Raw genomic sequence first — 222,353 nt, 5'->3', positions numbered from 1 at the left:
GTCAATGGACATTTGTTTCCACTTTTTAGCTGTGATGAACATTCATATACAAGTTCTTGCATAAACATGTCTAAATTTATCTTGAATGTACACATAGGAATGGAGTCACTGAGTCATATAGCAATTCTATGTTTATGATTTTAAGGAAAAGCCAGACTATTTTCCAAAGCAGCTCTACCACTTCACACTCCCATCAGTAATGTATGAGGGATCCAGTTTTTTCATATCCTTGCCAGCACTTTGTATTATACGTCTGCTTGATTATAGCCACCTAGAGTGTGTGTGAGGTGGTATCTCATTGTGTGTATGTGTTCGTGTATGTATTTCCCTAATGACTAATGATGCTAATCATCTTTTCATTAACTTAATGGCCATTCGTATGTCTTCTTTGGAGAAATGGCTAATCAAATGCTTTGCCCATTTTAATTGGGTGTTTATTTTATTTTTAAAAATGTTTTTATTGATTTTCAGAGAGGTGAAGGGAGAGGGAGAGAGAGAAACATCCATGTGAGAGTGTAACACCGATTAACTGCCTCCTGCATGCCCCCTTCTAAGGATTAAGCCCCCAATCCAGGCATGTGTCCTGACTGGGAATCGAATTGGCAACCTTTCAGTGCACAGGTTGATGCTAAACCAACTGAGCCACAGCAGCCAGGGTAGGAGTTTATTATTTTATTATTGACTTGTAGAGTTCTGTATATAGTCCGGATACAAGTCCTTTATCAGATACATGATTTGCAAATATTTTCTCCCATTCCACATCTTTTTACTTTCTTGATGGTATCTTTTACAATACAAAAGTTTACATGTTTATATAGTCTAATTTATTTTTCTTTTGTTATCTATGTTTTGGCTATTGTATCTAAGAAGGCTTTGCCTAACACAGGGTCATGACGATTTACTCTTATGTTTTCTTTTAAAAATTTTATAGTTTAGGTATTGCATTTAGGCCTCTGTTCCATTTTGAGTTAATTTACCATATGGTGTGAGATAGGAGTTCAACTCAATTCTTTTGAATTTAAAAAAAAATTATGAATATGTATTATACACCTACTACTCTAATATTCTTGAAGGCTTGGACCAAGTTCTACGTCTTTGTATTTTCCATAAAACCAATGAATAAACTTTTTTTCCCCCAGAATTAGATTTTGAGAATGATATGGATATTTTTTATTTCAATTTTAAAGGTAATTATATAGATATAGTACAAACTTCAAATAAGACAAAAGGATATATAGTAAAAAATGTCTACCTTCCATGCCTAACCTGTCTCCCAAACCTCTTTCTCAGAATTAACAATTATAACCACCATTACTGTTTCTTGTATATGCTTCCAGTAATTTTCTATACCTATACTAGTACACACTAAGAACAGAATCCAAAGTCTTTATCATGGCCTACAAGGTCCCCTAGATCTGGCCTCTAGGGCCACCTTGTCAACTTCATCTCCTACCATACTCTTTCTTATTCATTTGACTCAAACCATAATAACCTCCTTGCTCTTCCTGGGAAGACCGAGCATTCTCCATGTTGGGGCCTTGGTACTTGTTCTATCTGCCAAGGAAGCTCTTTTCCAAGATAATGACATGGGTCACTCTCTCATTGACATGGGCCAGATTCTCATTTCATTCATACTTCTGATCAAATTCAGGGAGATTTTTGCCTGATCATCTTATTTAAAATAGCACCTTGCCTTCTCACTTTTTATTTTTATCCTGCTTAGCAGTTACCAATACCCGACATCAGATTATATTTGTTTGTCTATTGTTTCTCTCCCTTTACTGGAACTTTATTTTCTACTGTATCTTCAGCATCTAGATCTGAGCCTGAATCATGATAAGTGCTCAGCAAATAAATGTATTTTTAATAAGTGGCTGAATTTCAATGTGATGCCTCTAAGGAAGTATGAAAATTCTGAGGGGTAGAGACAGTGTAAAGGGAGAGAAGAAATGTAGTGAGGGAGAGGGAGCTTTGAGAGAACCATGGAAATTGCTGGGGCTTCAGGCTGAGTGTTTAGGGGACAAGGAGCTGATGAGCCCTGGTGGTGGAGACTTTGGTGTCAGGCCTCTTTATTCCAAATTTATCCACCATCCTAGGTAACCTAAATGTCTCAGTAAAGGACCCATCCTAAATCATGAGCTCTCAGTTCTTTGAAGGCCTCCACTCGAGGCCTTCACTTTCTTCCATAGTCATCCCCTGCACTTTGTCATCATTCCAAACAGTTCTAACCCTAAAACCTTAAATTAAAAAAATATCACTGTCTGACCAACATTTTCTTATCCTTTAAACTCTCCTTCAGTTTTGCTCATTGCATTTTCTTTTACTCCTTTGCTCTTTCTTCTTTCCTAACAACCTCTTCCTCTCTTTATATTCTTCACTATATAGATTTCCTGGCCTATCACTCAAACCTCTTTCTTGACAATATCATCACCTTCTTTTAAGGGAGCTCCCAAGATCCTGGTCTTTTAACCCCAGTGAAAAGGGGGGATCTTCTCGGGAGTCAAGTCTGGGAAGGAGGGGTTCTGATCAGAGGGCGCTGAGTACTGAGGCTGGTTGAGGTAGGGGTAGGAGAGAGCTATGAAAACCCCGAACCCAGAGGTCAAGGAAGGCCGGTGTTGCAGAGGATTTCAGCCTCCGTGAGTGTCGGGTGTGGGAGAGGGGGGGGGGGGGAGAGGGGGAGAAGGGGAGAGGGAGAGAGGGAGGGAAAAAGGGAGAGAGGAAGGGAGGGAGAGAGGGGGAGGGGTGAGGAGAAAGGGGGGGGAGAGAGAGAGAGAGAGAGAGAGAGAGAGAGAGAGAGAGAGGGAGGCGGGTCCCTGGACAGTCCCGGCCGACAGCCTTGCTTCACCCGGTCCCGCGCACCCAGGGAAGCGCGCGCTCATCCTGGCAGCGGCCTTTGTGCGCCTGCGCCGCCGTTGCCTGGCGCCCGCTGGCTTGGGGACGCCGGGAGAGGACGACCCAGTGAAGGCGTCGCGGCAGCCGGGACTCCGGAAGCTCACCCTTCACCCGGAAATGGTTGTTGAGGAAACATGGCGTTGCTGGTGCGAGTCCTTGTGAGTGAAGGCATAATTTTGTGCGGTTGTCCGCGGGCCAGGGTTGGAGTCGGAGAGGACGGGGTGGGAGAAGCTGGAAGGAAGTGCACAGGGGGAGTCTGTGCGGCGGCGAGGCTGCGCGGCCGCCTCTCTGCGGGGAAACTGAGGCAGCTTCCCACCTCCCTCTAACCTTTTTGGCCGTGGTTTTACCCTCTTAGGAGGAGAGGGGGAGTGACATCGGGTCTAAATCCGGTGCAGTTTGGTTTTCCTCAGTCACCACCTGTGACCGCTTCCCCTCAGGGAGCGGCAGCACGTGGGGCACTGACTTGAGTTCCGGGAGACAGGGTTCTGTCCAGTCCCTGTTCTGTCTCCGAGGTACCGTGTGACGTCGGGCAAGTCCCCCTCAGACCTCAGGAGCCTTACGTGAAAAACGAGGACGTTAATCTGCGGCCCTTTAGGATTCTGAGGTTTCCTGGGTTTGTTTCAGAGATCAGTAAGTCAGTTTTTCACTACAGCTAAGTGGAATACTCTTACAGATTATTAAGGTGAAAGCTGCACGAAGACTGAGGTCATGTCTGTCGTTTTCACTTTGCCTCGTACAGTGTCTGGCATATCATAGGTGTTCAATAAATACTTGTTGAATGAATGAATGAAGAATGAAGTAGGGAAGGACTGCTAGACTAATGAGCACCCTTATGGGAGCTACTGCCCTTCTTGTGATTCAGTCCGGATCCTTCTAGCGTACTGTGACCTCTAGGAACTAAAGGAGAAAGAAAGTGGCAGCAGAAAAAGGTTAGGAGGATAGAGAACTTAGTTGCTAACCATGGAGGGATGGGAGAGTATAATTTTAGCAAGTCTTTCAAAACCTGGGTCAAGGACATTGGTTTTTCATAGCTGAGACTGCCTGTTCTTGCCTCTGGTTGTCTTTTGAGTTGTCATTTTACACTTTCTCATATTTTACTATATGGCTTACAAGGACTGCAGTTTTACTTATATTTCTTCTCAGCCTAGCAAAGTGCAGTGCCCAGGATTGCTGCTCAGTATATATTTGTTTGAAGGATAGTTTTTATAACCTACAGAAAGATTCACTTGGATGCGTAATTGTTGATGCAAGAGCAAAAATTGATTCAGATCAGGACTGCTGAGGAAATGATGACTAGGATGTCCCAGGTTATTTAGTTGTTTGTGTGTGTGTGTGTCTGTTTTACTTTTTAAGTATATTTTTTATTGACTTCAGAGAGGAAGGGACAGGGAGAGAGATAGAAACATCAATGATGAGAGAGAGTCATTGATCCGCTACCTCCTGCATGCCCCCTACTGGGATTGAGCCCACAACCTGGGTATGTGCCCTTGACTGGAATTGAACCTGGAACCCTTTAGTCCACAGGCTGATGCTCTATCCACTGAGCCAAACCAGCTAGGGTCCAAGTTATTTAGTTTTTAAGATGGATACTTGGGGGAGGAGATGAAAAGTTTATTGGGCTGTATACCTGAAATGAATCTCTTGGTTTGTTTTGGAAGTTAGCGGATGCCCCAGCTATCTTAAATACTCTTATTCCTGAGCATGTGGACTGTTTCAGGTTCATTTCTTCTTAGGTGGTAGCATCCATAGAATCTACTTCTCTGAATGGATTCTGTTAATTGGATCTGTCCTTTATTAGTTGGACCACCCCTATCCCCATTTATCCCTTTCTAGTAATCTTTTTCGGGGAAAAGTAAGTTTAGATAAGGAAAGTCTCTTTCACTTTATACAGTGACTAGAGGCCTGCTGCACGAAATTCGTGCACGGTGGTGGTGGTGGGGGGTGTCCCTCAGCCTGGCCTGCACCCTCTCCAATCTGGGACCCCTCGGGGGATGTCCGACTGCCTCTCGCAATCTGGGACCGCTGGTTCCTAACTGCTCACCTGCCTGCCTGCCTGATCGCCCCTAACTGCTCCCCTGCTTGCCTGATTGCCCCTAACTGCCTCTGCCTTGCCTCGCACCTGGGACCCAGGATTCCTTCCTCCGACTGGTTGCAGGCACCTGGGACCCGGGCTTCCCTCCCTCTGGCCGGCCGCAGGCACCCAGGACCCAGGCCAGCTTTGCCCAGTCCGGCCGCAGCCATAGGGGACTATGGGGCGTATGGCTTGTCCCTCTCCCAGGCAGGGCCGAGGGGCAGGCACAGCCGCTGGCACCTGGAACCACGGGGCAGGCGGCTTGTCCCTCTCCTGGGCTACTGCCTGGCTGGTTCCCATTCCTCTCTCCCCAGTGTTGAGTGTCTGAGCCTTTATGGCAGGGGTCCTCAAACTTTTTAAACAGGGGGCCAGTTCACTGTTCCTCAGACTGTTGGAGGGCCAGACTATAGTTTAAACAAAACTATGAACAAATTCCTATGCACACTGCACATATCTTATTTTGAAGTAAAAAAACAAAATGGCAAAAACACCCGCATGTGGCCCGCGGGCCGTAGTTTGAGGATGCCTGCTTTATGGCATAAGGGTGTGATGATCATTTGCATATTAGCTCTTTATATATAAGATTCTTTTTTGTTTGTTTGTTTGTTTGCTGTTTTTTTTTTAAAATTTCTTTATTGATTAAGGTATCACATATTTGTCCTCATCCCCCATTCCCATCCCACACCCCTCCCCACACATGTCCCACACCCCTGTTGTCCTTAACCGCTGGTTAGGCTCATATGCTTGCACACAAGTCCTTTGGTTGATCTCTCCCCTTTACCCCCACCCTTCCCTGCCCTCCCTCTGAGGCCCGGCATTCTGATCCATGCCTCCTTGTTTCTGGGTCTGTTCTTGTTCATCAGTCTATGTTGTTCATTATTTCCCCTAGATGAGTGAGATCATGTGCTATTAGAAATACACTTATAGCCCGAAACCGGTTTGGCTCAGTGGATAGAGCGTCAGCCTGCGACTCAAGGGTCCCAGGTTCAATTCTGGTCAAGGGCATGTACCTTGGTTGCGGGCACATCCCCAGTAGGGGGTGTGCAAGAGGCAGCTGATCGATGTTTCTCTCTCATCGATGTTTCTAACTCTCTATCCCTCTCTCTTCCTCTCTGTAAAAAATCAATAAAATATATTTAAAAAAAAAAAAAGAAATACACTTATAAGAACCGAAAATGAGACAAGCAATAATGGTTATGGTGTCAGGCAAATGAATCAGTCTGTAGTGAGTTTCTTTCTGGGCTATATATAGGATTCTTTGAAGTCCTTTAAACATCTATATATATAAAAGCCCAGTGACTGGAACGACTGAACGACTGGAACAACAGGTGGCTATGATGTGCACTGTGGCAGCCAACCAGCCTGATCTGGGCCCCAATCGGCACTCAATACCCTGATTGTGGGTGGGGCCAGCTGGCCAATCGCCTGGGGCCCCTCCCCCTGGCCGGCCCCACCCCGATTGCCCCCCCCCACCCCAATAGGGAGCAGGGCAGGCTGGCCTAACCCTTCCCCCTTGCCAGCCTGGTATTATAATGTAACTAGAGGCCCAGTGTATGAAATTTGTGCACTCAAGCGGGGTCCCTCAGCCTGGCCTGCGCCCTCTTGCAGTCCCGGAGCCCTCAGGGAATGTCCGACTGATGGCTGCTTAGACCCTTAACCTGGGTATGTGCTCTTGACTGGAATTGAACCTGGGATCCTTCATACCCAGGTTGTGGGCCTAAGCCAGCAGTTGGACATCCTTAGTGCTGCCACAGAGGCAGGAGTGGCTCCCACCACCGTCGCTGTATTCGCCAGCTATGAGCCTGGCTTCTGGCTGAGTGGCACTTCCCTTGTGGGAGCGCACTGACCACCAGGGGGCAGCTCCTACATTGAGTGTCTGCCCCCTGGTGGTCAGTGGGCGTCATAGCAACTGGTTGTTCAGCTGTTTGGTCAATTTGCATATTAACCTTTTATTATATAGGATGTGTGACAAAGCAGTGGAAATTCCTGTAGGACAGGTTGAAAGTGTCAGTAAACATGAAAGTAGCAGATATTTATGGATCACCTACTCTGAAGAGGTATTTGGGTTAGGCATGTGAGGAACTCACAGATACAGGAAAGTCCACATGTTTAGGAGTCTGAAGGGCCTTAGTTGTAAGCTTAGCTCTTTTACTTCTGTGGGTGTGACTTTGAGCAAGTCACCTAACTTCTTTGAGCCTCAGATTTTTTTAAACAGTAAATTTGATAGGATCGATCAGAGAATCAAATGGGACCAGTGATATTTAAAAGCTTTTCTAAATTAAAAAATTTTATTTTGAAGATATAAAAATTTTATTTTTAAAGTCAGCATTGTAAACACTCACATACCCACTATTAGATTTTTTTTTGGTTTGTTTGTTAATCCTCACCTGAGGATATTTTTTCCATTGATTTTTAGAGAGAGTGGAACAGATGGAGAGAGACAGAGAGAAATATTGATGTGAGAGACACACATCAATTGGTTATCTCCTGCATGTGCCCAACCAGGGCCAGGGAATTGAGCCTGCAACCAAGGCACATACCCTTGACCGGAATCGAACCTGGGACCTTCAGTCCAAGGGCTGCTCTGTTTACTGAGCCAAACCAGCTAGGGCTAGATTTTTAAAAAAATACTAGTAGATCCCTGTAGTAGTTGTGGATGGATCAGAGAGAGCTGAAATTAGAGACCCCCAAAGTCAATCAAAGATACTTAAATAATCCTGGAAGAAATGATAAGAGCCTATAGTAAGGGGGGAGGAGCAGTATGGTTAAAGAGGAAGGGATGGTTTCAATAGAAAAGAGAGTATATAAGGGCTTGATGAGAGGTTAGATATAGAGGGTGAGGGAGAAGGAGGAATCTTAACAGTGAGTCTCAGGTCAGCCTTTGATAACTGAGTTAATAGTAGTGTCCACTGAGAAGATCCAGCTGGAGATAGATATATTTTTTTCTCTTTTAGCAGCTAGAGAGTTGGTGTTCATGAGAGAGAGCAAGACAGTGCTGAGATAAAGGTTTTAGTTGAAGCAAGATGTTGTTGAGATTTCCTGGGCAATAATATTGACAGCTAACATTTATAGGGCACTTACCATGTGCTAAGCCAGTGATGGGCAACCTTTTGAGCTTGGTGTGTCAAACTTCGCCAAAAAACTGAGCATAACTCGGGTAGTGTGTCACTTTGAGGAAAAAACTAACTCCAAGACTCTAGTCGCAAATGTTTCATCCTCAGGAGCAGCAAATGTTTCATCCTTGGAATGCGGCCGCGTGTCATCAGAAATGGCTATGCGTGTTAGTGCTGACACGCATGTCATAGGTTCGCCATCACTGTGCTAAGCACTCTTACATATTTATATATGTGAATTTAATCTTTACAACAGCCCTTTGAAAAGATAAGCACCATTATTTTTTCCATTTCACTGATTAAGAAAATTGAACCACAGAGTGGTAGTGCTCCTGAAACATTCTCATTAGTCTTCCTTTATTTTTTCTTCTTTCAGACTTATTGGTCTATTTTATTCCTTCTTCAATGATGGGTTTGGGAAGGAGGAGGAAACTAAAACACTGCTATTGCTGAGTAGCTCCAGCAGAGGAACCAGCCTTTTGAGTAGTGCAATGAGACTTGCTTATAGTTTTACTAGAGGCCTGGTGCATAGATTCATGCACCAGTGGGGTCCCTTGGCCTGGCGTGCGGGGATTGGGCTGAAACTGGCTCTCCGACATCCCCCGAGTGGTCCCAGATTGTGAGAGGGCAGTTCTCGGGTGACGCACCCACACCCCAGAATTGGGCTCCCTCCTCTCTGGTTTCGGGTGCGTCACTCAAGAACCGCAGCTGCCAAGTCACCACAACTTGGCAGCTCCTGTGTTGAGCGTCTGCCCTCTGGCAGTCATTGTGTGTCATAACTACCAGTTGAATGGTTGCTTAGGCTTTTATGTATATAGATGAGCTGTCCTGGACATTGGTGATCATTTTTGTTTTTCGTTGACAATAGTAGAAATTACAGAAAGGCACTCTGTACTTTAAAAATTTTTATAGTAAAATATACATTACATAAATGTACCATTTTAACCATTTTTGAGTATACAGTTGAGGGCATTAAATACATTCACGTTGTGCTACTATTACCACCAACATCCACTTTTTTTATCTTACAAAACTGAAACTCTGTACTCAGTCTAGGGCAATCGCCATTCTACTTTCTGTCTTTAAGATTTTGACTATTCTAGGTACCTCAGATAAATGGAATCATACGGAATTTGTCCTTTTGTGACTGGATTATTTCACTTAACATAATGCCCTCAAGGTTTATCCATGTTGTAGCATGTGTCAGAATGTCCTTCCTTTTTAAGGCTGAATACTATTCTATTGTGTATGCCAGTATATATCACTTTATGTTTATTCATTCATCTGTCAATGGACACTTGGGATACTCCACCTTCTGACTATTGTGAAATAGTATTACCATGAACATGGATATACAAATAACTGTTTGAGTCCCTGTTTTCACTTCTTTTGTGGAATTATTGGAGTGTAAGGTAAGTCTATGTTTAATTTTTTGAGGAATTACCATTTAATTTTTTACAGCAGCTGAACCATTTTACATCCTACTAGCAAAACACAGAATTCCAATTTCTCCATGTCTTTACCAAACTTGTTGATTTTGCTTTCATAGTGGCCATCTTAATGGGTGTGAGGTGATAGCTCATTGTAATTTTGATTTGCTTTTCTCTAATGACTAGAGGCCTGGTGTGCAAAATTTGTGCACTCGGGCGGGGGGTCCTCAGGCCAGCTTGAACCCTCTTGCAGTTTGGGAGCCCTTGGGGGATGTCTGGGCCTAAGCTGGCAGTCCGACATCCTTTGCGCTTCTGCAGAGGCGGGAGAGGCTCCTGCCACCACTGCTGCGCTTGCCAGCCATGAGCCCGGCTTCTGGCTGAGCGGTGCTCGCCCTGTGGGAGTACACTGACCACCAGGGGGAAGTTCCTGCATTGAGCGCCTGCCCCCTGGTGGTCAGTGTATGTCATAGCAACCGGTCGTTCCGCCGTTCGGTCAATTAGCATATTAACCTTTTATTATATAGGATTAGTGACATTGAGCATATTTTATATTCTTGTTGGCCTTTAAAATTATATCTTCAGAGAAATGTTTATTCAAGTCCTTTGCCCATTTTTTAAATTGAGTATTGTTTTTTTTTTATTATTGTTGAGTTGTAGGAGTTCTTAATATATTCTGGATATGAATCCCTTATCAGATATATGATTTGGAAATATTTTCTCCCATGCCTTTTCACTTTGTTGGTAGTGTTCTTTGATGTACAAAAGTTTTTAATTTTGATGAAATTCAACTTAACTCTTTTTTTCTTTTGTTGCCTGTGCTTTTGGTGTTATATCCAAGAAATCATTGTCAAATCCAATATCATGAAGCTTTCCCTTATATTTTCATAGTTTTAGGTATTCAATTTAGGTCTTTGGCTTGGCTGGTATGACTCATTTGGTTGGGCATCATCCTGGGCACAGAAAGATTGCTGGTTCCATTTCTGGTCAGGGCACATGCCCAGTTGCAGGCTTGATCCCTAGTAGGGGCATGCAGGAGGCAGCTGATTTATGTTGCACTCTCATATCATTGTTTCTCTCTTCTCCCTTCCTCTCTCTCTAAAAAAAATCAATAAAATTATTTAAAAAACAGTTTTTGACCTATTTTGAGTTAATTTTTGTATATGGTATAAAGTTTTACTATTATTTTTGTTATTTTCTTAGTGTATGCCCTGGGGATTATAATTAACATCTTAATTCATAACAATCTAGTTTGGATTATTACTAACTTGATTTCAATAATAGTATATACAGTATAAAAACTTTGATTATATATTGCTTTGTCCCTTCCCTCCTCTTTTGTGCCATTATTGTCATTCAAATTACATCTTTATAGATTGTGTGCCCATCAACATAGATTTATAATTCTTGCTTTATTCAATTCTTCTAAATTAAAAAATAACTACAAGCAAAAAATACATTTAGAGCATTATAGTAAGTGAAATAAGCCAGTCAGAGGAAGACAGGTACCATATGATTTCACTTATATATGGAATCTAATGAACAAAATAAACTAACAAAGTAGAAATAGACTCATAGATAGAGAACAGACCGATAGCTGTCAGAGGGGAGGGGAGTTGTGGGAGTGGGTGAAAAAGGTGAGGGAATTAAGCAAAAACAAACAAACTCAGACACAGACAACAGTATGGTGATTACTAGAGGGAAAAGGGGTAGGGGATGGTAGAAGAGGGCATAAGGGAGTAAATGGTGATGGAAGGAAACGACTTGGGGTGATGAACACATAATACAATATACATATGATGTATTATAGAATTGTACACCTGAAAACATACAATTTTATTAACTGTCACCCAGTAAATTCAATTAAAAAGTAAAAAAAGTACATTTATACTATGTTTTTTATTTATTTAAATAGTTACCATTACCAGTGCACTTTACTTCTTCACGTGGATTTAAGTCACTGTAGTATAAAAGGTCTTATTTTAGCCTGAAGATCTCCCTTTAATATTTGTTGTAGGGCAGGTCTGTTATTGACAGATTTCCTCATTTTTTGTTTATCTAGATAGTCTTAATATTTCCTTCACTTTTGAATAATAGCTTTGCTAGATATAGAATTCTTGTTTGATAGTTATTCCCCCTGCCCCCCGCTCCTGCCCCCAGCATTTTGAATATTTTATCCCACTGCCTTTTGGCCTCCATGATTTCTGAGGAGAAATTCGCTGTTAATGTTATTGAGGATCTCTTGTAAATGATGAGTCACTTCTCTTGCTGCTTTTAAGATTCTATCTTTTTATTGTTTTTCAGCAACTTGATTATGATATGTCTATTTGTGGATCTCTTGAGTTTATCCTACTTGGAGTTAGTTGAGTTTCTTAGATTTATAGATTGATTTTTAAAATCAAATTTGGGGTGTTTTCTGCCAGTATTTCTTAAAATACTGTTTTCTGTTCTTTTATTTCTCTCTTCTCCTTTTGAGACTCCCAGTTATGCATATGTTGGTAACGTTTGGTGATGTCCCATAGATCTCTGAGGGTCTGTTAAATTTTCTTTATTATTTTTTCTTTCTGTTCTTTAGGTTGGATAATCTCAATTGACCTGTCTTCAAGCTCACTGATTCTGCTGCTCAAATCTGTTGCACCCCTCTAGTGAATTGTTTATTTTATTTATTGTTCTTTTCAACTCCAGAATTTTTATTTTATTTATTGTTATTATTATTATTATTAAGCCTCATCTGAGGACATACTTAGAGAGAGGAAGCGGGGGGGGGGGGGGAGCGGGGGGAGAGGAGATGTGAGAGAGAAACATTGATCAATTGCCTTCACTCTGCTCCCTGATTAGGGATCAAATCCCCAACCCAGGTATGTGCCCTGACTGGGATCGAGCCAGCAACCATTTGATGCACGGGATGATGCTCAAACCAACTGAGCCATTACAGTTGTGCCAGAATTTTTATTTTTAGTTTCTCTCTTTATTGATATTTTCTATCATTTTCATATTTTGCTATAGTTCTTTAGATATGGTTTCCTTTAGTTCTTAAATATTTAAAATAGCTGGTTCAGCCCTGTCCGGTTTGGCTCAGTGGATAGAGCGTCGGCCTGCGGACATAGGGTCACGGGTTTGATTCTGGTCAAGGGCACATGTCCGGGGTTGTGGGCTTGATCCCCAGTGGGGGCATGCAGGAAGCAGCCAATCAATGATTTTCATTGTTGATGTTTCTATCTCTCCCTCTCCCTTCCTCTCTGAAATCAATAAAAATATATTAAAAAATAAAATAGCTGGTTCAGAATCTTTGTCTAGTTTGTCTAATGTCTGGGCTTCCTCAGGGACAGTTCCTGTTGATTTTTCTTCCTGTGTATGGATTTCTTTTTTGTGTGTGGATTTTATTTATGTGTTTCATAATTTTTTTGTTGAAAACTGGTAATTTCAAATAATGTGGAAATCAGTTCTTTCCTTTCCCAGAGTTTATTATTGCATTTCTGTTTGGTGACTTTTCTGACTTAATTCTGTAAAGTTTGTATTTTTGTTGTGTGCTCTATGCTCAGTTAGCTTGGTGGTCAGATAATGTGTGGTTGGAGAGTTCCTTAGATACCTGGAACCAGTAAGTCTCCCAGTTTTTTTTGAGGGGCTCCATATACATGTTTGGGCCTTCAACATTCTGCCTTAATCTTCACTTACTGCTTGTGCGGAGCCTCAAAGTCCATCAGAGATGAGGGCTTAGGGAATTCTCAGGTCTTTTGTGTTTATGTGCACAGCTCTGGGTGTGGGCACAACCCTGTGCATGTGCATGGCCTTCAAATTCCCAGGAATATGTCAGAGCTTTTCAAAGTCCCTGTGAACATTTCATTCCGCTGCTTTCCTTTTTTTTTTTTTTTTTCAATCCTCACTCAAGGGTATTTTTTCCTTTGAATTTTAGAGAGGGAGGGGGGAGAGAAACATTGATGTGAGAGAGACATATCAATTGATTGCCTCCCATGCCCCCAACATGCTCTTTTTAAAAAAATCCTCACCCAAGGATATTTTTCTATTGATCTTTTAGAAAGAGTGGAAGAGAGAGGGAAAGACAGAGAGAAACATTGATGTGAGAGAAACACATTCATTAATTGCCTTCTGTACGTGCCCTGACCAGGGCCCTGGCCAAGGAGGAGCCTACAACCAAGGTACATGCCCTTGACTAGAATTGAACCCTTTGGTGCGCAGGCTGATGTTCTAGTCATTGGGCACACAGGCCAGGGCCCCTACTTTTCCTTTTAAGCTTTATGTTTAGCTTATTGTTTTCCTCAGTTATTATCCACTGCCTCAGGCAGCCACAAAGTTAAACTGCCTTTATTTGTTTGCAGTCAATGCTCTGGAGAAAGGGTTTTTTCATACTGGGTGAGTTCCAAGACATCCTTGCAGATGGAGTATTACTAGACAGATCAAATAATGTCATTCTTTATGAATAAGGCTTTCAGGAGCATTGATCCTATTCAGGAGCCAACTTTTCTTCAGAGAAGACTGGCTCATTTTATTGAATATTAGAGGCCCGGTGCACGAAATTCGTGCACGGGGGGGGGGGTTGTCCCTAAGCCTAGCCTGCACCCTCTCCAATCTGGGACCCCTCGAGGGATGTCCGACTGCCCGTTTAGGCCCGATCCCGGTAGGATTGGGCCTAAATGGGCAGTCGGACATCCCTCTCACAATCCAGGACTGCTGGCTCCCAACTGCTCGCCTGCCTGCCTTCCTGATTGCCCCTAACCGCTTCTGCCTGCCAGCCTGATCACCCCATAACCACTCCCCTGCCAGCCTGATTGATGCTTAACTGCTCCCCTGCCAGCCTGTTTGCCCCTAACTGCCCTCCCCTGCAGGCCTAGTCATCCCTAACTGCCCTCCCCTGCAGGCCTGGCCACCCCTAACTGCCCAACACTGCAGGCCTGGTCCCCCCCAACTGCTCTCCCCTGCAAGCCTGCATCTCCCCCAACTGCCCTTCCCTGCAGGCCTGGTCGCCTCCAACTTCCTTCCTCTGCTGGCCTGGTCCCCCACAACTGCCCTCCCCTGCAGGCTTGATCGCCCCCAACTGCCCTCCCTTGCAGGCCCTGGTCCCTCTCAACTGCCCTCCCCTGCTGGCCTGATCGCCCACAACTGCCCTCCCTTGCAGGCCTGGTCCCTCCCAACTGCCCTCCCCTGTTGGCCATCTTGTGGCGGCCATCTTATGTCCACATGGGGGCAGCCATCTTTGACCACATGGGGGCAGCCATCTTGTGTGTTGGAGTGATTGTCAATTTGCATATTACTCTTTTATTAGATAGGATTAGATAGGATAGAGGCATGGTGCACGGGTGGGGGTGGGGGCTAGCCTGTTTGCCCTGAAGGGTGTCCTGGATCAGGGTGGGGGTTCCCTTGGGGTGTGGGATGGCCTGGGCGAGGGGCCTGTGGTGGTTTGCATGCCGGCCATGCCCCCTGGCGACCCAAGCGGAGGCCCTGGTATCTGGGGTTTATTTATCTTCTATAATTGAAACTTTGTAGCCTTGAGCGGAGCCAAGCCTCCTGCTCACTCCGTGGCCACAGCCATTTCTGTTGGGATTTATTTATCTTCTATAATTGAAACTTTGTAGCGAAGGCTAAGGCAGGCCAGGGCTGCGGGAGCTTGGCTTCCTCCATCGCTGGGGGCAACTCAAGCCTCCTGCTCTCTCCAGCTCCATGGCTGCCGCCATTTTTGTTGGGATTTATTTATCTTCTATAATTGAAACTTTGTAGCCTTGAGTGTAGGCCTGGGCTGGCCAGGGCGGCAGGGAAGCTTGGCTTCCTCCATTGCTGGGGAAACCCAAGCCTCCTGCTTGCTGCAGCTCTGTGACTGCAGCCATCTTGGTTGGGTTAATTTGCATATTCACTCCTGATTGGCTGATGAGCGTGGCTTGTGGGTGTAGTGAAGGTACGGTCAATGTGCATATTACTCTTTTATTAGATAGGATTGCTATTTAGAAACCAAGTCTGGATGCTACATGTATGTGATCATTGCTACCAGGCTGTCATTGCTACCAGTCTATCATTGCTTCCAGGCCCTATCAGGACAGGGGTAGGAAATATGTGTGTGTGTATGTGTATACACATACACACATATCTTTGTACCTACTTATCTATGTATATAAAAAATACATACCAATTATTTTTAATTCCAGCCCAATACACATGGTTTATTCTACCCTTCTGCCTTTTCATATTTGTCAACTTCTTTCTCTGATAGAAACTTGACCCTTTATTGTTAATATATTTACTGATTTGCTCAAATCCTTCCAGCATGTAATCAGTTTTTTGAAAGCTCAGATTGGACATTCCCAACAAAGTATGAGGAGGCATAAGTGATAAGCATTGGGAGGCTTGATCCTGGTTCTATTTTGGATGTTCTCCTTTCATGTGCCCTTTTTTGGCAGAATTTCTAAATTCATATATGCTCCTTGCCTTCTACATATGACTTTTTCTTTCTTTCTTTAGAGGAACCAGATTCCAATTAGCATCTCCCAGTGGGTTCCAGTATGCAGCCGGTTGGTACCTTTGTCTCCTACACAGGGACAGTGGGGCAGGGCTCTGTCTGGCATTTTCCAGGTAAGGTTTGTTGTTCCTTTGGTTGGTATGAAAACCTTAGTGTTTATGTGCAAATGTCATGTATTTATAGATTAGCCAAGCAAATTGTGTGATGGAAAAAACTTCGTGAGACCACTCCTGGGTCTCTGTGGTGCCAGCTCAGGACTGATTCCTGCAGTATGGTGTCTAGGGCGTTGCTTCTAAATACCCCAACAGTGGAACTTAGCCTAGGATACCATGCTACAGTCTGATGATTTTACTGTTGGGAGTGTTTCCAGATATTCATCTCAGAGTTAACTTTTCTTCAGTTTTCTTTTCATAGACGCTTTTTTTTGGGGGGGGAGGGGGAGAGGAAGAATGTTTCTTTCTTTGTTTTTTCTTTTTATGAACATAAAATCCAAAGAATTATTTGAGGCTTTAATTTACTATTGGCACATGAGTTATTATGATGTAGTTTACTGTGGACACTCCTTGAAAGTTTTTTCCTCCTGATTTTTGTTAACCGTGAAACTAATTTAGTAATAAAGGAAATAAAAATCACTCATGACCTCAAACCTGAAAACATCTGCTGGTTCTTTTCCAGTCTGTGTGTGTACTAATTTTTTCCTTAGGTACATTAACAAATATCCACAGAATTTTATGTTCTGGTACCTTTTCATTTATTAGAGCAGACATTATTCATATTGTTGGGTAGAGTTCATAGTTACATTTTTAATTGTTACATGTCATTCTATTTACTTACCTTTTGTTTAATATTAAAATTATTTCCAAAATTTTTTGCCATTATAGGTTTTAATGCAGTTATAATTTTCTTGATACATAGTTTTTCTTATTTTTAATAATTAAAGTTAGCCCTGGCTGGTTTGGCTCAGTGGATAGAGCGTCGGCCTGCGGACTGAAGGGTCCCAGTTTTGATTCCGGTCAATGGCATGTACCTGGGTTGCGGGCACATCCCCAATAGGGGGTGTGCAAGAGGCAGCTGATCGATGTTTCTCTCTCATCGATGTTTCTAACTATCCCTCTCCCTTCCTCTGTAAAAAATCAATAAAATATATTAAAAAAATTAAAGATAAATTCCTAGGAGGGTATACCCTTGGTCAAAGGGTATGAACATTTTCTTCTCCAAAAGCTATTTTAATTTATGCTGCCACCAGCAATGTATGTATAACTAGTTTTTCATCCTTATCTCCCCTAAATTAGGTATTTAAAAATATTTTAAACTAAGTGGTTAGGAAGTATTACCTTGTTTTGCTTTGCATTTATTTGTCTACCTAACAGGGTTAATTTAAACATTTTTTTCTTTATCAGTTGTATTTCAAATGGGAAAATTTGTATGCTTATATAATTTCTCCATTTATTTACTGGGACTTCATTTTTCTTACCAATTTGTTTATTTATTTTATTTTCTTACCAATTTATATGAATTCCTTCTGTAGCCATTAACTTTCTTTTCTATATTTGATGCAGTTAAAATTATTTTTGATATAAATTACTAATACAGATGGTCCCCAACTTATAATGATTTGACTTATGATTATTGACTTTACAATGGTATAGAAGCCATATGCATTCAGTAGAAACCATACTTCAGTTTTGAATTTTGATCTTTTCCTGGGCTAGTGATATGTGGTTTAATACTCGTGTGATGCTGAGCATTGGTAGCAAGCCACAGCTCCCAATTAGCCACATGATCACGAGGGTAAATAACTAATACTGTACAGTGTATGCATTGTGTTAGGTGATTTTGCCCAACTGTAAACTAATATAAGTGTTCTGAGTAAGTTTAAGGCTAGGCGAAGTTATGTTCAGTAGGTTAGGTGTATTAAATGCATTTTCGACTTACAGTGTGTTTATTGGATTGTGACTCCATTGTAAGTCAAGGAGCATCTGTATATATATTTATGTATTTACTTATCTGTACTAATAAAAGGGTAATATGCTAATTAGGGTGGACGTCTTCCGGACATCCATCCGGATGTCCATCCGGACAAAGCCACAGCGGCTGCGAGGCCCGGGGCTCACAGCAGCCTTGAGCCCCGTTGGCTGTGAGGGGGGGCAGGCCGGGCTGAAGGACTTCCCCCAGGGCACGAATTTTCATGCACCGGGCCTCTGGTCTATAATAATAAAATGGTAATATACTAATTAGACTGGACGTCATTCTGGACGAAGCTGGGGCTGGAGCGAAGACCCGGTCCCAGGTGCCTGTCGTCGGCCGGAGGGAAGCCCGGGTTCCAGGTGCCAGAGGGAAGCTGGTTCCGGCAGCCGGGGGAAGGAAGGCCTACTCTTGCACGAGTTTCGTGCATTGGGCCTCTAGTATAAATATAATGTATTAAGATATTTAAAATATAGACTAATTCCCTTCAATTAGTATGTAAACCTTGCCATCCTGAAGAAATGTCTTGGTTGTCCTTGTATTTCCTGGGCTTCTTACTAAGCTAGACACAGAGTAGGTATTAAATGTATGTTGAATAAATAAATAAAGAATATCTCAAATATATGTTGAATAAATAAAGGCATCTACTCTGGTAGTCAGGCAGCTATTTTTTTTCAGAGTTGGGCTATGTTCTGTTACTTATTTTTTTTTTTTAATATATTTCATTGATTTTTTACAGAGAGGAAGAGAGAGGGATAGAGAGTTAGAAACATCGATGAGAGAGAAACACCGATCAGCTGCCTCTTGCACACTCCCTACTGGGGATGTGCCCGCAACCAAGGTACATGCCCTTGACCGGAATCGAACCTGGGACCCTTGAGTCCGCAGGCCGACGCTCTATCCACTGAGCCAAACCGGTTTCGGCTGTTACTTTTTTGTGCATTGAAAAATTTTAATAGAATTTATCTCAATCATTTGTTATTTGTGTGTGTATAGATGGTGGCGGGGGGGAACTAATTATATGACTCTCTGACTTATGTTTCATTTTTTGAATCATAAACATTTCTGGGATACCTGATATATACCAGGTATTGTATTAGGCTCTGGGACAGCATTATAGCAAAGCATCTACATAAATAACTTAGGGTGGTTTATTTCATGCTGACAAGATGTAATTTTAGCCAATGTAAATAAATTGGACATTTTGTCATATTTACTGTACCTGGGTATATACTAGTATATTCCCATCTTTGAGAACCCCTGGTCAGAAACCTCTGCCTCAGAATGATATTCTCAGGTACATGTCTGACAGGCAAATATGGCTCAGAATGAGAAAGAACTTTTGAGTTAATTAGAATTGTGGTGTAATGGATGTGTGGGTTGCATTTTGATAGTAAATTTATTCTCATTGGACATATTGAGGCAATGGTTGGGAGACTGTATTTTAAGGGCATGACATAAAAGAATCCTTCTTTGGATGAGTGGTAGTATCAGGTGATGTTATCTTTAACCCTTTGCACTCGCTTGCTTTTTTCTCGATTCCTTTATTCTACTCGGGATCTAATTTTTTAAATACCCCAGATTTTACAAAGCGTGGCAGTAGAATAAAAAACTGGAGTTTCTTTTTATACAAACTTATTTATTTGGATTTTTTAAAAAAAATATATTTTATTGATTTTTTACAGAGAGGAAGAGAGAGGGATAGAGAGTTAGAAACATCGATGAGAGAGAAACATTGATCAGCTGCCTCTTGCACACCCCCCACTGGGGATGTGCCCGCAACCAAGGTACATGCCCTTGACCGGAATCGAACCTGGGACCCTTGAGTCCGCAGGCCGACGCTCTATCCACTGAGCCAAACCGGTTTCGGCTATTTGGATTTTTTATATTTTAAATTATTGATAGATTCAAAGAGTAATTTGCACTCGACATCTGAGTGCAAAAGGTTAAAAAGCTAGGGACATTGTACTCTCATCTCTGTCTTTCCTAAATAATCTCTTGAAGTTGTCATAGTATGATGAGTCTGCTTTTAAAAAATTTTTTGGAAATAATTTAAACATACAGAAAAGTTGTAAAAATAGTATATACCCTTCATCTAGCTTCCTTGAATGTTAACATCCTATGTAACCATAGTGCAATTATTGAAACCAGGAAATTAACATTGATATAATACTATTAACTAATCAACACACCTTTTTCCAGTATTTCTCCCCCCTGATGTCCTTTTGTAGTCTCTCAATAATGGGTTTGTGTAATATTTTCTTATAATTAGACTAGAGGCCCAGTGCATGAAATTCGTGCACTGGGGGAAGGGGGTGTCCCTCAGCCCAGCCTGCACCCTCTCCAATCTGGGACCCCTCGGGGGATGTCTGACTGCCAGTCCCTGTGGGATTGGGCATAAACTGGCAGTCTGACATCCCTCTCACAATCCGGGACTGCTGGCTCCTAACAAATTGCCTGCCTGCCTGCCTGATTGCCCCTAACCGCTTCTGCCTGCCAGCCTGATAGCCCCCTAACCACTCCCATGCCGGCATGATTGATACCTAACTGCTCCCCTGCCGGCCTGACCACCCCCAACTGCCCTCCCCTGCAGGCCTGGTTGCCCCCAACTGCCCTCTCCTGCAGGCCTGGTCCCCCTCCCCCAGCTGCCCTCCCCTGCAGGCCTGGTCGCCCCCACTGCCCTCCTCTACTGGCCATCTTGTGGTGGCCATATTGTGACAACGTGGGGGCGGCCATCTTTTGGTGACCATCTTGTGACGACATGGGGGCGGCCATCTTGGGACGATGTGGGGGCAGCCATCTGGTGATGATATGGGGGTGGCCATCTTGTGGTGGCCATCTTATGACGACGTGGGGGCAGCCATCTTGTGACGTGAGGGCGTGAGGGTCAATTTGCATATTACCTCTTTATTATGTAGGATTGAGGTTATGCATTTTTGGCAAAAGTAATGTTCCTTTCTCAGTGCATCATATTGGGATACTTGCTGCCAGTATGTCTTTTTACTAGTGATGTTAACTTTGATCACTTGGTTATTAAATTGGTGTCTGTCAGGTTTCCATACTATAAAGTTATCATTTTTCTCTTTTTAATTAGTAAGTATCTTGTGAGAAGACACTTTGAGACTATGCAAATATTCTGTTTCTGATCATACTTTTGCTTACTACATTTACCATCCATCAATGGTTCTTGTTTTAAAGTGATACATAATACTAATTAATTTAAAATTTGTGATTAAAAACATAACATTAAATTTACAATCTTAACCATTTTTAATTGTACAGTTCAATAGTGTAGAGTATAATCACATTGTTATACAGCAGATCTCTAGAACTTTTTCATTTTATAAAACTGAAACTTGATATCCATGCAACACTCTTTCCCCACTCTCTGCCTTTAGTAAACACCTTTCTACTTTCTGTTTCTATGATTTTGACTACTTTATATACTTCATATGAGTGGAATATGCAGTATTTGCTCTTTTGTGACTTATTTTGCTTAGCATAATGTCCTCAAGATTCATCCATGTTATATTATGTAACAAGGTTTCTTTTTTAAGACTGCATAATATCCCATTATATGTCTATACCACATTTTCTTTAGCTAGTTATCTGTAGATGGGCATTTGGGTTGCTTCCACATCTTGGCTCTTGTGAATAATGCTGTAATACATGTAAGTGTGCAAGTATTTATTTATTCCATTATTTATTTATATCAGGAGCTCATGGGTATTTATTTTCATCTATGAGTTATAATTCATTATTCTGATTATTTATTTTGTTAATCTTATTGTCCCAGTTTTGGCTGTTGGGAACTCCTTCAAGTTCCTTTCTACATGCCTTCAATATTTTTATTGATTTGGGAGAGGGAGAGAGAGAGAGAAACATCAAGGGTGAGAGAGAATCACTGATTGGCTGCCTCCTGTACATGTGCTCTGACCAGGAATCAAACTGTGCCACTGAGCCAAGTCGGCTGGGCACCTTCATCATTTTTTAACACTTATTTTCTGGTACTGCAAGATATTTCAGGTTCATGTTATATTTTCTTTGCTCTAGCCTGGGATTCAACAGTTTCTCTGAGGAGCCTTGGTTCATTTTCTTGGAGAATGGTTGCTAATTGTGCATGAGCCTGTGTTATTAAATTTTACTTAGGTTTTTGAAAGCTGCGTGACATAGAGTCATCTGAATATATGTTCTACCGTTTAATGAACTTTACTTCTTTAAGCCTTAGTGTCCTCATTTCTAAACTGGGAAAAGAAATATTATTTATTTTTGCATGTTTATTGTGAGATAAACATAAGTAAAACACTAAGCATATAGGTGCTGGGCATATAGGAGATCTTCAATAAGTTGTAGTAATTTTTTTTTTTTTTTGTCCTCACCTGAGGATATTTTTTCCATTGATTTATTTTATTTTATTTTTTTAGAGAGAGTAGAGGGAAAGGTGGCGGGGGGAGAGGGGGAGCATAGATGTGAAAGAGACACATTGACTGATTGCCTCTCATTTGGACTCCCCAACTGGGCCAGGGATTGAGCCTGCAACTGAGGTAAGTGCCCTTGACTGGGAATCAAACCTGCAACCTTTCGGACTGCTGGCTGACGCTCTAAACACTGAACCAAACTGGCCAGGGCTGTAGTAAATGTTTGTTGCTACTTATGTTCATGCTGCTGAGATAAATTTTCTCCTCAAGGTGTAAATTGAAACTTTAAGAAAGAAGTTTGTGCTAAAATTATATTAAGCAAGTTGCCACCTTTCCCTGGGTCTTAGTTTCCTCATCTGTGAAATGAAAAGGTTGGATTTAGATGTCTGAGATTTCTTCCAGCTCAAGTGTTGTTATTCTAAGTTACTTCTTAGTTCTTGTATTGCTTTTTCTCCAAGCTAAACAGTCTCAATTCATTTTAACCTTTCCACTAAGACCTTTTATTCATCTCTTTGATCATTCCTGTGGTTCTTTTCTGGACCTTCTCCAGGTTGTCCTATTTAAACACACACACACACACACACACACACACACACACACACACACACACACACAACATGAAAAACAATCTGCCTAGTTTTTATTGAGTGTCGCTCCATGCCCAGAATGGTGTTGAGCATTGGGTCAGAAAATAAAAGAAGTTTAAGATAGACTGAGCCATAGTAGAGCTTATACTTTTGCTAAAAGGACCAGACACACCCATGGTAATCAAGAAACACTTGAGTCCTTCCCTTCTTCTCTTTTCCTTTTCCCTTCTTCCCTCCCTCCCTTCCTTCTTTCCTTCTGGGTCTCTTCATTTTCAGAACCTTTTTGGAAGCAAAATATGAGGGCAAAATCTTATATATTTTTTAACACAGGGCTGTCTGAAAAAGTTTATTTTTGAAGTTGTCTGGAACAGGTCTTTACATTTATATTATGCATTATAGTTTGCATATCTTTTTAACATACATTATTTTATTTGACTCTCAAAACAAATTTATGAGATAGGAAGAGCTAGAGTTTCAGCCTAAGTCTTCTGATTCATTGGTTTTCTCTTTCCATTATACCATGGCTTCCTCACCTCTGCCTTCTCACTCATCTCTCTCCTGCTCACTTCTTTTAAAAAAAATAAGTATATATATAGATATATATATATTGATTTCAGAGAAGAAGGGAGAGGGAGAGAAAGATAGAAACATCAATAATGAGAAAGAAGCATATAAGCATAACCAATGGACACAAAACTGGGGGGTGAGGGCATGTATGGGAGTGGGGTGGGGGGGCAATGGTAAGATATGTACACATAATACCTTAATAAAAAAATGGGAAAAAATAATGAGAAAGAAACATTTGCTGCCTCCCACCCCCCGCCCCACACACACACCCTACACCAGGGATTGAGACTGTTATCTGGGCATATGCCCTGACCAGGAACGAACTGTGACCTCCTGGTGTATAGGTCAATGCTCAACCACTTAACCATACTGGCTGGGCTCCTGCTCACTTCTTAAGTCTTCTCTATGAAGGCTTTTCTGACAATTCTAGGTCATTCTTTTCCATCTCCAAATTTCTGTTGTTTACTAGTACACTGCCTATTCCACATCTTTAAGCATTTTTGTACATTTTATTGAAGTATAATAAAAACACAGAAAAAGGAATAAATCATTAGTGTACAGCTCAGTGAATTATTACAAAGTAAACATAACCAGCATCCAGATCAAGAAGTAGAACCCCAGAAGCCTCCTTGATCCCCTCTCGTCACTACCCATAAGCAAGGTTAACCATGGTCTTCACTTTGAACACTGTGGAGTAGTTTTGCCTTTTGGTACATACTTTCTTGTGTTTGCTTTCATTCAACTTTGTTTCAGAAATTCATCCATGTTGTTTTGTGTAGTAATAGTTTATTCATTCTTATCCTATATAATAAAAGCCTAGTATACAAATTGTCCCTTGGGCGGTTGTTCGACTGGGAGATTGGGAGTTTGACCACTCGCTATGATGTGTGCTAACCACCAGGGGATGGTGTAGAACATGGCGGGCGTTGGCAACACGGCACTGGTAGTGGGTGGCAGTGGAGGCACTGCCGGCCCTGATGGGCTCTGACGAGAGTGGGACCGCAGCAGGATGGTGGAGCAGGTGAGGGGGCAGCGCCAGGCCAAGGCGGGGTTCCGGTTGGGGTTGTGGGGCTGTGAGGCTGGGGGTGCAAGCTGGGGCCCCGATCTCTGCAGGTCACCCCGAGGGACCCCACCCGAGCACGAATTTGTGCACTGGGCCTCTAGTTGTGATATAATATCATATGGATATACCACGATTAATTTATCTATTCTCCTCTATTGATGGATATTTGTATTGTTTCCAGTTTGGATTTTTATTAATACTGCTGCTTTGAATACTCTTGTGCCTGTTTTTTGGTGAACATATGTACACATTTCTGTTGGAGTATACTTACTTAGAAATTAAATTACTGAGTCATATAGGATGTGCATACATTCACTTTTGATACTGTCAAATAATTTTCCAAAGTGATCATACTGTTTTACACTTCCACCAACAGTGTATGAGAGTTCTAGTTGCTCTACATCCTTGCTACCCCTTTTATTGTGTGTGTGGTAGGTGATCTTTAACCCTTGCTCTCACTTGCTTTTTTCTCGATTCCTTTATTCTACTCGGGATTTAATTTTTTAAATACCCCAGATTTTACAAAATGCGGCAGTAGAATAAAAAACTGGAGTTTCTTTTCATACAAACTTATTTATTTGGATTTTTTTATATTTCAAATTATTGATACATTCAAAGAGTATAAAAAGAGCTGCTACCGATGCTAACCGTGTCGAGTCACACTCGACATCCGAGTGCAAAAGGTTAAAATGTGATATTTGATTCTGTTTCATGAGTAGTGAGTCTTCTTTCTCTTCTCCACAAGTTATGAGCTTCTCAAGGATAGGGATTCTGTTTGTATTCTAAAACCTGGTGCAAGGCTGGCATTTTATAGGGGTTGGATGAATGAAGCATGTAAGGACAGGAAGGAAATAATAAGACATAACCATGTAGGTGGTTTCATTTGTTCATTCAACACATATTGAGTGTTACCCATGTACCATGCATTGTACTTGATCCTGGTTTTCTACCTAGTTCCTATTGTCATGGATCTTTTAGGTAGTAGTGATAGAAAATAAACAAGTAAATATATATCCTATATAATAAAGAGGTAATATGCAAATTGACCATCACTCCAACACAAGATGGCTTCCCCCACAAGAAGGCCAGCAGGGAAGGGCAGTTGGGAAGGACCGGGCCTGCAAGGGAGGGCAGTTGGGAGCGACCAGGCCTGCAGGGGAGGGCAGTTGGGGATGACTGGGCTGGCAGAGGAGGGCAGTTGGGGGTGACCAGTCCTGCTGGGGAGGGCAGTTAGGGGTGACTGGGCCTGCAGGGAAGGGCAGTTGGGGGGGGGGACCAGGCCTGCAGGGGAGGGCAGTTGGGGGGGACCCAGGCCTGCAGGAGAGGACAGTTGTGGAGGACCAGCCCAGCAGAGGAGGGGAGTTGGGGGCAACCTGGCCTGCAGGGGAGGGCAGTGGGGGAGACCCAGGCCTGCAGGGGAGGGCAGTTGGGGGAGACCCAGGCCTGCAGGGGAGGGCAGTTGGGGGAGACCCTGGCCTGCAGGGGAGGGCATTTAGGGGTGACTAGGCCTGCAGGGGAGGGCAGTTGGGGGCAACCATGCCTGCAGGGGAGGACATTTAGGGGCGACCAGGCCGGCAGGGGAGGGCAGTTAGGGGTGACCAGGCCAGCAGGGAAGGGCGGTTAGGGGCAATTGGGCTGGCAGGGGAGCACTTAGCTGTCGATCAGGCTTGCAGGGGAGTGGTTAGGGGATGATCAGGCTGGAAGGCAGAAGCAGGGGCTATCAGGCAGGCAGGCGAGCAGTTGGGACCCAGCAGTCCTGGATTGTGAGAGGGATGTCCGACTTCCTGTTTTAAGTCCAATCCTGGTGGGCAGTCAGACATCCCTTGAGGGGTCCCAGATTTGAGAATGTGCAGGCTGGGCTGAGGGACACCTTCCCCCCCGCACCCCCCCCCCCCCCCGTGCATGAATTTCATGCACCGGGCCTCTAGTACACACACACACAGTACATTGTAATGAGTACTGTGAATAAAATAAACAGGTTACTGCTATGATAGAGAATAATGGGATAATAACTATTTTAGATAAAATGGTCAGAGAAGGCCTCTTTGAAGTGACATTTGAGTATTTCAAGGGTATTTTTTCTCTTTTACAAAAATTACTGATATCTTTTAAATTTAAAGGAAAAAATTATGTCTTTAAAGATCAAGCCGAAGCCGGTTTGGCTCAGTGGATAGAGCGTCGGCCTGTGGACTGAAAGGTCCCAGGTTCAATTCCGGTCAAGGGCATGTACCTTGGTTGTGGGCACATCCCCAGGAGGGGGTGTGCATGAGGCAGCTGATCGATGTTTCTAACTTTCTATCCCTCTCCCTTCCTCTCTGTAAAAAATAAAATATATATTAAAGATCAAGGGAGTCTTTTTGGTAGCCACTGGGGTATAAAAAAGTAAACGTGTGTGCTTATAGAGGTGTGTATGTATGGGGAAGCTAGATGTTGTCCTTTGTACTAGATACCTAGGTAATTCAGTAGTTCAATATAGTGTTAAATGTTATCTAATGAGTAATGGTAGGACAGAAGTACATCAGGTATTGAGACAGTCATAGAAGCAATCTATTGGTTACTCTTGGAGTTATGGGCAAAGAGAAAAATCATGTAATCTAATAGAAGAGAACTCTCCCCAAATCTGAAACTGCTGTTGCTTGTTTTTTGAACCTGTCTAAGTGCTTTGTGTTTTAGATGGACTATTACATTGATGTATGTGATGTAATGGGAGGTGTTTTGTGTTTAGTCTGTGTTTTACAAAGCCTGCTTGATACCTATGAGTAAAAGTTTAAGTGTCCTTGGGACTGACCAGAAGAATCCTGACTAATCTTTTAATGTCCTTGTTTGGAAAGAAAAGTAAATAGTAACTCTCCACAATTAGAAATTCCATTTTTTTCTTCATTAGGATTATGGAAAACATTATTTTCATTTCAAGTGTCTCATGTCTTCTTGGAAAAAGCCAGCATTGGAGGATAATCCTCCTCCTGCCCCCTCCCCTTCCCTTTTTATTATAAAGATTAGAGGCCCGGTGCATGAAATTCATGCCCTGGGGGGGCATGGTCCCTCAGCCCGGCCTGTGCCCTCTAGCAGTCTGGGACCCCTCAGGGGATGTCCGCCTGCCGGCTTAGGCTCGATTTCCGGGGATTGGGCCTAAGCTGGCAGTCAGACATCCCTCTCACAGTCTGGGGCTCTTGCAGTCCGGGGCCTAAGCTGGCAGTCAGACATCCCTCTCACAGTCTGGGGCTCTTGCAGTCCGGGACCTCTCGCTCCTTACTGCTCACCTGCAATGGAGGCAGGCGAGGCTCTCGCCACTGCCGCTGCGCTCACCAGCCGTGAGCCCAGCTTCTGGCTGAGTGGCGCTCCCCCTATGGGAGCACACTGATCACCAAGGGACAGCTCCTGCGTTGAGCGTCTGCCCCCTGGTGTCAGTGCGCATCATAGCGACCAGTTGTTCTGCCATTTGGTTGATTTGCATATTAGGGTTTTATTACATAGGATAATACAACATTATTGAGAGCTTGGAAACTAGATTCTTAAATTCACACATAGTTCTACTAATTTAATGAAGTAACTTTTTCATTTCAGTGTGTTCTTTCCTAGGCTTACCCATATGCATTCATATTTTTACCTATTATTTTATACATATTAATGTGTTTTTTCATGTTGCTAAAAATCATAATCTAGTGTAAGTTATGGACTTTGAGTGATAATAATATGTCTATATAGGTTCATTGATTATAACAAATGTACCACTCTTGTGGAGGATATTGATAATAGGGGATGCTTTGTGTATGGGGGAGAATGGATATGTATATTGGAGCGCTCTGTACTTCCTGCTAATTTTTCTTGTGAACCTAAAACTTCTTTAAAAAATAAACTATTTAAAAAATCTCAGTGTAGCCCTAGCTGGTTTGGCTCAGTAGATAGAGCGTTGGCCTGTGTACTGAAGGGTCCTGGGTTCAATTCTGGTTGAGGGCACATGCCTGGGTTGCGGGCTCTGTCCCCAGTAGGGGGCATGCAGGAGACAGCTAATCAATAGTTCTCTCTCATCATTGATGTTTCTATCAAATCTCTCCCTCTCCCTTCCTCTCTGAAATCAATAAAAACATTAAAAAAAAATCTCAGTGGTTACTGGATTTTCCATTGAGTACCTTAATTTAATTAACCATCTCCTTTCTTAGTAGACTTTCCCCCAGTTTTACCCACATTCACTCTACAATGAGGATCTCTTACATGTATTTTTTTATTATGAATTTATTTTCAAAATTATGTTTATGGGTCTTTATTATAATAATACCAATCTAATAGTGATGTAGTGAGGATCGAATAAGGTGATATATATAAGGTACTTAGCATAGTACCTGGCACATGATAATAGTTGATAATTTTGCTATTATATTGCCAAAATACTTTCAAATGCAATGTGTGAACATAAAAGGAAGGCAATTCTGATCTGAACAATGATGATGGTGATGAAGGAAGCTTCTATTATTTATTGAGTGTATATTTTGTAAAAGGCATTTTACATATACAGTAGTCCCCCCTTGTCCCTGGGGGATATGTTCCAATACCCCCTGTGGATGCCTGAAACTGCGGATAGTAACGAACCCCACATATACTATATTTTTTCCTATACATACATACATACCTATGATCATGTTTAATATGTAAATTAGGCACAGTAGGAGATTAACAACAATAATCCTATCTAATAAAAGAGTAATATGCAAATTGACTGTCACTCCAACACACAAGATGGCTGCCCCCATGTGGACACAAGATGGCCGCCACAAATGGCCAGCAGGGGAGGGCAGTTGGGAGGGACCAGGCCTAAAAGGGAGGGCACTTAGAGGTGACCAGGCCAGCAGAGGAGGGAAGTTAAGAGTGACCGGGCCTGCAGGGAAGGGCAGTTGGGGGGGGACCAAGCCTGCAGGGGAGGGCAGTTCCGGGGGACCAGGCCTGCAGGAGAGGGAAGTTGGGGGTAACCAGGCCTGCAGGTGAGGGAAGTTGGGGGCGACTGGGCCTGCAGGGAAGGGCAGTTGGGGGGGACCCAGGCCTGCAGGGGAGAGCAGTTGGGGGGGACCAGGCCTGCAAGGGAGGGCAGTTGAGGGTGATCTAGACTGCAGGGGAGGGTAGTTAGGGGTGACCAGGCCTGCAGGGGAGGGCAGTTGGGGGGGACCAGGCCTGCAGGGGAGGGCAGTTTGGGGGGATCCAGCCCTGCCGGGGAGGACAGTTGGGGGGGGGGACCAGACCAGCAGGGGAGAGCAGTTAGGGGCGATGAGGCTGGCAGGGGTGGGCAGTTAGGGGTGACTGGTTTGGCAGGGGAGGGCAGTTGGGGGGGTCCAGGCCTGCAGGGGAGGGCTGTTGGGGGGGACCAGGCCGGCAGGGGAGGGAAGTTAGGGGTGACCAGGCTGGCAGGGGAGGGCAGTTAGGGGTGACTAGGCCAGCAGAGGAGGGCAGTTAGGGGCAATTGGGCTTGCAGGGGAGCAGTTAGGCATCAGTCAGGCTTGCAGGGGAGTGGTTAGGGGGTGATCAGGCTGGCAGGCAGAAGCAGTTAGGGGCAATTAGGAAGGCAGGCAGGCAGGCGAGCAGTTGGGAGCCAGCAGTCCTGGATTGTGAGAGGGATGTCCGACTGCCTGTTTAGTTCCGATTCCTCGAGGGGTCCCAGATTGGAGAGGGTGCAGGCTGGGCTGAGGGACACCCCCCCCCCCCGTGCACAAATTTCGTGCACTGGGCCTCTAGTAACTAATAATAAAATAGAATGATTTTAACTATACTGTAATAAAAGTTATGTGAATGTGGTCTCTCTCAAAGTATCTTATTGTACTATATAGTCACCTTTTCTCTTAAAAGAAGCATTTTATGGTATCTCTTTGGCATATCTGAATTGCCAGCATCACTGTTCTTGTGCTTTAGGGCCATTATTAAGTAAAATAAGGATCACTTGAACACAAGCACTGTGATACTGTGACAGTCTATCTGATTACCAGTATGACTAAAGGACAGATAGCATGTACAGTATGTATACACTGGACAAAGGGATGATTCATGCCCTGGGTGGGTTGGAGTGGAAAGGCCTGAGATCGACATGCAATTTAAAACTTAAGGATTGTTTATTTATGGAATTTTCCACTTAATATATTTTGACTGCATTGACCTCGGGTAGCTTAAACTCCTGAAGGTGAAACCACAGATAAGGGGGGACTATTGTATTATTTCCTTCAATCATTACATCTGAGTTTCAGTAACTTCCTCATGGCCACCTAGCTTATAAGTGACAAAAGCAGGTTTTAAACTTAAAATTGACTGATGTGAAAGTCATTGGTTCCTCCCCTCCCCCCCCTGTATACTGCACTGCTGCCAATGTTTAAGTAGGTATTTATTGCAGTTCTAGTTCTTAGAGTTGACTCATACTTATTTAGTTCCAGGTTTCCAGGGCAGAATCCTTTTATTTATCCAAGTATTCAACAGGTACTTATTGAGTACCTACCATATACCCGACAATATTCTTGGTGCCAATCTTGAATCCTCTTGGTGACCAGATCACCAGGAACTGAATTAAGCAAGGTTGGAAAGATTCTAGTCTTTACTTTAAAGCAGCTCTGCTTAGATTAACCCTGTAAGTGAATGCTCAGTGTTGCTTACATCTGTGTTGTTGTTTTTTAAACCCCCAAGGGGCCCCAGATGAGACAGCCCTCAGCATGTGGTGGATCAGAACAGATTTCTGGAATAGACATACAGCTGAGTAGCAAGTATCACACTACAAATAAGGTGAGAATTATTAGTGCTTTCTGTGTTTATAGAGTGCTTTCACATGGGTGTTCTTATTTGAGTCTCAGCAAAACTGTTAGCTGGATGAGGCAAGGAATTTTATTCAGTGCAGAAGGTTGAGGCTCAGGAAAATGAAGTGACTTGCCCAAGGTCACAAGGATGGTAAAGAAACAGACCAACTGAATATTTGAACCTAAAGCTTCTGATCTTAAGTCTTTTGTTTCTTACATTATACTGTCTTGCCTGGACAAAGCTTTAGAGAAATAAGTCTTTCTGAATTTTTACTTGTTAAAAATCAAGTAATATTTAACTTTCAGAGAATTTATCGATTATATAGCCTGCCCTCATTTGGAGAGGCTTAGCATTAGAACAGGTTTTCCTTGGAGTTTATTTGCAAACTTCAAGACTCATGTCTTCTATAATCATTAATAAAATTTGTTATACTAAGAAAATGCAAAAAACATTTATCTAGTGTTTATTTGACTGCTTTCAGATAGTATTTTTCTTTCCTTTTCCTGTTATGTCAATAAACATAGAACATTCCTCTTCTCATAATTGTTCTTTGGGAAATGTGGTGGTCAAGATTTCCTTTTAGAAGTACCCTTTTTTTATAGAACTTTTATTTTGTTATCAAGAATCGATCATTTTCTAGACATGGGTTCATAGGCATATGGTCATTGAGGTAAATATGTCTCTTGAAATTTGGAGAGCATATATTACATAGAGTTCCAGATATGTTTGCATTAAGTAATAAGATGACCAGAAAAATCAGAATAAAAAATTCTAGCCCTGGCTGGTGTTGCTTAATGGTTAGAACGTCGGCCCATGCACCGAAGGGTCATGGGTTTGATTCCCAGTCAAGGGCATGTACCTGGGTTGCAGGTTCGATCCCAGGGCCTCCATTGGGGTGCATGCAGGAGGAAACCAATAAAATGTTTTTCTTCCCCTTTTCCCCATCCCACTCCCTCCCTCCTGTCCACTCTCTCTAAAAATCAATGGCAAAATATCCTTGGGTGGGGATTAACAAAAAATAAATTCTAGGTGAAAAAAAAAATCTAAGCAATAAAAATGCCCTTAGACCTAATGAGCAACAAAAGCATTAAAACTAATTTTTTTTTGCCACTAATTTTGGTCCCCTTCTTTTTGTTAAATAGCTTTCTACTACCAAGGATTTCCCACAGCCAGTTGAGGAGAAGGTTGGCACTTTCACGAAGATAATTGAAGCCATGGGATTCACAGGACCTTTGAAATACAGTAAATGGGTAAAGTCTTTTAAGTTCTATTTTTTTCTTTTTTGGGCTTTGTGTTTTCTGTTCCTTGTAGAAAAAATTTTAAAGCTGCTGCTTTGCTTTTGTGAAATTCATACATTGTTTTGAGAGCTTCAGAATGTGTTGTTATCCCCTGACCCCTTTCTAAGTCAGATCTATACAACATGAAGGGCTGAAATGTTCCCTCTACTCCCTTAAATTGATTCCTTAGAAGTATCTCAGTAACAAGCAAGCCAATAAGACTGCCCTTTCCAGGTTCTTGCTACATGATATGTCATGTAGATGAGTTCTAAGGAATTACATGGGCCAGATGTTCTGATGGACAGTGTTCTTAAGGAAACATTACTCTCTCCATATTTGTGAGTGATTTTCACTAGGTCATTGTAATGACTTTCTTTAAAATTTTACTAATAAAATCATCTTTTAAATGAACTAATAACCCCTATGATTTATGATAATTCTTATTGTGGAGGGCTATTTGCTAGCTGTACCATTCCTAGTCAACTTTTGGCCTAACATGTTATCTGCTATATAGTAGTTGCTGTAAGTTAATGAATATCTTCTCTGCATCAGGTTTCTACTGCCCCTAGGCTTTTTAAACAATGCCTCTAAGAATTAAAGTAATAAATCATTGGCCCTTCCATTTTTTCTCATTTTCTAGTACTACCAGTTTCTCTCTACCATTATGGCAGAAGTGCCTTTTGAAATTGCTAGGATGTTGAATAAGCCTAATTAGTCATAAGTTAATATATTAATCAAAGAAAGCCAATAGATGTTATCTATTTTTTAAATAACATAGCTTTCTTTGCCCAAATTACCAGATAATTCCAGTTAACAATTTTAACGAGTTGGATTCAAATTAGAATTTCAATTTTATTAGACTTCTACTTTTAGTTTCTATATCTTATAATGTCTGGTCCTCTTCCTAATGATTCTCACTGCAGCAAATACAGGCTTCTCTCTATAATCTCCCTTTTACATAAATTCTGAAAAGTGAACAGTGATTCCAGTAAGGGGTTTTGAAAATAAAGAAAATAACACACATACTAGACCCTGAAGTTATGAAGCAACTCCTTAAATCACCAAAGAAATAATAGTTATATTATGAAAGTTATCTTTTCTATATCTTAATTCTTTAACAATTTATAATCATTGGTATATTTGGTAATGTTATTAACCAGAATCTTTTCCCCTATTAAAAGAAATGGTTACGATTATGGCATTTGGATTGAAAAACTTAAAATGTGTTTTTTTTTTGAAAATTAGAAATTAGTTAAGAAGAAAGGAAAATGAGAACAGAAAGAAGGAAAAGAAAAAAATTTATTAATTTCTTGATGATTGGGTTCCACTTGATTGCTACTATATTCTTTGTCTAGATTGTTTTATAATTCCAGAGGGAAAGTTGGCTACCATTTGGAGGATTACTAAATCACCAGAAAATTTCTTCACTGCTTTAGCTTAAGTTAGCCTCTGATTTTTCTTGATTCCCTTGTGACCTCAACTAAGTTTCTAATATTTGCATTTTAAAAAACTTTTGTGATGTGGCAGTGTCTATCTGCTATAACCACTTTTAATTTGTGACATCAAAACATCAAAGTATGACATTCTAGTATAAGTTAGGTGGGAAAATGCAGGTATATCTTTCCATTTTGAAAGATTATGAGGCCTGAAATGTATGGCTGGATCCTTGCTTGGTATTGCACTGGCAAGATTCTTTGATTTTTGTGTTTTTACATGCCTTTGATTAGGGAGAAACATGCCTGCTGTCTGTCCACATCAGCAGTATCAACCGTTTTCCTCCATCTTTTTCTGTAATGTTTTCCTGTGGAGTTCCATTTTTATTCTAGATTCATATTTAAGAATTTAAATGTAGCTTTTCCTTACCTATTTGACTATCCTGAATGACTATTCTTTTTCATTATCTTTATGTAACAATATCAGGTAAGACAAGGACAACATTTACCAGATGTCATAGACATGTCATAGAATAGGCAGCTTCCAGATTAGCATTAAGTCAAAAAATTAATCCAGTTCTGAAGGATACTGACAAACTGGAATGCATTTAGGAGTCGGCACTGAGCTATGTGAAGGCTTTAGAAACAATGCTGAATGAAGGAAATAAGGATGTTTAGCCTGGAAAAGGGAAGACATGATGGTTCTTCTCAGATATTTGAAGGGCAGATACAAAAAAAATGAAGAGACCAGTGGACAGGTGTGATGTTTAATAAATGTTACATGAAGCAGATTTAAGTTCATTAAACAAAAATCTAACAAGAATTGTCCTCCAGTGGGATAGGTAGCTTCACAAGGTCATTGGACTTATCTGAATCGGGGCCCAGATGGTTGACCGTGAATCAGGAATGCTGTAGAAGGAATTCCAGTACAGAGTAGAAGGTTCAAATGACTTCAAAGCCCCTTCCCCTAGTGTAAGCCTTTTTCTAGATTTGTTTTTCATCTTGTAGTGTGGAACAAAATGCATGTTAGTGGGAGAGCTGATTTTCATTTCCTAAAGCTGTCTTAAGTGTTTTTGTTTTAGTCAAGTAGACCAATGAATCTTCCATAGTTAGAATGAAATAAACACAAAGTCATCTGAGGACCAGAACAAGTAGTACATATTGACTGGGTGGAAATTTATTCCACCTACCTCCTTAACTTATATTAACACGTGAATCTTAAAGAGGTTCTTTCCCCAAGTTGTTATTTCCAGTCCCTGTATGATGGTCTCAAGGGACTTGCTTTAGAGATTTGTCCAGGAAAATGGCTCACCCAAGTATAAAGGCTTGGCTTTGCTTTAGGAAAAGTGAGGAACTATAAAATGCTCCTGATTGCCACAGTATGAGCACTGAATAAATACCTGGCCAATCTGGTGAAGTCTTCATTATTTGTAATGAATGCTTTCTTCATGAACATGTTGTGGGGGGAAACCTCCTTCTCAAGGAAAGATTTGGGCCTTGGACAAAAGTCTGCCTTTCCTTGGGCAGGGTGATTAATTATGAACCCAGAGAACTCTATATATAAGAATCTGAAGGGAACTGCAGAGTTTTAAAAAAATCAAGAAATAGCTACTAGGAATTTTACTTAAAATTATGTGTTTATAGTTGAATAGGCCATAAGTTTATGAAAGCAGGAGTTTTTTGTTTTTGTTTGTTTGTTTTTACTGCTCTACTCCCAGCATCCAAGTCAGTGACAGGCATTGAATTAGATACTCAATAAATTATTTGTCAAATGAAGTGAAGAGCTAACAGGTGTCCCAAACTCCCTGTCTCAAGGATAGGAGTAGGCCTGTTAAGGCCAAAGTATTAGGATAATGATATCACTAGGATATCATTAGTTTGGTGATGGCAAGGACCATTGCTTCCCAAAATATGTTCTGTGTCAGATACTTCCAAGAACCTGAAGGTGTTAATGATGTTAGATAGGTTTGGGTTTAGCCTACCTATGTGAATTACACTGATTCATTTGCAAATGTTGAATCAACTTTGCATTCTTGGGAGAAATACCACTTGATCCTGATGTATTGTCCTTTTTAAATATTGATGTATTCTATTTGTTGCTACTTTGTTGAGGACTTTTGTATCTTCATGAAGGCTCTGGTTTTATAGTTTTGGTTTTGCTATCAGAGTACTATTGGTCTCATAGAATGAGCTGGGAAGTGTTCTTTCCTCTTGTTTTCTTAAAGAGTGTGTAGATTGGTATCATTTCTTTAGATGTTTGGTAGAATCCTGTAGTGAAGTCTGAGCCTCAAGTTTTCTTTGTGGGAAAGTTTTTTTGTATCCCCCCCACCCCCATCCCAAATCCAAGTACTTTTGTAGATACAGGACTATTCATGTTATTTTTATTTTATTTTAGTGAGCTTTGTTTGGTAGTTTGTATCTTTCAAGGAATTTGTTCATTTCATCTAGGTAATCAAATATATTGATCTAAAGTTATTCCTAATATTTCCTTATTATTATATTAACTAGAGGCCCGGTGCACGAAATTCGTGCACGGAGGAGGGTTGTCCCTCAGCCCAGCCTGTACCCTCGCCAATATGGGACCGGTGGTATCGGGCCTAAACGGGCAGTCGGACATCCCTCTCACAATCCAGGACTGCTGGCTCCCAACTGCTTGCCTGCCTGCCTTCCTGATTGCCCCTAACCACTTCTGCCTGCCAGTCTGATCACCCCCTAACCACTCTGCTGCCAGCCTGTTTGCCCCCAACTTCCCTCCTCTGCCGGCCTGGTCACCCCTAACTGCCCTCTCCTGCAGGGTTGATCACCTCCAACTGCCCTCCCTTGCAGGCATGGTCCCTCTCAACTGCCCTCCCTTGCAGGCCGGGTGCCTCCCAACTGCCCTCTCCTGCTGGCCATCTTGTGGTGGCCATCTTGTGTCCACATGGGGGCAGGATCTTTGACCACATGGGGGCAGATATATTGTGTGTTGCAGTGATGATCAATCTGCATATTACTCTTTTATTAGATAGGATATAGGCCTGGGACAGGGGTAGGGGCCAGCTGGTTTGCCCTGAAGGGTGTCCCGGATCAGGGTTGGGGTTCCCTTGGGGCATGGGGCGGCCTGAGCGAGGGCCCTGTGGTGGTTTGCAGGCCGGCCACGCCCCCTGGCAACCCAAGCGGAGGCCCTGGTATCTGGAATTTATTTTCCTTCTACAATTGAAACTTTGTAGCCTGGAGCAGAGCCAAGCCTGGGGCTCCGTCCGAGGCCGGTAGCCATTTGTGTTGGGGTTATAATTGAAACTTTGTTGCCTTAAGCGGGTGGGCCCAGCCAGGGTGTGCGGAAAGCTTTGCTTCCCCTGTTGCCAGCGGCAACCCTGGCCTGCTCTCTCAAGCTCCATTCTGCCGCCATTTGTTTGAATTTGTTTACCTTCTATAATTGAAACTTTGTAGCTTGAGTGGAGGCTTAGGCCTGGCCAGGGCAGGCGGAAAGCTTGGCTTCCTCTGTTACCTAGGAAACCTTGCTTTCTGTGGCTGTAGCCATCTTGGTTTGGGTTAATTTGCATGCTCGCTCTGATTGGATGGTGGGTGTGGCTTGTGGGTGTGTCGGAGGTATGGTCAATTTGCATATTTGTCTATTATTAGATAGGATATATATATATATACAATAGACATATAATAAGTAATAATATATAATTAATACATATATTACATATAATAGTGATTTGTATTATACACTTGTATTATATATGATAAAATAGATATAGTAGTAATGTTCAATAATATATTATAATCTGATAACCAATTTATATGTTACTCTAACATATTATTACTACAGGCCCAGTGCACGAAATTCGTGCACGGGGGTGTGTGTCGCTCAGCCCAGCCAGCACCCTCTCCAATCTGGGACCTCTCTGCCCCTGGATCGGGCCTACACGGGCAGTCGGACATCCCTCTCACAATCCAGGACTGCTGGCTCCCAACTGCTCACCTGCCTGCCTTCCTGATTGCCCCTAACTGCTTCTGCCTGCCTGCCTGATCACCCCCTAACCACTCCCCTGACAGCCTGATTGATGCCTAACTGCTCCCCTGCCAGCCTGTTTGCCCCTAACTGCCCTCCCCTGCAGGCCTGGTCACCCCTAACTGCCCTCCCCTGCAGGCTTGATCTCCTCCAACTGCCTTCCCTTGCAGGCCTGGTCCCTCCCAACTGCCCTCCCCTGCTGGCCATCTTGTGGCAGCCATCTTGTGTCCACATGGAGGCAGCCATCTTGTGTGTTGGAGTGATGGTCAATTTGCATATTACTCTTTTATTATATAGAATAGAGGCCTGGTGCACGGGTGGGGGCCAGCTGGTTTGCCCTGAAGGGTGTCCCGGATCAGGGTGGGGGTTCCCTTGGGGCATGGGGTGGCCTGGGCGAGGGCCCTGTGGTGGTTTGCAGGCCGGCCATGCCCCGCGGCGACCCAAGCAGAGGCCCTGCCTGGTATCTGGGATTTATTTATCTTCTATAATTGAAACTTTATAGCCTTAAGCTGAGGCCTGGGCCGGCCAGGGTGTGTGGGAAGTTTGGCTTCCTCCATCGCTGGGGGCAACCCTAGCCCTCCTGCTCTCTCCAGCTCCATGGCTGCCGCCATTTCTGTTGAGGTTTATTTATCTTCTACTAGTAGCCCGGTGCACGAAATTCGTGCACATTGAAAGGGAATTAATTAGATGAAATATTTTAATATTGCTATTTGCCCTTTCTCTATAATAAAAGTGTGAGAGATAAAAGGAAATGAGTACAATGTATATGAAAATAATACATAAATTTATTAATAAGTAAACAATAACAAAATGATATAACAATAACAAACTGATATAACAATAACAAACTCGTAATATAAAAACAACATTGATGCAAATAATGATTGATAAAGTGATTAAACTTATTCTAATATCTTCCTATATACCACATTAAGAGTAAAAACACTTTCAGAGTGCTTGACTAATTTCCCTTGAGATAAAGTATTTACAGCTTTAACTTTAACGTAACATGCTCTTTGAACTCAAGAGAAAGCAACAGCCTTAACTGGTTTGGCTCAGTGGATAGAGCGTTGCCCTGTGGACTGAAAGATTCCAGATTCGATTCCGGTCAAGGGCATGTACCTTGGTTGCGGGCACATCCCCCGTAGGAGGTGTGCAGGAGGCAGCTGATCGATATTTCTCTCTCATCGATGTTCCTAACTATCTATCCCTCTCCCTTCTTCTCTGTATAAAAAAATCAATAAAATATTTTTAAAAAATACTTTAAAAAAAAGTGAGAGAGAAAGCAACATATAACTGACCATGTCCAAAAATGGGTTCAGGTAGGAATATTCCTACTCTGTCTAGAGTTTGTCCTTGTGATTTATTAATAGTCATCACAAATGCTGGCATAACAGGAAAATATCTTCGAATTAATTTAAATGGGTGGCCAGTGTCAGATGGGGACAAATCAATTCTTGGAATCAGAACAATCTCTCCCTCTGCAGATCCTGTTAATATTTCAGCTTTGATAATGTTAGGTTGCAATCTTTTGATAATAAATCTGGTACCATTACAAAGACCCCATTTACTATTAAGATTTCTCAATAGCATGATGATTGCACCCACTTTTTTTTTTTTTTTTTTTTTTTTTTTTTTTTTTTAATTTCTTTATTGATCAAGGTGTCACATATTTGTCCTCATCCTCCCATTCCCATCCCACCCCTCTCCCCACGCATGCCCCAATCCCCTGTTGAACTTAACCGTTGGATAGGCTTATATGCATGCATACAGGTCCTTTGGTTGAACTCTCCCTCTCCCCCCCACCCTCCCCCGCCCCTCCCCTATCCTCCCTCTGAGGCCCGATGGTCCGATCGATGCCTCCTTGCTTCTGGTTCTGTTCTTGTTCCTCAGTCTATGTTGTTCATCATTTCCCCTAGATGAGCGAGATCATATGTCACTAGATATATACTAATAAGAACTGAATGTGAGACGAGCAATAATAGTTATGCTGACAGGCAATGAATCAATCTGTAGCGAGCTTCCCCCTGGACCAACAGTTCTTTTGAGACCCAATTTCAATGTCCAGTAGTTCCTTATGTGTACATGTCAGCACTGACCCCTCAGCTCTGGATGTGGACAAATGGTGGTAATGGAGGTCCGACTCCCTCTGGTTTGGTCTCGGCCGAACCCAGGGGCATGGCGTCACCCGGACTAAGGGGCACGTGGCTTCACCCATACCCAAGGGGCGCGTGGTCTCACCCGGGCCTGGGACCCAGCCTCACCCGGATGGATCCAGGGGCGCACGGCCTCACCCGGACCCAGAATCTGGCTTCACCCGTACCCAGGGACGCTTGGCCTCTCCCAGACCCAGGGGCACGTGGCCTCACCCGGGCTTAGTTGCACAAGGCCTCACCTGGATCCAGGGACACATGGTCTCTCCCGGACCCAGGGACGCTTGGCCTCTCCCAGACCCAGGGCCACTTGGGCTCACCCGGGCCTAGGTGCACAAGGCCTCATCCGGATCCAGGGACACATGGTCGCACCCGGACCCAGGGACGCTTGGCCTCTCCCAGACCCAGGGCCACTTGGGCTCACCCGGGCCTAGGTGCACGAGGCCTCACCCGGATCCAGGGACACATGGTCTCACCCGGACCCAGGGATGCTTGGCCTCTCCCAGACCCAGGGCCACTTGGGCTCACCCGGGCCTAGGTGCACGAGGCCTCACCCGGATCCAGGGACACATGGTCTCACCCGGACCCAGGGACGCTTGGCCTCTCCCAGACCCAGGGCCACTTGGGCTCACCCGGGCCTAGGTGCACGAGGCCTCACCCGGATCCAGGGACACATGGTCTCACCCGGACCCAGGGACGCTTGGCCTCTCCCAGACCCAGGGCCACTTGGGCTCACCCGGGCCTAGGTGCACGAGGCCTCACCCGGATCCAGGGACACATGGTCTCACCCGGATCCAGGGACGCTTGGCCTCTCCCAGACCCAGGGCCACTTGGGCTCACCCGGGCCTAGGTGCAAGAGGCCTCACCCGGATCCAGGGACACATGGTCTCACCCGGATCCAGGGACGCTTGGCCTCTCCCAGACCCAGGGCCACTTGGGCTCACCCGGGCCTAGGTGCACGAGGCCTCACCCGGATCCAGGGACACATGGTCTCACCCGGATCCAGGGACGCTTGGCCTCTCCCAGACCCAGGGCCACTTGGGCTCACCCGGGCCTAGGTGCACGAGGCCTCACCCGGATCCAGGGACACATGGTCTCACCCGGACCCAGGGACGCTTGGCCTCTCCCAGACCCAGGGCCACTTGGGCTCACCCGGGCCTAGGTGATTGCACCCACTTTCAATTTTAATTTATGACACGGCATTCCAGAAGGAGTAATTCCATTAAGAAATTCAATAGGAAAATTTTCCTTTTCAGCATCATCTGTTGAGTCAATGGAATCATCACTCAAATAGGCGTGAAAATCTCCATCAAGTATATCCAAAATTTCTTCATTTAATTTTTGATCATGCTCATTTTTTGAACAAAGAATTGCATGTTTAGATATATTTTTAATATTATCTATAGATGTACTATTTCCAAAGATGGCTTAAATAATAGATCCATTAAAAATCATTTCATGGGGAATTTCAATAATATCCATTCCTAAATGAAAACTGCTATCAAGTTTGCCATCTCCAAGTTTTACTAACCATTCACTATAAGCAGAATCCTCTGATCTCATATTTGTTTTAAGAGACAACTGTCTGAAACATCCCCAAACACTACAGTACTTTAAAACTTATTTGTACTATGGCCAATCGTATAGCATGGCAACACAAAAATCCCCTCTGAAAAGAACTTTCCCACCAAATGCAACATTCAAATTAGCGCCAGCGAGAGCTTTATATGTATGGCACCTGTGCGAGTCAAAGTTTATTTTTATATTTCCAGTGCGTCATATGTACCAGTTGGTCGGACGGATGGACAAATGTCGGTCACTTAGCCTTTTATCTATACAGATTATAAGTCATGATTTTAACTTTTTAAAAAATTATCCTTTAATACCTCCAAAGCACAATGAGTAAGAATCTGAAGGTTTATGTGGCTTCTATTTGGTTTCTAGGACAAAGTTCTTTCATTTACCCACCACTCACTTCTCTCCTTTTACTCTTGAATGTTAATTCCAACATAATTTTTGTAACACCTCTTGAAAAGGATCCCACCAAGTTTTTGATAGTCCACATGATAAAACTTACAAAAAAATACAGCATGAGACTTTCATTCTCTCACTAAGTTCTTCATATAACTGTAATTCCTCAGCCTCTAAAGAATGAAAAAGGAAAATAAAAGTGCCTTCTCTCATTCCAAGGCCTTTCTCAGTCAGGCAACCACAAAAAGAAAGAATGAGCCTACAATTCATGCCATGTAATCTCTATCAGGCATAATTCAAATCAAATCCCATCATGCAAAGTCTGGGATAATTAAAATGTATAAGAGAACAGTGGTGACCTGGGGGAGAACTTATGAAACCTTGTCTCCTGCTTTTGCTGACTATTCTTTTCATTATGCTCCAAGTCCCTATCGGGGACCTGGTCAGATGGCTGTGGGTGCTAACCCACGCCACCTGGATCCGTGATCAGGGACCTGGGCAGCCTGCTGCAGGCATTAACCCACGCTGCCTGCCCTGGTCCATGATCCCTGATAGGGGCTTTGAGTCAGCTGCCACTGGCGATGGCTGCTGCGGGCCTTAACCGACGCCGCCTGCCCCGGTCTGCAATCGGTGATGGCGGACCTGGGCAGCCGGCTGCGGGCCTTAACCCACGACGCCTGCCCGGGTCCGATCGATGATGGCGGACGGGGCAGCCGGCTGCAGGCCTTAACCCTCGCCGCCTGCCACGGTCCGCGATCGGTGATGGCGGACCTGGGCAGCAGGCTCTGGGCCCCGGTCTGCGATCGGTGATGGCGGACCTGGGCAGCCGGCTGCGGGCCTTAACCCACGCCGCCTGCCCCGGTCTGCGATCGGTGATGGCGGACCTGGGCAGCCGGCTGCGGCCTTAACCCACGCCGCCTGCCCGGGTCTGCGATCGGTGAGGGCGGACCTGGGCAGCCGGCTCTGGGCCCCGGTCTGCGATCGGTGATGGCGGACCTGGGCAGCCGGCTGCGGGCTTTAACCCACGCCGCCTGCCCCGGTCTGCGATCGGTGATGGCGGACCTGGGCAGCCGGCTGCGGGCCTTAACCCACGCCGCCTGCCCCGGTCTGCGATCGGTGATGGCGGACCTGGGCAGCCGGCTGCGGGCCTTAACCCACGCCCCCTGCCCGGGTCCGTGATCGGTGAGGGCGGACCTGGGCAGCCGGCTCTGGGCCCCGGTCTGCGATCGGTGATGGCGGACCTGGGCAGCCGGCTCTGGGCCCCGGCCTGCGATCGGTGATGGCGGACCTGCGCAGCCGGCTGCGGGCCTTAACCCACGCCGCCTGCCCGGGTCCGCGATCGGTGATGGCGGACCTGGGCAGCCGGCTGCGGGCCTTAACCCACGCCGCCTGCCCGGGTCCGCGATCGGTGAGGGCGGACCTGGGCAGCCGGCTCTGGGCCCCGGTCTGCGATCGGTGATGGCGGACCTGGGCAGCCGGCTCTGGGCCCCGGTCTGCGATCGGTGATGGCGGACCTGGGCAGCCGCCTGCCCCGGTCCGCGATCGGTGATGGCGGACCTGGGCAGCCGGCTCTGGACCCCGGTCTGCGATCGGTGATGGCGGACCTGGGCAGCTGGCTCTGGGCCCCGGTCCGCGATCGGTGATGGCGGACCGGGGCAGCCTGCCGCCAGCCCGGGTCCGCAATCGGTGAGGGCGGACCTGGGCCGCCGGCTCTGGGCCCCGGTCTGCGATCGGTGAGGGTGGACCTGGGCAGCCGGCTCTGGGCCCCAGTCTGCGATCGGTGATGGCGGACCTGGGCAGCCGGCTCTGGGCCCCGGTCTGTGATCGGTGATGGCGGACCTGGGCAGCCGGCTGCGGGCCTTAACCCATGCCGCCTGCCCCGGTCTGCGATCGGTGATGGCAGACCTGGGCAGCCGCCTGCCCCGGTCCGGGATCGGTGATGGCGGTCCTGGGCAGTCAGCTGCGGGCCTTAACCCACGCCGCCTGCCCCGTCCGCAATTGGTGATGGACCTGGTTAGGCAGCTGCCCTGGTCCGTGATCCCTGATCGTGGACCTGGGCAGCCCGCGGGGTTAACTGCCTGCCCCGGTCCACCATCATGTCTTGGATCTCACTGGCATGGGTGCTTCCCTCTCCCCCACCATCTTAACGTGTATATTTGCTTCTGATGGGCTGGTGGGCGTGGCTAGTGGCCGTGGCTGGTGGGCGTGGCTTATGGGTGTAGCGAAGGTGCGGTCAATTTGCATATTACTGTTTTATTAGATAAGATAATTGAAACTTTGTAGCCTTAAGCGGAGGCCTGGGCCAGCCAGGGTGTGCGGAAAGCTTGGCTTCCTCCATTGCTGGGGAAACCCAAGCCTCCCTCCTGCTCTCTCCGTGGCCGCAGCCATCTTGGGTAGGTTAATTTGCATACTCGCTCCTGATTGGCTGGTGGGCGTGGCTTGTGGATGTAGCAGAGTGATGGTTAATTTGCATATTACTCTTTTATTAGATAGGATATCTTTAGGATTTGTGATGTCCCCTCTGACTTCTGATGTTGGTAATTTGTATCTTCTCTTTTATTTTCTTTATCAGTCTGACTAAAGTTTTATCAGTTTTACTGATATTTAAGAACCAGCTTTGGCTTCTTTGACTTTCTATATTATTTTTCTGTTTTCAATTTTGTTGATTTCTGCTCTTCCTCTTTATTATATCTTTATTTCTGCTTGCTTTTAGTTTTAATTTGCTCGGGCTTTGTTTAATCGTGGGCTTCCAATTCTGATTTACTCCTTATATAGGTATATCGTTATCTGCTTGTTAACATGTTGTTAACATAAAACACCATTGAAACCTGTAAAGAACTTTTGTGAGTTTATTTGAGCCAAACTGTTGACATATGCCAGGAAGCCGAACCTCAACGAATTGAGATAATGCTCAGGAGAATGGCGGGTTGCATTTGTATTTATACATTGCAATCAAAGGAGGGACATAGGTGGGTTACATGAAATTCATTGGTGATAGATTAGGGGGGTGGGATAAAACAAAGCTCGGAAAACCCCTGGGATTGGATAAAAAGTGAAATGATGGACACATACTTAGGTGGGTGCAGGAACAATTAACATGATAATGAAGGAATTTATGGTATCTGTCCTGGCGCCCACCACATTTGGTTGTGCCCCAGGGGGTCCAGAAAAAGGGAAGTTAAAAGTTACCCAGACATTTCAAGGGTATGTTATCATAGATGCAAAGAGACAGATAGGCTCATTTAAGGTAAAGGTTGACCTTGTCTGTGAAGATACCGGCCTACGTTGTAACTGCCCACCTTAACTGCGTTTAGTTAAAGTTTAATTTCAGACCATCCTTTGGTTACTTTAGGTCTCTGAGTTTGCAAGACTGCCATGCAGGCCTCCCCTGGGCTTGTCAGGTCAGCATGTGGCCCCTTTCGTCCACAATGTTGTGTTCCATTTTCCCTTATATGAGCTTTAGACTAAAAACCTTGAAATCATGACAGTCCTCAAATTAGCAAATTAAAAAAATCTTAATCAGAGACATAATCCTTCCTTAATTTATTATGGGTATTTCTGCCCATCAAAGACTGTTGTTTTGATTCTAGAGAGTATAGAGAAAATGAAGATTACATAGTATTGGATATATAATATATCCTTGGTGACTTTGAACCTTAATAACATACCTCTACTAAAATTATAAATTGGTTTTTCTTTAGTTGCTATGTCATTCTCAATTTGTGCATATTTTTTAGTTTGTACATATTTGAGTTTATAATTTCCTCTGTCATATTAAGAATAAATAAGCTTTACCCTGGCTGGTATGACTTAGTTGGTTGGGTGCCATCCCATGCACACCAAAAGATTGCTGGTTCGATATGCGGTCAGGTCACATGCGCGAATTGTGGGCTTGATCCCTGGTAGGGGGCGTGCAGGAGGTAGCCAATCCATGTTGTGCTTTCACATCGATGTTTCTCTCTTCTCCCTTTTAACTATCTTCTATATATATAAAAGGCTAATATGCAAAGTGTCCCCTCGGGAGTTGGACCGGGAGACTGGAAGTTCGATTGCTTGCTATGACGTGTGCTGACCACCAGGGGGTGGCGTGGAACAAAGGAAGGCCCCGGCCAGCAGCTGGCAGCCTGAGCTGGAAGGCCCTGATCGGCCTTGATTGCCAGCCAGGCCTAGGTACCCTATCTGTGCACGAATTTCATGCACTGGGCCTCTAGTTCTTAAAAAAAAAAAAAAAAGTAAATTAGCTGCTATAAGCCTTTTGTTGATGTGCTAGTTTATTTAGTTGTATCCTTAAGGAAATATTTTGAAAATCTCTACCTGAGAAATACCTGTTTAGTTAGTACTGAGTTGATCTTCAGACCTACAATTCAATTCTTAAAAGAACTTATTTTTTTATTTTTAGATTTATTTTCATTAAGGCATAATGTACATATAATAAATATACAAATCTTAAGTATACATCTCAGTGAATAGATTAAAACCACCAGTAAGATCAAAATTTTACGTATATTCTTAATGCTTTGGAGAATAGTAAAATGTCAGTCCTGCTATATTTTATATTCATTAGAAGCTCTTATTTATAAACACAGTCTCTGTTAATCAACTAGGGAAATACAGAAAAAAATGACCTGTCCTCCAAAGGAAAAAACTCACTCATGGAATAGGTAGTTGTGCCTCTGAGGAAAGATCGAAGGATTATGGCTTTTACTTGTTTGTTTAATTGATTTTGGTCAGGAGAATGGGTAATTTTTATATAAAGGATTTCAGATGAAAAAGAGCTAATGTGGCTGATGCTGTACAGTGGTTTAGAGGCTTACATGTGGTGAAATGGGCTTGACTTAAAGGAGAGATTTTATTTAAATATTGGAAAAACCTTTTTGACATTTTCATGCTAAAGTCCTAAATGTGCAACTTGTGTGAAGTCTGTATGAATGAGTAGCTTTAAGAGTAGAGATAAGTATCTGTGTTTGTTTAGCTATTAAATTATGTAGAGACAAGTTTGCATCCTTCCTTCTAGTTGAAGAAATTTAAGGATCTGTGACCTATGCCTAAGAGCAATAGAACATCCACTTGGTCATGTCATGAGTTTGGTTTTGTTTTCTTTGTCTAGAAGATTAAGATTGCAGCCCTACGAATGTATACTAGCTGTGTGAAGAAAACTGACTTCGAGGAATTCTTTCTAAGTAAGTTACTGTTTTCGATAGTTCTAAAAAGGAAAACGAATCTACTTTTTATTTTTATGATTGTGTCTTAATAGGATTGATTTTTTTAAGTCACTAATGAAATCATTTTTTCTTCACAACATGTGTAATAAAAGCTGCTATTTTTTCCTTTTAATAGAATAAACAAAGACCAGAAGAACCCTATAAATAAAACATTTTAACTGTGTAGGGAAAAAAATCTAAAAATTTGAGTAATACAGCAATTTTTAACCTTTTTCATCTCATGATACACATAAACTAATTACTAAAGTTCTGCAGCAGACCAAAAGACATTTTTTGCTGATCTGACAAAAAAGATGGGTATAATTTTGATTCATTCACACCATGTGTCATTTTTTTGACAATCCAAGGGGAAAGAAGTCAGTGCCCCTGACTAAATAGTCATTTTCGTATGTGTGTTTTTTTTTAGCTGTATTTAATTAATTAATTATTTTTTATTTTTTATTTTTATTGATTTCAGAGAAGAAGGGAGAGTAAGAGAGAGATAGAAACATCAATGATGAGAGAGTCATTGATTGGCTGCCTCCTGCACGCTCCCTACTGGGGATCGAGCCCACAACCCGGGCATGTGCCCTTGACCAGAATTGAACCTGGGACCCTCCAATCCATAGGCCGAAGCTCTATTCATTGAGCCAAACCAGCTAGGGCTGTTTGTGTGTGTGTGTGTGTGTGTTTTTAAACCAAATGCAAGTTTTGTTTATTTTTACTATTTATATTATAAATTTAAAAATATCATAATAAGTTGTCATCCTGATTTAGTATCCACCTTCCATTTATTAGTTTTTAAAAGAATAGTTTACTGATTTTTAGAGAGAGGGGAACGGAGGAGGGGGTAGAGAGAGAGAGAGAAAGAAGGAAACATCAGTTGGCTGCTTCCTACAACACCCCTAAACCCCTACTGGGGTTGGAGTCTGTAACTGGGACATGTACCCTTGACTGGAAATTGAACTGGCAACCTCTTAGTGTAGCAGTTGCCAACTGGTGGTCCATGAGTTCCGAAAGGTTGTTGACCGCTGGTTTAAGGAAACCTTTGGAGCAGCAGTTGCCAACTGGTGGTCCGTGAGGTCCGAAAGGTTGGCGACTGCTGTCTTAGTGCACAGGATGACACCCAACCAAATGAGCCATACTGGCCAGGGCTATTTCTTATTTATTCATAGTAAAGAAAGTAAACTTTCCTGCTTCTTTTAATCTTTAATAGTTTCTCATTTTGGGAAAAATTAGTCTGAAAGGAAAAAATTCTTTATCTGATGAAGAAACTAATAATATTAGTAACTGGATTTTTCTTAAATATTAGTAACTGGATTTTTCTTAAGTAGCTTCCTGAATCCATGTGCTTACGTATTTTTCATCAGATTTTAAAACCTCATTCTAAGACACCTATTTAATATTTGATTCAATAAATAACTCACATTTATTATAATTATTTTGAAATGATGTTTGCTAGTTATCTTTGTCTTAGCCAGTCCTCATTATTGAAAATTCTTGAGTTAATATTAGAGTATTGAATAATGAGACATATTTAAGTTCATTTTTGTTTTGTTTTCAGAAACAGTTGAAACTTAAAGAGGCTAAGTAATTTGCTCAAAGTTGCATAGTCAAGCCTTGACCCTATGTCATCTGGTTTAAAATCCAGGCCCTGGATGGTTTGGCTCAGTGGATAGAGCATCAGCCTGTGGACTGAAGGGTCCCGGGTTTGATTCCGATTAGGGGCACATGCCTGAGTTGTGGGCTTGGTCCCCAGTGGGGGGCATGCAGGAGGCATTCAATTGGTGATTCTCTCTCATCATTGATGTTTCTATCTCTTTCCCTCTCCCTTCCTCTCTGAAATCAATTTTAAAAACATTTTTAAAAACCTGGTATTAAAAAAAATCTTTCAATATAAAAGCCTAAGCGACCATTATGACTGGAATAACCAGTTGACCAGTTGCTGTGATGCGCCACCAGGAGCTGCTCCCTGGTGGTCAGTGTGCTCCCACAGGGGGAGTGCTGCTCAGCCAGAAGCTGGGCTCACGGCTGGTGAGCGCAGCTGCCGTGGCATTGGGAGCCTCTCCCAACTCCGTGGCAGTGCTACCAAGTGGCGGTGGCAGGTGCAGTGGGCTGGGATGAGCGTGAGTGGTGCAGCCCTGGCCCTGGCTTGGGCTCCTCCCTGGCCGCCTGCCGTTTGGCACCTGCTACATCCCTCGGGGGATGTCTGACTGCCGGTTTAGACCCCAACACCCCATCCAGGGGTCCCAGATTGCTAGAGGGCACAGACCAGGCTGAGGGACCCCTCCCCCTATGCACGAATCCATGCACCAGGCCTCTAGTAATCCTATATAATAAAAGGGTAATATGCAAATTGACCCCAACGGCAGAACAACCAGAACGACCACTGGACCAGTCACTATGAGGCGCACTGACCACCTCTTGGTCCCTTTCCCAGCTGGCAAGCTCCGATTGCCTGATGGCCACCCGCAGCAGGGGCGGGGTCAGCGAGCGGGCAGGAACAGCCGACCTCTCGGTCCCTTCCCCCGGCCGTCAGGCAACGATCACCCAGTGGCGAATGGGGAACCGGGTGGGTGGCGGTGGGGGGTGGGGCCAGCTGCGGGCAGCTGAGGAAGATGGCCCTGATCGCAGGACAGGCCTAGGGACCATACCCGCGCACCAATTTTGTGCGCCGGGCCTCTAGTAATAAAATAAAATGCAGGAGTTTTCCCACTATACGCATTATTTGTGATCGAATGTAACTGCAAATTAGAAATTGTAATTTATCTAATCTTTTGATATTCTATTATACTTATATAAGAACTGCTTATGAGATGTTCTGTTAGTATAGTAAATTGTTGTTTATATATATTAAAGTGTGTATATCTCAATGGGCTTTGTCCTAACTTTGTCCATTGAAGTAGTTAACTAGGGAGGCAGTATATTTTTCAATGACACCACTCTGACTTCAGATTTTCTAAGACTCAATTTGAGAATTGCTTTTTAGAACCATAGAGTATTCATTTGTATTATGCTCCATCTTTGTCATTTTTGGGTAGATTACATTTTAAAATCAAACCGAAGAAATTAAAAACTGTGGCTAGTGAGTAATAATAATAAAAAAGCCAATCTGAAAATACCATTTGTAGGCAGATAAAGAATATCTATAAAATAATGAGACTGACTTTTTTTGCATGTTAGATTCTAAAGAGTAGGCCAGACAGGTTTGGGGTCAAAGAAGAGAGTGTGTGTGTGTGTGTGTGTGTGTGTGTGTGTGTGTGTGTGTATTACACCTTTCAAGTGGCCATTGGTCCCTTGGGTTTTTGGTATTTTAGGGCTTGACTTTTTAAAGTTCTGAGAGTTTAGTAATTTTTTAAAAGGATAGAGAGCCTCAGGTAGCTTATCAGTGTAATCCTCACTCCAACAAAAGTGAGGCCAGTGCTATTTCAGGAAGATTGTATAAGAATGAATTATTTACCTGCAGTGTACTTGAAGTAAACAATATGCATATCAGCCTCTTGGACAGGCCCCCATAAAATGCCAAAGTAGACTCTGTCATCTCAGAGCCACAGTATTCAAAGATCTTGATCCAGAGAGCTAGATATTGGGGATTCTGACTGGTGAGATACCTTAGCAGCTCACGGTTGTGCATAAATGATCATACCTTCTGTGAACAGGCAGTGCTTTGCTAACTGGTCTTTTTGAGATCAGTTCTATTATGAAAAGCACTTTGGATCAGAGGTGGCCAATCAGTAAAGTTTGTGTTTAATTCCATACTGCTGTCTGCAGACTGTTTTGTTGTTAGGCCTTAAGAGATAATACTTTCAGAAGAAACTCTTTAATGAATGAGTCAATGATTGAAGTTCATCATTTTTTTGACACAGTCTTAAATTAGTGAGTTTTTCCAAAGATAATTTAACTTCTAATGTTTAAATGACTCACTGAAAACCAACAATACTGAATATGTATTGAGTATCTATTAAATATAATCATTTTGCTAAACATTTTACAGGCCTTATTTAATCCTCACAAAAATCCTATAAGGTAGGTTCTCTGTTCTCCCCATTTTTATAGAGAAGAAAACTGAGGCACTGAGAGGCTACTAGTAAGTAACTTGACTCAGAGTCACATAGTGACTGAGAGGTAGTTAAGGTTTTAAATCAAGCAGTTTGACCCCAGAGCCTGCATTAAAAAACAACTATATTAATTATTTAATTTTTTCCAGTTTGGTGTCGAGGAAGAAAGTACTAATCTCAGAAATAATGCACTGAGTGTTTATTGGAGCAAGTGTGATTATGGCAAAAGACTCCACAGCAGGTTTTAACTTTGAAGTTTTTAAACTCATTTCATTGAGCTAAAGAATCTGCTGTGTTTTTGTGTTATTCACAGTCAAATATTCAGTGGTCTTGTTTTTTAGGGCTTTACACTGTGGGTTTCTGTTTTGACCCCAATGGATACAGAGAGTCAATCATATACTAGCTCTTTTCCCATCCTCAGCCCTGAGCCGACCCCCAGAAAGGAAAATTGTGACCCACGTCCAGCTGCTGGCCTGTCTGTCTGTGCTTTCCAACCCAAGAACTGATTCCCTCTCTGAGAAAATTGGAAAGGCTCCTGGAGGCTGCTGAGAAGCTTTGATCTAGAGGTAGCAATTGAACAGATTGTCCTTTAGAAGCAGCCAAATTTCATTTTCCAGATTGAAAGACAGACTTCCAAGAAAATTTTTCTTTTTAATGTTTTGTTCTAGCATCCAAAAAAGACCCAACTTCAGATCCGGGCTTGAGAGTTTCTCATGGCTATTCTTGTTCTAGGTGGAGGGTGGTTGGCCCACTCTCAGATGGCTTGTGTCTTAATAGCTGTATGGCCAGCCAGGCCAGCCTTCACCTCCCTCCTGCTGAGCTTCAGGAGGAAGTCCACTTGACAGCTGCTGGGCACCTCCCAATAAGCTCACCAGAATATTTTGGTGTCACTTTGTGACAGACCTGGACTTAAACCCCAACCCAGCCACTAGCTCATTAATATTGTGGCTGCCCGCAAGTTACTTAGCCTTTTTGAGCCCATTTCCTCATCTCTAGAATGAGGATTATAATGCCTCCCCTCAGGGATAAAATGAGGATTAAGTGAGATAATATATTGATGTGACCAGAAGTGGACCTGGCATGTAGTATCGGCCCTTAGTGAATGTTAGTTTCTGATATTAGTATTAGAGAGACAGTTGACAATTAAGACCACAGTATCTGACATCAGGCAGATCTGAATTTGATCCCACATGTCTCATTTATTTCATAGCTGTGACGTTGGGCAATTGTCCTGATCTCTCTAAGAGTCTGTTTTCTCACCTATCAAATGGGGATAATATCAATATCTACTTCATAGGATTGTTGGGAGGACTCATTGAGCCAATGAATGTAAAATACCTATTATTAATGTCTGGCACACAGTAAGCCCACAATGAATTATAGCTTTTTATTATTATTGGTGTGTTAGTATACCTCACAGAGGTCCTGTTCTGTGTTTTCTCTTCTAATAACTCCTATTGGTTATCTAGTACATTGTGTACTTCATTGTTTCATGAAAGGCAGAAGATTCCACTTATTTCTTGAGTCATTGCTCCATAGGATAGATTCTGTCCTCTGATTCTCTTTTTTCTTTATCCTCTTGCTTCAGCTTTTCTCCCCATCATGTAATAAGGAGAGTACATTCAATGAGGGACCCCCTCATCCAGTCAGAGGCATTTCTTAGAGATCTGAAAATTGAGAGGCTTGGATGCCTGAGCACTGACCTGATTTTTGGTATCTTAAACCAAGGAGAAGTCCTACCAAGTTTTATCATTCCTGGAGGTGATGAACAGCCTTTTGTTAGAAATGGTCTGATTTCTTATTCAGCTACAGCTTCCTAGATCCCATTTCTTTCTCCTGATTATTTATTTTAGGTGAATCATACTGGGTCACCCTTAAGGAAAGGAGACTAGAAGAACTTAAGACTTCTCAGTGGGGCTCAAGTGAAAAAAGCCTATGCTTAAGTGGAATAGACAAGGTGTTGTCTGCCTAGTTTTCCAGAAGAATTTGAGAACAGGAAGGGAAAATAGCAGAATTACATGGAAGTTGGAAGGAACCATCAAAATCATTTAGGCCACTTATACAAAGTGAGAAAACTGAGGCTCTGAGAAGAGAATTGATTTGCCCAAGACTGAACTGCAAGGCGATAACAGGGACTAGAAGGCTGGTTGTCTCACTACATTCAATGCTCTTTCAACTTGTGGTCTTGCCCTGTGGTTCCCCTGGCCTACTCTGATAGTGTAATCAGAAAGTACTATAACTGCCATATATTTTAGTTGAACAAATTCCTACCAGTATTTAAAATATAGTCAATATTTCTCTGCTGGAACCATACATATTTATACTTTATTGTTATTTTCTAGGGTGTCAGATGCCCGATACATTCAATTCATGGTTTCTTATAACTCTTCTTCATGTCTGGTAAGTGAGCAATTTAAGTGAAGTTGCCAAGTATGTTTTCTTCAAATGCTGCTGATTTGTAACTTATAGCCTCCACCAGGGCTGATTATATGAAATGGCAATTGTTCAGACATTAAAAACTGTTCTTTCATTTTAATAATTGGTATCTTGAAGAACATTTTTATTAAAGGTCAAAGCATAGTTCCAGAAAGAAGCTAATATTTGTAGGATTTTCTCAAAGAACATCTAACCCAGTGAACAATTCTATCAGTATCTCTAAGAGACTCTATGAGCTTAGATGGAAAGTTCTTTCCCTTGGCTGTTTTAGGAAAGTTCACATTTACGTAAAAGTGGTTTGAATTGTGAGAATCCGTGGTCATTTTCATTGCTGGTCATCAGAAACCTATAACAAATTATAGCACTGACATTTACGCCTCTACCTCTAAAATGTGCATACAGGTTAGATTCATGCCAGGTTTGTTGCATGTAAAAATATTTAACACCTTAAACAGTATATTTTTTCTTCAGCTGCAAAATAAGTAGCCAAAAAAAATTAATTTTTCATCTAATGTTACACAGTATTAAAGGTCAGAAGGATATAGGAGAGACATTGAAGTGGGGGCTGGGGAATGTATTTATTGAACTGCCAGGTCTTGGGAAAGTAAATTCTGGAGAACTAAGTTTACTACTTTGACCATAGTGAGTATCTGAGGAACGTGGGGAATGGTTGCCCTGTCAAAAGGACCCTTGTTTGAGACTCCCTTCAGCTGAGCTTTGCATCACAGAACTGACTACTATATAAAGACTTTTTGGTTTTGATCACCTCTGAAATATTTCTTCTTCTGAGCTCAGTCACTGAGATTGGCTAAGGGACCTAAGGTAGCAGTTCATTTTATGTTATTATTTTTTTAAGCTGGTAGTTTATTGCATGCACACTGTCCTAGGAAGTTTGTTGGAAGCTAGCAATAGTTCTAAGAAGCTCACAGTCTAGTGAGGGAGATAAGACATGTACAGTGGTCAGTTGTAAATTAATGGCTAAGTTCTATAATAAATCTGAGTATGTAGTGCTTATGGGATCACAGAGGAAGCCACAACTATCAAAAACTTTACTAGTTCTACCTGTTTCTTTGAAATATACCATGTCTTTTAAATCAGGCAGCTGAGAAGGCAAATTACCTTCTGTCTGAATGGTGAAGGTTAGGAAAAGCTTCAGGGAGGGAAGCTGGATATAATGAGAGAAAAACTACTTTTTCAAGAGGGACTGCAGAGGTGGCACTGTGGAATTACTCACTGGAAAAGTGGGAGGATTGAGAGGCTAGGCTGTTCCCAGAGGAGCTCAAAGATAATATTCAGAGGCTGTATGAAAGACTCTTTATTGCCCATATAGTTAGAGGTATCAGAGTGTTAGAGGGAGTGGATGGCAAAATAAAATATATAATCCCTGTGACCACATCCCAAGGTCAATACCTGACTAATAGCAGCTGGGAGAACCTTGAAACTACTTGCAGTTCTTTTAAGTTGACCACCGTTTCCAAACATGTCTGCTGAGTCTTCCTTGCGAGGTTGGTTTAATTTCTTAGAGCAGTGGGGAGTACCACCACCAGTTAAGTGGGAGGAGGGAGGCTGTCTGCTTCAAATCTACCCTTGATTTCCCCTCCACCCTGCCTCCCTTAGCTCTCATGATCTGCAGGCTGGTGGAATGAATCAGTAGCTTTTCAGTTTGAACCAGCAAACTCTGAGTGAGGACCTACTGTGTGATAAGGATTGTTGGGTATTGGAGAGAAGGATAGGACATGGTGTGCACCTTTCAGGAAACTTAGTCTAGTGGAAAACAGATGTCAAGTACAATTGCCTGTAATGGATGACAGTGAAACAAGTGATGTGCCCAAGGTAACAGCAGGCACTATGCAAGCACAAGGAGGTGTGACTAAATCCAGATTTGGTGGTGGCGGGGAGGTGGGGGCTGTTGGATAAAGAGTGGCTCTGGCATCTAGCTGGTTTGGCTTAGTGGATAGAGCATTGGCCTGCAGACCAAAGGGTCCTGGGTTTTATTCTGGTTAAGGGCATGTACCTCCGTTGTAGGCTCCTCCATGGCCTGGGCCCTAGTCAGGGCACATGTAGGAGGCAACCAATCGATGTGTTTCTCTCACATCGATATTTCTCTGTCTTTCCCTCTCTCTAAAAATCAATGGAAAAATATCCTCGGGTGAGGATTTAAAAAGAAAAAAAGAAGAGTGGCTCTGTGGTAGAAGTGACATTTGAGATGCACCATGAAGGGTGAGGAGAATTTCTGTCAGATAAGAGGTGGCATTTTATTTATTTTTATTTTTTTAAAAATATATTTTATTGAGTTTTTACAGAGAGGAAGGGAGAGTGATAGAGAGTTAGAAGCATCGATGAGAGAGAAACATCGATCAGCTGCCTCCTACACACTCCCCACCGGGGATGTGCCCGCAACCAAGGTACATGCCCTTGACCGGAATCGAACCTGGGACCCTTCAGTCTGCGGGCCGATGCTCTATCCACTGAGCCAAACCAGTTAGGGCAAGAGGTGGCATTTTAGGTTGAGGGGATCTCAAAAGCAAAACATAGATCATAGATAAGAACATGGAAAGTGAAATAAGCCAGACACAAAAAGACAAATATTATATCACTAGGGGCCTGGTGCACGATATTCGTGCACTGGGATTGGGGGGTCCCTCAGCCCAACCTGCCCCCTCTCACATACTGGGTGCCCTCAGGGGATGTCCTACTGATGGCTTAGGCCCGCTCCCCACTCTCCTTTGTGGGAGGCAACCGGGCTGATCAGGGGAAGGCACCAGCCCCATCACCCCACTGCTGCAGCCACTACCAGTCACCACAGCCACGAAGGTGTTTTCATCAACACGGACTCCAGTCCCTTCACCAAGAAACAATGACAACTTTCTTTAGGGAGGGAGAGACAGAGAGAAACATCAATGTGAGAGGGACACTTTGATTGGTTGCCTCCTGTATGAGCCCTGACCATGGGCGCCAGGCTGGGGGGCATGCAGGGACCCCTGGGCCGCACGCAGTGGTGGCCCCCAAGGGTCTCCACACACCCCAGAGGCCAGCAGCCAGCCCCCCATCATGTGCGCCAGGCTGGGGGCGTGGAACCAAACTGCCTCTTGGTGCTGGAGCATTCCCAAGCGGCTGGGGGCACTATGGTGACAGGGGATGTTTCCACCCCGCCCCGCCCCCAGCTCTTTCGCTCCTGCACCTATAGGCTCAAAGTGGCCAGGGGGCGTTCTGGGAACCCTGCCACTCAGGACCTAAGCAAGGGGCCTACAGGCTCAGACTGGCCTGGGTCCTGAGGATGTTTGCGGGACCCAGCCCCTTGGCGCCTGCACCCTTAGGCTCCAAGTGGCCAGGGGGCATTCTGGGACCCTGCCCCTCAGGACCTAAGTGCAGGCCTACAGGCTCTGATCGGCCTGGGTCCCGAGGATGTTTATGGGACCCAGGCTGCTCAGGACCTAAGCGCAGGCCTACAGGATCTGAGAGGCTTGGGTCTGAAGGATGTTTTTCAGACCCCAGACTGCTGCAAGTGTTTGGGGGCGGGAACATAGCGACACGGGAATGTTCCCGCCCCGCCAAGGCTCCCAGTGGCCAGGGGGCCGTTCTGGGGCCCCTGCCACTCAGGACCTAAGCGCCAGCCTACAGGCTCTGAGCAGCTTTAGGTCCCAGACCCCAGACTGCTGCAAGTGTTTGGGGGCGGGAATGTTCCCACCCACCAAGGCTCCCAGTGGCCAGGAGGCGTTCTGGGGCCCCTGCCGCTCAGGACCTAAGCGATCCGCCTGAGTCCGGAGGATGTTTATGGGACCCAGGCTGCTCAGGACCTAAGCGCAGGCCTACACGATCTGAGAGGCTTGGGTCTGAAGGATGTTTCCCAGACCCCAGACTGCTGCACGTGTTTGGGGGCGGGAACATTCCCGTGTTGCTATGGCGACACGGGAATGTTCCCGCCCACCAAGGCTCCCAGTGGCCAGGGGGCTTCTGGGCCCCTGCCACTCAGGACCTAAGCGCGGGCCTACAGGCTCTGAGTGACTTAGGTCCCAGACCCCAGACTGCTGCAAGTGTTTGGGGGCGGGAACATTCCCGCCCACCAAGGCTCCCAGTGGCCAGGGGGCGTTCTGGGGTCCCCGCGGCTCAGGACCTAAGCGATCCCGCCTGGGTCCAGAGGATGTTTATGGGACCCAGGCCGCTCAGGACCTAAGCGCAGGCCTACAGGCTCTGAGCAGCCTGGGTCCAGAGGACGTTTACAGGACTCAGGCTGCTCAGCACCCGCATATGCAAATTAACCGCCATCTTGTTCGCTCTGATTGGCTGTGGGCGTATCGAAGGTGCGGTCAATTTGCATGTTTGGGTATTATTAGGTTAGATTCCACTTCTGTGAAATACCTAGAATAAACTAATTCATAGAGACAGAAAGTAGATTAGAGGTTATCAGGGGCTGAGAGGAGAAAGGAATTAGGAGTTACTCTTTAATGGTAAGGCATTGTTTGGTGTGATGATAAGTTTTAAAAGCAGTGGTGATGGTTGGGTAACATTGTTGATGTAATTAATGCCACTAAATTATACACTTCAAATGGCTAAAATGGCTAAATTTATTAGGAGGATTAATGGATTCACCCCAAGTCTGTGGAGAAGCTGTGTTCTTCTATCCCTTTTCTATTAGCCTGAAGCTCCAAGGAGGATAACCAAGAGATAGCCAAATCCAATGTTATAAACTCAGTGGACTTGCTAGAGATATATAGGGATTGAAATGCCCTGTAGGTGGTAGTGTGTGGGAGAGGTGGTGAAGCTTAGAAAGCAGTCATTAAAGTAGCAAGAATCCCTCCCCCCCAAAAAAAACAAAAACAAAAACAAACAAACAACAAATCGCCTAATAAACAGAATACCCTGGCAGTGGGCTTTCCAGAAAGCTTGCTTGGGTTCCCAACTGTGGTGGCTTCCTGCTGGCTCTTAGAACAGGGGCAGGATTGCTCACATCCTGTTAGTTCCCTGGAGAAGGTGTTGATCTTTCCCTTATCCTGTCTTCTTTCTCTGGTTCCCAAGTTTTTCTGTGTATTGGGATTTAGGATTGGGACTCCTCAAGAGGGCCTTTATCAGTTGTGTATTTATGTGAACTTGAAACTGCAATGAGGAGGTGTCCTTTGTCTTTGCTGAACAGGATTAGTATTGACTATAGCTGCTGAAAAAGTGCTGAGAGAGGTTGCTATCTGGGCTATCCAGTATCCCCACAAGGACTTGATAAAAACAGGCCTCCTCCTCTGTGCCCTGTCTTGGTCAGTGGCATTATGATCCATTCAGGTGCCCACACCAGAAACCTGGGAGTCCTCCTTGACTTTTCCCTCACTCCCATCATCTGGTTAGTCACCAGTCACAAATTCAAACTTTTTTAAAAAAATAAATCTTTATTGTTCAAATTATTACAGATGTTCTTCTTTTTCCCCCCCATAGCTCCCCTCAACCCGGTTCCCACCCCACCCCATGCCCTTACCCCCCACCACTGTCTTCATCCATAGGTGTAAGATTTTTGTCCAATCTCTTCCCGCACCCCACACCCCCTCCCCCCTGAGAATTGTCAGTCCACTCCCTTTCTATGTCCCTGATTCTATTATATTCACCAGTTTATTCTGTTCATCAGATTTTTTATTCACTTGATTTTTAGATTCACTTGTTGATAGATATGTATTTGTTGTCACTTTGTTGTTCATAATTTTTATCTTTACCTTTTTCTTCTTCTTCCTCTTCTTAAAGAATACCCTTCAGCATTTCATATAATACTGGTTTGGTGGTGATGAACTCCTTTAGCTTTTTCTTGACTGTGAAGCTCTTTATCTGACCTTCAATTCTAAATGATAGCTTTGCTGGGTAGAGTAATCTTGGTTGTAGGTTCTTGCTATTCATCACTTTGAATATATCTTGCCACTCCCTTCTGGCCTGCATAGTTTCTGTTGAGAAATGAGCTGACAGTTGTATGGGTACTCCCTTGTAGGTAAGTAACTGTTTTTCTCTTGCTGCTTTTAAGATTCTTGCTTTGTCTTTTGCTCTTGGCATTTTAATTATAATGTGTCTTGGTGTGGTCCTTTTTGGATTCCTTTTGTTTGGGGTTCTATGCGCTTCCTGGACTTGTAAGTCTATTTCTTTCACCAGATAGGGGAAGTTTTCTGTCATTATTTCTTCAAATAGGTTTTCAATATCTTGCTCTCTCTCTTCTTCTGGCACCCCCATATTTCAGATGTTGGTACGCTTGAAGTTGTCCCAGAGGCTCCTTACACTATCTTAATATTTTTGGATTCTTTTTTCTTTTTGCTCTTCCTGGTGGGTGTTTTTTGCTTCTTCATTTTTCAAATCTTTGACTTGATTCTTGGGATCCTCTAGTCTACTGTTGAATTTCTGTATATTATTCTTTATTTCAGTCAGTGTATTCTTAATTTCTGACTGGTCCTTTTCCTTTTTTTTTTTTTTGGCATTTTCACTAAGATCCTTGAAGGTGTCACTAAGTTCCTCGGAGGTTTCTAGTAGATTCTTGAGTAACCTTATAACTGTGGTTTTGAACTCTATATCCAGTAGTTTGCTTCCCTCCATTTCTGTCATTTGTGACCTGTTTCTTTGTCTCCACATTTTGGCTGCTTCCCTGTGTTGATAGAGTGGCCCTGTGTAGTAGGTGTCCTATAGGGCCCAGGGGCTCAGCCTCCCCAGTCACCTGAGGTGGACACTCTTGGTGCACCCCTTTGTGGGCTGCTTGCACAGTCTTGTTGTAGTTAAGCCTTGATTGCTGTTAGTATCACTGGGAGGAATTGACCTCCAGACCAGTTGGCTGTGAGGACCAGCTGTGTCTACAATGGAAGATCTGTTGTGCAGGAGACACCCTTATGAGGCAGGACTTGCTTCAGTGGGGCTTTGGTGCTCACTGAGTCTGCCCCTTGAGTGTGTCGCTTATGGATGTGAAGAGTTGTAATCTGGTATGGTCCCACTCTGACCACTGGGTACACTGGCTCTTGCATCTCCAAGGAGATACAAAGTCAGCCACTGTCTGAAGCCACCCAGCAGGAGCTACAGAGAGATCTGCAGATTCCTCCTCTTTGTTTGGGGTTTGGAAGTGCCCAGATGGGGCCCAGCTGCGAAGCAAGGCAGGCTACTACCGCCAAGAGCCTTGGGCCTTCTTTTGGAAGCTTTTGAGCTCTCTGACCCAGCTACAGTTTGTTAGGTTAGCCTGCGAAAGGACAGACCATTCATATGTAAAAGCCGCTGCGCATAGCTTGGGTGGGGTTGTAAATTGGGTGGGGCGGGGTCTTCAGGGAATCACCAGGGCAGAGCAAACAGCAATGGCTGCCAGTCAGCCGTCTCCGCGTCTCCACATCTCTGCGTCCCGTGCTCCCACACAATGATCGCTGCAAGCACTTCTGAGGGAAAGCTGCCCTTTTGTTCCAGCCTGGTGCGAGACAGTCCAGTTTCTCACAGTATGAGTCTGGGTCCCCAGAGTCTTGCCCGGAACTGGAGTTCAGAGCAATTGGGAGCTTGTATCTCCCTCCCGATTGAAAACAACAATAGTGCACCAAGTTGCCAGCCCATGTTGCGCGTACCTCAGTACCTCCACACCTCCACACCTCCTCCCAGTCTCAGTGTGCTTTTTCCTTTCCTCCTAGTTGTAGAACTTCCACTCAGCCAGTTTTCCTGTGGTTCTGGATGGTAGCTGTTTTGTCTTTTAGTTGTAGTTTTGATGTTGTTGTGAGAGGCAGCAAGTACAGGTGTTTACCTATGCCACCATCTTGGTTCTCCTCATCAATTCAAACTTTTAAAAAATCCTATCTAATAAAAGGGTAATATGCAAATTAACCATCACTCCGTCATAAAGATGGCAGTGCCAATAGCGGCTGGGGCATTGGATGCTGGCGGCATTGCCCTGGCAACGAGCCCCAGCGTCCCGTGCACCCCGGCCCACTGAGGGAGGGATGGTGGTGTCGTTGCAGGCCGGGCTGAGGGGACACCCGCCCCTCCTGCACGAATTTCATGCACCGGGCCTCTAGTCTATATAAAAGGCGGTGTCGCACGGAAGTAACAATGGCGATTAAATATGATCGTAACAGTGATCGGGTAGATATAATTATCACCATGTAACCGAAGACAGATATTCAGAAACAAATATGGAGGACCTCCTTTTGAAAGGGACTTGCTCATTCATTGGAAACCAGATCCCAATAATCCGAATGCCACTAAAATGAAACAAATCAGTATCCTGTTTCCTACGTTAGATGCAATGACATATCCTATTCTTTTCCCACATGGTGAAAAAGGCTGGGGAACAGATATTGCATTAAGACTCAGAGACAACAGTGTAATCAACAATAATACTAGATTCAATGGATGATGCCGAAAAGGAAAATTTTCCCATCGAATTTTTTAAAAGTATTACTCCTTCGGGAATGCCGTGTCATAAATTAGAATTGAAAGTAGGTGCAATCATCATGCTACTGAGAAATCTTAATAGTAAATGGGGTCTTTGTAATGGTACTAGATTTATTATCAAAAGATTGTGACCTAATGTAATCGAAGCTGAAATATTAAGAGGATCTGAGGAGGAGAGGTTGCTCTGATTCCAAGAATTGATTTGTCCCTGTCTGACACTGGTCTCATTGTTAATCAACTTATCAGTCATTGTTTTTATCAGTGTTGTTTTTATATCATGTTTTTGTTCTTTTTATGTCTTTGTTGTTATTGTTTATTTATTAATCAATTTCTATATTATTTTCATAAATATTTTCTTTTCTTTCATCTCTGACATTTCTCTTATAGAAAAAGGGTGAATAGCAATATTAAAATATTTCTTCTAATTAATTTCCTTTCAGTGTGTATTAATTTGTACATTGGACCACTAGTATATGTCTATTTTTATTGATTTCAGAGAGGAAAGGAGAGTGAAAGTGAGATAGAAACATCAGTGATGAGAGAGAATCACTGATCAGAAATCGAACCATGAGCTCCTGGTTCATAGGTAGATGCTCAACCACTGAACCACTCCGGCCTGGCCAACTCAAACTTTTTTTAACCAAGACCCTTAGTAACAAATGCATCATTTTACTTTGTGTCTCAGAACACGCACATATATCTGATACAATAGTTTTATAAAACTTATCTTTACAAAAGATAATCTCTGATATTTTCTATTTCATTTGAATTTATTTAAAACAAAAATTCAAGATGTCACACATTCAATTGATTTACTGGGTTATAAGCAATAGTACCTGAAAACTGGTCTTTGGCCTACAACCTTCCCTCTCCCTGTGTCAGTAAATACTAATAATATTTAGTATTAATCAATGCTTCTCAATGCAAATCAATACACACACACACACACACACACACACACACACACACACACAAAATCCTTAATATTCTCCATTGTTCTCTGGATAATGTATGTTTTTTAGCATGACATTTCTATTCCACCAAATATGCCACTCCTTTACTAGTCTCATCTGGTGCCATTCTAGGTAGCACCACTACCACCACTCCTTCCTCTGCAAAAAAAGCAAGACTATATAATAGAAATATCAAGTCTTCTGTACAAAGGTTTCTTCTGCCTACTAGTGAAAGGCCTTTTTCCTCTCCATCTGACAAACTCCTCTATTTTTCATTCATTATGCAACTCAGATATCATCTGTCTCCTCTCTGAAGCCTTTCATGCCTTCTGAAAGCAGTTAGTCCACTTGTGTGTTTCTTTAGTATTTTGGATACCTCTATTACCGCACTCGTCACATATCATTTATATATATTTTACATGTATGTATCAATCTTCTTTGTGGATGATGAAATTATTACCTTTTAAGAAAGATATGCAAATGAGCTATTTTGTCTTCTCAGTCCTATCTCTTAACTCTTAGTTTTCATCAATAAATGTTTATAAAATAATTGATGGCCTCAGATCTGACTTGGCTTCTATGGCAACTGGAAGAGTCCTGGCCATGCCTGTTTTTCGTTTTGTTTTTTAAATATATTTTTATTGATTTCAGAGAGGAAGGAAGAGGGAGAAAGAGAAACATCAGTGATGAGATGGAATTATGGATCGGCTGCCTCCTGCACTCCCCCTACTGGGGATGGAGCCTGCAACCCGGTCATGTGCCCTTGACTGGAATCGAACCTGGAACCCTTCAGTCCGCAGCCGACACTCTATATGCTGAGCCAAACCGGCTAGGGCAGTGGCCATGCCTGTTGATCCATGCCTGTTAATCAGGCGAGAGTGGCAAACCTCTGCTCCTACTTGAGTTTCTTTGGGTGGTGGAGCATGTATATAGTTGGAATTTATGTTGGTGTTATAAACGTTAACATAAATATTTGTAGGGACTCCCTATTAAAGTTTGTCATGGAACACTAGTACCTTATAAATGCACAAATTAATTTTAGAAAAATTAAATTTAGAAAATGCAATGGGACAAATAAAATTAGAATATGCCTATAATGGAGATGGAGTGGAGAAGGAGTAAAATGCATTTTGTATTTTTAAAAATTATTTTAAAGTCATATATCATAAATATAATAAGTACTGGGTCCTTTATATATGTTACCTTTTATTTATTTTCATATATTATCTCACACATTCTTACAACTATTTTATTTCTGTTTTACATATGAAGGATCAGAAACTTAGAAAAGTCAGAAAACTTGGCCAAAGAACTAGTTAGTACATGGTGGAGAGGAAATTTAAGTGTCGCTAGCTCAAAGTATTAAGTTGTTTTCCTCATTGGTAATTAAAACGACCAAAGTAACTAAATAATTATTTATTAATGTAATAATACTTAATATTAATTAATATTATTACTGAGTTAAGTACCTGCTTATTCTTTAACATAAATTCATAAAATTATAGCATTTATTCTGTAATTGAAACTACTGTATGCAGCATATTTGTTCCTTGCCCTCACAGGTAGTTTAGAAGAGAGACAACAAACAAATCATTAATAAAATACAACTGGGATAGGTGCTCTGAGACGAAATGATAGGGCTCTGTGGGAGTAGAGGGGTACATAATTTAGTTGGGGGTGTGGGTCAGTCAGGGAGGGCTTCACTGAAGAGATGACTGGATGTCATCACTGAATGATGACTAGAAGTTAGCAAGTCAAAGAGTAGATGAAAAAGCATTTCAGACAGAGAAACCTAGTGGTTTTCAGTCTTTTTACCAGTAGAGTTGTGTGTGTGTTTTTTAAGTGAAGTTTTATGCTCAGCCACAATGTTTGAATAGATCAAAGAATTGCTACTCAGGTTAAAGAAGTGGGAATGATCTGCTCACTTCAGGTCTTTACAACATGCCCAGTGATAAGGGACCCTTACATAGCTCGATGGAAACTCAGAACACAGTTTAAAAACCAGAAATCTAGCCCTGGCCAGTGTTCCTCAGGGGTTTGAACGTCGCCCTGCTCACCCAAGTGTTGCAGGTTTGATTTTTGGTCAAGGGCATGTTCCTGGGTTGCAGGTTCAATCTGGCCCCCGTTGGGTGCATGTGGGAGGCAACCGATCTATGTCTCTCTCACATCAATGTTTTTCTCTCTCTTTTTTTCCCTCCCTCCCACTCTATCTAAAAAAAATGGAAAAAATATCCTTGGATGAGGATTAGCAAAAAACAACAACCCCGAAACAAAACAAAAAAAACGTACACACCACAGATCTAGTCCAAATACTCCATTTTACAAATGAGAAGACAATTTGGGAAATTTTAAGGGATTTGTCTCAGTCCTCACTACCAGTAATGAAAGATCCAAACTCAAATCCAAAGCTATGTGAACTGCTTCTTCTGCAACGCTGCTTCCTGCTGGAGTGTCCCTTTTAGTGGTCATGGGGACGATGAGGGTTTCTTCCTCTGAATAAGAACAGCATAGCAACGACCATCAACTATATAAAATTGTGTTTCTTGGCACTTACTGTCTGTGTCCTGGGCGAGGCAACAAGTAAACCTGAAAATAGTATAGGGTGATAAGTGCATTCAGCAGACATACAGATCTTATGGGAGCACAGGGGGAAAGGGGCTTCCTGGGGATGGTCAAGGAAAGCAGTTACATTGGCCTCTGGGGACTAGCACCAGAGAACATGTGTCTTAAGGAGTTATTATTAAGAGGAGAAGAAGTAATTTTAAACTATTTTTAAAGATGTTTCAAGTGAAAAAAATGGATGAGAGGATGATTACTACAGGATGGGGGGGCATTTTGTTATTTTTTTATTTTAAGATGGGGAAACACTGAAATGTTTTTATAAGCCTAGAGAAGAAACCTTTGGGAAAAAAGAGAAGTAAAGTGTGGGGGTGGGAAGGGGTTGGAAAACAGTTTCAGTCCAGCCAGAGAACTGCCCTGGCAGACACTCCTGGCCTTTGCAAAGGGCTCTTTAAAACCATCACTGCAGTTTTGATGTAGCTGTAGGGCTTTCAAGCTCATGCTGGATTCCAGGAGCTCCAGACCTGCTATATATGGTGAGCCCTGGCCATGTGCACACCTTTTTCTCCCTCCTGCCTGCAGCGAGTCGCTTGGTTCAAACACTCACACATGTAGCTTTTAACACAAACCAAAGGCCTGTGCAGCATAATTTTACTAACATTGCATAACTATGAACACTGGTACCTGCTACCCATAAGCTTATTCTTTTTTTTTTAATTGAGGTATTATATGTGTACATATCTTACCATTGCCCCTCCCCACCCCACACCCATACATGCCCTCACCCCCCAGAGTTTTGCGTCCATTGGTTATGCTTATATGCATACATACAAGTTCTTCGTTTGATTTCTTATCTCCCCCACCTCTCCCTAACCTTCCCCCTGTAATTTGACAGTCTGTTTGATGCTTTACTGTCTCTGTATCTATCTTTTTGTTTTATCAGTTTATAATGTTCTTTATTATCCATAAATAAGCTTATTCTTTTTTTTTTTTTTTTAAATATATTTTACTGATTTTCCACAGAGAGGAAGGAAGAGGGATAGAGAGTCAGAAACATCGATGGGAGAGAAACATCGACCAGCTGCCTCCTGCACACCCCCCAAATGGGGATGCGCCCGCAACCAAGGTACATGCCCCCGACCGGAATCGAACCTGGGACCCTTCAGTCCGCAGGCCGACGCTCTATCCACTGAGCCAAACCGGTTTCGGCATAAGGTTATTCTTTATAGTGGATTTGACAGGCAGGCCTTAGGCCAGGTGTAGCTCTTGGAGGAGGCTCACTGTCAGGTGAGATGACTTCAGGAAGTGCCTCACCCCACTTGTCTGTTTGCCCACAGACTGTCCCTGTGGCCTCTGTGTTCCCCACATAAAGATTAGGCTTCGTGGAGAGGGAGTTTAGGAAACCAGGTGGAGATGGCCATGTACACAGCCCCAGGAAAGAGTCAATGTGCCAGCTCACAAATAAACAAACTCATTCATTAGCACATTGCTGAGACTTGAGTGTGGCCATGTAGGCTCTGCTTTCTTGGCCTTAGGTGGTGGCAGAGTACAGGAAACAAACTACACGAAAGTCCCCTTTGGGATTCCTTCGTAACAGCCAGAGTGACAAACCTGCCTGAGTGCCCACTAGTCTTTATTTAATTCAAATCAAATCCGCTCTGAGCTGCTTATAAACTACCATGAGGGAGAAACAAGGCCAAAACACAACTGGCATTGTCAGAGGCCCAAGCAGAGCAAGTGAGACAGGATGCTCTGAGCTGCCAGTACATGGCAGGAGGTCAGCCTCAGGAATAACAAGAATTCTTTTCTCTCAGATTTAGGCAGAGAGGAGGAAAGCATGGCTAGGAAAGTCTCGTTTCTTGGAACTCTGCAGGCAATGTTGTCTTCCTCCTTGTTTGATCCAGCAGGAAGGGGCTCTTGGACCTGTGCTGTCACAGAGTGGGGGAAACAGCCAATGCTGACACTGTGCTGGGAGATACTGTGGCTTTGGGGGAGGGAGTGGGCAGGGAAGCTAAGACTTCATTCCAACTCCTCTCTTCACCACTGTGCAACCTTGTTAGAGCATCAGTTTTGTCTTCTCTGAAATGAGACAGTTATACTAGACAGGTGGTTAGGTAGATTGAAAGACATAGTGAATGCAAAAGCACCTTACAGTGACAAGTCTCATATTAGAGGACTTGATAAGTTATTTGCCACAAGGCAGAATTTACATCTTAGCCCTTTATATTTTGATTTTCCTGATCAGTGATTCTTTCTTCCCTTTTCTCATCTCTATGCTCGCCTTTTAGAGATATTGGGGAGAGATTAGATTAGGGCGTGCACACTCCTTTTTTTCTTTACTTTGCTAGCTGGATTATTTGCTTTCCTTATATGTAAAAGAGATCAGTATTATTTATGAGCCACTGGAATCACTGAGAGGGAGGGATAGTACTGTGAAGCTTAAAACCTCAATAATAAATTTTAGGTTTAAGAACATTATCACGGGTGAGGCCTCGTGCACCTAGGCCCGGGTAAGGCCACGTGCCCCTGGGTCTGGGAGAGGCCAAGCGCCCCTGGGTCCGGGTGAGACCATGTGTCCCTGGATCCGGGTGAGGCCTCGTGCACCTAGGTCCAGGTGAGGCCACATGCCCCTGGGTCTGGGAGAGGCCACGCACCCCTGGGTCCGGGTGAGACCATGAGTCCCTGGATCCGGGTGAGGCCTCGAGCACCTAGGCCCGGGTGAGGCCACGTGCCCCTGGGTCTGGGAGAGGCCAAGCATCCCTGGGTCTGGGTGAGACCATGTGTCCCTGGATCCGGGTGAGGCCTCGAGCACCTAGGCCCGGGTGAGGCCACGTGCCCCTGGGTCTGGGAGAGGCCAAGCGTCCCTGGGTCCGGGTGAGACCATATGTCCCTGGATCCGGGTGAGGCCTCATGCACCTAGGTTCGGGTGAGGCCACGTGCCCCTGGGTCTGAGAGAGGCCACGCACCCCTGGGTCCAGGCGAGACCATGTGTCCCTGGACCCGGGTGAGGCCTCATGCACCTAGGTTCGGGTGAGGCCACGTGCCCCTGGGTCTGGGAGAGGCCAAGCACCCCTGGGTCCGGGCGAGACCATGTGTCCCTGGATCCGGGTGAGGCCTCGTGCACCTAGGCCCGGGTGAGGCCACGTGCCCCTGGGTCTGGGAGAGGCCAAGCGTCCCTGGGTCCGGGTGAGACCATGTGTCCCTGGATCCGGGTGAGGCCTCGTGCACCTAGGCCCGGGTGAGGCCACGTGCCCCTGGGTCTGGGAGAGGCCAAGCGTCCCTGGGTCCGGGTGAGACCATGTGTCCCTGGATCCGGGTGAGGCCTCGTACACCTAGGCCCGGGTGAGGCCACGTGCCCCTGGGTCTGGGAGAGGCCCAAGCGTCCCTGGGTCCGGGTGAGACCATGTGTCCCTAGATCCAGGTGAGGCTACGTGCCCCTTAGTCCGGTGAAGCTGTGCCCCTGGGTCCGGCCGAGACCAAACCAGAGGGAGTCGGACCTCCGTTACCACCTTTTGTCCACCATCCAGAGCTGAGGGGTCAGTGCTGACATGTACACATAAGGAACTGGTGGACATTGAAATTGGGTCCCAAAAGAACTGTTGGTACAGAAAGAAACTCACTACAGACTGATCCATCTGCCTGTCAGCATAACTATTATTGCTCGTCTCACATTCAGTTCTCATAAGTATATATCTAGTGACATATGATCTCGCTCATCTAGGGGAAATGATGAACAACATAGACTGAGGAACAAGAACAGAACCAGAAGCAAGGAGGCATCGATCGGACTATTGGGCCTCAGAGGGAGGATAGGGGAGGGTGGGGGGAGGGGGAGAGTTCAACCAAAGGACTTGTGTGCATGTATATGAGCCTATCCAACGGTTAAGTTCAACAGGGGGTTGGGGCATGCGTGTGGAGGGGGGGCGATGGGACTGGGGGGATGAGGACAAATATGTGACACCTTAATCAATAAAGAAATTAAAAAAAAAAAAAAAGAACATTATCAAACTTGGAAGGGCAACTGGAATTGTTCCTAGACAGAGAATAATAGTTCATGCATAGATTAAATCTATACTCAGAGTAGGTGCTTAGTAAATACTTGATAAGTGAATGACTAAGTTAATTTAATAATTTTTTTAAATTATTAGATTGTCCTTCTATTTTGTTTTTTTCTTTAAATATGTTTTTGTTTATTTCAGAGAGAGGGAGGGAGGGATAGAAACATCCATCATGAGAGAGAATCATTGATCAGCCACCTCCTGCACGCCCCATACTAGGGATGGAGCCCACAACCCAGGCATGTGCCCTAACTGGGAATTGAACGCTGACCTCCTGGTTCATAGGTCGATACTCAACCACCACGCCACACCAGCCGGACTCTTGCTGTTTTTTAAACATTCAGTCTTTTATTATTTTAATATACTTCTTCCAGGTAATCAGTTTTCATTTTAAAATATTTTTGTTGTCCTGCCCAGCTGGCATAGCTCAACCTATGAACTAGGAGGTCATGGTTCGATTCTTGGTCAGGGCACATGTCCGGGTTGTGGGCTCGATCCCCAGTGTGGGGCATGCAGGAGGCAGCCGATCAATGATTCTCTCATCATTGATGTTTCTATCTCTCTCTCCCTCTCCCTTACTCTCTGAAATCAATAAAATATATTTTAAAAATATTTTTGTCATAATTTAGATTGTCTCTTTTTAAAAATATTTTTATAAATAGACTATATTTTTAGAGCAGTTTTAGGTTCACAGCAAAACTGAACAGACGACCGTCCCTTTTTAAAGTTTATTTAGCATTCTTAAGGGCAATTTTTATTATATTTTAACATGAAAGTTCTCCCTTCCTCCTTTTCTCTTCCTCCCAGAACAGCTCTGAAATGGTGAAATTGAATCAGTAGCAAAATGTAATTTGATGTCTCAACATTTAATTAAGCATTTATTATGAGAAATGTATCCATGATGTGAATTGGAGTAGAGCTGTTCTTTTCTTTAAACCTAGTATTCTCAGTTGTTGTAAAGTAGTTTACTTAATGAATCAAACATTATTGTTGTTTAGTCAGAGCCTGTGACAAGTTTTGTTTTGCAGTGGATACCAGGAGCAATTATTAAATTTTTTTTTATTTTTGTTTACCATTTTGAATTTGTTTCACTCATTTTCTTTTCACTTACTAACATACTTTAACATTTTCTGGATGATTCCTGATAACTTTTACTGATTTTTGGCAGGCTGTCTTTGAGTTGCACTGGGTACGTTTACCTTCCCTGTATTAATAGTACAACCTGAGTTGTACTATTTTTTGGGTCTGTTTTAAATAAATTTTTAGTTTCTTTTTTTCCTGTTAGGCTGCCAGGAATTACTTTTTGTTGTTGTAATTATGCTTGTCTCAAGTTAGCCAGTCTTTTTTCCCCTTCCGATATGCTATTTCTAATGTGATGCTAGTTTTTAAACTTAAATCACTGCCCTTGTGAGGATTAAATGAAAAACAGAGTAAATGGAATCTGGAGGGTATGAGGCAGAAAAACAGTAAGACTCTGGAATCAGATCAGGATTTAGATCTCCTTTGATACTTACTAGGCTTGTAACTCTGGGCAAGTTACTTTTCTAAGACTCAGTTTCCTCATCTGTAAGATGGAGACAAGAAGAATACCAGTCTGGTAGAGTTGTTATAAGGATTAAATGAAATAATGCTTCTCTGTCACAGCACAGTGCCTGGCGCATAGTTGCGTTAGCTGTTCATTATAGCACTTGTTTATTTTCGCTATTAAGGATTTTTTTCTTCCTATTTCTTAGTCATTTTTAGAATAGGGAAAATTGCCAGATAAGTTGAATTCAGCCTAGATCAGATGTTACCCTAAAATTGCTAAGTCAGTTAGTGGAAATCTATTATCTCTGGGATCTAAAAAACAGTTTCACTGGGGTGACTATGGTATTTGTGGTTGAAACAGAGTTAGAGTTGAGATTTCTTCACCTACATCTTTTTGTAGCAGATTAAGTATTTTCTCAACATAAGAACAGTGTGTTTAGAATTGCTATCACTATGAGAAATGGGGAAAAAGGAGGCTACCATTTATATAAAAAGAATACATGTTCATATAAGTTGGTGGGTTATATGTGGAAGGATTCCTAAGAAACTACTGACTATGGTTGCCTTAGGGAGAGGAACAGGGAGGGTGGCTGGGGGATGTGGGCAGGAAGGAGACTTAGTTTCTGTTACCATGTGCAAGTATTACCTATTCAAAGCAGTTAATAAAGAAAGAAAGGAGCCTTAGCTGGTTTGGCTCACTGGATAGAGTGTCGGCCTAGGGACTGAAGGGTCCCAGGTTTGATTCCAATCAAGGGCATGTACCTTGGTTGCAGGCACATCCCCAGTAGGGGGTGTGCAGGAGGCAGCTGATCGATGCTTCTCTCTCATCGATGTTTCTAACTCTCTATCCCCCTCCCTTCCTCTCTGTAAAAGATCAATAAAATATTTTTAAAAAAGAAAGAAAGAAAGGAATAGACGGAATGTGTAAGCTATAAGGTCAGGTGACCTAAGAATTGACCTTTGGCTGCTTGGTTTGGACATTCCAGGCATCTGACTGTCTTAATCTGTGGGCCCTGCTTTGTGCTGTGCTTTTTCCTTGAAGAAGAAAACATAGAAGTTCTTCACAACAGGAATACATTCTGTCCTTAACTACCTAGAGAATTTGATTCACAAACTCAGGGAAAAAATTAGTTTAGCTTTTAATTAGCTGAATATGGTGCTGGTGAATGGACAGCCCTGTGGAATATTAGAATCTTATTTTCCCCGTTGAACTGATGGGAATCTTCATTAGACTTCCTGTTGATGAGAAGACTGATTCTTTGATCTGATTTTATAACTTTAGTTACGTGTGATGAAATTTGCCAGAGAGCTTTATATTTGAAAGTGTTTTACATCAATTAAGTTTCAAATTATATTTGAAAGTGTTTTATATCTATTGAACTAATCAGGTACAATATTTATGGAATAATTTGAATTTGCCCTCCTTTCATTTAGCAGGCTTGAATCCATACTGTGTTTTCTAAACTGTTAGTATCAGCAAAAATAGGTACAGGTTATAACAAATTTTGCTGGTTGTGTAGCTCTTAAAAGGCAGATGCACATGTGAGCTTATATTTCTGGATCAGACTATTCTGAATACCATAGTTCTGTTCAAGTAAGCATAAATTTGTCATTTTTCCAGCCCTGGTGATATTAATGTTTGATTACAGGGTTGAGCCTGGGAAGAAAGGGTTAACTTCTCAGAGACTCATCTGCTATCAGTGCCAAGGTGCTAATGTTATACTCCTTCTTCCTGGCTCTCCATTGTCTACTGAGTAAAGTCCAGACTTTTTTAGCATGGCATTTCAAAGCCTTTTATGACCTTGCTGGCACATTTTTCTGTTTCCTATACCTGCTCTACCACAAAAGCATTGTTCCTTTACATGTGTTGAGCTCTTCCATTACTCTGCTCATAATGTTCCATCTGCTGGAAATTCTCTTTATTTATTTTTTGTCTCTACCTATCCAACTTTAGCTCATCTTTCCAAGTCCCAGGTATAATGTTCTATATTCCATGAAGCTTGCTCTGATCCCACTCAGCCAAAAGTAATCCTCTCAAACTCCATTGCACTTTGTACTTTTCTCGGGATACTTACAACATTCTCTTTTAGGGCTATTTGTATATATGGTGGATTTTGTCTCCCCTGGGAGACTAACTGCTCTCTGGAGGCTGGGCTTTTTTTAGCCCTCCCTCTGATAATCCCCATATATATTCCCTCACACAGTACGAACTCAGTTTATGTTCACTGAGTGAATTGTCCGTGTGCAATCTTGAAAGTGTCTTCAATTTGCTTGATCTTTCCTTCCCAGATAACCATTTAAGCCTACCTATTATCTGTAACAAACAACTCTGAAACAAAAAAAAATTTCACCTCATGTTAATATAGTTAGTAAGTTTATGGTCTGAGAAAATCCATGCCTTTTAAACCTCAGAGGGCAGGTGTATTAACAAACTACAGAATTTTCAAATAAATGAAGAATTCCATTACCTCACTATTGCTGTTGATGAATTGGCCTCTGACGACACTCAGGCATCAAAACACACAGCTCTTTTCAGGTGAGAGGCTGACATGAGTGATTTGATTAGCTTTAAGAAAAAATCTTATGAAAAGGACTGAACTTTCCCCAGTTTGTTTCTGCCTTGGAATATGCCCTATATCATATAAAGTGGCCAAATCTTTTTCCGTGACCTGTTTTTATTGTCACAGTGTTATTTCTTAGGCACAAACTGGGTTCAGAGGTGCAACTTTAGAACCATAGCATCAGCAATTCCCAAGGTTGGAAGGGACATTAAAGATCAGGTAGTCACATGGCTGAGTTCCCACAAAATATGTATTCATCCTTCAAAAATCAGCAGTTCTCTATTTTGAGGTTATTCATTCCATCATTTGAATATTTAGAAACTCCCCTGTTAGAAAGTTTTGCTTTCAATATTCAATGCTGAGTAATTATTTCTCTTTCTGTGGCCCTCTCACTGGTTCTGATTCTAACTCTTAGGCAGTCTAATTACTGTTCTACAATATTTAAGGCAACTCTCCTGTTTTTTCCAGGTTAAATATCTTCTGATCTTTCATCTCTTCCTTTTGTCTCTTAAAAATATAATGTTCAGCCCTAGCTGGTTTGGCTCAGTGGATAGAGCATCGGCCTGCGCACTGAAGGGTCCCAGGTTTGATTCCGGTCAGAGGCACATGCCTGGGTTGCGGGCTCGATCCCCAGTAGGGGGCATGCAGGAGGCAGCTGATTAATGATTCTCTCTCATCATTGATGTTTCTAACTCTTTCTTCCTCTTCCTTCCTCTCTGAAATCAATAAAAATATATTAAATATATATATGTAATGTTCAAAACTATGGACAGTATTCCTATTAGAATCTAATCTGTGCTGAATAGGATATCTTACTTTATGCATTGAAGATCCTATATTTCCATTACTGTATCTAAAATCGCATTAATTTGGGGAGCAACTTCCTCTTCCTCTTGATTCCCTTAAAACATATACTGTTACTTAAGCCTGTAAGACTTTTTCACACATAGGTAGGCATGACTTGCCTATTCTGTACCTTTACAGTTGTTTGCTGTTGTTTTTGTTAATCCTCACCTGATGATATTTTTTCCATTGATTTTTAGAGAGTGGGAAGGGGGGAGAGAAAGAGAGAGAGAGAGAGAGGGAGGGAGGAGGGAGGAAGGAAGGAAGGAAGGAAAGAAGGAAGGCAGGAAGGAAGGAAGGAAGGAAGGAAGGAAGGAAGGAAGGAAGGAAGGAAGGAAGGAAGGAAAGAAAGAAGGAAGGAAGGAAGGAAGGAAGGAAGGAAAAGAAAGAAAAGAAAAGAAAAGAAAAGAAAAGAAAAGAGAGAGACACTGATTGATAGCCTCCCACAGGCGCCTCAACTGGGGCCAGGGATTGAACCTGCAGCCCAGACATGTGCCCTTGACCAGGAATCATATCTGCAACCCTTTGGTGTGTGGGCCAGTGCTCTAACCACTGAGAAATACTGGCCAGGGCTACAGTTGTTCTTTTAGGCCGAGATACAGGACCTTAGATTTATTCTTGTTCAAATTCATTCTGTTCTGTTCAGCTCGTTGAAACAGCTTGTTGAAGTATTTTTGGTTCATGGTTGGGTCATCCAGCATATTTGTCTTCCTGCCCAGCTTCTTGTCATCTGCAAATTTGATAAGTATGTTTTCTTTTCTCCATCTTAGTTACTAAAAGAAATGTTGAGGCAGACAGGATGGGATCATTCCATTGTACCAGGCTATTGCTGGTAGATTTTAATGGGCAGGATTAATTGTTTATGGAGGTAGTTTTGTCAATTTAAACTGAATATTCCATATTTATAGCAGGAATTATCTTTTAGGGAAGTTGTCCTGTTGTAACTGCTTAGTAACTAATGGGAGATAATAGAAATAAGTATAAGTATGGTCATGAGCATGAGATGAGGAACTAGCTTGGAAAGTTGATAACCCTGCTTATATTCTTTGTTTGTTTTGTTAATTCTCACCCGAGGATATTTTTCCATTGATTTTTAGAGAGAGTGGAAGGGAAGAGGAGGAGGAGGAGGAGAAAAAGAAGGGAGGGAGGAGGAGAAGGAAAGAAGGAGGAGGAGGGAGGGAGGGGTGAGCGAGAGAGAGAGAGAGAGAGAGAGAGAGAGAAACATCAATGTGGGAGAGACACATTGATTGGTTGCTTCCTGCACACAGGAATCAAGCCTTCAACCGAGGTGTGTGCCCTTCAGTCTGCAAGCCAGAAAAAGGCAAATAGCATATGATTTGGTTGGGTCATCCAGCATATTTGTCTTCCTGCCCAGCTTCTTGTCATCTGCAAATTTGATAAGTATGTTTTCTTTTCTCTGTATCCACTGAACCAAACTGGCTAGGCCCTGTTTATATTCTTATATATCATTAAATATAATGTTGTATTTATTAATTAAAATATATATAATTCTTACATTCTTATGTAAGGTCTTAAGCAGGGAGAGCCCTCTTGGTTGATGAAAGGCAGTGTTGTATAGGGGAAAGAGCCCTAAACTTGGCCCTGAATTTTATCTATTTATTTATTCAGCAAACATATATCTAATGCCTACTATACTTAAGCCCTGGTAATACAATGATAAAAAACAAACAAACCCACCAGACTTGAACTTTGCTTTCAATGGAGTTTACATTCTAATGGGGCAAACAATTTTATAAATACATAGATGAAATAAAATATTTTCTGTGACTTATATTCTTTACAAATGCTGTCCAACAGAAATAAAATGCAAGCCACATATTTAATTTAAAAGTAGCTCCATTTAAAAAAGGTAAAAGAAAAAAAAAGAACTTAATTTTAATAGTAGGTTTTATTGAACTCAATATATCTGAAATAACATTTCAACATGTAGGCAGTGTAAAAGTTTTGAGATATTTATATTCTTTTTCTTGAACTAAATCTTTGAAATCTTACTTATACCACATCTCATTGAATTAGCCACATTTAAAGTGTTTAAATAGCCACATTTAGCTAGTAGCTTCTATATTGGACAGCACAGTACTTTACCCACCTTTATAGACTACTCTGTGGCTGGGCAAATTACTTGCCTTCTGTAGGACTCCTGTTTTCATCAGTAATGAAGGATTCAGACTTACTTATCTTCTACAATTAAAAATGGTTCCTTCATGTGTGAGGGGGACCTTCTGAGTTGCTCTAAACAATCTATATATTTTTTAATAAATATTTTTATTTATTTCGGAGAGAAAGAGAGAAACATCAATGATGAGAGAGAATTATTGATCGGCTGTCTCCAGCGTACCCCATACTGGGGATCAAGCCTGCAACCTGGGCATGTGCCCTGACCGGGAATCGAACCATGATCTGGTTCATAGGTCAGCACTCAACCATTGAGCCATGTCGACCGGGCAATAATCTATATCTTGATTTGGATGGTGTTACGTGGGTGTATATAACATGTAAAAATTCATTAAGTTGTACACTTAAGATTTTGTACTTTAAGGTATCTATATTATACCTCAGTAAAAGTTTTTTATTATTATATTTAAATTTTTATTTAAAATGTTATTGTTTAAAGTATTACAAATAGTAGTACATATGTCTCCTTTTTTTCCCCATTGACTTTCCCCCCCGGCCTCCATCATTTCCAGTTTTTTATTCCGTGCTCTGTTGAAATCACTCAGATGAACTGTCCTTCAGGGGAAATGTGTGATGTGAAAAATGGAAACAGCCAGTGACTCTTTATCTCTTCTTCCCACACAGGATGTGTCTAGTCCGAATGAAGCAGGAAGGCCGGACTGGGAAATACATGTGTCGTATCATAGTTCATTTTATGTGGGAGGATGTTGAGCAGCGTGGCAGAGTCATGGGGGTAAGTGAGTGCTTTAGATTCTGGTCCTGAAAAACTCCAATGAGGGATTGAGTTGAAGTTTTATCTATTTTATTTTTCAATTACAGGTTTACATTCAATATTATTTTGTATTAATTTCCAGTGTACAACATAGTGGTAGACGATCATACACTTTTCAAAGTGGTCTCCCTGATATTTCAAGTACCCACCTGGCACTATACATAGTTATTACAATACTAGAGGCCCGTTGCATGATATTTGTGCAAGAATAGGCCTTCCTTCCCCTGGCTTCACTTCCAGCTGTCTGGGAGCCGGCATGTTCCCACTCCCGGCCCGCCTGGAGCTGGCAAGTCCCCATTCCTGGCCCACCCGGAGCCGGCAAGTCCCCACTCCCCGGCTGCCCGCAGCACCGCTCCAGCAGCTCCCTCCGCTGCCCCCCTTCCCCTCATAGCAGGCATCACGCCCCACCTGGCAGCTCCATGCCTGCATATGCAAATTAACCTCCATCTTTGTTGGGTTAATTTGCATACTCACTCTGATTGGCTGTGGGCATAGCAGAGTGATGGTTAATTTGCATGTTTCTCTTTTATTAGGTAAGATTATTAACTATATTTCCTATGCTATACTTTACATCCCCATGATTATTTTGTTACTACCAATTTGTACTTCTTAATTCCATCACCATTTTCATCCATTCCCTCAACCTCCTTCCCCTCTGGCAACCATCAGTCTGTTCTCTGTATCTATAAGTCTGTTTCTATTTTGTTTATTTTGTTATTTAGATTCCACACATAAATGGAATCATATGCTATTTGCCTTTTTCTGTCTGACTTATTTCACTTAGCATAATCCCTCTAGGTCTATCCATTTCATCACAAATGGTAAAATTTCATTCTTTCTTTATATCTCTGCCTAATATCCCTTTGCATATGTTTACCACACCTTTTTTATCCACTTGTCTATTTTGGGGCACTTTAGTTGCTTCCATATTTTGGCTATTGTAAATAATGCTGCAATGAACATAGGGATGCATATATTCTTTTGAATTAGTGTTTTGGGTTTCTTCAGATATATACCCAGAAGTGGATTCACTGGATCATAAATAAGTTCCATTTTTAATTTTTTGAGGAACCTCCATACTGTTTTCCATGGTGGCTGCACCAGTCTGCATTCCCACCAACAGTGCATGAGGTTTCACTTTTCTCCATATCCTCACCAATAGTTGTTGCTTGTTGATTTATTGATGATAGCCATTCTGACAGGTGTGAGGTACTATCTCATTATGGTTTTAATGTGTATGGGTTAATATAATATAGTTTCTTTCATTACAGAGCAGAGCTCTCGCTATAGATTGAGAAGTAAACTAAGTTTATAGATGTATTATAAAAATCATACATGTTCATAGAATAATATGATTAGTGACGTTGAACATCTTTTCATATATCTGTTGGCCATCTGTTAAGTCCTCTTTGGAGAAGTGGCTATTCGGGTCCTCTGCCTACTTTTTAATTGGATTATTTGGGGATTTTTATTTTTGGTGGTGTTGTATGAGTTTCTAAATTTTGGATATTAACCCCTTATTGGATGTATCATTGGTGAATATCTTCTCCTATTCAGTGGGTTATCTTTTTGTTTGGTGGGTGGTTTCCTTTGCTGTGCAAAAAATTTTTAGTTTGATGTAATTCCATTTGTTTATTTTTCTTTCGTTTCTCCTGCCCAAGGAGATATGTTAGCAAAAATATTGCTAAGAGAAATATCAGAGATTTTACTGCCTAAGTTTTCTTCTAAGAGTTTTATGGTTTCGAGTCTTACAGTTAAGTCTTTAACCCATTTTGTGTTTATAGAATGGCTTTGCTTGTAGATTTCTGTGAAATGCTGAATAATGCCAAGTAGTAATTCAGCTAGAGTCACTTTGCCTCAATGGAGACAGACATGCCATACATACTTTATATGTTTGCACACATTATCATGTTTTGTCAGTGAGGACATCCTCTTTGTGGAATTATTAAACCCAAATCATGGTGATAAGAGAGATGGATTTGGTGAATGGAGGAAATCAAGTAATAACCCAGTTTAAGCATGTTACACTTTTGACACTGATTCAATGTTTGAACCAGTCCTCCCCTAATTAAGTTTGGATGAAAAGACCCTGGCAATGGACCTGCACTGTGCTCAGGAATGGAAAAATAGGCAGCTTGATCACCAACAACCTAGAATACTTTGGCAAGGTACTACTGAAAATGTACATTAGTACATTTAATAATTAAGCTGAAAAAGGAGAATATATGACATATACACTGAGTGGCCAGATTATTATGATCTCTGAATGCATAATAATCTGGCCACTCAGTATATATGTGTGTATATATAGAGGCCTGGTGCATGAATTCGTGCATGGGTGGGTCTGGCCAGCCTGGCCAGGGGGAGGGGACATGGGTGGTTGGCCAGCCTGCCTGCTGGTTGAACTCCTGGTCGAGTGGACAATTTGCATATTAGCCTTTTATTATATAGGATATACACTGAGTGGCCAGATTATTATGCATTCAGAGATCATAATAATCTGGCCACTCAGTGTATGTATGTATAATAGAATGATGACAACAGAAAAATGAAACAAAAAAATTAGAATATAGTTGGTTAAATAAATAATACTCTCTTTGTGTATTTTGTATATTTTATGTGTCTAGACCATGTTACAGTAGATGTAGTTCCTTGTTTTTTTCTCATTTTGTTACCTCCCAGGTTGGGGGTGTCTAAAGCAGAATCATCAGACAGGGTCACGAAATGGATTAATTTGGTTTTGTTCATTATAGAATAAAGTTCTCCATGTTGATAAAGTTTATAGATGTATTATAAAAGTCATACATAGAATAAAAATCAAACAGTAAAAAGCATTTAATGTAAAAAACAAGTGTCTTTTCCCCAGTCCAACTTCCCAGAAGTCATCATTGTTAAGAATTGATGTGTTGCCCTGGCTGGTATGGCTCTGTTGGTTGAACATTATCCCGTGTACTAAGGGGTCGCTGGTTTGATTCCCAATCAGGGCACATGCCCAGATTGCAGGTTTGGTCCATGGTCAGGGTGCCTATGGGAGGCAACCGATTGATGTTTCTCTCTCACATAGTGTTTCTCTCTTTCTCTCTCTCCTTCTCCTTCCCTCTCCCTCTCCCTGTTCTCCTTTCCTCTTTCTCTAAAATCACATATTTAAAAAAAGAATTGATGTGAATCTTTCTAGTTTTTTATTCTTTTAACATAACACAAGTGGCTTATACTATACACACTATTTTGCATCTTGACCTTTTTATGTAATATATATTAGATATGGTTTAACTAAGACTAAAATCCCTTTAATCATCAATCTCAATCCTGGTCAGTTACCTCCTTTCAAGAAGTAATCACTGTTTCTACTTTGGTATTTATCTTTTAAGGCTTTTTCCTGCCCTAGCTGGTTTGGCTCAGTGGATAGTGTCGGACTGCGGACTGAAGGGTCCCAGGTTCGATTCCAGTCAAGGGCACATCCCTGGGTTGCAGGCTCGATCCCCAGTTGGGGGCATGCAGGAGGTAGCCGATCAATGATTCTCTCTCATCATTGATGTTTCTCTCTCTCCCTCTCCCTTCCTCTCTGAAATCAATAAAAATATATATTTTTAAAAAAGACTTTTTCCTATCTTATCTATAGAAAATTCATAGTATTGGTTTTGTGTGTATATATTTTATTATGTATGACATCATCCTCTGTGTACTTATATGCAACTTTCTTTTTCACTCAGTAATATGTTTTGTAGATTTTTCCATGCTGCCTGGGTGTTAAGTGGGCCATATTTACCCATATTTTACTCTTATGTATTATAATTATTTTCACATACTCCTATGTTATTGCCTAATGGTTTCCTGTGCTTACTATGTATGTAAAATTGTAGTCTTTGAGACTTACTTATGGAAATGATGGTTGCCTACTGAGAGTCTGGATTGAGAGTATTTTCAAATTCTCATATCTAGAAGATCTGCATGTACAGGAAACACAATGGATCGCTTCTCCGCCTTTTGGCTAAGATTAAGTGTAGAAAGCACGGTGGACATGGGTTTACCTTTAGAATACTTCATTGACGTTTATATGCCTTTCTCTGGAATGACAGACCATTGGCATGTCTGTTCATTCTAAGAAGATGAGAGTGTATATCTTCATCATCATCATCATCATCTGTTTTGGAGTCAGTATTAAATTGTCTTTGTAATTGTGCTGTTTGGTTCCTTTTTCATTTTTCTCCCTGTCATGCCTTTCTGCTGTCTTAGCTGCCCAGAGTAGGATCAGCAGCAGCTTTTTAGGTATTCATACAGATGAGTGTTCCCCATATTCTTATGTACTTACTCCCCATCTCTGTGGCAGCACACAGTGGACACAGGGGAATGTAAGTCTCAAAGCATCCACACTTAATAATGACCAGTAATACCTTAAAGCCTAGGCTGACCGCCATGCCAGTTATACAGTAGCTCTTCTGTCAGTTAGCCTGTTTTTCTTATCACTGTTGACTAACTCGGCTGGAAGTTGGACCACTAGGGCAATGTGGGCCACACTTTGTCCCTATCCTAAGTAGCTTAGTGAGCCATAGAGTACTGATTCTGGACCACAGGAATCTTTTAGTTGCCCCCTCTCCATGAATTTTCTTTTGGACCTCCATATATATCTACATCTCAGTATTCAACATTTTGAATCGTCTCCTATGTTACTGTATAATATCCCTTCTGTTTAACTGTATGCTTTATAATGGCAAGAGACTTGTCTTACCCACAGTTTTTCTACTTAGACAGTTAACATTGGATGAATAAATTGAACTTCAGCCTCTGCAATTCTGTTTTAAAGTCCACTTATTTACCAGAGAAATCATATTTGACTTAATCTCTGGTCCAGGTGTACATCCATGTAGTCCTATAGGAAGTAGTCTTTCCTTCTTTTTTTCCCTTTCATTTTATTCAGCCATTTTTACTATCTGAATTGTTCTAGATATAATGCTGCATATAGAGAGTGTGTTAGATCAGTGTTTCTCAAACTTTAACATACTTACAATTCATCTGGGGATCTTGTTAGAATGCAAATTCTGATTCAGTAGGTTTGAGGTAGGGCCAGAGAGTGTACATTTCTAAAAAACTTGGTGCTGCCAGTGCCACTTGTAGGGCAGGGTAGAGGGGCAAGCACACTTTGAATAACAAGGTTTTAGATGATGCATAATGCTCCCCAAGTACAGACTCTTAAATTCGCCTTCATGAAGGGAAATGCCATGCTCCAGTTGGTTACAAAGACTATAAGTAAAAGATGGTGATTTAAAAATAAGAGAGTTTGGAAGAGCTGTGGAATTATTATTATTGTTTTTCTATTATAATTGACTTGATCCTCCTTTTCAATCTCATGGTATAATAATATTAATCATTTCTAAGCTGTGAATGATAGTGTGTGTATATGTAGAGGAGATTTCAGTCTTCTGTGTGTGTACAACCTAAAGTAATGGGAAAGTTAAGGATATGTAGCTGGAGAAAAGTAGTAGGCAATAGGGAACGAGTCTAGCCTGGTTCTGATCCTGACTGGCAAGTCTTTCCTCCTCCGTGCTTCAGTTTTTCACTTAAAAAAGAGAAAGAAAAATCATGGCGGTGGGCTACAAGATTTTCAAATTTCTTGTCAGCTTTGAAAACCTATGATTTGAAGGTGGTAATTTGCAGATCTGTGTTATTTGGGATCCCAGGTAAGCATTTTTAAGAAAACTCATTTAAAGTAGAATTTATAACACTGATCAATGCAGTAGTGATTTTTCTTGTGCCATGGAATTCTTAGAGGCCATTACTTTACTTCAGTGGATTGGTGTGGGAAAGATCAAGAACCAACAGAGCCACTGACAAATTAATGACGAATCAGAAATTTTAATGAAGAACTCCTTTGAAATTATAATTCCAGCCTTCTTTTGTGGGAAAATTATAATTGATAAGTTTTTGCTTTTTACCAGCTTTTTAGGAGCCCAACTATTGTGAAAAATGAGGCAGACTCATACATCTTCATTGAAGCTGGTGTAAAAAGTGAGTGTTAAATTTGAGGTTACAAAAATCAAATCAGTAATTTAGAGTGTTCTTTTTAAAAAAACATTATTTAGGATTTAAACATATAAATTAGCTGTGGAAATAAAGTTCATTATATCACCTCATCTGGTCTTGTTTTATTTCATTAACTGGTTCTTAAAAACCTTTGTGAGCTGAGTCGCAGCTGAAGAGGTTGGAGACCATTTTTCCTTGGGTCCTTGCCTCACTCCTGAGTGTTGGTAAGAGTAGAGAACTAAGACTTGACACAGCTGTAAAAACAGACAGCGCCTTTGGCCTCAGCTCTTTCTCCTGGTGCAGGCAGATTTCAGATGTAAATTTCACTTTCTGCCTCTCCTACTAATGAAGTAAGTTTCTTTTGCTGGGTTTGCAGCCAGGTGTGTCCAGTCTTGTGGCTAACAGGGCGCTTTACTTAATTTTTCCATTTGTGACATTTCAACCAAACTTAAAAAACAAACATAAAAATTAGCTCAAGGCAGTGGCTCAAAGTGTTAATGGTAACCTTAGGCTGACTAAATGACTTCCTCTCAGTTCTGTCCTGCCAGACATCTCCACCTTGTGGCTTACAATGAGCAGGTTTAAAAGCTTTCCAAGTCCTGGAGACTAAGTGGGAAAGGGTGGAGTGGTCTCTAGTTAAGAAAATGCAAGTTTATCCTTATCAGTGGTCCCGGCATGCCAGTTGCCTCAGCAGGACTCCAGGTGATATTTTGCTAGCACCATTCCAGAATAATGATGAACCTCCTGTCATTTCACAGTCTCCTGCTCTCTCTGTGGCAGAGCTGCTTGAAAGGATGGTGCAGAGGTCCTAGGAAGAGGTGGAAGAACTTTGGGTTGAACTGGACTCCTTTGTAAAATTCGATTTTGCTTTTCAGTACCAGCATTTTGCTTTGCAAGGTTCTCTGTGATCGTACTCCAGGCTACTTTTCCAAACTCATTTCCCTTAGCTCTCCTGGAACCTTAAATATGTAAAACCTTCTAGCACATGTGCCTGGCACATAGTAAGCTTCAGTGAACATCCAATCCCATCCTTGCTTCACATACTCTTCGCTCCAGCCAAGCTGAATGCCTTGCTTTTCCTGTCTTGTGTCTTTCTTCATGTGGTACATAAACCTACATTACCCTAACACTCCACGTCCTTCCACCCAAACTGGAAGCCAATCCCAGTTTCCTGTAGCTGAAAGTACCATAATAATTTATATGTACCCTTCTTCTGGTTCTTACTGTTTCTGTTTGTACCATTGTCATTCACATATATTGACTGCCTTCCAGGTGAATTGGGGACAGGGGAGACAGGATCACACACATCCCTCTTTGTATTTTCTAAAGTGCCTATCATTGCCCTTTGGCTGAATGCATGCCCAGTAAATATCTCATGAAAGAAGACAGTTTTGGAAGCCTATGATAAGTATTGGAAAAGGTGGAGTGGGAGGTATCCTTTTTGTTGTTGTTACTATTGCTTATCCTCACCCAAGGATATATTTTTTCCATTAGAAAAATTGGAAGGGAGGGAGGGGGAGTGAGAGACACACATGGGGATTGAACCTGCAGCCCAGGAATACGCCCTTGACCAGGAATTGAACCTGAGACCCTTCCATGCACAGGCCGATGCTCTATCCACTGAACATCGGAGGACATTTATTTGCTCTGTTGGTCTTAAACATTGGAAGAAAAAGAAATGAGATATTGTTTCCTCTACCCTCATTTTCTCTGTTTCTTTTTCCACGCTTTCCTATGGAATTACTTGATTAAAAAAAATTTATACATAAAGTATTTAATCTCCTAAACTAACAAAGGCTTTAAATCTATAAAGGGTGGTAAAAATAAGAATTACAAGTACTTTAGTTGTTTTGGAAATTTCCTTCCAGGCTTCTGTAATTCTACTCACATCTCCCTCCTCCCACAAAAGTCTTCAATCAGACTTCTCTGTTTTACCATGAGGTAAAACTTGTGCTATACTTTGAATCTCTAGATCAGAATTAAAACTCCCTACCAAATGTATTGTTTTAAAAGAACCACTTTATGATTTAACTCCCACGCAACATAGTTTTTGTAGTCACTGGTATGAATGGTAGAGTGTAAATACAGAGCAATCCCTTGGGCTTGAGGCCTTTAAATAAGAATGTGTTTGTTCTCATATATCAATCCTTCTTTTAAAAGTGTTAAAAATGAAGAATAAGCTGTGGAGTGGATACTTGTTTATTAGAGGAGAGAAGTCTAAATTCTTAGAAGGCAGAGCAATTCCATTTGGGAGTTGCCTAATAGATTTAAACAGTGTCCAACTGAAGATGTTCCGCTATAGATGCATTCCTTTCCCTATACAAGTTTCATACCCTCAGGCTTTAAGATGTAGCAGCAGTATGCAGAGTATGTGCTTTAGATCAGCGGTCGCCAACCGGTGGTCCGCGGACCACTGGTGGTCTGTGAGGTCCAAAAGGTTGGCAACCGCTGCTTTAGATGGTATTCCAACTGATTGGATGCTTGGGTGCTTATAACCGGAGTGCCATTCTAATGGCTTCTGAGTGCCATACTGGATTCACTATTTCAGGAAATTTCCCTGAAAGAGAATTTATAAACCTTTTTGTATTTGAAATTAAATAAAGCATGAATCTCCTATCTATGCACATGATAATTTGTCTCTTTCATGGTCATACTTACCTTCAATTATAGATTGTGAGTTTCCTGAAGTCATTCATATTTGCCTGATTTTGTATTCCTACCATAACAAAAATGAGCTTTGTACATAGTAGCATTCAGTAAATGCTTCTTGACTGAAGGAGTCAAGTGAGTGAATTTGATCCCCTTTTTTATCCTCAGCTTACCTCATGGAATTTCTGTAGGAGAAAGACAGAGACCTAATTCCATTTTTCAAGGCCCTGGTTGCCTCAGTGCACTGCCTTTCTATAATACTTCTGCTTAAGTACTCTTCATGCTAAGTACTCCTAATTTAGCTCATCATTCCAGAACTGTTTATCTCTTGCCAACACATCTCTTGCCTCCAGTCTACCTGGGGGCCCTGTTTCACTTGATTATCTTTTGTACCGTAGCTATAATATTGCTTAGAGCTGGTTGCATCGGGCACAGCTAAAGCCATTTTCCATACCCCCCTTTCAGGGGTCACTAATGCCTCTCCTAAATAAGTCTCACTCTGCAGAAAGGGAAAAATAGCTCCATGAACCTGTTTTTCCTGTGTGTCCTGTCTCACTTCTGATGTCTTCACCATTAATCCAGTCCCCCAAGCTAGAATTCTTAAAGTCATCCTCATCTCCTGCCTCTTCCTCTGCATCTAGTTGACCTGTCAGATTTTTCCCAAGATATCTCTGGGTTTTATTCTCTCCTCTGTTCCATTGCTTCATGTCAATCATCATCTCTCTTGCTGCACAAGGCCTTTTTTTTTTTTTTTTTATATTTTATTGATTTTTTACAGAGAGGAAGGGAGAGGGATAGAGAGCTAGAAACATCGATGAGAGAGAAACATCGACCAGCTGCCTCCTGCACACCCCCTAACCGGGGATGTGCCCGCAAACAATGTACATGCCCTTGACCGGAATCGAACCTGGGACCCTTCAGTCCGCAGACCGAGGCTCTATCCACTGAGCCAAACCGGTTTCGGCTGCACAAGGCCTCTTAACTAGTTCTTGGACTTTCCCAACTTTATTGAACCCTCCCACCATATAATTGCCACAGGTTTTCTTTATAAATCCCACATCTGAGTATGTCCCTCTTCTGTCTGGAAATCTCTGAGGGCTCTCACCACATACAGGATAAAATTCAAACTGCTTAGCAGTGGCATACAGAAGAACCCTTCATAGTTATGTAGGAGAATGTGCTTGTTCTTAAGAAGATACATGCTGAAGTATTTATAGGTGAAATGTTTTGTTGTCTGCAAGTATCTTCAAATTATTTAGTAAAAGAAAAAAGTGTATGTGTATGTATATATAAAGCTGACCCTTGAACAATGCACATGTTAGGGGCACTGACCGCTCCCCCCAGCCCCCGCAAATGTGCAATCAGAAATCCACATATAACTTTTTAAAAATTTTCTTTATTGATTAAGGTATTACATATGTGTCCTTATTCCCCCATTACTCCCCCCCCCACCCCCCATTCATGCCCCCACCTCCCTGTTCCACATATAACTTTTGACTTCCCCAAAATTTAACTACTGCTGACTGGAAGACTTACTGATAACATAAACAGTTGATTAGCACATATTTTGTATGCTATATGTATTGTATACTGTATTCTTATAATAAAGTAACTAGAGAAAAGAAAATGTTATTAAGAAAGTCATAAGAAAGGGAAAATACAGTTACAGTATTTATTGAAAAATATGCATATGAGTGGATCCCCAAAGTTCAAATCCATATTGTTTAAGGGTCAGCTGTAGATAGATATAAAGCAAATGTCATAAAATATTAATTATGAATCTAAAGATTATACAAGTTCTTGTTATATTACTCTTACATATTTGTTTTTTTTAATTGTTTGAAATTCTTAAAAGTGAAAATTGGGGTTGGGGGGTGGAATCTTCACATTTTGGCCCCAGCCTGCCTTTCTATTCTAATTTCCAACAAACTCCACCCACAAATTTTCATGTGCGAGTACCTGCACACATACTCAAATATATGTTCCACTCATGCCAGATTTTCACTGGTGTCACAGTATGCCATGCTCTTTTATGATTCTGGGCTTTGTTTATGCTCTTCTGTCTAAAGTGGACTTAACCCCTGTCTTCTCTGCTCATGACACTGTAAGACACAGCTGGATAGTAGTACCTCCTCCAAGAAACTCCCCAACACTCACAGTAATGTCAGTACAGTATATTTGACCTCTCCCTTCTCTGTATTTTTGCAGTATTTTGCACAGACTTTGAGATAAGACATACTGTAATTATGGGTTTGTGTAGGTCATGACAATTATATGGGATAAGATCATATCATCTTAGGATCCCTGGTGTCTTAAACAGAGTGCTTAACGTAGCCACCCACCTGTTGGGTGAACATAGGTACTTGTTTCTGTTCTTAGTGTGTGGCCAGTCATGTCTCCCAAATACTGACTTAATGATCTTCTTATATCAAGATTCAATTTCGCTGACACCCCTCTACCCCCACCCCGACCCCTGCCAAAAGAAAAGGTTCATTTTTCTCTCCCTGTCCTGCCTCCTGGGTTCCCTGGCTCTCTGGTCGTTTGTACTTTTAATCTACTTTATAGAATAGATGAACCTCAAAATGTTAGACTGGGTGTCTCAGAGATGCTTTCATTAAATGGTTCTCATTCTGAAGGGGCTCAGTTGTATGCCTATTCCCGGTCCAGGATCCAGTTTGCTAGACCATGATCTCTTTCCCCAGTCACCCTCATGGCAGCTTCCTTTTCTGTGGTATTACCAAGGACTTCCAAAGACCGAGAGGACAGCTTTTCTTTTTTTTTTAAAGCAAGCTGCTATTTTGCTATTTTTTTTCCCCAGAGAGTTAACTAGGTTTCTCTCTCTCTCTCTCTCTCTCTCTCTCTCTCTCTCTCTCTCTCTCTCTCTCTCTCTCTTTTCAGAGAGGAAGGGAGAGGGAGAGAGAGATATAAACATCAATGATGAGAGAGAATCATTGATTAGCTGTCTTCTGCATGCCCCCTACTAGGGATCGAGCCTGCAACCTGGGCATGTGCCTTTGACTGGAATCGAACCCGGGACCCTTCAGTCCGCAGGCTGACGCTCTATCTATTGAGCCAAGCCGGCTAGGGCAGACAGCTTTTCTTGAGTCTAGAAGCATTCCATTTCTTCAGTGCAGCCCCAAACCTGAGGCCTCTTTTATTCAGAATTTCTAATCCAATACGGCAGAGGTTTCCTACTCAACAGAACTAATAGAGATTAAAGGGGGTGAAAGACAGTTGAGAATGCTAACAATGTTCTGAATTTGTTTCTTTTTCCAACATTTAGAGTCTGCATGTCTCCACATCCTCTGAATTTGCCTTAGTTGATTTTACAATTATTTTTCAGAGACTCCTTGCTTATGTTTTTTTAAGAGTAGAGGAACACTGAGACTGAACACCGTGCTTGGAGAGGCTGGGCTGGGAGACTAACAAAGGCAGTATTATGCTGTGCACGGCAAAGCCAATAAATGAATTCAGGAGACACCTAGATGTGTTTCTAGAGGAGGGCATGCGGGGGAAGGGGTCTGGTGAAAAGGCAGAAAGGTGGGATTAAGATAAATTAAAATGGGGCCAGCATGTTGGATAAGGGGACAGCCTCTTCCTGTTCCCACCATTGCTTAAGATTTTTCATTCTGCTTAGTTCAAAAGTTAAAACTAGTCTTTACCATGTACCTCCTAGTCATGCTCCCATCCTCCATTCTCTACCTGGGAAAATAACTTAGTTTAAGACTATTTCAGCCTGATACAGCAGTGTTTATTATTTGCTACATCTATTAGATGTACCTTAGGATCTTAGACTTATGGAAAGGAACCTTAAAATAACCTTAAAATTATACCTTAAATGGAGGTATAATTCATAAGGAAATAACCTAGTCCAGAGATTCTGAAAAGTGTGGTTGCAGATCAGCAGCTCTAGCATCACTTAGGAACTTGTTAAAAATGCAAGTTTATGGTCCCACCTTGGATCTACTCATCAGAAACTCTGGAAGTGTGACCCAACAATCTGTTTTAACACATCCTTCAGTTTGAGAGCCACTGCTCTTGTTTGTGCTTCATTTTTAAAAAAATATGTTTTTATTGATTTCAGAGAGGGAGAGAGAGAAACATCAATGATGAGAGAGAATCATTGATTGGCTGACTCCTGCACACCCCACACTGGGGAATGGAGCCCACAACCCAGGCATGTGCCCCAACTAGGAATCGAACTGTAATCTCCGGTTCACATGTCGATGCTTTACCACTGAGCCATGTCGGCCAGGCCTGAGCTTCATTTTTAACTGACGTAAGAAACTGGCTCTGGGAGAGCTAAGTGCACTTTACCAGCACCATTTGAATTTTACATTTTACAACAATCTTACCTATGAGATAGATAGTATTTCCACCCTCATTTTACAGATGAAGAAACTAAGACTCTGAGAAGTTGGTATATTAATTTTCTGCAGCTACTGTAACAATTTACTAGAAACTCATTGGCTTAAAACAACAGAAATTTATTCTCTGAGTTTTGGAGGCTAAAAATCAGTTTCACTGAGCTGAAATCAAGGAGTTAGCAGGGTTGTGCTCCTGGAGGCTGTAGGGGAGAATCTGTTCCTTGCTTCTTCCAGTTTCTGGTGGCTGCTAGCTTTCCTTGGTTTGTGGCCACATCACTCTAATCTCTACCTCTGTGGGTCATGTTACCTTCTCCTTTTCTGTCTGGGTCTAAGTGCCCTCTGCTTCCCTTTTATAAGACTGCATACATGTGATTACATTTAGGGCCCATCTGGATAATCCAGGACACTCCCCATCTGAAGATCCTTAATCTAATCACAGCTGTGAAATCCTTTTCTGCCATGTAAAGTAATATTCACAGATTCTAGGAATTAGGATGTAGATATCTTTTGGGAGACAACTATTTAGCCTACCAGTCAAGTGACTTAATCAGACTTATACAGTACATATGGCGTCCTGGATTGGAGCCCAAACCTGCCAGATTCTAGAGCCTGTGCTCTTAATCACTGCTTTGTGTTGCCTGAAAATATTACTAAAAACTATGGCTCTAGCATTAGTATTAAGATTTTTAACTAAAGTATAGTTTCTTTCTTCTGCTGACTTGCATAACACTACTTGTCACATAACACTGAACCAATGACTTCTTTAGTATCTCTGTATTTTGGTCCTGATTCAATTAAATTGTTAGCTCCTAGAAGGCAGAGATTGTATCTTTTTTTTCCATTTTAAAAAATGGAGGTATAATTCCTAAACCATAAAATTCACTATTTTAAATGTGCTTTTTTGTGAATTTGCAATGTTATACAACCATCACCACTATCTAATTCCAAACATTTTCATCACCTCAAAAAGCAACTTTGTGCCCATTAGCAGTCACTCCCCATCCTCCCTCCATCCCTCTCCTTCCCCCCGCCCCCCAATCCCTGGCAACCACTACTCTTTCTGTCTCTATGGATATACTATTCTGGGCATTTCATATAATATGTGGCCTTTAATGTCTGTTTCCTGTCACTTAGCATAATGTGTTCAGGGTTTATCCATATTGTATGTTTCGGTACTTCATTACTTTTTATAGATAGTCTTGTGTGGATTATACCACATTTTATGAATCATTCATCAATTGATATACATTTGGGTTCTTTTCATTTTTTGGCTTTTATGAATAATGCTGTTATGAACATTCACATACAAGTTTTTATCTGAACATATGCTTCCATTTTGGAGGGTATATACCTAGGAGTGGAATTGCTGGATCATACAGTGATTCTATGTTTAGCTTTTTGAGCAACTCAGATATTGTATCTTATATTAAGTTATTTGAATTCCTAGTGTGATATCCATTGTTTATTTGTTTATAAGGAAATAACATTCTCAAAATACTAGTATGTAGTCTTAATACATTTCTCATCTTGTTACCAAATAAATATTTACACCTGAAATTTTCAACAGTAAGAGAAGGTATGGTATGGTATAATGGAAGGAGTTCTGGCCAAGCCAGCTGCTCTCTGGGTGAGCTTGAGTAAGTCAAATCACCTCACCTCTCTGGGGAGGAGAGCTAGATGATTTCTAAATTCTCTTCCAGACTTAACATTCTGCAACTTTGTGAAAGTTTGAAAAGCTAGCCTTGTGTTAAATCCCAGAGCTTGTGTTCTGTTTATTTAGCAGTTCATCATTCTCTGTCTTATTTCTGTTCCCAGACACAAACAAGGTTTTACCCATCTATCCATCCATTTTATTGTGGCCTGCTAGCTTCCAGCTACTACTCTGTGCCTAGCTTCTAGGCACTAGAAATACAAAGATGATGACGATACTGTCCCTGACTTCCAAATCTAGTAGGAGAAGACACATGTAAACTGGTGACTACAGTATTTACAGATTATGATATTTAAAGATTGCTGAGAAGGACCAGAGGAGAAAAGCTTGGGGTAGATGACATTTGGTTTGTATCTTTCAGATAAGTGTTTGCTAGACAAGCAGAGCATCCCTGGCAGAGTAACAGTGTGGGTAAAGGCAGAGTGGTGTGAGAGGACAAAGCATGTTTGTCTTCATTTGGTGACTTTCTCTCTTCTATTCTGCAGTGATGAAAGCAGACTCTATCTTTATCCTACTAGCTCCATTTTGAGATTCTTCTGTTTGTCCCGTATTTACACTCATTGGCTTAAAGGTCTACAAGTGAGGACTCCTATGTTCTGTCCATATTTTCCCTAAGTCCTGGCCACCTGTAGATCTTCTTCTCTGATTCTTTTTTATTTTTTCATCTCTGATTCTTAAGGGGACTTCAGACTAAATTTCTGAGTAAGGAGGTTCACTGAATAATTAAAGAGCCCTGGTCAAGATTTGGGTTTTCTCCATAGCATTGGCTTAGTTTGGGCTCTCGCAAATGCCCTCTCATCCCCCTAAGCATTTTAGTTACATAAAAATATTAGGAACGTAAAACTTTACAATATGATCAGCATAGCACAAACTAAAGTTCTAACCTTTGACTAGAAAGATATATGGAAGGCTTTGTGTTTGAAACTGCCCCCTTCCCAGCCTCCTACCCTTCATGAGAGGTCATTGTACAGCTCTTTCCATGGTCACTGTTCTCTTCCCTTTTACTGGAGGGCAAAACTAGGGCAGAGAAATAATTTTTATTCACTTCTGAAAGGTTACAGTAATAAAGAAACTCTTGTTAACATCAGAGAACGTTGCAGCCAAGAGTTTTCACAGTCTGGCATTGTTTATTTTACATGTAATTTGGAACCTTCTGCACTCTTAAAATATTGGCACAAAAATGTTTTAACTGTTGAAGTACTTCATTGCACAGAAGTAGTGTGGTGTTGTCAGAGGGGCAGCAGGGCTCTGGAGAGCCGTTTCCCCTGTTCCTGTTGGAGAGAAAAATGGTAGAAGCCTGTGTGTATGTGTGTGCACATTCGCATTCACTCATGAATATATGAGTCTCATTCTGCATTTAGAATTAAGAACTTTCTCTGTCCTGATGAACTGATATGCTTCCCTTTATTTAACAGTGGGAATGGTATAACAATCCTGTTTCCCTGCTGCCAGAAAGTACAGCACTTCTTTTATTTAGATCTTTTGATATAGTTACTCATTGTCCTCTTTCTCTCTCACACACACTTTATTAACTCTTCTTTTACTTTTGTTTTGGTTGGGATACATACTCTGGGCCAAACTCTGTGCCAGGCACCTTTCAGACACCATTTCATTGAATCCTTACAAATTGCCCTATTATAGAGGTGAGTGTCCCCATTTTGCAGCTGAGGAGAACTGAGGGGCAGAAAAGTTAAAGGACTTGGCTGTGGCCAGCATAGTAAGTCACAAGTCCAGATCTGACTGATTTAAAACATTTTGCTGTTTTGGCCTTTCCACATGTCTTTTATTGTAAGCCAACTTGAGCCATTTTTTGGAAGTAGGTAGAATATAAATAATGAATGAGTGAACGAACTACTGACTAACCCATCCATTGATAGGAGCAAAGTCGCCTGTGTTAGTGAGATAGTAATACACGGAAGTATGGAACAGGAAGTGCTCAGGACCTTTCAGCCCTTCTTTGCCCGGAGAGAGCTTTGTTCCCTTTGGAAGACACTTACCTTTGGCTTTTTACCCCATAAGAACAGTCAGTCCCTATGATGGAGAATCCAGATTCTCTCATATATCCATATACATGCAATTTTGGGCCAGGAAACAGAGCATTCCCCCCAAATTTAGTGAGGGCTCCTGTGTTCTGTCCACAGGAGGTAGATACTTCATACTAAAATGTCCAAAGGCCAGCACTTGGTTTCCCAAGCAGTTATTTTCTATCACATGGGCTTTGGAGCCAGGTGGATCTGAGTTCTAATCCCTGCTCTGTCATAGTTGGCCTTGAGATCCTGGGCAAGTCACTTCACCTCTCATTGTCTCCATTCCTTCCTTTGTAAGATAGACCACACATAGTGTGTGACTTAATGTGATGCTAGTAAAAGACTTAGCACATTGCTTGGCACATTTTGGGCATTTGGTAACATGGGCACTGTATTTGGACCTTTTCGATGGCACTTGACATAGGCTGCCTTATTTCAAGAAGATTCATGTATACATCTGTCAGGCCCCACTGGATTCTTTCTGACTTTCTGGAGGACAGAAATGATACCTTTCATCTTTGTACCTCCTGTTCTGCCCATCATGGGTCATATGCATAGCAGGCACTCAGTCGATGTTGGCCAAATCTGTTAGGATGACTTGGACAAAGCAGGGCAGGCATGAATGTTTTAGTTTCTCCATCTGAACCTGGGGAAATAGTAACCCCTTATTTTGGAGCCTTTGAGGACAATTTAAAACGATATGTGTGAAGTGTTTGGAGCCCTTTGAAAGGAGGGTACTGGGGAAATTAATGGTGTTTTTGCTGTTCTTGGGAAAGCCCTTTGTGGTTCCCAACGAATAAATTACTTGGAGTGAGTTTTCTAACACCTCCTACTCTGCTCTGTTCACTGAGACTATTTTTTTTTTTTTTTAATAACTGCTTTAATGCTTCTTTGCTCTGACTTATAAAGATATATATTTTTTGTTTTGGACTTTTGACCCCTTTCTGCTCCCAGGAGAGAAATTTCTATCAGAATAATAAAAGGTGTAAACTGTGTGTGTTGCCCCTTTTCTGGGCCTTGAGTAGTTCAGCTGCTGGGGTTAAGAATCAGCAAGCTTGTGGTTTGTGCCTGGTTATGGGGGAAGTAGGAGACGATTCTCACTAAGTGCTCAGTGAGTGCCCTTCCAAGTGTCTCCCACGCTGCTACTTTTCATCCATGTCCTATGCCCTGTTGCTAAGATGATCAGATATCAAGTGAACTCTACTGTATTTGGTATTTTGGGTATATGTATGTATTTCTGGCCATACCGCTTCTCTTTCAAAGACAGAAAATGTCTATTGTCTGTAGTGCTTTGGGTCCCAGGCCGTGTCACCTGCTAAAGGAAGAGCCTACATCTAGAGGAGAAGGAGGGAATGAGAGAGCTGCAAAACCACTTACTAGTCTTGGAACCAGAAGAGTAGGGACTTGGTTCCACTGTTCAACAGCACACTCAGGTGAAGAGCTAGACCACGTTATTTCTAAGGGCCCTTCCAGCTTGGAAAAAAATCCATAAGATAAGAATTTTCCAACCAATGGTAGAATTTACAAAAGTAAATAGCAATTTTCCAGACTTCCTGCTTGTTCTCCAAGCCTCTCTTGCCCTGGAATAACTAGCCGCATCCCTAATATCCTCAGCTCAAAGACCCAGTAGAGACTAGAATGGTTTGGGGTCAGATGTGAGGTTCAGAACATGCTAGAGTTGTCTGGTGAGAAGCAGTGGGTGGATATGGATGTCAGAATCCCACTGGTGATGATCCATGGGACTGTGTAATGGAAGTCCAGGCAGCTCTGGCTGATGGTAGGCAGTCGAAGTTTGTATTTTGTGCCACTTTAGTGGCCTGAAATTTCCTAGAAGCTTGAAGCCACAATGATGATGCTAATTTAACTCTTTCCAATTGAGGACACTTAGTCCTGACAAGAAAAATGGCTTGTTCAGTGTGACATTAGTAGCAGAGCAGAGGCTAAACTCTGCTGATTCATTCTGTTGCTTTTTCATTACATCATACTATCACTTTTGCCATTCCCTAGAGCTACCATTATATATATATATATATATATATATATATATCCTCCATTTGTCTTTCTGTCTCGCACACCTTTTCTGATCTTTTTTTTTTTTTTATATATATATATTTTTTTAATTTCTTTATTGATTAAGGTGTCACATATTTGTCCTCATCCCCCCATTCCCATCCCACCCCTCTCCCCACGCATGCCCCAATCCCCTGTTGAACTTAACCGTTGGATAGGCTTATATGCATGCATACAGGTCCTTTGGTTGAACTCTCCCCCTCCCCCCCACCCTCCCCCTACCCTCCCCTATCCTCCCTCTGAGGCCCGATAGTCCGATCGATGCCTCCTTGCTTCTGGTTCTGTTCTTGTTCCTCAGTCTATGTTGTTCATCATTTCCCCTAGATGAGCGAGATCATATGTCACTAGATATATACTAATAAGAACTGAATGTGAGACGAGCAATAATAGTTATGCTGACAGGCAAATGAATCAATCTGTAGCGAGCTTCCCCCTGGACCAACAGTTCTTTTGAGACCCAATTTCAATGTCCAGTAGTTCCTTATGTGTACATGTCAACACTGACCCCTCAGCTCTGGATGGTGGACAAATGGTGGTAATGGAGGTCCGACTCCCTCTGGTTTGGTCTCGGCCAAACCCAGGGGCACGGCGTCACCCGGACTAAGGGGCACGTGGCCTCACCCATACCCAAGGGGCGCGTGGTCTCACCCGGGCCTGGGACCCAGCCTCACCCGGATGGATCCAGGGGCGCACGGCCTCACCCGGACCCAGGATCTGGCTTCACCTGTACCCAGGGACGCTTGGCCTCTCCCAGACCCAGGGGCACGTGGCCTCACCCGGGCTTAGTTGCACAAGGCCTCACCTGGTTCCAGGGACACATGGTCTCTCCCGGACCCAGGGACGCTTGGCCTCTCCCAGACCCAGGGCCACTTGGGCTCACCCGGACCTAGGTGTACGAGGCCTCACCCGGATCCAGGGACACATGGTCTCACCCGGACCCAGGGATGCTTGGCCTCTCCCAGACCCAGGGCCACTTGGGCTCACCCGGGCCTAGGTGCACGAGGCCTCACCCGGATCCAGGGACACATGGTCTCACCCGGACCCAGGGACGCTTGGCCTCTCCCAGACCCAGGGCCACTTGGGCTCACCCGGGCCTAGGTGCACGAGGCCTCACCCGGATCCAGGGACACATGGTCTCACCCGGACCCAGGGACGCTTGGCCTCTCCCAGACCCAGGGCCACTTGGGCTCACCCGGGCCTAGGTGCACGAGGCCTCACCCGGATCCTGGGACACATGGTCTCACCCGGACCCAGGGACGCTTGGCCTCTCCCAGACCCAGGGCCACTTGGGCTCACCCGGGCCTAGGTGCACGAGGCCTCACCCGGATCCAGGGACACATGGTCTCACCCGGATCCAGGGACGCTTGGCCTCTCCCAGACCCAGGGCCACTTGGGCTCACCCGGGCCTAGGTGCACGAGGCCTCACCCGGATCCTGGGACACATGGTCTCACCCGGACCCAGGGACGCTTGGCCTCTCCCAGACCCAGGGCCACTTGGGCTCACCCGGGCCTAGGTGCACGAGGCCTCACCCGGATCCAGGGACACATGGTCTCACCCGGATCCAGGGACGCTTGGCCTCTCCCAGACCCAGGGCCACTTGGGCTCACCCGGGCCTAGGTGCACGAGGCCTCACCCGGATCCTGGGACACATGGTCTCACCCGGACCCAGGGACGCTTGGCCTCTCCCAGACCCAGGGCCACTTGGGCTCACCCGGGCCTAGGTGCACGAGGCCTCACCCGGATCCTGGGACACATGGTCTCACCCAGACCCAGGGACACTTGGCCTCTCCCAGACCCAGGGCCACTTGGGCTCACCCGGGCCTAGGTGCACGGGGCCTCACCCGGATCCAGGGACACATGGTCTCACCCGGAACCAGGGACGCTTGGCCTCTCCCAGACCCAGGGCCACTTGGCTCACCCGGGCCTAGGTCGCACACCTTTTCTGATCTTTTTTTTCCTTAAGATCAGTTCCAGTGTCTAGCACAGTGCTTAGTATATAGTAGGCCTTCATCAAATGTTAGTGAATGAGTGAATGAACTCAGAATCTATTCCTAAGCACATTGTCTAGAATTAGTCTCTATTGCTACCTTACCTGATAAACTAATTAATGCTAAATTGTTAATGGATGCTAATAGGATAATGGCTTAATGGTCTTGTTTGCACTTTAATAAAGGATTTCTGTAAAATCATGTATTCAGAAAAGGAGTGATTTTAGTAGCATTGTGAGGAGCTTTTGAGGTGATGCTCCTCATTCTCTGTCCTACCACAAAAGTAGGCAGCTGTTTGCTCCTTTCTCCTGTGGGTTTAACCCCTCACTGGGCACTACCAGAGGGCAGTGGCTCTGCTGAGATCTGGATGGATACGAGAAACAGTTCTGGAAGCTAAGGGGTCAGACCTAGAATACAGTAGAGCCAGATATTGATTGCAGCTGCCCTGATGTGCTGTATTTCTCGATCCATTGGTGATACAGCTGTAATACCCCTCTTCCCTGTTGTTTCACTAAAATGCTGGATGAATGACCCTGTGGCATTGGTTAGAACTGAAGGGGCCTAGCTAGAAAGGAAGGAATTCTTTTTCCATGTCCATTACCATCTGTTTAACTGATCTTTTCTGAATGTAACATATTTGGTCCTCAAAGGAGCAGGAGAAACCACAAGAAATCCTTCTTTAAATCAACAACTAGCAGGACTGATTGTCTTACTGATGCACTGACCCAGTCTCATCTAAACACTGTCAGGTACTTCACTGTTCCCCCTGCCTCTCAACATTCATTATCTCAGATCCATCCTGCAAATCATTCAACAGCCTGGCTCATCTTCCTAAACACTACTATGTCATGTACTCATCACACAGAAACCCACAATGGCTCCCTGTGACTGTTAGGTGTGCACCATACCCTTTACCTGTCTTCAAGGCTTTCTGTTATTCACCATCATTTTATTATCTTTCTGCCTGCAGAACTTTTCTTCCAATCTCTACCCGTCCACATTCTGTTGCCTCCCTCCTGAAATCTTCCTGAACTATTCCAAATTTTATATTTGTGTCTTAGTCTACCAGTATGGCAAGAAATTTCTTAAGTGTAAGCATCACAGGCATCCTCAGGGCCCAACATAGAGCAAGACATATTGTAAGTACATAGAAAATGCTTCTTGATTTTTGATTTAACAAGTAGTTTTGTTGTATTGCAAGGGGCTTCAAGGGAAGAGTAGAATGATGTAAAGATAATTCTTCAAAAATTGACATAGGACTCATAGAAACAGACAACAAACAGTATGGTGATTACCAGAGGGAAAGGAGGGTAGGGGGCAGGTAGAAGAGGGTAAACAAGGAGTAAATGATGATGGAAGGAGACTAGACTTTGGATGGTGAACACACAATACAATATACAGATGATGTACTATAGAATTATACACTTGAAACCTATATAATTTTATTTACCAATGTAACCCCAATAAATCCAATTAAAAAATTCACCTAGCCCTGGCCAGGTAGCTCAGTTGGTTAGAGCATCATCCCAATACACCAAGGTTTCAGGTTCGATCCCTGGGCAGAGCACATATAAGAATTAACCAATGAGCCAAAACCGGTTTGGCTCAGTGGATAGAGCATCGGCCTGCGGACTCAAGGGTCCCAGGTTCGATTCCGGTCAAGGGCATGTACCTTGGTTGCGAGCACATCCCCAGTAGGGGGTGTGCAAGAGGCAGCTGATAGATGTTTCTCTCTCATCGATGTTTCTAACTCTCTATCCCTCTCTCTTCCTCTCTGTAAAAAATCAATAAAATATATTTAAAAAAAAAAAGAATTAACCAATGAATGCATAAATAAATAGAATGACAAATCAGTGTTTCTCAAATAAAAAAAAATTAAAAATTGACATAGGTATTGAGACATCTGTGCTAGGTATATGGGTAAAGCATATTTTGAATAATACTTTCTTGATTAATTTTCCTCAACTGTCCCCTTGATCCTCTCATCCAGCATGGTGGTGCTGAGCAGAGTGGTGTGTGTGTAAACATGAAGCTTCTCACTGTCTCTCACAGTCCCCAGATGCTGTGCATTGTCATGAAGTGTTCACTCAGTGCCTGCTATGTGTCAGGCACTGTGCTTGGGATACAGATGGGACCAAAACATGGCCTTGTCCTCCAGGAGTTTATAGCCAATCTTCCATCATGTGTCCTTGGTTCTGTCCCTGAGCAGTTTCTCCTAGTTCCCAACCTCCCCCCCTCCCCCCCATCTGTACACCATAGCCCTGGCCAGTTCTTATCTAAGGACCTTGAGTGACAGGGTTAGGGTGACTGCACTAAATTATCACCTAACAGTCTATATATTTTATTTTGCTTATTGTGTCCCTTCCTCCCTTTCCTAGAATGTAAGCTCCTGGAGATCAGGATATCTTTTGTTTACTTCTGGGACCTCAGCTCCTAGAACAGTGCTTGGTGCATGTGTAGCACTGATATTCATTTGTTGAATGATGGAGGCATTATTGAATTTTTTTCTCCCCGCAGGTCTGGTAGCATTATTAATTTGTATAGCTCATAACATAGAGACTAAAAATATATATATACAAAAAAATCAATGAAACCAAGAGCTGGTTCTTTGAAAGGATAAACAAAATTGATAAACCATTAGCCATATTCATCAATCAGACAAGAAGAAGTAATAAAAGGCATCCAAATTGGAAAATATGAAGTAAAACTGTCATTATTCGCAGATGATATGATATTGTACTTAGGAAACTCCAAAGACTCAATCAGAAAACTACTAGACTTAATAAATGAATTCAGCAATGTGGCAGGATACAAAATTAACACCCAGAAATCTATGGCTTTTTTATACACCAACTAGAGGCCTGATGCACGAAATTCATTCAAGAGTAGGCCTCCACAGCCCCAGCTGCCTCGGCCCTCGCAGCCCTGGCTTCGTCTGGAAGGTTGTCTGGATGGTCATCTGGACAGTTGTTCCACTGTTCAGCCATTCAGTCGATTTGCATATTATGCTTTTATTTAGACTAGTAGCCCTGTGCACGAATCCGTGCGCCAGTAGCTCTCTTCGGGACCTGGCCGCTCCACGCCGCTGCCCAGAGGCTCTCCACAGCCCAGAGACCCATCCGCGGCTGGGCACGGAACGCTTGCCTCATTGCCGGGGCGACAAAGCAAGCATTCCACCAGGCTGCTCACACTGCCCACTCTCAGCGGCCGCCCCCCCCCCCCCCCCCCCAGGACTGGGGACTCCGGCGGGGCTGAGAGGACTGGGTGCTGCCATCTTGTAGCTATGGGCACCACCATCTTTGTGACAGTGATGGTTAATTTGCATATCGCCCTTTAATTAGATAGGATAATGAACTCACAGAAAGAGAAACTAAAAAACAATCCCATTTACCATTGCACCAAAAAAATTAAGATACCTAGGAATAAACTTAACTAAGGAGGTAAAAGACCTGTACTCAGAAAACTATAGGACATTGAAAAAAGAGATAGAGGAAGACAAAAACAAATGGAAGAATATACGGTGTTCATAGATTGGTAGAATCAACATCATTACAATGTCCATACTACCCAAAGCAATCTATAGATTTAGTGCAATCCCCATTAAGATACCAACGGAATATTTCACAGACCTAGAACAAACTCTCCAAAAATTCATAGGAATAAAAAAAGATCCTGAATAGCCACAGCAATCCTGAGAAAGAAGAACAAAGTTGGAGGGATCACAATACCAGATTTCAAGCTATATTACAAAGCCACTGTTCTCAAAACTGCCTGGTACTGGCACAAGAACAGACATATAGACCAATGGAATAGAACAGAGAGCCCAGAAATCAACCCAAGCCATTATGCTCAATTAATATTTGACAAAGAAGGCAAGAGCATAAAATGGAGTCAAGACAGTCTCTTCAATAAATGGTGTTGGGAAAATTGGACAGATACATGCAAAAAAAAAAATGAAACTAGACCACCAACTTACACCATACACAAAAATAAACTCAAAATGGATAAAGGACTTAAACATAAGATGGGAAACCATAAAAATACTAGAGGAATCCATAGGCAGCAAAATATCAGACATATCTTATAGCAGTATCTGCTCCTGGGACTACATCAAAATAAAAAGCTTCTGCACAGCAAAAGAAACCATCAACAAAACAACAAGAAAGCCCACTGCATGGGAGAACATATTTGCCAATGTTATCTCCGATAAGGGTTTAATCTCCAAAATTTAGAGGGAACTCATACAACTTAACCAAAGGGAAGATAAACAACCCAACCAAAAAATGGGCAAAGGACCTAAATAGACACTTTTCGAAAGAGGACATACAGAAGGCCAAGAGACATACCAGGTGTACTGGTTAATAATGCAGATTTTGTAATCAAAGAAAACATGATAATTTCAAGAGAAACATCAAAAGTGCTTTATTCAAAGTAATGTCCATTGCTAGCTTCACATTTCCCCATCTTTCAGGTAATTTGTGGATACTGTCCCAATACAACTTTTCTTGTTTTGAGGCAAACGATTCAGAGATCCAATTTTCCACTTATTCTTATGTTTTGAAGTGCTGCTCAGAAAGTGCATGTGCTATTGATCAGAATAAGTGGTAATCTGAAGGAGAAAGGTCTGGGGAATACAGCGGGTGGGTTAATACTTCCCAGGCAAGATCTTTTAATGTGTCTTTAACTGGTTTTGAAGTGTGTGATGGTGCGTCATCATGAAGCAAAATTACTTTGCTGTGTCCTCTGGCACATTCTGGTCATTTCATGATCAAAGTATGGTTCAAATTGATTATTTGTTGTAGGTAGCGATCAGTATTACCGATTTCACCTAGTTTTAGAAGCTCATAATACACCTTACCTTCCTGATCCCACCAAACTTAGAACATTGTCTTCTTTCTGAAGCGATTTGGCCTTGCAGTCGATGTTGACCTGGATCAACCCATAATTTTGTGCATTTGAGATTCTCAAAATAAATCCAACTTTTCATCACCAGTCACAATTCAATGCAAAAAAGACTCTTTCATGCCATTGAAGCAACATTTTACTGATGACTTTTCGGTTTTCCATTTGTCTTTCGTTCAGTTGATGTGGCACCCATTTTCCTTCCTTTAAAATCTTTCCCATTGCTTGTAAATGATTGGAAATTGTTTGCTGAGCAATATTTAATCTTTCTGCAAGTTGTTTTTGAGTTTCACATGCATCTTCATCCAATAATGCTTGTAATTGTTGGTCTTCAAACTTTTCAGTTGACCTGAACGTTCTTTGTCTTTCACATCAAAATCATCACTTTTAAAGCGTTTAAACCAGCGTTCACAAGTATCTTGAGATGGAGCATGTTCGCCATAAGCTTCCCAAAGTATTCAGCAGCACTTTTCTTCAAAATAAAGTAATGAATTATAACTTCCTGCAAATACTCTTTTTTTGGCACGAAATTCTACATTTTTAAGTGTAAAAATATCTATGATGTTAACACCTTCAGCAAATTTGACATATGAAGTTTTGAAGCTTGTTGTCAATACAACAAAATAGCATACATATCAAAGCGCATATATATCAACATATGTATAACTCCATCTATTGAAAAAAATCCACATTATTAACTGGTACACCTAGTATGAAAACATGCTCAAAGTCACTAATCATCCGAGAGATGCAAATCAAAGTGACAATGAGGTACCATCTCACACCTGTCAGAATGGCTATCATCAACAAACAACAAGTGCTGGCAAGTATACGGAGAAAAAGGAATGCAGACTGGTGCAACCACTGTGGAAAACAGTATGGAGTTTCCTCAAAAAATTAAAAATGGAACTCCCATTTGACCCAGTAATCCCACTTCTAGGAATATATCCCAAGAAACCAGAAACACCAATCAGAAAGGATATATGCACCCTTTGTTCATAGCAGCACAATTTACCATAACTAAGATTTGGAAACAGCCTAAGTGCCCATCAGCAGATGAGTGGATTAAAAAAACTGGTACACCTATACAATGGAATACTAAGCTGCTATAAAAAAGAAGGATCTCTTACCATTTGCAGCAGCATGGATAGAACTGGAGAGCATTATGCTAAGTGAAATAAGCCAGTCACAGAAAGATAAATATCATGTGATATTTAACCTCCACAATGCTGTCTCACTCATTTGTGGAATATAATGAACAACATAAACTGATAAATGAAAATAGAGCCAGAGGAAAAGAAATTTTAGACTACAATAGAAGTAATCCTGTTATTTGTAGATTTTTAATATTTCCTGCAACTTTTGTGATATTATACTGTTAGTACAGTTTTCATAATATTATATTTAAAAAAATCTTTTTTCTTAAAATATTAATGGTTATTGCATGTAATATTATATTTAAAATTGTTTTTCTTGAAATATTAATGTTTATTGCATGTAACATTATTATATTTAAAATCATTTTTCTTGAAATATTAAAAGAAAGAAAAAAAGTTTGTATAGCTCTATTAAGGATTAATTCACTCATTCATTTATTTATTCAAGGATTCTGCTAATCCCTAAATGCTGTTGATAGAGAGTACACCAGAGATAAATGATCTTATAGGGATTACATTCTAACTTATGCAAAGAAGAGAAATTAAGTTGACTCTCTCCTAGGTTAAGTTTCAAACTAAATAGATGAAGAAATAAGATATGAATTTACTTGGTTGTTTTTTGTTTGTTTATTTGTTTGTTTGTTTCTGCAGACTTCCTAGAGAAACTGGCCCAGAGCAGGGCTGAGAGTGATGGCAGGATAGTATAGGGGACTAGGCAGCCCCCAGGCCTGCTTCTCAGGTGGAGGAGTGGGTCGGGTTTGTAAACTCCTTTCCAAGGCAGCATTATAGTGATTGAGAATATTTAGGCACTGAAGCCAGACTTTTGGGGCTTAGATTCACCCCAGTCATGTGACCTTGGGCAAGGTCCTTCATCTCTGTTCTTCGTTTCCTCTCTGTAAAATAGGGATAGCTATAGAACCCACCTCACTTTACAGCATTGTGGAGGTTTAATGAGTTATCACATTTGAGACTCTTTGAACAGTGCTTGAAGGCTAGATGTTTGCTGCTATTAATTTTATCATTATTTTTGAGTTTTTATCTCATATGATATTATAAAAAGGAAAGGTAATTTTGCAGTTTTCATGGAAAAGCTGAGACTCGGAGATTTGCCTTTTCGGAGTCACAAGGTAGGGAAATGGCTTTTTTTTTTTTGAGAGGCAAATGAATCAGTCTATAGTGAGTTTCTTTCTGGGCCAACAGTTCTTTTGAGTCCCGATTTCTATGTCCAACAGTTGTTTATGTGTACATAACAGCAATGATATTTCAGTTCTGGATGGTGGACAAGTGGTTGGGGAATGGCATTTTGGGGTCCAGAATTTACTTAGATTTCAGAGCATTTCTTAGGTCCAAGCAGAAATTGAGTACAGATCACTAGAGAGAGCATCTCTTTAACAAATACACCATTCTAATCGAGGTTTTCTTTTTGGATAAAATGCTTACCGTTAACATTTTAGTGGGGGGAAAAAAAGGACAAAAAGAATTATCCTATTGAGATGGGGCCACTTTCAGAGCTCATAAGGTCAAGTGTCCATTTCACTTTCAAGTAGTATCTGAAGGTTACTCCTTGCCTTACTCTTGGCCTTCTCATTACTCAGGAGGAGTGCTCATATCTCTCCTATCCAGAATCCAGGCTCAGCCATTCTCAGGATATTTCTGCAGGCTTCTGTAAGCTATCAGCTGCATGGCAATTCTGTTTGAGCCTTAAAATAAAGTATGTTGGACTAGGAATCAGAAGACCTGTTTCTGTGAAAATCTCAACCATCTATGAGCTGAGTGATATTTGGGAGAGTTCCCTGACCTTTCTGAGCCTTTGTTTCTTCATCTCTACAGTAGAAAATAGACTCTCTCAGATTACCACAGGGTCAGTATTTTGGAAATTGTGCAGTTCTGAACAGTAGGAAGTAAGGAAACTGCAGTGAAAGACAAGCTTTCTACGACACATGGAGAACAATGGGAATGTCCACTTCATTGTTTGGGGCTTAGACTTTAGTCTGATTTCCTCTGCCCAGCTGAAGTCACCAGTTAACATGTGTGATTCAGTTTGTTAGTTTGTTAGGTTGGCCCATCTCTTTTGTTCCCCATTATTGCAGAGAGAGAGAGCAAGCGAGAGAGAGAGAGAGAGGGCAGGGTTATTTGATGAAGGGTAGGAATCTCAAGATTAGAATGGGCTAGGTTTTGAATTCTCTGAAAAAATTTTGCTGTCCATGCAACATGATATGTATCTTGGAATTGCTGAGTGGGGAAGCATTCTGGCTGGGGTCATTAAGCTCGGTGTTGCCTCTAAAGTTGTTTAGATCCACAGCACCCAGGACAGGTGACAGTGCCCAGGCTCCATTATCAAAGAACTCAATAACTTGTTAATTGTCTGTTTTCAGCTGTTTGGCTTGTATATTTGTGCATTTGAAATGGCTGGTATTGATGGAGAACACACATCCTGTGATTTTCCACTGTCCCCAGTCTGCCTAAATTTAATAGAAAAATCATTAAAAAAGCAATTTGCGCCTGCAGCTTTTCTGTACTCATAAATGTAATCATGAGGTCCAGGGTGCAGTGGGGAGCCTGCAAGTGTCTCTGGAAAGCTAAGGTGTGTCAGTGTCCTCTTGCTGACAGTAGTCAGATCTCATGGCTGCAGGTAGAATGCAGACGTCCCAGGAGAAAGGGGCTCAGACTCCTAGTCCCTGGTGCGCTATACTCAAGCTCTATTGGAGACGCCTACTGGTCTCAATCTAAATATACATCTTGTTCATATTACATCTTATCCAAGTAAGATTTTCCATTACCACAACATAGGAGACAGTGAGGGCACAGTGATTGCTAAAACCCTATAAGACTGGTTGTCTACGCTTAGTACTCCATGGTCGCAGAGTCATCAGCTTATGATTACATGTAACTTGCATTATTTCTTCAGTTAACATTCAGTGAGGTCTAATCATGTGCAGGTCACAGCCTTCCTTACCTTTTCTCTTCCACATTCACTTGATAATCAGATCCTGTTGATCTGCTGTAGACATTTCTCTTGAAAGCATTTCTTCCTCTTTATTTCTCTTGCCACTTATATTAATTTAGTCTCTTACCAACTCCCACCTGAACCATGGCAGCAGCCTCCTCTGGTATTCCTGCTTCTGTGTTTTTGAAATACATGTGTCCATGCAACTTCCCTGTGCTTAGAATTCTTTGTCTTTCCTGTATGCGGCTTTTTTTTAAAAATCCTCACCTGGAGGATATGTGTGTGTGTGTTTTTAAGTGGGGAGAGAGAGAGAGAGAGAGAGAGAGAGAATTGATCAGTTGCCTCTCATAGACACCCCGACATAACTTAGGTATGTGCCCTGACTGGGAATCGAACCTTTTCGGTGTACAGGACAAAAGTCCAACCAACTGAGCCACAGGACTCCTTCATGTGATATTTAAGGCCATTTACAATCAAACACAAACTGCCTTTCCAACTCTACCTTTGCTTCTTCCCATCATGAGCTCTTGGTTATGTACAAATTTTCCTCCAAAAATTCTACGTTGTTTACCTCTCTGTGGCTTGCACATACCATTCTTTCTGTCTAAAAAGTTCTAATTCCTGTTTATCATTTAATACCCAGCATAATAAATGTTGCCTCATCCCTGAAGCCTTTCAGCCCAGACTCATCATTGCCATTTTTTTTTCCTGTTAATCCTCATCTGGGGATATATATATATATATTTTTTCATTGACTTTAGAGAGAGGGGTAAGAAAGGGGAGAGACAGAGAGAGAAACATCGATGTGAGTGAGACACATCAATTGGTTGCCTCCTGCGTGCACCCCAACCAGGGCTGGGAATTGAGCCTGCAACCAAAGCATATGCCCTTGACCGGAATTGAACCCGGGACTCTTCAGTCCATGGGCTGGCACTCTTATCCACTGAGCCAAACCAGCTAGGGCTCACCATTGCCATTTTTTACATAGAGTGTGTAAGTGTTTTAATCATTTGGATGTGGTGTGTCTTTCACATGAGATTCAAAACTTCTTGAGGACAGGTATTGTGTGCTTTGTTTTTTTAAAAATATATTTTATTCATTTTTTTACAGAGAGGAAGGGAGAGGGATAGAGAGTTAGAAACATGTATGAGAGAGAAACATCAATCAGCTGCCTCCTGCACACTCCCTACTGGGTATGTGCCCGCAACCAATGTACATGTCCTTGACCGGAATCGAACCTGGGACCCTTGAGTCCGCAGGCTGACCCTCTATCCACTGAGCCAAACCAGTTAGGGCCAGGTACTGTGTTTTATTCATCTTTCATCTCCAGCATGTACCACAATGCTTATAGTATAGTAGGTACTCAATATATACTTATCGAACATGTACAAGGAATAAAAATTACTTCATGATACTACTGCTGAGATGGGATAAGTATCATAAGAGAGGCTTTATTACATATACCAGGTACATGGTTAAGTCACAGATTGAAATACTTGTGGAAGAAGAACCATTTGTTATTAGAATTTTCTTTTATTGTGGTAAAATATATGTAATATTTATTTATTTTAATCATTTATAGGTGTACTATTTTGGTGGTATTAAATACAGTCACAATGTTATGTAACCATCACCACTGTCTATCCCCAAAACTATTTTTATCATTCCTAACAAAAACTTTGTACCCTTTAAATAACTCCCCCATTTCACTCTCTCCAGTCCCAATAGCCTCTCCTCTACTTTGTCTCTATGAATTTGCCTATTCTAGGTACCACTTATAATTGGAATCACAATATTTGTCCTTCTGCGTCTGACATTTCTCTAAGCATAATATTTTTAGGGTCCATCTACGTAGCGTACATCAAAAATTCATTCATTTTTATGGTTGGATAATGTGCTATTGTATGTGTTTACCACATTTTGTTTACCCATGAACACTTAGGTTGTTTCTACCTTTTGGCTATTGTAAATGATTCTGTTATGAACATTGGTGTACAAATATCTGTTTCAGTCTCAGCTTTCAATTCTTTGGATATATACTTACGAGTGGAATTTCTGGAATAGTCAGAGAGTGGATCTATGTTTAACCTTTTGAGAAATCACCAAACTATTTTCCACAGCAGCTATACCATTTTACATTTTCTTCAGCCAATGCATGAGGGTTCCATTTTTTTCTACATCCTCACCAATATTTATTTTCCTTTTTCTTTAAAAAAAATTATAGGCATTCTAGTAGGTGTGAATGGCGTTATCCTTTGCTTATACTTAATTGTCTTACTAATTGGTTCTACCTTGATTATTGGCCATTGGTGACCACTAATAAACTGTTTTCACTTTCCAAATCTTGTATTTAACAACAGAAAACCAAAGCCTGACCAAAACTTTTGTGCACTGGCACTTGTTAGCAGGGCATAGCCCTTTCTTAAACTTAGAAATATGAGCAGAAAGGACTTCTTAGAAAATTTCCTAATTATTCTTCCATAGCATTTGTTATAGAGCAGGCAAGGATCAATAGTCTGTTAATGTTTAACCTATTCACTTCAAAGAGTTAGTTGCCTATTATCTTGTTAGAGAGACCAGTGACCAAGAAAAATTCACTTGTTCATTTTGTGTTTTCTTACCTTTGCAATCTCAAAGTTCTTTCTCTGTTCAGTCAGAAGCACTCCTTTTTACTTCATACTGCTGTATAAGTCTTTTGACTCCAAATCCATATTGGATGGTAGTACTAGAACTAAATGTGGTCTTGAAACTTATTTCGTGGAAGAGATTGATTTGAGATGGGTGAGGGTTTTAGAGGCCATGTGAGGACAGACTACAAGGACAGGAGTTGGGCCTCCTCAGGCTACAGTTGTGTCTGAAAACCATAAAGACAGCAGCAGCATATACACAAATTTGTTCAACCCCTTCGCAAACCCTTGTACTCAGGTAGCTTTCTTGAAATTTGTAAAAATGCGTGGGCATCAATATTACAAGAGATAATTATGGCAGGAAATAATATACTGATTCATTCTACGACATGTGCTGAGCAGTGTGCCATCTTTGCCCTCAAGGAGCTCATAGTCTAATGCAGTGGGGGAGTGGAGGTACAGACTATAAACAGTTTATTAAAATAACTACAGTTAGTCTTCCTGGTGGAAATACTAAAAACCATGTGAAGGCAAAAGCAGCAAACTTTGAAGAACTTGAAAGGCTTCATAGAAAATGAGGTGATGCTTCTTCTATAAAGGAGGATAACAGCACCCCCTTTTTAGGATTATTGTGAATATTAGAGAGATAGCACATATAAAGCTTTTAATACAATTGCTGGCACATGGTAGGCATTCAACAAATTTTAGCTCGAGTCATTATATTATTATGGAGAGGTTTTATTGAATTGAAGAATAACAATATATCCACTGATTGCAAGCAACAGAGATTGACTTCTGTAAAGTAAGTGAACAAGTGAATGTATTGGAGGGTAACAAGGCTCACAGAATAGGAAGGAGAGTTTAATAACAGGCCTCAGATAGGAAAGATACAAGGAAGCTTAGGGATCCTAGTATTAGTAACAGAACTTACCGTATTTTCCAGCGTATAAGACAACTTTTTAACCCAGGAAAATCTTCTCAAAAGTCGGGGGTCCTCTTATACCCCGGGTGTCATCTTATAGAGCGGGTATATCCCAAACTCTATATTTTAACTGGAAAAATTGGGGGTCGTCTTATACGCCCAGTCGTCTTATACGCCGGAAAATACGGTAGTATAGTCTCTTTGGGATAATCCAACTTTAGATGCCTTTTACCTTTGGATGTCGCTACTCAGAAGTTAGGTCTGATTAGATTAGTTTGGGCTCTGTGAAGAGGGGACAGGATTCCAGGATCAGCAGCCTGACAACTCATATGGAGTTGGGGAGTAGGTTCCAGCCCTAAGGAAGGGATGCAGAGAGAGAGTGATGTTCACTTGAGACAGTATCAGAGTACCTTTAAGATCTACTGATCCATGGAGGCTGATGTTGGATACAACCAGACCAACCCATGGAACAGCCGTAGAACCTTGAATGCCCTGGTTTGTAATCAGTGCCAACCCAATGTGACCACACCTATCTGACACCTTTCATTGAAATTTCTCTGGTTTCTCCATATTTATTCTTAAGTATGGTAGCTAAAATAGACTCTTGACTATTACAATAATAGAGGATAGACAATTTTTTTATCTTTTAATATATTTAATTATGATTATCATTTCACATTTCTCACTTATCTGCTCATGATCAGGAATCATGACTTTATGATGTCTATCTAGTCAAACCCTTTTATATCCTGTTACTTATTTAGTTTGATATGCTACTGTGCACTTGTCTTTTTGAATCTCATCTTGTTTCTAGGATAATTTTTCAACAATTCAGATTTTTACTCTTGTTTTCCAAAGTACTGGAATAAGTAACTTTAGCTTTTTGCTTGTGTGACTCTCCATTTCTGATATGACTCATTAGAAGCAGAAAGGTATGACAGTATAGAGAAGACACTAGATTTAGGGACTGGCCGTCTGAGATAAAAGTCCCAGCACTGTCACAAGCAGGGTGTGACTTTGGGTTAAGTCACTTAACATCTTTGCCTCTGTTTCCTTGTTTATAGAATCAAGACAAAAGTAGCAGTTAGTGTGTGAGCTCCTGGAGAGCCAGGTATGATCATGAGGCACAAGATCATATAAGTGAAAACTATCAAGTCAAATGTGATATATGCTCATTGTTACTTCCACCATCATAATTGTTATCAATATAGATTTCAGTAGAGGTCCCCAGAATTGTTTCCTTTAGGACTTTGTGCCATCGGTGCTATTGTTAAAACAGGGACTCTTTCAAGCCATATTGACCCCATCTAACTGGAGTATGCATGAGACTTGTCATGTGGGATACAATAAAAAACACCAGAAATCAGATATATTCTAGCTATCTTCCTTTTATCTGTATGTCCTGACATAGAAGAAAATTAAATTGGTGTATTAGTTTGATCTTCCTAGGACCTTAATATACCTCATCAACTTCTTTTCAAGGTGATTGTGGAGGACTTATGGATGTGTTTGACTGCCTTGTCAAGTCGGTAAATGACTGTAATTTTCAAGGACAGCTGTCTCTTGATTGGCTTTTTTCCAAGTCTAAGGAAAGGACTCCTGTACTTTGTGACCATTCAGAAATTAAGGCTACTGCTTCTGCATTTCTGCCTACTGACCATGTACCATTTCAGTATACACACATTTACAGATTCACACATGCACACACATAAAGTTAGAGCTAATTTTATTAGTTGTATTTTGTATCATTGCTAAAAGACCCTCAGTCATAAAGCAAGTTATTATGCACACATGTGTATTTGGTCCGTCCATGTCCCTTTTCTTTCTTTCTCTTCTCACCTGTTTCTATGTTCCTCACATAATAATGCACACTGAGCTGATTTCTAACATTAAATTTAAACAGACTGGCTGATGTTCAGTGAGTGCACATAGCCTGTTGCCATGCAATGACTGTGGCCCATGGTGTTGATACTATACAGCTTTGCTGATGGCATTCCTGGCTACTAGAAAGACAACTAAAACTTGACCTGCAATATTTGCACTTCATTTTAGCCTTATGATAAATTTGATACATTCCTTATGCTTCAGTCAGCAACCCTAGCCACCCTTTATCATTCATTCATCCCAACAAAATCTTATCAGCTTGCTGTTAGCAACTTTGCCTAAGCTAGTAGCCTTAATGGTTATTCTCACCTTCATGCTCATCATTTATTTTTCTTTTTTAAATATGTTTTTATTGATTTTATAGAGAGGAGGGAGAGGAAGAGAGAGAGAAAAAAATCTATGTGAGAAAAACATCGATCAGCTGCCTCCTGCATGCCCCCTACTGGGATTGAGCCCGCAACCCGGGCATGTGCCCTGACCAGGAATCGAACAAGTGACTTCCTGATTCATGGATTGACACTCAACCACTGAACCACACCAACTGGGCCATCAGTTCTTGTGTTGTTCCAACCTTTTTCATTTCCCCCTCCCATACCGTATTTTCCCCCCAGTTTTTCCAGGAGGGGACTTAGCTATACTAGAGATGTCTGATGTATTTTTTTTAAAGATGCTTTTTTAAAAAAAAATATATATTTTATTGAATTTTTACAGAGAGGAAGGGAGAGGGATAGAGAGTTAGAAACATCGATGAGAGAGAAACATCGATCAGCTGCCTCTTGCACCCCCTACTGGGGATGTGCCCGAAACCAAGGTACATGCCCTTGACCGGAATCGAACCTGGGACCTTTCAGTCCGCAGGCCGACGCTCTATCCACTGAGCCAAACTGGTTTCGGCGAGATGTCTGATGTATTAATAACTGGCCACTGATGACCCATCTGCTGGCCCATCTCTAGCTACCATTGGAATTGGGATTCGATGAGTTGTGTTTACCCAAGACCATATTAGCACGTCTTAGCCCTGCCTCTACAGATAGCCTGAAATGTAGAACACATGAAGGAGCAGCCACATTATTTATGGTGTCAGACTGCTGTGTATTTTAATCTTGACCCACTGCTTCCTGGCTATATAACCTTAACCTTTCTCAGACCTGTTTCCTTTTCTCTAAAGTGGAGATAGTAACAGTATCTATCTCATAGAGTTGTTGGGAAGGATTAAGTGAGCTCATACATACATATAAAGCCCTTAGTGTAGTTCTTGACACATGCTAAATAATGAATTATGGGACCTGTTTCTGTACTCAAATCACTTTTGTGGCACCTCAGATTGGGGAGAAAGGTGGCTTTGGAGAACATATAATTTGTAAGCTGAGTCTTAAAGGACAAGGAGTTAACATCCCAGTGAATTAAAAAAGGAGGATTCCCAGCAGCAGTACGCTTAAGAGCTGTAAGAACACCTGACATGTTTGGTAAAGTGCTTATAGTTTACTCTGACTGAAGGATGAGCTAAAAGTGGGAACACGGGAGTAGGCGAGGCAGGAAAGACTACCAAGAACAGATCGCAAAGAACCTTGTAGAGCTCTTGGAGGAGTTTAAACTGAATCTTCCATCAGTCCCCCATCCACATAATCTGGTTTCTCGGTTAGCAGTCAAATAAACATATTTAAGAGCAGCAACAGCAAAAAGGGGAAAGAGGGCAGAAAATTGGCCTCAAATGAACTGGCATCTTTTTACAGCTAATATTCCTCCTTGAGAATACTACGTTAATTAAACATGTGCCTTGAAAGATTCAGTATTGCTTTACTTTTGCTCCCTGTTGGTTGTCTCATTCATTAATCTGCTGATTAGTAACCCTGAACTCTTGCATCCCTCTCCCTTTTTTGCATTCCCTTTTTAATATACTATGCTATTCCCCCAGGATGTAAACTCCAGGACCCGTCTCTGGCCTGCTCATGTTTGTTTTCTTTGCCCCTTGTGCCTGCCTCTGCTATAACATTTGTAGTATGTGTTAAGTAATCCTTAAGGTAACATTTTTATTATGTCATAAAAAGTGCATGGCAAATATATTATAACTCATGGACTTTGTTTAAAAATGAACGGATAATTTATTGAGTGTGTTACATGAGCCTTGCTCCCCTCCCCATTTCAGCTGAGACTTGCTGCTCATTTAGCATAGCCTCCTATTGAGTGCTCCCACCCTGTGACATGCTGGGAAAGCACACTCATGGTTGGCTAGAAATGACATCATAGTTTATGTACTCAATAAAAATTTAATTAAGTCATTACAGGAATTGCAGTCATCATTTAACCCTCTGATTTCTTCTGTTTAGTTTATTATTAAACATTCAGTAATACCAGTCACCAAATCCTGATGGCTTATAAAATATCTGCATGAATTTTAATAGCTTAAATAAATGGGAAAATATGAGTAAACTGATATAAAAGGAACCTTTTCCTTGTGGTGGTGCTATATATATGGCTTTTTATAAAAAGTAAAGCATTATGAAAAGGATAAGAGTTTAATAAGAAAATGTCCCAATGCTATCTGGGAGGAGTTTCTCCGTCTGTGTATTCATGGACAGGGTGCTCCATATAGGATGATCTGGCAATGGGGACACAGAACCTGCACACCAGCAAATAAGCTTAAATGAGATAATAATATCCCAACAGAGATTCACCAGAGGGAATATCCAGCTCCCCTTGGCTAGAAGGGCCCAGTGGGGTGAGTCCAGTAGTTCAGGAAGCTGTTCTCACTTATGCTCACCTGTTGCCTGCATATCATGTATCTGCACTGATTGAGCTTCCACCCTCTTCCAGGAAGGGACCTTTTCATGATCTAATCCAGCCTGGGTGATGATATCTGAAAACCATTTCTAGCTGTGGCTGCTTGCCATTTCTCAGCTAGAGGTGAGGAGGAGAGGCAGTTTACAGGACACTGGAGTTAGAATATAGGACAAGGAGGTGGAAGAGCCTTGCTAATAAGGAATTCCACTCCTGCTATCCACTCTTGCTAGGCAGTAGCCAGCCAGAATGCAGGTGCATCCCAAGAGAAGAAAGTGTGTTCATATGCAAATATAGACCTTGCTGAAAAGCAGAACTGAGGTTTGCAGATGAATGTGTTTGTGATCTCTGGAAAAGCCCTGCAGATGGTGAATAGGAAAAGCACTCCAGAAATCAGGTTCCAGTTCTGACTCTAACACTAACCTGATGAGTGACCTTGGACAATTGTCTTCTTTTGGGGTTTCAGTTTACCATTTTTTTTCAAAGGGATTGAGCTAGGTGGTTTCTGAGGGCCCTTCCAGCTCAAAGCCTACTGGTTTGATGCCACACATAACCCAGCTCTGTGAGCATGTTCAGTGAATGTTTACCTCTGAGAGATGCTCCTGCCTTCATGTTTGACAACTCCAACATTTGTTTATGGATCAGGTACTTCTTGCACAATTAGGAGAACAGCTAGTATGGGAGTAGGGAGAGCCCCACAATAGGTATCAACGGGTCTGGGTTTGTAGTCCCATCCTCACATTAACTCTAGCTGTGGCCTATTTATTGACTCGTTTCACCGTAGCCCATTCTAGAAGATGGTGCAGTAAAAGTTTGGCAGCAAATGTTTATGACATTTCAGAAACAAATAAATGAGTGTCATTGGATAGAACATGCTATGCGAGGCATTCAGGCCCTTGTAAGGATTCAGTCATCAGCATGCTCGTCTTAAATCCTGCTCTGAGCCAGGCTCTGGACTGGGTGATGGGCTTGCTGAGATTAATCAGAGTTCCTTATGACCCCTGAATAGCTCACAGACTAGTGGGAGAGACAGGTACTTAAGCAATTCTAAACCATGTTATGTACCCAGAGGGAGAAGTGTGAACAGAGAGCTCTGGGAACACAAAGATGGATGGTTTATTTGGCCTGGGTTGAAGGTGGGGTGGGAAAGATCATGGATTGTACTATCTGCCTGCATCCAATTTCACATTTTCCAGTCTTGAACTTCACAGTTCTCTCTTCCTTTTTGAACATTATTCATAACTATAAAGTATTGGAACTGATTTTAGTTTTATACAAACAAACCAAAGGTATTACTCATAATTCCTTGAAGTTGCAGAGCACTTCACAACTTACTAAGGCTTTCAGCATACATTGTTGCATTAGTGAATGAATACATGCTAATTCATTTGCTCTTCACACCAGCGTCTGTATGTAAGACATTTAAAAGACAAGGAAATAGACTCAGAGGTTACTTGACTTACCCAAGATCACATACTATGTACATAGCAGAATTATGACTTGAACTCAGGTTTTATGACTAAATCCTTCACTACTCTTTTCTGTCCTTCTTCAGAGACCAGTTATAAACCACAGGATTAAATCACTCAGTCTTTAATTTATGATCCAAAGTAAAATTATCCTCCTGAAGGCAGTAACCTGATAGAATGTAAGGCTCATAGACTTTGGAATCAGACTGGCCTGGATGCTAATCTCAGCTTTGTCACTAATTTGCTGTGGGACCTAGGGCAAGTCACTTCACCTGTCTGAGTCTCAGTTTTCTGTGTCTATACAAACATGACTATAGCACATATACCTCTCTGAATTCCCATGACGATTAGAGGAGATGATGTCTATAAAGCACCTGGTCCTTAACCAGTATTCACTGAATGGAAAAGAGGATGGTAGCATGGTCATTGTCAGGTTGTTAAGCACAAATCTTACTCTCCATATAAAGCTCCAAATAACCTGTCAGCTTAAATAATTAACAAGTCCTTACTACATATAACACATTACACCCGACTTTCTGCTGGGATTCCAGATAGGAATGAAAGCTGGATCCTGCCCTCGAGCATATTCCTGGAGGTTTGGAGGTCAAAATTTTGCCCTATAAAAGACATTCAGTGAACTGCGCTCTAGGCTCTGAAGGCCCTCCTGGCCATTCTCTGGAAGGAATCCTATCAGGGTCTCAATGGAATTGCATTTCTAGAATATTCTCTTAACATTAACAATCTTACTACTTTAGCCCATCTTATTTTCTCCTCCTGTCCGTGGCCTCAGAGTCCCCTCTTTCTCCTCAGCATCTCATAGTCCTGCCTCTTTCCTTCCTGTCCCCACATCTGTCACTTCCTTCTTTTGTCCTTTTACCACAACAAGCTCTTTTGAGTGGTCCTTAAGACATTTCCTAATCTGGACCCAACAGATCTTACCAGTGTTCCTGCCCATTTACCCCTCTTGGTACTCCCTAAATTTTTACCTGCCTTTCCACCTTTGCACGCCTTATTCCCTCTGTCTAGAATGTCATCTCTTCTCCCCCTTACTCTCTTCTGTCAGATTCCTCCTCCGAGGTCCACTTAAGTGTGAAGAGAACTCTTTCCCAGTCCCCCAAGCAGAGATCATTTGTACCAAAATTCATTTATGGCTCACCACATTTGAATAGAATTTGAGACAACACGTTGCAAGTAATTATAGTTGATCCTTGAACAACCTGCACAATTGAAAATCCATGTATGACTTTTGACTCCCCCAAAACTACCCTCAGTATTCATGGGGGATTGGTTCCAGTACCCTCTGTGGATACCAAAATCCATGGATGCTTAAGTCCTCTATGTAAAGTGGTATAGATCACCCGGCCATGGTGGCTCAGTGGTTGAGCATCTGCCTATGAACCAGGAGGTCACAATTCGATTCCTGGTCAGGGCACATGCCCAGGTTGCGGGCTCAATCTCCAATGTGGAGCGTGCAGGAGGTAGCCCATCAGTGATTCTCTCTCATCATTGATGTTTCTGTCTCTCTCTTCCTCTCCCTTCCCCTCTAAAATCGATTAAAATATATTTTAAAAATAAATAAATAGATAAAGTAGTGTAGATCAATATATACAGTTGGCCCTCCTAATCCATGGCCTCCCAACTGTGGATGGAAAACAGTATAGGTACTTATTGGGGGAAAATCCGTGTATAAGTGGACCCACACAGTTCATACCCATGTAGTTCAAGGGTCAACTCTAGTTTTTACATGTCTGTTTTCCAATACTAGACTCTGCTCCTCCAGTGAGGAAACTGTTTCTTCTACTTTGTGTTCAATTGGTGCTCAGTTCATTAAACCAAGTTACTGCTTTGTGTAATTTGGCATTGAAACCTTAAAAGAAGGCCCTGACCGGTTTGGCTCAGTGGATAGAGCGTCGGCCTGCGGACTGAAGGGTCCCAGGTTCGATTCCAGTCAAGGGCATGTACCTTGGTTTCGGGCACATCCCCAGTAGGGGTGTGTGCAGGAGGCAGCTGATCGATGTTTCTCTCTCATCGATGTTTCTAACTCTCTGTCCCTCTCCCTTCCTCTCTGTAAAAAATCAATAAAATATATTAAAAGAAAAGAAAAGAAAAGAAACCTTAAAAGAAGCTGTCAAACTGGGGAGAATCCTTGACAGATCAGGGAAATGGGGATGAACTGGCATTTTGACCTGTTAGGGACCCTCTCTCTTTGTCTTAAGAGTGTGTGACAGATAAAAGCCAAAGATCCTACTTTTTAGTTTGTTCCTTTCTTTCATACCTTTGTTCTTGCAATTTTGTTTCTTGTAGGTCAATCCCTATATCCTGAAGAAGAACATGATGGTTCTGACAAATAATTTCTATGCAGCAATCTTGGGATATGATGAGGTAAGATCACTGCGAGTCTTAGGCAGAACACTGGCCTTCCCCAACAAATGCTTGTGATGAGAGCCTCCGAGCAAAGCTTCAGAGGCTGTCACTGCCTGCCATCATGGCTTAGTATTTATTTGCTCATCTTCACTGGCAACTATGTGCCCTAGTTTGCCTGTGCTTGGGAAAGAGAACACCATATAATATGGGCAAATCATTCAACTAGTCAGCATTTATTGAGTGCCTGTAGGGAACTGGATAGAGGGACAAAGGCAAATCAGTCACTTTCTCAGCCCCAGGTGCTCCCCGAGAGAGGAAGACATACACATGTAAACAGTACCATCTGCCAGACAAATAGCAACTTTTTTTGTCTTTAATTATAAAAGCAATACATACTCATTTTAAAAATTAATGAAACTGTACATAAGTGTTTGAAGTAGAAAATAAAAGGCCCCTGTCCTGTCCTGCCCACTTCCCTGCCCCAGAGGAAACTTTGTTAATAGTCTGTTGGGTGTTCTTCCAGACCTTATCTGGGCATACACAGCACCATATATTTATTTTCTTTATGTAAATACACATGTTCTGCAACTTGCTTTTTTCATTTTATATCTTGGGGGTTCTTCCACATCAGAACATTTAGATATATCTCTTTTGTTTGTTTTAATCTTCACCTTAGGATATCTCATTTTTTTATTATAAAATATACATAGCATAAAAATTTAATCATTTTTTTTAGTAACAATCACCACCATCCAGCTCCAGAACTTTTTCCATCTACCCAAACTGAAACTCTGTGCCCATGAAGCACTTTTCTCCCATTCTCCCCTCCCCCAGCCCCTGGTAACTATTCTGCTTTCTGTCTCTATAATGCTGACTATTCTAAATACCTTATATAAGTGGAATCATACAGTTTTTGTCCTTGGTGTCTGGTTTATTTCATTTAGCATAATGTCTTTAAGGTTCATCCATGTTGTAGCATCTGTCTCATCTTTTCCCCCCTGTTGTTATGGAAATTTCAAACATAAGAAAGTTAAAAGAATGGTTTAATGAATACCTGTGTGCACATCACCAGGATTCATCGTATCTCATCTATTTTAATAAACCATGTGCTTTTATTATTTTATGCTCATTTTGTGGTTACCTCCAGATTTAATGTAAGTATCACCCCTTCTGGGAAACGGTCCCAGAACTTCCCCAGGCTCAGCCATTCTGCCCTCCCTGGACTCCACAGCCCTTACTACATTAATATTAACTGTCATCCTGGATGGGGATTTCTTCTGGGTAGTGGCAGTATCTGCTGTGTTTGTGTTTCTATCGGCTAGCATGGTGCTTGGCATAGGGTAGGTGAAGAGTAAGGAAGGGAGGAAGTGCATAAAAGGATGAAAGTAAGAAACTAGAGTTCAGGGTGGAGGAAATGTTATCAGCCTAAAGATAATAATTAAAGCCAGGAGAGAAGCTTACAAAAAAATTAAGTAAATGACTTGTGTAGGGTCATAGGACTAGTTAAGATGGAGGTTTCCTGATTCCCAATCCACCAGATTAGCCAATTATAAGAGCAATTTAGATTGCATACCACATACACCATTAATTTAACATGAACTTTCTGGGAGTGAGATGGGAGTTGAGAAACATTCTTGAATCTACACATTAGTTGTTAAATCAGATACATTCTGATTTCAGAGATCTTACAGTGTATAAAAGAATGAAGCTTAGAATTGAAAAAAATATAGCCCTAGCCGGTTTGGCATAGTGGATAGAGCATTGGCCTACAGACTGAAGGGTCGCAGGTTCAATTATAGTCAAGAGCATGTACCTCAGTTGCAGGCTCAATCCCTGGCCCCAGTCAGGGCGCTTATGGGAGGCCGTCAATCAATGTGTCTCTATATCGATCTTGTTCTCTCTCTGTCTCTCCCCCTCTTTTCCACTCTCTCTAAAAATCAATGGGAAAATGTCCTTGGATGAGGATTAACCAAGAAAGAATTGAAAAAATAAAATTCTTTCTATTGGCATTTGTTTGAAGTCTTTATAGCAGGTGGCTCAGTTGATTTCTTTCACCAATATTAACAGATGCGTTCTGAATTGCATCTCTTCTCTGTCCCCTATCCCAGGCCATCCTAGAAGAGTCATCTTACAAACATGCCTGGTCACAAGAGTTACCTGGGGTGCTTTTTAAATTTGATTTTTGAGCACCTCTTTGAAGATTCCAGTTCAATTGAAGTGGGGCCTGGTATTTCAACAAGTACCCCAGGTGACTTTTAAAAGTGGGAATGTTTGGGAAATATACTAATTACCTGGTAAACCTTTTATTTATTTATTTATTTATTTATTTATTTTAAAAGAAATTTCTTTTTTTTAATATATTTTTATGATTTTTTACAGAGAGTAAGGGAGAGGACAGAGAGCTAGAAACATCGATGAGAGAGAAACATCGATCAGCTGCCTCCTGCACACTCTCTACTGGGTATTTGCCCGCAACCAAGATACATGCCCTTGACAGGAATCGAACCTGGGACCCTTTAGTCCACAGGCCGATGCTCTATCCACTGAGCCAAACCGATTAGGGCAACCTGGGACACTTTTTAGAAATACCAATATTTGGGCCCTACCCCCCAAAAGTTCTGATTTAACTGATGTAGGTTGACATATAAAAGTTCCCTAAGTAATTTTAATATGCAATTCTAAAACGGTCTTTCTTACATTTTAATGTGCATACGAATCACCAGGAGACCTAGGTAATATTCAGATTCTGCAAGTCTGGGTTGAGGCCTGAGATTCTGCATTGCTAACAAGCTGCAAGCAATATGTTGTAGCATTGGCAACCCGGGCATGTGCCACACCAGCTGGGCCCCATGTGGCTATTTTTATTTAAATTAATTAAAGTAAAATTAAGCCCAGCTGGTGTGGTTCAGTGGTTGAGCGTCAACCTATGAACCAGGAGGTCACAGGTTTGATTCCCAGTCAGTGCCAGGTTGTGGGTTCCACCCCCAGAAGGGGGCGCGTGCAGGAGGCAGCTGATCAGTGATTCTCTCTTATCATTGATGTTTCTATCTCTCTCTCCCTCTCCCTTCCTTTCTCTGAAATCAATAGAAACGTACTTTAAAAAAGTAAATTAATTAAATTAAAAACTCAGATCCTCAGTTGCACTAGTTATATTTCAGGTGCTCAATAACTGTATGTGGCCGGTGGCTCCTGTAGTGACAGTGCAGCAGTAAAGCATTTCCATCATCACAGAAATCTCAGTGGACAGTGTTGTACTGCAGCACCTTTCCCTAGACTCTTGCTGGGATTGTGCCCCACCCTAGATACTTTCGGAACCATCTTGTCTGCTACTATGTTAGGTTCAAGGAACTTCAGGCCTTTTGTAAACCATCCTCATTATGACATGTCCTATCTACATTTATCTCTCATTTCCTGTTGATGTGTAGCCTTCTTCCCAAGTGAGGCTATTTGCCTCACTGCCCCACAGACATGCTGTATCTGATTGAGGCTCTTCTGGACAACCAGGTATAGAGGGTAGTAGCTCAGTCTGTCAGCTTTGCCCCCTGCGGGCCCAGTTCAAGGCCTGGCACCTTGTAGGCAACCCCTTCCATAAATGTTTACTAAACTAAAATTATCCTCTCTTGCTTAGAATGTCCTGTAGTTCTCCAAATATTCTCCATTCCTAAAGGCCCCTTTCTCCACAAAGCTTTCCCTGATCTCTCTAGATCTCTGTCTCTTACTCTGAATTTCACTATCCATCCATCAATTTAACAGGTATTTATTTATGCCTGCCATGTGTTCCACTGGGAATATATTGGTGAATAAAACAAACATAGTCTGGTTCTTTCCCACTTTTTTTACTGCCTATCTCCCCATTACCAAAGAGGAGATAGGCAGTAAAATAGAGTGCAGTGATAGAGAATAACAGGGGAAATGTACTTGGTGTGAGGAGGTCTCTGAAGAGTTGTCATAGAAGCTAAGACTCAAGAATGGGAGCCAGCCATGAACAGAGTATATCTCAGAGTCTCCTTATACAGATTAGCATTTGCTTATTCTCCAGGATTTAAGCCTGTTTTGATGTGTACTAGCTTTGTTCCTTCAACTAGATTGCAAGCTGCCTATGAGTAAGACCATATTGCTGTGATTCTGTGGTCTTAGGTGACCCTGCTAGCGGTTCTCAACCTGTGACCCACAGGTTGAAAACCGCTGCTGTAGAGCCTAAGACCATCGGAAAACACAAATATTTACATTACGATTCATTAACAGTAGCAAAATTACAGTTATGAAGTAGCAACGAAAATAATTTTATGGTTGGGGGTCACCACAACATGAGGAACTGCATTAAAGGGTCGCGGCATTAGGAAGGTTGAGAAACACTGCTCTAGACCTAGGTATCTTTATTTCCTGAAGGATGCTTTTTTTTTTTTTGCATCGTAGGGAAAACAGGTAGGTGCCCTGGTAGATTGTGAAAGAATTGCTATGCAACTTAATATTTGGTTCCAAGGCACCCTTTTTTCCTGCTTCCTTGGTTTGAAATTTATACTCTCTCAGACCTGTCTCTAATTTGTTTTCACTGACTTACTAGCAGCATGATGGAAAGAGGACTGAAGCTGGGTTCGTAGATTTAGTTAACCATTTTTCTTGCACTTCCACTCTGATCCAGATATTGCATCCTAACTAGAGCTAGTCAGGCACCGTCCCCTGGCCTCACCGGTGCATTCTGGTCCTAGTTCTACCATCAATTAGCTAGATGACCTCCAAGCCTAGGGTACTTTTCTTTCAAATGAGGATAATAATATCTGTTCTTCTTGGCACCTGTAGTCATTAGGAGCCAGGTGTGAAGGAACTCTGGCAGTCCAGAATAGTCAGGCTGTTATCACTGTTAATGTGAGTCTTGAGTCATCCTTTTCCTTCTGATAATCAGGAACTGATTATGGGTTTGCCCCTTCCCAACCATTTCACCCACCACCAAGGTTGCCTGTTTGCAGCAGGCCATGGCTTTTGCTGCCCTGTGCTCTGTGCTCATTCTCCAAGTCCTCATAACACCCGCTCACACTCCTATTCCTTCCTATGTAGCACATGTGGGTTGCTGCCAGCAGAACTCCAGCATGTGCCCAGGGCGTTCAGACACAGGCAGTCTGTTGTGTTAGCAAATAGCTAAGAAAATGGTGATGTGCCTGAGCTAGTCTTTGGCTCCTGTCCCATCTACCGGAAGAAGCTGGTTTTCCTGACTCAGCCATTGTGCCAGGATAGTCTCGTAAGTGGTGGAATTGCAGGGGTGTTTAGCGGGGACATTTGGAACAGGTGGACTATTTTTCCACCAAACTGTCATACTGGACATGGCTTTTCCTGGCAGCAGACCTGAAGCCAGGCCTCATGTACTGCAGTGCCACAGAGGCCAGCCCACAACATGTCAAATAAATGGTCCTGAGTCTTTGTGTAATGATTTAACACTTAAAGGGTCTTTCATAGCCATTATCTCTTAATTCTCACAACAACTTTGTGGGATAGGTATTATGCTTGTTTAGCCGATGAGAAACTGAGGCTCAGGAAGAGCTAGTAGCTTTTCAGAGGCCATGCAGACATCAAGTGACAGAGCTTCCATTTGAAGTCAGATGGTCTGATCCCCAGATCCCACTGTTGTTTCAACTATTATCAACAGATGCCTGCCAAAGCAAGCTCCTAATCTTTGTATGTGATATATTACACCCAACAAAACATCTTTATGTTATATTTTATTTATAATTTAAGGATGCTGTGAGAAGGGCACGCATTTTCATCTCTGTTTTATAGATGAGAAGGCTGAGACTCATGTTTAGTGAACTTCTCACCATCTTTGAGCTTGGCAATGGCAGAGCTGGGACTTGATCCAGCCTTCTAACTCCCAGTCAGCACTTTGTCTGGTTCCATACACTACCTTGGCACCTGGACAGAAAACTTCTCAGGGCCTTTCCCTTTAGTTGCCCTTATCCCAGGAAGTAAGACCCTCCCCTGTCCTCCCTTAGAGGTCCAAGCTATAAAACGGCCCTAGTCCATGGCCCAGCTGCTGATTAACCTCTGTGATATTTGGACTTCCCAACTGTGCCAGAGAGACAATGTTAGGCACACATACACACAGGCTCTGAGTATTCCCTCTGTGAACCATGGTATTCTTGCTGAACAGCCTGTTCCTCTACTTAGAGAGGCTGGGCCAGCCATGGCCAGCCTAGAGCTGGGTAACATTGAGGCCAAAGTGCCTAGTTTCCATCCCCAAATTACCAGCTGCCTTGTAGATATATGCCCTTGGACCAGGAGAGAAGGTGCAGTCCACACCCATCTCTGTTCCTGGGAAAATATATATACTTCCATTATTTCAAGCCCATATGTTATGGACAGCAGTGGGACCACTGCTGAGTAAATGGAGCTGTGGCCTGGGAGGGTCAACCAGACATGAGCCCCATCTCTGCCAGTCACTCAGCCCCTCTGGTCTCCATGTTCCTCCTCTGTATAAAATGAAGAATTTGGATCAGATACTCTCTGAAAACCTCTTCCAGCTCTACCAAGTCGCTTCCCTGTTTCTTATAGTGTCTGTAATTTCCTTCTGAGCCGATTCTATGGCTATTAGCGTATTCTCAATATCCCTAGCTTTTGTATCATGGCTTTTCCATACTCCTCAGTGGTACTCTGTGTTCCAGGGGATCCTTTCAGATGATCATGGGCTGGCTGCTGCCCTATGGAGAACCTTCTTCAACCAGAAATGTGAAGACCCCCGACAGCTTGAACTATTGGTGGAATATGTGAGGAAACAGGTGAGTAACCCTTCCCCTCCCCTCCAGAGTCTCGTGGAAAGCAGGACCTTCCTGAGGTCTGTCAGGGCTGGGCTGCCAGAGGACCATGAGAGGCTGAGTTCTTAGACACTACTCTGAGAGAATTCTGATCAAATCATGTCAGCAGTGGGCACCAATGAAGAGCACTTTCTGTGTATCCACCATAATCTAGGCTACGGGTCAGGGAATGGGAATAGGAGAAAAGGCACCTGCTTTCAGAAACTTTTATTCATTCATGGCACATTTGATTGCCTTCTGTGTGCCAAGTGCTGTGCTATATCCTGGGACACACAGCCCTATAAGGTATGGGCATGGGGTACAGTGCAGCCACCCACTGTAGCCCTATTTCTGTACCTACTTTGAGCCCCAGGATTTATGTTTTCTGCTCCTAATTTCTAGCAGGACTGAGCTCCAGGCAGCATTCCACAGACATCTCTCAAGCTTCTTCCCACTAGGTGCTATGCATAGTCAAGTAGGATTCCCCCACCCCTCATTTCTCTGGCTCTCCGGGCTTCCTGAAACCCAAGGATCTAGGAGAAAGTTCCAGAGTGAGGACTACTTAATTGATTTTTTCTCAGGCCCATGGAGAATTCACTCCTTGATCTCCATGCCCCCCATCTTGTATTGATGGGAAACCCCTACTTTATGGATAAGTGAGCTGAGTGGCAGGGAAGAGGAACATAGATGCTTTTCCAGGGTCTCCCAGTGAGTCAGCCTGCACAGCTGGCCTAGAACCCTAAGCTGGGTGATTCATGTAGTCACTAGAGGCCTCAGCTGCTCCAGACAGCTCATCAGCTCAGGCTGTCCCATGAGTCACATCTTTGCTTCATGGGCCTGGCCCCTGGAGCAGAAAGGGCCTCACCCCACAGTTATTCTCTTATTCACCTGTGTCTGTGGCCTTCAAGCCTCCAACAGCCAGAAAATGGAAGGCCAGACCCCAGCTCTTGAGGAGAAGACGGCAACAGGACCATCTTGTTGATTGCTGGGAAAGCCACATACTGGGGCTTTTCAGACCCAAAGGGTAGAGAATCCCCAAAGCTAGGACTTCTGTTTGACGGTTCTTTAAATCTGCCAGCACCAGAGAGAAGGCATTATGGCCAGAGGGCCCCACCCACAGAGAATTCTGAGACTCCTACTGTTCACTAGGCTCACCCTAAGCCAGCAGTAGCAATTGGCAAAGCGAATGCTGTGTTTTCTGAGAGACCAGCCCAACTTTTCCATCTGCTGTGGTGGGCCTGTGCCAGGCGACATGACAAAGACATAGCTGAGGGTCCTAAAGGAAGGGACTGCTCCACCAATGCCCTATAAGAAGTCCCATATTGCCCCAGGGAGAGGCCGGCAATTGGAAAACAGTGATGAGGCTGTTAGGGAAGCATGGAGCTTTGACAGAGACCCAGTTCTGTGAGCAGCTGTTTTGAGCCCCTTCTGTGCCAGGCACCCTATTCAGAAAGCAGAGATTACTGAATCCTAGCCCTGCCCTCAAGGAGCCAACTCCTGGTTTGGTGAGGAAGCCAGTCAGGCACAAGGCTAACCCTGGAATAAGTCAGTCTGTGATGTGATACCGTAGGAACAAAGTGCTGTGGAAGGCCAAAGAAAGGAGAGACAGAGTCTGACCGAGGAGGACAGGGGAGACCAGGAAGCTGGGGCCTGGGCAGATTCTAGTCCTGCACCAGGATGCTAGTTGGTGTGGTAGGTGGTCCCAAGCCTCCGTCGGTTTATGTTGAGATTTTCATCCCAGGAGGTGGGCAGAGTGGGGGCCCTAAGGACAGAAATGGAGCAGTTGGAAAGAGGAGTGGATTTTAGGGAAGATATTGGGTCAGTTGATCTTTTTGCCCCAGAGGGTAGCAGGATATGTGGAATCTAGACCTGAGGTAATGGGAAAGACCAGGGTTCTGTTCAACGGTCCGCAGCCTGAAGATGAAACAACAGAGGTGAAGGAATTATTGGAAGAGGGAGATGATCTGAGGCGTAAGATGAGGCCTCTGGACTCCTGCCCCTTCCATTATCCCCCAAATGTCTTCTTACTCCAAAATGGAGTCTCATCTTTCTAAATCTAGTGCTGACTCCTGTTCTGATCCTGCTCTCACCCTAGATCTTGCCCGGCCATTGGAAAGAATTTCTTTTTCTTCTGCTCTCCTTTTTAACAGCCACGGGGGAATCCTTCCAGAGATTGCCTTTATCTCCTGAGATCTAGCCACTCACTAGATTACCTGCTTCCTGCAGAACTGCCTGACCATATCTCCCCTGCAGCTGTTCCAGTTCTCCATCACAGAGCTGGTCAGGGGGATAAATCCCCAGCCATCCTAGAGGGATGAAGCTGGGGCCTACTGACCAGAGTCAGGGCCACTAGAGGACAGCAGAGACAAAAAGTCCCAGTGACTAGTAATGTTCTATCATTTAATCTTGTCCTAAATCCTGTGAGGTACATGTTACTGTCCCCTTTCTCAGACCTTTCTCAGACAAGGGAACTTAAGTCTCAGAGAAGGGAATTGACTCACCTGGGTACCATTCATGCTACTCTGAATGGACACACACACACATGCACACACCCCTACCTCAAGGACATATCTCCCCCTGATACATCCTCCCTAGAAAGTTCTTTCAGTCCAGAAAGTCAGGGTTTGTGTGTCTGTCTGTTTAGAGGCATGAGGGAATTCCCTAAAGCCTTCCCAGTGAGTTTTCCCAGTGACTTATTTCTCCAAACCTCCTTAAGTGAAATAATCTGGGAGATCAGAGGCTACCCTTGGCCTGAGAGCTGGGATGCCCCCTCCTTTACTCTCCTTTGGAAGGCTGGTTCCTTATGCCATCTCACATCTGTTCTGCCCTGTCCCTTTCCTCTATGTGCTGCTCTCCCCTTGCAGATTCAGTACCTGGATTCCATGAATGGTGAGGATCTGCTTCTAACCGGGGAGGTGAGCTGGCGCCCTCTAGTGGAGAAGAATCCTCAGAGCGTCCTGAAACCCCATTCCCCAATTTATAATGACGAGGGTCTTTGACGGGCTGGTCCCTCTGAGCAGCTGGCCCGCTGGTGTTGAAGAACCACCGGAGTAGAAGTGCCCAGGACCCTGCATAAAGTGGCCTGAACTGACCTATGAAGAGCATCTGTCAAATACCTGGCCCAATTTGTGTTGATTTTCCTCTTAGTGTACCCAGGAATCTTATCTGGTCGGGTTTAGTACAGGGAGAAGCTCTTTTGGGGTGTTCTCTCCATCATGAGAAGCCCTGAGCAAGAGCTCCCCAGCACACATTCTCTGAGTCCCCTCTAGCAACCTTGTGCTGGACAGCTTTTCCCAAAGGCCGCAGAAGGGATGGGGGAACATTAGAAAGGGGACATCCCACCAAGGGCCCACTGTGGCCCAGGAGCAGTTTGCAATGCTGCTGAGTCAAGACGGGTAATCATGCTCTGTCCGCTGGCTTTGAGCTGTGGGGTTGAGTTGGCCATTAAAAGAATCAGATTTAACTCTCCCATGATTCTTCTTTAATCCAGGGTCTTTTAGAAACTTACCTGAGGTAGCAGATGCTTATAAGCCAAGGAGTACCGCCCAGCTCAGAGACACGGGCAGGGAGAGGGTCAGGAGGGTCTCTGCTGCTGCTTTTGCCTCCAGTTCATGGAGATGTCACTGTTCTGGCCCGTCCATGGCCTGCCCTCTGGGGCCCCAAAGGCCTCTGATGACCAAGTGCTTGTCATATCCCAAATCATATGGAAAGAGGCCTCAAGAACAATGAACCAGGTGAGGAACATGCTGTCTTTCCTCTCTCGGTTCCCCCTTCTATGAGATACTGAGGAGAAGAAGAAAACATTCTTCCTGGCTTTGCTGTACCATCGCAGCCCTGTGCCCAGCTTCCTATGCCCTTCCCAACTTCTGAGTGTGTGCTGTCGAGCCAGCTGGGCCTGAGCACTTGAGGACCAGTCCCCTCCTCCCTCTGAGTGTGGGTCATCTCTTGGGGGATTTTCTTTAAATTGAAGAAAGGGGGCGTGGAACCATATTGCCCCTCCCCCCCATCAAACTTCCTTCATTTAACTTGCTATAAAATGAGTCACATAAAGAAACTCTATATGGATGAGGTATATCCCACTTCTGTGAAAACATTACAAATCAAACCGCCTTCTCTGAGTTTATTTAAGATGCTTTTGTTGTGAACGGAGCTCTAGAGTGAAGCCTCCTCTGTGTGTGTGAGATAATAACACCTTGTAACTCATTACAGCTGGGCACTATTTACATAAACCAGAGCTGAGCCAGGCAGGAATTTGCTGATTAATTTATTTTTAATGGAGTGAAGTATACCATGCACCAAAATAAACTTTACTGTGTGTACCTAACTGCTCCTGGAATGGATGGAAAAATTAATGGAACAGATTTTGGCTCCCAACTCTACACATTAATTCATATATAAAAGTTATTTGAGCCTTAACCCATTTGCTGCCCACAGCAACTCCGCAGCCACAGATCCCAGTTCAGCTACCGGGCTTGCTTTAGAATCAAGGAATCTCTGATTTGGAAGGAACTTTAAAGGTCCTTTAGTCCAGCCCTGGTCCAGAACTTGACTCCCTTTCTCAACATCTCAGTTGGCCTGTGTTCAGACAGGCCCTATATGAATACCTCCAGCAGATTGTCCTTTTCTTGGAGTCACGTCCTGCCTTCATGAGTAATTGTCAAACACTGCACGCAACTTGTATGATACTGCATCTCAAAGGGCCAAATCACTTTCTGGCCATCAGCATCTTTCACTGACTACATACCCCTCCCCTTCAAGATAAAATCCAAGTTCCTTGGAGGGTATAAGGTTCTTCTTAGTTTGACCTTTGTTTGTTTTTGTGAATCTCTAACCAATTTCTTCCCTGAACAAACTGAACCACTTGGAGTTACCAGAAGAGACCATCCTGTGTGTTTCCTCTACCTGGATCCTCCCCTTGCCTCTTCTGACCAAAGAAATTCCACATGACGTCAAACACCCCTTCTCCTGTCCACTCCAGGTGGTATCCTCCAGTGAAACTACTTTTTACATCCCTCCCTCCATCCTGCACTGTGAGCACTGTTGTTTTTCCAGTCCCAACAGAGTGCCTGCCTCCCAGCAGACATCAGTGTAAGCTTTGACAAATGAAAGGAGGAATGAGTGACTAACTCATCAATCATTAGCAGCACAAGCCCCCTCAAAAGCCCCTTTTTCTCAGACTAACCTTCAGTTCAGCTTATTTTAACAATTCAGTATGGCTAAGTGTTTTTCTATTGTTCATTGTTGTTATGCAAAACAAGTGAAGGTCTTGATTTCTTGTCCTTAGGGAGAGCAACCTCTAGGAATAATTTTGTTATTTATTTGTACTCTGTATACTTCCAGAAAAGATCACAACAAATCAAGAGACACAGTTATAATAAACCTGCAAAACAATTAAAACAAAGTTTAAAAGATAAGATGCAAGTATTAGGAGGGAAGAGAAGGAAAATAATCATTTTAGAAAACCTCAGCTGCTAATAACCAAGTTTCATATGACTTTTTGGGTAATTTGTGAAGTGTTTTAACATATCATCTCACAGCAGTCCTAAAAATAGATAATATCCTCATCCTCTTATCCCCTTGACACAAGTGAGGGGACTAAGGCTCACAGAGGCCTGTAGGGTCATCTAAGGTAAGAAGGGGCCAAGAGTGCCCCTGCCCATATCTTCTAACCTCAGGGCCTTTACTCTCTCCTCGCTCACACTGCCTCCTGCAGGTCAGCGAGGAAATCTGCAATTGAGTATAAAATGTTGCTCTGAGCTTCCTAGCTGCCAAAGGCAGAAACTGGAAAGCCTTAAGATTATGTAGTTTCCATTGTCACATAAAAGGAAGTGTACTTACTCATCAGAAGAAACAGCCTGGCCGGTGTGGCTCAGAGGTTGAGTGTTGACCTATGAAGCAGGAGGTCATGGCATATGCCTGGGTTGTGGGCTTGATCTCCAGTAGGGGGCCTGCTGATCAATGATTCTCTCTCATCATTGAGGTTTCTATCTCTCTCCCTCTCCCTTCTCTGAAATCAAAATATATATAAAAAGAAAAAACAAATGTTTCTCTGAAATAAATAAAAAATAAATATATATAAATGTTTCTCTGAAATAAATAAAAATATATATATAAAGAAGAAATAAATGTTTCCCTTACTGAGAAGAATGTCTAGCAGTTGTAAATGAGAAATACAGAACAATGTAGTGAATAAGATTTTATTTTGTCTAAAATTTTAAAAATCGTAAATAATTGCTATTTTATACATGTAGTTAAGATGAAAGCCCAGGCCGTAATTCAGCCAATACATTTTGCATTTCTGTTTGGTGCCAGACACTGCTTGGTATTTTCTTTTTTCTCCTTTTTTTAAATTTTTTATTAGTGGTTGGAATTTTCTATTGTTATCTTATTTAATCCTCAGTGACATTCTGTGAGGTAAGTGTTATTAAGCTCATGTTACTGCTGAGCGAAATTGAAGCTCAGGGAGGCCCAAATTTGCCCTGCATGCAGTTGGGTGGTTCTGACACCCACGTCCAATGCTTCAATGCTAGAAAGGGAGTGCTAGATGGAGAAAGGGTCAGTTGTGCTACAATTAAAAAGTAAAAGGAAACCTAAAGCAACATTCCAGCCACTTGTGTGGACACATACACATGCTAACAAGAAAAATCAGAACAAGGGGTTAGAAATCAGAAATGCCTTGAAGAGAATCAGGACACACGGATGGGTAAGGTTTAGATAAGTGACCAGAAAAACGAAGTGAGGAGCTGCCCATGGGAAGGCACAGAACTCACATGGGCCTTGAACTCAAGTGGACCAACTAAGTTGGTTGCTAAGGGAAGAAAAGGTTGCAAAGATCCGAGTGGGGCCATGGGTGGGGGTAATCTGGGCTATGCTGCATCTCACAGGCAACAGAAAACCACCTACATTCTTGGAAAGGACTGGCCTGATGGGAGCAAAGATGCAGAGCAGCGCACAGTGTGGCTTGGTGCGGTCACAGTGGGGTTCTAGGCGTCTAGGCTTGAGGGCCTGGGAGTGACTGTAGGGATTCAAAGGGACGTTCACCCCAGAGGCAAAAATCACAGAGCTCTGCTGGAAGCTGGGAGATGGTGATGTCTGGCAGATGGTGCTTAAAAAGAAGAATCCTCTTTTTGTCGTTTTATTTTTCCCCAACTGCTAATTGAAGTGCCCTATGAGATAGGTCAGGGATTGTTGCCCCCACCATGCCAGAGGGGAATAGGGCCACTAAGAAGAAACCACTTAACGGTGCCAGGTGACCCTGTAGCAAAGCTGGACAGTCTCGTGTATTCTGAGCCCAACCCCATTGCTTTTGGTGCCCCTTCATTGTGTCTGCATAGGAGCTGTCTACTGGAAGACTAGCCAGTAGAGATCCTCAGTGAGGGCAGGGGCCAAGGACCGGCCTCCTTGTCCGGTATAGAAGGGACACTCGAAATCACGACGCTGGATGAGCTCCCAGAGGTGAAGTGCAGAGGGTAGACCAAGCACTGGGAAGGGCATGGGGGAAGCATTCTCGGGGTGTAGGTAGGAAGAGCAGGACCTGGCATAGGAGGGAGGATCTGGAGCAGAGGCCAGGGGAGAGGAGAGCTTCCAGGAGGCAGCTCTCAATGCTGCACGCTGCAGGAAGCAGGGGCAGGGAGTAAGTGGGTGAGGTGTAAAGGCTTTAGACTATTTCAGGAACACGATTTTTTTTTATTTTTATTGATTTTTTACAGAGAGGAAGGGAGAGGGGTAGAGAGTTAGAAACATCAATGAGAGAGAAACATCGATCAGCTGCCTCCTGCACACCCCGCACTGGGGATGTGCCCGCAACCAAGGTACATGCCCCTGACTGGAATCGAACCTGGGACCTTTCAGTCCGCAGGCCGATGCTCTATCCACTGAGCCAAACCGGTCAAGGCAAGAACAGGATTTTTGAGAGAAAACAGATTGCAAAGGGTTAAGGCAGAGTGTGGCAGCAACTGTGGTGTCTTTGAAGGTGCCTAGCTGAGAAAAAGTGAAAAAAAAAAAAAAATTGGACAGAAGTTAGGAGAGCAGGGTAAAAATGAAGGCCTTCTCACCCTAGCCTGTAGACTGATTCCGGTCAAGGGCATATGCCCAGTCCGGGGCATGCAGGAGGCAGCCGATCAATGATTCATTGTTGATGTTTCTATCTCTCTCCCTCTCTGTTCCTCTCTGAAATCAATAAAAATATATTGTAAAAAACAACAACAGAGAACGAAGGCCTCAGCACAGGATAATGCTGAAGATGTGTGTGGGGATGGGAAAGAGTCTAATTTAATGGAAAGAAACTTACCATAAATGTTAGGTGGTATTATTATTATTATTATTATTATTATTATTATTATTATTTATATCCCTCTAGAAGTGGAAGCCAGGATTTGAGAACAAGGGCTGGGCTTTGGACTGGAGGAGGGAACCATTTCCTGAGACCAGAAATTGGAGGACAGATAGGGGACAGGGATTTCAGAGGTGAGGACTGATTGGGAAGGGGGTGTGCATGCTGGTCTAGATGCCCAGGAATCTAGGGTTTATCTGCCATTTGGGTGAAGTGGGAAGGAAGGGGATGTGGCAGGTTTGTGGGCAGAGAACTGGACAGTCCTAAAGTGTTAGAACTCGTTCCTTGGGAGCAACCCTCCTTTCCTTGTTGCCCTGGTTCTGCCCATGTCTAACTAGCCTTTTCCCCACTCCAACCCCCCATGCCTGGCATACCCCCTCCACTGGGCTGGGGGTAGGACAGACCTTAGTACACTGGCCATAATCCTCTACCCACTTACCCCTGCCCAGGTGTTAACTTACCCATCACAAGTTTTCTGGGGCTTCCAAGGGCCTTCCCTTGAGTCCTACTGGTGAGCCTAGGACCTAGACCATGCCCAGGTCAAGGACTCCTCCCTCTACTTAGGGAAGAAAAGGTCCTGATGGTCCTGACTGGGAAATTTCCAGGAAGAGAGTCTTCAAGCACTGACTGATCAAAAAGTGATAGGCCTGGCTGGCGTGGCTCACTGGTTGAACGTTAACCTATGAACCAGGAGGTCACGGTTCGATTCCCAGTCAGGACACATTCCCGGATTGCAAGCTCGATCCCCAGTATGGGGCATGCAGGAGGCAGCCTATCAATGATTCTCTCTCATCATTGATGTTACTCTTTTTTCCTCTTCCTTCCTCTCTGAAATCAATGTGTGTGTGTGTGTGTGTGTGTGTGTGTGTGTGTGTGTGTGTGTGTGTGTGTTTAAAAAGTGATAGAATACCATGTGGGCTCTGTGAGGGACTTGGAAGCCTCTATCCCAGCCGCTTGCTTTACAGGCGGGAGCTGAGGCCCTGAGAGCTCACTCGAGATTTCAGTCAGCAGCCAGAACCCATGGGCCTGTGCTGGCTTGCCTCTTCCCTCTTGCTTTCTCCCTCTGGCCAGAAACAGCTCCTTCAACTAGTCACCATCTGAGAGAGCCCGCCACAGGGCTGTACCCTAGTTGGGAGTGTGGAGTGGGGACATGATTCCTCTAAGGTTCCAGAATGGGTCATGAGCTCTAAACCCCAAGAATTTGGTTTATACCTTGGCTTAATCTGTGGCTTATAATTATGAGTCTGCCTTCCCCACTAAACTGAGTTCCTCCAGGGCAGAGACCAAGTCTTATTCATCTTTGGAACCACAGTGCTGGCCTAAAGTAGACATTAAATACATGCAGAGTATACCCTGGCTGGGTAGCTCTGTTGGTTAGAGCATCATCCCAATACACCAAGATCGCAGATTTGATCTCTGGTCAGGGCACACACAAGAAACAACTAGTGGGTACATACATGGGTGGAACAACAAATCAATTTCCTCTCCCTCTCTTTCCCTCTCTCAAATCAATACAAATAAGTAAATGCTTGCAGAGTGGAGTGGATGGAGGGGGAGGGAGTGGTGACTGGATCACCCACCATTGAATGAGATGAGATGGAGAGGGATGGAGGGAAGAATGTGAGGGAGTCACAGTGTCTACAGCCTAGACACAGACACAGCCACCTTTCTGAAATAGAATGCCAAAATTCTCATTCCTTGGGGTCCCAAGTGCCCAAGAAAGGTGAGAATACTGGTCTGTATATGCAAAGTGGAGAGAGGACCTTGCCTCCTGAACTGGGCTGAGAGGCAGCATCTCAGAGCCACACTCCACTGACGGCCAGGAGCCATGTTCACTTTCAGGGCCAGGCTTTGGACCAGAAGGGGCTCCGTCACTGCTTCGTTTGTCTTCGGGCCTTCACCAAGCCCCTGCCCTTTCATGGCCAGAAAAGCTCTGGAATCAGCAGGTACTGGGCTACTGCTCCTCTCAGTCAGTCACTTGACACAGAGTAGCCTGCTTATTCCTCACAACAACCTGGTGAGGGACGTGGTGTTGGTCCCATCTCGCAGATTCAGGCACTGTGACTCAGAGTTGTGATTGTTCAGCTCATTAAGTGCAGAGTACTGTGACCTCCCGGAGGCCTCTGTGGTACTCAGGGTCAGTGAACCACACCCACCTGGGCTGTTTCTGGGAGTCTGGTGCTTTGGGCTACTCTCCCCCGGGGGACTGCTTCCCCTCTAGGAATCTTGCCAACCTCTGTGTCATCATCTTTGCACAGAGAGGCCGCACTTTAGCAAGATCCTCTTCAGAGTGTGGCCCAGATGGCCTTTCTGACAGTCCTTTCCCTGTACCACCGCCCCCACCTTTCTTCACCAGGCAGGCCCTTGTCCCTCTAGACCTCCAGCCTGGAACACCCTGCTCGCCATTCTGTATATCTTGAAATCATTTTCATCCTCTAATACCCACCTCAAGCCATTTCCTCTGGGAAGCCTTACCACTTGGCCCTGTATCTCTTGATCTTAGGTTGCTTTGCCTTGATTCAAGGGAGTTGGGCACACTGGCTCCCCTGCTCGCCCTGGCTGCTTCTCCCCGGGAATCTTATCTCCCCTCTCCTGGAGGTGCCACATTAAAGGTGTGTGGCAGTGTTGGCACCAGGGCAGCCTGCACCTGGAGGGCTGCAGCCCAGCCTCTGCTTCCACCACCCCCACAGGACAGTCACCTGCCCGGGCGCCACTCGGCTGGTTGGAGACAAGGCTAAATGTCCCCCAGGATGTCAGAATGATGCCAAGCAGGCGCCTGACACAACTCCTGGACAGGAAAATATTTTTTTTCCTCTTAATAACAGTTATTAAGAAGGGACCTTTGCCCAACACACTGGTCTGGGCTTAGCTATCTGTGTGGTTCCCATCACCCTGGGCCCCCACCCCTAGCCGCAGGCCCATGGCCAGGATCCATCTATCTACCCTCCTGTTGCCCTTTACCCATTTGGCCCATAGGGAGGGGCCTCCATTCCTGCAGCCCTGGGGGGGTTGATTTACAGGCTTTCATTATCAGGATGTCAGGGATCCCTTTGGCTCAGTCTTCCCACCCCTGCCCTTCTCAGTTGAGCTCCCTTGTACCAGAGTTAGGGTCAAAGCCATCACTGTCCAGGCACTCATGTACACAAATAGATCTCTGCCCAGACAGGCACACATGAGTATGTATACACAGATGCACACATAGGTAAATATACATTTACATGCAGCTAGATGCTTAAAGACAGCCAAGTAGATACACGAACATCACAGTACATACATGTACATACATGCACAGGTACAGTTCTGCATAGTTATAAGTATATATGTTGAGTTGAACCATACAAAATTGTCAATATTAAGTGTGGGGTTTTTTACTTACAAAAATGGAATATAATACAAACGTGGATATAGAGGGAAATACAGAGTCAAAGCTGTATACCTATATTCAAGCAGCATTATTTACAATAGTCAAAGGGTAGAAATAACCCAAGTGTACATCATTGTGTGAATGGATAAACAATGTGCTATATACAATAGAATATTATTCAGCCTTAAAAGGAAGGGAATTCTGACCAGGCTACAACATGGATGAACCTTGAGGACATTATGCAAAGTGAAATAAGCCAGTCACAAAAGGACAAATATTGTATGATTCCACTTCCATGAGCTATCTAGAGTAGTCAAATTCATAGAGACAGCAAGTAGAGAGGTGGCTGCCAGGGTCTAGAGAGAAGAAGAAATAGGGAATTATTAATGGGTACAGAGTTTCAGTCTTGCAAGATAAAGAGAGTTCTGGAAATGGATGATGGTGATGGTTGTACAACTATGCATATGTGCTTAATGCCACTGAATTGTAAATGGTTAAGATGTAAACTTTGTTATGTATATTTTACCACAATTAAAATAGTTTTTTAAAAAAGACAAAGCCAAAAATATATACCATATGCATGCTGAGGGATTAACAAAGGGACTCAGCAACATAGAAACGTGACTGCCTCCCCTCCCAGGAGCACTTCTTCAACCCAGATAAGGCCCTGGTTCTCCCCTCAAATAAATCTGAGGATAAGGCCCTAATGAAGGCCTTGCCACCTTGGCTGCCCCACAGCTCATTACCTTCCCACGGTCTGACCTTGTTTACTCAACCTCCTGCCCCTCACACAGCCTCTCCACCCCCAGGGAAGGGTCTCCTTCCAGCTCCTGGTGCTCCAATTTCTGTTCCTGCCCCTGAGATGGGATGTAATGTTCCCACATGTCAGCTCTTGGTCTATGCTTCTTCCTCACCCCACCCCACCTGCTATCCCTTCCCCACTTCTAGACTTCTTAAAGACAAAGCCAGCCCCATTCATCTTTGATCACAGGGCCCAGCTTGATGCTGAGGGGGCCTACTCCCCGCCCCCCTGTGCATGTGTTGGGCCCAGTGTGAGAAACTCTGTGGACATAAAAGAACCTGTGCTCTGGACCTGACTCCAGATCAGATAAACCAATTGCAATCAGTACTAAACAGGGTCTCAAGACATGGCATTAGGTCTCCTGCCATCCTCATTGGACCTCATCCCTCCATAGAAGGTGGTCCCTCAAGCAGGCATTAATTACTCTGTTGTGACCATTTCTGCCTGGCCTGGCCCCCCAACTAGCTGCCATCCGCTGACCCCTCTTCCCCAGAGCAAAGCCTCCCACCCATGCTCCTGAGGATGCTGGGACTTTGGCCCTTGTTGGGAACAGAGATAAGAAACCTGCCAGCCCTGTTTGCCTCCTGACTTTGCAGTGTGTTCCCCTCCCCCCTCACATTCTTTTAAACAACCTTTCTCACTAACCATTTAATACTCAGCTCCTGAGGCGGGGAGGAAGGCTGCGGTCTGGTCCCCACCAGGCCGAGAGCTTCCCCGGAGTAGAGCGTGTTGGGAATGCAGCCTCTGGAACAGCATTTCTCAGGGGTGGGCTTCAGCACACTGCTCCAGAGGCACCATGTCACTTTTAAAAAGGCAAGCTCCAGAAGCCCACTCAGACCTTCTGAATCAGAATCTCAGGTGGGTGGAGCCTGGGGATCTGCATTTTAACACATCCTGGCTAGTCTTGGGAACTGCAGAGAGAGAGGCACAGCTCTAGTGCCTAGAGGATGGGCGAGAGCTGGGGTGAAGGTGGGACAGGTGACCGTGATGCCACAGCTATGGAGGTGGAGAGTGGCAGGGCCATATGGGAACAAAAAAAGGCCCACAGGTCACGTCCTGTGGCAGTTCTGTGACATTCCCTTTAGCTCTTATTTAGGGCCTGTGTGCAGGTGTGCTAGGCTTGCAATGGCCATCATGGTATGTTTGGGGTTATGGCTAGTCTCTGAATTAGTGTTTGGATCTGTTTACATGTGATCAAAATGTGTGGTCTGCACATCAGCCTGTAGGCTACGTGTGTCTGTCAACTCTCAATACGTCAGTCAGCCTGCATGCTTGTGTGTTCACATCTTTATCTTGGTGTCCTGAGTCATTCATCCACCCTAGTGTGTGTGTGTGTGTGTGTGTGTGTGTGTGTGTGTGTGTGTGTGTGTCTCCCTGAGCAAGAGCGTAATACAACCTCCAAGGGGGCTCTGGAAGGTCAGGGTTTGAAGGAAACTCGCTAGGAGCTGGTGTGGATGGCGCACGTAATGCTGGTGGGGGTGGGGGGGTGGGAGTGTGCTAAGGGCCTACCACTGACGTTTTCCTGGGAGGGCAAGTCCCAACAGCAGGCCAACAGGCAAGGCTGACCCAACAGGTTCCAGAAGCCAGGGGCAATGGGGCGGAGCATAGCTCCTGACTTAGGTGGCAACGGGTTGGGGGCCCTGCCACACTGGGGCAGGCAGGCAGTCAGGCAGGAGACAGGATTTGCTGCTCTCTTCCTGCTGCAACCAGCAGGGTGCAGGACATGGAGCCCACTGGAGGGTGACAGCAGCCTGGTGGGCGGGCATGTTTGGAGGCCTGGGGCCTGGGGGCCTGGGAGCACAGGGCATGGCAGGACCCCTGAGGGGCAGGGTGGAGGAACTGAAGCGGCCCTGGTGGCGGGAGAGCTCACCACTGGTGCTGCAGCACAGCGAGGCAGCCCGGCTGGCGGCCGACGCCCTCCTGGAGCTGGGTGAGGCTGCCTACCTGCGGGTCATCTCAGAGGAGCAGGAACTGCCCTTCCTGAGCTCCCTGGATGTGGACTACATGACCAGTCATGTGCGTGGGGGTCCTGAGCTGGGTGAGGCCCATGGACTGGAGGCCTCAGGACCTGACCGCCTCAGCCTGCTCTCAGAAGTCACCTCGGGCACTTACTTTCCCATGGCCTCTGACATAGACCCCCCAGACCTGGACTTGGGCTGGCCTGAGATTCCACAGGCCACAGGCTTCAGCCCCACCCAGGCTGTGGTCCACTTTCAGCGGGACAAGACCAAGAATATCAAAGATCTTCTGCGTTTCCTCTTCAGCCAGGCCCGCACGGTAAGGACCTCATCTCTTCAGATATTCATTTCACAGATGTGAAAACTGAGGCCCCGGGAGGGAAGGGATGAGCCCAAGGACACTGCAGCTTAGGTGCAGCACCTATCAGACCACAAGCTCTTAGAGGATGAGCTGTATTTTATTTATCTTGGTAACCCCTTGGCATTCAGGGACATTATGGATAAGCATAGGATGGCCCTCAAGGACTCCACAAGCACCCTGAAGATGCATGCAAAGTAGTGCATGTTGCAGGGAGGGATCCTTCCTGCATCTTTCTTGGGAGAGGGTGTATGGCTTTCATCAGATTCTCAAAAAAAGTTTATGATCCCCAAACTAAGAATCCCAACCTTGGTGAAATCTGAGCCACCCTTTGACTTGCAGAGAAGGAAACTGAGGCCAGAGAGGGGCTGGGACATGCTCAGGAAGGTCCAGTCAGGAAGGAGAGGAAAGGGTCCTGACTCAGGTACAGCCCTGACTCCTGGCGTATGTCTCCATCCACCCCTCACCCTGTGCACTCTACCTCCAGCTGGGCCTGAGGCAGAGGACCCCTGACTCAGGAGGCAGGGGAATGAATCACATGGCCCTGGGCAGGATTTGCGGTAGGTTGGCTTCAGTGCCCTTGTCTGGGGGAGCAGCTGTTGCAGACAGCAGGAGCCAGGATGCTGGGATCTCAACTGTTCATTCAGAGCCTCCCTCACAGGCCTGCCTTTGCCCGGGGCAGGGGAGGGCCAGGCCTAATTGGCACTGGGAGTGAGGTTATTAGTGAGGTAGCCGCTGTGGTCACCCCATCCCTTTGATCTTTCCCCTGTACCCCTGGTCAGGCCTGTGCCATGTACTGGGAATCCCCAAGCACTTTGCCTCCTCACCCCCCATCTAGACCCTTCACCTCTGGGCCAGAAGCTTCTGCTCTGGGCTGCCACTGATTCTGAGTAACTTTGGGAAGCTTCCTCTCCCTGCTACCCAATGCCCAATGTCCCCGTGTGTTAAGGAGGCAGCAGGAAAGGAACATGTATTGAGCTTCTGTTGTGCGTTGAGTATTTTCACATTTAATTCCCCATAACTCTGAGATGTAGCTATCATTACTTCCATTTAGCAGATGAGGAAGTTGAGGCTTCCAGAGGTGAAGCTACTTGCCCAGGGCCATATTACTAGGAGGTAACAGAATGCAGGTATGAACCCAGTTCTGTGTGGCTCAAGCTGGAATGCTTTGCTCTGCATGTCCTCCTCTCGGCCTGGGTTGGGAGAGGAGGTTCTCATAGCAGATGTATGAAATGGGAGGGGTAGGAAGAGACAGTTGGGGGTTTGGTGGCGCCAGGGGTTATTCAGGGCTTCTCTGACGCAGCCCATTATATGAGCGAGGCCACAAGCCCCAGCCCCTCAACTGAGGAGAAAACCTGGTCCCACTTGGCGTGGGTGGAAGTGAGGGAATCCATGGTTGTAAGATGTCTTGCAGACCTCGGTAGCTTTATAGGGAAACTGAGGCAGGTCTGGTAAAGGACACTGAAGGCCCCAGTGCCTGGCTTGAAGCTCTGATCCTGGAGAAGGGAACCTCAGACAGATAGTCCCTGGGCCAGAGGTAGGGATGGAGCTGTGGGGAGAGAGTGAGGACCCAGACTGGGAATTGGGGTCTGGCTTCTGCTTCTGACTCCTTCTCCCTTCTGGGCCTTAGTTTCCCCATATGCGGAGTGAAGCTATAGACTGGTGCAGTCAATCCACAGGCATCTTTGAGAATCTGATGACAGATACACATTCTGTCCTCAGAAAAAAAATGCACACAAAGACTTCTATACGACATCTAGGGGTTTAAGAGAGCGAAACCTCCCTGTGTCTAAGTTAAGAACCACTGGGCTAGGTCATGGCTAAAAGCCCTTTCAGTTCAGGTTTTCTTGCAGGGTCTGGCCTCCTGCTTTTCCATCCAGCGCTCTCTTCCTGGGACCCCAGGCATTGCCTCTGGCAAGGCTGAGCTTCCCCTCCCTCCTCCAGGTGGTAGCTGTGGTGATGGACATATTCACAGACATGGAGCTCCTATGTGACCTCATGGAGGCCTCTAGTCGGCGTGGTGTCCCTGTCTACCTGCTCCTGGCTCAGGAGCACCTGAGCCACTTTCTGGAGATGTGCTATAAGATGGACCTCAATGGGGGGCACCTGCCGGTCAGTGAGGGACAGGGGCAGTAACCAGGGGTGGGGTGGGGAGTCAGGGAGGGCAGAAGAGTCACGTGGGATGGGTCAATGGGAGTGGGGGACTGGGTTCCCTTGGCTGTTTAAGGTCAGAGACCCCATGGGATTTAGACATGAGTCCCATTCTCTCAAGATCACCCCCCAACCTTCATCCCTCCTTGGTTCAGAACATGCGTGTACGGAGCACATGTGGGGACACATACTGCAGCAAGGCGGGCCGCCGCTTCACAGGGCAGGCCCTGGAGAAGTTTGTCATCATCGACTGTGAGCAGGTGGTGGCAGGCAGCTACAGGTGAGCAAGCGGGACGGAGGCAGAGGGCCTGGGGCTGGGCCACTGGCTGGCAAGGGCACCTGGGATCTGGCAGCTTTGAATTTCCATTCATCCACCTCTTCCAACATGGGCCGAACAGCCACCACCTGCCAGGCACTATGCAGGGCTCAGGGGACAGTGTGGGGGGTGAAACAGCCCCAGGCTGGGCCCTGGAGGTGGTTCCTATGTGGAAGGATTACTTTAATGCTATTGGCATAGAAAATAACTATTTTACCTTGAAACTGGAAGGACTTCAGAGAACCTTGCCCCTAGTCCATTCTATAGATGGGCAAGCTGGGGCCCTGGGACGGGAAACCACGTGCCCAAGTCACCAAGCCGGGCTAGGACCCGTACAAACTCTGGAGTCAGAGCTCTGCCCCCTCACGTGGACCCTTGTGGTGGTGGAGTTGTCTTTTGCTGTGACTCCTGCCTAGGCCCAGGGTTCTGCACTTTGCTTCCTGACCCTGACACTCTGCCCCCAGCTTCACCTGGCTTTGCAGCCAGGCCCACACTAGCATGGTGCTGCAGCTGAGGGGCCGCATCGTGGAAGACTTTGACCGGGAGTTCCGCTGTCTGTATGCTGAGTCACGGCCTGTGGAGGGCTTCTGCGGTGGCGAGGATCCCAGGGCACCGTGCCCTCCTCTGGTGGCCCTGGCCTTCGGGCCCAGCATCCCAAGCCGCAGGTCCTCATCGCCCTCCAGCACCAGCCTCAGCAGCATCAAGCACTCCCCTCTCATGGGCCGCTCCTCCTACCTTGCTTTACCAGGAGGCGGTGGCTGCAGTGACACAGGAATGGGGTCCTCATCCCCAGGCCCTACTGGTCGCAAAGCCAGTGGCCAGTCCTCCCTACAACGCCAGCTGTCAGATCCTAACCATGGCTCACCACCAGGGCCCTACAGGGCCAACCTGGGCAAGATGGGGGCGTCCCCATGGTCCCAGTCCTCCCCTGCCCTCAACCACAGTAGCACCAGCCCCTTGACCCTGGCAGTGGGGTCACCTCTGCTTACTCGCCCACGCTCCCTCCTCCCCTTCTCCCGTGGTGTCCCAGCCCTATCTAGGCTCCCAGAGAATGAGCTTCCAGGAAGCCAGGAGCCTTGCCCCCCACGAGGTCGCTGGGTACCTGGCACAGCCCTGGAGACGGTGGAGGAGAAGAAGGTGTCTCTGAGTCAGAGCCATGGCCAGCTGGATCTCCTCATGCCCTTTCCCAGAGCTCGAGAAGCAAGACGCCCTGATTCTGGTGTTACCTCCAACTCAGACTCCCTGTGGCCTGGTGAGCAGGCCCAAAAGGACAGGAGGTTATCCCCAAACCAGAGATACAACCAGCTGGATCTCCTTCCGCAGGCCCAAGGTGCTGGGGGTACCCCTGCGTCAGGCTCCCCCAGACCTGGCAATGGGAACCCAGAGGATAAGAGGCTGCCTCCAAACCACAGCCATGGCCAGTTGGACCTCCTGGCACAGTACCCTAAGACTGGGGGCTCCAGAGTGCCCCCTGAAGCCAACTCCTCAGCCAGGGCTGGCAAGCAGGGTCCAGATGAGCGACGGCAGACCCTGGGCCACAGCCAGCTGGACCTCATCACAAAGTTTGGCCCATTCCGGGGTGAGGGGCCTGGGCCCAATAGTCTCCCTAGACCAAGCCATGCTCGCAAGCCTGGAGTGGGCTCTGGGGATGAGAAGCGGCTGACTCTGGGCCACAGCAAGCTGGACCTCATCACCAAGTATCATCAATTGCAGGGTGCCAGGCAGGGACCTGAGCAGGGCCTCCCTGGGAGACCCAAAGGTGACCACTGCAATGGCAGTGGCAATGGCACATTTGGGGATGAGAAACGGCTGACCCTGGGCCACAGCAAACTGGACCTCATTACTAAGTTAAACAAGTCCAAGTTCAAGCTGCTCCGAAGCCGCTTTGAGTCATAGTCTTGCTCCCAGCAGGGACATATCCCTCCTACATCTGCTGAGACGAGATCTGGTTAGGTTCCAAGCTCTGGGGTCGAAGCTTGGGCATAGGCTGCATGGGGAGGAAAGGATGTCTAGAAGCCCAGGTTAGACACTCCCTGTGCTCAGGGTTCTTGCTTACATACACACACACACACATGCGCGCGCACACACATGCACACACGCACAGATGCACACACACAGGGAAATGGAACCCTCAGTTCATGTTATTTGCCACTGTGCTGGGCACTTCACACCAGTTATGTCTCTTCCTTCATCTTCACATCCTGCAAGATAGACCTCTAGTAGGTAAACAATCCTAGGATCATAAGTGTTAATCTTTCCTATTTTATAAATGTGGAAGCTGAAGCCCAAAGAATTTGATGACTTGCCTAAAATCAGGTCTAAGTAAGTGGCAGAAAAGAGACCCCAATCTGTGTCTTTTACTTTTATGATTGTGTTTTTGCACAGACACAACCCACAATATCAACAATTCATATGTGCCCAGGCATACTAAATATACACATCACAGCGATGCCCCAAATGCCTTCACAATATACATAGCACACTAACAGGGTTCACACCCACAAGTTGCACACCCATAAGCACAATAAATGTCATTTGACTTAATGAATGGCTACACACAATATATGCATTCAGTCACATTGTAGACCCCTCAGGATCCACAGACCATAAATATATACATAAACACACACACACACACACAACACACACACACACACACACCAGAACATGCACCAACCAGTATTTTCTTGTACCTAAGCTGTGTACCCAGCCCTGCTTGGCATGCTATAGGGCTTACAAATGAATTAGGATTAAATGCCTAAACCACTGGCCAGCAAGACAAGGCTGTATCTAATTAAAGGCAAACCAATCAAAGAGGCTGGTAGAGAATGAAGGGCAGAGAGTTGTGGTAATGGTAGAGTGGGGAGGAAAATTTCTTAGAGGAAGCAGCCTTGAGCCAGGCCTTGAAGGATGAGGAGGATTTGGACAGATGAAGAGGGTTAGAGGAATTCCTGGTAGAGTGAACCAGGTAAAGAGCTATTAGGGAGGGGACTGAGGGAGTGGGTCTGAGCTGAACTGGGGAAGATGAAAAGGATGTACAATAGCACGCATGCACCCACACCCACACCCACATTTTGCTGAGTGTTCCCAGAAGCACAGGCTCTGACAAGTTGTGGGTCCTTTTCCTGAGCTCACCACCTGCCTGGGACAGTGTTATATATGATGCGAATCAATAAAAGCAGACATGTTATGACCGACCCAGCAGCAGCTTGGTGTGTCCCTAGGAAGATGGTGTTATGGAACCGTGCCTTGGGGGCAGGGGAAGGGCACCATTTAGTGCAATTATGGAGGGCTCTCTGGAGGAGTGTGGATGGCCACATGAGGGCTGAGGGGAGGAAAAGGGCTCCAAGCACCTCTGCCCTCACTGTTAACATTCTGAGAGCTCTTGTGGTTTTTGTAGATCCTACAAAATGTGGGTCAAGTATATCCTGTCCACGAGTGCACATCGCTTGACCAGCACCATCTAGCCAAGGGCCAGAAAGTGTCTGCCCAGTGAGTGATCAAGCACATGCACGGGGCACATAGTGGGAGCCAGTCAGCCCCACACCCTTTCCTACCCTGGACCCTCCCTAAGACTCTGCTTCATCCATCCTCTCCTCTCTCCAATACCTTCTTCAGCCTGGTTTCCTCTACTTCTCTGACTGCGCCTCTTTCTCCAGCCTCTGTCCTGCTCTCACTTCTCACCTGGTCTCAGCCCCATGGGTGACCTCATCCACCCCAGGCTTCAGCCCCAAATTTCAGCGCTTCACTTTCCCCTGGGCTCCAGATCCCGCCACGTGTGTCTCAGACCTCACATTCAATATGTCACCTTCCCCACACCTGCTCTTCCTCTTCAGGCTTTATTTCAGTAAATTCCTCCATCATCAACTCATCTGTGAGACATCCCTGGCTCCTCTTGTATGCCTCTCACATCCAACCAGCCACAAGTGTTGGTCAATTGTGCCTCCTAAAAAGTTCCTGGTCAATGGGGGGAAAGGGGACATATGTAATACTTTCAACAATAAAAGCAGACATTAAAAAAAAAAAAAAAGTTCCTAAAGGAATGAATGACGAATGAATGGCGAATAAATGAATGCATGAGTGTGAGCATCCTGGGGGCGGGGCGAGGTGACGTCACAACAGGACGATTGACACCACAAAGTGCATCCAGAGGGTGGAGCTAGAGTGGCCGGGAGCGCGGCGGGGTGCGCCCGGCTCTCCCGGAAGTCTCCTAGGCGGAGGCGGAAACGGAAACCTACTTGGGGCATTGAAGGCCTCTTGGAAGCGTGTCGAGTTTCTGGTTACCTGCTGAGTCCGTGTGGAGGGTCAGCTCGGGCTCCCCGGGTCCTGGGGTGGGGGTGGCCGGAGGACTCGGCGGGGCCGGTGGGCGGGACCGGGTGCCTGAGGGGCCGAGAGGGTGGGGCCGCGGTGGGACCTGAGGGGTGGGGTCGCGGTGGGTCCTTGAAGGGCCACACCGGGGGACCAGGAGTCGGGCCGGAGAGGACCCGCCGGCCCTGAACTCCCGGCGCACTGCCCCCAGGCCTCATGGCGGTTCGGGCGTCGTTCGAGAACAACTGTGAGATCGGCTGCTTTGCCAAACTCACCAACACCTACTGCCTGGTGGCCATCGGAGGATCGGAGAACTTCTACAGGTGCGACGGGAGCCTGCTGGCGTGTGCGGGTGGGTGGATGGGTGGCGGGAGCACCGGCGGAGCGGGGGCTCAGGCCCGTGACCACCGAGTCCGTGTTCCTACAGTGTGTTCGAGGGCGAGCTCGCCGAGACCATCCCTGTGGTGCACGCATCCATTGCCGGCTGCCGCATCATCGGGCGGATGTGTGTGGGTAAGCCAGGGAAGACGCCGAGGGAGGGAGCCTGCCGGCACCTTTAATTCTGTCCCTGGAAGGGACCCCCGGGTGACCCAGGGCTTCCCAGGCATTCCTCCATTATAGACTCTGAGGTCAGGGTCAACTCCTGGAGAAGGCTTCTGGATTATAGTAACAACAAATAACATGAAGCGTTTTCACTCTTACACTTGTTTGCATACCTTCTTCACGAAGAGCCTGGGAGGTAGGAATTACTGGCTTAATTTGACTGATGGGAAAGCTGAGACTTACAGAACCGAAGTGACTCACCAGGTACCACACCTAGTGTGAGGCAAGGTTAGAATGCCCTTTCTTGCCTGTTACTGACTCTGGGCCAATTGCTTTTTCTTCAAGCTAAGATTCTGGATCAACCTGTTCAGTTATTTAAATCTTAAATTCCCATGTCTCTGAGTGGCGTCCCTATCCTACCTCTCAGCACCATTGACTCTCTCTGAGCTGAATCTCCGTTTACTGCCACCCCTTATTTCTAGTTCTGCTCATATAGGAGTTTGTTCCTTTAATTTTTTAAAATCATAATCCTGATGATGCTAGCCTTTGAGTATTTTCCTTTTTTTAATATATATTTTATTGATTTTTTACAGAGAGGAAGGGAGAGAGGAGAGAGAGAGTTAGAAACATCGACCAGCTGCCTCCTGCGCAACCAAGGTACATGCCCTTGACCGGAATCGAACCTGGGACCCTTCAGTCTGCAGGCCCACGCTCTATCCACTGAGCCAAACTGGATTTGGCTAGTATTTTCCTTTTTTGAGAGAGAGAGAGAGAGAGAGAGAGAGAAACATCAATTGGTTGCCTCCTACATCCACTCTGACTGGGGATTGAACCTGCAACCTGGGCATGTTCCCTAATTAGGAATCAATCCCACAACCTTTTGATTTTACAACATGACACTAGCCAACTAAGCTACACTGGCCGGGGCAGTATTTTCTTTTTTTCTTTTTCTTTTTTTAAAATATATTTTATTGATTTTTCACAGAGAGGAAGGGAGAGAGCTAGAGAGCCAGAAACATCGATGAGAGAGAAATACCGATCAGCTGCCTCCTGCACACCCCCTACTGGGGATGCGCCCGCAACCAAGGCACATGCCCCTGACTGGAATCGAACCTGGGACCCTTCAGTCCGCAGGCCGACGCTCTATCCACTGAGCCAAACCGGTTTCGGCCAGGGCGGTATTTTCTTATTAAGGCAAAACACTCTTATTCCTAACCATGACTTCAAAACTTGAAGTTCTTTTTTTTTTCTTTTAATATATTTTATTGATTTTTTACAGAGAGGAAGGGAGAGGGATAGAAAGTTAGAAACATCGATGAGAGAGAAACATCGATCAGCTGCCTCCTGCACACCCCCTGCTGGGGATGTGCCCGCAACCGAAGTACATGCCCTTGACTGGAATCGAACCTGGGACCCTTGAGTCCGAAGGCTGACACTCTATCCACTGAGCCAAACCAGTTAGGGCCAGAACTTGAAGTTCTGATGTAATTAGGGAGAATTTAGCCTGACCATTGCTGTTTTATTTTATATTATAATGGTAATAACTGAGAGCTAAAAAGTTCACAGAATTGTGCCCTTGTAGAGGGAGGCAGAGGTTTAGACATTGTTGTCACAACATAACTGTAGTTTGTTCATTCTCATTTCTGTGTAGTATGTTTTATGTAAGTATATCACAATGTATTTATCCAGCCTACTGACAGTGGGCATTTGGGTAGTTTTCAGTTTGGTCTATTATACATAGTGCTGCAATATCTTTTAGTGAATACATGTATTGATTATATAATACCTAGGAGAAAATGGCTGGGTCACAGGGTATGTGAATATTCAGTGTAGTCTATGATGCCAGATAATTATCTGAAGTGGTTAAACAATTTACACTCCTATTGGTTGCTCAAATTTATGGAGCAACACTTGGTATTGATGTTCTTTTGAAAATTTTAGCCATTCTAGTAGGTGTGTGGTGTTATCTTTTTAAGTTGCAAAATATAAACTAATGCCAAGAGCACTTCCTACTAGTCCAGGTCCCCCTGGTTGGTTTTGTCAAAGTAGGTAGTGTGTGTTGGGACAGACTCCTAGGCTATCTCGGGCCTGCCCAGTAGGACTCCTGGTCTCCCTTAGTGTTACATGGATCAATTGTTTAGAGGGCTGGAGTTGGCCTAAAGCAGTGGTCGGCAAACTCATTAGTCAACAGAGCCAAATATCAACAGTACAACGATTGAAATTTCTTTTGAGAGCCAAGTTTTTTAAACTTAAACTTTTTCTAACGCCACTTCTTCAAAATAGACTCGCCCAGGCTGTGATATTTTGTGGAAGAGCCACACTCAAGGGGCCAAAGAGCCGCCTGTGGCTCGCGAGCCGCGGTTTGCCGACCACTGGCCTAAAGCTTTCCTGGGAAAGCTAATTAATTGGGCTGAGTTGTATCCTCAGCTTCCAGGACTCAGCAGGTATCTGTATTCATGGTCCTTCCTTGTTCCACCCCCCAATTTGGATCTTTCCAGGGAACAGACACGGTCTCCTGGTGCCCAACAACACTACCGACCAGGAGCTACAACATATTAGAAATTGCCTCCCAGACTCAGTGCAGATCCGGCGGGTAGAGGAGCGGCTCTCAGCCCTGGGCAATGTCACCACCTGCAATGACTATGTGGCCTTGGTCCACCCAGATCTGGACAGGGTAAGGCAGCCTAACTTGGCCCAAGAGTCACATTACTATCCTAGTAAATGGTTAGTCACTTTTCTTACCTATCAGGCAGGAATTAGGGGTATCTCTTATGGTTTCTTTATATACCTGTGGTCTCACATTTCAGTTACTCATTGGAATAGTGATAACAGAGACCTTCCATGGTGTGGTCAGTATGAGAAAGAAGCTGGAGAGGGTATTAATCCTTCAGAATCAGGAACCAGCCAGGGCCAGGAGAGATGATTGACACTTGAACCTTGAGTGTGCATTAAAGGGTGGTGTGGAGACCAGCCCCTGGCTGTTCAGGGCTTGCATGGATATTAGGGGCTCCATAGCTGACCTCAACTCTGCTCCAAGCTGTATCCCCTCCTTTTTCTGGATCAAGCTTTCATATGCAGCTATTTAGGAGAGGAATGAGAGGTTTAGGGCGTCAAGCCCTGTGTGGTTCTTGGCATGGAGGGCCCTGGATTCTTTGACTTGCAAGCCCTGGGTGCTGAGCACAGTACCTTTGACTGACAGGAGACAGAAGAAATCCTGGCTGATGTGCTCAAGGTGGAAGTCTTCAGACAGACAGTGGCTGACCAGGTGTTAGTAGGAAGCTACTGTGTCTTCAGCAATCAGGGAGGACTGGTCCATCCCAAGACTTCAATTGAAGACCAGGATGAACTGTCCTCTCTCCTTCAGGTCCCCCTTGTGGTAAGCATTCTTGTTCTCTGTCTCCTGCTGAAGCAGATCCCTTTGTCCTGCGTTATTGGGCTTATTACCCGTCACAGGTTGGGATTGGGCTGCAGGTCAGGGAGCAGGGCTTGGGGGGAGTTCTCATCAGGGATGGGAGAAACTGATCGTTGATGTTATGATCCATATTGAGCTATCACTTGACAGGCGGGCACTGTGAACCGGGGCAGCGAGGTCATCGCTGCTGGGATGGTGGTGAACGACTGGTGTGCCTTCTGTGGCCTGGACACAACCAGCACAGAGCTTTCCGTGGTGGAGAGTGTCTTTAAGCTGAACGAAGCCCAGCCTAGCACCATTGCTACCAGCATGCGGGATTCACTCATTGACAGGTATCTGGATCTCGCTTCTGCCTTTTGAGGGTAGGGGAAGGAGATCACCTATAATGGGAGCCACACTGTATTCATACCTGTAGGTTCTTTTTGTGTGTAAGGGCACACTTGCACAATGCCAGGCTGTCATAGGGTACAGCTGCAAGCATTGCCTGAGTATCTGCTCATCCCTGTCTTTGAAGACTTGGTTCAGTGTATCTCTTCTCTGGGCAAAGCTTCCCTCTGGTCTGTCTTATTTTATCACTTGCCCCATGTAGTTTGTATCTGCCTGTGTATCGGTACCCCAGCCAGCGGACTGATACAGAAAAGAGCTGTTTACTGAGGGAAGGAGGGGAGGCTGCCTGCAGGAACTGAGGAGACCTCGAGTGCCTAATGGATTTGGGGGTGGGGATTGCATCACAAGCACAATCACCTGGGTTTTTGTGTGTGTTTGTTTTTTAAAGTGGGCTCTTGGGCCTCAACCCTGGAGATTCAGGGGTGTGAATCTCTCTAGAATCTCTTCTTTTCTTTGGAAGAGCAGCAGGTGCTGGATATTCGGGCTCCTTCTCTCTTATTCCCCATTGAGGATCCTTCCTAGGGTGTACTACACCAACTGGCACAGCCCCTAATATCCATGCAGAATAGAAACTGCAAAGTGGAGCAAGTGCCCAGCAATAGCACTGGCAACAGGCAATATTTCCCTTCATTCTCCCTTCTTCATTTATTCATTCACCTGATGTTCATTGAGCCCTAAAGACAAAGCTTCATGTGGGATAGGCAACTCAGTGCTACTTCTGCCTCTGAGGGGCTCACAGTGTAGCAGGCGAGAAAAGTTGTTGTGGCCACACATACTCTTAGCTATCTTCAAAGAAGAAATAAAAGGTGCCTTAAGTGGCTTGGCAAGCTCTGGTGAAACACTTTTTGGGATCCAGAAAGGACAGTTCATTTAGTCTGGGCTTTAAGAAATGAGTAGGTAATTGAATATGCATAGATAGAGTGGGGAAGCACATTAAACAGACACACAGATGGAGGGATGTGAAGGGGAAAACTATTATTCCCAGAGTGTTGGGGACTCTAAATGCCCATGTCAAGTCTTTTTTTCCCTCCCAATTATAGTTGACACTCAATATTATATTAGTTTTAGGTATACAACATAGTGGTTAGACATTTATATAACTTAAGGAAGTGATCCCCCTGTAGGACTGGTACATAGTTATAATATTATCCTAATATATAAAAAAAAGCCAGGGGCTGTCACGACTGAAACAACCGGACGGATGACCCAACACAGGCTGCGTGGGGCGATAAGGCTGGCAGAGGGGTTAGTGAGGGATGACCAAATGACTGAATAGCAGGGTGCGTGGGGCAACCAGACCGGCGGAAGGGGGAGCAGTGAGGGGCGACCAGGCAGGCAGGCAGGTGAGCAGTTAGGAGCCAGCGATCCCGAATTGTGAGAGGGATGTCCGACTGCCAGTTTAGGCCTGATCCCCAGCAGTTGGACATCCCCTGAGCGGTCCCGGATTGGAGAAGGTGCAGGCTGGGCTCAGGGGGGACCCCCCCGCCCCCCGCACGGATTTCGTGCACTGGGCCTCTCTCTATACTGTACTTTACATCCCCATGACTATTTTTTAACTGCCAATTTGTACTTTTTAATCCCTTTACCTTTTTCACCTAGGCCCCCAACCTCCCTTCCCCATGTCAAAAAGTTTTGACTGTAGACCTATGATTTTGACCTTTGTTCTATGTTGGATGCTTGTTGACATAAATTCCTGGCATCATCCTTCAGTTAGTGATTCCCTCAGTCTGGAGTGGGGCCCAATCATGTGTGGTTATTTTAATAAGCTTCCCTGTGTGATTGTGATGGGGCAATTTGGAGACCACACTGACAGACTGTGCTGTCAGCCCTAGAGAGCAGTGGAAAGGGTCTGATTTTGTCATTTGTTAAACATCTTTTTTAAAGCACCTGTTATGTGCCAGACAATAGTGATGTGATGATAAATAAAATAAACCCTCCCTGCCCTTTTGAAACATAGACTCTCTCGTAAGAAAAAGTCAGTACTTACACCATTAATCATTTAACTAAAGAACAAAAAAAACTCTTAGTAACCTAAGAACAGAAATTTCTGTAACCTGATTATTGGTACCTACTGAAAAACTATAGCAAATGTTGCATTTAATGATGAAACTTCAGAAATTGTCATTAAAGTCATGTAGTCAGCAACACTGGTCAGCATTGCAGTTTGATAAGATAAAGAAATGGGTATTGGAAAGAAGAGACAAAACTCATTATTCTCCTTTGAACTCATTGAATTTGAGGTGCCTGTGAGACCTTAAAATAAAGGTGTCAGGCCAATAGAAATATGTACTTCATTTTTATAATCATGCACATGATTATCACTTGCAGGAAGAAAGTTCTGGCCTGAGCCCTGCCACTGGGGGATTTGTGGCTTAGGCACATCCCTTCCCCTGTTTGAGCCCCCTTGTTCCTTTCTTTCATGTCTGTTGGACTTGACCCTTGAGGATCCAACCTAAGACCACCAACAGTTTGAATCAATTATTTTTTATTTTTATTTTTTAAACATATTTTTATTTATTTCAGAGAGGGAGGGAGAGAAACATCAGTGATGAGAGAGGATCACTGATCAGCTGCCACACACCCACACTGGGGATCTAGCCCACAACCCGGGCATGTGCCCTGACGGGGGAATTGAACCCGTGACCTCTTGGTTCCTAAGTCACGCTCAACCACTGAGCCAGGGTGGTTGGGCTGAATAAATTATTGAGTTGACCCATCTGAATAGGGAAGGAGTTACTTTTACTTTTTAAGCATTGAGAGTTCTACACTGGATTTTAACTCATGGGATCAATGGAACCTGGAAGGGGCTTTGAATATGGTTCTTCAGGGCTAAGCCGGAACAAGGGGTCTGGGGTAAGGTTGGAGGCAAGCACCTTGAGAATGGAGGGTGAGGTGTGCTCTGTGAAGCACCTACTGACAATGCTCCTTCCTCTCTCTCTAGCCTTACCTGAATCACCTTCCATGCCGTTTTGTTGGCTCCTGGCTCTGAACTTTGGCTCCCTCTCAACGTCCCACCCACTGTGTCCCGGATGCTGGCAGGGAGGTGGCAGAGAGCTCATTGGTATCAAGTGGCTGGATGCCCAACCCTTCTTCACCAGTGCCCATCTCCTGACTCTAGTTACTGCAAAAATCTACCATGTACTAGCTGTCAGGCCTTATGGCTCCTAGCTGAGAGCTCTGCTGTCCTGTGCCAGCCAATTAAAGGCAGCTGCTTCTGATCATTCTGAATGTGTTGTTTGGCGGCTTCCCCCACCATTACTCCCCGGGGAAAGATGGGGGAAGATGCACGTGCGGGTGCATATACACACACATTCTCTCATCCCACACTAGTTCTCACATTTTCCACTCAACTTCAGCCTTATACTTCATGGACGTTAACTCTCCCGCCCCTGGGCTGGTGTAAGGACCCTGGGACAGAGCCCTGTGTAAGGCCTCTGGGGCACCTGACTATAGGGCAGTCTTGCCCTCTTGGACCCAACGTAGAGGTTGCTGGCCTGGCTGTCTGGTGCCCTGGACAGCCTCGACCTCAGCGGGCTCCTTAGTAGCTTGGGTGGGCCTTCTATTGGTCTCCTGGCTACGCGGGGCGTGTCACCGCAGGTGGAGACGGGATTGGCCGGGTGCTGGTGGGTGGGGTCGAGCTTGGGCCCCGCCCTCGGGGCCAGAAACTCCGCTCTGGAGGCCGGAGGGTGGTGACGTCACGGCGACAGCTCCTCCCGGCGCAGCTGCGCAGGCGAGCGGAACGTGGAGGCCGGCGCTGCGATTCTCCGGACCCGCTGCTCCCGCCGCGCGAGGTGAGGGCCTGAGCGGGGCAGGGACGGGGGCCGTAGGGCTGGCCAAACACCTGACGGACTTATACTCCTGCAGACCATGGGCGCTCAGCTGAGCGGCGGCGAGGGCGCCGCGGGGCCGGCGCAGCCCCAACCCCAGCCCGCGGCGCCCGAGGGTCCTGAGCGGCCTGGGCCCGAGCCCAGCCCCTGGGGGCCCCTAGACGACGTGCGCTTCCTCATCGCCTGCACCTCCTGGTACTGACTCCGCCCTCCGAGTCCCCGCTCACCGCCGGTTCTGTTCGCCTCGCCTGGTCCGGCACTGTGGTCTGTCCCCACCGCCCGATGTCTCTCAGCCTATTCCCTCCCGCCCCCACGCCCCCGCCCCAGCCCCACCGGCGCCCCAGAGACGAGGACTGAGGAGGTCGAGGGGCCTGGAAGGAAGTCCCGGCAGAGCTGCCTCCACAGCAGCGCCTCGGGACACCTCGAAATCGTTCGCTCCCCACCCTACACCCAAACCACCTCAGCTTTCCTGCTCACCCTCACCCTACAGCTCCAGCCATCTGGGTCCTGGCTCAGTCAAAACCAGGCTAGGGTTCTTGGTAAGACCCTAAAGCTACTCACCTCACCTCACTTGTTCCTTATTGCTGAGAACTCGGCTCCTGCTTTTGTTCGTGGTCATTGCACGATGTGCCTTGACTTCAGAGAAGACCTTGCTGCAGCGACTTCCTGAACTCCTCCTAGGGGAGGTTGCTCCTCCAGCCTGGATCCCCGGGAGGCATTATCAGGCTGCATTTCTGGGACGCTAGTTACACTGGGCCTCTTGGAGAGAGGGGATGTGTGATTGCTGGGCTTGCAGATGAGATGAATGGGGCAGTTCCTGGACACCCCAAAGTACCCTGTTTCCCTTCTCCCAAAAGCTTCTTAGGCCACTCTCAGAACCTGTTCCTCTTTCCCACATCCAAGGGAAATGACAGACTCTGTATTTTTGTTTTATTTAGAAATGATTTAAAAAACATTATACAAAGGCTGATCAGTTTAAAATGTGACTGACACTGAAATGCTGTGATGTTCCCCAGGCTGAGGGGAAGCTGGGCTCTGGGGCCTCCAGTGCTTTGCCCCTCTGTCTGCTCTGTCCTGGGGTGATGGACAAACAGATGGTCACAAGGCAGGATAATCCGAGTTTGGAAGCCTCCAGGCTGAGCCCTCTCTGGGTCTAGCCTTGCATCCCTCGCATCTGCAGCCTGGGCTGCCTGCCTCCATCTCCTGCTCTTTCTCAGCTGACCTTGGTGGTACTAGGAGCCAACGGGAGCCTGTGGGGCCTAGAGCGTTCAAGAAGTGAGAGCACCAACCTGAGGAGTGGAGAGGGACCGGGAAGGGGAGAAGGGAGGCCAGGAAAAGATGGATAAAAGAGACACTTCTGATCTCATCTTGGACCTTAGAGGGGTCCACAGGTGGAGACCAAGGCCCAGCCAGCTCACTGGATGGCCTGGGCATGTAACAAGCTCTCTGTGCTTCATTTGAGGGCGTGATGAAAATTACCCTTGGCCTCCCGGGGCCTACACTAGTTTCATGTGAGTGGACAGGTGTGAGCTAATAAAGTGCTTTGCAAAGTATAAAACAGTGTACAAACCTATGAATCACTAATATCTCCGCAGTTGTTCCCCACCCGCCCCAGGGAGCCCGCCCTTGGCCAAAATGAAAAAACAAACAAACAAAAAAAAAACCACAAAAAACCCAGAAGGATAATGACAGGGAACACAGTGGAGCCAAATAGGTGCCTCTGGGACAAGAGATTTTGCTTCAGACAGCGCCCAGGGCAGCAGAAGTCCCTGTCTCCTACAGGTTAAGCTGACCCAAAGATCAGAGGTCACAGGGTGGGGGCAAGGTCCTTGCAGGCTCAGAGGGCCAGGGTGGCAGCATCCTGAAGACTGGTACCACCTCCTGGATTTGGCAGAGAGCCAGCGGGCATCACTGAACCCATTGGTCTTGCCCAGGGCTTCTCAGTGATAAGCAGGGCTGCCTCCACGGGGTTGGAGTGAGGCAAGCTGAGCCCTAGGAATTCCTGCCAGAGACAGTGTAGGGTGGGCCCCTAGGCTTGGGGCCACTACCCATTGGTGGTGCTCTTTTCCAAAGAGCAATGCAGGAAGATGGCCTAGTGAGCTGGGTTAGCAAGGGCCAAGCTCATGATATGAACACTGGTTCCAGTCTGAGGAATCAAGTGGGCCTCAGGGTAGTTGGGGGTTATGGGCTCTGAGCACTTGAGAAGGCTGCCCTGACTCCCTTACCCAAGGCCATGAGGATGTTGGCCTGGAGCCATTTCTGCCTCACATAACTAGTCAGGCTGAGCCCCCAGGCCACAGGCTACAGGCTGGAGTGCTGCTAGAGACTGGGAATGGGGAGAAAGTAAGGAGAGTGGAGGATGGTCACAAACTCAGATCAGCCTCCAGAAATAGGGTCAGCGTCTGCCCCAGTGCTTTAGCCTCATGAGGCGGGCCTGGCTCCTGGGGTGTCTGGGTGTTAGAGTGGCCTTAGCAGCACCTTGGTCCTTATCACCTGGGGCATGGCCTGTCACCTGGCCTCATCACCAAGACAGTCACCTCTAAATCACCTAAAGCCTCAAGCAGCCTTTGCAGAATGGGACTTTAAACAGTAGAGACAGGACATTTAAATGTTCAAGATGTGACAGCTGGGTCCTTGTGAGACCCGGCTGGGCCACAGCCCTGCCTGCAGCATGTGACCCTAAACCCTGGGTCTCAGAGGAGACCCTGATGTGTGGAGCAGGTTTCCTGAGGGATCCGCTGCATGCCAGCAGGGGAAACCCGTCTTGTTGCCCACTGTTGGCAGCAGGGGTCCTGTAGCCTTGGAGAACAGTGGGGTGGGGGCGGGGGGACATCTGACCAGCAGGTGTTGGCAAAGAGGGACCAGGACTGGTGGCTTCTCCCAGATGGGACTGAGAGCACTAGTGCTGGCTTCCCCCAGAAGGTGCTGGGTCCAGCCAGGAACCAAGCTGTGGCGTCTCATGGACACCACAGGATGCAGTGACCACAGGGCCTCCACCTGGCACGGGGCCTGGCCTGTTCCCTTGAGTAGGGAGCAGTTTACCCAGGACAGAAGGCTGGCATCTGGGTGCCAGGCACCCACCCTGGGGCACAGCTGCCATCGCTCCCTGCCCCACGTTCATCCTAGGCCAATGCGCCCACCACTTCAACTACATGACCCCTAGCCTAGGGCCCTGCTGGCTCCAGTGGGCAGTGACCAGAGCTGCCCCTCAGACCCTGGTGAGGAAGGGCCTGACTGGCCGGACTGAGTGGACAGAGAGGGCTCTAAGCTGCTCACACCCACTCCTGGACTGGCCGCTTATAGTAGGTGACAGGCTGAGGGCCTGCCTTGTTCTTGAACTGGAAGATGGTGTAGACCAGCACCAGGATGCAGAGGGACAGGATGCAGGGGATGACCACGGCCACCGCATTCACAGAGCCTGGCATGTCGTTGATGGTCACCATGATGTCCACGTCGTCCTGGGGCAGCCGACGCTCCTTGCGCCGTTCCACCTCTTTCTGGTTGCAGCCCATCCAGTCACGCAAGATGTTGCGTGGGTAGCCAGGCTCCACACTCAGTTTCTGGTTGTCAAACTTCCAGTAGTCCCGGCCCTTGTAGAAATAGGTGTAATCTGCAGAAACACAGCCCAGCATCACCACCACTCCCAGACACTTCCCTGCGCCTGCATGTGAGGGCGGAAGGTGCTGTGGCTGTGTGGAGGGGCACCTCTCCCACCTGGGGGAGTCCCAGAGGAGCTCTGAAGGAGGGGTGGGCTTGGCAGGTGGTGGGAGCAGGGTGTGGGCACACTTGGAGGTGGGGAAGCACAGTGCTTGGCACATCCTGCAAATAGTGTGTCTGGGTCATGGAGTATCACCTGCATGGCTGCAGAGATGAGCACCCAGGACCTGGAGCAGCCCACCCCATATTCTCCAAGGTTCTGGGGAGCCATAGAGGGGCTTTAAGTCGAATTGGTAAATTCAATTTGTGCCTCCCAGACTGGACCCTTCTCAGCCTGGGGCCATAGCTCTGTCACACTGTCCCCACAGGCACCCTCACATGGGTCAGATCAAGCCCCCAACTTAGGGCTTGGACAGCGTGGCATCCATAGCTCTAGTGCCTCAGTCCAGCTCCTGCCTGAGCCAAGGGAGGCAGGGAGCAGGATTTTTCCTCTTGACAGCAGACACCACCTCTTGGCAATTATCATGGATTTTTTTTTTTTGCGGGGGCTTGGCATACATCACTTCGCAACAGTGATTACAAGATTTCTGGGACCCTTCTAGGGGAGGGGCTGGAAGTAAAGAAGACAGCAAACCTGGGAGGCCACCCCAAGGCTCCCAGCAACAGCCTTAGCAGTGAGCCAGTCCACAGATCCAAAGCAACACACTCGGACTCTCATTGGCCAGTTCCCCACCCTGGCTGGGACGTTCATTGGCCAAAGTCTTTGATGTCATCTGTTTCTGAGGCTCCCCAGAAAGCGAGACCACGTGTGTAAAGCATTAGGTACACAGGAGAGCCACCAGATAGCTGCTCTGTCCCTGGGGCTGTTGGCTTTCTTACCAGTGATATCTCATCAGAGTCCTTCCCAATGACCGCTAAAGTGGCCCCCTCTGCCTAGTTGCTTTCTCACAGCATTTCTTTCCCTTACAGCATTTGTTGCTGTCTTATTTTTCTGCCCCTAGCCTGAGAGACAGAATGCAATGCAAGTCTTGTTCTCTGCTCCATCTTCAGCCCTCCCACACAACCTGGTTCTAAGTAATTATTGTGGAAAATCTGTCATTCCATATAAACTAAAACACATCAACAAGATGACAATGATGATGATAGCAGCTAAAGCAGATGGCATGGGCCACGTGCTAGGCATTGGTCTAAGTGCTCTACATAATTTATTTAATCCTTACAAAATCCTGTGAGGTAGGTATCATTATTATCTCTGTTTTATAGATGAGGAAACTGAGAAACAAAGTGATTTGCCCAAACTCATATTAAGTGGTGGAGATGGGATGTGAAACCAGCTAGGCTGTGCTTTTGACCATATCAGTGGAGATGTATTCAATAGACATTTATGATACCTACTCTGCGCCTGACAAGACCCAGCCTCTTCTTGAGAAGCTCCTACTCTGGCCTCTAGGAGAAGCTTAGAAAATGTCTCTTAAATAAAGAAGGCTTCCCTCTCCACCTCCCTGCCCTCAAACCCTGGGAAAAAGCACCTTTGAACCACCATATCATTGCTTTTCAGATTTGATAACTCAAGGAACTCCTGGAGTACACCTGAGCCCATGAGGAATGCTGTTTGAAGGAATGAAGTCAGTCTATGAAAATATCCCTCAATGGAGAATCATCCCTGAAGATAAGAAATTGTGACTTGGTAGCTGGTAAGAGAATTTTACTGTGTGAACATGGGTGGATATGAGGCAGTTGTCTTTGCTCCCAGGCGGTGTTTCTCAAACCTGGATACCCTGAGAGTGTGCCCAAGGGCTTTGCTGAGACCCCTCCCACCCTGCCGGGCCCATACATACATCCTTCCTTGCTGATGAAGGCCCCTTGGGGAGCCTGTGGGATGCCCTTCCACACGGTGATGGGCTTGGGGTAGCCAGGGTCGGTGGCCCGCCGCTCCTCGCTGTAGCGCCAGTACTGCTCGCCTTTGAAAAAATAGGTCTTGCCCACGGGTTCCCAGCGCAGAGCCGTGTCAATGCCTTCTCGGGGCAGACAGCTGCCCAGCTCCCCCAGGCTGTGGGGGTACCCAGGCTCCACCGTCACCTCCTTAAACACCCAGTACTTGTCACCTGTGGCCAAGAGAAGCCCAGGATCAGCCTTCCCCAGTCACTCAATGCCAGAGGTTGTGGCTAGTGCCACTTGCCCATCTTATTCGGGGACTGAAGTTATTCATAGAGCCAGAGTACAACAGGGAAACAGCCCTAGGCCTGCTTGATACCCTCACTAGAAGACTGAGGCCTCTTGGCCCAGGCAAACTGTAGGGGGCAAGAGGCCAGAAGCCACTTACAGATCCTGGACAACTCCCTCCATGCCGCCCAGACTGCGTGTTTCACCCGCTGTGATTTGTTCCTTTCTCCTCTCTGGGTGATCTCAGCCACTCGTACACACTAGTGTTCCTTGCTCCCCCACTTCCACCAGTGACACCCAACTCTGAGGCTCTCTAGCCCATTGCCACTCTCTCAGTGGACTGAGCACCAGACCCGGGTATCCTGATGGCCCATCTGCCTCCGGGCATTTCCAAATTGGCTTTCCAGAGTTCCTCATCTCCACCACAGGGGGCGCCCTCCCTCATCACCTTTCAGCCTCCCAGCGTCCTGGCATCACCTTTGGCCCTCGTTCCTCCTCCTCTAGCTGTCTTTAGCCTCCCTGCTATGGGCCTTGCAGACATCACTCTCCTCAGCTCCAGCAACCATTTCAGAAATGGCCTCCCGCCTCCGCACCTGCTCTCTGGTTCTCTGTTGCTCACAGACATTCAGTGAATTTCCAGTGTTGCCCTAAGAGATCAATAGTAAATTCTGGCCTGGCAAACAAGGCTCCTCAGGCCTCTCCCCAGAAAACTACCTTTTCAGGCCACTTCTCACAGCTTTCCGATGTCCACACGTGCACATCCCCACACTCCTCCTTTGCCCATGCTGTTCCTTCCCCCTTGGAATGCATTCCTTGCTTCTCACTAACTGTCTGTATCTTATCTGACCCAGGTCAAGGTAATTGAAGTGAAACCACCTAGCACAGGATGGGCTCGGGGAGGGCACAGGGTGGCATGCTGCACATGTTAGGCCCCCCTCCCCCTTCCCTGACTGTCCCAGCCTCTGATCTGTCGGGGCTGTGTGGCCTCCTCCCTCTGCGTCACTGATAGGGTGGCCTTCCATGGAGCACTGATGGTCTTCAATGGCCTGTACAACCCTCTACTTCATGTGGCTGAGGCTTGTCACCCACCAACTTTGACACATACAGACCCTTAACAATCACTCCTTGACTTGATTTCCCCAAATTGTGCATTGTTTGCCTGAAGGATCTGTCTTTTCAAATGTCAGTGTCACTGTTAGGGCTAGAAGGACCCTTGGGGTACATCTGCCTCCCACCCCACTTCTCCCAGTTCACAGATGATAAAAAGGGGGTCCCGAGGACAGGGAACCGTCCCAAGTCCCTCAGCAGAGGCCACATTACCTTTGAAGAAGACAAATCTTCCATCAGCCCTTTCATAGGCTGCATCTATGCGGGCAGGCAGGCCCTTCCAGAACTGCTCGATCTGCATGGGGTAACCCTCCTGCACCCGGTTATTGCGCAGGCGCCAGAACCAGCGATCCTAGGGGTTAAGGAGAGGAGAGGAAGAAGCATAACCTGTGAACCCAGTGCTCAGCCCAAACCACCAGATACCTTCCCCTGGGCCCAGCCTTGAAACCCTTTGTCAAGTCTGTCCATTTACTGCTACTAACTTTCAAAGCCCTGTGGGGAAGACAGGATGCTCATTAACTCTTTTTAAGTAAGCCTCCTTAAAGGTGCAGCCTGAGTCAGAGTAGACAGGTCTGATGGGGGAAGAGATGTGGAGGAGCAGACGGGATGTTGCCAGGGCCTGGAGTAGCCACGTGAGGGCAGCAGAGAGTCACTGACATCAGCCGAGCCACTCCTGAGTCATTGAGCCTGGGCAGAGTGCCCTCCTCATATGTGGCTGGCTCCATCCAGCAGGGCAAGGACCATGGGAAGCAAACCCTCTTTTGCTTGGGGGAATTCCCCCAAGACCTGGGTGTGAATTCAGGTTCCTCCACTTACAGCTGCATGACCTTGGGCATAGCCTCACCTGCAAATGGGGGAATAATGAGGGATCAGATGAAAGAATATAGGCAAAGTGCCTAGAACAGTAGGGGACACATAATCGATGTTGAATAAATGGCAGATCAATAGGCCAAGAGTGTGAGAAAAGCCCTCCTCTTCATACTGGTGCCTTGCCTCACTGCAGCCCCTGGCTGGTAGGCATACTGGGCAAGGTCTGTAACCTCCCAGGACCTCAGTTTTCTTATGTGTAAGTGAGGATAATAAAACCCAGACTTGCCTAGGAACTGTTCAGTTGGAAGATCCAAGAGTACAGAAAAATGAATGTGATTCATAAAAGATGGTACAAAAACTAGAAAAGGTTTTTCAAAGGACTTTTACATCCAGTTTGTTTAAACCTTATTTTGACTTTCACAACTCTTGTTAAGTTGATATGAGATATACAGGGTCTTAAGGAATGCCAAGTGGGTTCCTAGAGCCACTCGGTGAGAGGCAGGCTGACCCAGGGTGCTGATTCTTGTTCAGGGCTCAAAACTTGCGGGGGAGAACTCCACGAGGGGAGTGGGGAAGTCCCCTCCTACCTCCCAGTGTGATGGAGACATGCTGCCCAGACCCCCTTCATTGGAGGGCTTACTGCCTCCGAGGCTGGGAGTGTGGTCAGCAGGCAGTTTTCAACTGTCCGCCTCTCAGGATGGCCTCTGCTTCTGAGAGTTCCCCCAGGTCACATCCTTCTTTATCCAATGACTGAATGAGGTAGGGGGTATAAAGTTACAGCCATTTGGAGCCCAATATGGGATAATTCTGACCAGCCAACCTAGCTCCAGAGCCCCCTGTGAGGGTGGCTGAGTCTGCAATGGGCCTAATGGCTGCTTATAAATATCATCTTCCGTCCAATCCTGCTTCCCTCCCACAGATGCTGATCCCAACGGTACTCCCTCATCAAAGTCCTGCATTCCAAACATCATCTCAGAGTCTGCTTCCCTTAGAACCCAATGCAACGCACCAAGCAGGCTTCCCCACCAGTCAGCCCATGGCTAAGGTGACAGGACCAGACAGGTGACAAGATGTAGCCTGGCTTGCTTCCTGTCAGGCACACTTCAGTACCAGCCTCTCAGCCCTGGCAGGATCTAGAGACAGATGCAGCCACCACTGTGCCAGCCCCTACTTCATAGCCATGCATTATTTGATCTTCATACATACACCCTTCGTTAGGGGAATGACCCCTAGTTTTCAGATGGAGAAACTGAAGTCCAGAGAAGGGAGGTTGACTTGCTTAGTCACAGACCAGAAGCAAGTCTCCAACACTTCTAAGAGATAACCCTGGGGTCACCAACTTCCCCCCCTCCCTCTTGATTCACTCACAGCACCAGGAAGAGACCCCGTGTCCTGGCCATTGGGCCAGCTCCCACTTAGGCCCCACAGCAGGCCGAATCCCAGAGCAGCAGCCTGCTCCATGGTGGGGAAAGACATGGAAGGGGACCCCTGGAAGGTGCCCGTTGACTGGGCCTACCTTGAACACAAACATCTCGCCCCGGAAGAGAGCCACTGTGTTGAAGTTGCCATCACAGATGTTGGGCTTGGCACCGGGTGTGGATGGCCTGTCCCCGAGGGGTGGCCTAGGAGGCCTGGGCTGGCGCTCATGCTTCCTCTCAGACGGTGAATGGATCCTGCGGACAGGGAGCGTGGGGAGGGGCCTTGTGGGCTCCAGGGGCTCGGCTGGGGGTCCTGGAGAGAGGGGCTGCATCTTAGAAAGGGGCCAGCCATTCCCTGCCTCCCCATCACCTAGGCAGTCTGAGACAAGTCTGTCACACTCCAGCCTCCTGTACTCTCTCCCCATTTTTCATTCCTCAGTCTTTGACAAAACAGGTGAAAAATAACCATTAAATGAGACTCTCATTTGTCCACCCTCAAATCTGGTATGTTCTCTTTCTTCTCTCCTTTTGTGAGAGAACAAGTCCCTTCTTAGGTTCAGTGTCCCATACCCTCTTTCTCTGCTCCCCTCCACACACGCTGGCCCACTTCCTCACTCCCCTTCATTCTTTACGCTGCTTCAATGTGACTTTGCCCCGTTACCCACTGCACTGGTCTGTCAAGATCACCAGTGGCCTCTGTGTTGCCAGATTCAATGGTTACTTGGTTCAGACTTGGATGTGCATGTGTATTCTTCAGGGACCTTGATAAAATGCAGGTTATGACTCAGAGGATCTGGTGGGGCCTGCGATCCTGCATTTCTTTAGGCTCTCGGGCGATGCTCATGTTGCTCTCTGAGGCCCACACTTGTAGCAAGATCATAGAAACCTTTTCCTCAAAACACTCTTTTCTCTTTTCCAGAACCCAGCACTCTCCTGGTTTCCCTCCTACCCGAGGCTGTGCCTTCTCAGCCTCCGTTACTGGGAGCCTTTCCTCATTCCCCGCTACTCGAAAGGGTCCTCTTCTTTTCCCTCTCTCTATTTTGGTCCCTAGGTCAGAGCTTCTCAACTTGGACTGCATAATAGGATCACCTGGGGAGTTTAAAAAAACTCTTGATGCTCAGGAGGCACCCCAGTCCAATTAAAACCAAATCCCTGGAGTGAGGGTCTGGTATTGGTATTTTTTATTGAAAACCAAAGGTGATTCCAGTGGGCAGCCAGGTTAAAAACCACCACTCTAAGTGATCTCATCCAGTTCACAGCTTTAAAGACTCTCTCTTAGAGCTGTCCAATAGGATGTCCAATAGGATGACAGAAATGTTCTGTATCTGCACTGTCCAGTACAGTAGCCTCTCGCCACACCTGGCTACCGAACACTTGAAATGAGTGACTAGTTGTTAGTGTGACAGAGGAACTGAAAATTTTATTTTATTTAAGTCTAATTAAGATAAATTTCAGTTTCAATAGCCACATGTGGCTATATTGGACTCCAAAGATTTCCAAATCAACATCCCAGCCCAGATCTCTGAGCTACAGACTGGTCAGTCCTATGGCCCCACAATTACAAAAGCCAGAAACCTTGTCATCCTCCTCACCCCATGTCTCATCTATCAGCAAATCCTGTCCATTCTATTTTCAAAATACCTTCCAGTTACCACCACTCCTGTCCAGTCCTCTTCAGCTTAGCCTATGGAGATCCTGCCTAACCTTCCTTGTGTGGATCTCCTGGCTAAAGGTGGGACCCCTTGAAAGTGAACCTCAGGAGGCTAGAGGGAGGTGTGTGGAGGGGGGCAAGGCAAGAGAGAAGAGGGGGTAGGTGGGCCTCTACTCACTTTTGTCCCTCCCAGTAGCATACCCTCCCCTATTTCCCAGGGTGAGGGCAAGGGGGATGGTGGGGGTGGGGAGGTAGCTTTGCCCACTCTGGTTAAGCAAGGACATCTTCAGTCTCTAAAGGTCAGACAGCTGTCAGAGACACAGCAGCTATGTGGATGGATGGCAGTGCTCCCCCTTCCCTTCCCTTCCCTTCCCTTCCTTTTCCCCCCTTCCCCCCTTCCCCATGACAGGCAGGCAGCCACAGCCCAACCCCACAGTAGAAGGGGTGGCCCCCTCTCCCCTGCCACACACCGTAAATCTTCTGGATGCCCTGGAGATCATCCTGTGGCAGCTTGAAGTTGTGTGTCTCCATGTACTGGTAGAAGGGTGCCATGATGGCGCTGGGGTCGTTGGAGTGCTCCAGTCCCAGTGCATGGCCCAGCTCGTGCACAGCCACCAGGAAGAGGTCATTCCCTGTGGAGAGGGGGATGGGGAGGTGCCCAGGGCACCCACTTAGATATCAGACTGTCAATCCATTAGGTTAGAAAGCACCCATAGACTTTGTGCTAGGCCACGTGCCGGACACTGGATCACACCCTGCCTTCCAGAACTCTCGACATAGTGGGGGATAGGGAGGGAGAAACAAAATAAGTGAAACTAGTGTTCCAGGTGCTTTAATAGATGTCTATAGGGTCGAGTGAGGATATCAAGAAGGAGGAGCCATTTAAACTTGAAGGAAGGTGTTCCATGAAGCTTCATCAAGGTGAAGCATAAGTTGAGTGTTGAAAGATAAGAAGTTAGTCAGGAGAATGGATTCAGGGGGTAGGAGAGGAAGATGGGTGGGGATGGCATTCCTGGCAGAGGGAAAGCTATAAACAAGATCCAGGGACAAGCAGTTTCATTCCACTTGGCTCTGGAACAAAGCACGAGGGGAGGGCCAGAGAGCGATGAGGTCAGCCAGGCTGGCAGCAGGCTATGATGCCATGCAAAGGAATCTGGATTGGCTTCTTGGCCAGTGGGGGGTTTAAGCAGGAGTGGGGGTGGTGACACAATGACATCACTCTGGCTGTGGTTGGAGGAAGGTTTAGAGGGCGGTGAGACCAGAGACAGCGGGATCAGAGGGGTCAGTTTGGAAGCAGTACAAGGGCCCAGGTGGGAGATGAAAAGGGCCCGAGCCAAGGTGGAGGTAGTGGGACAGGCAGAGGGGAGTCCTGGGTGGAGGTCAGCTTCAGGAGACCCAGGGGCAGGCCGGGCTCTGGGCCTGTGGCAGCTCTCAGTCCGGCAAGACCTCAGATCTAAACTGATGTATCATCAAAATCCAAGATAGGGATTCAAATTTGAGTGAAAAACAAGGTCCAGGTGCTGAAAGTGGGGCATGGGGTATGAAGCTGAGGCAGCCACATAGCATAGTGGTCTTGAGCACATGCCTCTGAGTGGAGCAGATCACATTAATGCCCAGCTCTACCCCCACCAGCTGTGGGAACTTGGCCAGAAGGTCTACCCCCTGAGCCTCCTTTCTCATTTATAAATGGGGAAATCATCCTACCTTACGGGTTGTGTGAGGGCATAGTTGCTCTTGTTACCATACATAAGATAGGGAAGGTTGGTGCCTGGAATATGCCCATTGACCAGAAGGGAAGCACAAGGCCATGGGGGTTCCAGCAACCAGATCCTCTTAAAACCAACTCCCCCGATCAGGCCTGATTTGGGGGGTCTTAAATAACCCTAACTTTGTGAAATAAATGCAAGGGGCTAGGAGTTGGGCAGGCTGTTGTTTCAATAGTCCTGACTCCTGTCTGTCCAGTTACAGAGCCCTGCTTCCCTTGATCTCTGGCATTGGAATGCCCTTGAGCCCTGCCTCTTACTGCCCAGCTTTAAGGCATGTTGCAGTCCATTCCTGCCACCTTGAAGTACAGGGGAGGCTGCCAGGAGCCCAGAAGGTTGTCAGGAGACACAGTGTCCACTCTGGCCCCAGTGTCACTGGCAAAGATATCCTACCCCAGTGCAGCCAAGGGCCCTGTGAGGGTCAGATGGGGCTGAGGATTGTCTCTGGCCTTTCTGGCTCAAGTCTTGGGAAAAGAGAAGAACCCCCATGGGGTGGACCCAGACACGTGCATGCCTGCTGCTCTGCTGACACCACCAGTTTGTGTTGTTGTTCTTTTCAGCAAAGGGGGCATGGGCAAGATCAGCGCAAGGTTGGCCAAGAGCCTGGGGCTGCCTTCTGCTGGGGAAGGGCAAGCTGGCACGAGGAGGCCAGGCCGCCCCCAGTTCCTTCCTCAGGTCCTGGTCCCTCTGGCATCAGGAAAGGGTGAGCTCATCTCTGAGCTCCATCCCAAACAAAGAGCGGAAGGCAGCTCTGCTTCCTGGGGTCCAGTCTTGGCTCTGCTCCTAGCCTGCTCTTCCACCTGCGACAAGCTGTTCGGGCCACTGTCTCCTGACCAGGCTCTTCCTCGGCGGTATCCACAAGGACCTCCGCTGGAAACCAGGGCGCAGGGCTCCAAGCTCCTGGCCAGACTAAACCTTTGTCCCTCACCTGTGTCTGTTACTCTGTGAGCCTCTGTGCCTGGGTCTCTGTAGACAACAGGAGTAGGTCCTTGAAGGAAAGGGCCCCGTGGGTTTGATCCAGGGACCAAAAGGCAGAGAACTGGGGAACTGGCATCTTACTGCACAGAAACCCAAGAGACCTGCCCTGAGGAGATGGAAGGAGAGGGAACAGGAGCGGGAGAACTCCCTGGAGCGTGTGACGTGGAAAAGCAGGGGTATGGAGAAGACTCCACTGGTCAGAAAGGCAGTTCCTGGGAGCCAGCCTGCCATGGATCCCAGCACTGCCATGTCCTAGCAGGGTCACAGGTTAAATCTCTTTCTCTGTAAAATGAAGGGAATAATGGTACCATCATAAGAACTGAGGTGAAGATTAATGAGGCAAAATATGTAAAGCACTCATATAGGCTCCTGTCACAAAACTATGACTGTTAATTAGCTAGGTCACATTGAGCTGTGTGTGAGGACCAGCATCCCCAATAGGGAGTATTCCTGTGGGCTGGGAGCTCAAAGCCTTGGGCCTCTTAGCAAGTATATACCTTGTCTGTGCCTCATTTCCTTCTCTTAGGACCTCCAGATTTGGCGAGCTCCATCTGATTTATTCCTCCAACCCCCCAAACGTTTACAGAATTTCCCTTTGCCTCTATTCTTTTGCCAGTGCTATCCCCTCCACCTGGAATAGCCTTATTTCTTCAAAGTTCAGCTCAATGCCATATCTTCCAGGAAGGCCTCCTTGATTTCTCCCACTGGCAGTGAATGCTGCCTCCTCTGCACTCTACCAGTGGTTTATCTGAACTATCTCTATGGCACTGACCACTTTCCATTCTACATGACAGTATCTAGCACACACTCTCATTCATCCTCGGACTGCGAGCTCCTTGAGAGGAAGCTTTGTGTCTGACAGTGCTCGGTGTCAGCAGTCAGGACAGGAGAGTGCCAAAAGTTCAATCTTTTTTTCAGGTGTGGTCCTTGGACCACCTGCAGCAGAACCACCTGGGGCGATTTTTAAAAATTCAGAGTCCTGGGTTCACACCTGGCTCTGCCACTTACCAACGGTGTGACATTCTTAACCGCATGCAACTTTACTTTCCTCGTCTACAAACTGGAGATTATGATCCCTGCTGAGTCCAGCTCCCAAGGTGGGGGAGAGTCACTGAAGTAATTGCAGAAGGGCTCTGCCCTGTGGATTGCTGGTCTGGACGACTCTTCCCGTCTTGTCACCTTCCCTTGGGCCGGGCTCCCTCCCCAGCAGAGCTTAGTGAATTGTGCTGACTTCACTACTTGACTCATTGGGAAGAGTTGAGGACAGAAAGTACCTGGAAGCAGTCCCCAAGACCAGCTGAAAGGAAGGGCGTGGTGGGCTAGACTACCTTTCACCCAGACTCCAACCAGCGGGAGAATCAGAGTCACCTTTACCATCCAGAGGTTCTCCAGAGCAGTGGTCGCCAACCGGTGGTCCGCGGACCACTGTGGTCCGGAGGTCCGAAAGGTTGGCGACGGCTGCTCCAGAGAGCCTTTTAAACACACAGGTGGAGGAGATTACGATTCAGGAGTTTGGGGTCAGAGTTTAGGCAACTTCCGCCCCCTTTTTTAAAGTTCCCCAGGTAAACTTTTTAAAGGTTGGGTCAGGCTGACACACCTGAGCCATCACTAAAAGTGGGACAACCTGCACCACATGTGCTTCCCAACGTGATGGGTCAGGGAGGACCAGCACCACCTAGGAAGCATTCTTGCCAAAAAAGTGAACCTGGATCTGGCCTGTTGATCTAATTAACATTCAGGAAATATGGGGAAGAAAGACACGTTAAAAGTGAACCTGAATCTCGTCAGGCCAAATGACTATCCTCGGGAGAAGTGACCCAGTTTCTTTAATATTTATGGTTGTTGGGGCACAGGAAAAGGAAGCCAGGGGACTGTTTTAAATTAAAAGGGCCTTACGAGACACATCAGTCTGGTATGATGTGTGCATGGTGTTTGGATCCTGATGCAAGCAAACAGCTATAAAAGACATATTTGAAGTAACTTGAGAAAATGAACACAAACCGGGCATTTGATTTTAAGAAATTATTGTTAATTTTGTTGGGTTTGATATTGATTTTTGTGGTTGTGTAAAAAGTAATCAGAGGTACTGATATATACCAAAGTATTTACAGGTGAAATGATTATGCCTGGGATTTTCTTTAAAATACCTTAGCCAAGCCCTGCCAGCATGGTTGAGTATCAGTCTATGAATCAGGAGGTCAGGGTTCGATTTCTGGTGAAGGCACATGCCCGGGTGGTGGACTCGGTCCCCAGTCGGGGGTGTGCAGGAGGCAGCCAATCAATGATTCTCTCTCTCTCTCATCATTGATGTCTCTCTCTCCCTCCATCTCCCTCCCTCTCTGAAATTAAAAACAAACAAACAAACAAAACCCTCAGCCTAAAAATAAAAGTGTGTGAAGGGAGAGGGTAGATAAAATAGGAACGACGTAATGTTGATAATTGTTGTTGCAGGGTAATGGGTGCCTGGGGGGTTAATATTGTCATTCTCTCTACTTTTGTGAATTTGAAATTTTCCATATTGGAAATTTAGAATAGAGAAGAAAGCCAGTAAACAAAAGTTCCCAGGAGAACGCTGCTCACTCCCTCCCTGAGTTTATGTGGAAATTAAACAAGATAATATACAGGTGCTCAATAAATCTTGGTTCCTATCCTTTCCTTTCAAAAGCCATCCTAGGGCAGTTGGCTCCTTTCCAGCTTGCCAGCCAGCTATTACTGTGGTTATGAGAGGCATCTGGATAGTTCATGCTTGGTTTTCCAGAGCATAGAAAAACCCTGACTCTTGTCCAAAGAAGACATTGGCTACCTTGGAATTTCTATCAGAACCAGCAGTCATTCATCAGGATGGGGTGGGACAGACAGGAAGGTGCTGGGATGGTCCCAACTCCTTCCCACCCACACCACCAGCAATGCTTAGGCTTTTAAGACTGGGTCCAAGGTCTCCAACAGCAAGGAGTGGATCTGGGAAATGCAAACCCCAGAGCTGGGAAGGGGAGGGCAGAGAAGGAGGAGTGTCTTCCCAGTGCTTCCTGGACAACAACCTTTTAAGATTTCCTTTATCTCTATCAGGGCTATAATTTAAAATCTCACAAGCTGGCATATAACTGGAGCTAAAAAATGTTCGTTTTCTTCTCTTCACACCTTATCAGTTAGCACAGACTGCCATTCCTTGACACGGATCCAAGAATAAGAATGAGATAAAGAACAGGAGTTCTGAAAGCCAGGAAACCACATCCAGGACAGAAGGGAAGGGACACTGGGGCAGAGGAAATGGAGCTAGGTAGGAAAGAGGCCGCAAGTTCGAAGAGGGCAGGGGGCAAAGGGAAATTGGATTTATAATTTTGCCTGGGCTGAGCTTTGGCCAAATCACCTCCTGAACCACCCTTTGAAGGATGAGCCAAGAGTTGATGATCCCTGATCCATGCAAAGATACTAGGTACAAATTTTGCTCAAGGCGGTCATCCCCATTTACAAACACTAGGCACAGCCTCTGAGGAAATGGGTTTTAAAGGCTGCTCTCAGCCTGAGTTTTGCCAAGGAAAAGAATGCCCAGTGTTTCCCAAACTTGCCTAGGCATGAGCATGAGAATCTCCAGGGGGAGGGCCTGGAATCCATGTTTATAACAAAAGACCTGATTGAGTCTTAAGACCAGACAAGTTAAAGACACTCTGGGGTTGGAGACAGTGTTTCTTGAGGTGATGGAACCCCTGCATCAGAAGGGATTTTATCAGACTACATGCAGATTCCCAGGCCCAGGCCCAGAATCAGAGAATCAGAATAGCAAAAGGTTAGGGGCCTGGAGCCTGGAGTCTGCATTCTTTAAAAAAGGTTTCTAGGTGATTTGGGTGTGCTATGGAGTCCTAATGCTCAGGTTCAAAGCCTTATATCATCATTCACCAACTATGGGACCTTGGGTAGGCGACCTAATATTTCTCTATATAGTTTACCTATCTGTAAAATGGGGGTAGTAATATATATAGACTACGTAAAAAGCACTTGACAGGGGCCTTAGAATATTAACATACTAGTTGTCTATTACAATCTAAAATAGAATAGAATCCTCTGTCCCTTTCTCCCCTAGACTCCTACTGCCTTTTCTTTCCATTTCTGCTATATCCTCCAGTACAGGCTGCCTGTGACAGGGTAATTTAGGTACATAGCTGTCTCCCCGGCTTGACCCTGGACTTCCAGAGGGCAGAGACCATGTCTTTTTTTTTTTTTTATGTTTGGATCCCCTGGGTTGTGTATCATGTTTCATTAAAGTTGGAAGGGACCTCAGAGATTATCTAATCCAGTCCCTCATTTTACAGGTGAGGAGACTGGGGGCGAATTAGTTGCCCCTAGAGACATGGCCAGGTGGGTGAACTATGGCACTGCCACTTATCTACCACCTATGCCACTTGAATCCCAAACTCTTCATTTAAAAATTATATACACTTGCCTACTTCTAAACATGTGCCTTATGAGTAAATATAGATGAGGGACTCTTTTGCAACCTGAAGAGTATTGTTACTGTTACTGTACAGTACTGAATCTGGATCCATGTAATATTCATTAAATCATAGTGATGAAGAGCAAGTTATCCAAGGATGTTATTCATGTGAGGTTGACATAAGGGAGTGAGCCAGTCACGTCATCCCATAAGATGGCCTTTGAAGCTGTCATCAGTCAGGCCAGAGCCTACCACTTTCAGACCCCACATTCAGCTTTAATTATTTTTTAACCCTTTTCCCCAGCCTCTGATTCATTACTTTATCTCCTTAGTCATGCTCCAACTCCTCCCTTCTGACTCAGCCCAGTTAGACCATTTACTAAGTGATCTCACCCATCTCCATGGCCTTGACCCTGGTGGAGCACATGTTGAATATTATGAGGGGCCATGGTTCCTACCCTTTTAGGTTCTTAGTTCTTGGACAAGGAGCTCTAGAAACTAGGAACTCATCTCATCTATGGTATCCTCCATGTTCTTCCTCAGGGCTTCTGAGAAACCCAGGATTGATCCCCTGTTCCCTCATTGCCTTACCATCATGGTTGGCGTTTCCTAATGTCCATGGCTCATCTGAATCAAAGTGAGTGTCTCCTCCAATTCCGGGGCCAGGGAAGTAGGCATGAGCCAGGAATCCTCCTTCCCCATCAAATGGGGAACTGTCTCCATGGAAGCCAGAAGCAAAGAAGATCATGATGTCTGCCTCCTTCCGGTCACTTTTGATCTCATGGTATGGCACCTCTTCAAAGGTCAGTGGGGTCACCTTCTGCCACACATCAAAAGCCTGGCGAATAGCTTTCCGTGTGTCTAGCTCACCCACCTTTGGGGTGTAGTTGTGAATGCTGGTGAGAGAGGGGAAGGAATTAGAATAGGGAGGAACAGATAGAGAGTCAAAGACTAGCAGAGCTAAAAGGAACATCAGAGACCATATGGCCCAATAATCTTCAAATTTTGACACCTAGAATTCTGCTTAGGTGCCCTAGGGCAGTGGTCGGCAAACCGCGGCTCGCGAGCCACCTGCGGCTCTTTGGCCCCTTGAGTGTGGCTCTTCCACAAAATACCACGGCCTGGGGAAGTCTATTTTGAAGAAGTGGCGTTAGAAGAAGTTTAAGTTTAAAAAATTTGGCTCTCAAAAGAAATTTCAATCATTGTACTGTTGAAATGAGTTTGTTGTACCAGTGGTCGGCAAACTCATTAGTCAACAGAGCCAAATATCAATAGTACAACGATTGAAATTTCTTTTCGGTTTGCCGACCACGGTTTGCCGACCACAGCCCTAGGGGTTGAGGGAAAGGCCGAGTAGACAAGGCTCTGGGTCCCAAACCCTGCCTAAATCAGAGTATCTTTGCTTTAATCAGTGTTTTGTATTTAGTCTCTGACAAAGTCTGTGTTGAATATAGGATTTCTCTTCAATTTTTAGAAAAAAAATAAATTGGTGGATAGTAGTTTCTAAAATTTATGTTCTTCTGCCTGGCTGGTGTGGCTCAGTGGTTGAGTGTTGACCTATGAACCAAGAGGTCACAGTTTGATTCCTGGTCAGGGCACATGCCTGGGTTGCAGACTCCATCCCCAGTGGGGGCCATGCAAGAGGCAGCCGATCAATGATTCTCTCTCATCATTGATGTTTCTTTCTCTTTTTAAAAATATATTTTTATTGATTTCAGAGAGGAAGGGAGAGGGAGAGAGAGATAGAAACATCAATGATGCCGAGGCCAGTTTGGCTCAGTGGATAGAGCGTCGGCCTGCGGACTCAAGGGTCCCAGGTTCGATTCCGGTCAAGGGCATGTACCTTGGTTGCGGGCACATCCCCAGTAGGAGGCGTGCAGGAGGCAGCTGATGGATGTTTCTCTCTCATCGATGTTTCTAGCTCTCTATCCCTCTCTCTCCCTCTCTGTAAAAAATCAATAAAAAGAAAAAAGAAAAAAAAAAGAAATATCAATGATGAGAATCATTTATAGGCTGCCTCCTGCACCCCCCAACTAGGGATTGAGCTTGCAACCCAGGCTCAATTTTATATATATAATTTACATTCTCCCAATATATACAATATGTGCATTTATAAGAGTTATAAAAATAGTTAAACAGTGGAGAGTTTAAATGAAATGTCTCTTAAAAAAACCCCCACACATTTGGCACCAACTACTGCTGGTCTACTTAAAAGCTGGTATAGGGCAGTATATGATTTAATCAGTTATAGATTTAGCTATTTAAGGTTACTATATCCATATTGCATGGTTATCCACAATGGGGCATCACTGTTTCTGGTTGTTCTGCCCCATGATCACCTGGAACAAGGATTATTCACCCATGCCATAGGCAAGAAAACTGAGGCTCAGAGAAGTTGGGTGCTAGAAGTTAAGGTCAGGATTGCGTTAGAATTCAGTTCTTTTTCTTGATCCACTCTGCCTCTTCAGGAGACCCTAAGAGTCTATCCAGTTTCTAACCCAGATTCTTCAGTTTCTTTTTCTTGTCAGATTTCTGAAAGAATCCTGTTCTGATCTCTACAGCTTGTCAGCAGGAGAGCCCTTAGTTCCACTCTAAGATCTCTATCTTAAATCCTACCTCAGAACCCAGGAGTTCTACCTGAGATGGAATCAGAGTCTTGTGAGGTGCCAACCAGAGCCCACCTGAGCCTGCCCTATGTCTGGCTCTTGTCCCAGCCCCACTCTGAATTCAGGTGTCCAAGAGTGCTGTGATGGGCTCCATCATCCCTGCTCTTGATCACTGGTGTGACTTGAAGACTGATCCTGCTCTGTCCTTGGTTTCCCTAGACCAGTGGTCGGCAAACTCATTAGTCAACAGAGCCAAATATCAACAGTACAACGATTGAAATTTCTTTTGAGAGCCGAAAACCGACTTCTGCGCATGGGCCACGAAGTTTCAATCACACTGTACATGCGCGCCCGCACGTGGAATTTTGTGGAAGAGCCACACTCAAGGGGCCAAAGAGCCGCATGTGGCCCGCGGGCCGCAGTTTGCCGATCACTGCCCTAGACAATCAGCGCATGACACTGTGATTCAGGTCCCAGTTCTCTATAGTCCTTAAGAAACATCTGGAAACCTGTGCTGGGAATCTCGCATGAAGTCTATCAGACTAAGTGGGAAAGGGATGCAGATCACAGAGAGTGTCGTTTTTCAAGCGGTGATAGGAGAATGGGTTCAGCTATGGTTCTTTATCATAGCTAAAAGTTACTGAACAATCCATGCCCCACTTTCTGCAACTAAACCTGATTGGAATGTAAACAGAACACAGTGGAGAACCCCTAAAGGACCAGATAAATCTGAAGTTGGATACAGCATCCTCTGGGAGCCACAAGAATGACAAAGTCATAGGCTCTCAGCACCTGGCCCACGCCCTGATCACAGACCCACCTAAGGTGTCAGCCTCTGAAACTCAGGCCAGGAAAAAAGAGAATGAAGGTGGAGCCAAACGCAGGGAGGAAGAGAGGAAGTCAAAGCACCTGTAGGTGATGTGTTTCTGCCTCCACTTCTGTCCAGTGAGGGCATAACGCTTGTTTCTCCGCCTACGGCTCAAGTGGGGGTGATCAGGGACACCACATCGGGGTTTCTTCATCCATCTGGGCAGAGAGAAGACACATACACACCTGCACTGTGGTCACTGAGCACTCTAGGAAGATACTGCACAGTCCCCGGTCCCGGTTTGAACTGCATTTGGGTCACTGGAACCCTGGCTTTGATGGGTTCCCCAACTCTAGGAACACAGTTGACTCATTCATTCATTCATTCATTCACTTACTCACAACTGAATATGCAGAAACATTGCTGCATATGAGACTGGGAGTCAGGAGAATGGGCTTGATAGTTCCAGCTCTACCACTAATCATAGGAGCTTAGGCAAGCGACTGAATCAGCATGAGCCTCAGTTTCCTTATCTGCAACATGAAAATTCACGTTCTTGCTGTGCTTAGGTCGTAGAGAGCCTCAAAGGAGGGCATATATGTGAAAATACTCTGTAATGTTATTGAATCATATCATTTCCTGGTTTAAAACCCTCCAGTGACACCCCCCCCCCCAAACCCTAGAATTAATTCGAAACTCCCTACCTTGGCTCACAGGGCCCCATGTGATCTAGTCCCTGCCTACTTGTCTGATGACACCTTCAACCTTTCCCCCCTCATATATCCTGCTCCAGCCACAGTGACCTTCTTGCTGTGCCTTGAACATGCTAAGATTGTACCCACTGCAGCGTCTTGGCTATGGCTGTTCCCTCTGCATGCAACACTCCTCTTCACATGGTTTGTTCCCTTCATTAAGGTGTCTGCTCAAATGTCACCCCTTCAGAGAGGACTTCCCTGCCCACCTTCTCTAAGGTTTATCCTGCTTAACTTTTCTTCATAGCATTTACCATTCATGGAAATTATATATTTGCATTTTTGTTTATTCTTCTTCTCTCCCACCAGATTCTAAGCCACATGAGGACAGGAACCGTGCCTGTATTCCCAGTGCTGGCACAGTGCCTGACACAGAAGGTGGTCAATAGTGGTTTGTTGAATGAGTGAGAACTGTTCAACAGTACAGTGGCGTAGCTTGGAAGGCAGCAAATGCCCTGTTGTTCAAAAAGTGGCTAAACAACTGTAGGACATAGAATGTAACTTTTAAATTTATTAGTCTGTTGCCTCTAGTAAATGGGAAAATCTTTGAGGACAGGAAGTGTATCATATTCATCACTGTTTCCCCAGAAGTTAACCCAGTGCCTGGAACTAAAGTAAATCCTGATAACTGTTTATTACCAGGTAAAGTTATATCAGGGAACAGTAAGCCTTGGACATCATTGGGGATATAAAAAAGGGGCCAGGATAGAAGATTTAAAAGCTCATGGCTGATTGGGGCCCAGGCCATCCAAGTCCCTGCTGGCCTAATGACTATCTCACTAAACTGTAGCTTGGGATTGCCAGAAGGGAAAACGGTCTGACCTCATTTGCAGTTGTTGAAAGCAGTTGCCACTGGCAATACAGAAAAGAGACAAAATATTATAACCAAATACAATACAGTGTCTACATCATCTACATCCTATACTCGGAAATCAATAATGAAAAACACAATAATAATAATACCATGCATTGGAATAAAAATTGATAATTTTCACAGTGTTTACATTAAATTTTTTTTCTTCTGATTCTCAATACAACTTTGTGAGGTAACCAGAAATTATTTATTCTCTGCATTATAGGTGAGGGAAAAGAGACACAGATAAATTGAGTAACTTGCAAAATATAACAAAACAGTGAGGCGGGACTGGAACTTAGTTGAATGAATAAGTGAACTATTAATTTTCATGCTTAGCACAAGGTGGGGCTAAAGGAACTGTTTGTTGAATGAATGAATGAATGAATGAATGACTAATGTGTGACATTTTCCAAGGTAGGCACTCAAAAATAATACTTTGAATTGCTAATCTAGCTTCCTTTCACTGACAGTCCCTGGGAAAAGAACCAGGAGCCATCTCTGCAGTGGCAAGGCTGAGCAAGGCCTGGAAGGTTCCCCAGGGGGGAAACAGGCCCAGAGGAGGCAGTGGACTGCCCAAGGCCACAGAGCTGGAGCCAAAACTAAGGTCTCTAAATTTTACCCCAATACCCCTCCCCATTCTTGTTTTAAGTGTGACTGCCTTCTTCCTTTCCATGCCTCCAAATCAGCATTCCCCACCTTCCTGCAAAGAGGGGGCGGGGCAGAACCGCAAGTGGGAAGTGCCATCCTCCTCCCTTAGATCATTCCCTCTGCCTCCTCCTCTTGTGTCCACCTGCCACACTCTGAACTCTGTCCAACAGGCCTGGGGCTTTCTGGAACAGAGTAAAACCCAAGGCCAGGTGGTACCTCAGCAGAGACACCAGTGCTTCTGCCCCAGGATGCACTGCCATGAGCCCTGCACAAAGCCCTCAAAATAACCTCCACTTTGAAAGGTGGTGGGGTCCTCTCTAACCAGCTCACTCATGGGGCCACAGGGCTAAGGAGTCCATTGTACTCCCAGCATCATAGGAGAAGTCTAATGTATTATCTCAGAATTCCACAGCCTCACAATCAGAGAATCCTAGGAATAGAAAACATTTGGACAGAATGTTAGGATCATAAAACCCCACACTCACCAAACTTTAAAAGCTTAGACACTCAGAACAATGGAATCTAGAATTTTAGAGTCATAATTCAACGCCCCCCCCCCCCTTTGCAAATGAACAAGCTGAAGCCCAGAGAGATGATTCTCTCACGGAGTGACTCATCCAAGGGGTGGATAGATCCTGGCTCCTCAACTGGGTGGATTTTCTGTTCTTTCACCAAATGCCTTCCCCACATCCTCATCCAGCCCTGCTCTCTCCTCCACCTGAGATCAGGATCCAACCCCCCACCTCCTTTCTCCTGACTTCATGGTGTTAATGGCTTTTCTTAAACAGCTTCAATAACTTCCATGGCTGTTTCTTAAACAAACTGAAGCATACTCAACTCTCTTCAAACTTAAAATAAATAAAATTCATTCCTCTCTAGCTACCATCTATTCCTCCCTTTCACTATTAAGCTTCTTGAAAGTTTTCCTACATTTGCCATCCCTACTCCTCACCTCTCCTCCCCACTGCAATCTAATTTTGTCTCCACCGTTCCTCAGAGCTTACAATGGCCTCTTTGTTCCCAAACTCAGCAGACACATCTCAGGCTCCTATTGGACCAGCCTGCAGCCGCTGAGCTCATTTGCCATTCCCACCTTCACTGCCATGACATCACAACCCCAGTCTCCTTAAACCTCTCTGTCTGCTCCTTCTCAGCTTGTTTTGAGGGGCTCCATCCCGGGCACTCTTCTCTTCCTCCTCTTTATACTCTCCCTGAGCCATCTCGACCATCCTCGTGGCTGGTTTGTTATTACCTCCTCAGTGTCTCCCTGAAACTCAGTGTTTCCTCTGAGTCCTAGACTGATGTAGCCAGAGGACTATCTTTCACTAAATGGTAAGCCTCTGGGGGGCAGGGATCGTAGGATCAAGCCCAGGCACTCAGCAAACATTTGATAAATGGAAAAAGTGTTGTCAACTCTTTCTCAAGTGTTCTCTGCATCAAGTGTCTATCTCAGGGAATGCTAGAGGTATGACTCATAGAACCACCAGTTCCAGAGTCAGAGGAAATCTAAGATAATCTATAGCTAAACCCCTCGCTGCGCTGATGAGGAAGCCTAGGCCCCAAAGGGTTAAGTGACTTGTCGAAGGTCACACAGCACGTTTGTGGCAGAGCACATCCCCAGCTCACGTAGGAAAGGGCACCGTGGGGTGTTGCCTTCTGGGATGACACTGAAGAGTAAAGGTAAGGAAGGTAGGATGGGCATGGTGTATACGTGAGGCCATGAAAAATGTGAACCTAAACGTAAGTCCAGAAATTTCAAAGGCACAATGTCCTGTGCAAATCTTACTCGATTGTTGTCTGATCCAACACACCGGTGACTGGGATCCCGTAAAACTGCTGCATAGTGGAGACAGCTGACTGTAAGGCCTTCCCTGAGTGCAACGCAGATGCCCGTGAGTCATAGGGAAGCAGATAGCCATAGGACTTTAACCAGTTCTGAAAGACATGTGAAAGGAAAGGATGCATTATGCTGGAGAAGCCTCTGTTCTACCTGGGCAGAGATCTGCCCTGGAAACGGATCATTTCACCCAGGGGACTTGAGGACTCATGCTCTGATTTCTTCCTCCTCGACTCTCTCCTGAAGACATGCAAATTTATACAGCTCTTGTTGGCTTACTCTCCTGCTATAAACCTTTCACTGGATCTCTACTGGCTACAGAATAAAGATTAAATTTGCATTCAAGGCTTTCTACTATCCTGACTCTTTGCTCATCTATTGAGTGGTTTCCACTGACAGATGTGACATATGACTAGACATGCGAGGGCACAAGAATAGTTCATTTTCTGAAAGAGAGTGGCCTTCCAGAAACCTATTTGTCTAAAGCCAGAGTCTGATGAAGAATTATGCTGTAGAATATTTACTGGTATGAGATTATATATATTCTTTACTGCTAACCCCTCCTAAAAAGCAAGCCATTAAAAACAAATATAAACAAAACAATATTGATATTTAATTTAAATATCAATACATAAACATACGCATAAAAAAGCCTATAAGGGCACAATAATAGTATGATTACATAAGAGAATTTCTTATTTTTAATAAATACACACTGAAGTATTTAGGTTTACATAAGGGTATATCTGCAACTCTTTCTTAAATGAGCTCAGGAAAAAAATAGAGAGAGAGGAAATAAATGTAGTAAAATGTTAATAGTTGGGGAATCAGGTGAAAGGTATTCAGGAATTCTTTGTCCTATTTTTGAAAACTTTTCTGAAAATCTGAAATGTCAAAAATTTTATATAAAAAAGAATTAATAAATATCCTTTGTTATAGTATCTTGGGGGACTTCTTTTTTTTGCTCTTTTCTTTTTTCTAAGTTTTATGCATGGAGTCATTAAAAAGGAGAAAAAAGGGCAAGAGAATCTGAAGTAGCTTGGATGATGAAGCTCAAACAAAGCAATGAATCTGAAAGGCAGCGAAGACAATTATTCCCACTAATGAGCATGAGGGGATGGAAGCCTGAAGAAACCAGAGCACCAGGAAACACTTGTGGCATCAACTGGAGAATGAGAAAAACATCCATGTCTTTCCTGAATCCATAAGCATTTACAGGAGCCTCCTGTGTGCTTGTCTCTAAGCCAGACAGAACCCGTGCCCATCCACAGAGGATTGTCCTGAACACCAGGTGAGCTCATGGAAGAAAAAGAATGTAGGCAACCATATTATTCCCTTTCTATCTATAGTTTTTATTTCTTGTTTCTATATGAACAGTCTTATTGTGGCTATGCCTGTTATTACTATTACAAGTCAAATCAAGCCATTTTTGGAAGGAGGCAAACCAGAAACTATGAATATTTACTTTATCAAAGGTGACTAACATCTTTACTGTCTTGTGATAAAATCCATTGGACTGATTAAAAACAGCATGGCTCAGTGGCTGAGTGTCAACCTATAAACCAGGAGATCACGTTCAATTCTGGTCTGGACATATGCGTGGGTTGCTGACTTGATCCCCAATAGGGGGCGGGTGCAGAAGGCAGCCAATCAATGATTCTCTTTCATCATTGATGTTTCTCTCTTCCTCCCTCTTCCTCTCTGAAAGTAATAAAGATATATATTTTAAAAAACACAAAAACAGCCCGGCCAGCATGGCTCAGTGCTTGAACGTTGACCTATGAACCAGGAGGTCACGGTTTGATTCCTGGTCAGGGCACATGCCCAGGTTGCGGGCTCCATCCCCAGTATGGGGCATGCAGGAGGCAGCTGATCAATGATTCTCATCATTGATATCCTATCCCTTTCTCTCTCCCTTCATCTCTGGAAACAATAAAAAATATACTTTAAAAAAAATCCAATGTGTACAGGGTTCTATGGGAGAACAAAAGAAGGGTGTCTTAGCCACATGGGGGCAGGGACAGAGAGAAAGGAGAGCTTGGGGTAGGCCTCTGAGTGGACAAGGGATCAGAGCTGTTTGGTGGATATAGCATGTGCAATTGTCTGGAGCTGTGAGGGAGCATGGCACATTCTGAGCAGTCTTTAAAACAGCTACAACTTGGGGGAGGGCTGTGTGGTGATGAGTAGAGGGGGTTGGAAAGGAAGAAAGTGGAGAGGTGATATACAGGGTGTGGCAAAAGTAGGTTTACTGTTGTTTGTATGGAAAATAATATAAGAATAAACTTTGTGTTTCAAGTACTCACAACGGTAAATCTGTGTTTGCCCCACCCTTATAATAATCTATTTACCAAATGGACAAATTACAGAGAATCACTTGTGACTTGATTGTGGCCTAGGATCAGCCAAAAAATTGAGCTTCCATTTCCTTATTTGTAAAATGTAAACAATAATTCTTCCTCCCCAGATGGTTATTAAGATGAAATGAACAAATGCACCTGACATAATCACTCAAAAGGCGTGTGTTACCTCTATCTTTGGATAACATGCATGTTGAAATCCAGTCATCTCGCCTTCCCACATTCTCCCTGAACCAAGAGCCAGTCCTACTGGGTCCTTTGAAGGCAGTACATTGTCATGGTCAAGCCTACTTGCTCTCAGGTGACCTATGGGCATAACCTCTCAACTGCACATGAGAAACATCAGCTGACTTGAATTGTGTGCTCTTTACCCTGTTTCTCAACGTCTTAGGACCAAACACAATTACTTCTATCAAACTTTAGCTTAAGGAAAATGATTTCCCTACAGGAGATTCTGTATGGTTTTTTGGTTTCAGAAAATGAACACTGGGTAACCAGTGGTTTTCCTTTTTGGCCTTTCTGCCAGGAATCTTTCAGCCAAATTTATAGCATAAGTGTTGAACACGGTGATGCTTGGAAGTAGTTATTATTTTTTTCATCTTTCTGACCACTACGGTATGTTTCATCCTTAAAAGTCTTACTTAAGAACATTGTTTCAATCTGTAAACTGCTGCGAGCCCTTCCAAAAAGAGGTATGGTACAAATCGAAAATAAATCCAATTCCTCTCTAAAAATCCAACTAAAATGAATTATGGCATTTGGGAAATGGCTGGGGCTCTTTGGACAGATACTGTTGACAAACCAGTCAGCCAACTGATTATTTTTTGATTACCTACCTCTAAACTAGCATGGAATTTAAGAATCTTCTCCCCTCCTGCTCTCATTACTGCTTATGGTAGGAGGTAGGGAACAGGGAACTTTAGCATAAACCCGCTCCAGCCTTCTAGGGCTTCGGGAAATTAAAAGTCTCTCCTCCTCAGTAAAGGGCAGGCTGACTTACCAGGATCCTTTTGTGGAACACTCCAGCAAGAAGCATCTCAAAGCCAATCGGATCCATTGTGAAGGTCTCACAGTCTATCTCAGAAGCTACAGGAGTTAAGATCTAAGCACTCAAGTCCTAGGTAAATGTCTGGGCTGGGACCAAACGTCGGAATGCATCAGCCTTCTCTGGGTTCTGCTTCCCTCCCATGTTCACTGGGGACAATCAGAGCTCAGGGGCAGGCGCCTATGAGGGGAAGTGGGAGCAGGAGGGGCTGGTCAAATGACAGCTCTACACCAGGGAACAGGGCACTGAGCTTGGACCTGGTGCATGCCCATGAGCATACGCGCATGTGTGTGTTAGACGATAGGAGGCCAAGGACTATGGATTAGCCACCAGACAATTCCAACTGCTGCTGCTGAACTCTGTCTCTGTCTCTCACTTGTTCTGCGACCCAGGCAGTTCTCTCTGACTGCTCTGGGCAGAAGCCTCTGATGTTGGAGCAACTCTTCTAAACTCCAGTCATAGCAATTCCAAAACATTTCCTGCCCTTTCACACCTCCAGGCTGCTCTTGCTGCCTACAAAGCCCATTCTCTTTATGTGTGTGAGCAAACTCATCCTTCAGGTCTAGCTGAAATGTCATCTCCTTTGGTAAACCTCCCTTAACTCTCCTGGGCAGAGCTAGTGGGTGCCCTGTTTGCTCCCGAAGCGCCTTACTTCTCTACCACTCTAAGCACAACTACCACAGTGTGTCACACCTGATGGTTGACATGTTTTCCTCACTAGATTGAGTGCCTGAGGAGCAGAGGCTCATAATTATTTTTGTATTTGCTATGGTACTTCGCACAGTGCCTGGCACAATAAATAATGAATGAATAGATGAATAGTTCGTCTAGGAGGCAAAGTCTGGGTACTAAAAAAGGAATTTCATCTTGGCAAGGTTTAATGAGTAACGTACATGAAAGCACCAAGCACAATTCTTAGTATCAGAGGTTGAAAAAAAAACATTTGCTGAAATTCAATCTATTGTACTTTGACTTCTTTGTTTAAAGAGGCAATAGGCTCCATTGTCCCATCTGGGGGGAAAAATCCACTAAAGGAAAAATCCCCATTCAGTTTTAAACAAAATGACCCACCTTTCATCTTTTTGCACCTGGATCCATTAATCAATATCACCAGCCACGTCATAAGTCTGACCTTTACAGCTCAGTTAACCAACTCGAAGATGTCTGTCACCCTTTAAGTGCTGAAAGAGGTGTAAACCCAGAGGAAAGTGAGAAAAGTCTCAGAGCGCAGAGCAGGGACCAAAATAGCTGGGCTGAACCAAAGATGTACTAGTAGCGATCACAGACAGTAGAGTGTGATTGGTCTGCTGGCCACAAGGCGGGATTTGGTTCTTGAGAAACCAAAGCGGAGACATTCAGAATTAGTGGTAGACAAAGGAGAGAGCAGGGAATAACAAGGAGAAAAAATGTGGCCCCAAGAGGGAAGAGAGTGGCAGACAGCAGAGGTGGTGGTAAGATTAGAAGGGGCAATGGAGGCAGCAAGAAGCAGACCAACTGGTGGTGGTGCTGTTTGCTCTTGGAAAACAGACATGTTCATGGGTGGGGAGGTAGGGGGGTGTGGGGAGGGAGAGAAAGATGTATCAGTTAAAATCGTGTGAACTCCTGGAGGTATGCAGGAGCATCACACCTGGTTGGATGGGAGCTCAAACCACTGTAAGACTTGGAGGAGTGGGAGATTGGTCAGGATCAGGTGTTTGATCAGAAATGCGGTGGGGAAGGTGTTATCAAAAAGGCCAGAGGTGATGTTTATTAAAAAGGACTAGGCAGGAAGGTGTCAAATTTGAAAGCATGGACTAGAATGAGGGAGAAAGAATAAAGGAATTTGATCAAAGCATTAGGGTAACCAAGGCCATAATCTAGGGTGAGGATGTGAGTGACAGGAACAAGGCATTGGTCTCAACAAGCACAGGAGGTCCAAGTCCGGTTCTAGAGGCTGCATGTGTAGAGGGACGGTGGCAAACTACAGCATGGCTAAGGGAGAGTGACCAGGAAGGCCAGGGAACCAGGAACCATGTTCTGTGGGGAAAGATGAGGCTTTGTAGGCTGAAGAAGAGAGCTGCAGGGGACATGACAGTCTTCAAAAGTCAAATGGCTACGGATGAAGGAGATTTATGTTCTGGTTGGCACAGTGCAAAACCAAGACTGGCATGGAGACAACAGGGTATAGATCTTGACTCATATAAGAAACAACTTTTTAACAGAGATGTTCTAATTATAAGGACAATTATAATAAGGTAGCTACGATTTTTAGAACACCTACTATATACCTGGCATTGCGCTAGGCACTCTAGAATGTGATGACCCCACGAGGTAGGAATTATGATCCCTGAATTGCAGATGAGGAAACTGAGGTTCAGAGAGGTTACGTAATCACCCAGAGCACAAAGCTAATAAGTGGCAGGATTCAAACCCAGATACATCTGAAACTAGGCATTCCTTCCTTATCACAATTCTTATCACACAGTGCTGTAATCATGTGTTGATTCACGCGTCTCTTCTTCTTGACTATACAGTGCCTGATGGCAGGGCCATAGTCTGTCTTCTTTATCATTGTGTCCCCACACCTAGCCCCGGGCCTGTCATAGATACATGTTTATTGAATGAAGATGAGTGGATGTGTTCAGGGTCAGAACCAGTTATAGAGCAGGGTTTCTCAGTCTCAGCACTATTGGTACTTAGGGCCAGATGATTCTGTTACAGTGGGGGGCTGTCCTGTGCACTGTAGGGTGTTTAGCAGCATCCTTGGCCTCTACCACTAGATGCCAGATGTCTCAGACATTGCTGAAAGCTTCCCTGAGGTAGACAAAATTGCCCCCAATTGAGAACCACTACTATAAAAGGATTCCTATGTAAGGCTGCCTTGAATATCCTCTAAGGGTCCTTTCAACCCTAACTTCTGTTTTAGGGGAAGCATAGGCATTCAGTCAATAGCCTCTTGGGATGAGGTTCAGAGTGAGAGCTGGTTTTCTTATTTGGGCAGGTGGCCATGAGCAGGCTTGATGTAGGATGTAGAGAGCAGTGAAGAGCGAGACAGCTGAGTGCATGTTCAGGGTCAGGGTTAAGAGTGTACACTCTGGAGACAAACTGTGCTGGGTTCAAATCCCAATTCTTTCATTTACTTGTTACATGACCTTAGGCAAATCATCCAGCCTCTCTACTGCTGACTTCCCTCATCTGCATCATGTCATTAGCAGGTGCCTCATGGAGTGGTTGTGAAATTAAGTAACATAATACATGGTATTAAGAACTCAGCAAAAGATAGCAATAATAATGACTAATGACTATCATTTTCCTGGTAGGAGACAAACAACTCTAATCACCACACTGTACTGTAGCCCCAAACACTAAGAATGTGTTCCTCAGTGTGTAGTCCTGTGTGTCATGGGTTGTCAGCATTGCATCATCTGGGGAGCTTGTTCAAATTGCATATTCCCAAACCTGAGCCTAGATCTACGGTACTAAATCAGAGGCTCTGAGGTTGGGAACTGGGGATCTGTACCTCAGGTGTTTCTGTTGCCTACTAAAGTCTGAGAACCACTACAGTAAGGACCTTTGGGAGTGATGACCCGGTGCCATGAAGAAATGTGTCACCTCTAATTTACTAAGGCAGAAAGAATGTTACCCACTTAGAAAAGCCGGCACCTACCCTCTGTGCCTCAGTTCTGCTCGCACCCTTGGGTCTTTTGCCTGCCCACCTCCTGGGCCAGTCCTAACTTCAGTAAACAGCCCATCAGAACCCCAATCTTGAGATTCCATTGTGTCATTGCGTAGTAGCATCAAGAGTGGCCCAAGATCATCCTTCCCCATCCATTGCCACATTAGCTCAGTCCTTACAACTGGGTGTTTGCCTCAGTTCCCCAGTCTGGTACTCAGGTCTTAAGCTGAGATTGCTATGATCCTAATCTGTTTCTTAGGGTCTCAGATTCCTTGCCTGGTTCTCAGTCCCTTCCACAGAGCGAGACTCTAGTCCCTAACTTCTATTGCCTAACTTTGCTCTTTTCAGCTGAGTATCCTGGTGCAAATGACCTAACTTCTTTTTCTTTGTCTGTTAAATAGAGGATGATAAAAGAAGGCTTGTTAGGCCTGGCTGGTGTGGCTCAGTAATTGAGCGTCAACCTATGAACCAGGAAGTCATGGTTCGATCCCGGGCAGGGCATATGCCCAGGTTACAGGCTCAATTCCCAGTAGGGGGCATGCAGGAGGCAGCTGATCAATGATTCTCTCTCGTCATTGATGTTTCTATCTCTCTCTCTCTCCCTTCCTCTCTGAAATCAATAAAAAAAATTTTTTTAAAAAAACGGGCTTGTTAAGAGGATTCAGTGAGATGATGCACTGTGGTAGGTAAAATAATAGTCCTTCAAAGAAGTCTACATCCTAATCTCCCAAACCTGTGACTATGTTACCTTACCTGGCAAAGGAGAGTTGACAGATGTGATTAAGTTAAAGGACCTTCAGTGGGGAAGATAATCTTAGGTTACCCAAGTGGGCTCAATGTAATCACCAGGGTTCTTAAGGAGGCAGGAGCATCAGAGCCAGAGAAGGAGATGTAGTAATATAAACAGACGTCAGAGTGATGCCATTGCTGGAAGGGGCCACAAACCCAGGAATGTGGGTGGCCCCCAGAAGCTGAGAAAGACAAGGTATGAATTGTCTCTAGAGCCTCCAAAAGGAATGCAGTCCTGCCAACACCTTGATTTAAGTCCCATTTTGAGCTCCTGACCTCCAGAACTGTAAGATAATACGTCTGTGTTGTGGTGATTTGTTTCAGCAGCAATAGGAAACTAAGATGCATGTAAAGCATTGAGCAGGTCTTGGCACACAGGATGCATTCTCACAATGTCACTGTCTGTGTTCTTACTCCCGCACTCTCCAGCGATAGATTGACCCCTTTGGTCATTGCTGCCAGAACAAGTCACTGTGTCTTTTTGGTGATACCTCAGAGATCAGCCCTATCACTGTGTCTTTTCCCTCCAACTCCTGTCCCACGGAAACCCCGTTTCCTCCTCTACGCATACAACTGAGGCCCCAGCCTTGCCACTGAGCCCACCTGAGTTATAACTAATTTTTGAATACTTTAAATTTGAAGGCTTAACCATTCAGGTATCTAGAAAATGCACTGGTCAGCCATACTTAGAGAGCATCTAATTTAGCATGCTTGTTTTGCAGAAGAGAAAAATAAATCTGAGAGAGGGAGAAATTACTTATCTAAAATCAAAGAGCAAGTTGGTAGAGAAACTGAAAATGGAGCCGCATGTCCCTGCTTCCTAGGGAGGGTTCTCTCTGTCATGCTACACCCTCCACACTAGCTCTGGTTTGCCTCCAAAGGCTGTGTGTTCCCCGCGGCCCCCCCCCCCCCGCCCCCAACAGCCTATCTAAAAAGGGCTCTCAGGATCGCCCACAATGCCCAACTTAGCTTCTTGACAAACACCTTAATGGCGCGGTGTTGCCTCTTGGCTGCCACCAGCTCTTGAGTGGGTGGTAAGTGCACTGGCGGGAATTCCCTGGTGTTCTGCACAATGTCCTTGGCCCACTCCCAGGAGGCCACCACAAGCCAGACGAACACCATGCCCAGGGAGGTGGCACATTTGGGGTTTGGGGTCAGCTCTGGGATGTCTGAGTTTTCCAATGTGGGGAGGCTTCCTCCCAAGGCCAGGAGTGTGGCAATGCTCTCGTTCACTCTGGAAGAAGTGAGGAGCCTTAGCCTTCCTCACCCTCTCCAGTGCCTTCCTGCAAACCTGCTCGTTTCCTGTGCCTGGGGCTTGACTTATTAATGAGTTAGAAGAGGGAAGACAGAGACCATGGTGAAGCCTTACTTTCTCAACTCTAACAGGCAGATGGCTGAACTAGATAACCTGAGTAATTATATAAAGTTCTATTATTTTAGTTTAATTTGATTCAGTATGGAGCCTACCTTCTGGTTTCTCACTGCCAGTCTTAAAATCCAAGCTCCTTATCATGGCACTCGATAAGCTTTTGCCATTTGAGCCTTATCTTCTGTCTTTATATCCTTCCCCTTTATTGTCCACCCCAAGGTCCCCCTACTCTAGCTACAGACCTTCTTGTGTTGCCTGGACCCTTTCTGTAGGTCCCTTCCTCTGTACCTTTTTCATCCCCTCCCCTCAAATGTCTTCCCTCATGTATTCTGGCCTCTCCCTGATAAACTATTAAATATCCTACAAAATGCAACTTGAATGCCACTTCACTTGGGAGGGCTCTCCGGGGTCACAGGGACTCCATGCTCCCAATGGCATCAGATGCACCCTCACGAACAGCATCTGTCACAGCACATTGTAAGTAGTGGTTCACGTGCCTACCGCGCCCCCCCCCCCCCAATGAACTCTTCCTTATACAGCCTGGTGGGGGAGGTGGACATGGAGGAAGGATTGAATGTTTCCTTGCAGTTGTGGTAAGTGGCGTGAAGGAAAAGGAGAAGGTGCTATGCCAGTGTATGACAGGAGATGCATCTGTGATGTAGGGATGGCCTCCCAGAGGGTGTGACACCTCAGCTGAAATCTGGGTGTGAGTGAAAGAGGTAAAGGTGGAATCATGAGTATCCCAGGAAAAAGACTATCTTATTGAATTCCTGAGATGGGAAGGAGCCTGTGCATTAGAAAAAAGGCCAGGGTGGCTGGAGCTTACTGAGAAGGTGGTACAAAAAGAAGCTGGCAAGGTGGGCAGAACTCAGTGATACCGGGCCTCAACCTTATTAGGCATCCTAGTGGGTGCTGGCTACAAGGGGGTTTGTAATACTATTCATTCTACTTTCATGTGTCTTTCAATTTTTTCCATAATAAGAGCTAAAAGGAAGAAGTAGTAGTATAGTAATAGTAGTTTTAGCCTTTATCCTAAAAACAAATTTATTTATCTATCTATTTATTTATGAGAGTGAAAGGGAGGAGGAAGAAGAGACGGAGAGAGAGAGAAACATCGATGTCAGAGAGACACATCGATTGGTTGCCTCCTGACTGGACCCGGGAATTGAACCTGCAACCCAGGTACGTGCCCTTGACTGGGAATCAAACCTGTGACCCTTCAGTGTGTGGCCTGACGCTCTAACTACTGACCCATACCAGTCAGGGCCTAAAAGCAATTTTAAGCAAGCATGATCAGGTTTTTTGTTTGATTTTAACTTTTTTTTTTTAAATATATTTTATTGATTTTATTACAGAGAGGAAGAGAGAGGGATAGAGAGTTAGAAACATCGATGAGAGAGAAACATCGACCAGCTGCCTCCCGCACACCCCCTACTGGGGATGTGCCCGCAACCAAGGTACATGCCCCTGACCGGAATCGAACCTGGGACCCCCGAGCCCGCAGGCCGACGCTCTATCCACTGAGCCAAACCGGTTTCGGCTGATTTTAACTTTTTTAATTAAATATTTCAGGAGTCCAAAATCATATAAAATAATAAAACAAATGTTGGATAACCACTACCCAGCTTTGTTAAACCTTAGCTTTTGCCATATTTACTTTAGATATAACTGACCCCTTGTAGATTTATTTTTAAAAGGTCACTCTGGCTGCTATTTGAAGAAGGATTAGAGGCAGGAAAAGAGGCTGACCAGGTAGGAAGTTTTTGACATCCAGATGTGACATGCTGGAAGCTTAGACTAAGGTGAAGGCAGTGGAAGTGGAGAGACGTGGACACAGGGAAGATCCACACAGGAGGTGGGGTTGCTGGGGCTTGGCGATTGATTTTGTTGAGGCAGGTGAGGAGAGGAAGGGGTGAGGATGACTCCCATCCTTCTGGCCCTGTGTTTTTGGGGCACAGAGAACCATGCACATGAGTGCTTATGGTATATAACTGAGTTTTTAAAAGACCATTGCTAACAAAAGTTAATAGCAATGCCTTATTTTTCTCTACCTACTTTATTATAACAACATGGTATGATCTTTGAGAAAGTATTATCTTTTATGTAGATGGCTTTGCTGTTATCCTATATATCATTAAAGTCTGGTTCAAAGTTGGCTTTTAAAATGAATGCATGGAGTAATGATGAAGAAAAACTAGTGAAAGACTTGAATGGAATCAATGCTGAATCCAGAGAACCTAGATGATTTGTTCCCAAATCTCTCAGCTGGAGAGGGCCAGAGCTGGCATTCACTGCTTTTATCTACAGCTGTATCCCTAAAACAGGTACACAGACCTAAGTTGTGCTAAGAAAGGTGAACACATCCAGGGCAGGGGTCAGCACCCAGAGCAGCTTCAGAACAGGCCCCAGTCCCTCCACCTCCTCAACATGGCTCTGAGCGGGTCAGTTCTGTGCTCAGAAACCTTTAATGACTCCCCTCAGCCTTGGGAAGAGAGCCAATTTCACAATCTGCTCTCAGCCTCCCTTTCCAGCCTCTTCTTCTCATACACTCTTACTGGAAATAGCAAGTAACTCAATGCCCCAGGCACAGCAAATGATTTACTGCTAACTAAACATGCCACACACTTTTGTGGAGCCTTGGTTCATGGTTTTTCTTTTGTCTGGACCCCCCCGCCCCCCTCAACATTCTCTGTCCTTCTCTTCTCTCAATGTCAGCCTTCTTTCTAAAACATTCTCTGACTTCCCCAACCTCAGCTGGGGACCTCATTTCCTTCCCCTTCAGTGTCTCTCCAGACCTTGTTTATACCTCTAGCAAGCATTCATTTATTCTTCCAAAAAGGTACTGATTTTTATGAACCAAGCACTGTTCAAAGAAGTTGGTGGGGGACACAGACAATGAAATTAATTTTAAAGTGTTTATCAGGTGTCTTGAATGTGCCAGGCATATACTAGATACTGGGGAGACATTGGCTGCAGTCTATTAAGAATTCAGTTCCTCTCATTTTGAGTTCAAACTATATCATATCATAAGGCTAAACATTTCCTAAGATTAATCTCTTTGGTATAATTATAATTTACTTTTATTTGCTCTAAAACTACTTCTTCAAGGACCGGAGTGGGGCATACCTGAAAATGGAAAACATTGGCTAAATGGCTATCACAGTAATCAAGAACAGGACAGTCTAGTGTAGAGGGAAAAGCACTCAGACCATGGACAGAAAATCTAATTCCGGTCCTCTCTTTACTGTTTATTAGCTACACATGGGTCCCGGATAAGCTATAGATCAGTCACATCATCTCTCTGAATCTCTGTTTGCTCTTCTATAAAGTAAGGACAGTATTTTCCCTGTCTACCTCATGCCATTGTTGCCAGGATCAAGAGTTGCCATGCACATGGAAGTACAAAGTACCCTGCAGTAATAAAAAACCCCCACAGTAATTGTAAGATAAAATGAATTAAAAACACAGGGACTATATTCAGGTTAGGTAAAAGGAAGGAATTCCCAAGAGTGAATTTTTATTTATTTACTAGAGGCCCAGTGCACAAAATTCGTGCACGGCAGGGAGGGGGGGTAGCGGGGGGTGTTGTCCCTCAGCCCAGCCTGCAGTCTCTCCAATCTGGGACCCCTCAAGGGACCTTCATTTTTTCCTTCAAGAGTGTGGTGGAAAAACCCTAGATTACCTTCTTGGATTCTTATAACCCAGATTACCAAGAACACTGCAATTGGTGGCCTACAGGGAGCTTAGCCAATGAGTTGTCAGAAAAGGTATTTACTCTCAAAATGGTTTGGCTCAGTGGATAGACCGTGGGCCTGCAGACTGAAGGGTCCCAGGTTTGATTCCTGTTAAGGGCATGTACCTTGGTTGGAGGCATATCCCCAGTGGGGAGTGTGCAGGAGGCAGCTAATGGATGTTTCGCTCTCATTGATATTTCTGACTGTCTATCCCTCTCCCCTCTTCTTTGTAAAAAAAAAAAAAAAAAAAAAAAAATCAATAAAAATGTTTTTTAAAAAGGTGTATCCTCTGCAGCTCATGCAGCCCCTGGGTTGTGCCCACTGGCCTAGGGGCGTGTCCCTGCCACCCGGTGGTGGCTGCCGGGGTCTCCGCACACCCCAGAGGCCAGCAGCCATCCCCCTGTGGAGGGCGCTAGGCTGGGGGCGTGGACACAATCTGCCACTTGGTGCTGGAGCTTGGAAAGCCTCTGGGGCGGGGTGGGAACATCCCCATCTCCAAACGCCCCAAGGCCAGCAGCCAGCCCCACCATGGGCCCCAGGCTCGAGGCTTGTAGGGACCCTGGGCAGCACGCAGCGGTGGCCGCCAGGGTCTCGGCAAACCCAGGAGGCCAGCAGCAGCCCCTGGTCCTGGGCGCCTGGCTGGGGGCATGGCCCCAAACCGCTGCTTTGTGCAGGAGCCTTTGCAAGCGGCTTGGGGAGGCCAGCAGCCAGCCCGACCATGGGCCTCAGGCTCGGGGCTTGCAGGGACCCCGGGCAGCACACAGCAGTGGCCACCAGGGTCTCGGCACACCCTAGAGGCCAGCAGCAGGCCCCCCCCCCACCCCCGGTCCTGGGCGCCTGGCTGGGGGCGTGGCCCCAAACCGCCCTGCAAAGGCTCCTGCACAAAGCGGCAGTTTAGGGCCATGCCCCCAGCCAGGCGCTCAGGCTGGGGGCTTGCAGGGACCCCGGGCAGCACACAGCAGTGGCCGTCAGGGTCTTGGCACACCCCAGAGGCCAGTGGCAGCCCCCGGTCCTGGGCGCCTGGCTGGGGGCTTGGCCCCAAACCGCCGCTTTGTGCAGGAGCCTTTGCAAGCCGCTGGGGGCGGGGCGGAACATGTTCCCGCCTGCCAGGTTGCTTGGCGCCTACACCCATAGGCTCTGAGTGGCCAGGGGGCGTTCTGGGACCCCTGCCGCTCAGGACCTAAGCACGGGCCTACAGGCTAGGAGCGGCCTGGGTCCGGAGGATGTTTCCTGGACCCAGGCCGCTCAGCGCCCGCATATGCAAATTAACTGCCATCTTGTTCGCTCTGATTGGCTGTGGGCGTAGCAGAGGTGCGGTCAATTTGCATGTTTCTCTATTATAAGGTAGGATTTTTTAGACAAGAATGAAGATATGCTGGAGGCCATGGTAACACTGAAATACGTTTTGGCTTGGGAATAGTGCTTCTTAATAGGCCTACCCCACCCCTAGACTTATTTAGGGCTCTAACTTTCCTTGACTTCAGATACAAACCGAAGAACATTCTGCCCAGAGCAGATTCCTCAAGCTGGTCTAGAGGGCAGGAATCCATTATGCCCTTGGACTAGGCATCACTCTGTTACTTATGTGGCCTGTTTGATTGGCTTGTCTCTTTCTGCCTGTACCAATCTTCCTCAGAATCAATGGGAAACTGGGAGGGCCAAAAAAAACTATTTGTGGGCCATTCTACTCCGCTAATATGAGAGATGCTTTAAATAAACCAAACACAGGAAGCCAAGAACCCCCCCTCTCAAAGTGCAGAATACAAAAGAAACAAGAAAGCAAAGGAGAGGCGCTCTCCCTCCCAGGAGCATGCCCTCCCTGCCTTTCTCTTTCCCTTTCCTCCCCTCCTCCCCTCCCCGTCCCTGCCCCAGGCAAAAAAATAAATAAAGCAAAGGAGAAAACAAACTGAATGAAATTTCTTTTGTCTTTGTCTTTTGGTAATGAAAGATGAGAGATATGGAACCAAAAGCCAGAGATGGTGAAAAAGCTTTCAACTAAGAAGTCAGGAAACCAGGGAAAAGTTCCCAATCACCTACTATCAGGTTTAGTGTACTTGGGCAATTCACTAATGGCAATTCAAGAAATATCTAAGTACTACTATGTGCTTATGTGGTGGTCTCTAAGGTCATGGCCACCTCTCTCTCAATTCCTCTTTATTGTTTGTCCTACCACTAGATGACAACCTACCTAATGGGTTATGAAAGAACTCAAGGGTGAAATTGTGGAGCCACTGCTGAAAGGAATAACTCTGTTTCCACTGAAGGAAAAACAGGTAGGCAATAAGTCCCATCCCTAAGGAGGGTTTTAGAAAGGACCTGGAGATCCACATGCCCATGAGCATCTATTTCAGATCCATGTAAACTTTTGGCATCAAGGATAAAGTGCAGAATCATTGAATGTTTGAATACTTAACGATGAGCACTGGTTGTTGGGGATTGTGTTACATCTAAAAACATAAAGTGTTTTGGTTGGGGAAGGCCCTGCCTAAGAACCATAACTCCCACCCCGACAAATAATGTTTAATTATTTAAAAAACTTAAGTGACAAACTGGCTGAGGCTGCCTCAAACTATTCCCCTGAGAAGAGAGAAATAAATGACGAGAGAAGTCAAGGAAAGTTTCCTAGAGAAGCAAAGCTTGGGCTGGAACTTTAAGGGAAGGATGCAGATGGATGGGTGGAGGTGCAGACATAAACAGCATCTGTAGGTGTCCAGAGAAACCTGGGTAACTTGCCTTAAGATAAAGGAGAGCCCGGCCAGTGTGGCTCAGTGGTTGAGCATCGACCTATGAACCAGGAGGTCACGGTTCAATTTCGGGTCAGGGCACAGGCCCGGGTTTTGGGCTTGATTCCCAGTAGGGAGTGTGCAGGAGGCAGCCAATCGATGATTCTCTTATTGATGTTTCTATCTCTCTCTCTCCCTCTCCCTTCCTCTCTGAAATCAATGAGAAAAAAAAAAAAGATAAAGACAAGCCTTTCTGGAGTAAGAATATGCACCGATGAGCAGTGGGCAAGGCAGCCTTCTAGTAAGGAGGTAGGGTGGAGTCTGACTCCAGAGGCTCCAAAAGAGAGAAAGAGGAGTAAGCAACATTACCTGCTGGTTGAAAAACTACAATATTTCTATAAGGTTTCAATCATGTGATCTACTAGTACACAATAAAGGGATAATTACATGCAAATTGTTGAGAGAAGCTGTGGATATAATTAATCTATCGGAAAGTTTTGGACAATAGATAAGGCACTGAAAATGGAGACATCATGGGATTAAGGGCGGTGCTTTTATGAAGGCCTGAGAACTCGGAGATAGGAAACAATAGGTGGAAATAAATGGTCACTTCACTGAATGAAAGGCGATTAGAGTGCAGGGGCCCCAAGAGACTATGCTGGGACTTGTCTGATTTAAATTTTTTATAAGTGATCCCGAAGAAGTAGAGCAAAGTGAAAATTTCAGGACTGCAGATCATATTAAGCCCTTTCAGGTGGGGAAATGCTTTGCCAAAGGAGAGCGTGAGAGCTGAAGCAAAGGTATTGAGTGGGATGCAACATGGCAGGTCAACGTCAATGTGGGGGGATGTAAGGTAATGCACTCGGATAAAAATAATCCACGAACTGGGTGTTGTGTTCCAGGCTATCAGTTTTGACCCGGGAAAGGGATCCGGGAGCTAGATTGTCTCCTAAAGGCAGTGGCCTAATGTGTTGGGGTCAGGAAGGTTGGCAAAGGAATAGGCAGAAGCAGGAAGGAACCTGAAAACCAAAGAGGAAATCATCCTTCCTTTGTGCAAGACTGCAGGGTCCCACATCTAGGGACAATGGTCAGGTTTCTATCTATTGAAAGCTAGGGTGCTTTCTTCGGCAGCACATATACTAAAATTGGAACTATACACAGATTAGCATGACCCCTGCGCAAGGAGTAGATAAAAAAGAAAGGGCCCAAGGATAGCTAGAAAAGGGCAACAAAAATGACCCAGAGGATGAATACAGCTAATCTAGCGGTGGCCTGTTATTAGGGGCAAACTTAAGTGTGCAGTGACACAGGCTAAGAGAGGTGGGACAATCAAAGCCTATAAAACTAACAAGGATAAGCAATGGATACAACCTTCTCTCCAAATCCTGACACATTCAAGCAAACAGCCTCCTCTTAGTGCTTGAAATTTCACAGGAATAAAAAGGTTTCAGAGTTTAGATCATCTGGCCCTATCCTTCCATATTTGAGATGGCAAAATCCATGCCTAGAGAAAGCAAGGAAATGGCCCAAGGTCACAGAAACCACCATGGGCCACAGTCAGATTAGAAGCTAGGCTTCCTAAATCCCAGGTCAGGATCTTTCCACCTCACCCTGTGCACTCAGGAGGACTAAAGGAATCCTACTTTTTATAGTGTATAAACCCATGATGTAATGCAAATGCATTACGTTGAGATGTAATAAAGATGAAACACAGCCTTAGCTGGTTTGGCTCAGTGGATAGAGCGTTGGCCTGCGAACCAAAGGGTCCCAGGTTCGATTCCTGTCAAGGGCATGTACCTCGGTTGCAAGCTTCTCCCTGGTTTGGGCCCTGGTCAAGGTGCATGCAGGAGGCAACTAATGGGTGTGTTTCTCTCACATTAATATTCCTCTCTGTCTTTCCCTCTTTCTTCCATTCTCTCTAAAAGTCAATGGAAAAATATCCTCGGGTGAGGATTAAAAAAAAAAAAAAAAAAGATGAACCACAAACAGGCTAGGGAACATTTTCATTAAAAGTAGACTAACAATTATAAGATCTTTGAAAGACAACTACCAAATGGGGCTAAAAAGACTCTACCTACCCTAATTTTTTTTTAAATCCTCACCCAAGGATATTTTTATTGATTTGAGAGAGAGAGAGAGAGAGAGAGAGAGAGGCGAGAGAAATATCAATCAGTTGCCTCCTGTACATGCCCCAACTGGGGACTGAATCCTGCAACCTAGGCATGTGCCCTGACTGGGAGTTGAACCCACCACCTTTTTCCTTCCTTCCGTCCTTCCTTCCTTCCTTCCTTTTTTTCTTTCTTTCTCTCTTTTTTTGGTGCTCAACCAACTGAGCCACCCGGCTGGGCTACACACTCTAATTTTTTTGGATCATGTACCCATGAGAGATTGAAGAACACTATGGATTCTCTCCTAGAGAAACACATTTGCACATACAAACACAATTTTGCACATAATTTCAGAGAGTTTATGACCCCCTGAGTTCCATGCCCAGTTCCCATTCTGGCAGATTCTTCTGAACAAATAGACTACCTGCTTCAACAAGCATACTCTATCTCTTAGAATTTACTAAGGCAATCACGCTGATTTTCCTCAGCAAAAAAAAAAAACAACAACACCACTATCCCAACTAACATCACTTACTAGAATGTAGACCTCTAGGTTGGAAGAGACCAAAGAAATTACCTAGTCCATTGTCTTCACCACCATATGATATAAAACAAAGTTATGGTTACATATACGGAGATGAGAACAGCCTGCCTAGGTTAGAATCCCAACTCCATCACTCACTAGCCCTGTGACCTTGGGCAATTTGTTCTCTATTTCCACTGAAGGAAGGACAGGTGGGCATGTAAAATGGGAATAATAATTGCAACTATTTCCTAGAGTAGTTATGAGGATTAAACAGGATACTAATCTATACACAACATAGCACCAGGCCTGGCATGTAGTTGAGTGCTCATTACATGCTAGCTGGCATTATTGTTATTATTATGCATGTATCCGTGCAAGTATGCATGTATCCATCCCATCTTCTCCTGGAGCTTTTGCTTGCACATGCCAGTAATGAGCAGCTCACCGCCTCCTAAGCTGGTTGAGCAGCTCCGATTGTTACAAACTTCTTCTTATATTGAGCCGAAATTTGCCTTCTTGCAACGCCCACCCCCACCCCTGCTGGCCCCAGGACTGCCCCGTGGGGCCACCAGAGCAAGTCTATCCTGGCTCCACGTGACAGCCCTTCGGGTATGAAGACAGTGATGGAGTCCTTCCCCGTCCCCTCGCCCCCACCCCACCCCACCGCACCCCACCCTCTCGTCTCCAGCTTGAACATCCTCGGGTTCTTCCCCAACCCACAGCCGACTGGCTGCGCTTACTATTTACTCCGAGGCGGCGTACGGTGTCCCTCACACAGAGTCATGCAGGCCACACACCCCACGGCCGCCACGCAGCCCGACCCTCCCCGCCGCCCGCGCCGCGGCCGCTGTCCGCGGTGCTGAAGCGGCTCCAGGCCCCGCGGCCTCGGCACAGCCCTCCAGCCCCCGCCCCGCGACCCCAGGCGCGGACCCCCGCCCCGCCACCTCCACTCTCCAGCGGCCGGCGCGGCCCGGCCCCGGCGCCGACCCAGCCCCCGCCCTGCCCGGAGGCCCCGCGCCCGCGCCCGGCCCCGCGCACCAGCCCCACCTGCCCGGCGAAGGGCGCCTCCGCCTCGGCCGCCCGCGCCGCCGCCGCCGCCGCCGCTCGGTCCCCGGCCCCCGCCGCCGCCGCCGCCGCCCGCGCGGCGCCCGGGAGGCAGCAGAGCGCGGGCAGCAGCAGCAGCAGCCTCCCAGGGGCCCGCCAGCGGCTCCAGCGCGGGGCCCGGCCGGGCGGCGGCGGCCCCGGCGCGGCGCGGCCGCCCCGGCTCCTCGGCATCCCCGCGGCGGGGCCCGGCCGCCCGGCTGCGATGGCGGCGGCGGCGGCGGCGGCGGCTCCGGCCGGGTCCTCCCGCTGCAGCCGCTGCGGAGCCGCCGAGTCACGGCGCTGCGGACACGCGCCTGGCCCGCCTGTCTTCGCCGCCGCCGCCGCCTCGGCCGCCAGCGCGCCCCCGCCTCCGCGCGCCCCGCCCCGGCGGGGGGCGGCCAGGGGCGCGGGGGCAGCACCCGGCGGGACCCGCGGGGGGCGGTTCCGCGCCAGCCCTGGGGCACTGGTCGGGGAGCGAGGCTGGGGAGGGGGCCGCAGAGGCCAAAGGAACAGCTCCGGAGGCAGGGTCCAGAGGGGTGGGGCTGCAGGAGGGGGGTCTGAGGGGCAGCCCCGAGGGAGGAGGAAGAGGCTAAACAAATAATCCTGGAGACAGAACCACGTGATGGCTCCGGGGAGGATACAGGGGTCGAGGGTCCGAGGCCACAGGACTGAGTGGGGGGGATGAGGAGGGTGCCCTGGGGTTAATAATGGCGAGATTGGAGAAGAATGAGTTAGAGAAACAGCCTGGAGGAGAGGGGCTGGGGGTCTGCCCTGGGTGACATTAGGTGAAATTAAGGTGAAGCTCATCTCACCCCCCAGAGGGAGAGAGATCACCCAGCTGGGAAGATCAGCTGTCATCCAAACCGACCCAAATTATTGAGCACTTCCTATAGATATGGAGAACTCTGGACTACCTGGGATACAAAAGAAAAGGAGGCTGGTTCCCTAAAGTGTAGAGTTTACAGCTTGGTGAGAAGAACATACATGCAAAGAGACACAGGGAAGGGAACACCAAGTGTCAAAAAGGACACTGGCCGGTGCTTCAGGGGTCAGGGGAGACTTGGTGGGGTCTGGGGAAGCCAGGGAAGGTGTTATGGGGCAGGTAGGACTCCAGCTAGGCCTTGAAGGAAGGGCGGGTTTAAACCAGGGAAAGGGAACAGGAAGGGCACGTCAGGTAGGAAGGTGAGGATGCACAGGATATGACTGGGGCAGTTTCTCTGGAACACAGGGTTTCTATAGGAGAGAGCTGGGAAGTGAGGGAAATAGTACAAGACCTTAACTCCTAGGATTATGAACTTGGGTTGAAGGGAAATGGGAGTGGCGATGATGAAAGATTTTTCTGTTTGTGGTTTCTCTTTTTTCTTTTTTGAGCAGGATAATATGCGGAAAACGGTATTTTATAGTTACCTGGTAATTTGGAACTGTGGAAAGGGAACAGGTTTTAGAATCAGTCCTATGTTCAAATCTGGGCTCTGTTACATTTTTACAAAATGATGCTGGTAGTACTGTTTAAGGTTGCTGTAAGGATGAAGTGGTTAGCACTTAATAGATGTTCCACATTAGTTCCCCTCCCAGTGTACAGAACAAGGACCAGAGGAGACAGACAGATTAGCGGGGAGACTACTGCAATAGTCTAGGTATAAGAACTAATGATAAGTCCAGCTGGCATGGCTCGGTGGTTGAGCATTGACCTATAAACCAGAAGGTCATGGTTCAATTCCCAGTCAGGGCACATGCCTGGGTTGTAGGCTCAATCCCCAATGTGGGGCATGCAGGAGGCAGCTGATCAATGATTCTCTCTCATCATTGATGTTTTTATCTCTCCCTTTCCCTCTCTCTGAAATCAATAATAAAAATATATTTAAAAAAAATAGTTTCAAATGTTTAAAAAAAGAACTAATGATAACAAATAACAAAATAACTAACATTTATTGAATGTCTACTATGTATCAAGCCCTGGCCTAAGCCTTTTACTGTGTTATATTGCTTTTAATCCATATAGATAAACCCTTATGAAATAGATTATCTGGAGCAATCTGACCTTAGAACACTTTTTCTATAATGGGTGTGTGTGTATGTGACAGATTAAAGAGACATTGGTCACAGAAGAAGAGAGAAAGGAGTTTGGAATAGTAGCAAGTCCAGAAAGATGGATGGTAATGTCTTCATAGAAATGGAGCTGTCATAGGAGGAACTGGCTTGAGGGAGGTGACAGGAGTTTGGTTTAGGCCAGTGATAGGCAACCTTTTGAGCTTGGTGTGTCAAACTTCACCAAAAAACTGAGCATAACTCGGGTAGTGTGTCACTTTGAGGAAAAAACATTATTTCGCAAATGTTTCATCCTCAGGAGCAGCAATGTTTCATCCTCGGCATGTGGCCGCGTGTCATCAGAAATGGCTACACGTGTCAGTGCTGACACGCGTGTCATAGGTTCGCCATCACTGGTTTAGGCTTTCTGAGATAGAAATGACCACAAGATACCTGAGATGCATGTAGAAATGAGTTCAGAAGAGAGTGGAAAATGAATATTTTGGAAACCTTCAGTCAATATGATAGTTGAAACTGAAAGACTAGAGTGGGAAAGAGCCATATAAGCTAAGAGTCTCATCTTTTTAAAACTATATATTTTTAAAATTATTTTAGAGAGGAAGGGAGAGAGAGAGAGAGAAACATCAATGATAAGAGAAAATCACTGATGGGCTGCCTCCTGCATGCCCCACTGTGGATTGAGCCTGCAACCCCCAGCATGTGCCCTGATATGCCCTGACCGGGTTCATAGATCAATGCTCAACCACTGAGCCATCCCTGGCCGGACTACGAGCCTCATCTGACACATATATATTCAGGGCCTAAAAGAAGTTGAGCCAAGTGAGTCTAAAGAGTGGCCTAAGAAGATTGAGGAATTGGTTGTGGTGTATCCTGGGAAAGGGGAGGGGTGTTTCAAGGTGAGGCAGAGGGTTGGCAGTTTCAGGGAGATCACAGGGACTGAAGACTTGCATACACACCATTGAATTGAACAGCTCACATTCTACTCATGAGAGAGACTTAAATAAGTCATTGTGGTTACACAATAAATTATGACAGAGATGGCAACAAAGTATTCTGGAAACATTGAGGAAAGAGCAAGGAACTGCCCCAAATTGGAAGATTTTGGAGAGGGTATATTCCAGAAGGAGGAAACAGTACATTCAAGGAGTGAAAGGGAACAGGCTGGGCTGAACTCCTTAAATACATGATCTGTCTTATTCATCTCCTTACTCCTAATGCCAAGTGCTCATTGAAGTGCTAATGATGATGTAGGGCTAAAGTGGTCCATGAGCTGACTACCAAGGATGGTGGATATAAGTGACAGAATGTAATCCTATATAATAAAAGGCTGATATGCAAATTGTCACCATGGGTGAGAGTTAGATGTGCACTTACCACCAGGGGGCAGTGCGGAACATGGCGGGTGTTGGGATGTGGCGCTGGCAGGGGGTGGCAGTGGAGGCGCTGCCGGTCCCGATGGGCCCTGATGAGAGCAGGACTATGGCAGGATGGTAGAGCAGGTGAGCAGATGGTGCCAGGCCAAGGTGGGTGCAAGCGGGGACCCTGATCACCCCGCCGGTTGCCCCACAAATTGGCCCCGATCACCAGCCAAGCCTAGGGACCCTACCTGTGCATGAATTTCATGCACTGGGCCTCTAGTTAATGATAAAGAAGGAAGAGGTTGATATAAGGCAAATGGATGCTTATAAAATGTATCCCTAAGGTGAATTTCTAGTTGGGAAAGTTCAGAGTCCATTGTGAAACCAGCTGAAGAGAAGGGTTAAGACTTCAGAGTAAGACCCTAAGATGGAATCACCAGGGCTCTGACTTCTCTTTTCCTTTTTCTTCATGGAAAAGGAGTTCGAGTCAGACACCTGGATTTGGGTATTGGCTGTCACTACTTTGTAGTGCACCTTTGGGCAAGTCATTTATTTCATCTCTTTGAGCCTCATTTTTCTCATTTGTAAAATAAAACTCACAACCCCTTCCCTCTCCACTTCATGAAAAGGACCATGTGAATGATTGGAATTCACTTTGTAAACTATAGTTCACTGAGTGGATGTTAGGAAAAACTTTTTTATATTAGTAATCTTATCAAGAAGCATTATATCAGTGCCAGAACTCACTGTAGGAACATGGGAGACCTTTCTTCCATTCACCTCCTCTCATTTCTTCATTCAACAAATATTTATTAAATATATTTTGAGTGATAGCTGGGCTGGAGATTTAAAGAAGGTTCAGTTATAATTGTTGTTTTAGTCAATTAGGGAGATTTACAATTACAAAGGTATGTTTTCAGTAAAGACCTGAAGGAACAAGGGAGTGGACCATGGGGATATCTTGGAGCAATGAATTCAGACACAGAAAACAAGTTCTGAGGCCAGAGCATGCCTGGTAAGTTTCAGGAACAACGTGGAGACCAGTGTGGTTGGAGTGGCAGAAGGGTGAGAATGTTAGAAGATGAGGGTTCTGAAGAGGAAGGGTTTTTACCTACCTGACATAAAAAAAAGCCAATGGAAGGTTTTGAGACTAGAAGAGATACCTTCTGACTTACCTTTAACAAAAGCACTTTGGTTGCTGCACTGAGAACAGGCTGAGAGGCCACAGCAGAAAGGCCAGGTAGGAGCCTATTACTATAATCCCAGTGTAGGCTGATGGTGGCTTGGACCAGAGCCCAAGTGGCAGTAATGAAATGTAGTTGGATTCTCAGTATATTTTGAAAGCAGAGTTGATAAAACTTGGCAATGGATTGCATATGAGGTATGAGAACAAGAGAGGAGTCGAATTACACCAAACTTTTTGACCCGAGTAACTAGAAGAATGGAGTTGTTATTATCTGACACAAAGAAGGCTGCCAGGGGACAGGTTTGAAAAGAAATATGAAGAGTTTGGTTTTGAACATAAGTGGGTGCTGTCTCTTAAACACCCAAGTGGATGTGACAAGTAGGCTCTATCATAGGTGGATCTGAGTTCAGGAAAGAGGTCTAGACTACAATATGAACTTAGAGGCTTTCAGAATAAAGATCATATTTAAAAGCCAAGGACCAGAAGAAATTACTTAGGAAATTAGTGGAGAGAGAGAGAGAGAGAGAGAGAGAGAGAGAGAGAGAGAGAGAGAGAAAGTTCTGATGACTCAATCCTGGGAAAATGAAAATGAATCCACAAAAGACACTGAGAAGGAACAGGCAAAAAGAAGAAAACCACAAGAGGGAGAAATCCTGGAAGCCAGGTGAAGAAAGTTTTTTAAGGGACAAAGAATAATCAATTGTGTTAAATGCTGCTTACAGATCAAATTATATGATGACTAAGAAATGGTAATTTGATTAACCAATGTGGAGATATTGGCGATTTTGAGAAGAACAGTTTTGGTGGCATGTAGTGGACAAAAACCTGATTGGAGTGAGTTCAAGAGAGAATAGGGGAGGAATTGAAAATGTTGAATGAGCCAAAAGCCGGTTTGGCTCAGTGGATAGAGCGTCGGCCTGCGGACTGAAAGGTCCCAGGTTCGATTCCAATCAAGGGCATGTACCTTGGTTGCGGGCACATCCCCAGTAGGGGGTGTGCAGGAGGCAGCTGATTGATGTTTCTCTCTCATTGATGTTTCTAACTCTCTATCCCTCTCCTTTCCTCTCTGTAAAAGTCAATAAGATAAAATATTTAAAAAAAAGAAAATGTTGAATGAATATATATATACTGAGTGGCCAGAGTATTATGACCACCCCCCATCAGTACTTCATTGGACCACCTTTTGCCTTCAGTACTGCGGCGATTCTTCTTGGCATTGACTCCAAGAGTTGTTGAAAGGTGATGCGAGGAATCTGACACCATGCCTGATGAATAGCACTGTCCAATTCTGTGAGATTTGATGGTTGTGGAACCAGCTGCCTGATGGCTCTTTTAACTTCGTCCCACAAATGCTCAATTGGATTGAGATCTGGTGATTCCACCTAAGCAAGGTAAAGTCTCCCTCATGTTCTTGAAACCACTCCTGCACAATATGAGCACCGTGGCATGGCGCATTGTCTTGTTGGAAGAAGCCATCTCCATTGGGATACGCCATGAACATGATAGGATGAACTTGATCAGCAACGATACTTAGGTATGTTATGCTATTCAGACGTTGTTCCACATGAATTAAAGGGCCCAAATCATGCCAGGAAAACATGCCCCAAACCATAACACTGCCCCCACCAGCTTGAAGGGGTTGCATGTGGGGTGCATGCTTTCATGCTGTTTCTGAGAAATTCTCACTCTGCCATCTGCATGATGCAACTGGAAACGTGATTCATCAGACCACATGACTTTTTTCCAATGCTCGACTGTCCAATCCTTGTGTTCCTGTGCGAATTGGAGACGTTTTATCTTGGTAACTGCAGACAGCAAAGGTGTTTGAACAGGCCTTCGGCTTCCATATCCTATACGATGCAGTGTACGGCTAATTTGCCTACAAATGTCAGGTGGTCATAATAATCTGGCCACTCACCATATATACATTCCAAGGAGTTTTGTTACAAAGAGAAGGAGAAACTGGCAGCTGGAGGAGGAAGTAGAGTCAAGAAAGGGTTAATTGTTTTTGTTTGTTTTCAATATGGGGAAAATAACATTTATATGTTGACTGAGAAGGATCCAGTAGAGGGGGAAATTGATGCTGCAGGTGAGAGGGGGAGAATTGCTGAAGTGATGTCCTTGAGTAGCAAGTATACAAGTGGAGAGGTGGGCTATGGGCTAGGATATTCATCCATCTTCAGAGGGAAGAAGAGGACTTTTAGGCGGATAAACCTGTGACCAGCGTGGAGGAGATTAGAGGGTGACTTGCATTTATTGGTTACTTTGTTCAGCTCTGTGCTAGATGCCTTCCTCACAACAGTCCTTGATGTAAGAGGGAGATGGGTTAAGAGGCTGTTGCAAGGAGGGGAGAAAAGCTGAGAACTGAACTAAATAAAGCTCCCGAAGCTCCAAGGCACGGCGCTCTTCATGCTCCAGTGGAACTTCTTTCTCCCAGATCATGTGGGCTTCTTCACTGCAGATATTGGAACTCCATTCGGTGCCCAGGATTCTTTGCTTGACCCATCTTTTGTCAGGCTCCTGAACCTTCTAGGCCTGTCTGTGCACTTCCTTGTAAATCTAGTTTCGAGCCCCGCTAAGTCAATTTAATCAGAACCCCCCACCCTCAATATCTGATCACCTTGGTATCTGATGGGGTTCCTCGTCCTCCACCATTCCTCGTGTGATGTCTGATCACCCTGACCTCTCTTCACCCAGAATCCTGTTAGGTTCGTTTAGTGAGAATCCCTGACCCCTAACGTTTCTTCTTAGTAATTTTCCATCCACTGACCCTTGCCCTGCTCCCTGACTATAAATTCCCACGAGGACCTTGGTGTATTCATAGTTGAGACTAATTTCTATCACCCACTGCAAAATTCCACTGCAGTGGACCCTATACCCACAGTGAGAGTCCCCCTACTGTGAGTAAAGTCTTCCTCACCATGCTTTCACAAGTGTCATTGAATTTTTTTTTCTTTAACATTGGGTAGGAAGAAACTAACGTCTAGCTCAATCGCTCAATCACAGGGTAGAGATGCTTCTTATAAAGGAAGGAAATAGTTGGTGGTCACCAAAATCTGCAGCACTGGGCAGTTCTTGTTGCTAGAAGGCCCTACGCATAAAGCCAGCCAAATTTACCCCCAAAATAAAGTCCCCCAAAATCCCACCCAAAACAACTAAAAACCGGAATGGGGAAGAGTGGAGTTCCTATTTGGAATCTGAAAGGAAATATAGATGGGAGGCTTAGGAAGTCTCTGACTTCTCTCCTTCCTCTGAATTCCTATTGCAGCAGCTAACACTGAATGAGGGCTTAGTGTCTGCCAAGCAATTTATCTGTTATATCACTTAATCCTCACAACTGTCCTATGGAGTGGATTCTAAGGAAAGGTTGAGAGGGGAAATAATTTATCTAATGATACATTTAGAAAACAGCAAAACCAGGAATAAAACCTAAGTGCCTGACACTAAAGCATATGTCCTTAACTCCTTGTAACTTTGTTCATTAATTACCTCAAAAATTATATAACCATTACTAAGCAGCCACTCTGGAAGGTACTGTGACAAGTGAGACAGTCTTCAGGTGAAAGAGATAAGACTTGAGCACATATTCCATATAACAAATAACCTCAACACATTACAATGTCCTATAGGATTGGGGAGAGTGAGGTCACTCTGGCTGGGGAAAATCAGGGAGATCAAGGAAAGTTTCAAAAAGGAAGTGGTATTTGAGCCCGGTCAGCGTGGCTCAGTGGTTGAGTGTTGACCTATGGACCAGGAGGTCACGGTTTGATTCTGGTTAGAGCATATGCCAGGGTTGTGGGCTCAATCTCCAGTGTGGGGCATGCAGAAGGCAGCTGATCGGTGATTCTCTTTCATCATTGATGTTTCTATCTCTCTTTCTCCCTCTCCCTTCCTCTCTAAAACCAATAAAAACATTTTTTTTTTAAAAAAAGAAATACCCTGGAGTGGTGTGGGAGACACCTGAACCAGCAAGCTTTTGGAGGATCCCCCAAACTATCTACACCTATCTCTGAATCACCTTATACTCTTCAGGCATTTAAAATAGGGGTCTGATTCTAACAGGGCCAGCTGGTCCCATCAGTCAGTTCCAGGTTCCAGGAATCTGGCAGGCGTTTCAGATTGCCCCTAATTTTTTGTAACATTAGCTTTCAAATGGGGGTATGCAATATCCCTATGATACATGAAGACTTTCTATTTTGTTGATGTAAAAATATTTCTCTCTTTTCCACATCCAGCACAGCTAGAGAGCGGGTCCAGTTCCTGAGTAGAGGAGCTGGGATTGAGAAATAAAAGAAAGAAAGAGACAAGACAAAATGGAAGGAACAAGCTGGGAACCGGGTGGGACCGCTGCCCTCTTCTGCTAGAGAGACAGTGACCCAGAGCCCATACAGCGCTTTTATTTTATACCCCCAAATACCAGGAAGTTTCGTCAAAAGGTCAAGACAAAGGAGATTATTTGCATTCTTGAGTAGGCCCGAGCATTCCCGGTGCTTGACTGGATTTACATATCAAAGTCCACTCCCCAACACCTGGGCAAAGATAAGAGTCAGTGCTGATAACACATCTGCCTTTTTGGTAAGATGTGTATCCAGGACACCGCTTTGCCTGTCGCCTTGGGTTCAGCTGACAATAATTAAAGAATGCCCATGTGCCTTCCCAGGCGCTGTCTACATTTTGTAAGGGAATTCATTTCCAAATCCTCAACTCCCATAAGAACTCCACCTGAGAAAGGTCCTGGGGTTGAAGCTCCAAGCTAACTTTTCCTTCATAATTGTAGTCCTGCTAGTCTTCATAAGAAAGGCACATCCCTGGCCCATCCTGAATCTTACTATGGTACATTGCCTGGGGCAATACAAAATCCTGCAAGCGACAGAGGAATAATTAAAAGTATCAGTTTCAGAGAACCACCCTTTAATGATGGAACAGCATCATTTATCAAAATTATTTTTTGTGGCACGTGAGAAAAACAATGAAGACCCCTGGTCTAAGATAACATGTTATGGTGGCTTCTGGAGAGTTTTCTAGGATGCCCTGGCCTGGTCCTCTCAACCTCTAGGCCTCTGTGTCACCAGGCTAGCCAGGTACTTGATTTCTTCAGAATTTTCACCCTCGTTGACCAGTCTCCCTCTTGAAACACTTCTCCCCTGGCTTTGGTATGTCACACTCTCCTAATTTTCCTCCCCACCTCAAGGCCCCTGATTCCAAGTTTCCTTTTCTATTCCATCTCTTCCAAGTGACCTTTAAAATTCAGGAGTTTCTCAGGACAGTTATAAGTGCTCTTTTCTTTCTGATCTTTTCTTATTAAGAGATTTCATCCATCACTACAATTTCAAATATCATCTGCATTCCAACAACTCTTAATTGTCTATCTCTAGCCTAGACCTTGCTCCTGAACTCCGAAGTCCAATTGCTTACTCCACATCTATACCTGAATGTCTCACAGGATTTCCAAACTGCAAAAGGCAAAGCCAAGCTCGTGTTCTTCCTATTTCAAAATCTCACCCTCCTTCCCTAATTTAGTAGCAGTACTCCATCTGCCAGTTCATACCAGAGAGCTGGGAGATATCCTTGATACCTCCTTAAATTCCTCCAAAGCAATAAATAATCAATGCTTATGGACTCCACTTCATGAAAGATTTCCCTAAGTCTCCAGACTAGGATATATACCCCTAATCTATACCTTCATATACTTCACAGTACTTATCCAAATTGTAATTCTGTGATTACTTGTGTAATACTATTTCCCCCTCTACGGCATAAGCTCTATGTGCACAAGGACCGTGCCTGTCTTTTTTTCTAGCACATAGTTGGATCTCAATAAATATTTGTGAAATTATTGTAGCCATGATATGTTGTCTTTGCAACTTAGTGTCTAATGCTAAGTGCACAGTAGGGGGCAGCAGAGTATAGATAATGGGAAGAATCCAGGCCCCAATATTAAAAGGGTGACCTTGGGTAAATCACTTATCATTTCTGAGACTCCATGTCCATCTCTGGAAATCAGGGCTAATTCTCCTTCCCTTGGATCAAAAGGGCTTTACGGTTGTATGAACAGAAGAAAGTGTTATTAGAGTCAGGTAGATAAATATCCATTGAATAAGTGGGGACAGAGGAAGAGGGTTTTGATTATACTATGAAACAGATGTGAGTAGAGACTTGACAGATTCAGAAGAGAGGAAATGAAAGTTCAAGGAAGAGACTGGCTGAAGTCCAGAGCCAGCCGGAGACAAAGCTGTGAAGTTAGTGCAGTGTGTCCTTGGCATGCTCCCATCTCGGCTCTCTGATCACTGCCTTCCCACCTCTAGCCTCTAGTGCCCTATCGCTGTGCTATGCTGCAGGCCTTTCTTTTCCTTTCCTTCCATCAAAGGACATCTGTCCTGTGTTCTGGCCTTCACAGGCCAGCTCACTGCCATCCACAATGACAGTTAGTTAACCCAATAAATTGATCCTTTAGCATGGAGAACTGCAATTTGTGTGATGAAATTCCTAGTGATGCTAATTTTATTTTATTATTGATTTGAGAGAGAGAGAGAGAGAGAGAGAGAGATTTGTTTCACTTATTTATGATGTAAGCTATAGGCCAAGGTTTGTATGATTCATTAGTTGATTCTTGTCTGTGCCCAGACCAAGGATTGAACCTGCAACCTTGGTGTATCAGGATGGCGCTCTAACTAACTAAGGTGCTGGCCAGGACTATAATGCTAATTTTACGTCTGCATGGATATCAAGGAGTGACAGATCTCAAGACTGCATTAAATAAAGTTTCATGGTGGGGTAATAGAAATAAATAAATAGATGGATCCCTGCTAAAGTGCTAATGGCAGATGGTGTGTTATTTTACCACTCCTAATGATAGGAGTTGGACCTTCTTGAGACAGGAAGAATAACCTACTCAAAAGGAATAAATTCCAAATGATGACATTATAGGTTCTGGAAGGAGAGGAAGTGGAATAATAACAGGGATTAAAGCAGTCCTAATCTTGGGCTCAAAAAATTAATTGTACAAATAAAGAATCTATGAGATGTGACTTGATAGCAATATGAGGAGAAAAACTTTAAAAAAAATCTTATATTTCTATATATAACTTAATTGTCCTTTACATCGGTAAAATTCATTTGATAAATACACAGTCATGTAACCATTACAACCAAAATATAAAATTTTCATGTGTTACCTCTTTGTAGTCAAAACATTCTCTACCCATAAGCCCTGGCAACACTGATGTTTTCTCTATTCCTATAGTCCAACTTATCAAATTTTCATTTTATGAATTTTGCTTTAATGTTGCATTTAAAGACTCTGTCTAACCCAAGGTGACAAAGATTTTTCTCCTTTGCTTCCTTCTAAACATTTCATAGGTTTATGTTTAGGTCTATGATCTATTCCAACTAAAGTTTTAAAATAAAAAATGTAAGGTATAGGCTAAGGTTTATATGTTTGCATGTAAATGTCCAATTATTCCAGCATCATTTGTCAAAAAGATAACTTTTCCTCATTACCCTTTTGTAAAAGGGTCATTGGCCATATTTGTGTAATTTGTTTTAGTCTATTTCTGGACTCTCTGCTCTGTTCTATTGATGTATGCATCTGTGCTTTTGCCAATACTACACTGTATTACTGTACTGGTCTAGTGACACTTGAAATCAGATAGTGCAAGTTCTCCAACAATGTTCTTCTTTTTCTTTTTAATTTATTGATTTGAGAGACAGAGAGGGAGGAAGAGAGAGAGAGAGAGAGAGACATTGATTTATTGTTCCACTTATTTATGTATTCACTGGTTACTTCTTGTATGTACCATGACCGGGGATCGAACCTGCAATCTTCGAGTATCGGAATGATGCTCCAACCAACAGAGCTACCTGGCCAGGGCCAATGTTCTACTTTTTCAAAGTTGTTTTAGCTCTCTAGTTCCTTTCCCTTGTCATGTAAATCTCAGAATCAACTTACTGACATCTCCAAAAATATCCTGATGGGATTTTTATTGGACTTGTGTTGAATCTATATGTCAATTTGGGAGAATTGACATCTTAACAGAATTAGGACTTCTAGTCAGTGAACATGTTAATCATTCCATTTATTTATTTATTTGTTTATTATTTAAAATTTTTATAAGAGTTTATTTGAGCCAAGTTGACAGCATATGCTGGAGAGCAAGATCTCAAATGCTCCCTCATTCCATTATTTAGATCTTTTATTTCCTTCATTGGTGCTTTATAGTTTTCAGCATAAATATCTATTATATATTTTATTATATTTATTCCTAAGTACTTCATTATTTTGGTGCAATTATAAATTATATTGTTTATTTAATTTTTTTTCAATTACTCACTGCCAGCATACACAAATACAATTAATTTATATATTCTGACTTTGTATTCTGTGACTTTGCCAAACTCATTACTAATTAATTCTAGGATGTTTTTTGGTAGATTTTTAAAAATATATTTTTATTGATTTCTGAGAGAAAGGGAAAGGTAGAGAGATAGAAACATCAGTGATGAGGGAGAATCATTGATTGGCTGCCTCTTGCATGCCCCCTACTGGGGACCGAGCCTGCAACCAGGAATCAAACCCGGGACCCTTCAGTTTACAGGCCAACGCTCTATCTACTGAGCCAAACCAGCTAGGGCATTTTTTAGTATATTTAATAGAATTTTCCACATAAACAATCATATTGGTTACTAACAGAGACAGTTTTATTTCTTTTTTTCCATTCCATATGTCCCCCAACCCCTTGCCTTGTTGCATTGGTTAGAATTTTGTGGATGATATTGGAGTGGCAAGAGTGAATATCCTTGCCATGTTCCCAGTCTTAAGGAGAAAACATTCAGTCTTTCACCATTAAGTATAATGTCCTTTCTGTAGATCGACTTTTTTAAATAAAGGTTAGAGAAGTTTCCTTCTGTTAATCTTTGAGAGATTTTAACATGAATGGATATTGAACTGTTAATGAATTCTCTTCTTCAATTGAGATTATCATGTGTTTTTTCCTTATTTATTTTTTAACCAATAGATAAAAAGCTTTATGTACCACAATACATATTTGTGATGGGGAAAATGCTACCTGGCTAGGGCTATATTGGGAGGTTTTAAACAAGAAAAACAAACATAGATTCTAACAACAGAAGAGAGGTTAAGTAACTATGACACATCTACATGATGGCATTTTATGCACTCATTAGAATAATTTATTAAAAACTAGCTGTACCCGGCCATGCGTTGCTGTGGCTCAGTCTGGTTAAATGGAAAAGAAAGAAAAGAGAAAGCGCACGTTTCTAATATGTTTAATTTCACAATGCTTGTGGGTAAGCAATATTTTTTGTTGTTCCATTGTCTGTGCAGATATAGAGATCGTCTGGTTTGCCGACTCTAGAACACGCAACATATAATTGTCCATGTGAGAAGCAATCCGTGTCTAGATCTAAACCGCACAATTCTAAAGATTGGCCCTGAGCTTTGCTGATGGTGATTGCAAACGCCAATAGAATTGGGAATTGCAATCTCTTAAATTGAAATGGCATATCCGTTGGAATCATAGGAATGCGAGGAATGAGGACATCTTCACCTTTGAAAGGTCCAGTCAAGATTGTTGCTTCTATGACGTTGCTCATTAATTTTTTTACTGCAAGCCATGTGCCGTTGCAAAGCTTTGGCTGGTTGATATTTCGCAACATGATAATTGGCATGCCGATTTTCAATTGCAGTACGTGCGGTGGCATCCCTGGCAGATCGAGTGAATTCAAAAATTCTGTTGGATAATTAACCGCTTCATCTGCTTCCACAACAGTGTCGACGGACTTGTATGTGACTGCCTCGCTTTGAATGTTAGACTGAATAATATTGTTAAGTTCGTAGACGTCTTTGTTCTTGGCCGCAAGAATAGCTCGTTCACTCAGCCGATCGTGATTCTTATAATTGGTTTGAATATTGGGAAATACTTTTTCAATCAATTCTTCTTTTGACGTCACTAAATTGCAGAAGCTATGAGGCAATGAAATTCGTCCTGAGGTCAGATCAACCATCACCTTTCCGTTCCCAATTTCCAGCAATTGATGTGAGTATATCTCAGCTGATCAATCGTTTTGCAGCTGGACACGCATATTTGTAGTTAACTTTAACATCTTTACGTGTTGCCACAAAGTAGAGTATTTCAGGCAAGCATTTATTTCGTCCGCTGGTGTCGATCGAGGAATTACAGGTAATGTTTGCCTGAAATCTCCTGCAAGCAATATTAACGCGTTCCCAAATGGTCTGATGTTTCCACGCAAATCTTGCAATGATCGATCAAGAGCCTCGAGCGATTTTTTGTGCGCCATTGTTCATTCATCCCAAACAATAAGTTTGCATTTCTGCAATACTTTTGCCATGCCGGATGCTTTGGAAATGTTGCACGTGGGAGTGTCAATGAATTGCATGTTCAATGGCAATTTCAAAGTGGAATGAGCAGTTCTTCCACCTGGTAGCAATGTCGCAGCTATTCCGGACAATGGAAGAGCTAAGGCTATGTCATTTTGGGATTGAATTACTGCCAGAATCAATCTAATTAGGAACGTTTTACCAGTTCCTCCTGGCGCATCTAAGAAGAAGATTTCTCCAACCCCCTTACTGACAGTTTGCATTATTTGATCTTTAATGCCTTTTTGATCAAGTGTTAGCTTAAGAATATTTGATTGCACATACGACAAAAGATCACCCGTGTTGTAATTTTGTTCATGACGCAATTCTACATCGAATGAAGCAGCAGCAGATGGATTCGGTGATGGCATTCCCAATTGATTGAGAACTTTGTTCGCGATTTCTAAGCACAAATCTTCAATCATTATCAACATTGAAATGGAATCGTAAAATTGGAAATTTGGAAATCCTAAATGGATCATAAATCGGAAACATTGAAATGGAATCGTAAAATATTTAGTATAGCGTGTGTTGCTTTTACGTCCAACAGATGGCGCTGTTTTTCAAAAAAGCATGTTTTTACCTGTCACAGGTGTGACATCTATATAATAGTAGGTATAAGGTATATAAAAACACGCGCGTATTCTAATGCAACGTTGTGTCAAAATTTCAAAGCAATCTGTGAAGAACTTTCGGAGATTTAAGATTTTGAACAAACGAACATTTATATTTTTATTTATATAGATTTGTAATAATACTAAAGTTATTATCACAATTATACATAAATAAAGCAGAATATACACTACAATTTCAATTACTTTGATGATAACTATAGAAAAATTCTAAAAGGAAATATCTCTAAATAGTAACATTTGTTGGTGAAATTTGGTTTTCCCCTTCCTTTCTATTTTTTTATTTTCTCTATTTTCTACTATATTATTTTTATAACAATTATATGGGAAAAATAAAATTTAAAATATAGACTAACAAATACATTTATGACTAATACATGAGGATACATAATTAGTCTATGTTATGTTGTTATTTAGTTGACATTAATAAAATATCAAGTTAGAAAAACCATATAAAATGAGCGATTTGACTATGTATAAAGTAAAAGCTAATGTTTAATATAGATGTCTTATTGTACTTTATCTCTTTATAGGTCAAGTGTTGATAGAAAACAACCAGTGCATTGCTTTCATGGTTTCCAATCATATGAGCCCATGGACAAAATCAATAGTTATTGGATCACATGTGACAGTTTCCAAGAAAATGAAAAAGAAGATCCATCCCAGTAAGTGAAATTGTTCCTCTAACCTCAGGAAATCTTGGACTTTGGAACTTTTCAATCCAACTCTGAAGGTTATTAGGTATCTGGGAGGGTCAACTGGAGTCTAAGGCTGGCTGGCCCTTCTGCCTGGCAGTCTCTGCCACTGATTATCCACAGGGCTCACTCCCACAGTGCCTTCAAATCTTAGCTCAAATGTTATTCTTTTGGCGCCTGTGATGACATGTTCTGCAGTGAGGGGGGTTCCAGGTTTGGTTAATGAAGCAGCTCAGTGATATCAGTGTCCTGAATCACCTTATCTTCTGTTCTCTTGATTTTCCCTTCATGGTCCCAAGATTTTTTTTTTTTAGTCTATCATTATGGTGAATTACACTCATGTATTTTTTTCTCAATGTTGTACCATTACTTAGTTACCTGGATAACCCCCTCCTGGTAGCGAAATATTATCCATTTTATATGTTTCTGGATTCTTTGTATTAATAGTTTGTTGAGGATCTTTGGGTCTACATTCATGTGGAATATTCATCTGTAGTTTCTTTGTAATGTCTTTTTTTTTTTTTTCATTTAGTATCAGGATAACACTGACCTCATAAAGGAGTTGCGGATGCCCCTCCTTTTCTATTTTCTGGAAGAGTTGGTATAGAATTAGTAGTATTTATTTTTTAAATGTTTGGTGGGATTTGCCAATGAAATCACTAGGCCTGGAATTTTCTTCATTGGAAAATTTTAAGTTTCATTTTATTGATGAGAGAGAGAGAGAGAGAGAGAGAGAGAGAGAGAGAGAGAGAGAGAGAGATTTTTGTTGTTCCATTCATTGGTTGCTTCTTGTATGTGCTTTGACTGGGGATTGAACCTGCAACCTTGGCGCATCAGGAGGATGCCCTAACCAACTGAGCTACCTTGCCAGGGCTACATTGGAAAGTTTAAACTATGAATTCCATTTTCTTTAATATTGTCCCACAGGTCCCAAAACTATTTCCATTTTTAAAATATTTTTTTCTGGTCCAGCCAGAGTAGTTCAGTGGCTGAACTTCAACCTATGAACCAGGTGGTCGGTCACATTTCGATTCCCAGTCAGGGCACATGCCCAGGTTGGGGGCTCCATCCCCAGTGTGAGGCGTGTAGGAAGCAGCTGATCAATGATTGTCTTTCATCATTGATGCTTCTATCTCTATCTCTCTCTCCCTCTCCCTTCCTCTCTGAAATCAATAAAAAATATATATTTTTAAAAACTTTAAAAAATAAAATATGTAAATATTTCTCTCTTTTCCGCATCCAGCATGGCTAGAGAGCCGTCTGGTTCCTGAGTAGGGGCAGCTGGGGATTGAGAAAATGCAAGAAAGAGACAGACACAGAGATAGAAGGAAAAAGCTGGGGACCGGTTGGACCACTGTCCTCTGACAGAGATAGGGACAGGGACCCAGAGCCAATACAGCCTGTTTATTTTATACAGCAAAAAACAGGAAGTTTTACTAAAAGTCAAGACAAAGGAGATTATGTGCATTCTTGAGTGGGCCTGAGTTGTATTCATTTCTGGTGCTTGGCTGGATTTAAATAACAAAACCCACCCCCTGGCTCCTGGGCTGAAGGTCAAGATGACAACACTCCTGCCTCTGGCAAAGTGTGTTTCCAGGATGTGGCTTTGCCAATGCCACTGGATTCAGCTGACAATAATTAAAGAAATGCCTATGTGCCTTCTCAGACGCTCTCTACAAAAATAAAATCATTTCCCCTGTGATCTCTATTTTGGTTATTTTCAAGTTCACTCATCCATCCCCTCTGTCGTCTCAATTCTACTAATGAGCCCCTCCAGTAAACTTTTTAAAACTTTATATAATTTCCATTTGGTTCTATTGGTTCTGCTGAGAACTTCTATCTTCACATTCATTTCAAGGGTGTTTACTTTTAGCTCAGGGAGGATGATTATAATAGTTATTTTAAAGTCTCTGTCATAATTCTAACTAGTGGGTCATTTTAGGATTAGCATCTGTTTATTTTCCTTTCCCTTAAAGATTGATCAGATTTTCCTGATTCTTGCTATATAAAGTAATTTTGGTTGTATTCTGGCCATCTTGAATATTATATTACTGGCGTTCCCATTGCAGGAAAAATCCTGCAATAGGGTTTCCTGCTGCACTCTACCCCGCCCCGCCTTCTCTCCTCCCTTGTCCCCCGCCCCGCCTTCTCCACCAGCCCCCCTGCTTTTCTCCCTTCTCCGCCAGCCCACCCACTCTCCTTCCTTCTCCCTCGGCCCCGCCTCCGCTCCTCCCTTCTCCTTCCCGTGGCTTGCTTGCTTCTCCGCAGCTTTGCTCCCTTCTGCAGCTCTTGGCTTCTTTCTACGCTGTCTTGATATGCAAATTAACCGCCATCTTTGTTGGGGGTAATTTGCATACTAGTCCTGATTGGTTGGTGGGCATGGCTTGGGCGTAGCGAAGGTGCGGTCAATTTGCATATTTGTCTATTATTAGGTAGGATGGAGATCCGAGCCCTGTGAAAATCCTCTGGATGCTATTATTATTTTGTTAATCCTCACTCGGGGATGGGAATGAACCTGCAACTGAGGTACATGCCTAGACCAGGATCATTGATATCACTGTTTTCTACCTCCACATCTTGTCCCACTGGACAGGTTCAGAGACAATTGCACTCGTGGAGCGATATTCTTCTATGACAACAGTGTCTTCTTCTGGAATGCTTCCTGAAGAACCTGCCTAAGGCTCCTCTTGAAAAGGTGTCACTCTTTTGAAAAATATGTCACCCCCCAAATTTTAAAAATAGAACGAGCTTGCAGAATAAGAATGTAAAGAAAAAATATTTTTCTACAGCTGTGCAATGTATTTGTGTTTTAAGTGTTGTATATATGTTCTGTCATTGACTGAAACAGAGGTATGCAGGACATGACTGTATTTTGATTTTTTATTCTGAGTAAGATGGGAAGCCATTAGAGGCTTTTGGAGAGAGCAATGACATGATCTGACTTCTGTTTGAAGAGCATCATTATGGCTACCATGGGAGAAACAGAGCTTAGGAGGCAAAGACAAATATACTCCTGTTAGGAGGCTGTTATAATAACAGATTAGAGGCCTGGTGCACGAATTCATGCATGGGTGGGGTCCGGATGGCCCACCCTGATGGGGTTCCATTGGACCAGGCTGGCGGGGAGGAGGGGCTGTGGGTGGTTGGCCAGCTGGCCCTGCCCTGATTGAGGTGTTGGGAGCTAATCAGGGCCCGGATCAGGCTGGTTGGCTGCCACAGTGCACATCATAGCCGCCGGTCATTCTGATTGTTCCGCTGTTCTGGTCGCTGGGCTTTTATATATTTAGATGGTGACATGAAGCAGGGTATATGTATTAAAGGTGAAAGTACTTGGAAATCGGACATATTATGAAGGTAGAGCTGATAGAATTTGCTAATAGATTGGATGTGGGTATAAGAGAAATAGAATAATTTAAAAATGACTTTAAGAAATGCAAATTAAAGCCACAATATAAAGCTACTACTTACCAAAATATTGAAAAAGACAACACAGGGAGGCCTGACGTTTTTGCTTAACTTTTATGTTTAGAGTGAAGGAAACTGCCAAACTTCCTATAAGTGAAGACTCTTAGTCCAACTGCACAATAAAGGGAGTGGTGAACCAAGGCTAGAGATCTCACCTCCCCCACACAGCATCTGCTTGGGATGCACCTCTCCCTCCCACCCATCCGTCTGCGGAAGGCAGACTGTCCAGGGAAACAGCCCCTCTCTTTTCTACACTGGGCCCCCAAGCCACCCGGCCCCATACCTCCCTGCCCCCCTTTTGTAAGTATGTGAAAAGGACAAAACTGCAAATTTGGAGTCATGGCTGGAGCCCCTCCAGCTGTGACTTTTAACTGTGTAATAATATACAGAGAAAGTTGTCGGTGTTCTAAGACTGTGGCTCTGCAATTTCTATACATTTGCAATTAGAAATATTGAAGATTTACTTAGCTATTAAAAAAAAGAAAAAGATAAGCTCTGGCTGGTATGCCTTAGTGGTTAGAGTCTAAAATTCTAAAAATTAAAAATTTTATAAAATAAAAGAGTTTCAGTAAGCTAAGATTTGTTTATTATTTAAGAAAAAATAATTTATATAAATTTAGTGCAGTCTAAGTGTACAGTGTTTATAAAGTCTACATATAGTAGCATACGCTAATGTCCGAAGCCTTCACTTTCACTCACTACTCACTCACTGACTCACCCAGAGCAACTTCCAATCCCACAAGCTCTATTCATGGTCGTGTCCTGTACTAGTATTTTTGGTACAAAAAAGGTATCTACCATATACTGTTTCTATGTTTAGATATGCTTAGGTACACAAATACTTACCATTGTGTTACCGTTGCCCACAGTATTAAGTACAGTGACATACTGTACAGGTTTGTAGCCTGGGAGCAATAACCTAAGTGTGTAGTAGGCTATGCCATCTAGATTTGTGTAAGTGTGCTCTACAATGTTCGCACAATGACAAAATCACCTAATGCTGCTTTTCTCAGAACATAGCCCCATTGTTAAGCAATGCATGACTGTAGTTATAAGTGACCTACAAGGCCCAGAATGAGTTGCCTCCCACTACTTCTCTCCCCTTTGCCCATACCACTCCATTCAAAGGGGCCTCCTTGTTGCTCATCAAATAAACCAAGCTCATGCTTCAGAACTTCTGTACTTGTTCTGTCTGCCTACGTTATATTGTTCTTCCCAAGGCCATCTGATGGCTCATTCTCTCATTTCTGCTCAGTTGTCATCTTATTTCAGAGGTTGACCCTCTATAAGACAGCAACTCACCTAGCACTCTTTATCTCTTTATTATCCCTTACCTCCTTTATTTTTCTACCTAGCACTTAACTATCACTGACATTTTACAAATTTACTTGTTTATTGCCTGTCTCTCCCAGTGGACAGTAAGTTCTACGAGGACAGGGACTTTTTTTTTCTCCCCACTTCTATAGTCCCTGCTCCTAAAATGGTGTCTAAACCATAGTAAATGCTCAATAAATATTGTTGAATAAATTCGTGATAAATTGTGGTAAATCTAGAGCAACAAAACCAGATCCTGAAAAGCC

At 44.6% G+C, this 222,353-nt stretch overlaps 5 protein-coding genes, 1 long non-coding RNA gene and 1 pseudogene across 8 annotated transcripts; 6 read left to right on the top strand and 1 right to left on the bottom strand.

Annotated features, from left to right (window-relative positions):
• Positions 1-2,970: 2,970 nt before the first annotated feature.
• LOC103293341 (ubiquinol-cytochrome-c reductase complex assembly factor 1) lies at positions 2,971-130,686 on the top strand. Of its 2 annotated transcripts, XM_008149687.3 has the most exons (10): positions 2,971-3,050; positions 15,972-16,082; positions 31,224-31,319; positions 32,474-32,581; positions 47,270-47,342; positions 53,764-53,821; positions 77,552-77,660; positions 119,521-119,598; positions 126,234-126,347; positions 129,227-130,686. In XM_008149687.3, exons 1-10 carry the CDS (start codon positions 3,027-3,029, stop codon positions 129,359-129,361), a joined length of 906 nt encoding a protein of 301 aa, XP_008147909.2. In that variant the 5' UTR covers positions 2,971-3,026; the 3' UTR covers positions 129,362-130,686. The 2 variants fall into 2 exon arrangements, with proteins under 2 accessions (XP_008147909.2, XP_028013666.2); XM_028157865.2 differs by lacking the exon at positions 15,972-16,082 and having other exon boundaries at positions 2,993-3,050.
• A 9,838-nt stretch (positions 130,687-140,524) lies between these two features.
• On the top strand, positions 140,525-145,539 carry FAM83C (family with sequence similarity 83 member C). The gene is made up of 4 exons (XM_054723929.1): positions 140,525-141,137; positions 143,121-143,288; positions 143,483-143,607; positions 144,108-145,539. Exons 1-4 carry the CDS (start codon positions 140,625-140,627, stop codon positions 145,537-145,539), a joined length of 2,238 nt encoding a protein of 745 aa, XP_054579904.1. The 5' UTR covers positions 140,525-140,624.
• Positions 145,540-147,806: 2,267 nt separating this feature from the next.
• On the top strand, positions 147,807-155,514 carry EIF6 (eukaryotic translation initiation factor 6). 2 transcript variants are annotated; one of them, XM_008149691.3, is made up of 7 exons: positions 147,814-147,947; positions 148,163-148,274; positions 148,379-148,464; positions 150,993-151,168; positions 151,694-151,870; positions 152,057-152,238; positions 155,235-155,514. In XM_008149691.3, the coding sequence occupies exons 2-7, from the start codon at positions 148,168-148,170 to the stop codon at positions 155,242-155,244; spliced, it is 738 nt and encodes a 245-aa protein (XP_008147913.1). In that variant the 5' UTR covers positions 147,814-147,947; positions 148,163-148,167; the 3' UTR covers positions 155,245-155,514. The 2 variants fall into 2 exon arrangements, with proteins under 2 accessions (XP_054580176.1, XP_008147913.1); XM_054724201.1 differs by lacking the exon at positions 150,993-151,168 and having other exon boundaries at positions 147,807-147,947; positions 148,163-148,464.
• A 473-nt stretch (positions 155,515-155,987) lies between these two features.
• MMP24OS (MMP24 opposite strand) lies at positions 155,988-157,751 on the top strand. The gene is made up of 2 exons (XM_028157867.2): positions 155,988-156,084; positions 156,158-157,751. The coding sequence occupies exon 2, from the start codon at positions 156,161-156,163 to the stop codon at positions 156,320-156,322; it is 162 nt and encodes a 53-aa protein (XP_028013668.1). The 5' UTR covers positions 155,988-156,084; positions 156,158-156,160; the 3' UTR covers positions 156,323-157,751.
• Positions 157,752-159,382: 1,631 nt separating this feature from the next.
• On the bottom strand, positions 159,383-201,184 carry MMP24 (matrix metallopeptidase 24). Its single transcript, XM_054724357.1, has 9 exons — positions 200,957-201,184; positions 181,553-181,701; positions 177,612-177,728; positions 174,688-174,992; positions 167,397-167,558; positions 165,374-165,588; positions 163,261-163,399; positions 161,616-161,882; positions 159,383-159,730 (listed from the first exon to the last, which is right to left on the bottom strand). The coding sequence occupies exons 1-9, from the start codon at positions 201,182-201,184 to the stop codon at positions 159,393-159,395; spliced, it is 1,920 nt and encodes a 639-aa protein (XP_054580332.1). The 3' UTR covers positions 159,383-159,392.
• On the top strand, positions 161,345-220,084 carry LOC129150970 (uncharacterized). The gene is made up of 4 exons (XR_008557762.1): positions 161,345-161,471; positions 196,729-196,825; positions 217,147-217,278; positions 219,902-220,084. It is a non-coding gene; the product is annotated as an uncharacterized LOC129150970 (long non-coding RNA).
• On the top strand, positions 198,391-198,490 carry LOC114234491 (U6 spliceosomal RNA; annotated as a pseudogene).
• Positions 220,085-222,353: the final 2,269 nt, after the last annotated feature.

This window comes from Eptesicus fuscus, chromosome 12, assembly GCF_027574615.1.
Source record: "Eptesicus fuscus isolate TK198812 chromosome 12, DD_ASM_mEF_20220401, whole genome shotgun sequence".
Taxonomy (NCBI): domain Eukaryota; kingdom Metazoa; phylum Chordata; class Mammalia; order Chiroptera; family Vespertilionidae; genus Eptesicus; species Eptesicus fuscus.
This window is presented reverse-complemented; position numbering and strand designations above follow the sequence as displayed.

Excerpts from the sequence above, each read along its gene's own strand:
- EIF6 (XM_008149691.3), top strand. The coding sequence starts at position 148,168 with ATGGCGGTTCGGGCGTCGTTCGAGAACAACTGTGAGATCGGCTGCTTT. Across the intron at positions 148,275-148,378 it reads GGATCGGAGAACTTCTACAG|TGTGTTCGAGGGCGAGCTCG; the intron begins GTGCGACGGGAG and ends GTGTTCCTACAG. Across the intron at positions 148,465-150,992 it reads CATCGGGCGGATGTGTGTGG|GGAACAGACACGGTCTCCTG; the intron begins GTAAGCCAGGGA and ends GGATCTTTCCAG.
- MMP24OS (XM_028157867.2), top strand. The coding sequence starts at position 156,161 with ATGGGCGCTCAGCTGAGCGGCGGCGAGGGCGCCGCGGGGCCGGCGCAG.
- MMP24 (XM_054724357.1), bottom strand. The coding sequence starts at position 201,184 with ATGCCGAGGAGCCGGGGCGGCCGCGCCGCGCCGGGGCCGCCGCCGCCC. Across the intron at positions 163,400-165,373 it reads GCGAGATGTTTGTGTTCAAG|GATCGCTGGTTCTGGCGCCT; the intron begins GTAGGCCCAGTC and ends CTTAACCCCTAG. Across the intron at positions 159,731-161,615 it reads CTTCATCAGCAAGGAAGGAT|ATTACACCTATTTCTACAAG; the intron begins GTATGTATGGGC and ends GTGTTTCTGCAG.
- FAM83C (XM_054723929.1), top strand. The coding sequence starts at position 140,625 with ATGTTTGGAGGCCTGGGGCCTGGGGGCCTGGGAGCACAGGGCATGGCA. Across the intron at positions 141,138-143,120 it reads TCTTCAGCCAGGCCCGCACG|GTGGTAGCTGTGGTGATGGA; the intron begins GTAAGGACCTCA and ends TCCCTCCTCCAG. Across the intron at positions 143,289-143,482 it reads TCAATGGGGGGCACCTGCCG|AACATGCGTGTACGGAGCAC; the intron begins GTCAGTGAGGGA and ends TCCTTGGTTCAG.
- LOC103293341 (XM_008149687.3), top strand. The coding sequence starts at position 3,027 with ATGGCGTTGCTGGTGCGAGTCCTT. Across the intron at positions 3,051-15,971 it reads CGTTGCTGGTGCGAGTCCTT|AGGAACCAGATTCCAATTAG; the intron begins GTGAGTGAAGGC and ends TTCTTTCTTTAG. Across the intron at positions 16,083-31,223 it reads CTCTGTCTGGCATTTTCCAG|GGGCCCCAGATGAGACAGCC; the intron begins GTAAGGTTTGTT and ends TAAACCCCCAAG.